At 41.4% G+C, this 225,765-nt stretch overlaps 1 protein-coding gene across 6 annotated transcripts; it reads right to left on the bottom strand.

Annotated features, from left to right (window-relative positions):
• Window positions 1-10,705: 10,705 nt before the first annotated feature.
• RASGRF2 (Ras protein specific guanine nucleotide releasing factor 2) lies at window positions 10,706-207,853 on the bottom strand. 6 transcript variants are annotated; one of them, XM_005288182.4, is made up of 28 exons: window positions 207,433-207,853; window positions 155,115-155,221; window positions 149,090-149,237; window positions 148,087-148,176; window positions 145,911-146,164; window positions 144,081-144,160; window positions 143,385-143,578; window positions 141,291-141,400; window positions 139,041-139,159; window positions 132,599-132,759; window positions 120,878-120,944; window positions 119,912-120,048; window positions 114,041-114,123; window positions 112,123-112,371; window positions 111,463-111,854; window positions 92,530-92,658; window positions 91,154-91,243; window positions 87,484-87,564; window positions 61,460-61,566; window positions 33,496-33,608; window positions 23,431-23,491; window positions 22,582-22,685; window positions 21,709-21,793; window positions 20,872-21,069; window positions 17,847-17,926; window positions 14,819-14,936; window positions 13,933-14,001; window positions 11,331-13,184 (listed from the first exon to the last, which is right to left on the bottom strand). In XM_005288182.4, exons 1-28 carry the CDS (start codon window positions 207,715-207,717, stop codon window positions 13,092-13,094), a joined length of 3,804 nt encoding a protein of 1,267 aa, XP_005288239.2. In that variant the 5' UTR covers window positions 207,718-207,853; the 3' UTR covers window positions 11,331-13,091. The 6 variants fall into 6 exon arrangements, with proteins under 6 accessions (XP_042711812.2, XP_005288240.2, XP_042711813.2 ...); XM_042855877.2 differs by having other exon boundaries at window positions 92,530-92,655; XM_042855878.2 differs by lacking the exon at window positions 87,484-87,564 and having other exon boundaries at window positions 10,706-13,184.
• Between the last annotated feature and the right edge of the window lie 17,912 nt (window positions 207,854-225,765).

Raw genomic sequence — 225,765 nt, 5'->3', positions numbered from 1 at the left:
CTCTTCTCTTAACTATGCATCCCAGGAACAGATTTATTTCTCCAATATTTGATATTTCTCAGGGGAGACTGTTTCCCTTGTAGAACAGAATCACAACGATAATGTGAGGCTCATTTAGAATTATAAACACTGCAAAAAAACAGCTCTTAGGCTGCAAACATGAGGGTATATGAAAAGGTAGTGGCCTACACAAGTGCAGGTGACAGACCCAAGGCCCAGATTCCGCAAGCTGATCCATGCAGGTGGAACTCTACACCCATGCTCTTTGCTGCAGTGAAAGGAGCGCTACAAAAACACTGAGAACCAGCTTGTATGATCAGGGTAGGCCTCTGAGGCAACAACAGAAGAGACCAAAGATCTTTCTCAGAAAGCTGCTCCCTTGGAAAATGGAATTATAATAAAATATAAAATAGTAAAAATATGCAGCTTATTTAAGAGAGGGAATGGAATAAGTAGTAGTAGTAGTATTGTGAGGCTTATGTGGGGTCTGGAATAGAAAAACAAACCAGTTTCCAGGCTATATAAATGAAGGAACTCCAAAGGAGAATAGCTCAAGGGATACAAGCCTCCATGAGCAAGCAGAGAAAATAGTTTGCTTCTGACTATATAGGCATTAGACCATGCTCATTGCCTTGGTGTCTGAGGCCCACATCCACAAAGGGACATAGTTGTTGCAACACTCCTAACTTTTAGGTGCCTAGGAAATCAGAGGCACAACACTGCAATCCAGAAAACTTGAGTTAGATGCCTAAGCTCATGATACAATGCATGGGGAGAGACAATGGATGATATAGGGGAGTGCCTTAAGCCCCTCCCCTCTAATGGAGAGGGACCTAACTTCAGGTTTCAGGGAGACACCTACCTCTGCTTAGCCATCCACAGCCAGGAACCCCTGTTCTGGAGTCAGGTGGCCATGTCATTTCTTGGGAGAATGAGTTAGGTGCCTGCCTCATTCCACACAAAACTGCTTGAGGAGGAGAAGGAAGAGGTGGTGCCAATGCTGCCATCACCCTGTCACGGGGAGCTCCACTCACCGCTTGTCTGGTGTCTCCTCCTGGTTACTCTGGGGATTAGCTCTCAAGGTCAACACCCCTTCTCATGGTTGCACGACATCACAATGTCTCTCTCTGGTCTGCAGCTCTTCTCTTACCCCAAGGACCACAATGTCCTCTTTGTGATTCAGCCTTCCAGCTAGGTCACTCAATGTTCCCCGTCTTTCAGGTACAGTTCTCCAAATTCTCTGTTGCTCCCCCAGTGACCCAGGCAGTCTTCCAATTCACTGCCCTGTGTCTGATCTCTGCCACGCTCTCGGTGGCTGGTAGGGGAACCCGAGCCTGCTCACTACTCAGGGTTCTAGTCCAGGGACCCTCCACCCAGCAGTTCTAGGCTTTCCTCTCCCAATCCTCACTGCTCCTTCCCTGTACTGCTTCCTACAAATCCTGGTTCCCCTCCTTGCTCTGGGTGAACCATCTCCAAACCCTCCTCCCATGGAGTGAGTGCAGCCTCCACATCCCTGCAACCTCCAAACACTCCTCCCTCTTCCTAGGGATTGACTGTCCTTTCCCAGTAGTTGCTGCCATATAGTGCCAGCTTCATGGCTTTACAGGCCCTGCCTGTTCCTGCACAGCTGAACCTTTTTGCAATCAATTCCCTGGCTCTTCCTCCAGCTGCAGCCTGTGGATAGGCCTACATGGCCACTTTAATCCCTTCTAGTCCTCTGTGGGCTGGACACCCCATCACACACCCACATGATAACTTTTAGCCTAGTTATTAGGGAATTCATCTGGGATATGGGAGATCCAGAGTCAATTACCCCCTCTGCCTGCAGAGAAAAGATTTGAACATATGTCTTCCCGACCTCTCAGGAAATTGCTGTAACCACAGAGTTATAAGATGTTCTGATGTGGGCCTCCCTCAATCTCCCCTGTTGAAGCTGTTCCATTTTGGATAGAGTCATTGGGCCTGAAGGAGAATGACACTGTAGCCTGGTGATTAGGGTTCCCAAATGGGTGGGCCAGGATCCAGTTCCCCTGCTCCAGTGACGCTTCAGTTATTGAACCAAATTGGAACAACTTTGGCAGTAGAGATTGAGGGAGCTATTCACATCAGACTGTCCCATAGCTCAGTGATTAGAACACTGTCCTGAGATGGGGGAGACTCCTGCTCAAATCCTTTCTCCCCATCAGGCAGAGGGGGAATTGAACCTGGGTCTCCCACAATGCAGGTGAGAACATTAACCACTGAATTAAAAATTATAAGGTGAGCCTCACACCTATTCCTCCAGCCAGATTTTGAATGGGCCCTGGGCTGGCTCAGAGATCCATATGTAGGTTAGGCAGATGAACATCTATCTTCCTCTAGTCTGTGGATTGCTCTGGGGCTTAGGCAGGACATGGGTGTCTGGACACCTAGAATAAAGCAGCAGAGTGTATACCCAGAAGCAGAAACTTAGGCACGAAGGGAACTTTGACTGCAAAAACTTAGGTGCCAAGTGAGTTTGGGTGCCTGCAGCTGAATTGGAGTTTTGCGTATCTCAGTGGAGTCTAAAAGTGGGACTTAGGCATCTAAATCTGGAGGCATAGACGTAGTTTGACTTCTATATTTGGGAGAGCAGCTCCAGTTAAGCCAATAGGGCTGCCCTCCCATGCCGCACCCCCAACGTCTGGGGGTTAGGTACCTAAGTACCTTTGTGGATCTGAACTTTAAGTGCCTGACTTAGAGAAAGCACACAAAATGAAGCCTCTTCCTCTGAGAACAGAAATTAAAAATGGCTTCTGCTGGCCCTCCTTGTGCACAGAGGGTAGACTCAGCCAGTCAGGGAGCCAGAATAATTACCATGTGACCATTCCCAGCTAGTCTAGTTCTACACTGGAAATCCTATGTACAACTCCCTGCCTTAGTATTCCCCCTCCACGATGCCCCCAGATATCCTGCTAGTGCCAAAAGTTTCAGGTACATCCTCTTAGGGTTGTACCCTGAGTTCTAACAAGGCTCATCATGTTTGCACAAGCACTTCAGACTCAAATAAAGACTGATTTCAACTACTTTTTTGTCTCAAGTTGAGTATTTCACACAGTTCATGTTAACTAAGTCTCTGCCTTCTCACAAAGTAGGATTGAAAATGTGGGCTGGCAGATATCTTAGAAGGATATTTCATGGTACTAGCAAGTCTATATAATTTTACAGTGCATTTAGTAGTCATTTTCTTGCAACGAAGTAAAATATATAAAATGATACCCCTCTTTGATAAATGTGTGTTAAATAAGTGATGGACACGTTAAACAAAGAGAGAGAGAGAGAGAGAAAGATACTTAAAACAATTCAGCTCCTCAGCAGTGGATTCAATTAATGGTTAAAAGGGGGAAAAAAGCTTGAAAATCAAATCATTTTTTAACACCCAAGTACTTTTAAACAAAACAATCTGGCACGTCTTTCAATTTTTTCCCTACACTGTAAAGATTTGACAAACATCAAGGCTTAGTTGCTTTCTCAACCGATTTTGGTTTTTATGTGACATTCTGGAAAGTGAGAAAGATTGTGGAAAATATTATTGCAAAGCACAACATATAATAGCTCCTGATTTTGAGGTGTGTCATTCATTTTAAGAGCCAAATTTACCTCCATCCCACACAGGTCTGACGTTCTCTCACTGTTTATTCTTAAAGCTATTTACCTCAGAGTTTTAAAAGAGTTGGAGGAGGAGCTCACTGGACCGTTAATGATGAATTTCAATAAGTCTTTGAACACTGGCAAAGTTACAGAAGCCTGGAAGAAAGCTAATGTCATGTCAATATTTTAAAATAGTAAATGGGATGACCTGGATAATTATAGGCCTTTCAGCCTGACATCAATTCTGGGCAAGATAATGGGTTGGGTGATATAGGACTTGATAAATAAAGATTTAAAGGAGGGTAATACAATTAATGACAATCAACATGAGTTTATGGAAAATAGATCCTGTCAAACTAACTAGATAGCTTTTTTTTAAATGATGAAAGTACAAGTTTGGTTGATAAAGGTAATAGGGTTGATGTAATAGACTTCTGTAAGTCATTTGACTTGATACTGCATGACATTTGGATTAAAAAAAACTAGAACAATGTAAGATTAATATGGCACACATTACATGGATTAAAAACTGGCTCACTGATAGGTTTCAAAATGTAACTGTAAGGAGATGTATTTCTAGTGGGGTCCTGCAAGAAGCGGTTCTTAGCTGTACACTATTTAACATTTTTACTAATGAGCTGCAAGAAAACATCAAATCACTGATAAAGTTTGTAGGTAACACAAAATGTAGGGTAGTGGTAAATAATGAAGAGGACAGGTGACTGATACAGTCTCAGCTGGAGCTCTTGGTAAGCTGGATGTGAGCAAATTAATAGGTGTTTTAATATGGCTAAATGTAAAAGTATAAATCTAAGAACAAAGACTATAGGCCATAGTTACAGGATGGAGGACTCTATTCTGGAAAGAAGAGACTCTAAAGAAGAATAAGGGATTGTGGTGGATAATCAACTGAACATGAGCTCCCAGGGCAGTGCTGTGGCCAAAAGTTGCCAGTGCGATCCTTGGATGCACAAACAGGGGAATCTTGAGTAGAAGTAAGTTATTTTATCTCTGTATTTGGCACAGGTGTGGCTGCTATTGGAGAACTGTGTAGAGTTTTGGTGCCCACAATTCAAGAAGGATGTTGATAAAGTGGAGAGGGTTCAAAGAAGAATGCTGAGAATGATTGAAGGATTAGAAAACATACCTTCTAATGATAGACTCGAGGAGCTCAATCTGTTTAGTATAACAAAGAGGTTAAGGACTGACTTGATTGCAGTTTTTAAGTACCTACATGGGGAACAAATATCTAGCAGAGAAAAATAACAACACGATCCAATGCCTGGAAGCTGAAGCTAGACAAATTCAGACTGGAAAAAAACTGGTATACATTTTTAACAGTGAGGATAATTAACCATGGGGACAATTTAGCAAGGATCATGGTGGCGTCTTCATCACTGACAATATTTCAGTCAAGATAGGATGTTTTTCTAAAAGATCTGCTCTAGGAATTATTTTGGGGAAATTCTATAGGACAGCGGTTCTTGAACTGTGGGTTGGGACCCCCTTTGAATGGGGTTGCCAGGGCTGGCTTAGACTTGCTGGGGCCCATGGCTGAGGCCCAAGCCCCACTGCCCAGGGCCGAAGCCAAAGCCCGAGAGCTTCAGTCCTGGGCGGCAGGGCTCAGGTAGCAGGGATTGAGCTTCAGCTTTGGCCGCCCTGCCCAGAGCAGTGGGACTCGGGCTTTGGCCACCCGGGGCAGTGGGGCTTGGGTGGGCTCAGGCTTCCGTCCTCCCGCCTGAGGTTGTGAAGTAATTTTTATTGTCAAAAGGGGGTCACGCTGCAATGAAGTTTGAGCACCGCTGCTATAGCATGTGTTGTACAGGAGGTCAAACCAGATAATCACATTGGTCCCTTCTGGATTCGGAATCTATCAATCTGTGAACACGCTGACTCTTCAAATGCAGATAGTAGAAACCTTTATAACCTGCTAAAGAAATTAATCTAATATAGTGAAGGGAGGCTGGATGGATTTGTGGTTAGCTCACATAACTGAGTCAGGAGCTTTGGGTTCAAATCCTGCTTCAGCCACTGATTTATTGTGTAGTCAAGTCACTTTTCTTCTCTGTGCCTCAGTTTTCCCATCTGTACTGAGATGATACAATACTTGCCAACCACCAGATCCTCACACAGCCAACAATGTGTAAAAAAATGTGACCCTACTAGCCATGACACTCACATCACAACTTCAGTGATGAGAGAGAATCCTGTTGAGGAGGACTCTACACTGTCTTTTGGAGATAATTCAAGAAAATCTATGGCACAAAATCCTCCTCAAAGACAGAGGATATCTAGACCTGGAGGAATAACGATGATGGTGTGGTCATGGAGCTATAATTTGTTATTAATTGTTAATTCTTAATAATGATTATACGGGAAAGGCAGCGCAGGGCTGAGGATTGTATATGTATTTTTCCTTTAAGTATTTAATACCAGGCTGGAGGAGGTTGGGAAGAGACCAGACAGAAGCCTCTCAGTGAAGGACTATGAGAGAGAGAGAGAGAGAGAGAGAGAGAGAGAGGTTTATAATACTATTTTCCTTACTTTTATAAAATTAATTGTTCAGTGGTAAAGAAGACTCTTTCTGTGACTCTTTACCATTGTCACAGGAGGCCACCAAACATCTTTGGAAGTAGTGTTTTACCTCTGCCTGTCTGGCTCTCCAAACAGGAAGAGGGGCATAGAGCGAGCAAGAGTGAAAGGCGCTGGCGAGCAGCCCCTCTCCTCAGCATGTTCCCCCTGTTAGCGGAAATGCTGCTTCAAGCAGCCTTAATGCCCTTCTGGGACTTCTATGCTCCATGACCAAGAGAAGCAGCAGTGAGCTGTAGGGGGCTTACAAGGCCACTACACTCTCCACTCTGCAAGGCTGAAAGTGACAGGGCAGAGTTTCGTGTGATGTATTTTTCCCCCTCCTGTTTTTTCTGCAGGAGTGGATCACTGGGACCTAGAAGTTCCTCATAACTTCCATCCAGTATGTTCAGAATTGGAACCATTTTACTCTCCTTTATGATATCAAGATTGCCAAACCCAAACATTCAAAAATCATAAGTGGGGAGCCAAAAAAATCATGAGATTGGAAAGAATAATGAATTTGGGGATTGTATTATTTGCTGTCTGGGTTTTGAGCCTTTATGGGTCATAGTTTCAAGTTTTCCTCGACCACTCTGAAGGCTAGAAACTTATTTTAAAAAACAAAACAAAATAAAGGAACAAACAGTGTCTTTGTTTAAATGTGTCGCTGTGAATGACATGTGAATTTCTTTAAACAGGATTAAAACAAGATTTTCATTCTTGTTTAAAGTATGGGCTTGAGGATAGTAATTATATGAGGATGTTATTAGGCTGAACTAATATCTCATGTTAATATGGTTTGCTTGGAAAAGGGAATCTTACCAGTTTTGTGATTGGTAACATGGAGAGGAGAAATTTTATTTTTGGTAACTTTGCACATTGGCATTAAGTTGTTTATGATGCACAAGGGGAAGGGTGTATTTTCACATTTGAAATTGTGCAGCTCAAACCTGTGAAACTTCTTCCAGGTAGAAAGAAGAATGACTTGAACAGTTAGTTCTATCTAATCCATGTCATCTCTCTTATCTAGGTATTTACATCAGCTGCTTCACCATGGTATCTTAGCTCCTCTAGTTATCTAGGAAACAGGCTCAATCCTCTGCACTGATTCCTGTCTAAATCAATTCTAACTCCAATGAAGTCAATACAAGTTTCAAAAGAGCATAAATGAGCAAAGGATGACATGCAATAAATCATACTACTTTCCAGCAATAAAAGTGGAAGGAACTTTGCCTGATTGTGCCCTGGATTTTTATGTCCTATCCCTACCTCCCCAGTGTTTGTAAATATGACGCCATAGCTGGAGGGGGGAAGTGAGTTATATTCCACTTTCCCACAATGTTGAGATAAAAATAAAACAGCAGCAAACAAGAATGTTTGGAATTCAGAAAAAGAAAATCTTTAATTTGCATATGTGCACAATGCCCTGCCTGATATGCCTTACTAACAATTCAAAGCAATAACTGGGTGTCAAAAGAGCAGTTACAGTACATGCAAAAACAGCTGGGTGTGCATTAACATGATGAGATAGATATTAATACATCTGTCAAATAAATACACGTATCTTTCACCTAAAGAACAAAACTTCAGACTATTGCAAAAGGAAAGGTCCAATGAAACAACCAAAAGTGAGCATGAAAACTGTAATACATGGGGACATGTGACCTTTTGGAGCCAAAAAACTGAAAGTGGCAAGTGGCTGATAGGCAGTAAGGGCTAAATCCTGAAGTTCTTACTTAAGAAAAACTCCTATTGAAGTCCATGAGATTTTTGACTGAATAAGGACTGCAGGCTTTGGGCCTTAGTTAATAGAAATGATGAATAGTAAGAAATGTCTTTACTAATCAATTTTAAACCATGTATTTACTTATCATGTAACTGAGGAGGATAAAAAGTGGAAACATTAAAGCTTCATTCAAATAAAAAAATTAAAAAAAAATTCAAATAAATATGATTATTTAGGAAAATCCGAGATCATGAATATCTACTGAAATCAAAACTGACACAATAAAAGTTAATAAATACTTTAAATAAACAATTCAGGAGTTTCATTTTAACCTATAAAATAACTATAGATTTTAAGGACTATAGAAATAAAAAGTAGAGGATAGGGGGTTGTTTTGTTTTTCAATAATGGTAACATTTTCATCCGTCCCAGGAGTATCAGTCATTACAAGCTTACACACTTAACGTGTTATTGGAATTGCTGAAGAAAAATGATATAATTAATATGCAATTTGACTGCAAATGAAACAGGTCTATTTACTTCTCCTTTGTGCTCAATCATGGGCTCCGTCACACTTACAGGCACTGGCCCGCATAGAGTGCACCAGGCCAGGGAGCGTTGAGGTAGAACTCCCCCAGACCTTACTGGGGAGTGTGCCCCTTCAGAGGGTGAATTATACCATTTCTTGTGTATCCAGCCAGCTCTGCCTCCTGCCCATCCCCTTTGGGGTATCTTGTATGCGGGGGATGATAGGAAGGAGCAGTCCATGCACCTGCAGGAGTGTAGGGGCTGTGATTGTATCCAACTATTGTACAGGGCAGGAGGGAAGGCTCTTGGACTCTCTCCTCCCCCTTGTGTACCCCTGGAGCAGGTGGGCATACTCTGGCCTAGTGCCAGATGAATGTATTTACACTATTTGGAGATTCCATAATATACCAATAACAAATATTTGGTATTTTACAGTTACTATTTATATCCCCGTTCCCAAAGAAATGTGTTACACGTCCATGGTCCATTTCATGTTGAAGCAGGGTACGATTTTTATGTTTGATTCACCAGAATAACTATGGGAGGTTGGGGGGCAAACTTTCCATAGTTGCAAAAGAGGGGCTAAACCTGTCCTCTGCACAGGTAGCACCACTGAAGTCAGGAGGACTATATGTGAATGAGGTGAGCAGGATTGATCCATGAGGCTTGCAAATACATACAGGAGCAAAGCATGTCCCCTACTTCTCCTCTGTGGTGCAAGGCCAAAACTGCAGACGAACCACCACTTCATTCAGCATGTGGGGTGAGGGCACAGAGAAACCACACAGGGGAACTCCACATTCCTTGTGCACTGTGGGACACTGAGGTGGGAAGATTCACAGAAAAGTTGGGTAAATTATGTAGATGCACTTGCCAAAACCCCCATTTAGGGAGCACATTGGAGGCTTCTGGCAATCACTATATTACAGAGACTACAGCAACAGTAGAGTGGCTCACAGCTGCTAGATGCATTTGGTTCATCTTATGGGAAAGATACCATCCCACAGCCCATGCAGGACCGCTGCATAAAACCCAGGTACTCGGGCACCTCTTTGTTTAGTCATCCCTGGTATTTTAAGAAATATATTCCATTAGCAATCCATCTAGATTTCATAGAATTGTAGGACTGAAACGGACCTCAAGAGGTCATCTAGTCCACTTCCCTGCACTCATGGCAGGACTGAGTATTATCTAGACCAGGGGTCTCAAACATGCGGCCTGCAGAGCTCTTCCCTGCGGCCCGCCAAGCTCCCTGCACCCCCCACCCCGAGTTATTTTATGTGGCAGCTAAGCTCCCTGCTCCCCAATGTTTGGGACTGGGTCGCTCCCTCGGCCCCACCTGCCACCCCCACGCGTCTCCCCCAAGTGCCCCCCCGGGCTCACTTGCTGCCCATTCACTGCCCCGGAGCCTGCAGCAGGGTCCTAGTGCCCCCCTCCACTATGGCCAGGGCAGGCTGCCCTTCCCCTGCCCTTCTGCCCTAGTCCTGAGCCTCTCCAATGTCCCAAACCCCTCATCCACAGCTCTCACCCCTGCAGATCAGGGGTGGAGTGGTGGTGGAGCCCAGTGCAGTGTGTGTGTGGGGGCTTTAACAGAAGTAAATCTAACTAAGTGCGTGTTTTGTCCTTTGAGTGAGGTGCATTACTGTTGGTGGCGCTTAGCACTTTCCAGGAGGGCGGGGGGAAGGAGCAGGGAGCTGCGCGCTCAGGGGAGGAAGTGGAGAAGAGACGGGGCAGGGGCGGGCCTCAGGGAAGGGGTGGAGTGGGGGTGGGGCCGGGGGCAGCAAGGGGGGGTGTCAGTGATGCAGCCCTTGGGCCAATGCACTAGTCCTCATGTGGCCCTTGTGGTCATTTGAGTTTGAGACCCCTGATCTAGACCATCCCTGAAAGGTGTTTGTCTAACCTGGTCTTAAAAATCTCCAATGATGGAGATTCCACAACCTCCCTAGGCAAGTTATTCCAGTGCTTTATATATGTCGGCATCATTTTCTGGTGGTGGGAAGACAGGACTAGGATCCAAGTACTTCAGAGATTCTAATCCCAGCTCTACTACTAACTGTGGACAAATCACTTTGGATCTGACGTTTCAGAGGTGCTGAGCGACCACACCACCTATTGATTTCCAGAGACGTTGTGGGTGCTCAGCATCCTTAACCACTGTATCTTAGTTTCTCCATCTGTAAAATGGGGAGACAACCACTTATCTCCTGTCCTCCAACTGGTTTTGTGAGGATTAATTAGTTGTTGAAAATTTTGAAACTGTAAAGTGCTATATATTGGTGGTATATAATTTATTACAATATTTGTAGCAACATAGCAACAAACTTAGTCTAGATGTACATAGTGTGTGTAAAAAAAAAGTGATAAAATTAGGATAATGAGGTGGACACCTAGAAGAACCCTTGCCTGCACCTGAAGAGCATGACTGATGAGAGATCCCCAGACCTACAAAGCAGCTATGGCAAAATGGTATACAGGAAGATGAAGTAGCAGCCAACAGGTGCCACAAAGGTCTGTTAGGACACTTACAGTTGTTTACATGTTTTGTGTGAATAGAGATAAAATAAAGGTCAGCTAGAGTCTTGCTTTTAAGACCAGTTTTACTGCTTCTATTTTCCACTGTGTGACCTTTAGGCGTTTTATGCAATTGACTTATGGCAATTCTTTTTGTATTATGAATACACAGAAAGCACATAGTAAGTTGGCTTTATGGTCCAAATAACCCATGCTTCTTATTTATCATGCATCAGGATACAATCAGCTTCTTATCAGTCACTACTGAAAAGAACAAGCAACTTTTTGAAAAAATAAAAAGCACCTATAATTAACACTTTCCATGTTCACTTTTACAGCATTCATTAATCAGAACTATTTAAAAATACTTCTGGAAGTTTCCCTGTTTCTTTTCTTTAATGAGGAATTTACCAGTATTTCTTTGATATTTACTCATGCAATTATTTACAAAGATGTCCTACTAAGGTACATTTATAAATGCTAGTGTTTACACTTAGAACAAATGGAATTTATTGTGAAGCTCTTGGCTGGGCTAATAATGTAATTAAAGTGCAAATAAAGACAAAAACCATAAGCCAGGCAGATCCATTTTCATTGTTAACATTCAGAAACTTCACAAGTGTGGTAAGAAATGTCAGATCAAATAGGCTCAGGTCACAATCTTTTTTAAACATCTATCTCCCTGAGAAGATTTATGGGAGGTAAACAAATGATATAGCCCTATTTCTTCAACTGGCTGATAATCACTGGAAAAGTAAGAACACTTCCCCGGACTAGTTATTCAACAGTGCTAATACCTGCATTTGGTTTTATGATATACTGTATAGCATGCATTTTGAGCTCATCTTCCATGCGGCTACAATAGGTCACTATCAGGAAACTGTATGAAGAACCATATATTTGCAGAAATGGATTCTACCCAGAATCACACAGTAGCATGGGTTTTAAAAACAGTTACAAATAGCATATTTTCTCTAGCAGACACTCATATGCAGATGCTAACTTCCCCAAATAAAATTATATTTCCTGTTTCCTGACAGTCAAACTTCACTGTAGAAAAAAGATTTTAGAATTGATCAGCTGAGCAAAAAAATAATGCTTTTTAAACAATTCATTTAAGGTAAAATAAAATAGTTAATCCTGCTCTCTTCATTGATGAGCATTATCCATTGCCAAACCAGGCAAGCATTCCTCCCCCAGTGTGTGCAGCAGGTGCTTTATAGTCACTGAACTGTCAGGGATGCTGTAGGTACAGACAATCAGAGTGCCTTTCTCAAGAGACGATGTGCTAAATGACCAAGTATCTCACTCATGATATGTTCATGAATCTGGGCCAACCAATTCCAAATATAGCTCCTAAACTCAGATATTCCAGCTGATGCTCCCATGGCCTGCAACTATTAACACAGTTCATTATTTTCCACATTGTAAAACTCCTCATGTATTGGTGAAAACAATATTTACAAAGTTAAGTTAGTTCATTTGTAGCATGTAAAACCTCCCACCTTAGAAAAGGCTGATAACATATTTTAAGACCTTAATATTCTATAAATGAAAACATCTAATTTATACCAAATACTTTGAACAGCATATGCTGTAGCTAAAGTTCTTAGATATTATCCTGCTATCACTGCAGGTTAGTAAATGACTCTTAAGCTCCTATTGTTTGCAATGAATACAGTATAATGAGAGTGGATTAATCCGATGAATGCCTCAATAGATACACATTTGATAAGCAACCTGTGCCAGATCAATGCCATCTGCATTTGTCCATTTCTCCTAATCTAACAGAATACTGTACCTACATTTAAATTTGTCCCCTTCTCTGCCCCATTAGGATGGCTGCAATGAGTAGCTATTCTCATGAAAGGCTTCTGTTTTCTATTAGATGCGTAGTCCTTTTGGCAAAACATTATCTTTGCAAAGTAACAATCATTTAACTCTCAAGTCTGAAGCATTTTGTCTTTCCCCTCCAGGAGCTGATTTTCCTTGTCTGAGAGGGAATTTCTGTGAGGCTCTGTCTCCCTTATTGGAAAAGAGAGTTTGCAATCTTCTCAATCTGTCCCCTTGTGGTCTGTAGGGCATGGCATGCATAATTGTGTTCATTACACTAAAACTCTGTCAACTCTGGGACGAAGCTCATTCTTCAGGCAGGGAGTCTGGGTTCAATCTTTAGGGATAACTCATACAGAGTATCCTCATCTATGATGAGGGTCTTGTCGAGTAAGTAATGAGTAACCTGCAATACAGAAAACAATTGCAACGTATAATTTTGAAACTGAACAGATGGTACATTTTTAATTGAAGTTCTCTATTCTCCCCTTCCCCATAACAGCCAGTTAGCAGCTTCAGTCCATTTCAGACAAATGTTGGAATCATCTCTCATGTTCTGTTTTCTTGGTGAAGTGGAGTAGTTAAATATATGTGGTACAAAGTATTCAAGCTGTTTAAAAAATACCTCTCTCTCAGTAAAGCGCAAATCCTCAGTCTAGTGTCCAACCCATGTAGCTGCTCTGGGAACTAGTGAAATGTGGGAATGAGGGGGAGGAATCTTCTCCTAAGACCACAGAGATCTATGCAGCAGCATCAGATGGTCAAGCTATACCCCATCACCTACTTTCTATGTGCTGGCATCCTCTGTGGAGCAGAGTCCATACTGCGCTGGGGTATGGAACTCAGTGCACATTAAATCCTGCCCCTCTGATACAGCAGAACTGCACTGACTCCTCTGCCAGGAGGAGCCACACTTGTTGCAGAGGTGGAGGCAAGATTTGCCTTCATGTGCAAAGTCTGAGAAGAGAATGTTACTTTATCAGCTTATCACAACCCAAAGTACCAGGACAAATTCCATTGTTTGCCTCCTGCTGTTACTGTATGGAAACAAAAGATATTACTGTTAGCTTTGGGCCCCGTCTGTGTATCTTTTTGTCGATAGCAGGAATAGCCTTCATCATAGTGCCCGTGATCAGCATCACACACTACTGTACCTTTTGTTGATGTTCTATACGATAGGAGGTCTGCTGGAACTGGCGTATCTCCCTGATAATATGAGATATCTATCAAAGGAATACATTTATATAAGAAAATGTTCTACTTATGGTCTGTGCTTTAACTTGAACATATTGGCTTCAGTGAACTATTCCAGGAAGGAATTTGTTCCAAAATGATGCAACTTATCCTGGGGGTAAGGGCTTTGTGCTTGTGGCTTGGGGGGGGGGGGGGGGGGGCTGGCTTTACCTTCCCAAATCAGCCATTTAGACTATTAAACTGTCTCAGTTGGATCACCTTGTCCCTTCTTTCTTTACCCTGATAGCCTCTCCCTTTTCCCCTCAGGTGACTTCTGCAATGTGCAGTCACAAACATGGCATTAAACTACAGTCAGCAGAGCAGCTGGTGTCAATATTTCTCCAAGGCTGCCCTCTAAGGAGCTCTGAATAACAACATAGTTTGGAAGGCAGAGAGAATCAACCTTTAAATGCTTTTTCACTTCCTTGGGGAGCAGGAGTCCTAAACACACTCTAAAAAAGACCCCTTCTAAGTGTTGCTGCCTGATGAATTATGGTACCAGGTTGGCTACATTTTATTAACCATTTATTAATCCCTACAAGCCTAGACCAGCTGCTTTTCTTCCTGTAATTTTCAGCTGACCAAACTGAAAGCTAAATTGCAATACTCCTTGGCTTGCCAGCAGGTGGTGAAAGAAGACCATCCCTGGATTCAAATGCAAAAGATTGCTTTCAAGCTTCTATTTTGTATTATGCAAATATATTGTGTAATCTTGCAATTTGAATTCAAAGAAGTCCTAAGTAAATCAATGTTAAACTTGTGCACTTAAAAACCTGTAGTGGAAACATGTAAGAAAATAAAAATTACCATTCTCATTTTGGAAAAATTGACAAGGCCTTCCTCAGTGAAGTTTGGTGTTCCTTCTTCAATAAATGCTAGATCTGTCAAGTACATTCCAAGATAGGGAACTGCAGGGGGATTACAACTGCAGGATGAGAAATTAACTATATTTTACTAGGATTTAATTTACAGACTGTTCTTTTTATACATTATACAAATGTCTAATTTTTTTTTATTACTTAAAATACTTTTACAAGTTGGGCCAAATTCACAGGTTAGTGTAAGTGGAGCAGATGCTCTGGCTTCACCTGAGTTGTACCCACATCTACCAGTAGGGTTACCATTCGTCCGGATTTACCCAGACATGTCCTCCTTTTTGTGCTAAAAATAGCGTCCGGGGGGAATTTGTAAAGCACTCACAATGTCCGGGATTTCCCCCTGGCAGAGCAGAGCGAGCGGCTGGGAGGGCTGCAGGGAAGTCCCGGGCTGGACTCAGGAGCAGCTGTAGAGGAGCCGGATCGCCCTGCATTCTGAGCCGGCAGCTCCCTTGCAGCCCAGTCCAGCAGCACTGTGCAGGGCCAGGGACCGGGTTTTGTTGTGCAGGGCCAGGGACCGGGTTTTGTTGTGCTGGGGAGCTCAGCCACGTGTCCGGCTCGGCTGCACAGAGCCCAACACTCTGTTCTGAGCAGCAGGGTAAGGAGGTCAGGGGGCAGGAAGGTTCTGGAGGTGGCAGTCAAGAAACGGGGGGGGGGGCTTTTTGGGGGGAGTGGAGAAAGTTTTGGGCAGTCAGGGTACAGGTAGGGGGTAGGGTCCTGGGGGGCAGTTGGGGGGGGTCTTAGGAGGGGGCAATTAGGGGACAAGGAACAGGGAGTCTTAGGTAGGGGGTGGGGTTCTGGAGGGCAGTTAGGAGCAGGGGTCCCAGGAGGGGGCAGTCAGGGGACAAGGAGCAGGGGGGGAGTGTTTGGGAGTTCTGGGGGGGGCTGTCAGGTGGCAGGGGTGGGGAGATGGATCGGAGCAGTCAGGGGACAGGGAGCAGAGGGGTTTAGATGGGTTGGGAGTTCTGGGGGGGGGGCTGTCAGGGGGTGGGGAGTGGTTGGATGGGGCGTGGGAGTCCCAGGGGTCTGTCTGGGGGTGGGGGTGTGGATAAGGGTTGGGGCAGTCAGGGGACAAGAGGCAGGGAGGCTTAGATAGGGAGTGGAGTCCTGGGGGGCAGTTAGGGGCAGGGGTCCCAGGAGGGGGCAGTCAGGGGACAAGGAACGGGGGGAGGGTTGGGAGTTCTGGGGGGGCGGGAAGTGGGAGGGGCAGGGGCGGGGCTAGGGCGGGGCTCCTCACGTCCTCTTTTTTTCTTGCTGAAATATGGTAACCCTATCTACCAGAGACAAGTTTGGCAGGTTGTGTCAAAAGCTAACTTTAAACTATGAGAGAAACAATGATGACATTTAGTAAAAGCCACAATGATAACACCATGCAGAAAGGGGGAAGGCATTGGAGTATGCTCTCAAACATGTTTCAATCCCAGCTGACAGAAAAATCTCAGAAATAAATCCAATGCACAGCTGAAAATACTTTGGGCATGTCTCCAAGGCTTCTCTAACTTTCTGAGGTACTGTAAGTATTTTACTATCAGCAATACATTGTGTATACTGTATAGCTCATGTTGAATAATATGTTAGGATCTTTACAACGCTGGTTTTGTAAACATTTAAGATGTTATGCAGTTGAAAACACTCAGATTTCCTAACTGGAAATTCTGCTAGGGAGTAGATGACTTGTTAAAATTTTCCACTCTGAGAGTGTGTGCTGCAGAGAGGACAATGCTGCTGGGCAACTTTCCTAGTTATGTTTTCACCTTAGTCCAACTTCCTGCTGACTTCAAGAGGACAAAGGTCATATTATATTCTGCATGGTTATAAAAGAAAAAATAATTACAAATAAAGTTATTAGCTAGATTAATTGAGAAGTGTATATGGGTCAGTTATCTAGATGTTATAAGTCAAAACAACTTTTTCTCTTTTAAAACAAATGTGTCTGATTCCCTGACAATAGTCTTCTGCAGGCCAAGCCTGGGAATTATACACTGAACCTTGTCTGTTTTTTTAACTATACACTATATAAACAGTAGTTTAATTCCTTAATGCTCTCTCAAGATGATTCAACACAGTTACTGTCAATCAGCCTGGGAGATCCCTTTTCCAGATACAGCTCTTGGAATGAGTTGTTGTTGTGTGTGCTCGTACTTGGAGATAACAAATATGGAATGAGAGCTCTTTGGAGCCAGTTATGTTGAACTTTGGGACTATTAATGTCAAATAGGCACTATCAGAACTGAACAAAATGTTTTTGATTAAAGAACCTTTATTTATACAGCTGGTCTTACACTTATTGAAAAAATTTATCAGTATAAGAAAAGCTCCCAACAGTGAAAGGTTTCAGAGTAGCAGCCGTGTTAGTCTGTATCCGCAAAAAGAAGAACAGGAGGACTTGTGGCACCTTAGAGACTAACAAATTTATTAGAGCATAAGCTTTCGTGGACTACAGCCCACTTCTTCGGATGCATATAGAATGGAACATATATTGAGGAGATATATATACACACATACAGAGAACATAAACAGGTGGGAGTTGTCTTGCTCTCTGTATGTGTGTATATATATCTCCTCAATATATGTTCCATTCTATATGCATCCGAATAAGTGGGCTGTAGTCCACGAAAGCTTATGCTCTAATAAATTTGTTAGTCTCTAAGGTGCCACAAGTCCTCCTGTTCTTCTTCTTCCCAACAGTGAGCATTTCTTACAAAATAGTAGTTTAATTTGCTCCGATAATTCCCCAGAGGTAACATATTACTCTATAAGAGGCACCGAATTACAGTATATTCAGCAAAACAGGTGTCCAAATAGAATAAAGCCAGCTTTATAGATGTTATTCAGTAAAAATATTGTCCAATCTAATTTTCATTATAAAAGCTAAACTCAAAGCCAACTCTTATCTTTAATAAGTGCTATTCAATATTCTTAACAAAATACTATTATATTGCTAATTTAAGAAAACATACTTTTTGAGTGTTTCTCTAAGGTTTTTAAATCTTCCCTCAGATGACACAGTCTTCTGAAGTTTGTCCATGAGAGCTTTTGTCTAGAAAAAGAACAAATTACAAGTGTCACCCTGTGTGAAAACTGACTTTGGTATTGGGGTAAAATTTTCAAAAGCACTTATGAAAATAGCACATCTGAAAACAGAACTTAAAAAATTAGAAGCCAACTCCCATTGACTTCAATAAATTTAGGCTCCTGAGTGACTAAATGGGAATTAGGGGGGGCTTGAAAATTTTACCCATAGTAGCTTGAGGAATGTACCACATGCTGGGCAAAAATCATTTGAGTAAGTTCAAAAAGAATAGGACCATGAAACTAATATTCAGCAATACAACCTCAGTTGCACTGCACAAGAGGATATTTGGGGCCCAACCCTATGAGATGCTGCATGTCCTTAACTTCTATTGAGCTCAGTGTGAATTGAGGATGTTCAGCGCCTCTCAGGAAGCACTCAGAACTATGAAGGACAAGCCAGTAGCTAGTATGTGGGTTAATAAGAAAGTTGAAGTCAGAAAAGAGGAAAAACAAGAATGAAGCACAACAAAGGAGCAAACTAAGTTTGGGACTACTCACAAGCTTAACGTTAAGCATGTGCATAAATCTTTGCAGAACTGGACTATAAAGTGATTAGTGATCACCAAATTATGCTTCCCAAAAAAGGTTGTTCTCCTGCATGAACGTGACATTCATACAATGTTCAGGTTGACAGCACTTCAGAGGTACAAGGGAATGTTTATTCATTTTTTAAAAATTAACACTAGAGTTTAAAAAAACCATGGAAACATTTTGTTAGTGTTAAGCTTTTATTAAAGTAGTGGGTTGGGTGGGTTTTTTGTTTGCTTTTTAAAGAAAAGAAGATGGTCCCACCAGGGGAATGGCCGAAATTAGGGCGACTAGTGGAAGCATATTCCCTAAACAGCCTCCAGTGTGCGGCTGCTCTAGGGGCCTTTGCAGAGATTAAAGCTGCCTTCCCTTGATGGTAAAACCTAGAAGAGGACATGCAGTTGTATATCCCTGCCCTCCCATAGCTGAATCAGACCAGATGGTACAGACAGGGACATTTTGCACTCTCTTGAGTTACCAGGAGTTAAGTTTGTCCCAGGAGTGTTGCTTTAACATGGTAAGGTTCCATATTTCTGACTTCAGTAGGTCAGCTGCTCTTGGGCACAAAAATTGTAACTAGTTTAAAAAAAGAAAAGAAGAAGAAGAAGAAGAAGAAGAAGACCACTACCCTAGAAGGTTTTATGCACATTGAGGACAGTTGAACTGGTTTCTTGCAGAGTATTTTAAAATGCAGAAATAATATTTTGCTGTAATAAAATAAAATAAAATGCTATTTTAGACTTCATTCAGTATAGAACATATAACATGGTCTATTCTGAAATTGTCTCTATTTGTCCAGGCCAGCTTCTTTCTTATGTCATTGGTTTTCTTGGGGTATGTCTACACTGCAATGTAAGCTCAGGGTTAGTAGAACTTGAGGTAGCAGACCCTGGGTTTGTTAACCTATCTACACTTATTTGTAATCACAGGTTAGGAACTGTTGAAGCCAAACATGGGACCTAGCAGCTACACTGCGTTTTGCAGATCCGAGTCCAACCACCTATATCCAAGACTTCCTAGTGCTCTCCCAAAATGTGGCTGCTGTAGCCCTTTGTTCATGGTGCATTGTGGGAAAACGTGACTGTCCAGAGGACAAAGAAAGTCGGTCATGGCATTGTGAGATACTTTTGGCAGAGTCCCAGAGCATGAGTCTAGTGGGCTGCTACTACAAGGCAAAGTAGTAAGACTTGAACACTGGATCTCAGCTTGATTGAGACTTGGACACTCCACCTCATGGCTCCTGGGACTCTGGGTCTGAGCCCTGGGTTAGCATAATTTGTGTGTAGATGCAAGGGGGTTTAGGCTTGAGCCTGAGTTCGAGCCTTGGGATTATACTGCAGTGTAGACATACCCTTGTTGGAAGTCTCAGCCAAGAGGCCAAAGGCTGAATGTGCAAAGAAGATATGTCTACACTGCAATAAAAGACCTGCGGCTGGCCTGGGTCAGCTGACTCAGGTTTGAAGGGCTCAAGCTAAGGGGCTATAAAATTGTAGTGAGGACATTTGGTCCTGGGCTCTCTGAGATGCCATGAGGCAGGGGCAGGAGAGGTGTCCCAGCGCCTGGACTCCAGCCCAAGCCAACATCTACACTGTAATTTTATATTCCTTCAGCCTGAGCCCCACAAACTTGAGTCAGCTGACACAGACCTGCTATGGCTGTGCCATGGATCTTTCATCACACGGTAGACATGACCACAGAGAGATTTATCCCCTCAATTTTGGTCTTCAGGAGCACCTTTCATTAATTCTTAAAGTATCTTCAAAATTAATTAGGCCTAGATCCTCAAAAAGGTATTTAGATGTCTAACTCTCAATTGGAGTTAGGCGCCTATATACCTGACAATCTGGGCCTTAAAATCATTAAAAAAAAATAAACCAAAGAAAACTATTTTCCAAGGACAACAGCACCTGAAATTGGGACTATATTTGAGAAGCTGAAAAGAAAAAAGAAAATCATTTTATGTTACTGGACAGCATTTTTTATCCCACCACAATGCTATTGAATCTTATTCAAAATTAATGTATAGCTAAATGTTCATATCTAAATGAAGCCAATCTAATAAATACAGCTTTTAGTTTTGTTAAATATTTCAATTCAATATTTTAGGGTCAAATTTTGCTTTCAGATATATGCACATGCAACTTCCAATGAAGTCAATTAGTGCTTAAGATATTTAATTAATGAGACAGAAATTGAAAATAAGTGAAATATACAAACGTTTGAAATGAAATAATAATATCCACTGAAACCCTTAATGATCAGATTATTCTTTAAGCTTAAATAAATCTGGTTAGAATGTAGTTATCTGGGCCTCTTTATTATCTAGGTAGTGCATCAACAAATGAAATGCTACAACCATATTTGTAGAAATGTCTTGCTCACCTGTTTAGAAACTTTAGCCCAGGTTTTCTTCAGTCTGTAGATTGCACTTCTGTTGAAGGCTGATGTAATTTCTAACACACCATTGTAGTTGTGCAAACATCGACAAATGTCCGCCACTGCTACCCACTTCTCAATTGAGTTAGCACGGGACCCGACATCAGCATAGTTCATAATTTGCGAGGCAACAAGGTTACTCATCTAACCAAATAAAAAGCCAAAAAATCTGAAAATATTTAAATATAAGCACTTGCAAACAACATTATTTAACAAATGGGGGAAAATTAAATGAGGTGGCAGGGATTGTAGCTCGTAAATAATAAGGCTGAGAAAAATGTATATTGAAACACTGCCAGAGGACAGGGAGAAGAACAGTAAACTAAGGGGAAGGTAACAAATGCATCAAAACAACCAGTGAATAATGTCTCAAAGCCAGCAGTAATGTTGCTACTGGTGATGGCTCTTAGCAACATGTAAAGAAAAAAAGTCAAGGGTAAGAGTATAGGTGGAGACTCAAGCAATAAACCAGAAGATGATAATTAACTGGTGTTTTTATAGTTTCATCCTCTAAAGAGAGAACTTAATTTCTTCTGGAAGCAGTAGGAGATTTCAGCAGAGTTCAAAAGGTTCTAATCCATTAAATTTCTATTGAACTGCTGACTAGCAATTCTTTACACGCTTTCTTGGTTTATAAGGTTAATCACAAAGAAGCTGTAACGTTTAGTCACTACTAGATCAGAAATTATATCACAATGTGGAGACAGACATTTATATTTCAGAGTTCATATACCATGTCAACAGCGTTCCTAAAAGGCATGCTCCATGTTTATGGTTACTTACATCATTAAAATGTTGGCTGGTTTTCATAATGTATGGAGTTCTTTCATTTTTATCCAATTTCATCCAGCCTTGCCCAAGAAATTCTCTGGAAATCAAGGTTTAAAAAAAAAAAAGAAGAAGAACAAAAATGAAAAAAGTCATCTATAAATGCACTACAAAACCCTGGTTAGCCCAAATGGATTTCAACTACACCTAGTTTTACTGGACACTTAATATAATTTTCCACTGTAATTGTAGCATTTCACTGTGCCATTACTAGAACGCTGTATGGCTGTAAACATTGTTAAGGACATTTAGTTTGCTTTCAGTTTTCTCTGTTCCATGTACTCTCAATTTTCAGCAGCATGACCCTATTTGAAACTATTACTTAAATACAGCACCAGGAGCTGACAAGATGAGATGGATGTATGGAGGGGGCTGAGTTGACATTCACTTCCCCAGAGATTGTGCACTTCCCCACTATGCTCAGCCCTCACTAGCCCAAAACCTGAGATTGTAGGTTTGTTCTTAATTTTCCAGGGGCTCTCAAATGCAGCAAACAGTGACATATTAATGTAAGATTAAAGGCTCAAAGAAAGACTGAGTAGGAATATGTAATTCTATAGGAAATGTAGTGCATGGTTCTCATACGGCACGCAAATCACAGTGACAGAGATGTTACTGTTCTTAGTGTTCTTGAACTCAGTCTTTCAGAACATAAATGGACTATCAGAGATCCTAAGCAACAACAAACAAGCCTAAGGATACTAATTAATTATATATGCAAACTTTTTTACAGGGATATCAATAGCATGAATCAGTAGAGTGCCTAAAACTACTAGTCAGAAAGACTCTTAGAATATTCACTTTGATCATCCCTGGGAGAACACTTACTCATAGGGTATGCTTCTGAACACTATGTGATCTAAGAGAGTTATTTGCTCTGCAAGCTCCATGGCTGACAAAGTTTCAAAGCACTCTGGTTTTGGACATTCTGACTGCAAAATAAAAAGTACAAGAATAGTCAATGATTTCTGTTTACAACCAATTTGTTTCCAAAACACAAGATATTAACTAGCTTTATATGCATTTTAAACCACAAATTACTACACAACTTCTAGGTTATCAAAGAAAAGGGATAGGGCAGAAAAAACACTAACAACATGAAGTCCAATCTATGGAGTCTTCACCTACTGCATTTCCTATGTGCCTCAGCTTTGCACCAGTGCACATACAGGGTAAATGAAAACATGCTGTGGACAGATAATGACTGTAGTTGAGGATGGGCCTCCTTACTGAAGTTTAGAAGTGGGTTCTGAGCAGCCATTTTATTGTGGAGAGACGATACAAACCTGAAGCAGATATCCTACTGATACGCATCTGACGCAGCCGGAGATGAGAAGGCATAAGGGCTGCCTCTTGCTCAGGTGTTTCATTGCCTCATATCAATGCATGTCTTCCCCATTTTGGGCCAGTACAGCATCTGACTCCATGAATGTTAGCAATCACCAATTCATAAGTAAGTCTAGATGCTCTGACAAGCTCTCCTTGGTTATGTGTTTTAAACACTTGTTTTCTCTTCAGTTTTAAACATTCAAAGTTATGTAGCAGATCTCAGATATAAAGAAACAGTAATTTGGTAGAAATATGGCAGTAAGGTTGCAGCTGAGTACATTTTAGTGATTTACACAGATTTCATAATCCTCTAAATTATCTGATGCATAAATCTTTGGATGAACTCACCATTTGAATTATATCCTCTATTTTTAAGTGGGTATCATCTTGATCATCCTGAGAAAGAGCCCTGAAAAATTAAATGGCAGAACATCCTATATAAAGAAAATTATCTATGGTTATGAGAATATTTTAGCACAGTTCATTGACTACATTAATCTAAAATAAATGCAAAAGCTGCAATTGAAAGCCCCATTTAAAAAAAATCCTGTACCTAACAGTTTTATCTTTGGTTGCAGAAAACAGCTGTGGAATAATGTACAGGCCAGCAGTGCATGTGAAAATGCTAAACTGCTATCCCTGGAGAATTTAATCCTATCCTCTTTCTCCCAAGACCAGTTACAACATGGATGGCAGCAACGCAATCACCACCACGTTGTCCCACTAATATGTCTAAACTCTTACTTGAGGGACCACCTGCAGCTGCAGTAGTGATAATGTTGTGCGGTTTCCACGTCCTTTTTGTCCCCGACTTCTGAGCTGAGGAATGCCAAAGAGGAGGCCAATTGCAAAAGCTCTTCACTGGGAACTGGACTAGGCTCACAAAACACCGACATGCCATTTTATGCAGAGGAAGATTAAGATTTATTGGGGCCCTGGGCACAAAGAAGTTCTGTGGGCACCTCACCATTGCCCCTGGACGCCATGGGCTCCCCATTCCCCATCACCTCTGGGCTCCCAGGGCTTACCCCCCCCCCACAGGGCCCATTGCCTCCCCATAGTCCTAATTTGTATTGAAAGAAGTGTCAGGGCTGAGTTTCAGCAACCCCTGACACAAATTAAACACTGGCTGGGTGATGGCTGCTGGCTGGGTGCTTAACTCTGAAGGCAGTGTCTCCACCAGCAGAAGTGGAGAGGTAAGGGTGGCATGGCATGTAGTGTATCGCCACCCTTACTTTGTGCTGCACTGTGCCCCCTGTGTCCCCTAACTCACTTTTTGCACCCACATGGGGAAACTGACCTGTACGCACAGAGTGGCTGGCACTGCTGCTTGCTCCCCCCGCAAAGGCTGTTCCTTAATGCCCCTGTAGGGGGGCAGCTCCTGATGCTTGCCTTACAGCACAGCCCAGGTGGGGAAGGTGACCTGGATGCATGGAGTGCTTGGTGTTGCTCCTCGCTCACCCACTCTCAGGAGGAACACTGTGGGGGAGCGAGCATTATCTGTGCATCACCACTTGCCCCATCCCCTGTTCCTCCACTGGGAAGAAGCAAGGAGAAATCTGAGTGCCCCACACACATGACCTCTGTGAGTTTGCAGTGCTCTCCTGCCAGCTGGTAGCACACACCTCTGCACTGCTGTACGGCGTTTCCCTGACCACGGCCCCCCGGGCGGTCGCCTGGGTGGCCCACCCCTAAGGCTAGCCCTGGAGCCACCCAGGGAGCTCAGGCTGCTGTGGGGAGCCCTGGACCCTCCAGCTGCCCTGGGTGGCATGCCCCAGGGGGTGGGGACATGGGCCGGGGGCTGATCTCGGGGCCCCCAGGCCTCTGCCCAAGGTAGGTGGGGGGGTCTGGGGCTTCTCACAGCAGCTCTTACCATGGCTCAGCTCCGACTTCTGGCCTGGGCAGGGCCAGAGGGGGAAAAAGGAGAAACAGCGGATGGAGCCACAGTTCTGGCACTAGTGACCCCTCACGTACACACTTCTATCCAGATTCTGGCACTCCTGCGGGGTGGGGGCCCCAAATTGGCTGGGGGCCCTGGGCATGGGCCCCATGGACCCGTGTGTTAATCTACCACTGATTTTATGGTAAAAACATTTGATCACTCTAACTCCATTAACTGAATTAGAATTGCACAAAGGTGAAAAACTACATCCCACTGCCAATAATCTGAGTCCCCCAGACCTTCTCTCCATTTTTATTATTACTGCTATTATTGAGAGTAAGGCTCCCATCACAGTAGTATATGGGTTCATAATTCTAATATACGATCTTCTCACGCTTTGTCATTTCTATTTTGATTGCTAGCTTTTTGAGCCAGAGCTCCCGCTTACTATGAACAGCATCTAGGTCAATGGGATCTTGATCTTGGTTGTGGGCTCTACATGTTACCGTAATACAAATAATTAATAATAATAACCCCTTCTCAATTTACAGTGCCAATGTAATGTGCCATTAAAATGTGAATAGCTTGGAATTTATCTGGTACTTAATGTAATAAATGTATCAGCATGTGGCCATAACAGCTTTTTCATTTACCAGATGGGGAAAGGGTTAAAAGAAAAGAAAAGAATGATAATGTTTGGAGATTTTAGATAGGATTGTAAGAGCTGGAATGTGTACTACGTGGGTGGGGAGGAAGTGTTAGTGCTAAGTACACTAGGTTCTTCTGTGGTAGGCTGTTTCCTTTTAGCTTGCCAAATTGGAGGTGGACTAGGCTAAAACTGAATGTGGATACATGAAGAAAATAAAACATGTTATACTACTCAAGAATGCTCCTTGCCTGAGTCATAACCTGCATTTTGGGCCCATCAAATCCTCACAAAATGCCCTCTTCTTCAGAGCAAGTGTAAACACTCCCATGTCTAATGGTTATGCCATCCAGAGTCTTAAAATCTTATTTTATCCTTCAGGAGAATTTTCAATACCTTCCTCAGAAAACACCAGTGTGAGTGTCTTGTAGATGGACAGGTCTGTTAATTGCTAAGCAGCTGACTTTGTGTGCTTGATCCTATATGGTGCTGAGTAGTGCTGACCATCCTTAACTCCCATCACTTCTCAGAAGGTGTTCACTAAGCTTGGAAGGATCAGGCCTTTATTTGCAGCACAGACCTGAACAAAATACTCAGCTTGTTGGTACAGAAGACCTGCATTTGATCACTTCCAAAGCTCTGCATTGCCTGAAATATTTTCTCTTCTGTGTGAGGGCTCTTCTTTGGAGGCACATGTGCACTATATGTCCAGGGCCGGCTCTAGGCACCAGCAAAACAAGCTGGTGCTTGGGGCGGCACATTTTTAGGGGCGGCATGGCCGGTGCCAGAATGTCGCCCCTAAAAATGTGCCCCGGCCACCCTAGCTCACCTCCGCTGCTGCTGCCATGGCATGCGAAACAGCTGATTCGCGCGCCGCTACTCGCCCTCCCTCCCAGGCTCTCAAACCTGGGAGGGGGGAGACTCTGAGTGGCCGCGGCGCGGCACCGCTTCTCCCCCTCCCTCCTAGGCTTGAGAGCCTGGGGGGAGGAGGCAGGGCTGGGGATTTGGGGAAGGGACGGAGTTGAGGCGGGGCCTGGGGTGGGGTAATTAAATAAGGGGGGACAGCCAAAATTGTTTTTGCTTTGGGCGGCAAAAATCCTAAAGCCGGCCCTGTATATGTCTATGGTTTATTGTTACCATTTTATTATCCAAGCAAGATTGGTTTGCTTAATGATTTAGAAGGGGGATTACTTCGGGTCTTGGATACAGAAAAGACCACTCAGAATTTGTTTGATCCAACAAAACATGCTCAGGGGAAATCATGCTGTTAAATGGCTCTAAATATTTGACCTTACACCACCACTTCCGCTCCTGATGTGCTCTCACATTGCAGAATTAGGATTTTGCACAAATATCCTCTAACCCCTCATTTTAAAGAGATTCTGGTGCATTTTCTCCAATCTTGTGTTCTTAGGAAAAAAAGACTCCATCTTTTATTAATTTGTGCTCCAGTCCTAGCTCTTAGGCAGTACAGTGCCCTTTCCTGTATTGGCTTGATTAAGACAACTTGTCCTGATGGCACAACAGTAGCTTCCATTACATTCACACCAGCATTTCCAACAAACCAGTCCTCGAATTAGTGCACGTTGAATAACGAGGTGGAATACTGCTAAAGGGCAGTGCCTTGCTTGTCACAGCAGAAGTCTTCTTCCACCTGAGATATTTAAATGGAAGACAAATTTTTGCCCTCAGATCCAGAGTCCACCTAAAAAGCTGAATGATGATGATGGGCCTGTTTCCTCTAGTTGGATGAAATACATTTCTGCACCCTGGATAGTTCCTAGCAGCTAAGGAGGAAGCCCAGATTCAGGTGAGCAGAGATATGAGAGACAGAGAGAGAAAGGTCCTGCATCCAAGATATGCCTGACAGACATCTTAACTCTCACTGAGCACTAAATTAAACCTAGATGGGGCATTTCTCTATAGGAAAGGAAGGTGTTGGACAAAAAAGAATGGGTTTTCGCCTTCCCAGATTCATCTAGTAAGTTTAGTAGCTCTCACATGTCTCTCACATTTAAACAATTCTTAACTTCTTGCCCCAACACTTCAAATACTGGTTATAGCCATCTGGAAGTAACTTTTTTTTAAAGCACGTGTTGTCACAAGTTGGCTAATTTTTCATTCTCTTAGCTGTAAATAAAATAAAAAAAACATAACTTAAAAAAGGGTAGGATTAGGTAGATGCCTTGAGATTTATTGTCTGATGAGATCACATGGTGAAAGAGCACTGTTTGTCCAGTCAAGGCTTTAACTCTCTGTATCCCTAGGTCTCAATACATTTTTGTTATTTGTGAGAGGAAGGAAATGGTTATTTTAAACCATGATTTTTTTTTCCAGATGGGGCTGTTTATCAGCTAATACTGTTCACTGCAGTACAGATCCAGCCCATAGTTTACAACTCCCTGGTTCAGTATCAGCAATCTGTTCATGCCTCAGTGTCAATGAAGTTCTGTCCAGATTCCAAGTTTACTAACTAAGGCAGATCAAACCTCAAGCCCTATTCCAGCAGAACATATTTCAGCAGGGCCTGTTTGGCTTTCAGGAATAATAGCTTTTTAAAAAAGCTTCTCTGCCCTGCAGAGATATCCTGTCAGTCTGCTCAACCAAGAATTCATCATGCAAAAAATACCAAACATTTTGCTTGATCACTTGAGTTTGCATGGAGCAGTTTAGAAGCGAGCATAAAGACCTTCTTTACCACCTAGTTTCTTTATTCTGTCTTTCCTGGCGGTGATCATAATATTTCTGGGTTTAACAATAAAATTTGCTTATGAAATACAAATTCCTCCTTAACCATTTACAAATTGGAGGAGTAAGAGGAACTGTTAGGGCCAGATTTCAAAGAGAGGCATACGTGTGCAAAAGGGTAAGCTGGCACACAGATGCATATACTAATACTGGCTCAATTTTCAGAAGAAATCATTCACTGTAACTGACATCCTTCAGGTAGATGGTCAGTACAGATCCACACTTCTGGGACATGCCTGTGCATAGGCTCAAAGTGGGTATAGGAAGGTGATGAACTGGACAATGACTGCAGGCCTGCTCTCCCAAACTGAGGCTAGGTCAAGAGAGTAATGCTACACCAAGGGATGGACTACCAGGTAGCAGCTCTACATATTTCTACAATGGAACAGGCCCTAGCAGCTGTTTTACACTTAGCTGATCATGTTCTGGCTCCTTTAGTACTCAGAGTATTTTTCTGTACAAGATTGAATCAATTTCAGAAAATATTGTCTCTCTCCTAATCCTGCCACTTTAAGTTATAAACAGTTCAGGGGACTAAAGGAATAGTTTTGTTTTATGACAGTAGTAGCTAAGTACCCTCTTAAGCATCCAAAATATGTAACCTAACCTCCTCTGGTAGTGAATGGTAGAAAACAGATAAATTAGTAGTCTGATTCAGATGAAAATCAGTGATCACTACAGCGATGAGTTTAGAATAAGGACACAATACCACCGTATCCTGATGCAACTAAGGAGGGTCAGCCATTAAAACCTGAAACTCATCAATTTTCTTGGTTACAAGAACCTTAACCTCAGTTGTCATTGCCACAAGAATTGTAGTGTTCAGAGACTGAGAACAGAAAGAACACTCCTTCAGGTTGGGGGGAGGAGTGCAAAGAATCTTCTCCTTGAACTGCTGCCAGAAGGAGGCATGGAATCAGGAATGGCACCAGTGCAGAACAGTGATTTCAAGGGAAGAGAAACCCTTACAAAGCACTAGTCCTTCCTTCACAGCACAAGCAATAATTTGTTAGCACAGGGAATACTTGAATCTATCTGTCAGCACTAAGACAATTTGAATTTTTCACTTTGGCACTAGAGAAGGTTGGTGCCTACTTGGCCCTTACCTCTGTATTTCTTAGGGGAAGAATGGGAATCCAGGGACTGATGGTGCCATCTCCTCTTTTTCCTCTGTTGGTTCTTGATCCCAATGAAAATTGTGGCAGTATTCAGTCAGAGGCCCTCTTCACTCTATCAGACCATCCAAACCCTCATGACATGACACTATTGATTTCTTGATTATTGATTTCCAGGCATCCCAAGGTCAAGCTTATGAAGAAAGGCCTGGAACCAGTTCCAACTCTGATTCAACCAACAAGATGACAAGTTGAAGGACCAGAGGGAGCTCCATCATGCTATTGCAGCAGCTGAAGGTGGGGACACAGCTCCGTAGATGACCTCACATAGAACATTCAATAGCTCAAAGAAAAGTCATTGCAACTCCCCCTGGTCAGAGCTTTTCAAAGGGTTCTGAGCTTTGGTTCATTGCACAGGTTATTTCTCAAGAGTTAGGTACTATACTGACAGTACTCAAACTCATGGGTTATTGCCAGTGCAGAATAGAAGTAGGGCAAAAAAAAGTGCATGCTCACAATCTTACTGTCAGGAGCAGAACACTTGAACTTTTGCACGTGTACACTTTAGGGCTGGAAACTGGAAACCTACAAATCTAGGCTTGTAGATAAGTGATAGAATGATCATCCTTGTTTCATTAGCAGATGACAACAGCCAGGCAAACATAAGTCTTCAGAAAAGGAAACATCTCCGATTAGTTAGTCAGCTTTTATTTTCTCTTCTCAGTTACCACATAGCATTTTAGAGAATGCTACTCTGGATGTAACTGCAGTACTTTTTTTTTAAGTCTTAGAAATGGCTCCTAAGAGCTAGAAACCCATTTTCTTCAGGTGAATTAGGAGTCAGACTTCATCTGTCTGAGTTAAGATGTATGATACATGTTTTATCCTGGCTGAATGATTTTTGAGCAAAATCAGGACTGCTCTAATACTCTGTTTCATGGGATTGCTGAGGCTATTCAGAAGTATAAAATCTTGAGGAATGACTTTCTCTTAACCGGTTGATTGTTACTAAAATCCACCATGTAAGTCTAGCAAATACACATCTCCTTTGTAGCTGCTTGTGCAATACAAGATCTTATGGGACTGCTACATTTTAGGTGCCAGCACCTTTTACTTGCATCCTGACATTCTACTGATTGTAATGGAACACCAATTTAAATTATGAACATGATAATCTTACATTTATGCAACAATTTTCATCCTGAAAGTTCCTAAAGTACTATGCATATATAATAAACATATATTTAGGCTCTAGACAGGAATAATTTCAGCCGCTGATGAAATAAAGTCACCTATAGAATGAACTGTTCAGCGACTATTCAACAACACAGAACAGCGACACTATACAACTGTTTTTTAGAGGAAACTAAGAACATCTTATTCTATTAAAACTATTGGAATAATGTAATTAGGCATATGTAAACACCAAGTGTAGAAATTGGCCAGGACAAGTAGAGTTAGTACCCCTACTATCCTTGTGAAAAGTAACACAGGATTTTTAATAACCACAATTACTCAGGATCTTGATTTCACACCTCATTTGAAAGAATGCACAGCACACAGTATCCTTTGATACCACACTGGGTCATTAGTACATTATTCTTCCAGAGGCAATAATGATATATACTGAACCATCAACACTACGTGAAACTCTTCCAACAAAGGTGTGACCCAGGCTGATTGTTTGAAAGATCTGATAGGACCAGGTAAAGGTGGACTACAGGTACAGAAAGGAGCAGGATGCTGGCTCTGCAGTTATGGTGGTGGACTGGGACTCAGGAAATCTGAATCTCTTCCTGGCTCTGTGACAGGCTCCCTATGTAAGTTACTTAATCTATGTTTTGGTTCCCCACTTGTAAAATGGGGGTGATAATACTCCCCTAGCTCAGGCGGCTGCTATGAGGATAAATTAATTAATAGAGATGTTCAATAAATGCTATGTATTTTCTACAAAAAAATGAAGAATTTTTGTTTTGTTCAAATTCTTTGTGGAATTTTTCAATAAAATGTTTATTCCACAAAATATTTTGGCTTTTGGTCCTGCTATTCCTTTCTCTCCTTTTTTTCTCTTTCCTGACCCCCTTTTTTCCTATTAAAAATGCCAAAAATATTTCAGTTTTTGAAAACTAAAATTTTTTGATTTTCATTTTTTGTTGTTGGAAAACTGGAACATGTTTACCAAAACAAAAAAACTTTTCATAAACATTTATTACGGACAAAAAAATCATTTTTCATAAAAAAATGTTTAATGAAGTTTTTTGACCAGCTCTATTAATTAATTGATGTGAGGTGCTCAGACAGAAACTGCATCAGTAAGCATCATAGAAAGGCATATAGACAGGTAAATAAATGCAATCTAAAGGAGCAATAGAACAGCGCTGGAAAGGGAGGAATTCGTTCACAAACAGTTTCAACATCGCCTTTGCTATTGTATTTTTTGGAAGGAACAACCAATATTTTATGTGTCAACTTGATAGATGTATATGTCTTCAATGTACAAGTTTATCCCATCTCTCTGTCAATAGCACTTCATTCTATTCTCCCTCAGGCCTATATTTGGCTGAGATCTTTAAGGATTTCAAAGTAACTTCAGATCTCTTTCCCAGCGTCTTGGTATCCTTTGTATTCTTTGCTCATAGATGCATTATTAAAACCTATTGTACCACAATCGGTTACATCCTTCTTGCTTAAGCTTCATCTAAGCAAGAATAATTAACACCTGTGCAATTCTTATTTTCAGTAATACTACATGTTACTTATACAATATATTATACTAGGGTTTATGTTTTTTTATTTATGTGAAAAAATGAAATGAGGCCTTACTAACATGCAGTAACAAATTCTCATCTTAAAAGGCCTATTTCTTAAGATACTATTTTTGCCCTTCAATCAGTTTTTATCCACCAAGTCAACTTCCCACTCATTTTCTGACTTGTTCCTTTTTCACATAAATATCTGATGTGGAAATGTGTCCTGTGTTCGCAGAGAATTCAGGCACATATTTATTGTACATCGATTGACTTTCTGGCAGTATATTTTCAAGAACTCTAAGAAGCTGCTGAGGCATGTCCTTGATTGTTCTGTTTTTCATATCTTCTTTCTCTGATTTTCTACTCTTAATTCTTCCTTACTGATTTAACAAAATGTACATAGATATAAGCTACTTTCTTATAAAATGTATATCATTCCCTCCACACTGATTGATTGAAATTACACACATTAATATATATGCAAAGCCAGTTGTCTTTCCTTTGACATTACAATACATTCTAGCTTTCTCTCAATTTTATCCCTAAATAGCTCTAGCTCTGCAGAAACTGTTATGCCTTTTATTTTATGGCAATTAGTTAACCAGGCATTTACTCCTATAATCCACCCAAGTAACTTTAGTCATGGCTATCAGCATACCATAAAGTATAAGTAATATCTCTTTTATTTAATCTTTCATATCACATTAGGCTGCCAGTTCTCACAAGCTAAGCAGGTTGAGCTGCTCATCATTTGGATGGAAGACCTCCAAGGAACATCTAGACACTTTAAGAAATGGTGTTGATTATTTACAGTAGGTAGCACCTTCCTCTCTAAATGAATACAGAACTGACACCCTGCATGGTGTTTGTTATGTGCTGCTGAAGGTGTGTTTCTGGATGAATTGTAAATATCATGTCCGGATTGCTTGTTGTCATTAACAAAAATCACACAATAGTTTTCACCAAATTGGATAATTACGTTATGCACACCTAAATTCTCCTCAATCTCCTTGCAGTTTCTATTTGTTAAAATATTCTTTGATTCCTGTGCAACGTTGCTATACACTGTTAAACAATTGCCACATTTTATCCCAGAGGTGGCTGCATTTCATTGGTAGATGTAAAGTTATCCCTGTATATGGTTTGTATTTCAATTGTTAAGCACTTTGTGATCTTTCAAAAATAAAGACACTGTGTTATAGCAAGCTACTGATTTCTTTGTTTTTCATAATATGGTTTACAATTACATTAAATTCATTTGAACATCTTTACCTCAGTATGTTTGCTGTGGCTTTTCTTTCTTGTGGTAGAAGGTCTGGATCTCTCAAAACTTCTTCCAGCAAATTTAGAACATTCATTTTCATCTCATTGTTTAGTTCAAAATCCTATGAAATAAAATGATTATATTCTCTTTGTTTTAAAGATTTAGAATGAATAATTCAAAATATAGTATCTGTTATTTTTGCGTTGTTTTGCTTTTTGCTTACATTTAAGAAAGTTTACAGAACAGAGTTATTGTAGTGGATAGGGCACAGGACTGGGGGACTGAATATCTATCATCTATCCCCTGCCATTTATTTGCTGTGTGACACTGGGCAAATCACTTAACATTTCTATTCCACAGTTTCCCCATCTGTAAAATGTGAATAAGAACATTTACCTTTGTGAAGTGCTTTGAGATCTTTAATGGTAAATGCTTGGTATTACTATTGTACTATTTACATCAGCCTAGGAACTGCCCCTTTATCTTCTGGGGCATAATTCTGTGAAAGCTCTGCGAGACAAGATTCATAGAGTCATAGATTCCAAGACCAGAAGGGACCACGGTGATAATCTTGTCTGACCTCCTATATAACACAGGCCATAGACCTTCCCCAAAATAATTCCTAGACGATATCTTTTAGTCAAAAATCCAATCTTGATTTAACAGTTGTCAGTGATGGAGAATCCACCAGGACCCTTGGTAAAATGTTCCAATGATTAATTACCCTCACCGTCAAAAATGTATGCCTTGTTTCCAGTCCACATTTGTCTACCTTCAGCTTGCAGTTATTGAATCAGGGGAGATAGCTCAGTGGTTTGAACATTGGCTTGTTAAACCTAGGGTTGTGAGTTCAATCCTTCAGGAGACCACTTAGGGATCTAGAGCAAAAATCTGTCTGGGGATTGGCCCTGCTTTGAGCAGGGGGTTGGAATGATCTCCTGAGGTCCCTTTCAACCCAGATATTCTATGAATATATACCTTTTTCTACTCAGGGCCAGCTCCAGGCACCAGCTAAAGAAGCAGGTGCTTGGGGCGGCCAATACCAAGGGGCGGCCCTTCGGCTGCTATTAGGGCAGCACATCTGGGCCTTCAGTGGCAATTCTGCAGCGGGTCCCTCAGTCCCTCTTGGAGCGAAGGACCTGCCACCGAATTGCCGCCAAAGAGTGGAGTGGTGTGATTGCGCTGCCGCGGCTTTTTTTTTTTTTTTGCCGCTTGGGGCGGCAGAATACCTGGAGCCGTCCCTGTTTCTACTAGACTGAAAAACCCATTCTTAAATATTTGTTCCCCATGTAGATACTTATAGACTCTAATAAAGTCACCCCTTAACCTTCTCTTTGTTAAGCTAAATAGATTGAGCTCTTTGAGTCCATCACTATAAAACATGTTTTCTAATTCTTTAATCATTCTTGTGGCTTTTCCCTGAATCCTCTCCAGTTTATCAACATCCTTCTTGAATTGTGGGCACCAGAACTGGGCAAGTATTGCAGCAGCAGTAGCACAAGTGCCAAATACAGAGGCAAAATAACCTCTCTGCTCCTACTCAAGATTCCCCTGTTTATGCACCCAAAGATTGCATAAGCTCTTCTGGCCACAGCATCACATTGGGACCCCGTGTTCAGCTGATTATCCACCATGACCCTCAAATTTTTTTCAGAGTAACTGCTTCCCAGGATAGAATCCCCCATCTTGTAACTATGGCCTACATTCTTCGTTCCTAGGTGTATACATTTACATTTAGCCATATTAAAACACATATTGTTTGCTTGGGCCCAGTTTACCAAGTAATCCAGATCAGTGACCTGTCCTCTTCATTATTTACCACTCCTCCAATTTTTGTGGCTTCTGCAAACCTTATCTGTGACAATTTTATATTTTCTTCCAGCTCATTAATAAAAATGTTTACTAGTGTAGGGCCAAAAACCAGTCCCTGTGGAACCCCACTAGAAACATACCCACTAGTGGATGATTCCCTGCTTACAATTACATTTTGAGACCAATCACTTACTCAGTTTTTAATCCATTTAATGTTTGCCATGTCAATTTTATATTATTCTAGTTTTTTAATCAAAATGTCGTGTTGTACCATTTCAAATGTCTTACAGAAGTCTATTACATCAGCCCTATTACCTTTACAACCAAATTTGTAATCTCATCAAAAAAGGTATCTATTCAGACAAGATCTATTTCACATAAACTCATGTTGATTTGCATTACCTCCTTTAATTTGTTATTAATCAAGTCCTGTAACAGCCACTCCATTATCTTGCCCAGGATCATTGTCAGTCTGACAGAACTTATAATCACCTGGGTCATTTCATGTACCTTTTTTTTAAAAATTGGCACACTATTGGTTTTCTTCCAGTCTTCTGGATCTTTCCCGGTGCTTCAAGGCTTATTGAAAATTAACATTAAGATCCTTAAAGCCAGCCATTTCTGTTCCCCTGAAACCTCTGGAGAGGAGAATCAAAATCCTCATATTTTAATATATACCTCATTCAGGAACTGTATTACATCTCAGTACCACTCTACTTGCTGGGCTTCCGATCCCTCCCACCCCTGCCTCCAACTAATCTGTGGAGAGACTGTGGCCTATTCTGCAATGGAATGTCTTTCCCTCCCCCATTTAAATAAAATTACTATAAGATTGTAGTACACCCTGAAAGTCTTTAGAAGATCACTAGTGGGTCATTGTAGAATAACATTTCATATGGATCTGACATTATACTGGAGACAAGTTTCTTTGTTAAACCAGTTAATCACTCGTGTTTGTGGCATGTGTGATTTATACTCAATTTCTGCATGTGTTGCCTCTGTCCCACACTGGCATGTTATTCTTCCTTTTTCCCCCTTTGTCTAAAAGTCAATAAAAGTACTAGGGTTTGAAAAAATCATCTCTCATTCACTATTGAAAGGTCAGCTCCCACCTTTGATCAACCCATGTCAGTGTCCATTGTCCTGCTGGTACCTTTTCAAACAGGCACCTTCATGCTTTCTCCCATGCTGTCCCCCTCACACTTGGGAGGAGTTCCCCATTAACATCCACAAAGCTACCTCTTTATCTTCCTTCACACCTCTCCTTAAAACTCTCCTTTACTGCGATACCTACAAAAAACTTGACAATGGTTAGGCTGCTGGTGAGCTGAGATCACAGCATATTATGCTGATCACGATTGTTTCCTTGTACCCTGTCTGTCTGTCTGTGTCCATTTGTTGTCTCAAGTATTATATTTAAATTGCAAGCTCTTTGGGGGCAGGGACTATCTTTTTGTTCTGTTTCTACAACCCCTAGCACAAGGGGTCCTGGTCCCTGATTAGAGCTACTAGGTGCAATAGTAATACAAATAATAAATAATAGAAAGGACTGGATCCCTGCCTGGATTGCTTACAGTCTAACTCGGGCAGGCATTTTACAATTTAAGCACAAGAATAAGTAGAAACACTCTCGGTGGATATTTAGTATTGGAAAGATTCATGAAATAAATGAATTTTAAAAGGGGATTTGGCCCATAGGAGGAAAGGAACTTTTCCAGACATTTGCATTTGAGCTAAATACAAACATTTGGAAGTGGGAACTAAACTCCAAAGCTTCATTTATATATATATAAAAATAAATGTAATATAAAAATACTGTATATTTATTATACAGTATTACTCGCAATCCTCTTATCATGTTTGTGGCAATTCACCACCTGTTTCCATGGGAACAGAAATAGAAGCACAGCCAACAGCAGCAAAGTTACTGAAACTCTTGTACATTTAATTTGATGCTGCTAGTTAAGAGGCATAGATGGCATTTTTTCAGAGAGCCCTTTTGCTCTTATGTTCACCTTCCTGTCACCCACCTGCACCACATCAGGCATCTCCCTTCTATGACAGTTGTCTCATATTTTTATTTTGCCCATAGTCAGCGCTAATTTGTAATGTTTATACCAACTAATGTTTCCAAGTGCTTTTTCTGCAGTATTTGCCCAGATAGTACGGATTACTAGAATGAATGAGGGATGCAGGATTGGGCCCTAAAAGAGCATATAGTCAAAACACAGATGATACACAGTGGAAGGACCACAAACTCCAGGTGGTGCATTTTGTTTGTTTTTTAAAGTACATTTTCTATTCTTGGTGGCTTGGTCTTCAGAAATGTCTTTTAAGAATGTTTTGAGTAGGGAGACAGAGGCAAATGGAGAGAATTTCATGTGCAAGGAGTGGCATGGAACAAGGTGCTAAGATGAAAGTATGTGGTATATAGCTATTAAATGTTGATATTTTTGTTCTAAAGGGCTCTGGTCTCCAAAGTGGGGTGTGTGCTCCGCAGGGGGTGCGCAAGAGGATCTTTGGGGGTGTGCGGCAGATGGAGTGTTTTTTTTCCTCTCTTCATCCAAGCAGAGAACTCCCCACAATAAGTTAAATGCTTTTTTGCTTTGGCAAAAATGGTAGAGCCGGTGCAGCAGGGGGTGAGTGCTCAAATTTTTTTTTACTGATAGGAGTGCACGATCAAAAAAGTTTGGAGACCACTGCTCTAAAGAACAACCTTGTGGGATTTACATTATTTTAAGACTATGGAAGATTAATCAAAGGAAGGGCCATAAAGGTTTTGCCAAGATTTAAACTTCCAGTAATAATTATTATTAACAACATATCAAGTTTGTTCTGTCTGTTCTGTATCTGATGATGGCTATTCTATGACAGAAGCTGGGAATGCGAAGCACTTTTGGTAGTCATCCACCTAAGGAATCAGCATTACACAGAAAGGATGACCAAGATCTGACAACCTTCCTTTAACATGCTGGGTGAAATTCTGACCTATGGAAATCAATGGGGGAGTTTTTCCATTTACTTTAATAAGGACAGGATTTTCACCTGCTATGTAATATCAACTAGACAGAGTTGGTCAAATATTTTCTGTCCAAAATATATATTTTTAAAATCACAATGAATCAATTAGCTTCATTGTAAAATAATTATTCCCACTGTCATGAAATTTGTTTTATTACATCTAGAAGCATTATCTTTTTTTAAAAAAAATACAGATTTAGTATTTTATTTTAATTTGTTAATCAGGATGGAAAATCATTGTGTGTGTATGTCAGGTGCAGTATGGAATAGGCATTACTGGTTTAACTATTGTTTAAATACCCAATTACAGTATAGGCTAAAAACAAACTACTCTTATATGGATCAATGGAAATTTCCACAAGATGGCACTCCTCAGATAGCTGGAAAAATCTATTTATGGTGAAGTACAGAATGAATGTACATGCTCTCAGGACTAGCTTTAACCCTGGATTCTGCTGGCTTCTGCAGGGACCTCAGCAGCGGCAAGTTCACCTGAAAGGGTTTTCTGGCTTTGCAAAGCAACTACAAATCCACGCCCCTTCATTAGGGTGGCCTTCAGCCAGCCAGCACAGCCTCTAAAGTGGGTGATACTGACTGGGGAGAAGCCAGGGTGGCCAGGAGATGACATTGTCATCCTTGGAGCAGAAACTGCTGGCAGAACTCCTGTGTCACAATTTAAAGTTGCCATCCCCAGCATAATGCCTAAAGGAAAGTGGCAGTGCAAATACTGCTTGCCTTACCAGAGATAATTGTCTAAGCCTATCTTTTAAACTGTAAACTCTTTGAACACTCTTTATAAGACCCATTGTAATCAATGGAAAGAGTTTCATTGAGTTCCATGGTCTCTGGATCAGGTCTGCAGCTGTATAACTGTTATAGCTCTGGACTCATGCTCTGTCCTAAAATACTAAATAAAAACAATTATATACCTGCTCTGTGATGTGCTGGCTCCCACCTTCCCCCTCTCTGGCTCAAGGATTTTATTTGCCTCTGCCTGCACCAACCAAGCTGAATCAAGCCATTTATGTAGGTGTCTCACATGCAGCTATCTAGTGTCTAATTAAGGAAATTGTTTAAATCTAAGAAGCAGGAAGATTGTTGTCATTCAGAAAAGAAGCATTTTTTGTACTACAGATATTTGATATAATTTATGTTCAGTAGTCTTCTTTTCCATATATATTGATTTCATGAGTGTTTACCTTTCCTCTTCCTCCTCCTTACATTTCCCCATGTTTCTGTTTTTCAGTATTTGTCCTGTGACTGCACACTGATCACACTTCATAATTTGGAAGCAGTAAAACAAAGGTAAAATTCAAAACAAAAACAGAGGGTTTGTCTATTTCTATTTTGCTAGTTTTGTGTTAACAACAACAACAACAACAAAAAGATCTAATTTAGGTACTCAGGTGCCATGGTGATGAGCACACTATAAGGTCTAGATAGATAATTTGATACATTTAAAATGTATTGAGAAGAGATGAATAGTAAAAGTGCCAATAATATTCAATGTGAAGACATTTATCACTAACTGCTAACTTTATAATTTTAGAAGGTTTTTCCCAACAAATCCTCTCAATTTTTACTTGCTGTATTACCTTTTAACAGAATGAATGTACACGTGGTATATCACAATATGGATTTTATCTAGTATTTTCTATTTTCTGTTGATAGGAGATTCATTTGCATTTGGATGATTTGCTGATATATGGACTTCACTTAAATGGCTGCACATGTCAGAAATCAGAATATATTGTCATACAAGACCAAATCAAGCTTTTCACTGCCACTTACTTTATTATCACAAAAGGAATTTATTTAATTAAAACTTACTTGCTCATTGAAGTTCTGAATTTTCCAAAGGAAAATTTAAAATTTTACAGCGATTTAATCTTTCATGACAGGGCACATAGCTCTAGTATATTCTGAAACTCAAACCTTTCCAAGGTATCTATCTTTGTGCTTTTAATACAAATTTTCATGTAGTGTAAGCACAGAAATTAAAGTCACTATAAAAATTTTAAAAAAAATTTCTTGTGATCCAAATTTGAGAGTTGTTATAGAAAAAAAAATCTCCTTATTTATTTATTTATATTGTAGTAGTACCAGGAAAGTTGGGGCCTCATTTTCTTGGACACTGTACAGACATACAGAGAATGTGAGTTCCTGTCCTGACAATCTAAAAGATATGCACCTGGATGAGACAATCAAATGGGAGAGATGTGGATAACAAATAACAGGATGTGTGCAATTCTTAGCCAATCATGAGCAGTGTTCACAGATCACCAATATTTCCAAATGTACTAGAGACAGACTAGGTATTTGCAGAGTGCAGTGAGGAGCATACCCATTTTGCTGTCACGTTACGTGCACAGGTTGCATTGGTAAAATGCTTACTGGAACGAGCACAGCAACAAAACAAGTATGATTTTTTTTAAAAAAGAGAGGCAGAGACAGCCTATTAGTGGTGCTTTGTCATATATGGAATCAGAGTTCAAAGTTCAACTCTAATTTTGTCCCTACACAAGTATGTAGGGACAAAATTAGAAAGGCACAAAACAAGATCAAACTAGCTAGGGACATAAAGAGTAACAAGAAAACATTCTACAAATACATTAGAAGCAAGAGGAAGACCAAGCCTGTTACTCAATGAGGGGGGAAAGACAATAACAGAAAATGTGGAAATGGCAGAGGTGCTTAATGACTTCTTTGTTTTGGTTTTCACCAAGAAGGTTGGTGGCGATTGGAAGTCTAACATAGTGAATGCCAGTGAAAATGAGGTAGGATCAGAGTCCAAAATAGGGAAATAAGTCAAAAATTACTTAGACAAGTTGGATGTCTTCAAATCACCAGGGCCTGATGAAATGCATCCTAGAATACTCAAGGAGCTGACTGAGGAGATATCTGAGCCATTTGCAATGATCTTTGAGAAGTCATGGAAGAAGGGAAACATTCCAGAAGACTGGAAAAGGGCAAATATAGTGCCCATCTATAAAAAGGGAATTACAGACCAGTCAGCTTAACTTCTGTACCTGGAAAGATAATGGAGCAAATAATTTAAGAAATCAATTTGCAAACACCTAGAAGATAATGAGGAGATAAGTAACAGTCAGCATGGATTTGTCAAGAAGAAATCATGTCAGACCAACCTGATAGCATTCTTTGACAGGGTAACAAGCCTTGTGCATGGGGGAAAAGTGGTAGATGTGGTATATCTTGACTTTAGTAAGGCTTTTGATACTGTCTCACATAACCTTCTCATAAACAAACTAGGGAAATACAACCTAGATGGAGCTACTATAAGGTGAGTGCATAACTGGTTGGAAAACCGTTCCCAGAGAGTAGTTATCAGTGGTTCACAGTCATGCTGGAAGGGCATAATGAGTGGGGTCCCGCAGGGATCGGTTCTGGGTCCAGTTCTGTTCAATATCTTCATCAATGATTTAGATAATGGCATAAAGTTATAAACTTTTAAAGTTTGCAGACGATACCAAGCTGGGAGGAGTTGCAAGTGCTTTGGAGGATAGGATTAAAATTCAAAATGATCTGGACAAACTGGAGAAATGGTCTGAAGTAAATAGGATGAATTTCAATAAGGATAAATGCAAAGTACTCAGAAATGACTGCCTAGAAAGGAGTACTGCAGAAAGGGATCTAGGGGTCATAGTGGATCACAAGCTAAATATGAGTCAACAGTGTAAAGCTGTTGCAAAAAAATCAAACATCATTCTGGGATGTATTAACAGGAGTATTGTAAGCAAGACACAAGAAGTAATTCTTCTGCTCTAATCCGCGCTGATTAGGCCTCAATTGGAGTATTGTGTCGAGTTCTGAGTGCCACATTTTGGAAAAGATGTGGTCAAATTGGAGAAAGTCCTGTGAAGAGCAACAAAAATGATTAAAGGTCTAGAAAACATGACTTATGAGGGAAGATTGAAAAAATTGGGTTTGTTTAGTCTGGAGAAGAGAAGACTGAGAGGGGACATGATAAGAGTTTTCAAGTACATAAAAGGTTGTTACAAGGAGAAGGAAGAAAAATTGTTGTTGTTAACCTCTGAGGATAGGACAAGAAGCAATGGCCTTAAATTGCGGCAAGGGAGGTTTTAGGTTGGACTTTAGGAAAAACCTCCTAACTGTCAGAGTGGTTAAACACTGGAATAAATTGCCTAGGGAGGTTGTGGAATCTCCATCATTGGGGATTTTTAAGAGCAGGTTGGACAAACACCTGTCAGGGATGGTCTAGATAATACGTAGTCCTGCCTTGAGTGCAGGGGACTGGACTAGATGACCTCTCAAGGTCCCTTCCAGTTCTATGATTCTTTGATTGCTACCCCTACCAGCAGGAGTTGGGAGCACCGTGTAGACAGTATGCTTAGTTTCGATAGGAGAGGAATGTCTCATGTCAATCAAGTAATCCATCTGTGATTAAGGAGCAGAGTAGTTGATGGGTTTATAACCATTGGCTAGAAGGATGGAGACTGAATGAGTAGGTGTGAAGCAAGGACAATACTGCTTAGATACTATGGTGATGTGTACATTAGAAATACATAGATCTGATCATATAGCAAAGATAAAGAAAATGATCTACACAATTCTGACAAGGATGTAGGAGGGCCCATAGAATAATTTCTCTTTTATGTAACCTCCACACACATGGAAATAGTTTTCTTTTAAATACCCCAAGGAGAGCATCCTATAAACAGGGAACAGAGAGGAGCAAACGACTCCACAAAATCCTCTAGTGACCTCAGCATAGAAATCTAATTGACCTGGGACGTATTTGGATACTACAGTGATGAGGAGGGTGGGCAGGAGGTAGGTAAGTACGTAGATACCATACATGGAGAACTCCTGAAGAATCTCTACAGGGAATCCATTTGCAAAGTCAGATTATCTGACTTCAGCATAACCCTAAATGCTTTATATACAAATAACCCTCACATCACTTTAGTGCTCATAAATGGAGCCAGCTTTCTAAAGAATTCTCAGGCAACTGGAAAGAAGCCAGTTGGTAGGTTGGCATCAGGGTCCTGTGATTGCCATGTGAAGAGGAGGAGGAGTGGTATGGGTTGTCAGGATAAATGTAACACAACTCCCCCATGACAGCCTTTACTGAATACATTTGAAATCATTTCATTAGACTCTTCTTTTATTCTAATTTTGTGTTACATAATATTATGCTTTGAAGAGGCAGAGGAATGGAAAGTATCTCCAGAAGGTTTTGGCAAACAAGGCTGGCCCCTAAGGATGTGCTACACATCAGAGATAGGGCCTGGTATTTTCGGGGGGGTCTATTCTCAGTTTACACCTAGGGGCAATTCTAGTCAACTGCCCTGAAGAGCCCTGCAGTTAGGATCCCATTTTTGAGTGAAGGAAGAAAGGAGGCCAACTGGTCTCCCTTTCACCTGTCTCCAAAGCAGTGTTGCCACATAACACCCCTGCACTGGTCCCACAGATTGTTCCTGATTCAGCCAATACCAACACTGGCTATAAGCATGAAGACACACTGTGTTAAATCTTGCATTTCACCTCATCTTGTGGGCAGATAAGAGGCTTTACAATGAGGATCCTATGTACAGAAACCACAGGAGAGGGGAACAGGACAGAAATCTGTGAGGGGGTGAAGGAGGAGGAGGAGAGAGAGAGTATGGAAAGAAAAAGTAGTGACAGATCTGAAAGCGGAGGGGGGGGGGAGGAGAGAGATGTTGGGTGGGAATAAAGGTGAGCAGTGGCAGATTTAGAGTTAGTGGGGCTCTGTGCTCTGCTTCATTTTTGCCCCCCCCCCCCAGGGAGAGCATTCTCTCTCTGCTTCCTCTCCCCTCCCCCCCCCCCCCCCGTTTTTCATTTTTTTTCTGCAGTCTCCTCCTGGGGCTCAGGGTTGGGGATGCAGTGCCTGGGAGAGCATTAGGGTGCAGGAATAGGCTGGGGATGGGGGTTTTGGGGGAGTTATGGTGTGGGAGGGGCTCAGGGTTGGGGTGTAGGGTCTTGGAGGGAATTAGGGTGTGGGAGCGGGGTGGGGGTGTAGGGTCTGGGTGGGGGTTATGGTGTGAGAGGGGGCTCAGGGTTGGGGTGCAGGGTCTTGGAGGGAGTTAGGGTGCAGGAACAGGCTGGGGATGGGGGGTCTGGACAGGAGTTAGGGTGCAGGAGGGGGCTCAGGGAACACAAGGGCTTTAGGGGCTGCTAAGTGGGCCCCGGATCCCTGGGCTGCAGCCCCTAAAGCCCAGCCCCTTTTCTGAATCCGGCCCTCTGAGCACGGGCTAGAGGACTCAGGAGGAGCAGGGGCAGCCATGCAGCCAGAGAGAAGCAGCGGTTTCCCTTTCAAAGCGCCGCTTCTCTCCGGCCGGCTGCGCAGCTGCCCTGTGCTCCTCCTGAGTCCTCTGGCCCGTGTTCGCAGTGCTCCCGCCACCCGCACCTCCTGCCTGCTCCCTGAGGCTGTGGGTGAGCCTCCCTCCCTGCTCTCTTGCTCCCTTACAGCTTCTACCCGTGCAGCCCTCCTCTCGTGGAGCAGCCCCCCCGCAGGGGGTGCGCCGGTGTGGAGCTGCCCGAGTGCCCAGCCCTGGGGCCCCCTGTTGTTGGGGGGCCCCGTGCTAGGGCACTGTGTGTTTCATGGTAAATCCGCCCCTGGAGGTGAGGGAAAGATCGATATAGTGGTGGATATGTTGAAATAATGGTGGAAAGAGGGGAGGGCTAGGGATTGATACACAGGCAGGGGTGAAAGTGAGCCGGCATGGGCCGGTACTCCGTACCGGTAAGAACCTGCACCGGCCCATACCCAGCCCACATTAAAGCACTACCGCAGCAGCGCTTTAATGTCCCTGCCCCTTTTGCCTCCCCTCTTGGGGGCCCTGCCGGTAAGGTCTGTACCGGCAGAGTCGCCGACAGAGGAGGCCAAAAGGGGCAGGGACATTAAAGCGCTGCTGTGGCAGCCCTTTAAGGATGGTCCTTTGCCACAGCAGCGCTTTAATGTTGCTGTGCCCTCCCCCCCCCCCCCCGGCAAAGGACCCTGCAGTGCTTTAACGTCCCTGCCGCTTTTGACCCCCCGGCCACTGACGGGGGGCAGAGGGAGGGCAAAGGGAGCAGCTGCCCTGGGGCCGGCGATTAAAAAGGGCCCAGGGCTCTGGATGCCGCTGCCGCTACTGCAGCAGCAGCGTCTGGACCTCTGGGCCCTTTAAATCAACACGGGAGACCCAGGTGGCGCAAGCCAAGGGCTGGCTGGGGGATTCTAACTCCCAGCCCCACCCCTTCTGCCTGAGGCCCCGCCCCTTCCAGGGGCCAGAGCCACCCCTCCTATACTGGTAAGTGTCCTCAGTTACTTTCACCCCGGTACACAGGAAGGTAAAAGGAAAGATACAATTTCAGAGAAATGGGGAGAGCATTTGGGATGGAGATGGAGAAGGAGTTTTAATGGAGTAGGGAGAAGAAAAGCAAAGTGAAGGATTAAAAATACCAGATTAGAACAGAGTGAGAGGAATTTGCAGGTAAAACTACAGTCAGTGTGTGGCTGGCTCTGTGTGGGTGCACACAGAGGAGTGGAGAGAGCACAAGGAGACTTCCCTCCCTCAGGCCCTGTGCAGGAGCCAGCTCAAAACAGCAGAATAGCACAGGCACTAGAAAGGCAAGTGCTACCAGGGTGAGGCTGAGGCCAGGGCTGGTCATGCTTGAGAGAAGTACAAATCAGAAAATCCTGGTCACAGTCATGAAATATCAAAGAGCAGAATCATGCAGTCTGCAGAGATCCACCCATATTTTCAAGTGAAGTAGGCAAATTTTCAAATGGACAGATTTGGCCCTGTGAGTTTATGAACATAGTTGGGCCAAATTCTGCTCTCATTAATACCAACATAAATCCAAAGTAATTTATATGAAATCAGTAGAGTTACTCTTAATCTACACCAGTGTCATAAAACAGAATTTGGCCCAATTAATTGATGGAATGGAACTGAGTGGAGGTGCACTTGTGATGTGGTATACTAAAATAAAATTTCATTTTCCAATGTAAAAGCAAATTTTGAAAATCATATTTTGATCATAATTCCTGTGATGGGACAAATCCTGATAAGTTAACTTGAACTGAAACAATTATGGATGGAGAAGGGAGAGGTAACAGAAATAATAATTAGCTAAAGAGGGAAATGTAGCTCTGACCTCTCCTAGACTTACTTCAAAAAAATCAAAGGAGGATCACTTTGCCTTTCCTCTAATTTCAAGTGCAAAGCAGGTACCATCTTTTGGGGAGAATGCCAGTCCTGCTTTTAGAACATCAGTTTTAGTCTGTCGTCCCTAATTGACTATCATTAATTTAAAAGTACAAGCTATGTTAATAAAATGACTAAATAATTCCAATGGCACATCATATAAACTTTTTAATTTCTAGGCATTCTATAGCCTCATAGTACTCTGAAACCTTGAAAGAAGAATCTAGCCACTAGGTATTGTCAGATTAAAGTTTTCGTAACTGATAAGAAATGTCACATTTCTGCCTCTAAGTTCTGTGAGTTAGAATGTTTAACTGAACCACAAAAAGAACTCACTGTAGAGGGACCTGTCAGACTTGAGCAGAAGTGAGTGAAGAATACCTCTAATCAGTTTGACTGACTGTATGCTTGGCTAGCATTCTGAGGGTAACTCACATTCCCTGAAGGGTCATGGAAGATCAAACCCTTACACTTCTGCAACCTTTTGCTTGAGTAAAACAACAATCAAGTACATTAATATTTTATACAAATACATATGCTATATACAGTATGTAATTATGCAAACACTTAGAATTCTCACACTTTGTGACCAATAATTCATTGGAATGTTTATTTATAAGAGAGGGAGAGAACCAGGCAACCCCACAAAGTTTCACATTGTTGTGGGCAAAAGGTCCTGAGGAAGAGCTCCAGGTAGCTCGAAAGCTTGTCTCTCTCACCAACAGAAGTTGGTCCAATAAAAGATATTACCTCACCCACCTTGTGTCTCTATGATTCTGTCAGACATACTATACTTTATGCCTTTAAACATTAACAGCAGGTTGAAGATACATATTCATATTATTATGTATTGTGCTGAAATAGAATTGTCTCAGAAAATCAAAGTGTAGGTATGCACTATAATTATTGATCCATAATTGTGACCATTTCCCCAGTTATTCAATTCCTTGTATTTTGATCACAAATGTCTGATTTTCATAATCATCACTAAGTGGTATCAATGACTATAGTATACAAATTCCTATTCTGAATACTCACTTGAGCTGAGCTAGCACAAAGGGGGAAGTAACTTGCACCAGGTAAAGTTCTGGAACAAGGGAGGAACCAGACACCAATTGAATTCCTGCTCAGCTGCCCAGGGCTTGTGGCAATTCCACAACTGAATGTGATTGGCAGACACCCATCTTCAGCAAATCAGAGGGCAGGGATTTGCAAAATCATTCTAGTTGTGATCCTCAAAGGAGGTTAAGGGTATAGGCACACAACTCCTAATGAAATTCAATATAAGGAGAGAACCAGGGCCGGCTCCAGGCACCAGCCCACCAAGCATGTGCTTGGGGCGGCGCCTGGAGGGGGGCGGCATGGTGGGGCGCTCCAGCCCGAGAGCAGGGCCGCGACTGGGCTCGCCGCCCTCCCCGCAGTGCTCCAGCCGCCGGGGAGAGCAGAGCCGCAGCGGGCTCGCCGCTCTCCCCCCGGCGCTCTGGCCGGTTGGGGGCTCTCTGCCCTGCTCCCGGCGCTCTGGCCGCCGGGGAGAGTGGAGAGCCCCGGCTGGGCTCGCCGCCCTCCTCCCGGCACTCTGGCCACCGGGGTTTCGCCACCCTCCCCCTGGCGCTCTGTCCACCGGGGAGAGCGGAGAGCCCCGGCCGGGGTCTCCGCCCTGCTCCCGGCACTCTGGCCACTGGGGAGAGCAGAGCCGCGGCGGGCTTGCCGCCCTCCTCCCGGCGCTCCGGCCAGTCGGGGATTGCGGGCCCGCGGCCTAGCTCGGCACTCTCCCCTGCCGCGCTGGGGGAGAGGGGGAAGGGGGTGGCTTTTTTGCCTAGGGCGGCAAAAAAGCCAGAGCCGGCCCTGGAGAGAACATAACTGTATTTGGCTCCTTTGGGAAGCTCAGCCTCCATGACTATTTCTCAATATAGGCAAATCTTGCGCTGATAGGCTAATACAATACTTCACTTATGACTGGCTCAGAGTTTCTCAAACATTGCCAGCAATAAGGACACTGTTTCAGCTTCTTTCACCCTTCAGCAGAGGCAGAAAAAAACTCCAATTTACAGCTTATAATGTTTAGATGAAAGAAGAAAATAGTACCATAAAGCAAAGAAAATGAGGCTGTGGAACTGTTTATTAGGGTATTAAAAACATCTATAGACGTCATCTGCTTTGCTTCATTTTCCCTCCCTCAGTGGGAGTTCTATTTTCACAAGCCCTCTCCTTTCCCCACAAGCCAGCAAGGCTCTTGAGTCTTGACCCCACAGTAACTGTCACAGTATTTGTGTTTTACTTGTTTACAATGGTAGACTCCTACACTGTTTCTCTCAGTTCCGTTTGGAAGCAAAGTGTAGACATAAACATTCTGCAGTTATTCTAGCAGAAGAGCTTTGTTCACTTACAGGAGGTGGTTCACGACAGATAGAAGAGAAAGAAGAAGGAAAATAAGGAGGAAGTTGTGGAGAGGGAATGAAAAGAAGGATACAATGCAATTTTTTTAAAAAGAGCTAAAAACCTAAATAATTTACCTTTCACCCAAAAATTAATGCCAGCATAGATTTGATTCTCTTGCTCAGTTTGTCAAAAATAAGATGTCACATTATTTGTTTGAATGTTTTTTCCAAACTTGTATCTACATCTTGTGATCAATAGGAGACAGTAATTAGCTTTCCCCTTCTAAAAAGGGCAGCAGTTATAGTGTTACCAATATACATTCACTGAGAATTAATGTGCAGTTCTGACGATGTATTACCAAAGTTTTTAAAAACAATGAAGAATTCTTTCCTAGTCATTATTTAATCCTTCAGTTTCAAAATAACAAAACTGCTTTATTAATTCACATTCTCACTGAACAACCCTAACTGCTTATTTTACAATGACTCTGCTTTCAGGAATTCTGCACACAAGATCACATTTTAGATTTAATGATATTGTCTGTGTTTAGATAACAGAGTTTTAAAAAAGCTTTTTTAAAAACACCCATGACATTAGTTTTGATACAGTTTAGTTGTTTACAAGGTATTTTATAAAGCTAACTCAGATCATAACCCAGCAGAGGAAAGATAATCCAATCCCCCTCCAGGAGCTGCAAGCGATGGCAGGGGAGGCCATGAGAGGGGCCCCAGCTACTGACACTCTCATTAACAGGGCCATCGTTTTTCTTCCCAGGCTCCTATGCTAACACTGAATCTATACTGTGCGGTGGAAGGTGGCCACAATGGGAACAAGCTCTTGGACAAAGGAGGACTTGGGCAAAGGAGAAGAGGGAGGGACGGGATGGTCAAGGCTAGGGAGAAAAAAGTTAACGACTCAGATGTGTATCTAACATCACCTCAGAAATTTTACATGTACATTTGTCGGTGGTTGTCTGTCTGTATTGTTTATTTAAATTATAAACACTTCTGGGAAGGAACTGCATACTCTTCTGTTTGTACAGCCCCTGATATATTTTGGGGATTACAGCATTAGAAATCATTATAATTATTATAATTTTAGGGAGCTGTTCATGTATAAAGAAGTAAGCACTTCACTGGCACCTCACTCACAGCACAGAGACAGAGCTATTGTTATGCACTCAGTTAGAACTATTTATACATTGCAACACTGAGCTCTCCTTCTGGAATAGTGTTCTTCCATCTACTCAAAAAAAGAAAATGCCTAATACAAGTATTTTCTTGTCTGTTCTTATTCATATGAAATAATATATTTTTCAGGTAAGTTAGGTTTAATTCAAAATGGGGCTCACAGACTTCTAGCAAAAGAGATTCATAAGAACATAAGAATGGCCATACTGGGTCAGACCAAAGGTCCATCCAGTCCAGTATCCTGTCTACTGACAGTGACCAATGCCAGGTGTCCCAGAGGGAGTGAACCTAACAGGTAATGATCAAGTGATCTCTCTCCTGCCATCCATCTCCATCCTCTCTGACAAACAGAGGTTAGGGACACCATTCCTTACCCATCCTGGCTAATAGCCATTAATGGACTTAACCTTCATGAATTTATCTAGTTCTCTTTTAAACCCTGTTATAGTCCTAGCCTTCACAACCTCCTCAGGGAAGGAGTTCCACAGGTTGACTGTGCACTGTGTGAAAAAGAACTTCCTTTTATTTGTTTTAAACCTACTGCCTATTAATTTCATTTGGTGGCCCCTAGTTCTTATATTATGGGAACTAGTAAATAACTTTTCCTTATTTACTTTCTCCACACTACTCTTGATTTTATATACCTCTATCATATCCCCCCTTAGTCTCCTCTTTTCCAAGCTGAAAAGTCCTAGCCTCTTTAATCTCTCCTCATATGGGATACATTCCAAACCCCTAATCATTTTAATTGCCTTTCTCTGAACCTTTTCTAATGCCAGTATATATCTTTTTTGAGACGAGGAGACCACACCTGTACACAATATTCGAGATGTGGGTGTACCATGGATTTATATAGGGCAATAAGATATTCTTTGACTTCCACTGCTCACTGTGTGGATGTCTTCAGAGAACTATCCACGATGACTCCAAGATCTCTTTCCTGATTAGTTGTAGCTAAATTAGCCCCCATCATATTGTATGTATAGTTGGGGTTATTTTTTCCAATGTGCATTACTTTACATTTATCCATATTAAATTTCATTTGCCATTTTGTTGTCCAATCACTTAGTTTTGTGAGAATGTTATGCGGGGGTGGGGATGGGCAAGTGTCTCCCCTGCAATGGCTGAAAGACAGAGGCCTTTAATATCTCTTTCTGGGGAGAATGATCAGGCTATATGGGGTGGTTCCCACCCAGCTGCTCTGATGACAGTGAAAATCATCTGTGAAAGACCACCCTTTTGCTGCTTGTATTTAGCAGGGGGAAGAGGGTAGGATTAGGTTAGTGAAGACTCACCCCAATTCCTTTCCTTTCTCCATGTGTGTGCGTGCGAGGTGGGGAGATAAATTCATACATGTGCACATAAATGCACATATCCATAACCTAAACAAGCTAGTTCTCCTACCGAGTGGGAAGGAGGCAAGAGGGGGAGAGAAACAGAGAACTTGTTGTTGTTATTTCTACCTTGAAGTGACACCACCCATCTCAACGGATGGGCCACTTGGGTGGCTGGTGATGACTGGGACAACCCCCATTGAACAGGGAATGAAAGCCTATGCTGCAGAGATACAGGAATGGCCATTTCCCTTCCAGAGTCTCTCATTGGTGGGGAGGAAACTGATTGGTCCCTTGCCCTCCTCTTGCATTGAATTAAACCCTACTCTGGGTTATGTGGAGACGCCTCTCATTCTGTTTCAGCAGTCCCACCCCCTACCCTGTATTGGTAGCTTCAGAGCTGTTTTGAGGCCAGGAAGGATTTTTTTTTTCTCATGGGGCCAAGTTGGCATAAGCCTGGGGAATTAATTGCCTCTCTCATGGCATCCTGGAGGCATAGGAATCAATTTAGTAAATTCGCTTCGCGACCTTTTGGCTAAGGTCATGTGTAGTACTGGATAAGGAGGATAGTTCATCACAACTTGTAGCTGGTTTTCAGTGCAGTTAAAAGGATAAAAAGATGAGCGATATGAAACCCCTCATTGGGGAGGGGGAGAAACAGGACTCAGATGCGTGAGCTAAGGCTTAGATAGTCTACTCTGAGTTATAGGTTATATGGTAGGAGTACTGGAACCATTTATAATGCCTGGTATGGATGACAGTGTGGGTAGTACCTCCACTGTGTTAAATTTATTAAGTTTCAGACTGCTGCTTAACCATTGCTGTGTTTGTCCTCATTTTTAAATTAAATTAATGGAGATATCCTATCTCCTAGAACTGGAAGGGATCTTGAAAGGTCATTGAGTTCATCCCCCTGCCTTCACTAGCAGAACCAAGTACTGATTTTGCCCCTGATCCCTAAGTGGCCCCCTCAAGGATTGAACTCACAACCCTGGGTTTAGCAGGCCAATGCTCAAACCACTGAGCTAACCCCCCTCATATTGTATGTATAGTTGGGTCCAGATCAATGGTGGGAGGCTCTCTCATTTGCCGTGGTGTCCAGATCAATACATGGGAGGCTCTCTCATTTTATCCTGGTGGGGGCTGGATAAGTATGTTAATTGATTAGATGAGCCACCTGAGGCCTTTTCTTTCTCTTTTTTTTGTTTCCTTTAGGAGAGGAGAATAATGTGATGGAAAAATTGGGCAAAGAGCCTCCCCCCCATTAGTGTCTCACAGGGGAGCAGCACTTATGGGAATGTTGGGTGTTGAGGGTGTCTCATGAAGGGCAGTATATATGGCAGTGGGTGTTTCAAGGGGCAACAATGGGAGGAGCATGCTCAGAGAGGAGCCTCTGTCAGGGGAGCTATTATGTATTTTGTGAGCAGTAGTAAGGCAAAGTCCAATCTACAGTTAGTCACCAAAACACACTAAATTATAATCTTTATATTGGGAAATGTCAGAATATTTTGTTTATGGCTCTCCTTTAAGAGAATAAAATCCATCCTTTACTACCAATGAAAATAACATTTCAGGCGTACTGTGTGGTCATAGTGTATGAGGTAAGCACCTTTAACGTTAGATTTAGTTGTTCTTGGAGGAGCTGTAGATTTGACAGTGTCTTAATGCTTAAGTGGTTTTGTCACTTTGGCAGTCTTATAAGCCTTTACTGAATCTATCTAAAGCAATGGTGCCCAAACAGTCTTTGGCTTATGGTCTGAGCAGTTATTACAAATTAAGGCTCTGAGCTATGGCTGTCCCAGTGCTGCGGAACATTTTTGCCAACATATAATGCTGCCTTAGCTAGACAATAACTCTTTGTTTGCCTTCCCATAGCAGTTCTTATTCCACATTCCGTTTTGGCACAAATCCATCAGTCATTTCTGCTTTGTCTGTATCTTTCCTCTGTCCCTAGTCACTTGTGGAAACAACACTCAAAGCTGAGTTGCTGCAGTGCGCAATACCCATCCTGGGCCAAAGACCTCACGCTTTAAAGAATCTACTGCATTGGAATACTGGATTAGAAGAGTTGGAGAATCAAACTTTACTCCTGAGAAAAAAGGCAATGAAGGACTAGGGACACCAAGCTATAGTTTTCACTTTGAAAATACACTGTACTGGGTTTGAAAATAATTTCCTCTCTCTCGTGACTCCCTCTCTTATCTCATTCCTCTCTTATTTTTAATATAGTATTTATTTGTGTTTTCAAAGGCATTTAGAGATACATAGGTACAGAGTAATGTATTTTTGCATAGATTTGATACAGTTTGAAATGCGTATTATAGCACAATATTGTTTTATCCATGCAAGAAAGCATATTTTTGATTAAACATTTATATGACAGTATTTTCATAAGTGTTTGTAGTAGCATTTTTATGTACGGGTAACCACACACTCAGATGTTGCAGAAATTATGCTTGGTGTAAGTAGGTAGATGGACAATTGGGATAGTCATTTTGTATGGATATCACTATGGATGAAAAGATCATATTATTTTCAGTGCAGTGCACTGTGATTTTAACACAGGCCATTGTTTGCCTCTACTTCTTATATGTTGGAAAGTAAATATAGTATCAGCTAATATACTTTTTTATATACAAATACAAGCAGCAAAAGGGTTTCTTTCATGCATCATAATATTGTGCTATATTTCTTTGACTGGTGTTAATATTCTGAACAAGAAAAATTCTTTGGTGTTCCAAAGGTTTGAGAGAATAACACTCAAAATATAACAGATTAAGATTTTTATCAATGTATATGGATTTTTTTTTCATTAAACTTAAATGTTTACATGACGAAAACATTTGGTTCTGTGGTCATTTGTCCATATCCTCTCTATTAGAGATTGGGGCTGTTTAAGTTAGTTTCATTGGTCATTACTAGAGTATAAAAGAAATGCATGATAACATTGTGGACAGAATTTCAATGGAAAGTAGCTGATGTGGACATTTTTAATCCTGTCTGCGTAGGTGCTATTCTCTATTATAGCTTTAAAAAGAGGGATGGTCTGGTGGTTAAAGTACTGCGCTGGAATTCAGAAGATCTGGATTCAATTCCTGGCTTTGTTACAGACTACCTGTGTGTCCCTGAGCAAGTCTATTAACATTTATTTCTACTGCAACAGAGCTCAAGGACTCAAACCAGGAACCTATTTTGCTAGGCACTGTGCAAACACTTAACCTCTCTGTGTCTCAATTCCCCATGTGTAAAACAAAGGTAATAATATTTCCTTTCAATCACACTTTTTCTGACTTGTCTACACTGTAAGCTCTTCAGTACTGAGACTCTTTCTTTCTATGTGTATGTACAGCACCTAGCACAATGGTGCTCTGATATTAGTGGCATGTCAATGCTGCCTCAATACAAATAATAACATCCATTTTAGTTTTAAATGTAATAACTTACCAATTTCAGCATCATTTATTGCTACATAAAATTACACAAGTCCTTTCTATCCATCTGTTTGCAGATTATTATTACATCCTCCAAGTTACATGTTGATTGCTATCAGTTTGACCGGATGTGTTGTAAATAGGGATAGTTATAAAAAAAAAGTTTTTGTATTTTCTTGAATGACTCCAAGTCTGGGATCTGAAAGAGTTGGTTTAAGTGTGTCAATATATTCTATTCCTATTTCTTTAAGATCACAGAGGCAAAATTTGGGATGTCAGAAATATTTAACAGGAGAGCAAGATTTTGAAGATTTTTTTTCTTAATTGTTTCCTTACAGTAAAGCTCTCAACTCACGTGTTATTCTGGGTTTGTTTGTAGAATGTATAAAGAGCACTGATCACAAGGAGTGGTACTTGTAGTGGTAAATGCCTAATAGCATTTAAAGCAGTGAGTTCTACTGGAATAAGCAAAGGACTGAGAGCCATTTTTTGGTCTAATTATGACTCTGCCACTAATTCTATGCATGACCTTGGGAAAGTCACTTAACCTTTGTGGCTTATTTTCTCCATCTATAAAATGGAAATAATAGTACTTACACATCAACTTTCATGGGGTGTTTTGAGGATTAAATATATTTTTCTCTTATGTGTTGAATCTGTATACTCATTAACTGTCATTTCTTTTTTTTCAGAGTAAAGTCAAAATGAAATACATTATAGATATTGATGTTTAGAATAATAAGCCATAACATTTCTCTTAGCACATAACCTCTTAATAATAAAAACGTAGGGCTGCCAAGTGATTAAAAAAACTAATCGTGATTAATCGCACTGTTAAACAATAATATAATACCATTTATTTAAATAGTTTTGAATATTTTCTACATTTTCAAATATATTGATTTCAATTACAACACAGAATACAAAGTGTACTCTTTATATTTATTTTTATCACAAATATTTGCATTGTAAAAAACAAAAGAAATGGTATTTTTCAATTCGTCTAATACAAGTACTGTAGTGCAATATCTTTATCATGAAAGTTAAACTTACAAGTGTAGAATTATGCACAAAAAATAACTGCATTCAAAAATAAAACAATGTTAATCTTTAGAGCCTATACATCCACTCAGTCCTACTTCTTGTTCAGCCAATCGCTCAGACAAACAAGTTTCTTTACATTTGCAGGAGATAATGCTCCCCGCTTCTTGTTTACAATGTCACCTGAAAGTGAGAACAGGCGTTTGCATGGCATTGTTGTAGCTGGCATTGCAAGATACTTATGTGCCAGATGCAGGAAAGATTCATCTGTCCCTTCATGCTTCAATCACCATTCCAGAGGACATGTGTCCATGCAGATGATTGGTTCTGCTCGATAACCACCCAAAGCAGTGTGGACCAACGCATGTTCATTTTCATCATCTGAGTCAGATGCCACCAACAGAAAGGTTGATTTTCTTTTGTGGTGGTTTGGGTTCTGTAGTTTCTGCATCTGAGTGTTGCTCATTTAAGACTTGTGAAGCCTTCTCTACACCTCATCCCCCTCAGATTTTGGAAGGCACTTCAGATTCTAAAACCTTGGGTTGAGTGAGATAGCTATCTTTAGCAATCTCACATTGGTACCTTCTTTGTGTTTTGTCAAATCTGCAGAGAAAGTGTTCTTAAAATGAACAACATGTGCTGGGTCATCATCGGAGACTGCTATAATGTGAACTAATGGCAGAATGCAGGTAAAACAGAATAGGAGACATACAATTCTCCCCCAAGGAGTTCAGTCACAAATGTAATTAATGCATTATTTTTTAATGAGCATCATCAGTATGTCCTCTAGAATGGTGGCCAAAGCATGAGGGGGCATATGAATGTTTAGCATATCTGGCACGTAAATACCTTGCAGTGCCAGCTACAAAAGTGCCATGTGAATGTCTGTTCTCACTTTCAGGTGACATAGTAAATAAGAAGTGAGCAGCATTATTGCCTGTAAATGTAAACAAACTTGTTTGTCTTAGCGATTGGCTGAACAAGAAGTAGGACTGAGTGGACTTGTAGGCTCTAAAGTTTTACATTTTTTTGTTATATAACTGCACGCAAAAACAAAACAAGCTACATTTGTAAGTTGCACTTACTTACACAATAAAAATATTCCACTACAGTACTTCTATGTGGTGAAGTGAAAAATACTATTTCTTTTGTTTGCCATTTTTAAAGTGCAAATATTTGTAATAAAAAGTAATAATATAAAGTGAGCACTGTACACTTTGTATACTGTATTTTAATTGAAATCAATATATTTAAAAATTTAGAAAAACATCAAAAAATATTTAATACATTTCAATTGGTATTCTATTGTTTAACAGTGTGATTAATTGTGATTGCTTTTTTTTTAGGGCTGTCTATTAATCACAGTTAACACGCCATTAACTCAAAAAATTAATCTCTTTGCTATTTTAATGAAGGGCAGAGATTTTGACCAATGTGCATGTGAGGTAAATAGCAGTCTCTTTTTAGCAATCCCTGATTATATATATTTTTGTTACGGAGCTGTTAAACAAAACAAGGCAAACCCTTATTACTAAGGGCTTATTACTAAGTTGATGAAGTTTGTGGTGTAATATTGGCTCAAGGCTGAAAGTCAGCCTAAACACTTACTTTAGAAGTTTGTTTTATTTTTAAAAAACAAATGTAGCTTAGGTCAAAGAGCAAAGAAAGTGTTCAGGGAGTTGACAGTCTTTGCTCATAGGGTATGTCTACACAGGGATAAAAGACCCATGGCATGGCCACAGCTGGCAAAGGTCAGCTGACTCGGACTCGCCGGGCTTGGGCTGCAAAGCTAAAAATTGAAGGATCCTAGAGCTCGGGCTCCATCCCGAGCCTGAACATCTACAGAGCAATTTTTCAGCCCTGGAGACTGAGCCCCATGAGCCCGGGTCCGCTGACCTGAACCAGCCCCGGGTTTTTTATCCCTGTGTAGACATAAGGCTGACTATGTGTAGTGGCTGCCTTAGTGGCTGTCTATGGTCTTCAATTGTAGGATAAAGATCTCACTGATGCAACCACTGATTCCATTACACTGATAGGAATGCTAGTGTAGGTTCTGACACCTTTCATCACTTTTACCACCATGCTTTTAATTAACATAATGGTGAGATTGCTGGACCCTTGTCTACAGTAGGGATCCCACTGGTGCTACTAGCTGAACAGCTAGTAGCACCAGTTTAAGGTTCTCTGGGGCATGGAAACTCTTTTTGTTATATTATTTTTCATTGCCTAACACAATGGGACTGGGGCCCTTCAGCACTACCATGATACACAGTAATAATAATAATAGACTTAAAATTCCCTACCGTCCCAGCTATTTAGACCTCAAATGGTCTATCAAGTAACCAATGAGAACTTGGTGCATCCACTAGCATGGCCAAACTGTCAAGTTTGTTTCCAGAAATTCTAACGGTCCGACCATAGTTGTGATACACAGAAAGATTTTATTTTATCTGCCCCCCCCCCCTTTTTTTTTAAGAGGGCTGGCCAGGGGAAGAATAAGGAGAAGGAGCTGTTGAAGGATTAGAATTTAAATATATTTACTTACAAATAAATTTTTAAAATGCCATAAAACATACATACAAATAAAAACACAAAGTGGTAGAGAATTATAGGTAGGGCTTATAGCACCGCCTATAAGTGCAGTTACCCAAAATTTTCCATTCTAAGATCGTTTACAGTTGCTTATCACTTTACCAAACTTTAACTGTTTGGGCTGAAATTTTCCATGCTGATATTTGACACATCTGTCATTAATTATTATCATTTATTTATATTATAGTAGCGCCCAATGGGGCACTGATCCTGCCTGAGGCCCTTTGTGCTAGGTGCTGTGCAAAAACATAGGCAGAGATGGACCCTGTCCCTGAAGAGTTTACAATCTAAAGACAAGATGTGAATGTAATAAGCAATAGGAGGCAATGGGGAAGGGAGGACGAAGGTAACAATAATAAATTAATGTTTACATAAACTAATAATGTGCACAACTTGATGGTTCTGAATCATTTTACCTTGTTTCAATCATTAAAAAATATCCCTATCAAACCACAACACTTGGTACACCCTTAACGTTTGTCCACGGCTCCTCCAGAAAAGTGTGTCTCTGGACTTTAAAAAAAAAAATCCTTATTTTGTTTGTTTGTTTTACCCCTTCTATTTAGGACTAGTTCTTTCTAAAACATCTAAAATACCCCCTCAACTCACTCAGACAACAAGCCCCCTTTTTCTACATAATCTCTCCCCCTCTTCTTGGAGTGCCCACTGTATCTGGTCAGGAGTGTTCTGGATGCTGTCCTGGTTCAGCGGTGGATCCTTGCTGGTGCAAGAGACCATGAAGTTCAGTGCTCAATTAGTATACAAAGTTCCCAGTTTTGATGACACTTTGGTGCATGGCTTGTCCATCACCTAATCTTCTGTTCAGTCACCATACTTTTCCACCCCTCTATCACCACCAACCTATCACCCAACCTTACCAAACAGCAACCTAGTCCCAACTTGGAATTCTGTACTCTCATGAGGTCCCTGAAGCTGTAAACGTGACACCCTGATGTTGCTGGGGGCATATGCAAGGAATGCACAGAAAACAGCTTGAATTGACTCAGCTCCATCCTTGGCACTGTTAGCAGTGGCGCTCTAACAAGTTAGGTATTTAGCTATTTTGAAAAACTTATTTTTTCTTTAAAACAGTTGAAATAAATATTTAGTTGAACAAATAAAAGCTGGTAGTGTGTATACAAAGCAGAATTTTAATAGGGAATGTTTAGAATTGTATTTACTCTCTTGGTCAGCAGCGGGGATTATAGAGTATTATTTTCAGGTATGCAAAATCCCATGTGAGGAACAACAGCCGATGATGCCAGTTATGTGTGAATTAAAAATTATGGAGACAGACATACGTGGGATTGCAACCAGTTATAAGCCTTCTTTTAACCCCCTCACTTCTCATATGTTCGTCAGGAAAAAGATTTTCATTTCAAATTGCTTGTGATTACTACAAAGGAGTTTCACAGTATGGGTTGTTCAGTTTAGTGAGGGGAGGAAGGATGGAGACTAGTAAGGACTATCAATAACGTGTATTTTGTTCAAAATCCCAACATTCTTCAGGGCAGTGAAAGAGAGGGCAGAGCAAAGATGACATGGGACTCTACTGAGCTTAGGGTGGCCTGTTTCCCTCTGCTCCCAGTGCCTTGCAGAATCTAGGAGCTCCACAGAGTCCCTAGCCTTCAAGGCTGCCTGAATCCTTCAATCGGCTCCCTTCTTTCTAACCCCAACCCCAACTTTTCCATCTATGCATTGTTTTTAAATTATATGTTCTCTATCAACCTTACACTTTCAGTTAACCTTTGGCCTGGGAAAAAAAGAAATGGTCTGTCACACACGAGACTGTTGCAGTAAGTTGTGCAATAAATAAACTGCAGATTAAGTGTTCTTAATCAATACAGACAAAATACTCCATAATAATCACTGGTTACCACTGGTTACTACTGTACCATTTATTTGGGGCTTTCAAAAATGCCTCATGCATTTCCATAGAGATCTCCCTCTCCCTCTTGTTTAACCATTTTTTAAAATTGAATGATGGCTGGAATTTTGCTGCATCTCTTGTAAAGCCCTCCGACATTTGTTTCGTGTGCCCACAGAATACATAAAGGGACAGTGCTATGTATGAAACTCTGTTAGTTAATCGGGTTGTTTTTTCATTCAGCACAGTTTGCATTGTGCAGGAATCTGTCTGTGCACATTGCAGGATTGGGGTCCACCTCTGCATCTATTCGATACACAAACACATGACTATGTTCATGGACAAATAATTTCAGGATTTTCAATAAGTGTATTTGAACCAAAACTGTTTACTATATGAGCACTGACTATCTAAAAGATAAAAAACAGCTTTGTTCATTATTAAGACATTGTCTGAAATAAATAAAACAGACAAGACACTTCAGGATGTAGGGGTCAGGAAACAATAAACAATACACACTTTATACAACATTGCATGACTGGATTAGAGTATTATGGGGATTTATCGGTCTTCCTCTGAAGCATCAGGTGTTGTAAAGCACTAGACACTGTCAGGCAAGATATCAGGCTAAATGGAACAATGGATATGGTAAGGCCTGCTTCTAAAATAATTGGTAGTTTTAATTATTATAGTAAAGATAGCTGTTATATAGATTTCTTCTAGTGCTTTTCCCTTGTCTATTTCAACAGGCTTTACTATAGTAAAGCAGCCTTGTAAAATTGTACAAGTCGAATAATTTTGTACCTGAACTGGTAAGTTGTCAGAACAGCTTTCCAAAATAGCACGAAGGATTCTTCATTTATGCAATAATTTATTTTAATACATTAAACTTCTATAGTATCTTGATGGCACTATCTTCTCATGCAGTTTGACTTCAATTTGACCACTGCTATATTATACAGCAGCACTGCTCAGGAACGTTTTATAGCTAGAGTTGAAGTGATAAGAATTCTATGACTGGGCTGAAGAAAAGATTGTGACCCTTTCCATTTGCAAATCACAGAAAGAGAGTACATGGTGAAATTCAGCTGTAAAAGTGGAACTGAAAAATACCTGAGAATGTTTGGAGACCCAGTGACGCAGGACATTCAGGACACGATTAGTGGCTGCTCTGCGTATTATGAACTCTTTGTCACACATTCGTTCAGAGTTGTTAAATCCTGTAGGAAAAAGTTATCATAATTACACCAAATGAACAAGTAGCTAAAACAAACCCTTAAAATACATTGTTAATAGTGCTGGTAAAATGAAACCACACCAGACATTTCTATGTAATGAAAGAAAAGGAACAGATGCAGAATACGTCAAATATCATTTGGGCTATAGAAACATTGCAGGATTCACATGAGCTAATTCCTCCCTAGTGTAGCTAAATAGATTCCTACTGTGCTTAGCTTTCAGTAATAAGCTGAGAGATGGTTGTCTGCCTTAATCACTTAAAAAGACAAGAAACGGGAGGGGGGGAGGAGAGGGGAGCGAGAGAGGCATGGGACAGAGAAAATCAGACAGGAAGATTGTGGAAGAATGATGAATATGGTTTAGAAAATGGAAGTTGAGGAACTAAATGACAAAAATGTAGAGGAGAAAAAAGTTTGCAGAAGAAATGTCCCTTCATAAAAACATGACAGTACTGTTCAGGCTATATAAGCCAATAAAGAAAGCCCTCCATGGCATTCTTTAAAAAATTGGTGTGATTGGAAAGTGGGAAGGGAAGTAAGAGGAGATATGTTTGCACATTAAGTTTGACTTCCTTGATTTCCAAGTTAGTCTGTCAACTGTATCATGTCCCGACAGCTTTTGTGAAGACATATTTGTTTCCTACTCTACTATATTTGTTTAAGAATATATATTTTTAGAAGCATAATAGAAAATGACATGCTAGATTTCCTCCACAATTTCTTTCTGCAGTTCTCTAGTAGCCCTGATTATAATATGCTATGTATGCTAATGAATATAACATTTTTATGTTTCAAGTACTTGAATTAGAAAGTATTCAATGATTTGAAGGTATATTTAGGAAGTTCCCATTATCCGTCCTAATTGTAACTGTAGATTGCTTGTTAGGTTCAGTCTTTGATTGTACTGCTTTTGATGTCCTTCACAACTGAGTCCTGGTGCTTGAAGCTTACTCCTGTATAACTAGCACTTTGAATAGATTTATTATTTTTTAAAAATAAAAACAGCCGCTAAAGCATCTTATGCTATTACAAATGAAATGACAGATTAAAACTTCTGCGTACTTTGTGAGAAGTACTGAATGTATGCTGGGAGAATGCTTCCAACTGTTTTGTTCTGCTTTTGTTTTCTTTTAAAAGCAAACCAAAGCCAATCTAAACTTCTGTTATACTTCTAGAAAGGTGCACTGAAAAAGACACAGAAATTCAACTAGGTCCTGTATTTTATACTAAAGATTAGACTTCAAACCCAAATTTGTCTTACTGGGGATATGCATTTCAGGGAGGGCCTTTGTACTTGGGCATATTATACTGTGGCTGACATTTAAGATGCAACCTCAAAAGAAATTTCATATTAAAACATTTTCAAGGGTTTAATTGCCCATAAACAGCACAGCAAACAAAATCTCAGTGGCTTTAGCCAATAAAGGGTAACCTAGGTAACATTTCTCTGCTAAATATCTATTCCTTTCACAGTTAACCTCTTGAAGAAGCAATTAGGCATATGTATTATAAATTGTTCAATTAGCCACTTGATTGCAGCACTGAAAGTCACAATGAAAATTATATATTAAACCTCTAGAGACTATTTCAAAAGTAATGCTAAGAGGAACAGTAATCCCATTTCAGGGGAGCTGGAAGGGAAAACAAGAGGAAACCTACAGAGATTACTTCCACTTTTCTGCAAAAGAATAGGGAAAAAACAGAAAGAAAAAAAGATAAAACCTTCAAAGATCTCTCCTCTTGTGCTAATTGCACTGCCCTCTCCTCCTTCACACCAATGTTTTCATCAAATTTTAAAGTGGTTAACTGGTCAGTTCATAACTCTGGTGTTCGTAACTCTGAGGTTCTACTGTACTTAGCTTTGATACTGTGGACCTACACATGAGGATCTCCCATTGATACCAAAGAAAGAATGGCTGAATTATGATATGCATGTCTAAGAGAAGAATTTTACCTCAGATCTGTTGTTTCATTGTATTGTCATGTAGTGTACTTTGGTGTGCCCTAAGTTAACAAAGAAAAAACTGAAACTCCATGTACTCAATTCTGCCTTTTGTGTTAAAAAGCAAATAAATGGAAAAGCCAGGTTTCTTTCTTTCTTTGAATATGTTCCATTTATACTTTACTGCTCTTCTTGCATTATCCACAGTCTTAAAATTTAATATGTAGATTGATCTCTAAAGTAATCTTGTTTGTCATTTTCTAGCTGACACACTAGTGACCTGATTTTCAGAAATGCTGAATATTCCACAGCTCCCTTCGAGTAACTGGGAGCTGTGAGATGATCAGCACCTTTGAAATCAGGCCATAAAGCCACAGACTAAAATCACAGCACAACTTAGATACAAAGTCTAAATCTGATGTATATAAGTCATGTGCAAAAATTTACCAACTGTCTTAGGGCAGGTCTTCACTATGGGGGGTGGGGTCGATTTAAGATACGCAAATTCAGCTACGCGAATAGCATAGCTGAATCCGACGTATCGGAGCCGACTTACCCCGCTGTGAGGACAGCAGCAAAATCGACCTGCGCGGCTCCCCGTCGACGGCGCTTACTCCCACCTCTGCTGGTGGAGTAAGAGCGTCAATTCGGGGATCAATTGTCGCGTCCCGACAAGACGCGATAATTCGATCCCCGAGAGATCTATTTCTACCCGCCGATTCAGGCGGGTAGTGTAGACCTAGCCTTAGATAACTAAGGGTATCTCTACACTGCAATTAAACATCTATGGCTGGCCTGTGCCAGCTGACTCGGCCTCGTGGGACTTTGGCTAAGGGACTCTTTAATTGCAGTGTAGATGTTCGGACTTGACTTGGAGCCTGGGCTCTAGGCAGGGGTGAAAGTAAGATAAATTAATTACCGGTACGGGGGCCCAGCCTTGAGCGGAAGGGGTGGGGCTGAAGGTCAGCCTTTCCATGCTGCCTGGCCTTTGCCACCCGAGGCTCCGGTGGTGATTTAAAGGGCCTGGGGCTCTGGACACTGCCACGGTAGCAGCAGCGGCGGCTGGGAGCCCCAGGCCCTTTTAAATGGCCAGGCCTCGGGGCAGCTGCCCCTTTTGTCCCCCCATCCCGTACCCGTTGGCGGCCCTGCCAGTAGGGTGCCTACCCGTCGGCAGCCCTGGGGAGTCTGTGGGGGCAAAAGGAGCAGCAACGTTAAAGCACTTTAATGTTGGCTGCGTACGGGCTGATACCAGTGGCTACTTCTTACCGGATGCCGTACCGGCCCACTTTCACCTCTGGCTCTAGGGCCCTGTGAGGTGTGAGGGTCCCAGAGCTTCAGCAGCCGCCTGAGCCAGAATGTCTACATTCTGCAATTCAACAGTCCCTTAGCCTGAGCCCAAGTCAGCTGCCAGGACCAGCTGCCAGTTTTTAACCTGAACCCTAAGTAACTTTACCTAAATATTTGCAGTACTCAAATTTGTGTAATTGATCCCTGTGGCAGACGGTGACCCTTTCTTTGGCCTGTAGGTCAGAATATCATTGTTTCTTCTCTCCAGTGATTTACTTTACCACCTCTGTAAGACCATTCACTTCATGATCACTCTCAGAACCCATGAATGCAGTGTAGATAAGAGACCCAAATGTGCAACTAAATATCCTAAAACAGTGATTTAAACCTGTGCTCTGCAGATCCCAAGGGGGCGGCAGACTATGTCTAAGGTTTCCAAGAGGATCCACAACTCCATTTGAAATTTTTTAGGGGTCCACAAATGAAAAAAGGTTAATTTTTTTTTAATGTAACCCTTCTGCCCATCTAAATTGGCAGCAACAAGGGCCGGGTTCTGTATCTAGGGGTTCCGTTTCAATAACGCAATGCAAAACCGGCTCGAGCCCCCACCCAGTGACCTGGGACAATTACATACCACCCCCTGGGCACCTCTAAGAGGCAATACTTCCCCTCTCGCAAGCACGGAGTCTGAGTGTAACAGAAAATGTTTAATAACATGAGGTAAACAACATCAGCATTAAATGGGAAAACACCACAACTAGAGTTTTTAGACCAAACCATGAGCGAAGACCCACCCCAGCAAATTGGGCCGTGTCCTCTCCCGTTGGTTCTTGAAACCAGCGACCCAAGAATCACCAAAGTCCCAAAAGTCCACCAATCCCAAAGTCTCTTGGGTCCAGCAACCCAAGAATCACAAAAGTCCCAAAAGTCCGACAACCCCCCAAAGTCTCTGTCCATGATCAGTGCAGCCCCAGAGTTCAAAGGGGGGGGGGGGTGAGCAGGGTGTTAAGGGGCACCTTACGTGATCCGAGGCCAACCGGCTGCTTCTCCGTGGGGTTCCACTGCAGCCTTCACCACGAACTGCTCCACTCCACCCGCAGTCCCACGAACTGCTCTGGCAGCTGCTCCGCTCTGCTGCAGGGCCGGTGAGCCGCTCCGCTCCGCTCACCGACCTGTGAGCTGCACCACTCCGCTCACCGACCTGTGAGCCGCTCCGCTCCGCTCCAGCCGTCCCTTGGGCCGCTCCCACAAGGCTCTGCTCTGCTAGCTGCTCCTCCAGCTGCTCCGCTCACCGACCTGTGAGCCGCTCTGCTCCGCTCACCCCCGCTAAGCTAAGTTAGCTTAGCAAGTTAGCTTCAGGCTCCCCCACTAGTTAACACAGCCTCAGTGATCTCAGCTCTTAAATAGCTTTAGCTCTTTTGTGATTTCAGCTCTTAGTGATTTCAGCTAGTAGTAGGGGAGCCCCAGTGCTGGTGCACTATTGGCCCAAAGTGAACTCAGCTCAGCAGTCTGTAACTAGACTCCTAAGGGAATCAAAGTTAGCTCTGACATTCAACAGTAGAGAGAGGAGGTAGTGCAATTGGTGTTTCAACCCCCCTCGGGGAGGGGCCACACCATCAGGTACAAATACCTGTCCCCATCCTCTCTCAATTCACTGGGTTTTGTAACCCATGCCCCTTGACAAGCAAATGCTACTTAGGTAATGGTGAATGACTCACTCAGTCCTTCTGTCATACAACAGTTCCACTGGCCTTGATTCACAGAATCAGGGTAACAAAACTTTATTCTTCCTGCCCCAATAACAGAGAAACTGGGGATCCCACACCAGCCAAAGTAACCACTTTGAGTTGCTGTGGTTTCATGCCAGGCAAGTGGGTGTGCCTATGCAAACAAGATCAGCCCCTGGAGTTCTTTTCCACCCTCGCCATAATTCACCACCAGATGTCAGGGTAGAGCTCATCCTGACTCTGCTTACATTAATAATGGAGATATCCTATCTCCTAGAACTGGAAGGGACCTTGAAAGGTCATTGAGTCCAGCTCCCTGCCTTCACTAGCAGGACCAAGTACTGATTTTGCCCCAGATTCCTAAGTGGCCCCCTCAAGGATTGAACTCACAATCCTGGGTTTAGCAGGCCAATGCTCAAATCACTGAGCATATCCCTCCCCCCCTAAAATGTAGTTCTAGACCAATATTTGATTGCTAAAGCCCAAAATCATTTTAATTCTATTGTTAACTTCTTTAAACAGCTGTTAAACCTACAGATATTGCCAGAAGTCGTGCAGCAGAATACCCTTATCTTTACCACAGCTCCCACATGTATCCACAGGAAGAGCTTTAATCTTAGGCAGTCTTTGTGGTGTCCAATACATTATTTTTGTTGAATTAAACATAAACCTATAGAAGCATATTTTGTATTGTGTAATAGTTTACCACTGTGGAGCCTTTAAAGGACTCCCTCTCTTTATCCCAGGTTTTAGTAATGTCTTCAAGACTCAGAGTCATTTTTTGTCAAAAAGGCATATATGGATGACATGTGTCTGGCGAGTTTGTGGAGCTTCTCTATTACACCACCTACTTCAAGGGAGTCAGGCAATCCCAGGGCATCTGAGCTAAAGTGATAGGTCAATAAATTATTCCGTTGTACATATTGCTGTGTCCCTGTGACCAGAAGTTAATACAGATGTTGTAGCACCTGGAATGGAACTATACCTCCATCACCAACCAAACATATAATATGCCTCTCTATCCATTCTCTCCAAGGGAAGCCAAACTGTAAATTAGAATTACCCCATGTAGAGGCTTTTGTATGGTGTCTGAGTTGAAAATGGAAACGATTAGCCAAAATCCCCTCCTGGTGACCACTACAGAGGATACTCTGTTTTTCTCTGTAGGGTAACATGAACATCTTAAGAACGCCAATAGGGTGATCAGTTTCATTCATTCTCTTCCAGTTCCCACCCATTGGGCTTGTTATTCTTATGTGCTGGAATCAGTGAGGGGCTTGGGATGTGAGCATGACAGAGGTAAAATAATAGTTCTAGGCCTGGGTTTCTGAAACCATCCCCATCAATGGGGAGATGAACATCCTTGATTATATGGGGCCCAGGTCAATGCCCCAAGATAAGGTTTTGACAATCTTAGTAAACCTTTTAAAATAACATGGTGAGATGGTGACAGGTATCCCACTCAAAATCTACAAAAATTTAGGTAAGTAATCTTAACTGTGTTAATTCCCTCCCTCCCCCAAGACTCAGAGAGACCACTTGCCACTGACTGGTGTCTTCTGCTAGGGGCAGGAGGGCAGGTTCTAAATTCATTTTTACAAGTTTCTCAAAATTCCTTGATAATTTGGGCCTGATAGCAACTGCAAGGAGCATTCAATAGCAGCCATTGCTGTTTGGAAGGAGGAGACTATAGCTTTAATTGGGAGAGTGTCTACGTCTATCTTTTCCTTCACTGGCAGACATCTTTCCTACGGGTGGGCAGGTCTCTCCTCTCCTGGATTTGCAGATCAGAGAGGTTCTTGCCCTTGCTGCTGAGCCCCCAGCTGGCATCAGCAGAGTTTAAGGTATGTGTTTTTTGGCTAGTAGACTGCACTAGAGTACTCAGGAGCTCACTCTCATTTTCCACAGTCCCCTGGTGACTGGCCAAGTAATGTGTGGAAGCAGAAAGTTATTCTCCGACAAATGTAATCTCATTTCCCCCAACTGTAAAACAAATGAACAATACTTACCTATCTCACAGGAATGTTTTGCTTACTTAGTGTTTTTGCATTTTGTAGATTGGCTACCATCCATATATATATCAAAACATTCTGATTATTATATACACTAAAATGCAGACTGAACATTACAAGGACATAGATGAATAGATTTGACTCAAAATCTGAACTCTCTTAACAATTGTTACTGCTCTCAATACACTGAATATCTTTTAAATATTTTTATATACACCATCTCACCTCTAAAAAAACAATAGCCATTATTTTCCTGAGATCCATCCATTTATTCATCAGCATTTTTAAAGCATCCATCACTGTATGATAGTATCTAGATACATACTACCTGGGCTATACAAAATTACTTTCTTCTTTCTGGTCACCTCATGTGTATTTATCTGTGGGAGGAAGTAATCTAGCCCATGGCTTTAGGCTACGGGCCCAAGTCAACCATGTATTGAACATCTCCTGTGGGTGTAGAAGGCTCTCAGTTCCCAATGGCTTCAGTGGGAGTTGCAGGTGTACAGTGCCTCACAAGAGGCACTCAGTACTCCACAGGGTCATATCCTGCACCATCACCAGTAGTAAACATAAGAACATAAGAATGGCCATACTGGGTCAGACCAAAGGTCCATCCAGCCCAGTATCCTGTCTGCCGACAGTGGCCAATGCCAGGTGCCCCAGAGGGAGTGAACCTAACGGGTAATGATCAAGTGATCTCTCTCCATCTCAACCCTCTGACAAACAGAGACTAGGAACACCATTCCTTACCTATCCTGACTAATAGCCATTAATGGACTTAACCTCCATGAATTTATCTAGTTCTCTTTTAAACCCTGTTATAGTCCTAGCCTTCACAACCTCATCAGGCAAGGAGGAGGTTACAAAACACCATGAAAAATTAGTTCCAATAAGCAAACTGGAGGCACTACTTTAAGAGAAAATAAACCTGTCAAATCTTCATCTGTAAGAATTACACGCTACTTATAAATGCTAAATATACAGACTTTGCTGCTTAATAGATGATTAATTAGTTTTTGGGTTGCTGCCATATTCAAAAATTTCTACAGCTGGTAAATGTGATAAAAGTAACAATGTGATATAATTTGCCAAACAACAGAGCGACAAATATAAAGATGTTTACAGGGGCAAAGTAACACAGAGATCTTTTAGCCGTTAGCACTTTATGTGTTAAATGAAACATATTTTAAAAACTTTAAGGGTGAAAAATGAAGCAGTCAAGATTCAGGAAATGCCAAAGTTGAAGTGGACTGTGAAACTTTGACTCTGCTCCCTTGTGTGCACACATTGTGATACAGCTTTTAATCACGTGAGCACATGCTTTTATTCCCACAAAGTGACTACTGTATTTACTCCATGTGCAGGCGCAGAGTCGAGGCTGTGGGCCTGTGCAGCAGAAAGTTTTCCAGAAGTAGGAAGTCAGAAGCATAGGTGTCCTTTAAGCCCTGCACCACCTGGGATTGGAGGCCTGGAGCTGGCTGGCACAGCACACATGATAAGCAGGTGCAAGGGGTGCAAATTGCCTCTCCCTTTCTGCTCTACACAAATGCCAGGGGAGGGGAATCAAGGTCTATGAGCTCCATCTACCAGATCGATTCTCCCTTTGCTTTGAGGGGCCCCGCAGAATCCATGGGTAACTACAGCCACTGCCTGATGGAACTCAGATAATCCACAGAGAGCACCTGCTTCTCTTCATAATTTCCTCCCCTGGCAGCCAACTGCTTCAGTAGTCATGTTTCCGTCAATTCTCCCACACTGTGACTTGGCCCTTCTGATGAAGTAAGAAGATTCAAAGCTGTCTTACACTGCTCTTGGCAGCATTAATTTCTGCAATATTTTCTGCTCTGATTTTCAAGGGGAACAGCCACTTCCTATCTCTGTTCCTCTGCAGCTGGACACACCACTTCCCATGGCGTTCCAGCCAGGTGAGGGCTATCCCCCACTTGGGGAAGTGGTGCGTAGGGTTACCATACGTCCGGTTTTTCCTGGACATGTCCAGCTTTTTGGTAATCAAACCCCCGTCCGGGGGGAATTGCCAAAAAGCCGAACATGTCCGGGAAAAATACCGGCCGGGCACTTCCTCTCCCGCAGCTGCTGTGCTCCTCCCCTGACTCTGCGGCTCTGTTTAAGAGCCGAGCTGCCCGAGTGCTACCGGCTTCGGGCAGCCCCCATGCCTCCGGACCCTGAGCCGCTAGCCGGGCACTTCCCCTCCCAGGCTCCGGGGGCGCAGGGTCCAGAGGCATGGGGCCTACCCAAAGCCGGTAGCGCTCGGGCAGCTCGGCGCTTACAGAGCCCAGCAGCCGCCGGAGCCCGGGAGGGGAAGTGCCCAGCTGGGGGCGCAGGGTCCAGAGGCATGGGGGCTGCCCAAAGCCCGAGCGCTACCGGCTTCACGGTTTGCCGGGCAGCCTCCAGACCCTGCGCCCCCGGCTGGGCGCTTCCCCTCCTGGGATCCAGCTGCGCTGGGGAAGTGCCGGCCGGGGGCGCTGGGTCTGGAGGCTGCCCGGTAAACCGTGAAGTCGGTAGCGCTCGGGCAGCCCTTTTCACGTGGCTGGGAGGGAGAAGGGGGAGTTAGGGCGGGGACTTTGGGGAAAGGGTGGGGAAGGGGCGGAGTTGGGGTGGGGGTGGGAAAGGGGCGGGGCCAGGGCCCATGGAGTGTCCTCTTTTTTTATTTTTTAAATATGGTAACCCTAGTAGAGCGTGGCGCATACAGCACAGCTTTCCCTCCTATTCTATTCATGATTTTCAACCATATTTGGTCCATGTTTCCATTCTTTTGCTGCCCTTCATGCCAAGCAAAATATTCCTCTACACTATCCACTTGTTTCCTTATCTAACCTTTTCCTGGTGCTCACACTGAACTCCCCCGATCCCCACTAAAACCAGGGTGCAATATCACCATACAACACCTTTCAGAGGAACTCCAGAAGTAGTATTGCTAACTATCAGTGCTCCTTGTATGCAGCTCTTCAGTGTGACTTACTTCTAAGGAACAATTTTTCCCAGTGTCTGTTGACATGAACATATACTGTTACTACAAATAAGGCCTCTTAATATAATGGTGACTGCTGCAGAAATCATATCACAACTTCTCAAATGCATTGATAACTTGCCAGTGAACACAAATATTGCCAGCTCCACTGCATTAATTCTTTCAATATGATTTAATCGCTGGGTATACTTTGGCCATGTACTTGCCTTCACGTTATATAACATAAAATCCAGTTTAACTTTCAGACAGTTTTCTTACATGCATTACAAGCAAAAAACACAGTTACTTACTGTAACTGTTGTTCTTTGAGATGTGATGCAGATGTGTATTCCATGTAGATGTGCATGCACCCACTGCACCATAGCCAGAGAACTTTGCCTAGCAGTACCCATAGGGGGGGCACTTGCATCTCATGGCCCTAGCCTCTCCCCAACCATATAAGGGTGGCATCGCCCCGGCACCAATCAGTTCCTTCACACCAAACATCAGAAGCAGAGACTCCAGTGCAGAGGGGACGAAGGGTTAGAAATACACATCTACATTACATCTCGAAGAACAACAGTTACAGTAAATAACCATGTTTTCTTCTTCTTCGAGTAGATGCAGCCATTTATTCCATACAGGTGACACACAAGCAGTACCCACAGGAGGTGGAGCTCAGAGTCTGTTTAAACAAGGACTGCAGGATTGCCTTCCCAAAGTCTGCATCTGAGTGGGATACAGTAGTAATGGTTTAGTGGTTTGTTAACATACGTTCAGAGGACCAAGTAGCAGGCTTGCAAATGTCCAAAATGGAAACATCACTTAGAAACACAATCCATATTGCCTGGGCTCTCGTAGAATGAACTTGTATCTGGGGGGGGGGGGAGGTGAGATATAATGAGCTACTTTGTATGCTGTCACAGTGCAGGAAGTCATCCACCTGGAGACCGTCTGGGAAAAAACGGCTTGACCTTTCATTCAGTCAGCATATGACACAAACAGATGAGGTGAAGAACAAAGGAATTTAGTCCTATCCATGTAGAAAGCTAGACATCGCCTGACATCCGACATGTGAAGATGATGCTCCTCTAGGGTTGAATGTAGTTTAAGAATAAACAGCGATAGATAAATGACTAAGTTCAAGTGAAACTGAGAAACCACTTTAGGCAAAAACTTAGGGTGCAGCCATAGAGTCACATTGTCTTTGGCAAACTGTGTGTAAGGAGGCTCTGCCATCAAGGCCTACAATCACATTCTTTCCTTGCAGATGTCATTGCTATCAGGAAGGCAGTTTTCTGACACAAAAGGAAGAAAGGGGAAGTTGCCAGAGGCTCGAACAGAGGCCCCCAAAGAGCCACTAGGACAAAGTTAAGGTCCTACAAAGGAATCAGTTCTTTTACTAGGAGTAGAGATGAGTGACTCCTTTCAAGACTCTTACTACCCTGGCATTCGAGAATACCGACTTCCCCTGGACGGGTCGATGAAACGCCAAAATTGCCACCCAGGTGCACTCTCAGTAAACATAGTGTAAGACCAGAACACTGAAGATGTAACAGTGCTCCAATATGTCCTGGAAACAAGCCAGCCTACGTTGAACTCCCCAGACCAATGACCATATCAAGAACCACTTCTACTTGGCCAAATAGGTTGCTCTGGTGGAGGGTTTCTTACTACCGAACAGAACTTGTCAGACTCACTCTAAACATCATTCCTCCTGTTCATCTAACTATACAGCATCCGCACTGTGAGATTACTGGATGCAAAACCTGACTATGATGCTGAGTCAGGAGTTCGAGATGAAGAGGAAGGGATATAGGAGATCAGATCGATAATGTGAGGAGGTCTGAGAACCAACACTGTCTCAGCCAAGCTGCGGCAATGAAAATGAGCTTGGCATGGTTCAATTTCAGCTTGAGAATGACCTGCAGGATGACTGGGATAGGAGGAAATGCATACAGAAATGCCAATTCCCCATTTATGTGGAAAGCATTGATCAGGGAGCCCGGACTGAGACACTCACAGGAGCAAAACAGATGACATTTCTTGTTGTTTCTAGTGGCTAATAAGTCGATCATTAGAATGCCCCAAAGTACAGAAATAGATTGCAGGACCTTGGGCTGCAGAGACCACTTGTGGTTCAGGGAGATCATTCTGCTGAGATGATCCACTATGAACGGCACAAAGCTCCAGGACATTGATATGCAGAAAAGCTTCCTGTTCTGACCAGAGGCCTTGAACTTTAAGCAACCCCAGGTGTGCTCCTCAATCCATTAAGGAGGCATTGGTAACCATAGTCCTGGTTGGTGGAGACCAAGCAAAGGGAACTTCCTGTCACACATTGTCCTGCACCGTACACCATTATAAGAAGTCCAGGATCGGTGGGGGAAGTCGGACCAGACTATCCAAAGGATGGCAATTTGGATGATAGATTGAGTCCAGCCACATCTGAAGAGGATGTATCTGTTGAGATGGCAGAGGTTGACAATAAGTGTCACCCCTCCCTGGCATTTTGGAACCAGAAAAAACTGGGTGGGAAGGAGGGATGGAGAGGAACTGTAAGGCATTACCCGATCTGACGGTGCTTAGGACCCAGCTGTCCATGGTAATCGAGTCCCAGACACTGTAAAAATGAGCCAGCCTATCCCAAACAGGAAGGGGATAGGGATGGAGAGGTCACCACTGGATCTCTGATCTGGACATAGAAGTCTAGTGCTGGCTAGATGACGAGGGAGGGTGGGCTGTCTGGCTGAACCTGGAGCCAGAGGATCTCTGCCTCTCAGATCTATGACCCTTTCTTGGGTAATCCCGCTGCCTCACAGGATGGGAGGACTGGCTGAATAAAGCACTGCAAGCAGTATTACCATTGCTGTTGTTGACCATTATAGTGGTGTCTCTGTAACACCAGACATAAACTCCCAAGAATACGAAGTGGCCTTGGAATCCTTAAATGAGTGCAGAGTCTGGTCAGTTTTGCCAATTATCGAAAAGTAGGTCCTCAATAGTCTACTGTACATTGGGTGCAATGCCAGAGTTCTGCAGCCATAAGGCCCTCCTCATGGTTACAGCGGAAGCCGTACTTCTGGCCGAGGCATCTGCTGCAGCAAAAGGCAGGGCTGCTGCAGCAAAGACTTCACAACCAAACAGCCTTCTGCAACAAATGTCTTGAAGTCCTTCCTGGAGACTTCTCGCAACTTGCTGGCAAACTTAGATATGGCCATCCAGTTAACAAAATCATACTTAGAGAGCAATGCCTGTTGGTTTGCTACGTACAGCTGCAGGGAAGAAAAGGTATAAATCTTCCTCTCCATCAAGTCCATCTTCTTGGACTTTTTGTCCTTAGGACTGGACTAATATCTTCCCTGCCATGCCCCGTCATTTGCCACAATGACCACAAAAGAGGCTGGGGTCAGGTAGGAATAGAAGCCCTCAAACTCCCACATGGATATGAAGTATTGCTTCTCCAAATGTTTCACCATGGGAGGCAATGAAGCCAGAGTACTCCAGCTCCAAGAGGGCCTCATTAGTTGGGAGAACTACTCTCCCTGGAGCAGATTCTTGGAGAATATTCAGCAGTTTATGTGTATTTTCCTGCAGGAATTCTGCCTGGATGTCCAAGGTAGCAGACATATGCCTCAAGGGATCCTGGTATGCCTTAAAGTCCTCAGGCATCCAGGGGAGGAGGAGCCTACCACAATAGAGTCACCTGGTGAGGACAAGGAGTTGGTTCGCTGTGCCAATGACGGATCCTGCTCCTGGATTACAGGATCCTTAAGAATAGATGTGATTGCTTAAAAGGAACAGTGTGATAACTTACAACCACAGGCAATAAGCTGGCCATAACCTTCAGAGAGAATGCAAAGCGATGTGACGGGCATTTTAAACATCTGGCTTGCTGCAGATATTGCAGTGTAAGGCAGGGAAATGTGCAGTCTTAAAACCTAGTTAGGAGGGAGTGAGATGTGGGTCTTCACCCGAGAGAGGTGACGGCTGGGAGCTGGCAGCCCAAAGTGGGTACCCGTTGTGGATCATGGAGGGGGAATACAGGTGCAGTTACCCTGAAACTGAGATAGTGGGCTCTACAATCTAGCAGACAAAGATATAATAAGGCCCAATGAAGCTAGACAAATTCAGACAGAAAATAAAGCATAAAATTTAACAGTGAAGGTAATTAACCATTGGAAAAAATTTACTTAGGGTCTTGGTGTGTGCTCCATCAGTGGCAATTTTTAAATCAAGACTAGATGTTTTTCTCAAAGATATGATCTAGTTCAAACAGGAATTATTTTGGAGAAAGTTCTATGGCCTGTTCTATGCATGAGGTCAGACTAAAGGATCACAGTTGTCCCTTCTGGCTTTGAAATCTGTGACTCTAGATAGAAGTTTTTACTTATATTCATCACTAAAAGTATAATTAAGAATAGTTTGCCTCAGCACACATTTAAAAGAACGTTTATTTGACAAGTTAAAGATTTACAGTTTTATCTGTTATATAATCTTACAGCAATAATTGGCCTTAGCACTTTTCCATAGGAGTCTGCTAGAGAGCAACCACTAATTGCTACTTGTAACAAATCTGAGTTGCTAAGAATTTCTCCTTCTCTTTCATTTCTTTGACTATAATATCAGGGTACTATAAACTGGCTGTCTGAAGTATTCCAGAGCTGGAAAAGAGAACTATTCATATTAGCTAAGAGAGAAAGAGAGTATAAAGATGAAGAACTTAATTTAAGGAACATGGACTACCGTGTCTAATCTATAATAGAATCATTCCTCTTCAGTAATTGTCAAATAAGTGTATTCTGGATCATAATTTGACGGTTCATTCAAGCTCTGTGAGGCTTGGAAGTAGGGATTATTAATTCTTAGCCCAGAGTTTAGGGCTACACCAGTTTAAGAATGAGACACATTTAAACCTCCATTACTCCAGCCTTTTTGTTTATATTTTTAGCACATAATTGCTGACAGGTTCAGCAATAGAGTTGTCCTGATGAATGGCTGTCAAAAAGCAGGAAAAATCAAGTCTTTCTGTCTTTTAATTTTACTATTATAGGTCCTCAGGATATGTGGAATCCTTTTGGTATGAGAACCATATTGTTGAAACTTTCATGTTTAACCTCTCGTGTCATAAATAATTTCAAGTACGCATTTGACTCTTTTGCCAAAAGCCTCCATGGCAAATAGAAACTACTAGCAAATCAAGTCAAGGGATTCACACAAACCAGCTGATGAACGGTAGTATTAATTCATATGTTGTCACTATAGCTCTATTTACTTTTTGCAAAATATTTCAAAATTATAAAGAAATGGACTTTAAATGACTATTCTGAAAAAACTCTTGTTTTAAATCTCTGTAGTTAGAAACTTACTCTGTAAGGAATATAATGCAAAGGCTAAGCAGTCTGGGTCATTTTGAAACCAATCTGGCTGTAAACTAAGAGCTAAAGCCACAAAGGAGGCTTAGGCATGCAACACCTAACTCCAGGGATGTAGCCTCCCAATTCAATGAGTGTATTTTAGTTAACTGCCAATGGAGGGGCAGCTGGGCCAAACCTGAGGAGGTGCTATGACCCCACGCTCCAGTTTGCAATGCCAGGAGTGGGGAGCCAGGCCCAGCCCCGTGGGACAAGAGTCGCTGCTGTGGAGTGACTTCTGTGGGCACAATTGAACCCATACAAAGCCGCCCCTTCCTAACACCTAGGCACTTTGCTGCCTACTGGAATTCACAGCCCTGAGTTAGGTACCCAGGCTCCCCATGCATTGTATGGTGAGAGTTTGGCACCCAATAAAGAGATTCACAGAAGCCAGTATGCTGAGCGGGGAGCCACTGAAGCTAGCTAGGAGTGAAATGCGAAAGAAAGGGGCAGGACCTAAGGCCCAGATCCACTAAGGAACTTGGCCACCTAACTCCTATTGATCATGACCTTAGGCATCTGACTGACAGGCTGGAGGGAGGGGCATATCTCCATTTGGGATTCTGTCCTGGTGTTGAGCATCTAAGCCAGATCAGCCCTTTCTCATGAAAAAACAGAGACTCCTATCCCGCTATAGCCAATAGCCCAGTGGTCAGAGCACTTCCATGTTCTAAAACCCCTGGTCTGCCTGTTTTGTAGCAGGGACTTGAAGACAGGTCACCCACATTGCAGGTGGGTTCCCTAACCACTGGCCTATAGGTTATTCTGTGCTAGGGCTCTCTCAATCTCTCCTGTTGAAGCTGTTCCACTTTGTATACATAAATATTTATTGGAGCAGGGATTTGAACTTTACCACTCCCACATCCCAGGCTACATCCAAGGTGAGTGCCAGAACTACCACTTTGCAGAGTCAATTTCCCACATTTCCTCCCCTCCCCCATGAATATTTAAGTATTTATGCAACGTGGAAGAGCTTCTACAGAAGAGATTGAAAGACACCCACCCCAGAATACCCAACAGACTGGTGGTCAGGGCACTCATATGGAAAACCCATGCACAAGTCCACTTCCAAGCCAGGCAGAGCAGGGATTTGAACACAGGTTTCCCACATGAGTACTCTACCCCTTGCCTATTAGGTGTCCTAGGACACATACACACCAGCCAGCCAGCCCGCCCCTGAAATGCCAAACCTGCTTGCCATGGCTGTCTTTTGTGACAGTTAAATATTCTCAGAGCACCTCTATTGGTTCAGGGCCCGCAGGGAGTGCCTATTTTGAGAATCCAACTGAAGCTTAGGCATAAATGATGGCTCTGAGCAGCTCATTCGTGCTGGGCACCATCAAGATTTAGGTGGCTTTGCACATGCCCACCATCAGAAACTTGGGCAATTATGGCCATTCAGATGCCTACAGAGTGAGGCAAAAGTTGAACAGGGCATGTCAGTGGCTCCTAGGGTGACCAGATCACCACACTAAAATATCGGGACACATTGGGGTACCATCAGCCCTGCCCACAGTCCATCCCCGCTCCAGCCCCACTCTGCCCCAGGTCCCGCCCCCACCCCACTCAGCCCCCCCCCCCATGCGCCCTTCCTCATCCCCTGGCCTGCCGCTGGCTTGCTGCGTCTCTCCTCAGTTCCCCACCCACCGCTTGCCTCCCTGCCCGCTTGCTCGCCCGCCCACCACTCATCTCTTAACCCCCCCACCCGCCACTCACCCCTACGGCGCCGACTTCCCGTCTGTCGGGTGCTCACCCACCCTCCGCTTCTTCCCACCCCTGCACTGCCCTCACCCCACCCTCATTCCATCTCCTTCCCCCAAGTCCCCACCCCTGCCCTGCCTCTTCTCTGCCTCCTCCCCTGAGCGTGCTGCGTACCCACTCCTCCCCCCTCCCTCCTGGAAAGTGCTAAGCGCCGCCAAACAGCTGTTAAATGGCGGGAAGCACTGGAGGGGGGGAGGAGCAGGGATACGGCATGATGGAGGGAGTGGGGGAAAAGGAGGCAAGAAGGGGGGAGCTTGGCTGCAATTTTTCCCCGTGGGTGCTCCAGCCCCGGAGCACCCACGGGGTCAGTGCCTCCCTCCCACTCACCTCCTCACCTGAATATCGGGACAAATGGCGTCCTCATCGTACATTGATCAGGACGCGGGACAAAGGGTTAAATATCGGGACAGTCCAATATAAGCCCTAATTGTAATATTTAACTATACTGAGAATTATGGTTATCCATGAAATTACTGGATTAAAACACAAGAGCCACCATTCTTGAAAAAATTACTTTAGGATCCAAAGTAACATTATAATACAGCAGGCCAGATTTGAAAATGTGGCCCTTAAAATCTTAAAAAGAGGGTTGTTACAACATGAGAGACAGAAATAGATTTTCTTTTCTATTTGAGACATATTTTTTATCATGAGGCATATATCACAGAAAGAACCGTGTACTGAGGAAATAGTGTATTGTTAAAAGTTACTAAACAATGTGAAAATATGCTAACAGCTGTAAACTGCTTCGGAAGCTTGTTCTTAAAAATATATAACACACCTCAGGGAGGAAGAAAACAATGAAGATACTAAAACTCATTTTTGTACTAAAGGTCAACAGTAATAGAAATTGTATTTTTATTTTTAACATATTGGTAATAAAATGTTGGTTCGGAGAAAGTAAATAATATTGCTCACTTCTTTAATATACATAGAGGAACACATAGCAGAATAAAAAATATCTGAGTTTTAATCTACAGCATGTACTGGGGCAAATTTATCACTGGTGTAAGCAGTTGGCAAAAACACTTAAGGCCAAATTTTCAAATGTGATTGCTTAAATAGCATACTAGTTGTTGGGTACATACACATTCACTTCAAAACCCAATAATGCGATACAATGTTTATATTTGTGTTTTTACATGTAATTATCTAGTTTCCAAGTTTGAATAGTTTGAATGATATTAAGGTGCAACCAACCACTTGTATTAAAAATGTGACCCAGGGCTTTCCTCCTCTCCCACCAATATCTAAACTGCTGCTAACATTTTAAGGACCTGATGGGAATTTCCTGGAATCTGCAGCTATTGGTGAAGAAAATATCTCCTCTCCGGTGGTAAAAGAATACTGAATCAGGAATTTATTCTATTATTCCTTTTTTCAATAAAGACTCAGGCTAAATTTTTCAAACCTGTTCTTAAGTTAGTTTCTTAAATCCATATATAGGCACTAAAATAAAAGTGTCCTGAATTTCAAAAGTGCTGAACACCTTGATTTTAGGTCCTGAAACTGTCCTAAAGATAAACGTATACTGACATAAGTCTTTTACAGGTCCAATAAATAGTAGGAAGGAATTTTTGTGCTATGTGGGGGGGGGGGGGAAGGATTCAGCAACGCTGGACATATTTGATTTAATTTGCTGAGAATTCCATGACCTTCAAATCTTTCACAAAGCTCTTCAATTTATTTCTTCACAAGACTGAAATTATCTGTAGTATTATGGAGATAAGTTTGGTTACTGAGAATACCCCCAGATCCATGCAAGACAGATTTGGCTTGAATTGTCTTAATTCAGACATCACATATTATTTTACTTCTTCATTCTTCAACTGTAACATAGGCTTTATTTTCTTACTATACAATCATTTGGTTTTGCTGATACAGACTAACATGGCTATCACTTTGAAACCTGACCCCTAATGTGTTGGGAAATTATTAGAGGATAAACTAAATTCTCTGTTCTTAAAGAGCCCTTCAACAAGTTCACATTTTTGAAAGATTTTTACTTCCAAATTTTTGAGGAAAATTATTTTCTCAGACCAGCAAAATGGACCTTGACTCAGATATACAGAACTGGAGCCTCTATCCCTGTATATGCAGAAGTCTCGTTGACATAAATTGATAATCTCTGTGTGTAGGGATTGTAGTATATCAGTCCGGAAAACCACTATATGTATCTAAGAACAGAATTTTCCTCTTACATTTTGTTTTAGATAAGAGAATAATAGGAAATAATTGGTGAATAAGCATAAAGACTGTTTAAATACAGGAAACATTAAAACAATCACATCTGTGATTATTACAGCATATCTTGTCTACATTTTATTTACTACAGCAACTATTTTAAATTATGTGTGAACTATGCTATGTGAATAATCACAAAGGTGATAACATGTCAAACAGTTGATACTTTCCTTGAATTTGTACTGCCAGCCAAATGTGTTTGCATATGCTCCTGTTAATTCTCTAAGTCCTTGGGGATCATCTAACATTTTTCTCCTGCTGATGTATCCCTGCATTTCAGTGAGTTTCCAGCTCCTCATTTTTAAACTAATCAGTTGTCATTGTCTAAGTTTTTACTATCAAATGCATGTTCCTAAGCATGCTGTTAAGCCACGCTGTCCTGTCATTCTTCGGCAATCTTACAGTATGATAAATGTTAACAGGTTCCTCCTAGGTGAATCTTCTTTTCTGTAACTATTTAAAATAAATGTTTAGTCAACTTAAATAAAGTACATCTGTCTACAAAACAAGAGGTAAGACAAATTCTGTGGGTACAGGTAGCTGAGAGGGACCAACTGGGAGGAAGCAAGAAAGCCCAATCTTTTCCCTTAGGGGAATGCACTTCCAACATTAGCTAAAGGAAGTATTTTGCCTAATTCTCCAGCATTTTTCGCTAACAATGGAGTAAAGATTAAAAAAGAAGGAGAGGATAATTACTGAGAGCCAAATGTATCATTTTCAGACCATCTGTGAGTGGATGGTTAGCTGTCAAGCAAAGTAAAGAAATTGGCTGGCTGCACATCAGTCAGCAAAATCTCTGTATATAAAAGTCCAGGTTTTAAATAGCTCTTATTATCAGCCCATAAAACAAGCAGCTCTATGGTAATATAAATAAACATGAATTATATAGGCAACATTTTATCTCAAATTGGAAACAGAAAAACCCTCTCTTCTCCCTGCCTCACAAAGCTCATCATGGCTCACCTCTGCATGAGCCAAGTGTGAGGAAACCACTGAAGAGACCCAGAAAGCACTCACCTTTTTCCTTATATATATATATATAGAGAGAGAGAGGTCATCTTCTGAGAGAAGCCAACTGCCTACATGAGGGCAGCAATTGCAACTTGCTAGGAACAGCAAGTGCTGTAAGCACAGGTGCCACTCGTGGAGATTATAGATCCTTCCATGCAATGCTCCTTTATGCTCCAAACTGCTTTCAGGCATATTTTCATCAGCTATAAAAGAGCTGGGCCCCTAATTTCTGAAACTGACTTTGACGTCTTGCATAATACCATAATGTTTTTGAGTTCAAACTAGGATTTATATGTAGTTGGGCTACTGGTATGACAGCAGCATGTGTTATTTGTTACAAAGATGAACTCCAATTTTCTCTTCCAATTATAATTATAATTTTTAATTCAAAGTTACTGCTTTACAATAGCTGCACAGGGAGGTTCATTTAACCATTCAGATATCTAGAATTGCTAAGCAACAGTTTTGTTAAATTCAAACAGCTCCTGATTCAGGAACAAAAAATAGAAACCTATTCAAATTCATCACACAGTAGGTGAATGTCAAGGGGAAAGGAATAATGTTCATGGATGCTGAATTAGAAGAGAGATTCAAACAAATTAATTTTTATCTCTATTTTCATTTCTCCCCTGATTTTCCAGTGAAATTATCTTTTGGCAAAAGACAATACATGCACATTTCCGGGGAAAAGAGATTGAGGGTGGGGGTGTTAAAATCCAGTGTATAATGGAAGGGAAGATTTAACATTAACCGTGGCATCACCAGGATTCTATAATATCATAAAACACACAGAATATGCACTGCAGTTGACTGGTCATTGCTATTAGAATCTTAACATTTGCATTCCCTGACTTTTTAAATTATAAATGTGCAACCCTCAATATCCCCATTCCACAAGCTCACCTGGCAGCAGAGCTAGGTGAATAATGTAACTGATCATTTGTCATATAATTTCTTTAACAAAAAGACAATGTTAGCTGTCAAATTATTCAATAAATATGTTTTACCCAGCTCCACTAGGTGTGCTTAACCACACCTGCTGAGTCTGCACAATTAAACTGGAAATCTCATGAAAACATGTTCCAGGAGATTACTAGCAGTCACATTGTTTGTTTCTGGCTAGGACCAGTAATAAAAAACAACAACAACAAAGAATACATAACACTTCTAAATATTTCAGAACCCCGAAAGGTATTTGGTCTGAGCTTGATTTTGAAATGGGTGAAGGCTCAGGGGAGGACAACAGTTCTTAATTGACTGAACAGGTTTGGCAATCCCTAGTTAGGAACTTACACAATGAACAAAATAAGGTTAAGGTTAAGACTGCCTTCCCACTCCTCACAAATGGTCTCCATGACACAGGGCTCAGTCATGACACTTAACTCATGAGTAGCAATCCAACTGGCTTCAATGAAAGTACTAGCATACATATAGGCAACACAGGATCTTTGTTTTTTATTTTTTTGAGGCCAGGACTTTAAAAAGATACAGGTTTCAAATGGGTCTTCTGCTAAGCAGAAAGGCCTATTAGAGTTCAGGAGAAGCAGTTTTTGAGTGCAAACTTACTGTCATCACTCTGACATAATGGCAACATTTATGTTTTTTTATCCAGCTTCAAAGACTAACTAGAAAAAGGCCACTATTTTCTGGTTTCAGTTTGGCTATGAATATTTTTACACAGTACTAGAAAAATAAAAACCCACTTGCTTATACAAACAAAGATTCTCTTTGTCTCTGTAGACAAGATTTTTATGTAAACATGGACATGATAAGAAACACTAATTTATTCATTATAACACTTCCATGTATCACGTAGGCATCTGCCCACTGTAGACCTTACAGAGCCCCAACCATATAGCATAATCATTTCCTCACAAGATTCAGAAGACTTTGCAAATCCTTTGCTGTCTCTTCTCTCATAATATAAAAGTAATGCCCACAATTTACACCAGCCAGTTTACTAACTGTCCCAATGACTGATGTGGGACCTGTATGTGATACAACATGATGACACAATGTCACACTGCCACTGTTGCACTTGGCAGCAGAGAGATGTTTTATTTCCTGAAACTTCCCCCAATGTCCCCTTCAGCCTCTAGGGAAATTGTACTTTGCATCCATCTACAGCAAATATAGTTGAAAAAAAAATAGTACCCTATTGGCCTGCAGTGAGGTATGCTCAGAATTTGTGAAATACTACAAGTGACCAAAGGAAACGTGGAATGTGATGCAATACAGGATCTACAACTGAGAAATCAATGCAGTCTATTGGAAAACATGCATCTTCATTAGTCTGTATGTACATCTCTAGATGTACTTGAATTTTAACAAGTTGAATGCAACTGGCAGCAATATATAAAGCTAAGGTGCCCCCTCTAGACACACTCATATATACACACATTACTCTGTTCAGAGGATCTATTTTGGACCATTTGGCACAAACTGTGTCACTCAATTGCTACAATTAGTGCTTGTGCCAGAACAAAAGAAAACAAAAATATTATCACATTAGGGAGATGGCTAATGGTTTCATTGATCATAAAATAATAATGCTAGTCACAACCTGAAAGGGGGTGAATAACACTCACCAAAACCTTATGTTAAATTTGATTATGCTAATTATAAACATTTAATTATATGGTCAGTCTTAATTAGTTTGTACTTGATTTACCTGAATGGAAAGACCTAAATGCTACCCAGTGGAATAATATGTAAATCTAACTGAAATTTAGACTAATAAAAGTTTGCCAACAACTGTAATGTGAATCAAGCATGACTAATTATAACAGCGGTGTCAAACACCCAGCTCAGAGGATGGATCTAACCCAACTGAAGTATTTACCTGTGAGAGATTTCATTTCTAAAGACATAAGCTTTCATTTAAAAAAAGTAAATGTCTAGGTTTTATTGCTGAAAAAAAGAAATGTTCCAAAAAGAGCTAAATGTGAACAAGCCAAAACTGATGTTAAGTTGTCTTGATGTGTTTCCAGACTTCCTGAAACAGGAGCTCTCAGAGATGTGAACCTCCCCAATTCATCTCAAAGGGACAGTGAATTTTAAGATTAATACTGACACTTTAAGAGCCAGATGTTCAAATAATGCCCAATGGTATGACAACATTATGCAATTACCATTATTATGTGTACAGTTTAGGAAATCGTATGTACAAATGACCAAATAAACAAAGGACAGAAACATAGATGGTCCTAAGTATCAGAGGGGTAGCCGTGTTAGTCTGAATCTGTAAAAAGCAACAGAGGGTCCTGTGGCACCTTTGAGACTAACAGAAGTATTGGGAGCATAAGCTTTCGTGGGTAAGAACCTCACTTCTTCAGATGCAAGTCTTATAGATGGTCCTAAAAGTGTCCAGTATTACATTTTGATCCCACTGAGTGATTCTGATATAAAAACAACTTACTAACTAAAAGTTTAGTTATTATACAAAGACACATACTCTGTTCTGTAAGGGCCATATTCTACCCTCATCCTTTGTTATCAGTGGGAAATTTGCTATGGATGGATGGTAGTATATGGCCCTAATTTTGTACACCAGGCCCAAAAGCCATAATTTAAAATGGAATTAGGCCCCTTCTACAAACTACATATGACTCCGCTGGACCATAAGATATAGAACATGTAGGCTCTGTTGGGTATGTTGATAACAATGAAAACTGGGCAGACACAGGTTTTCAGCAGCATTGTCTCAGAGGAGCCATGAGGTGGATCTTTCATTGTACATTCTGAAGTGTCATGTTCCATCTCAAAGGGAGTTGACTGCATTTAGCTCCTACCAGCCTCAGCTAGCTGATTAACAGAGTAGCTTTTGTATTTTCTCTGAAGAAAATTTTTCATACCTGCTAAAGATAATATGACTGCTTTTGCATTTAGTTCATGTAAGCAGCAGAAAAGTGGAGGAAGGCAGAGCACTCTGCAATGAAGAAGAGGTGAGCTGATGATCTTTCGTTTTGCAAAACCAAAACCAAGGGTAATTCAGATTCATATTGCATTTACCAAACCACAAATACTCATTGGTAAAAATAAAAGGTTCTGAGTTTTGCTTCCTTCTACAATATAGATTTGTAGGGAAGATTTTTCTAGAGACTTTTCTTAATACAGGTTATGACATACTTGTGACAGGATGTAAGAACAGACTCATGATTCTGTCCCAGAATTCGGTGTCTTTTTGGAAATATCTACTCTGCAAGTGAATGTGTGATTGTAGCACAGGTAGGATACCCATGCAACTTTAATCTAGCTAGCAAGGTAGTGTATATGTGGCGGAATGGACTTCAGTGTGGGCTAGCAACCAAAGTATATACCCAGAACCCTGGATGGCTTGTATTCTGGTTGGTAGCTCATGCTGTCAAGGCCCTCACAATAAGTCACCTTGTTCTTGTGAAATAATGGTATGTTTTCTACAGTAAATATCAGTACTAGAAGGAGCCTTGGAGCATTTAGCTTCTTGAAAATAATGGCCTATGTGACTTTGAAGAGGACTTTGAACAGGGAAAAATGAAGCGAACAAGGATATGAAGAAACTACATGTGAACCATTTTGGCTGAGATAAGCATATACATTCAGCTCACTTTACATTCAATTTATTTTAATTTATCCAAACTTCTTAAGGCTCAAAATCTCAAAACAATGTATTAGTATGATTTCTAGTCCCCCTAGTTTCCTTCCTCAAAATATTCCTAATATTTCTGTTGAAACCAGCTGAAACCAGGATATCTAGAAGAATGAAAAAATATAATGGGACAATGACAGGAAAATTTTGGCCTAAAATGTATGTTTTGTCAAAACAAGTTCTCTTAACACTTATGTTCAGTTGAAATGGTTTAAAGATAAAATACTCCACCATTAAGTTTAGTTGTTTTTCTCCGACATGTTGTTTAAAACAAATCCTTATCACAGCAGAGCAGAAGCCACTATGTTTGCCTAACTCGCATGAAGTGTATTTTTTTGTTCGCTATTTATAAAAACAATATTGCTTTATTTGGCTACATTTGTATCAACCAAATTAACATTATTAGAGATTTTAACTGTATTTTGAATATCTTCCAGTTTCCTATAGAGAACCTACATGCTTACTGCATCAAAAAGTATATTGTCCAACAGAGTGTACATTTTCTGCTAATACACACCCAAAGGTATCTTGCTTCTTTAAAAATCGTTGTGTGATATTCTTACTGTATCAAAGAAACATCTCAAGATCAATGTGCAATAGAGAGAAATAGGACACAAAATAAAAAGCTGAGAAAAAAAACAAACAATAACACTGAAAAAAAGACTTCAGAAATTGAAAAACAAGGAAAATTCAGAAATTCCAGTAACCCCAATACATATTAACACTGGGATAATAATACTTCCTACATACGAACACTACTACTTAGCATTTGTATAGTGCTTGCCTTCTCAGGGCACTGTATAGATGTTAACAAATTCATCATTGTAATCCTAAAAGAGTAAATACCTGTATTATTATTCTCATTTTACAGCTAGGGAAAGACAGAAAGGTGCAGTGACCTACCCATGGTGGCAGAGCCAGGACTAGAATTTAGGACCCTCTGACTCCCAACCATGTGCTCATTCCTCCAAACCACATTGCCTTCTAAAAATGAAAAAAGAGAAAGAAAGTAGAAAAAAAGGACTTATATGTCTATCACTGTTTACTTCCTTCCAGTCACCCAGCCTTGCAGTTTGGTGTCTTAGACCTGGTTACACTGGAAAATTAGGTTGGTTTAACTACATTGATCAGGGATATGAAAAATTCACACCCCTGAGCAGCGTTGTTAAGCCAACCTAAATCCCTGTATAGACAGCGCTTGGTCAAAGAAAGAATTCTTCCATCAGCCTAACTACTGCCTCTCGGGGAGGTGGATTACCTACGCCAAGAGGAGACACCCTCCTATTGGCATAGGAAATATCTACACTGAAGTGTTACAACAGTGCAGCAGAGCAGCACAGATGTGCCGCTGTAGCATTCTAAGTGTAGACAAGCCCTTATTCAATCTCCTCTCTACTTTTCACCCCGCATCCAGCCTGTTGATAATACCTACTTGTTCTTCCTCTGAAATATGTGCCAAATCCTCCGCTTCCTTTCACCCCACTTCCAAAACCTCTGTCAAGGCCCTTGTTATCTCTCATTTTGAATACTGCAATCTCTTCACTAGCATTCACAACTACAGTAACTCCTCACTTAACAACCCAGTTATATTCTTGAAAAATGCAACTTTAAGCGAGACGATGTTAAGTGAATCCAATTTCCCCATAAGAATGAATGTAAATGGGGGGAGGTTAGGTTCCAGGGAATTTTTTTTCGCCAGTGTGACGCTCTCTACCTCGGGGGAACACCCTACACCCTTTAATGTTTTCTCCTTGAGGAACTGCCAGCTCTCCTCAATTTCTTTTTCCCTTAGATTTTCTTCCCATCTAAAGGTTGAGTGTTTGACTTTGCAAACTTCATATTATTTTAATATATTTTTAAAATAATAAATTAACATTAATTTGGCAAGCGCTATGTGTGACACTCTGTAACCCAAAGCAACACCCTGGCACCTGCATATTAACCACTATCATATAATTGTGATATGTTTTGTACAAAGTATGCCTTGTGAGATATAATTTTAAAAGTCTTGATCTATTGAACATTAATATCCTGTTGAATTGTATGTGCTATCATTGTATGTGGAGTTATGAAGTTTTGCTATGTGTATGTTACTAAAATATGTTGTGAAGTTGGAAACACCCACAACTAGTCTTTCAGGTACAACAACGGGGCAGCCAGACACTGAAGATGGCCCATTACATGGAATACACACTCACAAGGACTACCCCAGGAACTGTATACAATGGAAACCTCTCAGAGACACATGTAGACAATGGAGACTGCTTGACTTAGGTCATAGCAAAAGATCTTTCCAGCAAGCTGGAGGAAACTATAAAGAAGGGGAAGTGACATCATCATTTGTCCTGACTCCCCTCACAACACAACACCTGGAAACATGTCTGGAGAACAATGACTTTGAATGAGGGAGGTGGTCCCAGGCCGGAAAGGAGAATCCCAGTTTGTGTATACCATCAGGGTGAGAGACTGCTTCATCCAAATCATGTCTAATTTATAGAACTGAGATTGCGATTTTACTTTTATTTCCTAGGTAACCAACTTTGATCTGTATACTTATTACTTATAGTCACTTAAAATCTATCTTTCTGTAGTTAATAAATCTGTTTTATATTTTACCTAAAACAGTGGGTTTAGCTTGAAGTGCAAGGGAAATTTACTCAGGAATGAGAGCTAGGGCATGTCCTCTCCACATTGAGGGACGGGTGGACTGGGTAATAAACTTAATCTGGTCAGGCTTCTGACCAGGGCAAGATGGTACAGCTCTGAGGTCCTAGCCTGGGGAACTGGCTGGAGCCTCTCTATTGTTGGTTCATAAATGGCTAGAAGAAGCATTCAGGTAACTCATCTGGTTGTGTCCCTGCCTGTGGATGGCTGTGTACGTGAAATACCTGGACGGGTTTGCAGCTTGTCACAGCATCACAGTGTGAGAGGGAGCCCAGGTTGGTGAGACAGAGGGCTCAGCGGTACCCCAGTTCCAGCAGTACCCCAGGGAACCCATCACACCATGCTATTGTGATTATTTAATTCCTGCCAGCATGTTTTTGCCAACAATCATACAAGTTACACATAAAGTTGACTCAGGGGTTTAAGCTTTGCTTTCAAAGTTTTCAAACTCTGGAAGTCTAATGTACTTGCTCACCTCGCGACAGAAACCTCCAATCTCCTGCTCTTTCCCTACAGATTCCCTGATTTACTCTTTTCTTGTCAGTTTTGCTGCATTACCTTTTCTTTAAAAAAGAAAACAACTGGTCCTCTTTTGGAACTGAAGTAAACACCACAAAATAGTATTTAATTAGCCTGACACACGCAAAGTATTTTCTTCTTTCCAATATACAGAGTCTGAATAATCTGAAATGCCCACATTTTATTGTATGCTTTTACATTTTACTTTCTTATGTTTTCTTTATGTGCTTTTATAATGCAGAGCCAAAACTAACAAATCTATATTTGTTTCAAATCAACTGGCTGTATTGGGAGCTTTAGCTATAATTGTTTTTAGTGTGATATGTTTGTATTTTGAGAACATTTTTTCTACATGTTGGGATTAATTTTTTTTAAAATATGTTCCTTTGACCAGCACAAATGTAGGAGCTGGTTCTGACAGGCAGAGAACTCTTGTATTTCCAAAGAACTTGCTGGTATCCAGCATCTGTCTCTGTCAGGCTCATAATGATCGTGAAACTGAATATAGACAGATTATGGTCTTCCAAAATCACAAAAGGAGATTACCTGGTGATAATGTAGAGTAGCCAATCAATGTTCATCACAGAAATTAATTTAGTGTGAAGTGTGTTCTGTCTTCAGTGTGTGAGGACTTTGAACAAATAACTCCGATCAAACAAACCATCACAACTTTACACATTAGTACCTGATCAAAAGCTTACTGCAATCGGTGGAAACAATGTCACTGATTTCAATGGGCTTTGTATTATTGCTTTTAAGCCCAGGATTTCAAAGTGGTTTACAAACAGTATATGTCACCACTCTGCAAAGGAAGCAGATATTACTTTACAGCTGGATAAACCACAAAACTTAGACAAACTCGCTCTTGGTTACACCAGCGTTTATCCAGAGTAACTGCATTGATTTCAGTGGATCAACTCTGGATTTATGCTAACATTATGAAGTGTAAAATTTAGTTCAGAGAAGTTAAGTGATATGCCCAAGGGCACAGAGTAAGACAACAGTGAATTTAGGAACAGAACCTAGGAGTCCCTGAATTTCAATATCTCATCTACTCATTAGACCAAAGAGTCTTTCTTGGGAAATCTACAGACCTACGTACAGTTAGTCAGTTAGTTAGACAAATAAATCCTACACACAGGGATGGAAAACTAGATCTGTTCCATCCACCTTCTTCAGTACTGTCAAGCGTATCTAGTATGTCCTGATCATCTATAGATCCCAATGGAATCTCCATTCAGAATGGAAGCCTGATTATTCCAGGGAATCAAATACCCAGGAGATTAAAGGAACAAACCAGTGACTATTTAAAACTGGGATGAACATGCTTGTAGGACAGCTTTACCTGTTGAGACCCATCTACATTTTTCTTGCACTAAATTGTTCTCACCTGGTGGACTCCCATGCCCTGCTGCAGCTGTAGCAATAGCAAATGCAGAAGCAGGAGAAACAGAACAGTGGCTGTTGTCAGCAGTCTGTACTGTAAGGAACAGACAAATAAAGGTCAACAACTTGTATTTGGTTTTAGCTTTTTTTAAAAAGTATATCAATGTTCATATTCTCCACTCCCCCAGCACACACGGTAAAGAGTGAATATACAATACTTTTTTTCATAAGCATGCCTACTTATGTACATATTTTATGTTCTCAATGAAAAGGGGCAAAATATTAAAAATATATTTGTCATTTGATTTTTATCACCAGATCACAATAATAAATAATACTGTTTAACAAAGTGTATGGTGGTGCCAATATGAAGAAAAAAGATTAACCAAACAAAAATGAAAGTTATGATACAACTGCTTAAAAATAATGGTGCCAAAGTAATAGAAGTATGGTTAATTTACTTCTCAATCACTTCATTTTCATTAGCCAGCCCAAGCAAAGTAAAAATTGATATTATTTTGAACAAGATTTAAGATTTCTCCCTGGTTGTTAACTAAAATTAGCAGAGCTTTGCAAAACTTACTGGTATCACTTTGCAAGAAGTTTTGTGAATATCTCCTCTGATTTCCATTCAAATGGTTTTGCTTTGCATTTCCAGAGTTTTCAAACCAAAAATTCTGACACATAACCATAAACCATGCCAATAAGTAAAGTTTGGTGTTGGCTTAAAATTAATATTTGTGGTATTTTCCCCCCCAAACAAAATAGTTTGCTTACAATCTAGATTTCAAGAAAGGGCAACATTCTAAATATTTATGGATACAGCAAGTAGTTCTGTTAGTAATTCGAAAGAGCCATGTGAGAGCTATTAGAAGATCCACCTCTTGCTTTTCCTCTTCAGTTGAATGATTTACTCAATACTGGAATGAATAATCTGATACCATCTGTAAATGTTCAGTGCCACACATGGAGGAACAGACACAGTCGTTTCCCATTAACAGTAATGGGAGTTGTGTATCTAATCATCACATATGGTACCCAAAATGTGCCCCCATAATAGCTCCTGCAAATCTGTTAAGATCTTGAGAATTCATATAAGAATAGGATTGAGTCAATATTATTCCTGAACTAAGGTACATCCTGTTCCAGATATTACAGATCATTTCAGCACTTCCTAACTCCCAGAATGCTTTTCATTCTCTTGTTATTAATATGCCAATTAACTAGAATACTGTTATTCACATTTTGCCTGCTTTTTTACATCTGAGAAATAAGCAGAGACACAAACTAACCACATTATTTAGAAAATAATCTTTGTAGGAGATTAAAAAGGAATTGGAAATACATAACTTGGTCTCCTTCCAAGGCAATGTTTCTTACCTCCTGGCTGACGGTAGCGGAGATGTCGTGGAGTTGAGGGGGATCGACATGGGGAAAGCTCAGGTGTCTCGACAGTCGAGGTGCTTTCAGGAATTGTCCTGTCCACTGACACAGATTCTAGAACTGCTGCTTTAAAACACCATGAATGTTAGTACAGAGGTCACTATGTTAGTACAGTGGTCACCATTATTTCCATAATTTACAGCCCATTAAATGTGTAAACATTATTTTCAAATATCAAGAGATCTAAACAACAGTGAAACAGCTTTAAGATCTGAAGCTATTTCCTTCTATTTTTCAATGAAAAAGGCTCTTTTTTAAGCACACAGTTTGTACATAAAGTAGCTCATTTCTGAGAGATGATTAGAATGTCTGGAAGAAGTTTATGAAAAGCGCAGAGAATAGCAAGGTTATAATGGATCAAACATATAAAGATATACCGTAATCCTAATAATATGCACGTAGAGCCTGATGCTTCCCTCTGTGAAGTCATACATTTTGTTTCAATGATGGTAGTAAGATCAGATCCATTATATAAAAAGTACATTATACCAATATTTACAATTTAAACCTATTTAAGCCCCATTTAACAAGTATGAAAGTTAAAATTTAGTCTCTTTTATATTTTGCTTTATAGTATTCCTTCTGTAAGCTGACAGTGCAACTTCTTTGAGAAGGCTCAGCAACAATATTCCTCTGGATAGAGGTAAAGGACTCGGAAAATACCAGGCAACTTCACAGGTACCAATGACATAACTGTAACAAAGCCTGTAAATAAAAACTTAATGAAAACCATCAAGTGCTAAAGTGTCATTTTTAAAAACAGCCCTGTCATGATTTTGCATGTCCTTAAGCAGACTATCCAGGGGAACATAAGCATGGTATGGATAGTTTAAATCATAGGATTCACATATCAAGTGTGAGAAAAATATCTTTAGTAAGTCATTATATATAAAATCACAAAACTGCCTACTAATACAAAACTGAACAGCACTGCAGAGCTCATTACTCCATTGAGTAAATTAATGTCCATAATGGTAAGCTGGCAGAATGATGTGTGCCCACACGAAAAATAAAAAATATCTACACAGCTACAAATAATGCTTCTCTATTGCATTCTACAACAGACTTGGGAAAACTGCTACTCTTACAACACAAACCCTGTACTATAAGTTTTAAAATGAAATTGTCTACACCAGTAGGCAGATATGCAGAAAAAGCGTTTGGACAGTGGAGAAAATTTCTCTTTAGATGATAAATGGACCATACCCAAGAAGAAATAAAAAACAGCATTGACTTGGAAATTGAATTTGTACAGCCAAATTGGATTCATATTAAGTCTGCTTTTTGGAATCTTAGCAGATGAGTAATGAATTGATCCTAGATAACTACTTATCACTTGTTAATGGTCTCTTTCTTATGCAGAAAACTTATGTTAAGGAAATAACAGGTTAGTACTTTGTATTCCTACCACTGCCACCACTCTAAGGCTGGGTATTTTTTATTCCCTTTCCTTACACTTTCCAGACCTCTGACAAAGGGTACGTCTATACTACAGGCTGGATCTACCAGTGCAAGTCCTTCAGTTTTCTGGCTCCCAAATCCATAGGTGTTGCAAGCACTGCAAAAATAGAAATTTAACAGATTTAAAAGTTTTATTAAAGCTAATGTTAAAAATATTATATAATACATAGGTTGAGAAAAGAGTGTCTGTACATCTGGGTATAGTGCTTGGATTATCCACAAATACAAAGTTTGTTTTTAAAGTCATAAGATACATATAGTGCATAATCAGCAATAACCCAAATTTAGGTGAATGAATTTAAGAATACAGTTTAGATATTTAGGTATATTGGATGCATTCGGGTACATTACTCATGAAAAAAGTTATACAGAGAGTTGGTGGCAGAAAGCAAAATATATCAATGAGTGAAGACTGTCCCTGAGTAATTGAGAATTTAGGATAGGTTGTCCATTTAGAGAAAAAAACAGTCCATCAGGAAAGTATCTGAGTTACTTCTCCAACTGCGCTTCTCATCAGCACTCCAGCTCATCCCTCCTGGTATTGCTGATGTCCGGTGATGTGTTCTATGTAGATGTCCCTCGTCCACCTGACAGAGTCTGACACCATGAGTTGCCACATCAGCCAAGTGTAGTGTTGACCGACTCTACATTTTCTCAGCGCTTGCTTGTTACTGGGTCCCATTCGCCCAGGGCTCCGACGATCAGCGCATGTGTTTGGACTTCGTAGCCCCTAGCTCTCAGGGTGTCGGCCAGAGGGGCGTATTTCTCCACCTTTCGAGATCGGGCGTCGTGGAAATCCGGGGTCCTGTTTTCGAAGTGCACTGTGACGTCCACCATGATGATCTTCTTCCGGTCCTCGTTGGTGGTGACGATGTCTGGTCGCAGTTGGCTGTCGGGGAAGGTGGCAAGATGAGGAAACTGAAGCTAAGTCTGCAGATACACTGCTGGGAACAAGAAGACTCCTGCAGGGCCCTGAGTCAGCAGGGGGAAAGTGCACAATGCAGAAGAAAGCTCTCCAGGCAGGGAGGCCTGGGAGTAGGGTGACCAGGCAGCAAGTGTGAAAAGTTGGGAGTGGGGGAGGGAGGGTAATAGGCGCCTATATAAGACAAAGCCCCAAATATCGGGACTGTCCCTATAAAATTGGGACATCTGGTCATCTTACATGGGAGAGACCCTGCACAGGAAGCAGGCAAGAGACTGACAGACAGACCCTCAAGAAGGAGGAGGATGTGCCCAGCTGAAACTGGGGTGAAAGCTGCATGAGTCTGTGTTTTGTTTTGAAATACTTTGTATTGGACTACTGGGAAAAAATGAACTAGGCTGGTGGCACCTGAGGCCTAAGTAAGTGGGATCCCTTCTGGGAATTGTTTGGAGTGCTTTGTGAATTGTGCGTTTTGGAAGGACACCTGAAGAGATAGGACAGCCTGACAAGCAGGATGCAGCACAGCAACGTCTGTCCATGAAGGGTGCTCAACAGGCAATCAGAGGCCACACTGCTACACTCTGCAACATCTCATTTTCTGGCATTATATAAGAATAACCCATACTTTACTATTTTAATGTGTAGTGTATAATAGGAATAATATATTATATCCATCTAGGACAGCAGCTATTTTGTGTATAGTTCATTCTACACTTTGTGCCAGATTCTACAATCCCAATGGGGCTATCCTGGTATAAGAGAGAAGAATTTGGTCAACTGTACATAATAAATACTATATTTATGTATTCTAAGAGTATGTTGTGATGATACAAATCTTCCACATTATGAAATGTATGTTAATGTCCAGCCTATAATGTACGTAAATAGAGCTCTATAAAGATTTCAGTTGAGAATTGAACAATGATGATCTAATATAATTCCTAACAATGATTTAGTAACAAAATATAATTAAAGAATGAGCTAAAACATTGGCTGACATACACTACTACACTGCTGAGGTGTGAAATTGGTATTAAGGGACTTAATTGTTTGAGGAGTTCTCTCTGATGTGAGATACAGGAAATGTATACACTAAACAATATATAAAATGGAATAGACTGCAACCATTCACCTTTAATATAGAACCCAGGCTACTCATATCAAGAACCTGCATTCTACATGGACAGAACCCACTGTAGAATTCCACAGAATGCTAATTAGCAACAAAGATTCCTAATCCTCTTCTGCTTCTGATGTCTGAGATTCTGTGGCTCATTTTGGCTGGGAATCATTCCAGAACCATTTTTATTTTGAAAGCTACAGAGTAGACCTTAAATCTAAGGCCTGGTCTACACTACAAACTTAGGTTGACATAAGCCACATTAAGTCGATCTAAAAATGTATGTGTCTACACTACTGAGTCCCTTCTGCCGACCTAAGTGGCCTGTAAAGTTGACTTCTGTACTCCGTGTCCGCAAGAGGCATAGCGCTTGATTTGACATCCACAGGTCGACATGGGAATAGTGTAGACACTGTGTTGTGTAATTTGAATGAATTGGCCTCCAGGAGGTGTCCCACAGTGCTCCACTGTGGCTGCTCTGGAGAGCACTTTGAACTCCACTGCATGTCAGCCAGGTACACAGGAATCAACCACTTTCCTGTTAAAGCCCCGGAAACTTTGGAATTTTGGAGAGCTTGCCAGCACAACTGCTCATGGAGACTCCAGGACGCAAATATGCTCCAGCATGGAGTACATAGGAGGTGATGGATCTTATTGTTGTGTGGGAAGAAGAGTCTGTGCAGGAAGAGCCCTGATCCAACAGAAGAAATGCTGACATCTATGCCAAGATCACGCGGGGCATGGGGGAGAAGGGCTATACCAGGAACATGCAGCAGTGCTGCATGAAAATAAAGGAGCTGTGTCAAGCGTACCAGAAGAAAAGGGAGGTGAAGAGTCATTCTGGTTCTGCCCCACAGACATGCCGCTTTTATGAGGAGCTGCATGCAATTCTCGGCAGCGATCACACCACTACTCCAAAATGCTCCATAGATACCTTCCAGAAGCCCCAGGCGACCTCAAGCAACGAGGAGGACATGGTTGATGAGGAAAAGAAGGAGGAGAATGGGAGGCAGGCAAACAGAGATCCATTTTCCACAACAGCCAACAACTATTTAAACCTGGAGCCCATCCCTTCACAGGACCAGTTGGCGGGGGAGCGTGATGTCAGGGAAGGCACCTCTGGTGAGTACACATTTCCAATCAGACTGGACATGCTATTATTTTTTATGTTTAATCTGAACAAAAAAGTAGGTGTAGTGGGTATCGGTGGCCACTCCAGCTACGCAGAGGTGCTCTCCAAAAAAGACTGTTTATGTGCATGGGGATGGCTTGGGAATCCTCCATGGAGATCTCTAGGAAGCTTTCATGGAGGTTTCTAGGATAGGCTGCCTTATTTCATCCACCACAGTGGGACAATTTCCCACACCACTCCAGTATTAACTCTGTCGGCATCATTGCAGTACACAGCATAAGGACCAGGTCTGTACCAGATGTTTGCAACATCTGCTCCTTTCCGCCTCTGTTACCCTCAGGAGAGTGATATCGCATAGAGTCACCTAGGGGAAACGGGAGCAGTTTTCAATGCTAGCCCTTAAACCGCAAACAATTCAACAAGTAATATGACCCGTTTGGTGAAATCTGGATCACACAACCAAGCTTTCCTAAACATGCCATGGTTGTGGTTGGAAGGGATCACCGTGAATTGCAAGCAACATTGATAAAAAAAGGGGGGGGGTGTGCCGCCATCCTCTTTGTCTCCCTTCCCCCTCCCCCAATCCGGTGTCGCTTTTGTAAAAAACAAACTATTCGGGGGGACTTTCCACTGGTGCCTGACTTCAAGCACCATCCAGGTTGCTAGGAGAAAGGGGGCTTTTCTCAAGTTCCAACCTTTGATCCCAAGGATGTCTTCACAAAAACAGGAGCACAAGACTTCTCGCCCATGCCTCATGGCCTTACTCACCATGGCTGGAGCAGCAAATCGACTCTTGCAATAGCCAGCAGTTGTGATTATGTTGTGGCTTGCAGTGAAGTGTATTGAGGGTTTTTTTTAATAAAAAAAATTAACCTTGCACCAGAAACAATGTATGCATTATTAATGTTACCCTTGTGCTTTGCATTCCTTGCAGCTGAAACCTTGTCCATTGGTGCATTCTCCACACCAGGACAGAGACTTTCCCAGACTAGAAGGCGGAAAAAGAAGATTCATGAGGACATGTTCAATGAGTTAATGCGCACCTCTGAGAGTGACAAGATGGAGCTCAGAACATGGAGGATTACACTGTCCGAGAACCTGGACATGGACAGGGAGGACAGGAGAGCATGCAGGGAACAAGAGCATGCCACGCAGGAAGAGATGCTCAGGATTATGAAGAAGCAATCAGACATGTTGAGGCGTCTGGTTGAGGTTCAAGAAAGGCAGCTGGATGCTAGAGTCTCTCTGCAGCCTATGCTGAACCTGCTGCCATCATTGCCCAGTTCTACATCCTCCTCCCCCAAACATCACATGAGGTGGGGGTGACAATGGCGGAATGTTCGGTATATCTTGCACTCAAACCAGGGGAGGGGTACAAGGACCAGAAGGCGCCCATTCCCACACCTTAATTGTTATTGCAGTGCATCTGTAAGCAAGCTTTCCTTGTTATCAGCCCTTTTGCCCCATGTTATCTTACTTTCCTCTGCTGTCTCTGTGTGTTTGTGTGCATAACAAAACTTAAAGGATTGAGGAGAAAAGGCTCTTTATTCATTCCACACACGGTGGTTGGTGGGGTGGAGTTTACAGGGGAGAAAATGCAATGGAGAGGACAGTTTGGTAAGGAACAACACAAATAAGACATTACTCTGGCTCATTGCTGAAACTGGTTTTCAAAGCCTCACAGAGACGCAGAACCCCTCAATGTGCTCTTCTTATTGCCCTGGTGTCTCGCTGCTCAAAACTGGCTACCAGGCAATCTGCCTCAACTCCCCACCCCGGCGGAAACTTTTCTCCATTTGTTTCACAGATATTATGGTGCACACAGCAGGCAGCAATAACATTATGGATATTGCTTTCACTGAGGTCTAACCTAGTAAGTAAACAGTGCCAGCAATCTTTTAAATGTCCAAAGGCACATTCCACCACCACATTCTGCACTTGCTCAGCCTATGGTTGAACCGGTTCTTACTGCTGTCCAGGCTGCCAGTGTACAGCTTCATGAGTCATGGGAGCAAGGGGTAGGCTGGGTCTCCCAGGATCACAATTGGCATTTCAAAATCACCAATGGTTATTTTACAGTCTGGAAGGAAAGTCCCTGCTTGCAACTTTCTGAACAGACCACAGTTCCTAAAGATGCATGCATCATGCACCTTTCCCGACCATCCCACGTTGATGTCAGTGAAATGGCTGGAACCCCATCACGGCAAAACCATCCACTATGTCCTGCATGTTGTCCAGAGTCACTACCCTTCTTAGCAGAAGTCTGTTAATGGCCCTGAAAACTTGGATCACAACAGATCCCACGGTAGATTTACCAACTCCAAATTGATGCGCCACTGACCGGTAACAGTCTGGTGTTGCAAGATTCCACAGCGCTATTGCCACTCACTTCTCCACTGTCAGAGCAGCTCTCATTTCAGTATTGCTGCATTTCAGAGCTGGGGAGAGCTCTTCACACAGTTCCTGGAAAGTGGCCTTACTCATTCGAAATTTCTGCAGCCATGCTCGTCATCCCATAGCTGCATAACAATGTGGTCCCACCAGTCAGTGCTTGTTTCCTGGGCCTGGAAACGGCGTTCAACCGTGTCAAGGTGATGCATGACTGTCACCAGCAACTGAGAATTGCTCCGCTCTATGTCTTCCAGCAGGGCTGCTTGCGTGGCATCACATTGTTCCACGCAGCAGCTCCTGTATTGGCTGTGTAAATACTGCAGGATAAGGTGTGAGGTGTTTGTAATACTCACAACAACAGTGTACAGCTGAGTGCTAAAAGGCGCAAAAAAGGCTTGGTTTGTTTGCCACTGATTTCAGGAAGGGAAGAAAGAAGGGAGGGAGGTAAGTGCAGCATGGGAGGCTAACGCTATGTTCCTATAACCACCCACGTTAACGTTTTGGTCCCATAAGGCACTGCAAGCCCAACCCAAAATTCTATTTGGCTACATGCTACATAGCTACCCACAGTGCAGTTCTCTGTGCGTCGATGCAAGCTCTGCTTGTGAGGATGCACTCCGCCAACACAATGAGTGTAGTGTGAACATGCAAGATTGACTTGCTTAAATTGGAGGCTCAATGGCGACTTACATAAAGTCGACATAACTTTGTAGTGTAGATATGGCCTAAACCTTGCTGTACTACATTACCTACCAACAACATTGATTGAGAGCTTATTGTTTATTAATAATTGCTTAATAACCTTCGCCAAAGTTGCTAACTTTGTCAGTTTAAAAGATTTCATGTTAAATAATAGTCTACTTTCTATAATGACAACTCCTTTGGTTAAAACTCCATTACATGCCTCACTAAGGTGTTTATTTCAGTGATCTGTTCAGCAGAGATCTATGCAGTCATAGTTTTGTTATTTTAGGTCTGGATAATATTTTTATTGCATCTTCTTTGATTTTGTCTGTTTCCTTTATTATATTGTTAGGAAACAACATAGGGCTACATTTTGCCTTGAATTATAACATCTGCAAGGAAAGTGTAGACAATGGAGACCCAAGGGCTGTCAGTCAGGGCAGAATTTGGTCTATGCTGCATTCTTTTAAGAAAGTTGTGAAACAAAATTATATTACTGTATTATTACGTCTAATATTTAGTCCATCAAAAATTTCAGAAAAGAAATAATTCATTTTGGCCCCAATTCAGGAAAGAACTTAAGCATGTGCTTAAGCATTTTTTCTGAAAAGGAATGTTTTCTTAAATCAGGGACTATATGTATAATTCCCCAATTACTGGGGTATCAAGACACCAATACTGAATTTATATAAAATAGGGTAACTGAATTATTTGGTTCAATTAGTAGTTAAATCTATTTGGGGGGAAAAAGGTTATTTACCAGTACAGTATCTATTGTTCTTCAAGACATGTTGTGCACATATACATTCCACTGCAGGCCTGGGCGTCAGGTGAACCATGTGCTCGGGGAGGCTAGCCCTTGGCCCAGCCTGCCCCTTCTGCCCAGGGCCCTGTCCCTCCTGTCCCCTTCCCCTGCCAGAGCCCATCCTGCTCAGTCCCGAGCCGCTAGAGTGCCTCCAGCCCCGGAGTGCCAGGTGGCAACTCCCCTCCCCTGCAGCCCCGGAGTGCCAGGCGGGCAGCGGGCCCCCCCCCAACCCCAGCCCTGGAGATCTTGACTGCAGGCGGGCCCCCACTAGCCCAAGCCCGGGCCCTGGCCAAGGGGGAAGAGTCACAGCAGAGCTGTCACCGGTTGTCCTTTAATCCTTTCAGTGAGGCTACAAAAAGTCTGGGAGATGATCTGAACTACTTTGTGCAGTCCAGTTAAAAGGACAGAGCCTTCCACACATCCAAAGTACGAAACACCTCTTCAGCTTTGCTAGAATGAGGTTTAAGAAAAAAAACATCGGAACATGAATGGTCTTGATTCAAAGGTGGAATGCAGATACAACTTTAGGCATGAACTTAGGGTGTGGGCAAATGGAGCCCTTGTCTTTGTAAAATATCATGAAAAGTGGGTCAGCTGCGAGACCCTCTTCATACAAGTAACTGCTGCCAAAAATGCTGTTTTCATCAATATCAATGATAAGGAAGTTGTTGCTAAAAGTTCAGAGGGGGAAACCCATTAAAAAGAGGACACTATAGTCAAATCCCATGAAAGCACTGGATCAGACAATGGAGAGTACATGTGGATGAGTCCCATTAAAAATCTAGATACAAAGGATGCGAAAAGACAGAAAAAACATCTGGTGGTGGATATATCACAGAGATGGAGGCTAAATGGACCCCCACAGAACTGCTGGAGAGATCAGATAATTTCAAATGCAGCAGGTAATCTAATTTCTGCACCATTTGATGACAACTGATAAGATTCAGCCTAGACTGAGAACTTCTCCATTGTGCTACATAAGTGGCTCTGGTGTCCTTTCTGCTGCTCACCAAAATAGCCTGGATATCTTGGAAGCAAAGTTTTTCCTCACTGCTCAACCAGAGATCATCCACGCCATGAGGTGAAGTGATTGTAGGTTTGGGTTCAGTAAGTCACCTCAATCACAGGTACAGTTATGGAAGGTTGAACTGAGTCAATGCCTTGGCCAGGCTAGCATTATGAGGATGAAGATTGCCTTGACTCTTTTTAGCTTCCTGATCACCCTCAGATTTAGAGGGATGGCAAGAAATGCATTCAGCAGAAGACTTGACCAGGGAAAAAGGAAAGCATCTGACAAAAGACAAGGGCTGCTATCTGCTCTGCAGCACAATTTCCTGCATTTATTGTTCAGTTAGTTGCAAAAATATCTATTACTAAATAATCCCACTGATGAAAGATCTGGTACAGATTGTCCTTGTTTATTGGCCACTCATGATGGTCTACAAAGTTTCTGTTGAGTGAATCTGCAATAGCATTCCTCCCCGGGGAAGGTGAAATGCCTTTATCAAGACATTGTTCTTTATGAAGACGTTCCACAGGTGCATCATTTCTTGGAATAACTGATTCGATCTTACACCCCCTTGTTCAGATAAAACAAAGTGGTAGTGTTGTTGGTGAGTACTTGAACCTGGTTGTTGATGTTGATAATGAACATCTCACATGCTCGCCGAATCGACTGAAGCTCCAATATATTTATGTGAAACGAAACCTCCTAATGTTTACAAAGTGCCGGAGCCTGAAGTTGACCCAGATGGGGCCCCCAACCATTAGTGGATATTTCTGTTTCCAGCACCCATAGTTGGTTCTGATGGCAGAAAGGGAACACCCTTTGCTGAATTTTTGAGGGTCCAACCACCAACTCAGAGACTGAAGCACTTGTGCAGGTATGCAAATCAGCATGTCCAGAGAGTGCCTGTTTGGATGATATATTGTGTCAAGCCAGGCCTGAAGACATCTGAGATGAAGTCTGGCATGTCGTATCACATATGTACACTAGGCCATGTGTACTAACAGCTGAAGACACAAGCACTGTTGTCCTTGTCTCCTGGGTTGGATTGGAGACTTTCAGACAGATAGATTATGGATTGGAATCTGTCCATCAGAAAATAAGCAATAGCGGTCATAGAGTCTAGATCCATCCCCTGAAATCTATTCTTTGTGTTCTTTGGGTTGTCTACATTCAATTTTAGACTGAGATGAGAAAAGAGATGTCTGATAATCATGATGCTGTTCTGGATGTGGCACCTTGATCTTCCCTGAAGTAGTCAATTGTCCAAGTAGGGAAACAAATGGTGCAGATGAGCTGCTACCACTGCCATATGCTTGGTGTACAATCCTGGGGCAGAAAATAGGCCAAAGAGCAGTACCGTGTACCATGAATTGAAGATGGTTTCTGTGACCAGGATGTATTGCCACATGAAAATAAGCATCCTACAGATTGAGGGCAGCATACCAACCTCTCATCTCCAGGGAAGGAATAATAGAAGCAAGGATAACCATCCTGAACTTGATATTCTTAAATCCAGAATGGGTTGAAGACTACCTTTTGGGAGATTGAGAAGAAGCGGGAATAGAAGACTTTCGCTCTTTTTCTGTTGCTCCCAAGACTAAAAGAGACCATACTTCATGCATTATCACAGCCTTTTGAGATGGGTCTTAAAAGGGATGGGAAAGATAGATTGGGGAAGTGGAGGACACCCAGCTATAGATTGTAGGGTGCCCAGCTTCACAGCATAGAGCACCCAGATGTCTTAAGTAATTTCTGTCCATGCACTCAAAAAAAAAGATAAGGGGTTTCCAAACTGGGGGGAGGGGCATAGGTGCTGACTCCATGGGTGCTCTGGGGCTGGAGCACCCACGGGGAAAAAATGGTGGGCACTGAGCACCCACCAGCAGCCCCCCATCAGCTCCCCTCCACTCCTGAAGCACCTCTCACCCACTGAAGGGCCCCACAGATCAGTGCCTCCACCTCTCTCCCAATGGCTCCCATCCACCAGTCAGCTGTTTCGTGGCATTCAGAAGGCTCTGGGGGGCAGGGGAGGAGCGAGGATGTAGAGCACTCAGGGGAGGGAGCAGAACTGTGCAGGAAGAGGTGGGGCAGGGGTGGGGCCTTGGGGAAAGGGGTGGAGTGGGGGCAGGGCTTGGGGCAGAGTCAGGGGTCGAGCACCCTCCGGCACTTTGGAAAGTCGGCGCCTGTGGGAGAGGTGTCTAAAAACTGGAGATGAGATATGGTAAGTATGCTGTCCTCGATTAACTGCTTTGAAGACAAAGCCTGGTGAGAAGGACCTGCTGTAGACAATGCTGATAGGCAATGCCTAGGAGGCTTACATCTCCATCTAGAGACTTCCTGAAGTCTCGGCTGATACAGTAATAAGGTTTGTGGTTTGAACTGTTTCTTCTTTGAAGAGTCACGTGAGACTCTTTTAATGTGTGCATGGGGTCATCAGTCTTTTGAGAAATAGCTTAGTGCTATTTCAAGCAGCAGGTCTTCTATTGTATTTTGGAGCTTTCTTGGGATGCAACCAAGAAGAGTGTCTCATCGAGATGTCTGTTGCCACTGAACATGAAGCTATGTTGGACATGCCAATAGCCGACCCGGATGGATGTCCAGGCAGTGAGGTGTCCTGTGGAAACTATGGCCAAGAACCATTCTTTATATTCTTCAGGCAACTTGTTTGCAAATTTTGAAATTGCTGACCAATTAATAAAAGTATAATTTGACACTGCATGATAAGGCTCACAGTGGTATAGGCATTTCTCTTGTATAATTCCATCTCTTAAACTCATTATCCTTCAGGGTAGCCTTTGGGTGCAACTACTTCAATTATTCATTTTCTACCACCACTACTGAGAATCTGGGTCAGGGAGTGTGAAGAAATAATCATATTCTGGTTGGGGAACATAATATCATCTACCCACATGTTTGGCAGTGGGTACAACAGAAGCCGATGTCTGCCAAAGGGTCTTACCAGGTTCTAGCAAGCTTCATTAATGAGAAGGACAACCCTTCCTGGGGCTGAAGTCTGCAGGATATCTAATAGATTGTCTGGATTGTCTTGCACAAATTCCTCCTGCAAAGAAGTAGCCATTCCCCTCATGCGTCTTCAAAGACCTTAAAGTCTTCAGGGGGAGGTGATGTTGACTCACAAGTGATGGTCTCCTCCAGAGAAGAGGAAGGAATATAGGGCGGGGGATACCTAGGGTTTCTCTCTTGCTTCCACCTGCTCTGTGGGCTTCAATATGGAGGGACATTGTGGTTCTAAAGGAGGATCTTCTCTAGTAGCCACAGGAACTGGAGAAGGAAACTTCCTTCTGGACTGTGTAGCTGACAGAGATCCAGAGGGCCTTGGCCACAGTCGGTAGCCAGGATACTGGGCTGGATGAACCTTTGGTCTGACTCAGTATGGCCATTCTTATGTTCTTAAAATAGCCAATGGGGGTAGTCCAATTTTTGTACTGCCCATGGTGGTGAGCACCACAGCAGGGTATTTTTATGAGAAAACTGGTCTTGCTTTGTAGTTTGAGTATCCCTAGAGTGTGATCTATACAGAGATCTGAAAGCGCTTGGAGGAGATATAGGAGATATAGGTGCTCAGAGTCTGCAGAAAAGGATATATAACTTTCCTCAATGAAGGCGGGATAAGTTCCTATGAGTATTGGTGGTGGTCTCAGCACTGGTAATAAATGTCATTGCCCCAAAGATATCAACATCAATGAAGTATCTGACAGTGACAGTGGAAATAGATGAGACAGGTAGAATGCTAAAGGATGAGTTGATGTTGACAGTGCTGGCGGAACTGATGCAGGCTACACTGAAGATGCAGGATGAACTGATGGTCCCTGGTGGTAAACAATATTGGTGGTACCCACATAGTTCAGGCAACTCTGATTGGAGTTGGATGATGTAGCAAAGGTGACTCCAGCAGAGGGAGACACAACAAAGCTTTTGTCATGAGAAACACCTGCAGCATCGATGGCACAGAGTGGAGGTGAGTGCACAGTTGCTAAAACGGTTCCGGGGTTGAAGATCTCACCAATAAAGATGAAAGCACCAAAGTCAAGAGTCTCGGTGAGTGTTGGTGCTTACAACCAGACCTTGACTCAGCACTAGGATATTTTTAGTGCCTTTTTGTGGGATGAATAGTGAGACTTCAATGGTCTATCAGTCTCATATGATTTTGAGCACTTCAAGAAGACCATAGAAAAGGAAGAGAATGACATCTCTCACCTGAATCTAGCTTTGGAGCCTGGGAAGCTGGATGGGCACTGCTCATGGAGAACTCTCCTTTCTCTCATGGTTAGGTTCAGACTCTGAACAAGGATACATTGCCTGTTTGAGAAGATGAGCTTTAAGAAAGAAATTCCTCTTTCTTTGTCCTCATCAGAAATGAGGTATAGATAGGACATCTGTCCTTCACATGTCCCTCACCTAAGCAAATTAGGTAACTTTTGTGCCTGTCACTGACAGAGAAAACAACCCTACACCTGGTACACTGTTTAAATTCTGGGGATTTCTGAATGACAAAAATTCTGCCTGTTCCTAGAGAAGGGCAACAAAGGTGTGACAAGATTATGATGATCAACAGATGGCTCAGGCAGTAGTGCTATAAGGAGGGCTTTGGGATGTATGGCCACTGGGAAGCATTCATGGACAGAGGACTATTCTCTCAGGATGGACTTCACCTGAGTAGGGAGGGAAATAGACTTCTGGGTTGGAGGCTGGAACAACTGATTAAGAGAGCTTTAAACTAGGAATTTGGGGGAGATGGTTGGGAGATGTCCAGGTAATCTCCACGCTGGATTTTAACATTGAGAGGGAAGAAAACAAAGTAAGAAAGGATACAGCTGTGGGCATGAGAATGGACATAAGGAGGAAGGGTAGTGTAGATACCAGTCTAATAGGTGATACTGGCGGTAGAATGTCTGTGCCTAATCGGGTAAAGAATGTGAGAGAAGCCAAAGAGCAAAAATTAAGATGTTTGTACACTAATGCAAGGAGCCTAGGTAACAAAATGGAGGAACTAGAGCTATTGATGTAGGAAGTGAAACCAGATATTATAGGGATAACAGAAACATGGTGGAATAGTAGTCATGACTGGAGTACAGGCATTGAAGAGTATGTGCTGTTTAGGAAAAACAGAAATAAAGGCAAAGGTGGTGGAGTAGCATTGTATATCAATGATGAGGTAGACTATAAAGAAATAAGAAGTGATGGAATGGATAAGAGTCTGTCTGGGCAAAAATCACATTGGGGAAGAAAGCTACTAGAGCCACCCCTGGGATAGTGCTTGGGGTGTGCTATAGGCCACCGGGATCTGATTTGGATATGGATAGAGACCTCTTTAATGTTTTTAATGAAGTAAATACTAATGGGAATTGTGTGATCATGGGAGACTTCAACTTCCCAGATATAGACTGGAGGACAAGTGCTAGTAATAATAATAGGGCTCAGATTTTCCTGGGTGAGATAGCTGATGGATTCCTTCACCAAGTAGTTGCTGAACCAACAAGAGGGGATGCCATTTTAGATTTGGTTTTGGTGAGTAGTGATGACCTCATAAAAGAAATGGTTGTAGGGGACAACCTTGTTTCGAGCGATCATGAGCTAATTCAGTTCAAACTAAATGGAAGGATAAACAAAAATAGATCTGTGACTAGGATTTTTTATTTCAAAAGTGCTAACTTTAAAAAATTAAGGAAATTAGTTAGGGAAGTGGATTGAAGAACTTGTGGATTTAAAGGCAGAGGAGGCCTGGATTTACTTAAAATCAAAGTTGCAGAAACTATCAGAAGCCTGCATCCCAAGAAAGGGGAAAAAACTCATAGGCAGGAGTTTTAGACCAAGCTGGATGAGCAAGCATCTCAGAGAGGTGATTAAGAAAAAGCAGAAAGCCTACAAGGAGTGGAAGATGGGAGGGATTAGCAAGGAAAGCTACCTTATTGAGGTCAGAACATGTAGGGATAACGTGAGAAAGGCCAAAAGCCATGTAGAGTTGGATCTTGCAAAGGGAATTAAAACCAATAGTAAAAGGTTCTATAACCATATAAATAAGAAGAAAACAAAGAAAGACGAAGTGGGACCGCTAAACACTGAGGATGGAGTGGAGGTTAAGGATAATTTAGGCATGGCCCAGTGTCTAAACAAATACTTTGCCTCAGTCTTTAATGAGGCTAATGAGGAGCTTAGGGATAATGGCAGGATGACAAATGGGAATGCGAATATAGAGGTAGATATTACCACATCAGAGGTAGAAGCCAAACTCAAACAGCTTATTGGGAGTAAATCAAGAGGCCCAGATAATCTTCGTCCAAGAATATTAAAGGAACTGGCACATGAAATTACAAGGCCATTAGCAAGAATTTTTAATGAACCTGTAAATTCAGGGGTTGTACCGTATGACTGGAGAATTGCTAACGTAGCTCCTATTTTTAAGAAAGGAAAAAAGGGTAATTCGTGTAATAACAGGCCTGTTAGTTTGACATCTGTAGTATGCAAGGTCTTGGGAAAAAATTTGAAGGAGAAAGTAGTTAAGGGCATTGAGGTCAATGGTAATTAGGACAAAATACAACATGGTTTTACAAAAGGTAGATTGTGCCAAACCAACCTGATCTTCTTTGAGAAGGTAACTGATTTTTTAGACAAAGGAAACGCAGTGGATCTAATTTACCTCGATTTCAGTAAAGCATTTGATACGGTTCCACATGGGGAATTATTAGCTAAATTGGAAAAGATGGGGCTCAATATGAAAATTGAAAGGTGGATAAGGAACTGGTTTTTTTGTTTGTTTGTTTGTTTGTTTGTTTGTTTGTTTGTTTGTTTTTTTAAAGGGGCGACTACAACGGGTCATACTGAAAGGTGAACAGTCATGCTGGAAGGAGGTTACTAGTGGAGTTCCTCAGGGATTGGTTTTGGGACCAATCTTATTTAATCTTTTTATTACTGACCTTGGCACAAAAAGTGGGAATGTGCTAATAAAGTTTGCAGAGGACATGAAGCTGGGAGGTATTCCCAATAGAGAGAGGGACTGGGATATCCGACAGGAAGATCTGGATGACCTTGTAAACTGGACTAATAGTAATAGGATGAAATGTAATAGTGAAAAGTGCAAGGTCATGCATTTAGGGATTAATAACAAGATTTTTTGTTATAAACTGGGGATGCATCACTTGGAAGTAACAGAGGAGGAGAAGGACCTCAGAGTATTGGTTGATCACAGGATGACTATGAGCCACCAATGTGATATGGCCGTGAAAAAAGCTAATGCGGTCTTGGGATGCATCAGGCGAGGTATTTCCAGTAGAGTTAATTACCATTATACAAGGCACTGGTGAGACCTCATCTGGAATATTGTGTGCAGTTCTGGTCTCCCAGGTTTAAGAAGGATGAATTCAAACTGAAACAGGTACAGAGAAGGGCTACTAGGATGATCCGAGGAATGGAAAACCTGTCTTATGAAAGGAGACTCAAAGAGCTTGGCTTGTTCGGCCTAACCAAAAGAAGGCTGAGGGGAGATATGATTGCTCTCTATAAATATATCAGAGGGATAAATACCAGGGAGGGAGAGGAATTATTTAAGCTCAGTACCAATGTGGACACAAGAACAAATAGATATAAACTGGCCATCAGGAAGTTTAGACTTGAAATTAGATGAAGGTTTCTAACCATCAGAGGAGTGAAGTTCTGGAATAGCCTTTCAAGGGGAGCAGTGGAGGCAAAAGACATATCTGGCTTCAAGACTAAACTTGATAAATTTATGGAGGGGATGGTATGATAGCATAATTTTTGGCAATTAATTGATCTTTAACTATTAGCGGTAAATATGCCCAATGGCTTGTGATGGGACACTAGATAGGGTGGGATCTGAGTTACTACAGAGAATTCTTTCTTGGGTGTCTGGCTGGTGAGTCTTGTCCACATGCTCAGGGTTTAGCTGATTGCCATATTTGGGGTCGGGAAGGAATTTTCCTCCAGGGCAGATTGGCAGAGGCACTGGGGGGTTTTCGCCTTCCTCTTCAGCGTGGGGCATGGGTCACTTGCTGGAGGATTCTCTGCACCGTGAAGTCTCTAAACCACAAGTTGAGGACTTCAATAGCTCAAACATAGGTCAGGGGGTTGTTACAGGAGTGGGTGGGTGAGATTCTGTGGCCTGCGTTGTGCAGGAGGTCAGACTAGAAGATCATAATGGTCCCTTCAGACCTTAAAGTCTATGAGTCTATAAGGGGTAACACTGGTTTCATGGCTCATTACAACCATCTGTAACATACACCTGCCTGCTAATCTTTAATGGCCTACTTCAAACCACTTCTGCATAACAATCAAACTCGTATTGCCCACTCCATCTCAAGTGATCTCCTACAATATGTGTTACCCCTTATCCTTAATTATCTGTCACAACTTGTACTCAGATCAGACTCTCTGATTTCTTTTGCCAGACTTGAAGAACTGTATAGATCGAAAGCTTGTCTCTTCCTCTAACAGAAGTTGGTCCAATAAAGAGTATCACCTTACCTATCTCGTCTCTCTTAAACTATACTAGAACTAACATTAAGTCAACTATAACTATATACAATAAGAGAAACTCTTTCTTAAAGCTGGCTAACAGAAGCTCAAGACCTATGCAAAGCTTCAACTCCTGCCACAGGCAATAAGAAGAAACTGAGAAGGCGGCAGTGGCTATGCCCCTTTTTATGCCCTTGGTTCTGCATATGAGGCCAGCACGTGCACCGCCTAGTGGTAATTCTGGCAAAAGTCTCTGACTTGAGTGTACTAGGTGCCATATACCTGCAGTGGAAAATATATGTGCACAAACACTCAAAGCAGAGCTAACCTTATCATGCAGACTTGTCAAAGCAGATGAGTTCTTTACATTGTTCAGAACCCTTCTTTTTTAAGTGAATACTTTACAAGTCGTATCACAAAGGGAGCATATCTTACAACATTTACTTCAAGAAGGTACAAGGGAAGGTTCCATTAAGTAATTTCTGTTCCCTCTGGCACACAGGATAGTTGAAGTCTTTCCCCTCAATCCCATTTACTCTTCTCCCTGTTCTTTGAAGGGCCATTGTTGGTATGTTCCATTCTGCCATATTGCTATTCCTATGGGTGACACCAGATGCAAAAACAATGGAGCATTGGGAATTTGAACAAAATATCTACTATAACAAAAATAAGGATATGAGCTTTTGATTACTGAAAAATGTTTTCAAGGGTCAAAAAGGTACTGCTTTACTAAGCAGTGGGAAACATATACTGTAGCCCAGATACTGGGTTGCAGTCATCTGCTAAGTGTTCAGTTTATATTGGTGACTACTATATTTGCCAATATAATACTCAATATACTGCAGTTATATAATACCTCTTCTAATGCTTCTTCTTAGCTTGTTACACAGATCAATGCGAGGATTCTCTAAATTCTCTTCTATGGATCCAGGACTTTGCTCGGGGGAGGAGGGGCCCTTGCTGAGGTCCAGTGGTACTTTGCTAGCAGTGGGTGGTGGGGATGTGGCTGGGCTGTAAGTTGAGGTAGGACTGCTGGCAACAGAGGAAGTAGAGAGATCTAAAGCCCCTATTCTTGAGTTCAGTGGTGAATTAGTCAATGAGAGTTTTCTGGTTTTGACAGGTGAGGAAGTTCTAGAGAGTGACAGTGGAGGAGGAGATGAGAATTTGCGACAAAGATGTGGTGACTTCCCATCAGCCAGGTGTTCTCCTCTGTTGTTTTGACTGGTAGCAAAAAACAATTCCAAAGACCTATGAGTCAGACACAAAAAAAGCAAAACTAATATTAGTGAGTACAAACAGATTTAATGAAAAACATTCACAAATGCACTCTGTGTGAACCACATATTTATATTATTTGCTCCTAAAGGCCAGGGCATAAAACTAAAATATATTTATACATCATGTATTGTAAAAAAAAGTTCCATTCCCCCAAACCACCCCTACCTCTGATTATTTACATGGTGGGAAAGGACCATTCTAACAATAATCTCATGACAGAAGAAGAAACAGAGTTTACCTGACTGGAATGGAGGTGAAAGGCCTTTTGTATATATCTGAGAGTTTCTCCAGTACAACGGTTGCAGTAGTAAATATGCGGTAAGTATGCAGGAAAGTATTAAGAAAATCAATACTAAGAAAGCGCAAGTCTGTTAATCTCTCCAAGAGGCGTTCCACACTTGCATAACGAATTTGGGGCACTTTGCAGGAATTTAATGTTTTGCTGAAGCAGATATCAATGTCATCTCTATGAAGACGAGCATCAGATCTACATAATAGATTATCAGAACAAGTTTCAAAAAAGTAGATTCTTTACTGTCCTGTAAATATATAATTTCTAATGCACCCATCACCATAGATTCAATTCAGCTATACTGTATTTTCTGGGTTTCTAACATTACAGGAAAATATGTAAGCTAAAAAATGCTTTCATTAAATTTCATTTTACATCATGAAACCTTTTTGTCACATTCAATTTTGCAAAATTGTATTTTGTTCAGTTTTTACAAAAAAATAAATTTGCAGGAGAGAAGAGTAGACTAAGCTGAGTGTTCCTTTAAAAACATTGGCTGATCTTTTCTGCAGCACTTTTGGTTCTCTTAGGACCCACAGTCAAGATATTCCACCTAACTTCCTCCCTGCATTAAGTGGAAAACACAATTTTTCTTTGTTAGGCTCTTACTGAAGTGGCAGAGAAATTGTTTGATTCATCAAGTGCAGACATCTGAAACAATAACACACTTTAAAAATCAGTACACTTGCAAAGTCAAATAGAGAGGAGACAAAATCTCTGAAACATGATATTGACCTCGGGTATGTTGGTATTATCCTATCAGCTTGTTCAGAATGTGAGTTCTTTGGGATGGGGACTACGTCTTTCTTTATTTTTCATAAAGTGCTGAGCACACTGTCAACACTAAATAGGTAATAGTAATGTTTGTATTGCAGAATCATTAAAAAAATCAAAATAAGAAAAAAGTCCATTATTTCTAGACAGTAAAGAAAAAGTATCAAACCTAATATTGATCCTCCTGATATGTACCAAAGAGAGAGACCCACATGCTCTCCTTTGCATACATCAAGGTGCAGAAAGGGAGAGCACCATTGATATAAGGTGCTGCCGAGAGACCTGTTGGTACAATGTAGGCCCAGAAGGAGAAATGACCCAGTGGCAGTAGTCACAAAGGACTACTGACATTCTGTTCTATTTCTTAACATTTATAGTGGATAGAGATAAATAATGTACATGTGAAAGAGTAAGGGAACTCAGAGATACTCCTATATTGTGATTTTGAAATCAAGTACTGAAAATTGCTACCTACAAATAAAAGTGACATTTCTAGGAAAAATAAATGATTAAAAGAGAGCGCTGGGGGAGGAGGGACAAGGGGGAAGTGTATTTCTAATTAATGATGTTACCTTGATGCGATCTGTTAAATTTATGGCATCTCAAAGATGGGCACAGCAAGGAAAAGAAAAATTTTAGCTGCTATAATGAAGTACATTGACAAACTGTACCTGTTTGTACTTGCCTAAATTTTGCATACATTTTAAAATGTAATTAATAAAATCATGAGCAGTATCACAGAGAATAAATATTCCCGGTATGATAATGCTTCAAAGCTAATCATTTTACATTTATTCATCTGAAGGAACAAGAATGCACACAACTACAGAAATACTTGAAAGTTAGAGCTTTTCTGAATACTAGTCTGTACTGTCAATCCAAAGTCTGAAAAAATCATGAGTCAGGTCCCCCGCAAAATCATGAGCTTTTAAAATGGTATATATTTTGGGATGTAGGATTAATCCCATTCAACAAAACTGTACAAAATGGTTACATTTCAAAGTTTTAATCTGTCCATCATGTTAAGCTTTCAATAATAATAATAATAAAACCCTACATTATTCCCCTGTAAAAAATTTGTTGCACTTACTTGATCATATGTGGCACAGTGACTTTAGAGTTTTCTTCAAACACTATGGTCATTAAACCATTGCATCTTATATTGTCAACACACTGTGAAAATGAAAGTCAAGAATCACTGAAATGAAAACAATGTAAAAAGAATATAGTTTCACATTTTCCTTCATCGCTGTAATCCTAAAACATTGTGCTCAGAGGGTGTGAACAGATAGCTAAAATAGATTTTTTTTAAATAAATAAAGCTAACAACAATGAAGAAGAAACTACAATGGATGGGATTCTCCAGTCTGCCCTGACAAGTTCACTTTGCACCACTGATGCATTAAAGTCAATGGATCTACGCCATTGTACACAAACTGATGAACTGGTCTACACAGTTTGATAAGCTAAAACTGTTTTTAAACTGTAAATGAAGTATGCTTTGATTCAACAAGATTAAAACACCTCCAACGTACCCTGTGGTATTTTTAAGATCAATAAACCTAGGTGTATTGCAAGGAAATTAGAAAGATTTATAGACATGCTTGGCAAGATCCTCAGCCCTGCTCTGATCCCTTTATGCTCAGTAAGAGGGCCAGAAAGATGTAAATAGGCTCTATGAGCCCTAGATCCAGCTACGGGCAAATTTCCTCAGTGCAGGCACCACGAAAGAGGCTGTTATGGCTGTCTTCTAAAGACTCCCTTGCAAGTCCTAGCACAAAGGGTGTGCTGGGATTGGGGCTGGGGGCAGGAAGGGTATGACTGGGGTGGAGCTGCAGCACATGGCACTGCAGAAGTTCTGGGCACTGCTGCAACCCAAAGAGTAGTCCAGAGAGGCTGCTGTAATTTAGACCCCAGGGCTGTCTAAATTATGCAGCTGAGGATCAGGAGGACACAAAGGTGGCTTAAAGCCAGCAAATCCCATTTCCCTCTGGGCTTCCTCTCTAAGAGGTGCAGTGCAGAATCTCATCCACAGAGTATAATTTCTGAGGTGCCCTTAAACCAAAGATAAATGACAAACTTTGTAGAGATTTCTTAAAGAAATCTTAAGGTCTGCAGCTAGTGCCTGTCCCTTATAAGATCTGCAAGTCTATCCATCACCACAGACTTTAAAAGGTTTGGGCATAGAAATTACAGGGCTGATGAAATGTCCATGGAGGTCAATGGAGACATTCCCACTGGATTAGGCTTGCAATGCCTACTAACTGTAAGCTCCACATAGACCTCCTGTTTTTATGATGCTTTCTAATTTTATTCATCTAGTGCCATAAGTATATATATATTACTCCTTCATGGTAATATATATTGAACTGAATGGAAGCACAATGAATATAAGTACTGGCTTTGAAACATTTCATAACAAATGGCCTGTGTTATGCAGGAGATCAGACTAGATGATAATAATGGCCTTGTCTGGCCTTAAAATCTATTAATACCAAATCCACATATGTATAAAGTGCATTATTTGTATACTAGTTTTTTGTTGTGATTTGAAAAGTTCATCTACAGAGTATAATCCAGTCAATGTTTTGGTACTGGTTTTATCAAATGGGTTATTAAAAATACAAAAATATAATATATTTAATGGAAATAACCATTTTTTCCCTGTCCAGATTAGCATGAGTTGGGAGTGTTGCAGCAGCCACCTTTTTAGCTCCTGGGGTAAAAGTGCCTCATGCAATTCACCCATGACCCCTCTAGCCAATTAAGGAGTGGTATTGACAGTCTCCACAGATAGACAGACGTCCAGTCCTTAGCTGAAAAGATGACAGCTGTGAAGTAGGCAGTGCCGGCTTTACAAGTGGGCAACGTGGGTGACCGCCCAGGGTGCCATGGTTAAGAGGCAAGGAGCAGGGCAGGCTTGGGGTGCAAGGTCACAGAAGGGAGTTTGGGGCAATGGTGGGGGGAGATGCAGTGGGGGCCGGGGGCAATGAGGGGAAGCCTGGGGAGGCAGCGGGGGGGGGGGGGGGGGCAGGAACAATTAGGGGAGCCCAGGAAGGCAGTAGGTGCCAGGGGCACAAAAACATAAATTTGCCCAGGGCACCATTTTTCCTAAGGCTGGTCTTGGATATATGGCCATAAGGCAAGAGGTTCAGTAGGTTAAAACAAGGAAAAGGGCAGTATTCCTCAGCACTAACAAAGATGCAGGCGGAATTAGCACATTTTAACATGGCATATTTTTCACGAGAAGAATTTGTTTCATAAAACATTGCACAAAATTAATTGATCTGTGATTACTATACTACCTATGATCACTGGGAACCAGGTAAGGAAAAAACACAAACAGAACTTGAATAACAAACTGAAACAAATAATCTTATGCCATTTGCATGTCAAAAATATACAGTAAATTGATATGCTACTAACTTGAAGGGTAAAATCCTGGAGCATTGAAGTCATTGGGAGTCTTTCCATTGACTTTAATGGGATCAAGATTTCATGCTAAGTATTTTACCAAAATCCTGAACAAATCACTAGCCTCCAATTCTTATTTTACATTCACAGATTTCATAATTGTATTCTTGTAATGGCTCTAAAGTCAAAAGTCAATGATGACACTGTCAGACTAAGATGAATATGTATAAATTCAGAAGAGATGTTTTTTCCCATTACAGTAATAAAACTCAGAACAAATTTGGGACATAATTCTGTCCTAGTTTCACCAGTCAGTGCAGTTAATTCAAATTTATCCTGGGGTAATAGCTGAATTCATCCCTTTATGTCAAATTCTGCTAGCTTTACTCACTTGATTCCCTTCAATGGGACTACTCATATAAGCAAGGCAAGCATGATTGGGCCTTTCATTTCAGAGAGCTGCAGGTTCTGTGCTGTGATACATAAAGTAATAAAAACTGATAATAAGGTAGCTCAGTATAGTATTAAAGCACACTGTCAACCTTTTTATAAATTGCCATTTCCACATTGTTGCAACAGGTGCTTGGCTTTCTGCAAGTTCTAGTATCACCAGCAAATTTTCATCAAATCCCAAGTCCAATAAGAACTAGAACTTTCTACGTTTTTCTACTCCTAGAATTGGGAACCTCCATTTCATTTCACCCCTTATCTGTGATGGACTTGCCATATCCTACTATTAATTTATTATTGTTATTATTATAAATTATTATTTAGGAAGGACATTTGTTATATAAAGCTTGGCAGTGATGGTTATGTATAGTTACAGTTGTCATATTCTTTGACTTTGCCCTTCTAGCAACAATTTGCAAGATGTCTTTGGGCATTCTCTTGAGATACATAAAAATGTAGGGAAAAGTCTCTGAATGTTTACTTCAGCACAAAAGCAAAGCAGGGAAGAATAAGCTATAGTCAAACTTTTTCTCTTCCCGAGGATACAGAAGTTGGGAAAGAGCCATCAGTTAAATAAGCTCTTTAACGCCACAAAAAGACAATCTGAAAACAAATTAATGGATCTCACTACTTCCACATAGGCACAAACTTGGTACAACAAGATTTTAAATATTACAGTTGTCACTCTTTCAGAGTCTTGGTAGCCTGGGTTCACGGCCCAGACTGTCAAAACAGGACAGGAGAGGTCAATGCTATAAATAAAAAAAACAAGCCTTAAAATACACTGTTGAGAAAAAACATAAAGACACCAATGCTTCAGATCAGTGCTGGCTGAGGTAAAAGGTGAAAGTATATGGCTAACAGTTCTCACCACAAACACTGTATGTGAAAGTTATTTAATGATGCAAAGAATTAGGAACGGTTGTTGATGTGGAAGGACTGAATTTTTCTTCCTGATTCTGTGATTCCTAAGACATATTATTGCTATTTTTTTACTCAGTAACTTGTCCGTGGCAACAGTAGAGTGGATAACTATATAACAATCATAGCACTGGCATTTGCCAACAACTCATTTCCTCATACTTGCTCTTCTTTCTCAATACATTTTGATTTTCTTTATTTGTTCACTAAGTGAAAAGTAAAATTCAGGGTCTAAATTTAAAGTTGTGTGTGTGTGTGCATTTGCACACCTTATTTATAAGTGCAAAGTTGTGTGTGTGCATTTGCACACCTTATTTATAAGTGCAATACCCATGATTATGCACACAACTAGACTAATCATGTGCACTAAGGGCAACTCAGTATAAAATTGCTCATTTGAGTGCCAAGCTCCGCACATTTTTGCACACCTAATTAATTGAACACATCTGAAATAATAAGATAAGATTCTTATTGTTTGCCCTTTCCATTAGTATGGCCCCATGCCCTCCTTCAGAGTAGTAGTAGTGGGTTAAGAGGAAAAATCACTTATGGGCAGTTTAGTCAATAATTGTCTACTACAGGGTTTCTATGCAGCTGGTCCTGAGCCCTGTCATGGACAAGAAACTGGGCAAGAAGCCCTACTAGTCTGATCCAATTTGGCAATTCTTATTCAATTTTCATCCTAACACTTGTAACTTAGTGGGAGTTCCGTGGCATTCTCCCTGGGCTCCTTTATTTATTATCTCTTTCACTACACCAAACCAATAAAACAAATATGAATGTAAGGTCCTGAGACTGCATTGCTGCTTTAAAGCAATTATACCAATCCCTACAATGCATGTGATTTTTCACACGAGGTCTTTTTGCTGCTACATGAAACTGCCATTGAAAGGATCTTTGAATTTATAGCTTTAAACATTTGGCTCTTGAAACTGAAAAAAAATAGGTTGATATTATAGCTATATATTTTTACTTTATTGTTATTCATCCAGTGTAAGAACTCTGGATAAAATTTTCAAAAGCATGTAAGTGACTTAGAAATTTGGAAGTTTAAATGCCACTTGACTTTCAATGAGACCTAGGCTCCTAAGTCACGTAGGTCTTTTCAAAATTTTATTTATCATCTTATTTATTTTATTCCAAAACTTTTATCCAGACCAAAACAATTCAGAAGGTTTCTTTTTTTTAAAAGCAATTTCAAACATATTAAGCAGATTCACTTACCAGAAATGTTATTATAGGAGAACATCAAATTTCAAACTGAAACTTGCCTTTACGGTGATCACTAATCAATTATTCCTTGTGATTAACAGAGGGCTGAAAGAGCTCTAAGTCAGGACGATGGCACTAGTTCAAATTACCATCTCATATTTTTATATGCAATCATCAAAGGTAATTCCTATGGCTACGTTCAGATATGGTATAAGCAAGTGCAAACTCTTTTGCTGTGTATTCAACCTCTGCCCCTAAAAGGTTTCTAGCAATTCTTTAACAGGTTTCCTAGATGTAAAAATATAATGCTCTTTTTAAATGATGTCCACATCATTAAAATATATTAATGCTTTTTCATTTTCACTCATTCACAACAAAGTGAATCACCTGCAAGCTATCATATTTCTTACTTGTGTATTATATCTATTCATCTAATTTTCTTATCAATGTGGAGGGAAAAACAAGTTAATCTTATTCTCTTACTCTTTGGAATATGACACATATACATAGCATGAGATGGAAATGGAATGGAGACATTTTCCTCCTGATTCAAGAGTCACAAATAAATGATTTTTCATTTAGATTGCAGATAGCAGTACCTCAAATTAACAGATCTGACTCTTCCTTTTAAATCAAGAGAGAAGTCCACTCTATTACTTATTAACAGCTGGTAAAAATGAATGCCAGTTATGTTACATGGGTTATTCATCTGCCTACTCCACATTCCTAACCACATCTCTTGCAAAACACCTTTCTGCCTTACACTAATGAATCCTTACAAAGCAAAGGGTAAAATCTCTGTAAAAATAGGCAAAGACTTGTTTTCTTATGTATTCATCCTAACAAGTAAACCCTGGAAAAAAGCAAAAGCTCCTTGAGATTAGTTTGAAACACACAGCAACTGATATTACGGGTAAGAAAGAAACAAAAAAAATAAAATAAAATAAGGAAAAACGTAAGTTACCTGACTTATATCACTTGTCCACGCAGCTTTTTCCTGTCGTGAAGGAGCTAACAGTACCACAGTATAAGGAGGAGCATCAGTAGGTTCAACCACAATCTTGAAATCAAGGTGACCAAACACTTGCCCAGAACCTTTTGCTTCACAATCCGGGGGAAAAAACAAGCAGTTGTGATTTAAAAGCTATATGTCAAAGAAAGTACTGTTTACATTGACACTAAAAAGTATTTTAAACCTCCCTCTGCCAAACAACAACCACTACCCTCCAAAGCAGTGACCACATTTTCACGTACATCAAGTACAAGCAAAGTTTGGGAAACATGAATACACGAGTACTAATGAATGGGTGTTGCTGTGAATTACTACACTTTCCAAATGACTAAATAAGGCCCTAATCCTACAAATATTTCTCCATGTTTTTTATACTTTCAGCACATGAGAAGTATCATTGAACTTAATGGAACTATTCTTACACTCAAAGTTCACCCTGTTCCTAAATCTGTGGGATTGGAACCAAAATGAATAGTCAATTTAAAAAAGCAAGGTAATATACTTTGTTACTTAATTTGAACAACATGGCAGTTACAATTTACAGGGTCCAGAACAAAATTTTCCACAAGCTCAGCCAACTCTTTCACCTCCCCCTGATCTCTGATAAACCTAATTATCCCTGTCTTCTTTCAAGCCAGGATTTTGTTCAGTTAAGCTCCTCAAGTGTGAAATTCCACACAAAAATCAGAAAAGAATTTGTTACACTGGTTCAGCTATTTACTTGAAATTTTATCATCAGCAAGAACAAAACACACATTTTTAACAAGAGTTTTTACATGCAGTTTTAACACTACTTCTCAGACTTAACAAAAAGGTAAAACATATCATTTGCTGTGCTGACAAATAAACAAAGGGTAACACTTTTTTTATAAAACTGCTTTGGAGCTATAATTATATAAACAGTTTAAAGCAACTTACAATCATCATCACTCACATCTGGCTCCTCAATCAGCGTGCACTCTGTTAAAGAGAGAACACCCCCTGTCTATAGAAACAAAGACAATTTTTCAGTAATCTGGGGGAGGAGTTACCCTTCTCATTAAAGTTATTTTTAAGATTCCTTAGAATTTAATTTTAGAAAGACCCTTTAATTTGAGAGTTTAGGATGCACAATTTTTTCGAGAAAAGAGACCATTATCAGAAACAGGAGGGGAAAAGAAAATATAATGTATAGTGGGATTTTCCACATTAAAATAAATCAATAAAATATTCACTTGTACAGAAATGTCTGTTGCCTTTCCCTCTCTCTAATTTATCCCAGCACAGTTAGATCAATTGGATGATATAACCAAAACACCTTAACCTTCACCCAAAAGTCTGAATCAGGACCTTTTATGAGGTTCCACTAAGTTTAGTTTACATTCTACAGTACTGTACTGTTCGTGTGACTCCTCCCTTAGTGGTTTCTGCTGTGATGGAAAGTGAAAGTACCTACAGAAGAGATGGATTTCATTTTTTCTGACCCATCTGAAACCATAAAATACTAGAAATCTGAGAAATCTTATTCTTGCAACATTTCTAACCAATGTCTTTCTGATTAGTTTGAATAAACATTCAGAGCTAAAGTTTGCTCCAGTTTATGCCCCATAGTACCCCACCAAAAGGATTCCCCACTGTGTGTAAATCAGTGCAAACTGTCCCCCCCAATTTGAACATACTGTACTTATTTAAGTATGATGCTTTGCCTCTGACTAAACCCAACCTACTCCATAAAAGCTTGATTGTGTCCCATGCAATTTAATTATAGATTTCTTAAGAAGTTCAATACAGTAGAGTATGCTGCTGCAGGAAAGCAGAATTGATTTTTCTTTAAATTAGTTTTAATCCAGTTCTGTAAATTACTCCTTGGGAATTCTACTGAAGTGGATTGGTTGACACCTCTACTAAACAAAGGAGAGGAAAGTTCAGTACCAGTTTACATAAGTATTTGACACTGTCTCTAACCCCAACAAATTCAAACTAGAGAGTTCCATTTAGGAACTTGTGTTCACTGAGAGTTTTGGCTGAAAAAGGACTTCAGAATTCAGCCCCTAAGATTCAAATATGTAAACAGTTTATAAGAATACCAAACACACACTGAACATTATACAGACCGCAGCAGTTCTATTATACCTACCAGAAGGAAATGAGAATCCCTGTCTGCAATGATACTCTGCATGCTGTGACCAGGGGAATGATGCCATGAAGTTAGCTGGGGCTTCTTGGTATCTGACCTTTCATCCTCCTATATCCCTCCTTTGTTTCTCTGTTAGGGGCTAAGGGGTTTGACATCTCGGCCAATTAGTTGGCTTTCTGGTGACCGCAAGAGGGTGGCAACAAGCCCACAAACATGTGGATTTAAATAAAAACACTTGTTTCATAACTGTTGTTCTTCGAGATATGTTGCTAATGTCCATTCCATTCTAGGTGTGTGCGCACCCATGTACACAGTTGTCGGAGACTTTTGCCTTAGCAGTATTCGTAGGGCCGGCTGTGGCGCCCCCTTGAGTGCCGCGCTCTTGCGTCGGTATAACAGGCACCACCGGCCCACTCAGTTCCTTCTTGCCAGCAACTCCAACAGAGGGGTACGAGGGCAGGTAATGGAATGAGCATGAGCAACACATCTCAAAGAACAACAGTTACAAAAGGTAGGTAACCGTTTTTTCTTCTTCGAGTGCTTGCTCTTGTCGATTCCATTCTAGGTGACTCACAAACAGCATCCCTGAAGGCGGGCTCAGAATTCACAGACATGCAGCTTGTAACACCACTCTACTGAAGCCAATGTCATCTCGGGATTGCTGGGTAATGAGACGTGAACATATGTACAGATGACCAGGTGGGGGCCCTGCAAATATCAGAAATTGGCTCATGAGCCAGGAAGGCTGCCAACGAGGCTTGTGCTCTAGTTGAATGGGCAGTTACAATCACCGGTGGAGGCACCTTTGCCTGATCATAACAGAACTGGATGCAGACTACGATCCAAGAAGAAAATCTCTAGGTGGACACTGGATGACCTTTCATCCTATCAAGTGCCAGACTTGAGGATAGAGCCGCTCCAAACCTTTTAAGAACTGGACCGTCATGCTATGAGCAAAGATCAATCTGCCCTGGAACAGAGGGTGAAAGGCTGATATAGCGGCCAAATGGACCTTAATTGATGAAAGGGACAAACCTTGGAGCTTGAGATGCATCAGAGCCCCCAACCAAGAAAGCAGAAAGGCATCCAACAGGGAGCCCCTATCGACCCCCCGAAATGAGCAGAACCGTTGGCACTTCCTGTTCTGGCGAGTCACGAACAAGTCCACCTGGGGAGACCCTCACTTTCAGAAGATCTGGTCGACCACATTGGGGTGGAGAGACAACTCGTGGCAAGACGAGAAGGTTCTGCTGCGGTGATTTGTGAATACGTTCCTAGTTCTGGGGAGGTGTGCTTCCATGAGATGAATGCCATGCTGCACACAAAAGTCCCATAGTCTGAGGGCTTCCTGGCAGAGGGCTGATGACCTGGCTCCACCCTGCTTGTTAATATAAAAAATCGTGGTGGTGGTGTCCATCAGGACTTGAACCACTTTGGCTTGTAACTGGGACCAAAAAGCTCTCTGACATTTATGTGGAGGAAGCAGTCAACCCCCAACCAGCAGCACTGTGTACTGAGTTCACCCAGGTGGGCTCCCCAGATAGGGTCCGAGGCATCGGACACCAGAATCAGCGATGGGAACAGGGCCATGAAGGGGACTCCCTGCAATACTGATGTAGGGTTCAGCCACCATGCCAGTGACACCCGGATGTGGTCCGGCACCTTGACTACCTGGTCCAGGCCATGCCTGTTGGGGATGTAGATCGACACCAACCAGCAGCCAGAGGTGGAGCCAAGCATGAAGGACCATGTAAGTACAAGCAGCCATGTGGCCTAGCAGCCTTAGCAAGTGTGGGCGGTGGTGAGCAGGTGGCCCCTCACATAGGAGATTATGTCCAACATGGCTCAGAAATGGGTCTCCAGAAGGAATGCCTTGGCCTGCATGGATCATGAACCACCCCAATAAACTCTATCCGTTGCATTGGTACGAGGGGCAATTTCTTTTAGTTCACTAACAGGCCCAGGTCGCAGCATGTGGCCCACACTAGATTGAGGCTGCTCTGTATCTGATCCTGCAATCTGCCCTTGATGAGCTAATCATCGAGATAAGGATTGACCTGAATCCCCCGACGCCTCAGATAAGCTGCTGCTGGAGCCATGCACTTTGTAAAGACCTGAAAGGCCGAGGAGAGGCCAAAAGGGAGCGCCATGAACTGGAAATGGCACTGGCCCACCATAAAATGGAGGAACTATCTGTGTCCTTGGAAGATACAGATATAGAAATAAGCATCTTTCAAGTCGAGAACAGCATACAAGTCTCCCAGATCCAGGGAGGGAATGATGGAGGCCAGGGATACCATGCAAAACTTCAAATTCTTGAGGTACTTTTTGAGTCGTTTCAGGTCCAGAATGGGACGTAGGCCCCCTTTTACCTTCAGGATCAGGAAATAGTGGGAATAGAAACCTTTTCCCCTCATTTCCTGAGGGACCTCCTCCACCACCCTCAGTTGTAGGAGGTTGTTTACCTTCTGAATGAGGAGTTACTCGTGAGAAGGGTCCCTGAAGAGGGACGGGGTAGAGAGGGAATAGGCAAAAACTGAAGGGTGTAGCCCAGCGACACAATTTCTAGCACGCAAAGGTCTGAGGTGACTCTTGACCAGGCCGAATGGTAGGGATGGAGACAGTTGAGGGAAAGATAGGGCAGATCCAGGGAGGTGACTGGGGCATCGCTCTCAGGCACACCTCAAAACTCCCACTTCTGGCCCCTATGGTGTTTTGCCAAACCAGGTTGCGCAGGTGAGCAGGAGGAGGAAGGGCAGTGGCGACTGAACACAGTGTCCCTTCTCCTCAGAGATCCCTGCCGAGGCTGCCCAGGCCTTGGCGGTGGGGGCGGCCTGAATGGCTTCCTCACAGACTGAAGCATATACATCCCCAGGGAACGGAGGGTGGCCCGAATGTCCTTCAGACCATGCAGCCTCATGTCCATCTGATCAGAGAACAGCCCGATCATCATCCCCTGCAGTGTGGGCACCTTTCCATCCACCACAGCGCCCACCTGCACTTTCTGCACCAAGCCCAGTGCCACCGGTGCCAATTGGGGTTTGTCGGACATGGCAACCAAGGACTGGAGAGACAGGGGCATCGGCATTACCAACATGCCCCAGGCATTCCAGTACGGCCATTGCGTTGGCCACTGGCCCTGCTACCAGGTCAGCATCGCTGCGGCGGATGCACCCTCCAGAGCCCAGTTGTGACAGTGCTGTCTCGGTGAGGGGCGGAACTCCCTCTCCGTGTTGGAGAAATCCTCCTTCAGTGATCAGGGCAGGGCCATCGACCCCTGGGTCTGGCAGCTAACCATTGCCGTGGTTGACCAGTGCCTCGAATGGTCAAACTGGTGCCAGGAGTACGGGGAGGGGTGCCGTGTTAGGGAGTGTCCCGTGGTGTTGGGGACGGTGACTGTCAGCACAAACACAACTGGTGCCAACCGGCACCTCCCCCTGGGTGAGACCTGGCGTGAAGAGTGAGGCCCGGTGCAAAGGCAGAGACAAGGAGCGTGGTGCCGGCAACCTGTAGCGGTGACCTAGTGACCTGGGGTGATGCAGAGACCAAGAACATGGAGACAAAGGGTTCTGCCTTGACTGCGGAGACCGGCGGCACTCACTCACCTTCTGGGAGGCCTTCACGGCTGGCTTGCCCTTGTAGGGACACTTCACCGGGTCCATCGCCGCATGCAGTACCGGCTGGCAGGAGAGTATGTTGCTCTCTGGGCGCTGGGAGCTGAGAGGACGTTGACTGCGCCATCAGCTTTGGTCCCCTACCGCTCCCCGGAGTCAGTGGCAGATCCCTTAGGGGGATAGATAGTAGGTCCCCTCAGGTTTGTTCCCCCTTGTGGCTCTGGCATGGGCAGGCGGCCAAGTACATTCCATTGCCCAATGCCCTTGATCTGACTTGCTTGATGCTGGGTCCCTCTTCTTAGTCTTCATCTTGGGCACCGGCAAAGGGGACCAGTGCCGGGAAGAGCCAGATGCCGGGGGTGTGCTAGGCACCAAGGCCAAAGTGCTGGGTGTTGCGTCCAGCCGGGCCGGCTCCCAGGCTGGGCGAAGAGCGGCCTCCATAAGAAGGGCCCTTAAGTGAATGTCGCATTCTTTCTGTGTGCTGGGATGAAAGTTCTTACAGATGTGACACTTCTCTTTAACTGGGTTTCCCCCAAGCACTTCAGCTACCATGTGGGTCATTAACAGGCATAGGCCTGTTGCAGTCAGAGAAGGGCTGAAAACCCAGAGACCGGGGCATGCCCCACCTGGGGCAAAGTCCCTGCCAGGACCCTAACTGACTAACTACAGTACTTAACAGCTACTTACTAACTAATCTACTATAAACAAACTATTTACAGCTGGAACGCAAGGTTCAAGGAGTAGGCGGGTGGGAGGGGGGGAAGAAATACTGACCACTTGCGAAGCAAGGGAAAGAGGCGCTGCAATCTACCACCACAGACAGTAAGAAGGAACTGAGAGGGCATAGGGCCGGCGGCCCCTGATATACCAATGCATGAACGCGGCACTCAAGGGGGCGCCACAGCCGGCCCTACGGATACTGCCAAGGCAAAAGTCTCCGACAACTGCACACACACCTAGAATGGAATCGACATGAGCAAGCACCCGAAGAAGAAATTCCTCTTATTTTGCCAATAAAGGTTTAAGAGTCTGCTAGAAAAAGCAGAGCCCATTCTTGCTCCCTCTCTAGGGACTGGATGAAGAATGATCTTTTCACCCTGTTTAAAAGAGACACTGTTGATTTGGAAAATCACCTTTCCATCTGAAATTTTTGTACCTGCTGCTGCAGGTAGCTCTAAATTGACAGTAACTGAAAAAGATTAGAGGAAAAATATTTCTCTGTTTTCCATTTGCTTATACTCTGCATCAGACCAAGATTTGTTCCAGTGTTGGGTTTTTTTTTGATGGTCCCTTTCACGCACTGATCTGGGGTGGGGGGAAACCACATACACACTCTTCCCCAGGCTCTGTCACTGTTCATCAGGAACAGCCACAGCAAAGCTGAAGCATATAGAAACAAGAGGAATGTATATACCATAGTGGGAGAGGAGGGTGCAGAGTCAGTAAGTTTGGTGTTACTGCTCTTGGGCCTGCATAAAAGACCCTTATTGAAACATAACAGGGGACTAGGAAAACATCTACACTTTTTTTGAAGGGCAGAAAATGGATTTTTTAAAATCAAGTTAAAAAAAATCAAATTCACAGTGACCCCTTAAAAAAGGGACAGGTGCTATTTATTTACAGGCTCTTGAGACTAGAGTGGCTTAACTGGAGGAGCTAAGGGAGACAAAGAAGAGCATAGATGGGACTTCCGGACACAACCCAGGGTTGTAAATTCAACCCTTGAGGAGGCCACTTAGGGATCTGGGGCAAAATCAGTACTTGGTCCTGCTAGTGAAGGCAGGGAGCTGGACTCGATGACCTTTCAAGGTCCCTTCCAGTTCTAGGAGATAGGATATCTCCATTAATTTAATTTTTTTAAAATTTAATTTAATAGAGCTATCTGGCAGCCTCTGTGGTGTTAAAGAGGATGAAAGTCTTGGGGAAGGAGAACATCAGACTGGACTGGGGGGAAACAACCCATAGTTGGGACTTTCCTTCCAGATGATGTCATGGTATCCTCTCACTCTGAGTATACCTCTCCAGGGAAGGGAATCTCAGTTATTAGGAAGAGACAGGTAATAGTAATGGGGGATTCAGTTATTAGAAATATAGATAGCTGGGTTTGTGATGACTGGGAAAACCGCATGGTAAATTGCCTGCCAGGTGCAAAGGTTGCGGATCTCTTAAGAGATTTAGACAGACTTATGTACAGTGCTGGGGGGAGCCAGTGGTTGTGGTACATGTAGGTACCATTGACATAGGTAAAGGTAGGAGAGGGAAGTCCTGGAGCCAAAATTTAGGCTGCTAAGTAAGAGATTAAAGTCCAGGACCTCCATGGTAGCATTCTCTGAAATGCTTCCAGTTCCATGTGCAAGGCCAGTTAGACAGGCAGAACTGCAGGATCTCCATGCATGGCTGCACAGGCACCAACTTTCCTTGGCGCCAGTGGGTGCCCGGCCCCGCCCCAGCCCCGCCGTGACTCCGCCCCTCCCTGCCCCTATTGGACACCTCCCCAAATCCCGGCCCCGCCTCTTCTCCGAGCGCGCCGCATTCCTCCTCCTCTCCCTCCCTCCCAGCGCTTGCCGCGCGAAACAGCTATTTCGCGGCGCAAGCGCTGGGAGGGAGGGGGGAGAAGCAGGATGCAGTGGCGCGCTCAGGGGAGGAGGCGGAGCGGAGCGGAGGCGGAGGTGAGCTGGGGTGGGGAGCTGCTGGTGGGTGCAGAGCACCCACCAATTTTTCCCCGTGGGTGCTCCAGCCTCGGAGCACCCACAGAGTCGGCGCCTATGCATGGCTGAGATGGTGGTGTTCAGAGAGGGATTATTAGGAAGTGGAGAATGTTTTGGGAAAGGAAGATCCTATGCAGGAAGGATAGGTTCCACCTAAACCAAAATGGAACTAAGTTGCTGGCATGTAAACTAGGTCATACAGGAGTTTTTTAAAAAAGGGCTGGGGGAAACAGACAGGTGCGGAGGAGCAGATGGTTTGGACAGAGACATCACCAGGGGAGGATTTATTAAAGGGGATATTCTAGAGCCTAGTAAAGAGGACAGGATAGAAGTTGAAAAAGTACAGGTAGGAACTGAAGAAAACAGTCAACAAAAAAGAGTCCCATTCTATTACATCACATGAAGGCAGACAACTAAATATTGACAAATTTTGTAAGTACTTCTATACAAATGCTAGAAGTCTAATTACTAAGATGGGTGCACTTGAGTGCCTGGTATTAAATAAGGATGTTGATATAATAGGCATCCTAGAAATTTGGTGGAATTATGATAATCAAAGGAACACAGTAATATCAGAGTGCAAAATATATAGGAATAACAGAGTAGGTCATGCCCATGGGGGAATGGCGTATGTGTGAAAGAAAGCATAGCGTCAAATATAGTAAAAATCTTAAATGAATCAAACTGTACCATAGAATCTCTGAATAGAAATTCCATGCTTGAAAAATCAGAGTACAGCAATAAGATACTACCAACCACCTAACCAGGATGTTAATGGTGATTGTGGAATGCTCAGAGAGATTAGAGAGGCTACAAAAACAGAAAACCCAATAATAATGGGGGATTTCAGCTATCCTCATATTGACTGGGTATATGTCACCTCAGGACAGGATGCAGCGATAAAATTTTAGACAGCATTAATGACTGCTACTTGGAGCAGTTAGTTCTGGAACCCACAAGGAGAGAGGCAATTCTTGATTTAGTCCTAAGTGGTGCAGAGGATGTGGTCCAAGAGGTGAATATAACTGAACCACTCCATAATAGTGACCATAATACAATTAAATTTAACATTCTTGTAGGGGAGAATACCAAAGAAATCCACCACAGCAACATTTAATTTCCAAAAGGGGAACTACTCAAAAATGAGGAAGCTAGTTAAACAGAAATTAAAAGCATCAGTCACAAGAGTGAAATGGCTGGAAGTAGCATGGAAACTTTTTAAAAACACCATAATATAGGCTCAAAATAAATGTATGCCCCAAATTAAAAAAATAAAAAACAGTAAGAGGACCAAAACAAATTGCCACCATGGCTAAACAACTGAATGAAAGAGGCTGTTAGAGACAAAAAGACATCCGTTAAAAATTGGAAGTCAAATCCTAGTGAGGAAAATAAAAAGGAGCATAAACTCTGGCAAGTCAAATGTAGAATTATAATTAGGCAGGCCAAAAGAGAATTTGAAGAGCAATCTAGCAATAGACAGAAAAAGTAACTGCAAAAATTTTTTGCATACACCAAAAACAGGGAAGTTGCCAAACTATCAGTGGGGCCACTGGATGATCAAGGTGCTAAAGGAGCACTCAAGAAAGACAAGGCTTTTGCAAAGAAACTAAATGAATTCTTTGCACCAGTCTTCATTGCGGAGGAGGAGGAGGAGATTCCTACACCTGAGCCATTCTTTTAGGTTACAAATCTGAGGAACTGTCCCAAACTAAGGTGTCAGTAGGGGAGGTTTTGGAACAAACTGATAAATTAAACAGTAATAGGTCACCAGTACCAGATGGTATACACGTAAGGGTTTTGTAGGAACTCAAATATAACATTGCAGAACCACTAACTGTGGTTATGTATGGTATGTAACCTATCACTTAAATCAGCTTCTGTACCAGATGACTGGCAGATAGCTAATGTGATGCCAATTTTTTTACAAAGGTTCCAGAGGTAATCCTGGCAATTACAGGCCAGTAAGCTTAAGTACAGTACCAGGCAGACTGGTTGAAACTATGGTAAATAAGAGATAAGTTGGGGATGAGTCAACATGGCTTTCTTAAAGGAAATCATGCCTCACTAATCTATTAGAATTCTTTGAGGGGGTCAACAAACATGTGGACAAGGGTGATCCAGTGGATATGGTATACTTTCGGAAAACCTTTGACAAGGTCCCACACCAAAGGCTCTTAAGCAAACTAATAGTCATGTGATAAGACGGTAGGTCCTCTCATGGATCAGTAACTGGTTAAAAGATAGGAAACAAAGGGTAAGAATAAGTGGTCAGTTTTCACAATGGAGAGAAGTAAATAGCAGTGTTCCCCAGGGATCTGTACTGGGACCAGTACTGTTCAACATATTCATAAATGATCTGGAAAAAGGGGTGTACAGTGAAGTTGCAAAGTTTGCAGATGATATTAAATAAATCAGATAGTTAAGTCCAAAGCAGACTGCGAAGAGTTACAAAGGGATCTCGCAAAACTGGGTGACTGGGCAACAAAATGGCAGATGCAATTCAATGTTGATAAATGCAAAGTAATGCATATTGGAAAACATAATCCTAACTATACATACAAAATGATGAGGTCTCAGTTAGCTGTTACAACTCAAGAAAGTCAAACTGAAATCATTGTGGATAGTTCTCATGTGCAATGGCAGTCAAAAAAGGAAACAGAATGTTAGAAACCACTAGGCAAGGGATAGATAAGAAGACAGAAAATATCATAATACCACTATATAAAGTTACAAAGAAGGGCAACAAAAATTATGAAGGGTATCAAACAGCTTCCAGATGAGGAGAGATTAAAAAGACAAACTGTTCAGCAAGGAAAAGAGACGACTAAGCAAGGAGATAATAGAGAGATATAAAATCATGAATGGGGTGGAGTAAGTGAATAAGGACTATTCTTTACATAACTCAAGAGCCAAGGGTCACCCAATGAAATTAATAGGCAGCAGGTTTAAAACAAAAGGAAGTATTTCTTCACATAACGCAGTCAACCCCACAGTTGCGAGGGGATGTTGTGAAGGCCAAAAGTTATAACTGGTTCAAAAAAGAATTAGATAAGTTCATGAAGGATAGGTCCATCAGTGGCTATTAGCCAAGATGGTCAGGTATGCAACCCCGTGATCTGAGTGTCCCTAACCCTCAGACTGCCAGATGCAGGGACTGGACAATAGGAGTTGGATTACTTGATGATTGCCCTGTTCTGTTCAATCAACTTGAAACCTCTGGTATTGGCCACTGTCAGAAAACAGAACGCTGGGTAGAAGGCGCATTGGTCTGCCCCAGTATGGCCATTCTTTATGTTTTTATTTATTAATTTTTAATGTTTCAGGCCCCAGGAAGTCAGTGACCCTCACTCACACATGCAGGGTGAATCTCATGACCTGATTTTATTTGGGATGGAATGAAATTTTCCTCCCATGTCACACTAGCCTACCTGAAAAGAATACCAGTGTGTGGGAGGAGGAGGTCTACATTTCCCTGGGAAGCATTCTGCAGGGATCAGTTGGTGGAAAGTTTAGGTATGTGCCTGGAAACCTGAGGTGCACCAGACTATTAGCAGCTTTAGCACACTTTCATGATGCACCTGAGCTACAATGCCTGGAATGCTTGTTTTCAGTGCCACAGTTTCAGATAGGAGAGTTTCTTGAGCTGGAAGCTAATAATCATGGCCTCTGTTCTCAAAAGTTTTGCACAGGTGAGGCTAAGGGCAGGGAACATATACATTTATATTCCTATATTTTATATACACCCTTACGCATACTGTGCTGTGTAACATGAATACAGTGGCAAAGAGGACATGCAGATAATTAGCATCTTTTCATTCTAGGGTGAAGAGGATTGAGTTTATTAATATTCTATGCATATGCAATTGTCTAAACCTTTCCTGCAATAAATGTCACCTTGCTATATTTCACTGGGCAGTTCATAATTTTAATTGAATATCTTTTAGAGAGACTAACATATACTTCAAACTGAATCACTATTATTTTCTACCTATATAACAATGAGAGAGTATTTTAGTCAATTACTGTGCATTATCTCAGTTTTGTTTACTGTAGCATATGAAAATCCTCACATTAAAACCATAATACCATGAGATACTGAAATTTCACAGACAGTGCTAAGTTAAAATATTTATTGCCCTCAATTTTCTATATTTTAACCATCTGGCTTGTAAATGAGGTAGTTATGTAAATTCTGTACCTTCAGCAGATGCAGTTTTCCTCCTGAACTTCTTGTACAAATTAAAAAGTGTTTTGTAAATAAGAAGCATTGTCTTTCTCCTTCTTTTTTCAAAGACAATGATCCCAGGCGAACTTTACTAAGTTTCCCCCTCTCAACTGAAGGGACTTGAATAAGAGAACCTGGTGATTACAAAAGTGAAGAATATGCTGTAATTATAAAACTATTTAATAAGTGATGTGCCCAGTGTTAATGTAACAGGCAGTCTATTCTATACTATATATAAAAAGCATTCATGCAACTCATTAACTCCCATGGGAGTGCAGAGATACCTTGCTCTTAGAACAGAGACTAGTAATTCATTTATTTTTTACCCTCTAGATTGGGTTTCACTCTCTAGATCAAATTCAGGAGAAAGTTGTACCTCTTTATACCAACAATAATTGCAAACCTATTTCTTTACTCACATTAGGGCCATATTCAGCCAAATCCAACCTGCAATAATGCTTGTGCTCCTGCCAGGGAGATTTCTTGGAAAAATTCATGGGTACTTTAAGTTACATATCATGTGTCTCTTGGTCAGATAATGGAGATTAGGTGGCAATGTAGAACAATTTGCACTAATTTGGTATTTAGTATCTTTGCAAAATGAGTAATTTAAACATCAAGGAGATGGAAGAGGGTAGGGATAGGGTACAGTTGAAAAAAGCAACTGACAGAGGAGTTTAAATAAGATGGGCTTCTTTTCCTTTAGTTTACTTTGCAAAATTCTCAGCCCTCCTGGGCCAAACTGAAGCCTACTGTCTGCAGACACAACTCCCATTGAATTCAATAGAGACTGTATCCTGTTACGCCAGTGTCTGAATCAGATCACCACAACATTTCACATTGGTAAAAGTTACATTACTATGCCACTTGCACCATCTTTAACCTGTTTTCTGACCAACTTTCACAGGACACCCAACTTACACCACCATGTGTGTCACCCATTTGTGACCTTTGTGGAGTCAATTTTTTTCTTATGGATCAAATATACAACTCCTTATGTGTATCTGAGAGCAGTATCTGACTCAAAAGTTTATCCACTTAGTTAATAAATATTAGCTTAAAATTCATTACATTACATTGGAAGGAAAATCATCTTGTTCACTCTTCATATATAAAGTGTTAAGTTAATAACATATATATAAATGGAAAACAAATGTCTTACTGAGAAAGCAATGTTTAGTTTACATAAAATTTAGCTGAATACTTACCTTCCCCAAATACACGTTTTAAATTAATTTTAGACATAACAATATATATAAAGCTTCTATAAACAGGCATAGTCAAATACACACTGGTAAAAGACAGTTAGAACTGTATTCACTAATGCCTATTTAGAGGGGTATGACAAAATTCTCACCATTGCAATAAAAAACTGGAATAAAGTTCAACTTTCTGAAGTTTTGCAGAGGCATGGAACATTTTTTAGTTTCATGAAACATTTTGCAGATTCATCTAGAATTCTGAGCAAAAAAATTATGTGTGGGTTTTTTTGTTGTTGTTGTTGTTTTTGCCAAACAAAACTGCCTATCTGTCCAGCTGAAAAGCTAGAAGACCAGCTTTGTGTGTTGAATTGTGACATTCACTCCCTGACACCTCCCACCATCACCTTCCAAAACACTATGCAAGGCTTGGCTTGAAATTAAAAAATTCTGAAGGAACTTTCCATTCCAGAGCTTATAACATGTTCTTCTTAGCTCCTAAAATTCAAGATAGGATTTAATAGTAGTTATCCATCTTATCCGTATTCTGCCTGGAGCAGAAGCAACTACATTAGAGTTAATACTTTTTGTGTTATCACTTTGCTTAAAGAAGTATTCATATTCACAAAGTGGTTTAGAAATACTCATTTTTTGCTGATGATATGGTACAATACTTTGAATAGTACAGTATTTAATAATGCCACTAATGGGCTGAAGATAGAGTATTTGTTAATGCCAAGTTGTGTTCCTGTAGAAATATGAAATGTTATTGTTTAAGAAACCAACATCATGAGCTGGTAGTATATCACATGAAATAAAGTACTGCGTGAACTCATTTTGCTGGATTAAATAAACAATTTAATATGAATCATATATTGAGTCAGTTCCCCAGCAAATACTCTATGGTTCTCATCTAGCAAAGAGGCCAATTTCTGTTGGGGTTTTCTGTTTGGTGAATTCCTATTAACAATAGGAACTGAGCATCTGTTTGCCATACATTCCCACTACAGATTTCCTCTTAAGGGGAAAAAAAACCCACATATTGGGACAGCTCCCTATTGTAATAAGTGATGCTAATTTTGGAACACTCATTAACCCAAATTAATTCAGTGACATGCTTCAGTAGAATTTTCAGATCAATCTTGGGTATTTTAACCAGAAATACTTGAACTAAGTGGTTTGGTATTGCCAAAATATTATTGTAACAACATACAGTATCTGCAATTTGGGACAGACTAAGTGTCATATTTTTCTTTTTAAAATGAGGCTTTAAGTCTGCATGCTGTTGCCTGATTTACAAATGCAATTCTGCTTTCTCCTGCTCTGGAGTGTTATAAATTGCCACAGTATTGCCAAGAGAGGAAGTTGGGCGGTTGGGAGGAGTGGATCTCAAGCAAGGAATCTGGGGGCCCTGGAAAGAGCATGGCACTTAATGGGCATTGGAGCAGTCTGTAGGCAGAAGTCACTAACAGAATGCATATTGGGACCCACTAGGTGCTAGAGTCTATAGCAAGTTACAGTTACAATAGCAAGGAAGTGGCAGAGGGAAACACAGGAACAGGAACCAGTTCTCCTGACTCCCATACCTATAGGGTTACCATATTTTAATTTTTAAAAAGGAGGACACTCCATGGGGGCCTGGCCCCACCCCAACTCCGCCCCTTCCCCACCCCCAGCCCTGCCCCAACTCTGCCCCCTCCCTGAACGCTCCGCCCCCTGCTCCTCCCCCTCCCCTGCTTCCCGCGAATCAAATGTTCGCGGGAAGCCTGAAACAGGCAGGCAGCAGGTAAGCTGGGGCTGGGGCGGGGTGTGGCGCGGCCCAGTCCGGCCCCCCTGGACGAGCGGCTCCCTTTGGCGGCCGGCCGACCCAGGCCAAGAGGCTCTGGCCCCAGCGTCTCCCACCCGGCTCGGCTCGGGCCCTGGGGCGCCGGCCCCCGGCCAAGTGTCCGCACCCCCGGCCGAGCACCGCACCGGCCCCCGGCCAAGTGCCCACGCCCCCGGCCCTGACCGAGCACTGCCCCGGCCCCTGGCCGAGCACCGCGCCCCCGGCCGAGTGCCCGCGCTCCCGGCCCCCGGCCCAGCACCCCGGCTGAGCACCGCGCCAGCCCCCAGCCCCACACCCCCGGCCCAGCCCCCGGCCAAGCACCGCGCCGCCCCCAGCCCCGCACTCCCAGCCCCAGCCCCTGCTGAGCACCGCTGGCCCCGGCCCGGCCCCGCACCGCCGGCCCCAGCCCCAGCGGCCCCAGCCGAGCACCACCAGGCCCTCCCTCCCTATTTTCCCGGACATGTCCGGCTTTTGGGGATTTCCCCCCGGATGGGGATTTGAGGCCCAAAAAGCCGGACATGTCCGGGAAAATCCGGACGTATGGTAACCCTACATACCTATCCACAAGGCCAATCTGAATGTCCTTAAATGCCTTTTAGTAAACTAAATTGTGTATTATATTCTACAAAGGTAACATTCACCCTGGGACGAAGGACTTGAACAAAGGTTTCTCCAACACTTATGTCTCTTGGTGGTTCTGTGTATGGAAGCCACAGAATGGGGTCTCATGTAGGCCCACATTGACCAAAGCAGAGGGCAACAATGGGAGACAGAGACAACAATGGTGAGATAGACTGCAGAGAAAGGTGCCAGACTGGAAGCAGTGGAGAACAGCCAGAGAACATGTACAGTCTTGTGCCAGCAGAATCAATACAAGTTTCCCTCTTGCTTCTCTGCCAATGTATTCAGCACTGATTTGGAGGAAACACTTCTACGGGTTGAGAAGCTAGCTCATTCTCCAGACCCTTGGTCTGTCTGCCGAGACTGCCAACAAAGACCCAATTAGCGTCAACTGTTACAGGCTATTTTTGTGACATGGACAGCAGGAAACCAAATGATACAGAGAAACGAGGAGATTTTTTTGTTTTTGTTTCCACAGTCCATTTCTGATCTCTGCTATCATACAATATCATGCACAGTCGATGATTTTACAAGATACACGACAATGTAAGTTTTCGGATCAGAGATCGGAACCTAGTCTTTGGTGAGATAATTTTCTTGCATCATGCACAGTTTTCAAAATAACTATTCTTCTCCAGAAATATTCATGGGTTTCATTGGCTTACTTAAAAAAAAAAAAGATGGGTTATATTCAATTCTTATTAAAAACACCATTGAGTAAATATACTAAGACTTCTTCTCATGGTAGGTTTATTATATTTACTTTTTATTGACAAATTTCTAGGCATACAAACAAAACAAGATGAGCAATTACTAATAAAACAAATGACATAATTCAGATATATACACCAAAATATTGTAAGTACACTAAAGAATAACATGGTTTATACAGTATAATTAATTCACACAATACTTAGACTAGTGTCAGTCGAGGAAGTTCATGTCTCGCAACTTTTTTGGCACTAGATACAATGAAAGATACAACTTCTTGTCCAATATATTTTGTTTAATATTTTTCTTGCAGACACTTCCCTACATTTACATACACAGCATCTTAGAGAGGCAGGCTGGGTGAGGCAATATCTTTTATTGAACCAGCTTCTATTGGTAAGAGAGACAAGCTCTCGAGCTTATACAGAGCTCTTCTTCTGCCAGACCTGAAGCTTGTCTTTCTCATCAACAGAAGTTGGTACAATAAAAGATATTCCCTCACCCACCTTGTCTCTAATATCCTGGGACCAACAGCATTGAATTATGCCAAACATCCATATTTAATTATGAAAAATCCTTCCAAAACCTTCACAGATTTCAGAGTGACTGCTGTAATAAGAATCTTTATGTTATTATCCCTATTTCCTTGGTAAGGCCATATATTATAAAGACACTATACATTAGATTTCCAGAATTTTATTAAACACACACACATACACAGAGAGAGAGAGAGAGAGAGAGCAATATTCAAAGGGCTTATGTGCTTTTCACAGCTGTCAAATTTAGTTCTAAACCATCTAATGTGAGTTCACACCTCAGGCCACCGGTCTTAATTTTAAAGGATGCACCTAAATTGCATTCTCAGGTTTCCCTGAATATCATCCTTTTTGGACTACAAAGAAGCTTATGCATATGAAAAGCCAAAAATCCTGCACTACAGATCTCTAGGTCAGCATAAAGATCTGCTTGCTTGGTGCTAATGATTCAGAGATAATCACTTACAAATATTTAGTTGTTTAACAAAAAATAAGTTTCATTTATCAATTTTTTCTTGAGTTTCTTTTAATATCATTGGCTTATCATTAATATAAGATCCACTATGCTGATAATTCCAACCTGATGCCAACATTTTCCATAAAATATGCCATATTAAAGATTTATTTTCATCAAGATTATGTGGAATTTTAGGTCCATCATTACTATATATGAACCTCAAAGGAAACTCTTTCCAAAAATAATAATACAAAGGATGCAGTGTCTCTCTCTCATGATGCAAATTGCTATGTACAAGTGAATCTGCACTCTTATGCAGTATGCTGATTCTTCACAGTTTCTTTTTGCAGAAACATTTCTGCCATGTACACTGAGCTTTTACTGTAGCCCAAAATGGTATTCTGTGAAACAAAATGCTTGTCCTCACAAACTCAAATACATATATAATGCTGTTATGCTCTAATATCTGTTCTTGGCCATTTGTCAATGAATTATCCATCTAGCAGCAAAGGTTATAAAGAAATTAAATTATAGCATTTTGAGCTGTTCCCGAAGCACAAATGAAAAATGGGAACAGTAGACAGCTGTTTTCATTCCTCACAATCTCTCCACCATTTGACAAAGCTTCAAGTACTTCTAGCTTCTCTTGTGTTTTTGTCTGAATGTTGGCATCATCTGAGATTGCAACATCAATTGGCCAGACAGACCTGTTCTCCGTGGAGCTGTAGATAATTTCTGGTCCATTGAAGATGATAGTCCAGTCTGTATGTACGCTACTTTCCCATGGGTGCTTTACTATTATTGTGTTGCTGTTTTTCATGGCCCCTGAAAAAAACAGCACAGAAGTGGGGCTCAACTGTAGCCCAAAACTATTTGTCATGGGGCAACCTGTCACTTATTGTATGTGGACAACATCAGCCTTGTGATGTTGGGCACCAGCAGTGTCATCTTCCCAATGATGCCAACATTACATTAATTCTGCTGTTCTAATATACATTTTTCATTATTATATATATTATTATATATATATATACACACACACACATATATTAAGAAAAAGCCTTACCTTGACGTATAAAAGTTTGGCTGGTATCTAGTAATATATCACAACCTTCTACTATCATTCTTTCTATGGCTAAATTTTTCCGGATATTTTCTGTGTCACTCACTTCATCATGCATCACCCTGTCAGGCACAGTACAAAGAGGATTTTTAATTCCCTGAAATCTATTTTGCAATATTAATATATATTGCTATCAAAGTAAATGTAAAAATAGCTAGCTTCCCCAAAAATTCACCTCAAGAACTGTCACACTTTGGTATTTGACCAAGCTGCTGGTCAACATAAAGTAGTAATAAAAGTAGCTGCTAACAAGAAAAATAAGTTTTACAACCCTTGCTCCAACCTCTTCTCTTCATTCATAGATTCATTTCAGTCCAGGTACTCTACTTTCAACACTTCTGAAACTGCTCTCGCCAAAGTCTTGAATGACCGCATCTTGGCCAAATCTCATTAATGCTACCTACTTGAGCTTTCTGCAGCTGCTAAGACCATCTTTCTTGCCCATCAGATCAGGCCACCCTCCTACTGTAGGCACTCCATTGGCCTTCTCTACCTATTCAATTTAGGTCACCTTGTCCGTGACTTCAAGGTCTTCCACAACTCCGCTCCAATTTGTATCTCGGATCTTCTCTCGTGGACCATTTTGCACCCTTTATTTACTTCAACGATGCCAGACGCAATGCCTTATTTGTTTTCTTCTCCCACCCTGCTCCCTATACCTTTTCCCTATGCATAGAGGCTCCAATTCAGGATTGCACTTCAGCACATGCTTAAGTGCTGTGCTGAACAGTGATGCTTTCCTGAATCAGAGCCAGAATGCCCTCCCTACTCCAGTCTGGCAAATCACCACCCTCTGAGCATCCAAACCTTTTGTAAACACATCCAAACACTTCTAAACCTCTGCAAAGCTCACAAACACCAATCCGCATAAAATGTCCTCCCCATTGGAGCTTTTACTAATCTAGAAGATGGAAGCACTAAGGACAATAGGGTTGGTAGACAGCTGCTTGGGAGTTCTTCTATTATATTCTATATAGGTTCTTATACCATTCTCATCACTGTTGTATCTGAGAACCTTCCAGCAGTGTATTAAGTGATGTGACTAAATCTGTCTCAAGTGTTTTGTTCTTGTGATAGTCACTGCCTGCCCTGATAGTAGAGGAGGAGCAACAGCCTGAGCTCCTAATGTTGGCTGTCTAGTGAGTAGCTGGTGGGAGTGAACTCTTCACCTGAGGCATGGGATGAAGCAGAGTCTGCTGCTGCCACCACAGACCTAGCCATAAGAGATTCTTCTGCCTACCCTGAAATGTGAGGGGAACTCTGCTTCTGTTCAAATGGCCTTAAGACAGGGCTATTTGAGTGCTCCATGAGGAGCCGAAGGCATATGCCTGAGTCTGAGGCAGAATATAAGTTGAAGAAAACTCAGGAGCCAGGCTGTAGATGGAGTTCAACTGGGTAGAGAGAAAAAAATCATGGAAGCCAGTGGGGTGGTCTCTCTACCTAGTAAATGGGAACAGCAAAAGAAAACCCATTGGCCCACACTGATGTCCAGTGAATAGGAGCTGACAGTTTCCACATGTGAAACAAACTCTTCTTACAGCTAAAAAACTGCTTTGACTGGAAAATAGTGGCATTGTCACATGGGGAAATTCAGGAAAATTCATAATTTAGACTTTGTGCACTTTAGCCATGTATATAGCAGAAAGCTGTGTTCCCTAGAGAAAATGGCAAAATGTACCCCCAGATTTATGCAGAGAGGCAGTTATGAAAGTCTTAGGCTGCAGTGGAAGAGATTCACTTTGCAAAGATCTCAAGGGAGCAGTAATTCTGAAAATATATACAAGCAGTGTATCTAAAATATTTGGGATACATGGACCCTTTTAGCTGCCATCACATCACAGCACATGGCAAAATTGATATTTTCATTAATATTTATAAAAATTACTCAAATTTAGAACGGAGAAATTTGCAAGACCCTGATCACTTCTGTTATTGTTAATTATGAAATTGTTATTTTTATTAAATATGGAAAAAACATACTTTTTTTTTTGTAGTTAAAGACAAATGCCTCACTCATACCTAAGGCTGGGCAACTGTCATGGGAAAAAAATGCAGCAAAAATCTTAGCTTTGCCTTGGCAAAAAAAAGCCAAATTTTTAATTTAAAAAAATTAAGAAGAAGAAAATAATTATTTGTTTCTTTATTTCAGAGCTTTCCTTTCAAGCTTAGTATATATATGGAACAAAATCTTACCTTGAAAGTTCTTCTAGTTTAGATTTAGCAAATTCAAGGCTCTTTCTTTCCACATGTTCATGGGGTGTGTGAGCCAGAAGTTCATGAAGAGTTATAATATATCTAGGAATCTTAAACAAATTAAATATAGTATCAGCATTTTTTACGATAAACAATAATGCCAATTGATCTCTGAAATTCTACCAGATTAGTCAACCCACTGACAATATCCATGTCCCTGCTCAGTTAGCATCTTAAAGTTCTCTACCAATTCAAGATGGAATGCTGAGTGTAGGAAAAATCCTCAAAAAAAAAATCACGAATTGGTCAGTCTATTTTTTTTATTAATTTCCAATAATACAAGTGCCTTTATATATATTCTAGTATAGATTTCTTATGTTGGGTATGATTTTTTCAGTTTGAACAAATTAAGGTTTCTGAGGTCACCAGTTTCTATTTATCATGTTTAGGACCCTACCAAATTCATGGCCATGAAAAACGCATCACAGATTGTGAAATCTGGTCTCCCCTGGGAAATTCGGCTATTGTGGGGGGTGTGTGTGTCACAGTATTGCCACCCTTACTTCTGTGCTGCCTTGAGCTGGGCAGCCGGAGAGCAGTGGCTGCTGGCCAGGCACCCAGCACTGAAGGCCGCATCACCACCAGCACCAGCACAGAAGTGACGATGGCATGGTATGGGGGAGTTGTCACTTCTGTGGGGGGGGGACAGGGCCAGCCTTACATGTAAGCAACCACCTAAGATGCCGGGATTGGTTGGGGGGGAGGGGAAGGACGGACGACCTGTGGTCATCCCCTCCACACACACACACAGCCATCCCAAAGCCCCTTTAGCCCCCGAGCACTGGGGAGGAACGGGGCTGGGGGTGCCCTGGCTGGGGGCTCCTATTGTGTGATGGGCTCCAGCTGCTAGTCCCAACCAGGCTGTGGAGGGATTGGACTTCCTTTTCCCCAGCACGGACCGCTCCTGGGGCTAGGTTAGACCCACTGCCACTGGCAGAAGGGAGAGTGGCAATACCATGCCACCCTCACTTCTGCACTGCTGCTGGCGGCAGCGCTGCCTTCAGAGATGGGTGGCTGGAGAGCAGTAGCTGAAAATCAGACTAATTTAAAGTGTTTCAGAAACTGGGGTTCCCAAAATCCCTAGTCACTTTTGGAAATTTAGGCCTTAGGCAATGGGGCATGCCTTCCTTTCACATTTCATACATCTAAAATTCATAAGCAAAGAGGTTGCAAATCTGCATATTATATACAAATAAAGCAATCAATAATTAAAATAACATCCCCTTTATGGATCACCAGCTGTTTTAGTCAATTCAACAGAATAAATTTACAACATTTAAAAACAAGAGCTCACCAAAGGCAAATGAGAATGCTACAGGTGCTAACAGAAGTAAATCCTTTGGGCAGATGTGGCTATTAACTAGCATGATTACACAAATGTCAGTATTTTTATATCAGCAACACTTTCTTTTGAAAAACTATATAAACTATGTCAAATGTAATTGCTGTAAAACAGCCAGACTGGTGGTTTATAGAACCTTGCAGACAGATGAAAATAATTCATCCAGTCAGATCAAGACATGTTAGCAGAAGTACAATACACTTTTTAAAGTCGTTTGGGATAGATTCTTCACCACACTTAGCAGAAGTTGATCACTGAAGAGCAGGTGTTCCTGTCAGGGAGTTAATAACTGCTCCTCCTTGATTATCTGCCTGGTCCCAGCAGTAGCTCGAATTACAGCAGCCTTGGGGCTGCTCTAACTTGCACCAGCTGGTGTGTGGCTCCCTACTGACCTCTTCATGCTGTTGGGGCAGATCACGGTAGAGGATCTGCTTCTCCATTTTTATTTATTTTATTTTGGCACAATTCCTCCTCCCACATTCCTCTTTCCAAGTGCAAGATCCTGAATGTAATGGAACCAGTGTAGTTTTGAAACTATCACTCCACATGCAAACAATATCAGAATAATAATGTGATAAACAAATGACTAAATTAATTTTCATTCAAGTATTTTCAACAGATCTTAATTTTTGCAACAATAAATGATGCAAATGAATTTTACAAATGAACAATCGCAAAAATGTAGAGACTACCTGAAACATAGGGTAAGTAAGGAATGTTTCCAGCATTCGCCCCTCACATGCTGGGTTGGCTTCATATTGCTTCAAGAGTTTGTCAAAATCTCTGTTTTGCTTACAGTTTGCCAGTACTTGTAGACTGTACTGGTGATTCCGAACAAATTCTTGATAAATGTTCAGCATGGGCAGCAAAATATCAAATAAGTCAGCTAGAAAAAAAAAATCAAGACAACTCTTTTTTCTGGTTATCCATCTCTTACACAAAAAATTCTGTCAGCTCTACAGAAGCAGCATTACTATGATTAGCTCTATTTCCATTATATTCATAAAGTCATACAAACTTTGGTCCCCTCTCCTGACAAAGCATCACCATTTTAACCATATAGTAGCCACCGAATGATAATGGAAAGTTCAGGGACTATGCCGAGACTAATCTTTGGGCAGAGGCTGACCCAAGAGAGTCCTCCCAAAGGCTGACCTCAAAAGGAGCCCTCATACCTCTGAAGGGCCCTGCTATTCCTCACAAAAAATACTAACAAATTGACACCCACAATTTTCCTCAATCCATAATAATCATATACAATTATATGTGTAGAGTTAGCTCTGTAAATGTATAGTATACAAAAGGGACAGTTAATTTTTTTAAAAGTGAAAACTGGTGAAAAGTGCCATGAAAATCTCATTGTCTGAATACAAGTAATAGTAACTTACCTAAAATTAAAGTAGGCCAATTAGCTATTCTTGCTTTTAATCCTTGATGAAATATTTCATGAAGAAACATTATAGTTTCACTGAAAAAGAAGTATTGAAAGAATAAAAAATTCAAACCTTATTTTCTAACTAATAGTTCACTAAAAAAAAAATCCTTTCCGATTAGTACTTTTGCACTAGGTGCCATAACAATATTATGGAAATCAACATTTCTATATCAATATATTGCATCTATTTTTAGTATCTAATAACTAAACATTCAACTTTTTTTAGGTACAGTTCTACATCATTATAAAAACACCTATAGCAGATTACAGAGATATGTATTCCAAATGTTTAGCTATTTTATTAAAATTGTTTATTAAATAACAAATTCCACATACTTTATTGAGCAGGTGTACCAACTGAAGGAATATTTTAGACAATGCATTATGCTAACTTAAACACAGCAGTAAGACATAGAAAGCCATATGGAGCTTTATTGTAGTTTTTCAACTCTACATGGTGCCAGCATACTGTATTGCTTTTTTCTTCAGTGTGAGCTTTAAAACTGTCCATTTTATGAGGTCAATGACAATATAACTCACTAGAGCTATTTATGTGATAATGCATTTTGGTCTTGAAAGGAAACCTTATAGGGCACATTAAAAAAACTGCTCATAATTAAGACTTCCTCCTCTGAATTTAGCAGTTTGACTTGCAGAGATTAGGGAGGAAACATTCAGAACAAGGAAATCAGCATGAAAGATCAAGTAGTATGGCCTATGCATGTTTCAAAGGTCCCAGAACAGCACTTGGTTCTCAGAATTAACAAAGTCAGAAAGCTGGGTTACTAACTAACCAATAGTTGGAGTACTATGCAGTACTGCCTGAACTGTTTCAAACTTGGAGTTGCTCACTGATCATAGCCATTCTCATGCACTCTAATAAATGCCTTACAAGACACCAAGATTGCATCTATAATGAGAGGCATACACCCAACCCCACTCCTCATTCATTTTGACTATCTGCCCATTTTTCATGCACTTGTTTGTCACCATAGTATCTAGGTGCTATTGTATCAAGCTGCCTGGTGCAACGAATCATTCTTCCTTGTAGGGAAAGCTGATCTGGAGAGACAGGCAAGTGAGAAAGAAGGTCTTTAGGCAGGAGAAAAGAAAATAAGAACTAAATTCAGCATGCCCATCCCTAGGATCTACCAGGACCACGTGAATGCACTAAGCTTTGTCTTGCTTTCTTGAGAAAAAGAAGGAAAGGAGAGAGAAGTTTCTTCCCCAGTGCATTGTGAAGAGACAGTTATACTTTCCTCCTCCAGCAGAGGAAAAAGTAGAATGCATGGCTGCAAAGAGGTCAAAAGGTATCATTTAAAACAGGGGGAGAGATCATGCTCTGACTTACACCCAGGATTGGCTCTATGGTTATTGCCACCCCAAGCACGGCAGTCAGGCGGCTTTCAGCGGCACATCTGCGGACAGTCCGCTGGCCACGCGGATTCGGTGGCATGCCTGCGGGAGGTCCGCCGGTGCCACGCCTTCAGCGTCCCCGCCGCTGAATTACCACCAAAGCCACGGGACCGGCGGACCTCCCACAGGCATGCCGCTGAAGGCAGCCTGATGGCCACCCTCACAGCAACCGGCTGGCCGCCCCCCATGGCTTGCCGCCCCAGGCACATACTTGCTGCGCTGGTGCCTGGAGCCGCCCCTGCTTACACCCCAGGAAACATTATTTACTTCAGTGAGGTTGAATAAAAGTCAGGACAAAATGTTATCCACCAGCTTTACTACTGTAAAATTGAAGCACAATGGGATGAAGTAGACAAAAATCAAATACCTGTTGAGGAAAATGCTACTAACATCATCGTGACTAATAGGTGGTTTCTTTGAACTTGCAGCCATTCTTAAGGGCCTGAGAAAACAGTTTACAAGAACGTAAAGATGGTGCACATATTCAGATTCAGCCTCGACCATGTTAAAAACTATCTGGTTTCTCTTTCTCATGCTTTCTGCATGTGGAGAACAAATATAATCTTGGACAATTGTCTTCCATTTTCTTCTGCACAGCCAGCCTCGCATAAAGCTCTGAACCTAAAATTGATCAAATACAGAAGAACAAGGAGAGTAATGAGAAGCACTTTCAAAAAGTTAACAACAAACAAAGAAATTAAGCCAGTTTTCCATCATGGCAAGAGCTGTTTGTATCACATATATCTTCATTTCAAAATATATGAACATGCTGTGCAGACTCCCTTGTTAATTGCCAAGACCTCGCATTCTCTAATGATTTACTGCTCAACAATTGCCATGCGTGTACATTTTAAAGATATCCATTTATTAGAGCAAATAGTATAGTTGTTCAGTAAAATTTGCTATTAGAAATTAGATTGGAATAGTATCACAGATATATACTGGTACCTTTTAACAAAAGCTCAGGTGCCATATCCTTGTATATGTTATTCCTATCAATGCATTTTTCTCTTTCCCCTGGTTTTATGTTGTTTCAGTATCTCTTTGGTCAGTTCTCATCTTGTTATTTGCCTAACTTTGCACTGTAAACTTCTCATGGAAGGGAACCTGGGGCAGTTTTTGATCTTGGTGACACTGAAGTAATGCCAATAAAGTTGCCTTGTTTTCTTATTTGTATGTATAGCACATACACATCTATATGGAGCTATATAAATAACTATTGCCTACTACCACAGACCAACCCTGACTACACTACTACCAGAGAAAAAGGCAGGCTTTTGTCACTCTTAAAAAGCATCTCTAAGATGTGAAAATCTCCACTGAAGGTAGCAGAAAGCCAAGATAAAAGTGGATTTGATTTAGTGAGAGAAGATCTAATTCTGGCCATCTTAAAGGACATATTTAGACTTTAGAGTCTGTTCCTGTCCTGACCCCAATATGCAGTTACACTTTCTTCCAAGGGAAATCTAAAACCTCATATGGGAACATGTTACTTTCAAGAAATGAGTTTAAAAATAAACCCAATTTAATACAACTATCAAGATGTGTATTTACTGAGCAACTGTATGACCTTACTGTAGAAAAGCAGTAGTCTCTCTGTACTTAAGGTTGTGGCTAGTTTTCATTATAAAGGCCCGTTCATGTAGCAAGGGAAACCCAGACACAGTGGCACCAACTCACAGTCAGTCCCGAATGACTCCTGGACCACCACATCCAGAAAGGCTGAGTGAAAACCCAAGAACATGGTCATAACACAAAGGATGTATCATTAATGGGTATGGTAAGTACATGAGTCAAAATTTCAAACTATAATTTACATTTGTGTGTGTGTCTGTAAAATTTTGCATATGCAACCCCCAAAGGCACATTTCCAGAGCACAGTTACCTGCATGCATAGGAAATGATACTAAAAACTCCTCAGGCACTTGTTGCATATGCTAAGTTTACAAGGTCCAAATAAAGACTGGATTGAGGCCCTTTTGAATGTTGGTCTACAGCATCCTGAAGATATTACAATCAAAAAGATCAAGCTGAAAACTAATATCAAACTGTTTTCTGAATTTCCAAAAGTGGTGTATTATTTGCAGTAATGAGATATAAGCTGAAGTGTATTTTTGCTACCAAACGACCCTCTTCAAAATCATGTTCTGTAAGAACTGCACAAATAGTGGATAAAGTAGTCACATATTTCTTCACCAACAAGGAAATAGCCTATTGCTTGAGTCCAAATGTTCCTAACCACTCTAAAGTCATGACAATATTAGATCTATGTAACTAGTTTGTGACAAAAATGATCATGTACAAACAAAGATTACCCTATTAAGTAATATGTAACTAAATATTCTGCTTTCATACAACGGAAATGTTAAAAGCTGCTGTAACTTAACTGGTTTAGATACAGACAGGATGAAATGAACAGCTTTACACTTGAGTATAGCAAACTAGGAAACAATCAATGAAAGCAAAACTAATTGTTTAGTAAAACACATACAGGTGCATTTATCTCCATTTTCTCCCTCCAAGCAGGGTACATGACAGTTTACCTTTTTAATTTTTTTAATATCTGGATCCTCATCTTCCTGGTTGCCTTGATAAGGTCGCATTCGTTCCTTAGTTTTATTGAGAGCTACAATCTGACAAAATAACAATACCATTAATGTTTTTCTTCAAGATTTTAGAAATGTTCAGTTACAGTATTTATTATGTAGCACTTCATTCTCTTTGAAGGATCTTCTGGGGGCTTCTTACGCCTGTACAACATTACAAACACCCTTCTGGGTGAGGAGGCCTGGATACAGCTCTCTCTGGAAACAAACAGTGATGCTCCTGCTCCAGCCAGAGGAAACATAAATAGCATGAGGAGGTGTTTCCTCCTCCAGAGACTCAGTGCTTCTTCCAGACTCTACAACCTCAGGAGATAAGGTATACATTTTTAATGGTGAGAGTAATTAACCATTGGCCACAATGGATTCTCCATCGCTAACAATTTTTTAATGAAGATGGAATGTTTTTCTAAAAGATATGCACTAGGAATTATTTTTGGGAAATTCTCTGACCTGTGTTATACAAGAGGTTAAACTAGATGATCACAGTGGTCTCTTCTGACCTTAGAATCTATGAAAATCCCTTATCCAATCAAGCATTATTTTATATGAACAGACTACACTGGTATAGATTACAACACTGAATCACAAAAAAATTAAGCCAGAGAAAAATGTGTTGAGGACCAAACAAATGCTTTTCAACTGCATTCTGTTAAGACACAGTAAATAATATGAATAGCAGAATCCAAATTACAAAGTGATGGGTCTTTTAAAATACTCTGCCAATAAGGTAACTGAATAAGCTAAATAATCACTAAGTAATTAACTTTAAAAGGAAAGTTCTGACCTAGTGTTTTTAACGGGACTATTGAGTATTTTCTTTACTGACCTATTATAGGTCCACAAAGATTGCAAGAATGGGGACATTATGCAATAGAGATAACAAAGTAATTAAAATATACTAAATCATTGACACTTTAGTAATGTGATTGCATGCAAATACCTCAGATTTTAGTCTTTCAATTTCCGTATCTTGATCTTCAAGTTGATGTCGAAGCTGATTGGCTGCAATCTTTTCTGTCTCTACAATTTGAACTAGATGAATGTACTTCTGCATTAAGACCTCTCTCTCAATCAGAATGTCTGAGTAACTAGGGAGAAAAATATTAATTAGTAAATAAGCCAAATGCTGACTTCCATATCTTCTTACATAATATGAGTAAAAGAACCTTACAATATTGTGTTTCTTTTGCTTAATATATAATTCATAGTTTAATCATAAAGCAGCCAAATCGCTAATGTGTAATTATATTTTAACATTCTGTATTTTTACACAAGGTGTACGTATCATCATTACTGCAGGTTTCTGTTAGCCCCATCAGAGAGGGAGGTAATCTCAGAGTCATTTATCTGAGCTCCTTATATTCAGGACAAGCCCAGGAACTTTATTAATTTTTTTTCATTAAATTCTTTGTTTTTATCTTCTGCTTATCAGTATTTGGCATTAATTCCAGGACTATTTTTATCCATCTGTACCTATCACTCTGGTAACATGCCCTTAATCATGAAAGAGTTTGTTTTTTTCCATATTTATTGTAGTTATCAAATAATTTGGTTTTGGTTTTTAATATTTTGTTCTTAAACAAGTTTGAGATATCAATAGAATCTTTTAAAAAACGAATCCAGAAATTATGCCATGATTGTTTTTTCTTAACTCCTTTGTTAGTAGTTTATTCCTGCTCCATATTATTTTCTGTCAAGGGACTGTATCTCTAAGCCAGACCTGGTCATGACCAGAACAGTTACTGGCAGTACCATACTCGTCTTCTGGGTAAAAAGAATATGAATTTTCATGGTGTCATGTTTTCAAATCAGTCTTCCTACACAAGCTCTTCACGTGACTGTTTTTTTTTCATGTGATTCAACCTCACTTAAATAGGTACTAGAGATGTGCAGAAAGCTTGATTCTGCAAGATGCTGTGCACTCTGGCCTTGATCCAGCAAAGTACTTAGGTTTGGTCTACACTTAAGAATTAAATCAGCATAGCTACATCAGTCAGAGTGTGGAAAAAAACAAACCTCTGACCAACATAGCTATGCTTACAAAAACCCCAGTGTAGATATAGCTATGCCAATGGAAGAGTGCTTCCCTTGATGTAGCTAACTTCATCCAGGGACATGGTATTCCTGCACCGACAGAAACCTCCTTCTCTTGGTGTAGGATGTCTCTACATGGCTATGCCAACATAGGTTCCATATTGTAGAAACAATCCCTACATATGTGCTTGGCTTTCAATATGTGAATAGTCCCACTGAAGTCAATGAGAGCATTGGTGCTTAAAGTAAAGCACTTGCTTAAATATTTTGCCGACTCATAGCCAGACTGCACAAAATCTTGAACAAGTGAGCACTAAATCTTTAGTATGTGTTGTTCTACTTGATTGTGATTTATTTCTGTCTATAAACTCTCACTCAAAATGCTAAGCACTGAATTCCTTCCACTCTTTTGTCTGCAAAGGGCGTGAGATAGAACGGGCAGTACCAAGTTATTTTGACTAAATGTCTTCTAATGTTTAAACTTCTTTTATTTTGCAACAATCATTTAATAATGAATACTTTTTCTTAGTTTATTTTGGGACTTGATATAAAAAGAAAAATTTTAAATATGCATATTCTTTGACTTTGCTCTTTTTTATATATTTATTAATTGTCAATTCAATAAAAATTAATGGAGTCATGTACTGGAGGGTGCCAACACTGAATATGGCTATTAAATTAAATTGCTGACCTGGAAAAAAGCTAACATTTAAATTAATTGGAGGGCGTTCCCAAAGCCATCATAAAATAAGATTTTTTTCTCTTAATGGATTATGAAAAGGATTTAAAATGTTGAAACTACCCTTTACAGTGTTTATTTTTATCATTTAATTATTGTAATCATCATCATCATAATAGTATAACAATAACCACCCATCCAAACAGCTCTGGGCTTCTTTCAATAATTAATATCACAATATATGGATCATCATATTGTATTCCTGGGGAAATCAATCAGGAAACATCCTATATATTATTAGTGGAATGAACAATAGTTGAAATGAGATACAGCCATTAAAAATAATCTGTATTAGTGCACCTATTTTTCAGTTTTCAAGAATTTATTTTGCAGACTCTAGAGTAGTCAGTCTTCTTCTTAAGTGAACAGTGGAAAGAATAGCTTTAGGGCACTCAAACATATAGGGGGATAAGTAAAAAGCCCCTATTTTCTATTTTTTCCCTTTCATAAAGTTTTACTGTTGAATTTGTTCAATTAAGAATTAAAAAAAAATAAGTTTCTCATCAGCTCAAAGTTATGTTAAATGGCAGAGCAAAGCAACACTGTTTGCAGCTGCTATGGTCACAATCCATATAAATTATAGAGTTGGATTATAAAATGTGATTTTTTTAATTTTGTTTATCTGCTAACTCTCCCTCATTTAGAAGAATGCCTAGAAAAACTTTATCTTGCATGAATAATTATGTACATCCCACAGTGAGCTATATGTCAGTTTAGACTTCCACTACCCTCCTGTAAGGCATGCTCCATTAAGGAACAAGGACTTCGCTATATAGCCTGTGAAAAAAGGACTGAAAATTGTTTGCTCCTTTGAAGTGTACTTATGATGCTTCTCCTATTTACTGGCTAGGGTTGTAAGAAATGATGGCACCAATTCCCAAACCAGGCAACATTTCCTTCACCATCAAAATTAAAGATATGGGGACTCGCCATCTGGTTTCTCCTAAAACATACTCACAGTGGAGTAATAACAGGCTTCCAAGAAGGCCTTCTAAATTAAAGCTGAGTCCTAGGTTCTGTTAAGAGAGGGAGAAACTAAAAATGAGTGGAGTGGGGGAGGTTCATTATTTATTTTGAACTTCCATGTGCAAACATGAAACTCCAAGTAAATCTAATATATCTGAATCCCTAGCAAAAAGAACCTGCTGGGTTTGGTTCCAAACTGCTGTGGTATTGCCCACCCCAAAAGGCACCCTCCAAAAATCATAAGGATTTTTTTAGATGATCTCACATTTGATTTGTCTTTTGATATTTCTATCTGTTTCCTTCCCATCCCCAATGTGTAATAAAGTTGCTAGCTCTTCAAAGTGATTTCCACAGCTATGCTGGCTGGTTACTAAGCACTACGTTACTCCCAGCCAACAGATTGCTCCATAATACTTCCAGCACAGGGAAGAGAAGTAAAATCAGAGGTCAGAGAAGACCTGGCTCAGGAGGGAGCTGGAGGCAAGCAGGAACAGGAGGCTGAAGGGAGCAAGTTATCGGATACTTACACTGTGCTGATGTGCCATTAATTATCAACCTATATATCCAAAAATCCTCATTAAAAATAAAGTGATGTCAACATGTTGAAGCAGGAGCAGGAGGCCAGGCAGTTTAGGAGCTGGGACTGAAGGGTTGAGAACTGGATTGGGAAGCAACTAGTAGTTGGCAAAGGGGCCAGTGGTAGCTGCCTCTAGTGGACATTCAAGAGTGGCCTGCAAACTGTGGGGCAATGGGCCTGAATGAGACTACAGGTGCCACATAAAAGGACAGGACTGTGGCCAAGGGATTTGCAGGCCAGTGCGTGATTGTCTCTGGAAAGGGGTGGCCTCAAGCGAGTATCCCTGCACTAAACTAGAGGAGCCCCACCTTCATGCTCTGGGACTGAACAATCCTTGGGGCTGAACTGGGACTTGTGTTTATCAACTTTTTATGTGACTTGGAGCCATCATACCTAGGAAAAGTGTAATGTTTATTCCAGGCAACCGTAGTAATGGATCTTTTGTTACTCATCATATTCAGTGTTATGGGGAACCCACCAAGGTCTAGAGTTTGAGAGGCCTAAAGTTTGGAGCACCTACAGGGCTTGCCTCTGAGAGTATGGTATACCCAGCACACTACCAGGCACTTAGGACTGGTGTACCAAAGGGCTCACAGTGACACCCTGGGGGTGGAGGGCGGGAGTCAGTTACAATTCTGTGCTTGTGTGTCATTAATTAACAACTCATATATCAAAAAAATCCTCATTAAAAAGAAGCTGATATCAAAGTATTGAACTGTGAAGTTACAGGGAGGCAAAGAATTTATACAACAAGCTGCACCCATCTCACTTAGTTTTACTCTTCTGGCTTGGAAACCTATACAAGAAAAGTGAATGTGTAACTTTCCTGGAAAAAGAACAGGAGTACTTGTGGCACCTTAGAGACTAACAAATTTATTAGAGCATAAGCTTTCGTGGACTACAGCCCACTTCTTCGGATGCATATAGAATGGAACATATATTGAGGAGATATATATACACACATACAGAGAGCATGAACAGGTGGGAGTTGTCTTACCAACTCTGAGAGAAAAGCAGCTTTACATTTTAAGAGCAGCAATTTTATACTTTTATAATATGATATAGAATGACAGAACTGAATAAAATTACTGAATCCCTGAAAAGTTCTCCAGCAAATAAAGAGATTTGATAAGACACCTGATAAATGTGATTTAGATGGAAGGACAGGCTAGATCAAGATAGGGATGGGGGCAACATTGTCTTTATGGGGTCCATGTAAAACCTATTGATAGTGAAAACCTGTGTTTTAGGCCACAATTGGAGGCCAAAGTTCAAATCCTGATTTAAAAAACAAGAGAAAATGAGTTTGGCGGTCTCAGCCTAATCCCTACCCAATATATTGGTTTTTTGACCCTTCTATTGTAGACCAGTGGGGGAAACCTGCCTTTTTTAACCCCACGCAGGCCTAGATTGTCTGTTCCCTCTCATGTGTAGGAGTTCCCTCATTTCTACCCAGATCAGCTCCCCTGACTCAGAGCACTGTGCTGAGTTGCTACAGAACAAGCACCACTTCTAAGAACAACTCTCCCTTTTCTCTTTGGTGCTACCCTACATAGTGTGCAGTGGCTCTGGTGCACCATCTCCTTCCCTGCAAGAATGGTTCCTCTTGCAATCTTTGGGTTCCTGCTTCTCAGGCCCTGATTCAATTTCTTTAGGTTACTCCTCAGGGTTCAAGAGGACCCCTGAACCACATACCCTCCACAAGTGGGAGGTAAGGGAAAAGAGGGGCTGGGATCATAACCCCTCTTACCCATATCACACATCAAAAAGCCTGGCTCGAGTGGAGCCAGGACCCTCTACATCATCATCAAATAATTGTAAATTAAAACTGCTCATTTTTTAGTGCAAGAGCAAAACCATTTCCATTTATGTATTTACATGGTTTGGATCCTGAGCAACTCAGAGACTGCTGCCCTCTCGGTGCATTACCATAGCTGTTCAGATTAACTGTGATTGCTGAAATGAGGGACGGACCTGGAGGAAAGGCATTTCAGCAAAGGGCCTTCATTTCTACAGCTCAATTCCCAAAACCTGAGTTGTCTGACTTTCACATTATGCTGTAATCTCACCTTCCTCACCCAGGCCCTTTCTGAGGAAAGGGGTACTGGATGGTAGAAAGTCATAATGCAGTCAAGTGACGGTCTACAAGCCTTTCATTTTTTTCATGCTGGAAAGTGTTTTGGATTTAAATTTTGTGACTGGCATTTTATTTATTGAAATGTATTTATTAAATAAATATACTTTAGTCTCCTCATTTTTGTACCCTCGTATCTGAAGGCATTTTGTGAGTCACTCACTATCTCATTTTTATGGCTACAGAACACTTATTTCTGATTTGCAAGTAACTGACCAAGCAGCTCTTACATTTAAAATGAATTAATGCCTAAGTATTTTGCCCTAAGAAAACATGTTCTTTGAAACTAATTTTGTCTAGAGCACTGACTGTTTGTGATGCAAAACACATGTGCCTTTAACAATTTTTATCTGTAACACTCTATCCAGTGAAACTCACCTGGGGAATGCAAGTATACATTTGCCTAAAATAAATTACTTTCTTTTTAGAGAGAGTGTATTTAGATTAAAAAACTCTACCATCTTCTTAAGAATAAAAAGTGGAGTTTAGAATAAATTAAGAGGCCGGTTTCATACCTAGCTTGGTGGATAGCTTCTACCCATTCATCTCCATCACTTTCTTCCTCACAACGGAGCTCCAGTGGCTTCTGCCCTTCATGGCCAAAGACAACAGTAAAGAAGTACTGCGAATTTTAAGGGGCAAAAACGTTGTATTTAAAATGCTGCTAAGTAAAACACAGGCATAACATACAATAAAATATTATGAATTCTGATAAGACCCAAAACATTACACACTGCTAAGGATTCAGTTTCAACTGATGAAAGCCATAAAATGCAAAGCTGAAATTTAACCTATATTCTTAATTTTCTCCATTGTATATTGGTATAGCAGCTTTCATGATACTTATGAACTAACTCATTGTTCTAAAGCTTCCAAATAGAATATATCACAGAATAATTCTTTTAGCAGCTGGAATACTTGGGTACAATAGGGTGACTTAAGGATGGCGTCTTTGTAGTTCATTCTTTGCATTTTTTTTTTACCTTAGGTCAATTTCTTTTATTTTTCTCAAATGCTACTTTAGAAAAGACCTCTCCTGTGGGTATGAGTGACAGTTGAAAACAATTTTCAGACCAAGTACTATCAAACAAACCTTCAAACCTCCTCTACATGTATAATACACAAGGAGCAGAAAGTCTAGTTTATTGCTTCACTATTCTTACTATTCTTTGCTGTCTCTGTGTGTTTGTGTGCATAATAAAATTTCATGGATTGAGGAGAAAAGGATCTTTATTCATTCCATACACGATACTTGGTGGGGTGGAGTTTACAGGGGAGAAAATGAAACAGAGGGACAGTTTGGTAAGGAACAACACAGATAAGTGTCATATTACTCTGGCTCATTGCTGAAACTGGTTTTCAAAGCCTCATGGAAACGCAGAGCCCCTCGATGTGCTCTTCTTATTGCCCTAGTGACTGGCTGCTCAAAATTAGCTACCAGGCAATCTGCCTCAACCCCCCACCCCAGCGGAAACTTTTCTCCCTTTGTTTCACAGGTATTATGGTGCACACAGCAGGCAGCAATAACAATGGGGATAATGCTTTCACTGAGGTCTAATCTAGTAAGCAAACAGTGCCAGCAACCTTTTAAACATCTAAAGGCACATTCCACCACCATTCTGCACTTGCTCAGTCAATGGTTGAACCGGTTCTTACTGCTGTCCAGGCTGCCGATGTACAGCTTCATGAACCATGGGAGCAAGGGGTAGGCTGGGTCTCCCAGGATCACGACTGGTATTTCAACATCACCAATGGTTATTTTGCAGTCTGGAAAGACAGTTCCTGCTTGCAGATTTCTGAACAGATCTGTGTTCCTAAAGATGCGTGCATCATGCACCTTTCCCAACCATCCCACGTTGATGTCAGTGAAACGGCCCCTGTGATCCGCTAGCGCTTGCAACACCATTGAGATGTATCCCTTTTGGTTTATGTACTCTTTGGTAAAGTGGTCTGTTGCCAAGATAGGGATATACATTCCATTTATCACCCCACCACAGTTAGAGAACCCCATCACAGCAAAACATCCACAATGTCCTGCACGTTTCCCAAAGTCACTATCCTTCTTAGCAGAAGTCTGTTAATTGCCCTGAAAACTTGGATCACAACAGATTCCATGGTAGATTTACCCACTCCAAATTGATGCCCCACTGACCGGTAGCAGTCTGGCATTGCAAGATTCCACAGCGCTATTGCCACTCACTTCTCCACTGTCAGAGCAGCTCTCATTTCAGTATTGCTGCATTTCAGAGCTGGGGAAAGCTCTTCACACAGTTCCTGGAAAGTGGCCTTACTCATTCGAAAGTTCTGCAGCCAGGCTTGTCATCCCATAGCTGCATAACAATGCAGTCCCACCAATCAGTGCTTGTTTCCTGGGCCCAGAAACAGCGCTCAACCATGTCAAGGTAATATGTGACTGTTGTCAGCAACTGTGAATTGCTCCACTCTATGTTTTCCAGCAGGGCTGCGTGCATGGCATCACATTGTTCCGCACGGCGGCTCCTGTATCGGCTGTGTAAATATTGCAAGATAAGGGGCGAGCTGTTTGTAATGCTCACAACAGCGTACAGCTGAGCGGGGCCCAGGCTTATCGTGCTATGGGGTCCACACAGGTAACCCAGGCTTATGAAAAAAGGCATGAAAAAGGCTTGGTTTGTTTGCCGTTGGTTTCAGGGAGGGAGGTAAGTGCATCATGGGAGGCTAATGCCATATTCCCATAACCACCCACACCAATGTTTTGGTCCCATAAGGCACTGCAAGCCCAACCCAAAATTCTATTTGGCTACATGCACTGTGGAATAGCTACCCACAGTGCAGTTCTCCGTGCGTCGATGCAAGCCCTGCTAGTGAGGATGCACTCTGATGACACAATTAGCGTAGTGTGGACACACAAGATCGACTTGTTTAAATTGGAGGCTCAATGGTGACTTACATAAAGTCAACTTAACTTTGTAGTGTAGACATGGCCTTAGTGAAGTTGATGGGAGTTGTGAGTGAAGGACTTCAGGATAGGGCACTGAGCAGTCAGATGGTATAAAATGATTCTTCTCGGGTAGGTGCAAAGTATGAGGAGAGAAAATGCTCTCCCCACTAAACGAAACTACATCTGTATCTGGAGTCTAAGAGTAAACTCCAAGGTCATTCTAATCAGCAGTGAGACATCTAACTCAGCTTCCTGTGGGTCCACCAGCCATTATTACAAATAGTAACCCTGCAGTGATGTTAACACACATTTTACTTTGTGTCAAGTTCATAACTCAGCTGCAGTGATAATACAAGAAATCCTCTGAGGAAAGTGCAATTTCTAAAATCATCAAGAAAATATAAAGTACATCTTCAGAGTTAATGGTTGTTTTAAAACAGAAAGATCAAGGAATGTATCAAGAAGAAGAGAAGATCAGAAATACATACACAAACAATATCTACAATCATGTGTAGAAAGACTTTCTCAAGTCAATATTTAAATCTAATTTCTAATTGCAAATGGGAGGGAAAGATTGTCCATGAGACAGTTTCCCTGTTAAAATGATTCATTTTATGAAAAATATTGACAATCATCAAAATTAGATGTACTACTATATAACTATTATGAGTCAGTAGGTGCTGCTTCTTTAGTAATGAGTAAACTACAAAGTAGACCCTATGAATTAGAATATATATATACACACTACATCCAACTGCCTTTATGCTAGTGCATATACTGGGATATTTGATTTCATTTTAATTAACATCAGGTAGACTACATACCATCTGACCACGGAAAGGTATAAGTAAAAAGGAAGTTATTTCTTTAGGAATTAGATTATTAGTTGAACTTTAAGTTCCTAAATCCTATATAAACGATGTTTCATATAAAAACAACAAGGAGTCTGGTGGCACCTTAAAGACTAACAGATTTATTTGGGCATAAGCTTTCGTGGGTAAAAACTTCTCCCACGAAAGCTTATGCCCAAATAAATCTGTTAGTCTTTAAGGTGCCACCAGACTCCTTGTTGTTTTTGTAGATACAGACTAACACGGCTACCCCCTGATACTTAATGTTTCATATAGAAGACTTTGGACACATAAATTAGCAACAGATAAGTAAAAATCATAGGAACAGGCTAAAGTAGAAAGATTCACATTTAATAGAGTTCACAATGAAAGTCAAGGCTCATAGTTATTGAATTTTCAGAGATAAACCACTCCAAGCTCTGAAAAGGGTCAATACCTCATTTAAAGGAGAATCCTATAAAACCATGGTCTTTCAACAATGCTTACAACTTAAATGTGAGTACCACGTACGGTAAGAAACATTTAATGAGTTGTGGAAGGACCCACTTAAAAGAGCATTAGATAAGATCCTTTTTATGACACAATGCAGTTAAAATAATCTTTAAAAGGTAGAAAACAATTGCACTAACAACACAGAGATTTAACTATTTATTTCATATTTTGTACAGAATTACTAGGCTACGTGATGTGTATGTATTTTTAAATCAATCTGACCTATGTGTCTTTATGAGTTCTTGGTTTCTACCATGTTTCATAAAGATGGAAAATCAAATATAAAATGAGAATAAATATATAGATCTGTACAAGTATTAATTTACTTTCTAGGTATAATTGAAGTAGGAGGGAGAGAGGAGAGTTGATTTCACAGCCCTCGCTATATTTTCTTGTAAGGTCAGATAACCCAGCCCCCACTCAAACAAAACTTGTAGTGATTTCAATGGAAATTTTGTCTTGGGATTTGGATGAGATAGATTTTAGAAGTATTAAGTTACTATGGTGATGAGCATGATATAAATGCCTTGGTAGACTAAGAAAATGACAGACTAGAAGTTTGATTCAGTTCCTATTGAAGTCGACGTTAAATTCCCATTGACTTCAACTGGAGCAGGACTGAGCTCTTGGTGGGTATGGCTGGCACAGAAAACTGAAGATTTTAGGAAGTTATTAAAGATTCACTTGCTTTTTTAAAAAGTTGTGAGCATATTTATTGCTCTGCAACACCATTGGCAAGTCATATATCTTACCATTAAGTGGATACTTCACACACAAACTAATATTTAAAAATAGGGTTCACCTCTCAACACATATATGCAAAAGCACCATAATATATTTTTAAAAAGAATCCTGAAGTAATCCTTGGACTTCAAACATTTTGATAAATGTTACTTATTTATCAAAGGCATTTGTTACAAACAAGCTAGAAAAGAAGATAGCTGTGACACATTCCTGGATTTTCAACATCATGGTATGTGTGTGATTGCTCATATATAAATAATAGTAGTACTATTGCTGAAGTCTTCTAAGTAGCAGTTCAATTTCCACATCATTTTGATTTAGACAGTAGTAATAAAAAAACCCCACATTTCAGTAAACATGCCGTTTGTGACTGAGAGTAAATATTTATGACCTTGTGAACAGATTTATATCAGCTACCATCATTTTTATCTGTTAGTCTAACAGCCAGGCATTTATATTTTTAGGATTAGGCATCTGGGTCAGTTAGATTATTTTTATTATTGTTTCTACTGAAAGTATGTAATGAAGACTTGTAGAAGGCTAAAGATTAAATAAAAATTCTGTACTTTATACATATATCAAAAGATTCAGTCATTCCTTTTTAAGCTGTTCTTTCAGTATTCAAATGGATGGATTTACAAAGATGATAAGCATTGATTTTAACATATACAACTCTTGTAGAAAAGTTGTTTTTAAGTGTATCTGTAAAGAGAGGGAAAAAATAGAACTCATCTTATTAGCAGCGCACTATTAAAAAAATAAGTCAATAGAAAGAACAGTGTGATCAAGTTGGAGAAAGATCATCATCCGCTATTTCAGAAAGTGTTAAATAAAACTATTATATTATCTCTTCCACTGGTGCCTAACTCCAACTAGTCTCAATTTCTTTTTAAACTGGAAAGGAAGCTGTGCTTAACTGTGGGGTGTGGAGAACATCTGCTGGGCCTGCCTGGTTAGAAATTACTGGAACAGGATTAGGAAGATGATTAAAAATGACTCTGCATGAACAATCAGTTGTCACTGATGAATCTAGGATTCTGCTGGGCTTCCTGTAAAAGCAGTTTACACCATAAGATTACATTAATTTTGTCTTTTTAAGAACTGCTAGGCTAGTAGTTACCACTCACTGGAAGAAGAACACATCAAAATTTGCAATAATTGTTTGAAAAAATAAGGGTTATGTTAGACTGGAAGTTTATGTATGCTGTATGACAAAAACTAGACAACTGTAATATACTGAGGTATGGCTCCCCATCATACAAACTCCCTGTCACAGCATGGCTGGCCTCTTTCAGAGGGAGTGGGGTCCAATGCATCTGGGGGCCCAATAATCTGCTGCCCAACTGGGCATAAAGGCACCTGCACTTTATAAACAGGGAGACAGCTGCTGGTGATTGCTGCAGACACTGCAAGGAATAAGAAGGCTCCTGAAGGACTCTGACTCAGCAGCAAGGAAAGCCTGTGGAGAAGCCTGGGCAAAAAGTGCTGGGAAAGCAGGAAGACAGACCCTCATGGAGGAGGGGCTGTACCCAGCTTGGGAATGGAGCCAGAAGAAGTGAATTTTAAAGACAGGACAGACCTGCAGGTAGGAGGAGTTGAGCCCAGTGAAACTGGAATGAAGATTATGTAAGTCTGAGTTCTATTTTAAAAGATGTTGTGCAGGACTTAATAAATTTGACCCAAGAAGGGCAATTTTTTAAAAACATCTGGACTATGTAGTTTCTTAAAAGGCCCTGACTTAAGGGGAAACTGAGGCAGGCTTCAGCAGAGCCACATGTGGCCAAAAGGAGGTGCTGCAGGGGCGGTACAACTGTTGATGCTCTCTTTTTATTAATTATTACTATTTGTATTACTGTAGTGCCTAGGAGACTGGTCCATGGACCAGGACCCCATTGTGCTAGGTGCTGTTCAAAACACAGAACAAAAAGGTGATCCCTACCCCACATATTTTCTTATCTAAGTATAAGACAAGATACATTAAATGTCTACAGACAGATAGGGGAGTGCAAGGAAACAGAGACAATATTGGTCAGTATCCTAGAGAGTGATCTCTCTACACCAGCAGCCTAACTGTTGAGTGTTTTATAGGCATAACAGCAAAGAGGAGATTTGAGAAGCGATTTGAAGGAGGATAATGAGACAGCTTCACAGATGTTTACAGGAAGCATCCCCCAAGAGAGAGGTAGCATAGGAAAAAGCACAAATGTGCTTGTTTGAAAATTTAACAAGTGAACAATGAAGGCCGGAATCATGGGCTGATCAGAGATGAGCATCAACAGTTTAATAACAATGACAGATGATAGGTAGGGTGGGGATTGGCCACAAAGGGCTTTGAAAGTGACTATAAGCAGATTATGGTTGATGCAATAGAAAAGGAGGAGTGCCAATGATGAGGCTGAAAGAGAGGAGTGACATGCTCAAAATCATGGGCTATGGAAATGATTTTTGTAGAAGCTTTCTGAATGGATACGAATAGGGCAAGATTGCATTGTCAAGGCCAGAGAAAAGATGTTGGGGGTAACCAGACTCAAGATAATGAGAGTGTGGACAAGAGTTTTAGCTGCATGTGTGGATAAGAGAGGCTGTATCTTAGAGATTTTTATGCAAAAAGAATCAGCAAGATTTAGACATAGCCTGGACATGAGGACCTAGAGAACGCCTGAGTTGATGAAGCCCAGGTAACAGGTCTGAGTGACTGGAAGGATGGTGGTATGGGTGGCAGGTGAACCCCCACTTTGGGGAGGCTAGCCCACTGGCCTTGCCCCTTTGGCCTGAGGCCCCGCCCCCATGCCCCTCCTCCATCCTGCAGCTGGAATCCCAAGCCCGTGGATAGCAACTTTGTATCCGTGCAGGGCTCTGATGGTAAGAGCTGGGCAGGCAGCTGTGAGGAACCACAGCAAGGATCCCCCACCGGCCCTGGGTAGGGACCTTGGGGGGCAGGAACACTGGATGTGGGGCTGCTTGGGAAGAAGTGGAGGGCAGAGGGTGGAGAGATGGGGGGCTGCTTAGGGAAGTGGACGATCTGCCGCAGCTCCCCACAGCTGCCAGTGCGGCTCTCCCTGACCCAGGCAAGGACATAGCTTTTACCGAACAGGGAACATCCCTCCAGTTGCTATTCTAGATCTCCCTTCCCCTAAGCCTTCTACCTCTCAGCTCCCATGCTCCTTAGGAAGGAAATGCTCCCTACTCCTGTTATTTATCATTCTATTTATTATAAAATTTGTTCTTCCTCCATTTGTTACTTCCATATTGGGAGATGGACCGAGCAACTGAACTGATCTTTTTCATTTGTAAGTTTTAGGTACCCCTCCCAAAAAAGAGTAATAAAAATGCTGGACAGAAGGCATGAACACCAGAGCTCCCCACATCAGCGCTGCTGTTATAGGCAGAGCTCCTAGTGCCACTTATGGGTAAGTTTTGTCTGACACTTGCCATTATAAGACATTGTTTTCAGCTGCTTATAACTTTGCCACACTTTAACTTTGGGCTGAAATTTTGATGTCAGGTGTTTGAGTCTGAATTTGTTAGGAAAGCTTCAGCTAACACAGCTCAGGCATTTCTGAGAATGAGACTAGGGAAATATAAATTGTTTCCCCATGGTAAAAAGAAAATTCTTAAAGCTGTTCAAACGAGAAATTCTAATGCCTCCATGCTTTGGATCAGGGACTTGAAATTTGGCTGGGGAATCACCTTGCAGTCAGGAATATGCTTTTTGAAAATTCACCCAAATTTTGCCAGCCTATGAGTCTCTGTCAAATCTCATTTTGCATATATTCAGTGGGGACTTCTTAACATTTTGCTGCTAAATTCTCCAAAGATTCTATCTGCACTGATCATGGTCCATTCCGCCCATAGCTCCTAAGTGCCAACCAGACTATATATGCACTATCTCCACACAGCAATTGAGCATACTTCATCTTAGGACTACTGAAGCTGAACAGGACTTTCCCTGTAATTGCTCCTCCCAGCTGCACTGGGCTGGGGTGGGGCTAAGTATTGGAACTGGGAGCAGGGAGACTGTCTCTCCTGTGCCCTCAAGCCTAGGCAGTGGAGGAGGAGGAGGAGAAGGAATAGCCTCACTAGAATGCACAGAGAAGAGCTTGTCTCTCTCTCTCTCCAACAAAAGTTGGCCCAATAAAAGATGTTACCTCACCCACCTTATCTCTCTAATATCCTGGGACCAACACAGCTACAACACTTATTTTAATGTAGGGGTTTTGTTTTTTAATTTCATATAAAATTTTGCCTTAAACGCAAATAATCTAAGTCAGAAGAATTCATTTTGAGTGACATATTGGGATGTTAACGTTTCTACAAAAATTATGTGCTGAAAGAAAAATTTAAAATACACCATAATTTAGTCAAGCACAGCACAAAATTCAACCAGAATAGATGTTGAAAGGGCCTCAATCTGGTCACCAGATTTTCACACACAACTTTGCACCTGCAAATAATTAGACTCAAAATGACAGTACTGAGATAGCTATTTGATTACACCCATACAAAAAAGGAGAATGTAAGATGGTTTTTCATGATCTTATTTTACTGGATATTGTACAGAGTTATTTGTCTTCTTTCTCTATTGTAATTTAGTGTTTAGAATTTATGCCTGGGCTCCCAGGTCAGGGACAATGGGGCTTTACTGGGGGGCCAGTGAAGGTGGTTCAGTCGCAGAGAGGGGTCTGGGTGTGGGGGGAGATGGGGCTCAGTGGGGATTGTCTGAGTGGGAGTGCTTGGCAGGGGGATCAGCAGGGTGGGGATCTAGATGCAGGGGAATGGGACTCAGTGGTGGGGGAGCTGGATGCAGGGAGACTCCAGATACAGGGGATAAGGTTTGGCAGGGTGAGGGTTCGGATGTGGGGAGGCTCAGAGGGGGGGTTTTGAGTGCAAGGGGTGAGGCTCAGTGGGGGAGTTTGGGTATGAGGGTGTCCAGATGCATGGGGGTTGGGTGGATGGGGGTGCAGGAAGCAGGGGGTATGGAGTTTCCTGCAGCTAGGGTAGGTTATTGGGTGTGGGTCTGACCCAGCCACAGCTACTCCTTGCAGGGGAAGGTGAAGTCCCTTCTTCAACCGCCTGCAGCCCAGCCGGGACTAGCAGATGAACCCAGCACAGGGTAGGAACCACCAGCCAGGGCATCCCTAGCCTGTAGTGATTTATCTCTCCAGTGGCAGTTCCAGGTGCTTGAAACAACGTGCCCATGCTGCTGGGTAGGGGTGCATGACTACTCTTGCAGCTTCCCTTTGCTTCCCCACCAGAAAGTCTTTTTTTTTCTGCAGGGACTCAAAGAAATCTGTGGGGGACATGAATTCTGCACACATGCATTGGCACAGAATTCCCCCAGGATTAAAAAGGTAAATTCAACATATTATCATGCCTCACTTTTTTATCTGTGTTAATGTTTTAACACTTCAGAACACTAGGAACCCATGTTGAACATCCAGCAGCAGTAAACTAATGTGCAAGAGAAGGGTTGACCTGATTATCACTTTTGCTCAGGGCCATGACTTTGTGTGGAATCTCATTGTGTGGAATCCCAAGATTGTTTAGTAGGACTTGAAAAATGTGCACCTAGTGATATTAATGAAAGATATATTGAACTGGGAATTTTTGGCAATATTTTATGAGCTACCTGTGTGCCTCAGTTTGCCCTGCTTTCATGTACTGCTGTATACCGACGGTATGTCTACACTTTGAGCTGGAGGTGCTATTCCCAGCTCGAGGAGACATACCCATGCTAGCTCTGACTGATCTAACATGCTAAAAATACAGAGTAGCCATGGCAGTGTGAGTAGCAGAAGGGATTAGTCACCCAAAGTACAAGTCTGTGGTATTTGAGGCAGCTAGACCCTCCTGCCACTCTCACTGCCACAGCTATATTCTTTTTAGTGCACTAAGTGTTAGGAGTTGAGACCTAGGCAGTCAGGCCTAGTAGTCAGGTCTAGTGGGTGGAGCAGGCATCCAGGTTGGGGAATGACTCTGGTTCTGACTTTTGGCTTCAACTGCCAGGTACCAGAGCCGGGTTCAAGCCACAGTTAGAACCTGTAATCGAAACTGAGGGTCAGAGCCAAGGTCAAATGCATTCCAGTTGACTAATAAATACTACCTTTTTTTGAAAAGGGATCCTTGCTGCAAATACTTTATCTTATTAGGGAGCAATGCAAAAAGGAGAGTGTCTCAGGAGTTTGATTTCAGTTGGACTCACTGAAGAGAGTCACAGTGAGAAACAGGGATGCTGGAGCGTGAAGGCTAAGTCTCAGAGTCATCAAAGCAATGTGACCTGCCCTGGTGGGGTGGGGGGGGACTTTGGGACAGGCACACTAAAGACATTACTCACAGGAGACTGTTTAAAAGCTGGAGTATAACACAGACCCTGTAAATCCATGACAAAAGGGAATCCTACTATTCAAAACAATGATGTATTGTGAGATATCCAACTGCTAACTCTGTTGCCAATATTTTGCCTCATTTCTCAAATAAAGTGCATACAGTTACATATATTCTACACTCCAGCAATGCCTACCCTATGCAGAGACCCTTGGTCAGACCACAAGGAGACTGCACTGTCCCTGGAAGGGAAGTGGAGTGGGGAGAGCATCTGCCCTCCCCTCCACCCCCCCAAAAAAACTCCCCCTCACATTCATGAGTATGGAGATGGGGGTGGGAGGTTGCTGGTTAGCTCTAAAAAAGAGGATGTGCTGCTCCCAGGAGGATGAGGGAGTAGACCATAAATGAAAGCTGAGCCTCTCCCACTCCTCAGGTTCACTGCATCCCACTGGCCAGGGGGTAGGACAGGGAGTGGTAGATGATTGTTGGGGGGTGGGGATGAGAGCTAATTTAAACTCTTGCTGCTTCAGCTGTTCCACCTTCCCTCCCTAAAGTGTAGATAGTGAGTGTTGCTTCCAGGATGCCGAGGGTCTGCCCTGTTTTCCAGGATCAAGAAAGAATTTTTCCCATTGGGTCAAATTAGCAGAAGTAGAGTGGGGGGGAGGGTTTTTTGTTTTGTTTTGCCTTACTTGCAGCATTGTGGAGGCACAGTTTGGATCGTGAAGACTAGCATTTAGAAGTCTAATAAAGAGAGATTATAGGATTGTTTAGTTGGTTGCAACTTGTGGCTAGTGTCCAGTGCAACTAAAGGCTATAAAGCCCATCTGCCAGAGGTAAATGACACCTGGGATTTTAACTAGTGGACCATGTCCCTGTAAGGAGGTTTGTAGGTCTAAAGTCTTTACACACTGAGGTCCCCTTTGGTACTCTCTATCCCCCATGTATGGGGGAGGGTTAGAGGATTCAGAAATGAGCTGATGCTAGGAGCACTAGAACAGGAGGGATTAGGGGGACATGGCCCTCCCACTTTTTACCGGCCATAAGGATGAGTGACTGGGTGAGGGAGTGGAAAGAAGAGAACAGGGGCAGGGTCTTGGTGGGGGAAAGAGGCAGTGTGAGGATGGGGCCTCAGAGAAGGGGTGGTGTGGGAGAAAGGGGCCACAGTTTGGGTGCCAGTGGCCTCCCCCATTTTTTAGGGAGGTTCCATCACTCCTGGCTGATGCCTAGGAGTTGGCCAAGGGGTCTACCCCAGGTTGTTGGTTACATGGTAGTATTGTGTCCTAACTGATTAGAAGCTTCTGGAATGTATCACACAGATGCAGTATATAGATTTAAAGTAAGATTCCGCAAACCCCTAGTTTAATCCTGCAGCTCACATAAAACAGCATGCAGCTTCCCTGTTTGCAGATAACTGCCCTCTCTAGTCAAAACCAAAATCTGGAATTAATTTAATATAATTCCATATATCTCATGTGGAATACACAATTCACGTGTAAAACAAACCCTGGAAAAGTATAATGAAGTCACTGGAAGCTCTGATTCTCTTCCCCTCTTATTGACTAATACAAAAAACACCATATTATATATAGTTATAATAGTAATGTTGTTGAGGGGTATGCTATCTATTTAATTTCCAATTATTTTGCATGGCAAAGAATGTTAACAGTAGTTTATTAGGAGGGGAAAAAACTACTGCAACAGAGAAAAATCTCATCATGTTAAGGAATAAGGAAACTAAGACAAAATACAAAAAAGACAACCCCAAATCAAGCCCACCAGATACAGCTACATGATGATTTGCTATTAATAATTATCACTTGTGTACGGGTCCTCCAAAAGTGCACTTGTTGCTGTCAAATAGGAATTTTGTGTTGGCAAATGCAACCTAGGAGGCACACTTCTTCCATTCCTCTGATGCTGTTGTCCCCAGTATCTTGTACTGAAGAGGAAGGATGGATGCTGGTAAAAGCACTGGGCTGGGATTTAGAATATCTGTGGTCTGCCACAGAGTCTTGACCTTGGCCAAGTTACTCAGTGTCTCTATGCCCCTGAAAAATGATGGGGATAACAATCCTGTGTGCCTTGTCGGTTTAACCTGTTAGGCTTTCAGGGCAGGTTCTGTCTCTTACTGTTTGTATGTACAGGGCTTAGCACAAATCCGCGCTTAATCTCTGTTGGAGTCACTAGGCATTACTGCAATATAAACAACACTGTAAGAAGAGCATTGACACGGAGCTATTTTTGATGATGCCCTACTCTGATACTTGCTTGGGTGGGTGGAGCGAGCACTTTTCCAGAACTGCAGCATCTGCCTTCACTTTCTCTGCATATGATCTGGCTCCCACCTTCCATGGGACCACAGAGAGGGGAATGAAGATTCCTATGCCTACTGTTGATCCTGGTGGTGCCCTCTCCATGTGTGAAAATGAAAGAACCGAGTGAAGGGTAAACAGTGGGACAAAGAATCACAATGAAGGGTGGATGAAGGTGATCAAGAAAAGGGCAGATTGGGAAATGAATAGATGGAGGAGAATGAAGGAAACAGTGGGGTGCAGGGCAGATAAATTTGTAAGATCAGCATTTTTCGAGAAAGAGCCAGGATCCCTTAGGAATGAACCAGCTGCTTGAATCTCCTTACTAAGAAGTCTTCCCTTTCCCTGAATTTTGTATTTAGTTCTCACTGAGGCAAGGATCATGATCATTCCCCATCATGCATTTAACCATTAATAGGAATGCTGCCTTTAGGTGCTGCTTTGTTTTTGTTTTGTTTTTTCTGTCTTAAATTTGATAAAGTAGTGGCTACTTAGCCTCAATTTATTTTGATTTCTGCCCTCTGAGGCACCTGTCTCTTTGCAAGGAGAAATTAATGTATTTCATAGACCTATATGATCATCTAGTCTGACGACTTGCACAACAGAGGCCATAGAATTACATCATGCCATTCCTGCATCAAGCTCATAACTTCTGGTTGAATTAGAGCAGGGGTAGGCAACCTATGGCACGCGTGCCGAAGGCAGCACACAAGCTGATTTTTCAGTGGCACTCACACTGCCCGGGTCCTGGCCACCGGTCCAGGGGTCTCTGCATTTTAATTTATTTTTAAATGAAGTTTCTTAAACATTTAAAAAACCTTATTTACTTTACAAACAACAATAGCTCAGTTATATATTATAGACTTCTAGAAAGATCTTCTAAAAACGTTAAAATGTATTACTGGCACGCGAAACCTTAATTTAAAGTGAATAAATGAAGACTCGGCACACCACTTCTGAAAGGTTGCCAACCCCTGAATTAGAGTATACCTTGTCAAAGGACATCTTGTCTTGATATAAAGATTTCAAGCAATGAAGAATCCACCACATTTTTTGGTAAGTTGTTCCAATGGTTAATTACCCTCAATGTTAAAAATATATGCCTTATTTATAGTCTAAATTGATTTGAGTGGGGAAGCAACCTAATAGGGTTACTCACTAGGACCCATTCCCACATCTGATGGATGCAGAGATACACCCATACACAGTCAATGGCAGGATTGGGAACTCGGTTCCTGTAACTGAACCTCCTAGGGGTTAGGACATGTAATATCAATTTATAAAAAGAATCCAGTCAGAGCTCTGGGCATTGTACAATCATTAGAAAACATATAATTCTAAAGTATTAAGATTAGTCTTCTGGCTATCTAGCATCTAATAGTTTAAAGACCTGCATACTCAGCACTTGTCATTTATAAAGCATTTTACAAGCAATAACTAGTCTTGAAACAGTTCTACAGGGTAAGGATTATGATGCCCATTTTACCCAAAAGGATATGGGCACAGATCTAAATTTAGAACTGGTGCAAGGAGGTGCAACTCAGATTACTCTAGCAGAATGGTTCCTGGGATAAGGTGACACAAAGTCAGTACCAGAGCCAAGAATTAGAACTCAATGGCTCCTGGCTTCCAGATCCATGTTCAAGCCACACTTCTGTATATTCTTTTCTATTTATAAAAAAATATTAAGACAATAAACGTACCACATTTCAACTGACTACTATTTGTCAGGGGATACAAGACTGACATATCACTTACACTTCTGGACTGGAGGTCATCATGGCTTTAAAAGAGGAAAGATAAGGATCATTTAAACAACTGCATATAATATTTCCAAGAAGAGACATACAATCCCCTATGGGGGCAGAGTTTAGCTGGATTCAAAGAAAGATTGGACATTATAACAAGAACATCCAAATTATAATAGGAAAGGTGGTTGGTTTTGAGTTGTTTTATTTTATTTTATTTTTTAAGAAAAGAAGTGCTTTTGAAGGAATCTAAACCCACATGTTTCAGGGCATAAACTAACTTCTAATGGTGGTTAGACAGAAAATTTCCCTTGCACAAGTTATCACATTCGTGAGTACTGCAGGGTTTCTTCCTCTGAAGCAGCTGGACTTTGCAAGACTCAAAGAGGGACTGGATAACTGTATAGATAACAAGACTAGCCAGAGCTATAGCAATTAATGGAAGGGATATAAAACCTCACACTTCAGGTCTTAAGCCAGTTTCTAACTGTTAGTGGTTGGGATTATCCCAACGCTGCCTACTATGGAGTTTATTACACCTTCCTCTGAAGCATCTGGTGGTGGCCACTGACAAAGACAGGATACTGAACTACATGGACCTTGGGTCTGATCCGATCTGGTAAAGCAACTCCTGTGTTCCTATGTATATAATATTGCCAAGATGAAACATACAGTAAAGTAGCCACTCCTATCTTTACATTATAATATTCTTGTTCTGAACATTTACATTATAAAATCCTAGATGGAGCTTAATTAGGTACACACAAAAACCAGAGGACCTTCTTATATATTTAAGTGACTACAAAACAACATTCCTTCCACAATTTTTCATAATTAATTAAAAAATACTAGACCCACTATGTATGACAGAACTGCCTTCAGTTATATCAAGAGTGAATTCCTGCCCCCATCTCAGTTGACTTGGGTTTTGCCATTCATTTCAGTTGGGTCAGGATTTCCCCCTAAGACTTTACATATCCTCCTGTGTAATGGGTGGTTTATAGCTGCACCACCCCAGGAACAGCCCAGAGAAGGAATTATAGAATCACAGAACTGTAGAACTAGAAAGGACCTCAATAGGTCATCTAGTCCAGTCCCCTGCACTCAAGGCAGGACTAAGTGATAACTAGACCATTCCTGACAGGTGTCTGTCTAACCTTTTCTTAAAAAGCTCCAATGACGGTAGGGTGACCAGATGTCCCGATTTTATAGGGACAGTCCTGATTTTTGGGTCTTTTTCTTATATAGGCTCCCATTACCCCCACCCTCACCCCCTGTCCCGATTTTTGCTGTCTGGTCACCCTGAATGACGGCAATTCTACAACATCCCTACGCAATTTATTCCAGTCCTTAATTACTCTGACTGGTAGGAAATTTTTCCTAATGTCCAACATATACCTCCCTTGCTGCAATTTAAGCCCATTGCTTCTTGTCTTATCTTCAGAGGTTAATGAGAGCAATTTTTCACCCTCCTCCTTGTAACAACCTTTTATGTACTTAAACTGTTACTTCCCCCTCGGTCTTCTCTTCTCCAGACTAAACAAACCCAATTGTTTCAATCTTTCCTTCTAGGTCATGTTTTCTAGACTTTTAATCATTTTTGTTGTTCTCCTCTGGACTTTTGCCAATTTGTCCACATCTTTCCTGAAATACAATTCCCAGAACTGGACACAATATTCCAGCACAAAGAAGAGTGGAAGAATTACTTTTCAGTCATAGTTCCTTCCCTGGTTCCCCCTCTTGCATCTATGAAGATGAGGGAAAGAAGAAATATACAAACATCCCCTACTAGTAGCAGAATACTTCCTCCTTCCATGCCAGCTCGGCTATGGTGGATGGCAGAGAGTTGTGGAGCCAAGACTTCACCCAGTCTCAGTTCCTCTCTGCCCACCAGGGCAAGTAAGTGGGAAGTGATGGAAGCTGCCTACATAGCCTGCTTTTCGTCCACTGCATAGAGCAGAGATGTGGCAAGTGATGAAGGGGCTTAATTTGCCCCCTTATTTCCCTGTGTACTGTCATAAAAATAAATCACAATCTTGCTCCAAGTGATATCTAGAATATTTAACAACTATACTGAGACCTTAAGATGGGAAACTGCAACCAGCAAGGGAGCTTTGGCTTTGCACACATGCACAGAGATAACTGCACACAAATGAGGATTTGCATGTGCAATTACTGTGTGCACCTACATTTTTCAGGTGCAACTTAAGTGCCTATTTTTTTTTTAAATGTCACCTTGAATTTCAATTGCCAATACATAAAAATTTTAAAAAACCAATGCATTTAAATATAGGTCTGCAGTAATTCACAGGTCTGATGTCCTTGAGGAGATTTAACAGCATATCATCTCTGTGAAATGCTATTGTCCACTGACAATGATAGCTGTGTTGTATAACCTTTTTTCATTAGCTGGCACTGGGATTTTGTTTTGGTCATTGAGCCAAATTGATATACCTGTCCAGTTTTTAAACTCCATTCTTACTTGGCTAAAGCCCTTATGAATTTCACTGGGTTTTGTTCCTCAGTTCCTAAGGACATCAAGAGCTGGCTTTTTGTTATACATATAGTAGAAAAGAAATTGCATAAATAGTTCATTACGGGTGTGTGTATGTACATTTATTTATACACGCACTCACACCTTTGTCACAGACTGGGGGATATGTCTGTGTCAATGTATGAATTCCATTTTGGTTTTGTGATTGCTATGTACATTTCAACTTCCATTTTTAATGTAACCTTGAACATGGTTTTGAGCATTCATTTTGTAATAGGAACTTGACTCCTAGTGGAGAGACTATGTCTGGAAAGCTGTGAGAGAGCAATCAAGGGGCATCAGTATTGAATGACACTCTCCTAATGAAACAATGGGTGTGCAGGACCATTTACTTTGAAAGACTCTCTACCCAGAATAGGGTTGCCAACTTTCGAATCACACAAAACCGAACACCCCTGCCCTGCTTCCTGCCCCCCCATGCCCTACCCCTTCTCCAAGCCCCCCCAACTCACTCCATCCCCCCTCCCTCTGTCACTCACTGTCCCCACCCTCACTCACTCGCTCACTTTCACTGGGCCGGCTCAGGGGGCTGGGGTGTAGGAGCGGGTGAGGGCTCTGTCTCAGGGTGGGGCCAGGGATGAGGGGTTTGGGGTGCAGGAGGGGGGCTCTGGGCTGATGGGTGGAGCTGCAGGGTTTGGAGGCTCCAGGCTGAGGCAGGGGGTTGGGGTGTGGGAGGGGGTGAGGGCTCTGTCTCAGGGTGGGGCCAGGGATGAGGGGTTTGGGGTGCAGGAGGGGGGCTCTGGGCTGATGGGTAGAGCTGCAGGGTTTGGAGGCTCCAGGCTGAGGTAGGGGGTTGGGGTGTGGGAGGAGGTATGGGCTCTGGGCTGGGGGGCTGGGTTCTGGGGTGGGGCCAGAAATGAGGGGTTCAGGGTGCAGGAGGGGGCTCCAGGCTGGAGCAGGGGGTTAGGGTGTCTGTGGGGGTGAGGGCTCTGATGTGGGGCCAGGGATTTGGGGTGGAGGGGGCTCTGGGTTGAGGGGTTTGGAGTGCAGGAGGGGGCTCTAGGCTGGGGCAGAGGGTTGGGGTGCAGGGGAGGGGGGAGGGCTATGGCTGGTGATGCAGTCTCTGGGGTGGGGATGAGGGATTTGGGGTGCAGGAGGGTGCTCTGGGCTGGGATCGAGGGGTTCAAAGGGTGGGAGGAGAATCAGGGCTGGGGCAGGGAGTTGGGGCGGAGGGGAGGGGGGGCAGGCTGCAGGGGCAGCTCCTGGAAGCACTCCGGCTCCTACGCAGAGATGAGGCCAGGCGACTCTGCACGCTGCCCCATCCACAGGCAACACGTCCACAGCTCCCATTGGCTGTGGTTCCTGGCCAATGGGAGCTGCGGGGGCAGCGCTTGGGTTGGGGTCAGCATGCTGAGCCCCCTGGCTGCCCCTATGTGTAAGAGCCAGAGAGGGGACATGCCGCTGCTTCCGGGAGCCACGTGGCATGGAGGCTAGCAGGGAGCCTGCCAGCCCCGCTGCGCAGCGCCACCAGCCAGACTGTCAACAGCCCAGTCAGCGGTGCTGACCAGAGCTACCAGGATCCCTTTTTGACCAGGTGTTCCAGTCAAAAAACGGACACCTGGTTACCCTACCCCAGAAGCCAACAGAGGGTTGGAGCCTGGAAATTCTCCAGCAGAAGTTCATGGGCAGAAAGGTGAAAGATGCTGTTTTAAAAAAGGAATGTTCTCTCAGCAAGGGAAGCCATTGCACCGCCAGAAGCAACACAATCAAACCAAGAATGCTGGAAGGGCTGCTTGGGCTAAGGATTGAGACCAAACCCAAGACTCACAGGGGTACTGAGGTCAGACTGAGACTGACTGTTTTACGAGTCTTTTTGTTTTCCATAGATCTGTAATTCTTGTGTTTCTTTAAGAGTAATGTGTGTGGAAAGAAATTCCTTTGCTAAGCCTGTGTTCTTAGCTTTATTGGCATGTTATTCCCAAAGGCTTTAACTAGAAAACCAGAGCTCCCACAGTCAGGTGGACGTTGGGAGAAAGGTGTCTAAGCAAGTGGGGATTGGGAGGGCTGAGGCAGGGGTGGCGGAAGCTTCCTAACAGTGGAGGACCACTGGCGCCCGAACCGTCCCCTCTTGTCCCCCACCGCCTCTCCCCGCGAGGCCCTGCTCCTGCACCACCTCTCCCCCCCCCAAAACTCTGCCCCTTGACCCCATCTCTTGCCCTTACAGCCAGTAAAAAGGGGGGGATGGCCCCCCTGTTCTAGTGCCCCTGGGCTGAGGCACTGGTTCCCAGGTCTAGGTGGCCAGACTATGGGGTCCCACTGCCCAAGAAGGGTGTCAGACATGGGGGCCTGCACCTGGGAGTATGCCTGAGAGACCTATAGCTACCCAGGCCCAGGGGACTTATAGGCACATTGGATTCAGAAGTTGGATCTAATCACAACAGACTGGTGACCATCCAGAGAGGAAGACTGGGCCAGGTTGTGACAATACATATGCATATACACAACACACTTTTATATGCATATAAAATACATATATGTACACCTCTACCCCAATATAACATGACCCGCTATAACACGAATTTGGATATAACGCAGTAAAGCAGTGCTCCGGGGGGCTGCGCACTCCAGTGGATCAAAGCAAGTTCAATATAACACAGTTTCACGTATAACGCGGTAAGATTTTTTGGCTTCCGAGGAGAGTGTTATATCGGGGGAGAGGTGTATATATAATAAATATATTATGTGGTGCATCCTGCACTTTATCAATATTTGTATTATAAGTTGCACAAAAAACAAAAGAAGGGATTTAGAAGGATTTGTATTTTTTGTGAAGTCTTTGCAGATTGTTTTACCTCACTGTTTTATAGCTGTTACCTATAAATGCCCCAATTTGTTTATGACTGACAAAAAATAATAATCAAAACTCTTCATCTTTGATGAGCAACAGCTAAGATGTATGAATCCACAAGGCAAAGCTTTCATTGAACCCATCATTTCCCCTAAAAGTATAATTCCAGCTGCAGAACATTCACTGCCACCATCTGGTTTGGTACAAAGATTCACTGCAGCTTTCCTGTATTAAAATTTATGAAGTCAATCTCTATACATATTGTAACAGAAAAAATTTGCATTCAGAAACAGGGATTCACACTGGGAAACATGCCACATCCTGTAATACTTTATATCAGGTAGGAGAATTGAAAACTGAGAAACATTAAAAAACTGGTAAGCTCACAATTACTTTAAAAAATTGACAAGAAACTGCCCAGTTTTTGAGCAAATGGAATTATTTTCAGACTATAAAAACACCAGAATAAGTATTTTATACTGTCAAACTTCTGAAGTTATTGCAGTGTGATTATCCAAGCTACTACTAAATACTAACATTAGTAAAAGACTAGCTGACATCAAGTTTTCAACATTTTACCAGACTGCAGTAAATTTAACTGTAGTAGGTGTCTTCCTTTCTGCCATTTATTAAGATCGTTCAGATCATGTCAGCTGTCATACATTCAATACTGAAAGACTTCAGAATTATGCACTGTAGAGTACTTCAAATAATCTTGTAAATTAGATATAATTTCTCACCATCATGAGAATCATGCATATACTAAAGGACATGATGAAATTTCATTTTAAATGACTCAACAACTACTGATATATCCTCTGATAACAGGATAGAAACTTCTTACAAATTTTACAAAAAGCATAGACTCTTGTCCTCCTAAAAATAGGTTTTAAAGGTTCTATTTCTAATGTATTTGTCATTCTGCCACTGCTAATCAAATCTAACAATTTTTATAATGAGAGCAATCAGAAACGAATAGTCAATACCCATAATCTATCTCGTAATTAGTTAAACTGTATTGTGAATAAGCTTTTCAATTCAGAGATCTCTATAATATGAAGAGTATTAATAAAGAATTTATAAAAATTATTTATTCCTTGTCCAAAAACTTTGGTAACGTAGAATTGTGGTTCAATGTCTTGTATCCTTCCAAAATGTTGAACACTTATATTTAAACTGCTGAGAATGGGGAAATATGGAGATAAGCCATACACCAGCTCCACCCTGCAACCTTAATTCTGCCCCCTGGAGCTGGCAAGACCAACTGGGGGATATACTATAAGTATATTTCAGTCAGGGCTGCCCTATAATAAGCAGACATGAGGAATGACTAAATAAATGTGCTATTTTATGTGGTGTATTGTCTCTCACAGAATTGGGAGTCATGGGGAGAGGCACAAAGAGGCTTCCTGGGGACTATTCATTGCCAGTCAGCTACCACCTCTTCCCTGCTCTCGGCTCCTCCATGCCTCCACTAGGGCTAAAGGAGTTATGGGGAAGAAGAAAAGTAGTAACTGATAGACTGTTGTAAGGAGCACATCTACCAACTGGAGACAGCCAGGGGGCATGGAGAGTGTCTCATCTCTCTCACAGGTGCTCCCCAGTCATATCCATGTCACTATCACCACTTTGTAAAAAAGGGACAAGGGAAATTTGCTGTCCCAAAACTTATTAACGCAAAGTTCACACTCCATACTCCACACTCCATACTCCACTTTGGGGGCTACAGTAATAAGCACAGGGTTCTCCACAACCCTTTGAAGCTTAGAAGAATGTTAGAGGTATCCAATTAAGAACTTAAGAATGGCCATACAGGGTCAGACCAATGGGCCATCTAGCCTAATATCCTGTCTATGGACAGCAGTAAGTGCCAGATGCTTCAAAGGGAATGAACTGGACAATTATTGAATGATTCATCCCCTGCTGTCCAGTCCCATCTTCCGGCAGTCAGAGGCTTAGGAACACCCAGAGCATAGGGGTGCATCCCTGACCATGCTGGCTAATAGCCATTGATGTAACTATCCTCCATAAACTTATCTAACTTTATTTTTCATCCAGTTATACTTTTGGACTTCACAACATTCCCTGGCACCAAGATCCCAAGGTTGACTGTGCGTTGTGTGAAGAAGTACTTCCTTATGTTTGTTTTAAACCTGCCGCCTGTTAATTTCATTGAATGACCCCTTGTTCTTGTGTTATGCGAAGGGATAAACAATACTTCCTTATTCACTTTCTCCACATCTTTTATGATTTTATAGACCTCTATCATGTTCCCCATTGGTCGTCTCTTTTCTAAGATGAACAGTCCCAATCTTTTTCATCTCTTTTCTCCTGGAAGTTGTTCCATACCCTCTTCCCCCTCCCCCCACCCTTTATCTGTACTTTTTCCAATTCTAATATATCTTCTTTGAGATAGGGTGAGCAGAACTGCATGCAGTATTCGAGATGTGGGTGTACCATTGTTTTATATAGTGGCATTCTGATATTTTCTGTCTTATAATCTATCCCTTTTCTAATGGTTCCTAACATTCTGTTTGCTTTTTCAACTGCTGCTGCACATTGAATGGATGTTTTCAGAGAACTATCCACAACGACTCCAAGATCTTTCTGGAAGAGTAACAACTAGCTTAGACCCCATCATTTTGTATGTATAATTGGGATTATTTTTTCCGAAGTGCATTACTTTTGCATTTATCAACGTTGAATTTCATCTGCCATTTTGTTGCTCAATCCCCCAGTTTTGTGAGATCCCTTTGTAACTCTTCGCAGTCTGCTTAGGACTTAGCTATCTTGAGTAATTTGGTATCATTTGCGAACTTTGACACCTCACTGTACACCCCTTTTTCTAGATCATTTATAAATATGTTGCACAGCACTGGTCCCAGTACAGGTCCCTAGGGGGACACCATTATTTACCTCTCTCCATTCTGAGAACTGACCATTTATTCCTACCCTTTGTTTCCTGTCTTTTAACAAGTTATTGATTTGTAATCCGTGACTGCTTATTTTGCATAAGAGCCTTTGGTGAGGGACCTTGTCAAAGGCTTTCTGAAAGTTCAAGTACTCTATATCCACTGGATCCCCCTTGCCCACATATTTGTTGACCTTCTCAAAGAATTCTAAGAGATTGGTGAGGTATGATTTCCCTTTGCCTCCAGAGCCTGTCTCCTACTTTCCCTATGTCATTGGTACATACATGTACCACGACCATCGGCTCCTCTGCAGCACTGCACCTATGTCTATCTAGATGTCTTGAGAGATCCACAACCTTTGCACTTGGCAGGCAATTCACCATCCAGTTTTCCAAGTCATCACAAGCCCAACTATCTATAATTAAAATAACTGAATCTCCCATTCATCTCAATGGGATGTTCTCAGGTTAATCACAACACACCAAGCAGAAGAATACGTCCCGACACAATAACTCTAAGAAGTGTTAACTGACCCACTCATCCCCAATGGATGTTCTCTTTCCCCCTCTCCCAAGGCATACTGCAGCTCCTGTTGTGGGAACACGAGTTTTCAAACCAATCTCATGGTCTTTAGGACAATTTTAATATTAAAATCAGCACCCTGAGGGTCTATCTCTGAGAAACCTCTTGACCAAATGATTCAAAATTTGCACCAAAATGTATACCCCGTCCCTGTTGAGGCATATTAATATTGAAGACGATCTTACTATCAGATGAATTTTAGAGTATTTTGAAACCACTGAAGGTTACACCAGGATTTCCATTTTCTCAAGGGTGGAAAAGGTCTACAAAAATTCTGTCTGTTGGATTACTGTATAATTTTTTTAAGTTTCTGCCAGATTTTTCCATAGCAGTTTGTAGGGGGGAAATATAATTTGAAGTTTTCTGTAATCATTTTTAAAAGGGCTATATGAATAAAATTTTTCTACTATTGAACATTTCTTCAAATTCCTTTTTCACAGTAACTATGGTACTTTGAGCCATGAAATCAATATGTGTGATCCTTTGGTTTGTGCTGATTGAGTGAATTATCGTAGAAAGTCGAAACTTTTTCATCTGTCCTGAGAAACGTTACTGTTTTAACTGACAACAGTATCCTGGTGGCACATTAGTCAATGTAGACTTTACGCAAGTCCTTACAATAGGTCTCTTTGTTACAGGTATATTTCCTGATGCTCAGCAACCACATTCATCATCATTATATCGATAAGAATGGCAACTACTTGCTTTTCTTTGATCAAGCACAGTCCATTTGTTCAGGAAATGATTAAGGAGCATGCAGCATGATTACATTACCCTAATACTGCTGCATACTACAATCTGACATTGTCTTTCTATTTAATTAATGCTATTTTCTTTGTCAATGTTTCTCAAGTAAAATCTGAGTATGCATGAGTATTTGAGGACACTTTGAAATATTGGCTCTTAAATCAGAAGCTTTGCTTTCAGTGAAAAACTTCCAGAAGGAGCACCTGCAGAATGCAAGAAGGTAACTAATGTGCACAGCAGATATTCTCAGAAAGTTGCCAAGAGCAGGACTTCCAAGCCTGGTCTACACTACAAAGTTTTACTAGTAAAACTTGCTTTATTGTGACAACCCTTGTGTGTATCCACACTCAATTTTGCATCACATCAGTAAAATCCTGACTGTTTCAGTCAAGTTAAGCCATCTCCCTGAAAGACACCCATAAAAAGAGGCCTCCGGCAACAGTCCCACAAAGGGGCAGTTCTATGTATTTTGCTGCCCCAAGCACGGCAGTCAGGCGGCTTTCAACGGCATGCCTGCGGGAGGTCCGCTGGTCCTGCGGCTTCGGCGTACCCACCCCTGAAGGCTCCCTGACTGCCACCCCCACAGCGACCGGCAGGCCACCCCCCGCAGCTTGCCGCCCCAGGCATGTGCTTGGTGCGCTGGTGCCTGGAGCCGCCCCTGGTCCAACAGTGCCCCTGTTCCCGTAACAAAGACCGCTCTGGTCACAGTTTTGCATTCACCTAACCAGGGGTCACAGTGACCAGAAACACAATCCCTCCATTCCCCCCACAGCATGTTTTGGGAATGCTTCTTTTCCTGCTAGTCCACCTTTGCAAGCATACTCCTGTGGCTCTGAAAAGCTACAGCAAAACCTCATACTGCTGTCTAGTCCAGGAAAGAAGCCCTGCATTTTCTCAGCCTTCTATCTTCCTTTTATTTAATTAGTGCTATTTTCTTTGTCAATCTTGTTTTGGGGGGAGAGCAATGCAAGCAGTGCAGAATTCCCACATGAATAAAGATGTTTATTTGGGCATGCAGAAGCTGGGGTGCAACAGGGACAAGCAGCAGTGTCAGGCAAATAGGAAGGAATTGTGGCAGTCCTACCAAAAGGCAAAAGAAACTAACTGAAAATCAGGGGCTGTCCCCCACATGTGCCACTACTATGTGGAGCTGGCTGCCACACTTGGCAGGGACCCCACCACCACCCAGTTAGTGACAATGGGGACTTTGCAAGACTTGGAGTAAGGAATTCCAGCAGTTCACAGTAACGAAGAGCTCATTGAGGAGGAGGATGCAGCACACACAGACAGCCAGAAGTTCTTTGAGACCAGTCAAACCCTGACCCAGACAAGCCCAAGGACAAAAACCACTGAAGAAGGGGGTTCTTTTTACTCTGTTCATGGGTCCTGAAACCATTCCCGTCCTACACTTCTCCTTTCCCCTTTCAATGTGACAGCTGAACCTGCACGGGCAGAGAACAAAGGAATTGCTTTTTGAGGTAGTCAGTTTATTAAAAAAAACATGTTGACAGCAAAATAAGAGAATACTATAAGTTTTTAAAACATGTAAGCATAAAAATATTTCTAGAGGCATGCTTTTAGCAGGACAGCCAGATAGAATTTCTACCGCCATAAATCACTGCATTGCAAACTTTAAGGAAAATATACTGAAACCAGGCCTCTGGTCCTCTGTCACCCTCAGGAGCAGGGCTGGCTCTAGGATTTTTGCCGCCCAAAGCAAAAACAATTTTGGCCGGTGAGCTAGGGCGGCCAGGGCACATTTTTAGGGGCGGCATTCTGGCGCCGGCCATGCTGCCCCTTAAAATGTGCCTCCCCAAGCACCAGCTTGTTTTGCTGGTGCCTAGAGCCGGCTCTGCTCAGGAGTGATACATCATCCACAATCACCACTGCCTATGATAAGTTCAGCAATATTTATTGCACTACCCCAAAAAATTTTTCATGGAACACCCAACTTTCAACCCCCTATGGCTACAAGCTTTGAACAGTACCCCCTACTCCAGTGGTCACCAACCCATCGATTGCAATCAACTGGTCGATCCTGGGGACTCTCCCAGTTGATTGGGATTTCCGGCCACGGTGGCACAGCGGGGCTGCCTGCCACTAAGGCAGGCTCTCTACCTTCTGTGGCCCCATGCCGTTCTCAGAAGCAGCCAGCATGCCCGCGCGGCCTGGGGGGGGGGGAGGAAGTCGTCTCCACATGCTGCTCCTGCCTGCAAGTACCGCCCCTGCAGCTCCTCTTGGCCAGGAACGGGGAACTGTGGCCAATGGGAGCTTTGGGGACGGTGCCTGCAGAGAGGGGCAGTACGCAGAGCCACGTGCCCCCACTTCCGCCAGGGACCATAGGGATGTGTTGGCCCCTTCTGGAAGCAGCGGGGGGCTGCGGCAGGCAGGGAGCCTGCCTTAGCCTCACTGCACCGCCAACCGAGGAAAGTGCCGCCTGGTTGGAGGCCGCACCCCAACCCGCAGCCCCCATCCTGGAGCCAGCACCCCATGCCCCCTCCTGCACCCCAAACCCCCTCCTGCACCTCAACCCCCTGCCCCAGCCCTGCCCCCCCTCCAAGAGCCAGCACCCCACACTCCCTCCTGCATCCCAACACTCTGCCCCAGCCTGGAGCCCCCTCCTGCACCCAAACACCCTCCCAGAGCATGCACCCCTCACCCCCTCCTGCACCCCAGCCCCTGCCCAAGCCCTGACCCCCTGCTCCATCCCTGTCCCCACACCCCCTCCCGAACCCCAACCCCCTGCCCAAGCCCAGTGAAAATGAGTGAGGGTGGGGGAGAGCAAGCAATGGAGAGAGGGAGGATGGAGTGAGTAGGGCAAGGCTTTGGGGAAGGGGCGGGGCCTCAGGGAAGAGGCGGGATAGATCCTGGGTTGCCCTTAAATTCAAAAAGTGATCTTGGGCATGAAAAGGTTGGCGACCACTGCCCTATACTCACCATGCTGGGAGATACTAAGCAGTCCTGAGCAAGCAGCCTTGAAGCAAACCTATTCATATTTTTATGAAGAGTTTTATGGGGAATTTTTTAGAATTTTGACATTTATCTTTTCCTTTCAGATAACCCTTTAAATCTAACAATGTTTGTCTGTCTTGTTATTTATCAGTGGCCTTTGGTGGGGTAACTTGGATAGGTGCCCCCCGACACCAGATGAAAGACTGACCTTGATCAATAGAAAAATGAAACTGACAAAGGAGGGCATGCTTTCTGATCTTCTCAAGAGCTCTGAGGCTGATGCATGAGGAACTAGAGATTGGAGGGAATGCACGCTGGAGGAAAGGCCAAATGAGTGAGACGTGAATAGGGAAGTATAGAGAGATGTTTATGAAAGATTGTGATTTGGAGACATTCCCTTATAAGGGAGTGGGGAATTTGGAGGTGTGCCCTGGAGGCAGTGGGAGAGCGGGAGGGGGGTTGGAACAATGCCAGGAGACTGTGTGCAGCAGCAGCTCACTACAGAAGTTCTCCAGTTTGTTTATTAAAGCTTTATTTCTTTCTCATTCACTGGTTTGTTATTTAATGAATCCCAACATGGTTACAAGAAGTACACCAAGATATCATGCAGCTTCACAGAGAGACATGTTACAATTGCTCCAAACTTCAGCAGCTGTTGCACTGCAAGGTCAGTTCTCTGTTCTTGGCCATACATATACTCAGTGTCAAGGTGCCAGCATAGTCTGCTACAGAATCCCTTTCACTGGATCCCCATGAAAAACAGCAAGAACTGCTGTGAGTGTATGTGATGTTATATGATTAAAACATGACCAGGTAGATTATTGTTACTACCACTGCTATATAATTGCAACAAATCTTGTATAAAGTGTGTCAAGTAAGGTGTCAATAGAAAAGTTATGGTTTTCTGAATGTGATCATCCTATTTGTATGCATGTATCGTTTTGGTATCTGAAGTTATGAATATTAACTATGTACCTGTATTTCAAACGTGTTTGTTCACGTGGTAACACCCACAAGGTATGTAGCCTGCGCAAGTTGAATGGCCCATCACAGAATGTTCTAACTTGGGTAATGGCCTCTGCTATAACTAAGCGAAGCAGGCATGGATATGTGACTTGCCCACGTGACTCCAAAATCCATCTTGTTGCCTGTATTTTTCCACAAGCTGTGCAGAGGGTGTTTTTTGAAACAATGGGTTTCCCTCCATGTGGGAGAAGCTATAAAAGGCCCTGGAAGCATCTTCCATTTTGCCTCTTTCCTGCTCTGATCTCTGGACTATCGATTTATACCAATGGGTAGGGTTGCCAACTTTCTACTTGCACAAAACCAAACACCCTTGCCCCGCCCCCTTCCCCGCTCCTCCTCCAAGGCCCTGCCCATTCTCTGAGGCCACGCCCCCCTCACTTCATCCCCTCTCTCTGTTGCTTGTTCTCCCCACCCTCACTCACTCATTTTCACCAGGTTGGCTCAGGAGGTTGGGATGTGGGAGGGGGTGTGGGCTCTGGGGTGGAGCTGAGGATGAGGGGTTTGGGGTGTAGGAGGAGGATCCAGGCTGGGGCCAAGGGGTTTGGAGTGCAGGAAGGAGCTCGGGGCTGGGGCAAGGGGTTGAGGCACGGGAAGGTGAGGTCTCCGGCTGGGGGGTGCGGGCTCTGGGGTGGGGCTGGGGATGAGGGGTTTGGGATGAAGGAGGGTGCTTTGGGCTGGGAGGGGGGATCGGGGCTGGGGAAGGGGTTTAGGGCATGGGGGAGTGAGGGCTCCGGCTGGAGGTACAGACTCTGGGATGCAGCTGGGAATGAGGGGTTTGGGGTTTAGGAGGGTGCTCCGGGCTGGGAGCGAAGGGTTCGGAGGGTCGGAAAGGAATCAGGGTTGGGCCATGAGAGGGAGTCAGGGGTGCAGGCTCTGGGTGGTGCTTACCTCAAGCGGCTCCTGGAAGCAGCAGCATGTCTCCCTTCCGGCTCCTACGCAGAGGCACGGCCAGGCGGCTCTGTGCACCACCCTATCCGCAGCTCCCATTGGCCGTGGCTCCTGGCCAATGGGAGCTGCAGAACTGGCGCTTGGGGTGGGGACAGTGCATGGAGGCCCCTGACTGCCCCTACACCTAGGAGGGGGGACATGCCACTGCTTCTGGGAGTCACAAGGAACCCGCCTTAGCCCTGCTGTCCCGCTGACCAGACTTTTAATAGCCCGGTTGGCGGTCCTGACCGGAGCTGCCGGGGTCCCTTTTCAACCAGGCGTTCTGGTTGAAAACCGGACACCTGGCCACCCTACCAATGGGATCATTCTAACCAAGGGACTGAGGACCTTCCAATGATTTAGGAGCAACCAGAGACTTAACAAGCCAGCAGTTTATTCCATCACTGCTACAAGTCTGATCCAAGAACCTTGCAATTATTGTATGTATTTAATTCCTTTAACCAATTTTAACTCTCACCTTTTTCTTTCTTTCTTTTATAAATAAACCTTTAGATACTAAAGGATTGGCAACAGCATGATTACTGGGTAAGATCTGAGTTATATATTGACCTGGGTATGTGGCTGGTCCTTCGGGAACCCTTTATTTGATTAAATTGGTTTTAAATAACCACTCATCATTAAGTCTAGTGTCTGGGTAACAAATCCAGGACTGGAATACCTAAGGATGCTACATTTTTGATTTCTGATTAACCAGTTAATGAGACAGAAGTTTACTTTTGTATGCTAGTTCGGGTATATCTGATGGAAGAATAACCACCAGTTTTAGGGTGTGTCTGCCCTATTTCTCAGCAGCTTGTCCTGAATTTGTTATTCTCAGTTGTGACAGTGACAGTGTACATACACTAATTCATGCAGGAGCAATCAGCACTTTTTACTTTGTTTTTAAGTTATTTAAAATGGTTTTTAAGAAATTCTTTCATTGTTAATTACTGCTCAAACTTATGTTTTGTGAAAATCAAGATTTATTGTATCTTACAAAACAGGCATGTGACCATCCAAATCAGTGCCCCTTCAAGAGTCATAAAAGGTGTTAACAAATCATTTACAATTCATATACAAGCCGAGTACAGTTTATTCACAAAGTGACACAAAATAACACAAAGAATTTGCAAAACTATGAAAAAGTATCCTTTCTGTTTATGTACTCGGAAGCGGGAAGGTGGAGCAAAATCGGCATTCGTGTCCCATCTATCGCCCCAGCACAATGTGGGAAGCACATTGAATTGACTCCCTCTGTTGCTTCCTGCCCAGAGTCACAATCCTGTGCATTAGGGCATGCTTAATGGCCTTGCACACCTGGGATAATGACAGCCCCACCACAGATTTTCCAATATCAAATCAACTGCCCACTGATCAAATATCAATCCTAACCCAAACTCCCACAATTCCCTGAGAGAAGTGCTGGTATCCCGCAATGCACTGCAAAAATATCCCACAAGTCAGTACATTGTAGAGTGGCTTGGGGGACACCGGGATGCCTACTCACAAGGCAGCACGCCTTTTTGCCCATACAATCTCTTGCAGTGATGACGCGCAGCACCAACAAAGGTATTCAATGTGCGCATGCTCTAATGACATTGCAGTGTTAGCAGATGCATGCTGGGAAAAATGCTACTGTAAATCTTTATCGTGTAGACATGGATGAATTCACAATATATAGTTGCTGCTTAGGTTCAACGGTCACAGCAAGTCACACTGAGCCAACAAGTTATTCTGATGTCAGGCTATCTGAAAACACTCTGGCTTGCAAGAGAGCCCAAGTCCTGCTGCTCATGCACAAATCACTTTCTCTGGCTGTCAACTTATCTTGAGCTACAACATGAATTCAAATTTTACTCTGAATCGGTTTTTAAATTTTGTTTCACTAAAGGGGTGGTGAGTTACAGACACTAGCATAGCTCAATCCTGGGTGGGTGATATCCATAAGAGGAGGATCAGAGCCAAAGGTTGAGCTCTAAGTGTGGTTTTATAAGAACTGCAAGATGTTTATGTCTCTATTTTTTTTAAATAAAGGGAGCTGTATCCTGGAAACCCCTTGCTCACATGACCACACGTTTTGACCTCTAACGCTACCAAGATCACCGTGAGGCACAGCAATTTTCAAGACAACCCAAATCAGCATGTGAATTTTAGAGCACATAAAAAAAATCAGCAGTTAAACAGTATGCTAGTCTCAACTTTAGCTGTAGTGGTGCTATCATGCCCTTATAATTGCTTTGACAGCATTGATCCATGAGGGACAAGACAGCATCCAAACCTTTTCTTTGCATGCAGGCAAATCACCAAGTTTTAATCAACTTCATGCCAGTCTGACAGAAATATGAACACTCCCAGGTACCTTGCTAACCGTTTGTTGGGTCTTGAACTTGCCATACAAGGACAGCAGATTTTCTTGAAATAGTATAACTGTATTCACTTATTGCAATGTTTTGCCAATCCATGTATATTGAAACAGTTGAAAATTGCAAGTTTCAAGAGAAAGGAAACAAATTCATAAATTCCATTTAAGTTTCAACTATATTATGCTGCTGGTGTTACAGACTTACAATATTGCAAATACAAAATCTAGAAATTATAATACAAACAGGCTAAACCCTGGGTGCTTAAAGCCATATTAGTCAGTGCCACCATGGTCAGGCAGGAATTAGCAATGAACCCTATTAGACTGGGCAGCAACTAGACTAAGCAGTTTTTCTCACCCCACTGGATGTTGCAGTCCTTAATATACAGGTTTGTTCCTTAAACTTGGGCCAATCTCCTGTGTTGGAGTCTTTTCTTCTCAGTGCAGGGGTCAGCAACCTTTCAGAAGCGGTGTGCCGAGTCTTCATTTATTCATTAATTTAAGGTTTCGCGTGCCAGTAATACATTTTAATGTTTTTAGAAGGTCTCTTTCTATAAGTCTACAATATATAACTAAACTATTGTTGTATGTAAAGTAAATAAGGTTTTCTAAATGTTTAAGAAGCTTCATTTAAAATTAAATTAAAATGTAGAGCCCCCCAGACCAGTGGCCAGGACCCGGGCAGTGTGAGTGCCACTGAAAATCGGCACGCATGCTATAGGTTGCCTACCCCGTCTCAGTTGCTTGTAGCATAGGTGGGAGCAGGAGAAGGGCACAATATGTGCCCACTCTGTTTTATACCCTCAGTACATGTGCTTGGGGAGCACAAGTCCAGGCATTTCTGGGGGGCATTACTGAGTCTCTCCAAGCAAGGTTGAGCAATTCCCCTGGTGTGGCCTCATGCAGGTGAATCATTGCATTGTAGCTCCCTTGCTGGACAATGGTTGTTGATGGGTTGTTTGACACCCCGCCCGGGCGTTGGTTACTTTCTTTGCTGTGGCCTCTGGGGAGCCAATATCTGGCTGATTCCTCAACTTACAGCATGTTTTAGTGCCCACCATACAACACAATTCTCATAACTTCATATGCATTAATGATACACATATATGGATACAGAGATGACTTTCAGCAGATCATAACCTTTCCCCTGATCCCTTACAAGGCATGCTTTATATGTAAGATCACAATTATATGAAAATGAGGAATATGAGGGTTACAGTATGCTCCCCCAGTGTACAGAATGTCACAATACCCTTTAACAAACAAGTGATATCACTGTCAAGTATTGAATTCAGCAAAAACCCAATTTGAGACAGTTGACCTTTATTTCCAGTTGTATTCCAGATAAAATGTACAACCTCCTTTCTTTCCAAGGTCTTTCCTCCCCACCTTCTTGCTGACCAACAGGTTTTCCCTTGCACCTAGTTTCAAGGGCCATTTTGGTTCTTTTTAAGACAGATTCTCCTTCTCTCTTTAAAACCATCTGCAGTCACCCCTATTGATCAGAGGCCTTCTTTTTAGAAACATCCCCTTATCTCATTAATTGTTCTTTGAATCAGACATCCTCCCTACTTCATTCCTTCTGGCCTTGTAACTCATTATTTTCAAGGCCTTCCTTCTATTTGCTAGTCAGGGGCTCTATTTACAACATATATATATTTCCTTAACCAAACTTAAGCTAACTTTAATTCTTTAATTTCATATTTATCTTACAGCAGGTGACTTCCTTATTAGTACAAAAAACGTCATTGTTATTGCACTGAAAACCAGAAGGACATAATGAGGGTTTATTATTTATTGTAAAGTGTTCCTCATCTAAGAGTATCTTAATTGTCAATTGTATAATGTATCACAACTGTCAGAGTGTCATCTCAGGCAAAGCGCGAGACATTAATTTCCAGATCTGAGTGTAGGTGTGTGACTAGAACACCAATTTTCAAAGCAATTTTGGTTATTTTTTTTACAATACTTTGGATATTATAATCTTAAAATAATTGCTTAATTCGCTGTTATTTGCACCTTTTGACTTCAGGTTCAGTAGCAAAACAGAGACTTTGGCAGCTGAATGGCTTTTCTAGAAGTACTCCTACTAAAATGCTATTAAACTAACTAACTATACATTTAAAAGACTTGTACCTGTTAGGGACATGAAAATTACACTTAAAAAAAAAAATCATTGGACACCAAATAGTGGCTCCCTGGGATAGCGGCAGCGGCTGGGAGCCCCGGGGCTCTGGCGGCAATTTAAAAAGTCCAGGGCTCCTGGCAGCGGCCAGAGCCCCGGGGTAGCAGTGGCGATTTAAAGGACCCAGGGATCTAAAGGCCCCGCCCCTTCCGGTTGAGCCTCCCTCCACCCCGCCCCTTGCTCAGGACCCTGACCCTGCCGGTAAGTCCCTTAAGTTATTGGACCAACTTCTGTTGCTGAGAGAGACAAGCTTTTGAGCCTACACAGGTGACCTGAAGAAGAGCTCTATATACACTCAGAAGCTTGTCTCTCTCACCAACAGAAGTTAGTCCAATAAAGATATTACCTTACTCAACTTGTGACTTTGGAACCCAAGACCCTGTCCCATTAGATAAAGTTTTTATTAAGCTTAAACTGATGCAAACAGATATGCCCGTCCATGGTGACAAAATGGTTTTTCAGTGTGTCTAAATTAAAGAGTTTCCCTCTAAATTCCACCTTTATTAAAAAAACTGAAGCATTTTGACTGTTTCAAGAAATCATGATATTCATTTAAAGTACTCCACAGTGTGAGATTTTGTGACACCAAAGACAGGAATTGGAAAGGATGCTGACAATTTTTATATAGTTTTAAACTTAATTTGCTATTTTCCATATTATTAGCTTGGTATTGTTATGCTGCTTCCTATCAATTCTGCTTTTTTCTTATTTCCCCAGGTAATAAACATTATTTTCTGTGTTTTTAATAGAGCTGAAGTAATCAAATGCCTGTTTTTTCCCAAAATATTAACTAGAAAACTAAAACAGACTTAAACATTTTTAAAACCATGAGTACCACGTGATAAATGCTTTAGACTGTATGCAGGATTTGAACTTTAGGGGCCAGTAAAGTCACTCGTAGTTGTTGCTGAATAATGAGTGCAGGATTTTGCCCTGGGTGCATTTAGTTAACACATCCATTTTTTTTTAAGATATAGTGAAAACTCAGAAAAAATTATTTAACAACATGTGTTAATTACCTTTGTTTGCACTTCATTGAGACTGCTTTGGAAGCTCCCACACTCACTCAAATATTTCTTTCATCAACTGGCAAAATTTCCCATAGCACTCCACCCTATCCATATCCTTCCTGTTCTGGGTCACTTAAAAATAGCGTTGAACTGATTAAAAAAAATAAAAAAACTCGCAGAAACTTAAATGGAAATTGCTAGCTGACCATCCCGTAGTGTAAAGCATATAGATAGAAAAGCAGGTCAGTTCTCTGGTCCCATTCCAAATATTAAATATTAAAAAAACATATGTGTAAGCCAACTGATTCAGAATACATTCTTCCTAAGAAATCTAGCGAAATTACAGTATGTATTGTGGAAGATTGCCATTTATTTCCATTACTTTTCACAGAACTTTCCATTTTTAATATTAATCAGTGTACTGTCATAAAGCAATGTAATAGTGGAATTTTGAAATTCTTGGCTTTGGCTGTCTATGCTTTGGTTTTGCATCCTGTACAGCTACACCACTTGCTGAACATTGGTGATTGTACCAATGTCAAATCTCCAATATAAATAAGGCCTAAAGACTAAAAGAATGGATGAAACTCAAGGAATAAAACCAGTGGGACACCACTCTAGGATTTTAAAAGAAATAAACTGAATAGGTTAAAGTGGAATATTCATGCTTTTGCCCACCCTCTCTATATATAACATATGCAACCAGAATTAGATTCAATGTTTACTTTACACTCCTTCCTCTACAAAGAACTGGATCTCATGATTTAACAGACCTCTGGTTTTCTACCTACATCATTATATAATATAAATATATGGAGCTATACCCAGGGCCGGTGCTACCATTTAGGCCAACTAGGCGGTTGCCTAGGGCGCCAAGATTTGGGGGGGCGGGGCGCCAAAAAGTGGCGCCCCCAATTCTTTTTACATCGTTCCAGCGGCCGCTGCACTGGGAGGGAGAGGGAGTCTGAGCCGCCGGCAGGCAGCCCAGGGGTTCCTCTGTGTCTGCGCACCGCCAACAGCCCAGGGGGGGCATGGAGAAGAAAAGAGCCTCAGGCAGTGGTCTGGTGGAGCAGAGGAAGAAAGAGGACCCCAAAGCCCATGCCTTGGGCAAGGTAAGCGCTTCCCCACAGCTCGGCCTCAGACGCCTGTGCTCCTACCCCCTTGGTCCTTGGCTGGTCCCTGCTCCTGCTCCCCTTGTGCATGGTCGGCTGGAGAGGACGGCAGCCTGCAGAGCTGAGCTGCCCCAGTGCCCTCCTCCAGCCTCTGTCATCCCCGGTATCTGAGTTCAGGGCCGCCCAGAGTGGGGGGCAAGTGGAGCAATTTGCCCCAGGCCCCGGGCCCCGCAGGGGCCCCCACGAGTATGTCGGAGGCTCCTAGGAGAGGGGATAAGCAGCATGGTAAGGGGCCGGGGCTGGTCACCCCCCGACCCCATCCCCCACAGCCCTGACCCCCAGCTCCAAGCCCAGCCCCTCTGAGCCAGGCATCCCCAAACCCAGAGCCCAGCTCCCCACCCAGCCCTGGGCAACAGTAGCACCACCCCCAGGCAGTGACAGCCCATTGGTACCAACCATCACCATCACCCAGCAACAGCCCATTATGTAATTGCAAATGTATACATACCATTACAGCTTTTAATGTTTTTAAATAACGTATTTAGTGTATTTTCAAATGATTACAAATTAATTTTTGAATGTATTTCACTAGTTATTTTTTACATTTCCAAATACATCTTACTATAGTATTGCAACTTTTTTTTATGGAAGGGGCCCCCGAAATTGCTTTGCCCCAGGCCCCCTGAATCCTCTGGGTGGCCCTGGAACATGACATTGCTCACAGCATTGACTTGAAGGAACTTGTTTCTGAATTTGCTAAACTTAAAGCGCAGAAACATAAATTCTAAATTATAACATGTTACTCTGTGACCATGTATTGTGTATAATGTATGTGATTTATTTGGGGGAGAGGGGGGCGCAAGGTGGAAGTTTCACCTAGGGCGCAAAATATCCTTGTACCGGCCCTGGCTATACCTATCTCATAGAACTGGAAGGGATCCTGAAAGGTCATTGAGTCCAGACCCCTGCCTTCACTAGCAGGACCAAATACTGATTTTGCCCCAGATCCCTAAGTGGCCCCCTCAAGGATTGAACTCACAACCCTGGGTTTAGCAGACCAATGCTCAAACCACTGAGCTATCCCTCCCCCTCCTACTGCTCAGCACTAGGCAAAAGTGAAGTTGCTGAATTATGGCTGCATGCTAAGGAGAAGAAATGCTGCAGAAATAAGCTTTAGTCTATTATAGTTGCATGACATAGCTCACTAGTATAAAATATATACTATACATTAACTGTGCACATTAATTTTCATTGTCTAAGCAGTTCTCTTCAGCAGTCTTCTTGTTATACATTATATTCACCAAGTCAACAACAGCTTTAACTCATCTACTTCAAATTCAAATCACATTGGCAACTGCTTTTAAAAATAAATAAATAAATAAAACACACATACACAAAGTAGAAATCATTTCCAAGCTACCCAACAATGCACATCACACAAATCTTAACTGCTATGGGAAAAGATAGCATTTCATAAAGAACACTAGAAATCTCTGAAAGGAGAGTTTTCCTCTTCCTCTTACTATCATAAAATTCTTAATTATTTTTAATTTGAATTTTATTTAGGTTCTCTGTACTCTACTAGTGAAATATACACTATAGCCAATGCTGTGAGCCAATGGCAAATTTCTTTCGGGGGCGGGGGGGAAGCAGCAGAAATCAGCCAGGTAAGGCTACTTAAAATAACATTTTTTATTCATCCTAAATTTGCCTCAAGGCAAAATAGTTAAATAAACTTCCTAATCACCCTGCAGTTTTTTCAGCCAAGTAATGCTATCATTTTGACCAAAGGCTCTCTCTCAAAATTATACCTTCTGGGTGAAATCTGAGTTTTGCCATTGACTTTAATGGGGCCACGATTTCACACTCTTTATCTAAATTCTTAAACCAAGCTCATTGCTGTGGAATCTGAGTGCACTTCCACTAATCCCCTTCAATCTCCCATTGCAATTCTCCAGTGAGAATTTTCTTCAGATTAAAAACATGAATTTCATAGAGCAAGTTCCAAAAGATGCATGATATATCACAAAGGTATGGAATATAAAAGGTATGGAATATAAAAGGATATCAGAAGAAATTTATAAGAGATTGGGTATTTACGGTATCAGCAATTCTACTTTTTGTTTTTGAGACAGTTTCCTATTCTAAACATCATACATATAAGTAAAAAGGTGAAATTCTCTTTGTTACACAGAAGTCAGTGGGGGTGCAGATCTGACCCTAAATAAAGAACCAATGTACACAGCAGTTCCCAGGACACTATATGTGAGTATAAATCCACAACAAAAGTCTATCAGTTATTGCTTACATTAGAACATTATTAAAATTCAGTTATTTTTAAAAGGTTACGGATGGGTTCAAAATCGAATGGGACTTATAATCCTCCTTTCCAAAATCCCAGCCTATACAACTAGAAAGTTCCAGAGGATAACGTAGATGCTAGAACTGCCAAATTTATCTGACACATCAGTTAACTTTCTGACCAAATGAAGGGGTTGCAACAAAATACAAAAATGCAGAGGTCTGAAGGGATTGGCTGACGTAGGACATCAAGATGTCAAAGAAATTCAGACCATGATGCTCTGGTTGTTTTTGATATGCTTGCTTAATAAAGACCTCACATGTCACTGAAGACAATGGAAAAAATGTTCCATTAAGAACAATAATCAAAACTGTTTTGGAAATTGGTGGGAACCTGTCTGACCTTTGTTAAGTAAGTTATCATTCAATTTAGACATTTTGCTTCATCTGCAATCATCCTAGAAGTAAAATAATTGATTCAGCACCTGAGTATTATTATTGTAATTAATCTGTCAAGCAGCAGATTCACAGTGTCTCTGTTCAAGTTCTTACATGGCGCTATCACCGTAGTATCAGAGTACCTACTTTCTTCCTCTCCCCCAGGAGTAAACTGGAACATCAAAGAGCTTCTGCAGGAGAACTCACAAGCAAGCAACAGCACCAGGGAACCAAGGCACAGGACCAAGAGTCTGTGTAAGAAGCAGGGAGATGAGCCAAGAAGCAGGTTGTGGGTGGGAGGTTGCCAGCGGTAGAATGCAGGGGAAGAAGCCTGCAAACAAGAGGTGTGTGAGGAAACTGCTAGGGGTGAGAAACTGGAGGACAACAGAGGTTTGTCCTCCCCAGGAGACCATAAACAATATAACCGAACTCTGGGCAGTGGGACCTACACAACAGTACTTAATTCATTTTCAGTAATGACTGAGAAGCCACCAGGTACTACAGATTATTGGGCCAAGTGGCTGGTATACTTAGTGTACTTGCACTCAAGGTTATTGCTGCAGTATCAGTGTATAAAGTATCTAAAGCATTTTAATGTACTGCTAGGCTTACACCAACCTCATCAAGTGGGGTCAATTAACTATACTTTAGCTCTCACTACGCAATAGACTTTTCACAGAGAAGAAATTCCCTGATTTCAAAAAAGTGTACAATCCAAACGATGGATTTGACAGACAAGCAGGATATGATGTATAACAGAATGGGGAAGGGGTGAGGAAGGACACAAGTGATTCAAATGTGTTTACACAATAACTCATTTTGGGCATGCATGTCTTTATGTGGTTCAAACACAATGAAGATATGTCATTTGTTTTAACATTTCTTGTAGGCAATGCCATAGAATTGTGTTTTCAGGAGCAATTTGAATGAGGTGAGGGTGAAGATTTAACAAGCTGATTGTTACAAGACGTTTCTAACATAGAGGCAGCATGAAAGAAGATGCTGAGGCACCATAGAATTATTAGTTGATATGAGTATCAAGGTTGGGGCCACTGGTGGACGTGGGCTGAGGAGACACCTGAAATGAGGTCAGACATGTAGGAGGAAGGACAAGAATTTGAACTTAGAGCATACGGCAAAGAAGATCCAGTGAAGTGACTGAAAAGGTGTGGGTGTAACAAAGATGAAGCAACAGACAGAAAGATTATTTTGGCATCAGTTTTTGGACAGATTGAAGGAAGGCAAGGTTAATATCAAAAAGGCCTGAGAAGAGAAAGAGAGTACAGCAGTCAAGGCTGGAGACCACAAGAGTTTGGAATGATGATACAACAATCAGGACAGAGAAGGAGGATCAAATTTTAGACAACCCGTAAATGAAGAAATGACAGGAGTTGGCCACAGTGGGGATGTGGAAACGTGGGGTGAGGGGCAGAGTTAACAAAACTTACTCTTGATGACAACTCAATTGCCATATTAATTATTATTTGAACTGCAGAAGCGCCTAAGGCCCCAGCCATGAATAAGAGCCCCATTGTGCTAGTCACTGTACAATATACATAACAAAAAGTTTATACAGTGTATATTGAGCCAATATGTTGGGAAATATAACTCAAATGACATAGCAACATAAAAATCTATAGTAAATCTATAAAATAAATTATATAATATATCATTTATAAAAATCTATAGTAAGTCTATAAAATAAATTACATAAACAATGTAATATAACCTGTAATAAAACCAAAATCAAAAACTGGTAGATTTCAGGGATTATAAAATATTGTTCAGAAAAGAGGAGAAACATCAGTTAGCATAGGCAGCAGTAAGATGACTTGTTGGTATAACTGCAAAGAGGTAGGGTCCCTGGGATGAATGATGTAAAGTAATTCTCCAAAAATACAGGGAAGAAATAGCAGCAAGAGCTCGAAACACATTAGGACATTAAATCTAATTTAACCATCCAGTGTCTCTCTTTTGAGAAGGAATACAACATCTCTCTCTCTGGTGCCCAATGTGTCATACTGCATTTCTTGTTCTCTGTCAAGAAAATCAGAGTTCTTCACTGGAAGTCACCACTACTCCTGTAACATAATCTCTCATAATATTCGCAACCAGCTCCACTTGCCTTCATGTATGTGTCCCTTGTATCTTTCTCCCACTAATATCTCGAAGAACCACCTTCTATGTCCTGGGATGACCTCCCTGGATCTATGTGATGTGAAGAAACCTCCCTCTCTCCTTTCAAATCCCTCTTTAAAACCCTGTTGGGGGGAGAACTGACACGCTGTATGCATCACAACTCTCAGAATTTTGTGTATAAATCTCATCTTTTTCTTGCCTTGCCTGCCCCGACCAATATTCTCTCTTCCTTTGCCATGTATAATTTAAGGCCCAATTCCACAGATGCTTAGTACCAGGCATACTGCTTGCAACCCGAGTAGTCCCACTGAAGACAATGGAACTATTCTGAGTAGTGAGTAGACCCAGTAGTAAGAATTTGCATGATAAGCCCCAAAGCCCACTGAAGTCATTAACTTCAACAGAGTATTTCATTGTGTTTGGATCAGGCCCTTCTTAGGGTAGGGATGTGTCCTGTGCTAGTTTAGGGTTGCCAACCCTCCAGGATTTGCCTGGAGTCTCCAGGAATTAAAGATCAACCTGTAATTAAAGGTTTTGTCACGTGATGAAATCTCCAGGAATACATCCAACCAAAATTGGCAACACTATGCTAGTTATGTATACAACACCACACATATTAATCACCACACTATTAATCACCACTCTGTATTAATCTAACTAATTTAGGTACTTATATGGCTCCCCTATCACCATAGTATCTGAGTACATCATAAGCTTTAATGTATTTATCCTCACAACAATGCTTCTGAGGTTAGAGAGTGATATTATCCCTGTTTTACAGCTGAGGAACTGAAGCACAGAGAGGCGAAGGAACTTGCCCGAAGTTCCACAGGAAGTTTATTGTGCAGCAGGGAACTGAACCCAGGTCTCCCCAATGCAAGCTAGGATCTTAACCAATTGTCCACCCTTCCTCCAATGATGATGCATGGCCCATGCTGTTAATACACTGAGAGTTACACAAGCACACAAATATGAAAGTAAAGCCCTTCAGACTACACAAAAATAATAATCTATAGCGATATTTGCTAAAGATTTTTTTTTAAAGTTGAATCTGACAGCATCCCTTTAATAAGACAAATAGTGAGACATTAATAAACTATTTAAAATTCTTTTCACTATATGAAAACTATATTTTCTATTTATTTCACTTAAAATCCTTTAAATTATCAACAAAACATTCTTTCGAACACATGCCTTTACTATATTCAGCTTCCTGGTACACAGCCAAGGTATCTGCCACTAAGCTGCAGAGTACCGCACAGCATTAGGAAAAGAACATTTCTTTTTAAAGCACTTTAATATTAGTAAATGTTATGCATCCATATTTTCATAGATCGGTAGCAATTCTGAGATTGCTCTATCAGAGAGCTTTTTCAGCTCGCTTCACATTCTGGAACCATAATACTGGACACCAGCTTGCTAGTTCTTCCCTCAGGCCACCAAATAATGCTCTTATGAAACTTCCATCTGCAGCAGGCAGCACAAATATAAAAACAATTAGACCTAGGAGCTGTAAGCTCACACCAGTTACAATAAGGAATAGGCATCAAAATGAATTGCATCTATAGTCCTATAGCACATGTAACCTGTGGTACCTAAGGGCTTCATTTTTACCAACATTTGTTGTAAAGCTGATGTTTCTTTCCTTTTTATATTCAAGAGTTTTCTACTTTGAATTGTAAACAAAAAGATTTAAACTGTATTGTACTATAATACCATACTATATTACATCATAATATAAACTTTAATTACATACAAAACATTATATTAAAAGAATGTTAAAGTTGCATAGTCAAGAACTCAGAAGTTAGATGTATAAAGACGTTATCTTGTATATAGACTATAAACTTAATTCAGCTCCTTTATTCATATGCATTATATTAATCTTTATACTCTTTTTCCATAGGACTCCTGTCACATACAGTGCACTGGGCATGAATCAGGGCCGTGTAGTAAATACGGCTGTTGTTTGTAGGACTTCTGCCTAATTTTTTTTGGTAGAATTTGGAAGATGGGTAGTGAATGAGGTCTCAGTTAAAGCAGTTGAACACTAACGTAGAGAACAGGATTCTATCCCTGCCTCTGCTGCAGAGTCCCTGTGTAATAGTAGGCAAGCTAAGCTAGCCTCTTACACTTTTCACATGGGGCAACTAATTGTGTGTTTCTCATTTTCTGGGTATCCAATTTGACATACTGATTTGCTGAACGCTCATGACTGTAACTGAACTGTGATATGAACAAATAAAATGCTACAAATAAATAAATAAATACTTAACTCTCATATAGCACTTTTTCACTAGTAGATCTCAAATCACAATCTTTAATGTACTCATCCTCACAACACCCTGTGAGGTAGGGAAGTACTACTATGCTCATTTTACAGATGGGGAACTGAGCCACAGAGAGGCTGAGTTGGGAAGTCTATAATGGAGCAGGGAACTGAAATCCAGTCTCCAAAGTCCAAGGCTAGTGCCTTAACCTATAGAATGCTAAGTTCTCTAAAGAATCAGGCCCTATGCTTCTCAAATTGGGCACTCAAAATTAGTTGACACTTCTGAATTTATTGTCTCTATACCTCAGGCCACATCTGTAAAATGGGAATAAAAATACCACTCACTGGAGTGTTGTGAAAATAATTAATATTTGTAAATCACTCATACTACAGTGATGAGCACCACAATAAAAACCACCAAGGAAATTAAATAATTCTATATTCAGAGGATGGTTTGAATCATGTGCACTAAATAAGACCTGAGACCACATATTGAACAATGAGGATAAAACAAAAATTTGAATATCTGCTCATTCAATGAGCACAGTCCATTGTGTGCAGAGTAAGGTAGGGTTCTGTAAAAAAAAACAGTACATGATCATGTAAATAAAGACTTTATCATAATGTATATGCATAAAGTGGCCGAACTAATGTTGCACAGGCAATCTTAATTCTGGCATTTCCTAATTTCTGAGTGCTTGACTTTGCAAACTTAATAATGTTCCTTTAGTGTACTTCTTTGTATGCAATTTCCTAGGTTTTGTAACAAAGCAAACTGAAAAAAAACCCAGAAATTTATCACATGGAACCATATTGACACCGATATGCGTCATCAGCTAAGTTCCTCTAAGCTGCGTGGCTGTGCAGCAGGCTATCAAGGACCATGCAAGGCACGCAGCGGGGAGAGGCACCACCTCCTGTGCAGACCAGGCTGGAGCGTGTTTGGGACGTGTTGTCTCCATGATCAGCTGTGCTCAGGCTGGCATGCTCCCAATGCTGATCAAACAGGAAATGGGATATCAAAAATTCCCAGGGCTTTAGAAGGGGAAGGGTTGTTTCCTGTGTACTTGGCTGCAGTGCAGCAGAGTTGAGAATGATCTAGACTGTTCTCAGTGGTACCAGATGACAGAACAAGGAGCAATGGTCTCAAGTTGCAGTGCTGGGGGGGGGGGGTTAGGTTGGATATTAGGAAAAACTTTTTCACTAGGAGGGCAGTGAAGCACTGGAATAGGTTACCTAGGGAGGTGATGGAATCTCCTTCCTTATAAGTTTTTAAGGTCAGGCTTGACGAAGCCCTAGCTGGGATGATTTAGTTGGGGATTGGTCCTGCTCTGAGCAGGGGGTTGGACTAGATGACCTCCTGAGGTCCCTTCCATCCCTGATATTCTATGATTGTATGATCTCCAGAGTCTCACAGATGAGCATTGTGGGACACCACCTGGAGGCCAATTAAGTCAAATTACACAACGCTGCATCTGCACTACCTCGCAGTTGACCATGAAAATCAAATTAAGTGCTGCGCCTCTCACAGAGGTGGATTACAGAAGTCGACATTAGAGGCGACTTAGGTCGGCATAAAGAACCTTGTAGTGTAGACACATACATTAACGGGTCGACTTAAGGCAGCTTCCTTTGACCTAACTGTCGTGTAGACCAGGCCTTAGACAAAAGCTAAATTGGGTCGGTCACAGTCCACGTTCCATCTTGCTGCCATGGGCAGTAACAGGGAATTAGAGGGGGACCATAGCTGTTCCAACCTTTACGCCCTTGCATAGGAGCACAAGGAGACACAGGGTGCATGCATGGCCCTGACAAGCACAGCTATTAAAAGATTCCAAGCTCATGCACAGGAGGTGCATGTGCATCTACAGTGGGATCCACACTAACATATTCTCAAAGAACTCTTGAATTCAGAATTGTCAGTTTTAAAAAGATTTGCACACTGTTCAGAAAGTTCCAAATCAATCAATAGTGATTTTAGCACATGTGGACTGATTTGGTCCAAGTTTTATATTTGGCTAGCTGCTGAAAAGGCAAAGAAATTGGTTAAAGTTCATCAGTATTTAAGGGCTGATAAAAAAAATGGTATGGTCTAACTAGTCAGTAGACTAGGAACTTGTTTATTGTGTTCTTGTGTTTTACTAAGAGAATTGTAAGCTTTTTGTTTTGAACACCTGTACCTTATGTTTGAGGAATAGATGTAATCAGGGAGTGAAATCTCATAATATGTGTTTTGTGTTCATTTTAAAAAACCTTTGTGGGGTTTTTAAGCTCAAGGACACTGTCACAACTACCACTTTGTGTGGTAAATATCTTTGTGTTGTGTTGTTACTGCCTCTACATTTATTGCAAACAATCTGATCTCTGCCATTTCTTGACACCTGTAGTTTATCCTTATGCCTTGGTTTGCAGTTTTAATTTGATGCATTTTCATTCTTTCACTGACTGGTATTTCTCATTTTTGTTTGAGAAGTAGTTTTCACTAGCTCTGCAAATACGAATTTGCCAATTGACATTCTTGTGTGGGATCAAAGTATTTTTGAATAATATTGTCCAGTCATTTGCTTTCCTCTTCATGTTCCAATCAGACATATTGTAAATATCCAAAAGCCCTGGGTCTACCATATGCAGCAGCGTGGAAAATTTCACCCTCTCTGATTTTACTGAAACACCACTTGCCTCAAGGAAAACATGGAAGTGGTACAGGCATCTCCTCCAGTACTCTGCTATGTTCTTTTCCAGACTGAGGCATTGAGGTGGTGTCATTTGCTCCACTTTAGTTTTCCTCTGAGTGTGACATGATCAGGGTTGCTACTAACAGATGTGATCGTGCATTCCCGGCCCTAGTCACTTCACATGGATTAGAGTTACAATAGGTTAATTTCACCGTCACATGACATGGGTCAGTATCCTCTGATTCCCCACTTATTACTGTTACACCTATGAATTCTATTAATTTTGAAAAGGGAAACAATTTAGAAATTAATGAGTTCTACTAATTAATGTATTTAGACTCATTTCTGGGACACTGAGCTCCTCTAGTGGTGTATATTATCAGGTAGCCTGATTTGTAATGATATAAAGCAGATGCACTGGTTTTAAAGTGTGAAAAATGAGCATTTAAAGATAAAATTTAACATTTCTGTTATATTAAACACCTGTGGATATAGCTGTGGCTTTTCCTAGTCATTCTCCCATCATATAAAAATATTCAAAATTCTAAACAAACAGATATATTCTCAGTTAAAAATAAATGAAGAGTCTGCACTTTTCTGCTTGGTTCAATCAATAGTGAGATCACATGGGTTACATTTTTCTATTTTTATACTGCCTGTTGCCTGAAGGCCAGGTGGCATATTATAAGTTCACTTTTCAATTCTATATGAAGAGCCACAGGCAATCTCTTGTAATGTAACTTGCATTAAAAGGACAGCAGTGTCAGCAACTAATTTTTAGACTGCTACTTGCAATATATATATATATATATATATATATATATATTGATGTATTTTGTGAACTAATGCCCACAGTCTAGACTGTTATATGACACTCACTGCCATGACATCTGGGGATACATCAAGGACCTCAGCCTGCAACCCTTACTCATGTAAGAATCCCTACTTACTCAAAGAGTCCCAGGGGGCCCTTAATGCTTGTGAGGAACATCAGTCGCCACAATAGAACTAATGTAAGTGAGAGATTTTTGGGTTTTTTTTTTTTTAAATAAGAGCTCCTCCTTTGGCAAAGCCAACACATTAAAAGAAAAAATAAATTGTAAATTTCATTTTCCATCCCAAGAATATTTTCATTCCAGTAACATCACCACTAACTCTCTACATTTGTTGGTACAAATGAATCACTGTCATTTTAATAGACAATTGACATTGAGAGGCAAAATTAACTTACTCTTTTTAAATAAAGCAGGACATTTCTAGTATGTGGGCAACATCACCTGGACTATGCTTTGGACCATCCCAGGAAACTATCTTGGCAAAAAGACTTAAGAATCATGGACAATATTATACCTGAAAAGGCAATTGATTATGATGGTCTCTTCAGAATACAGAATGACTGAATTATGGGTATTGTTATGAATTTATATTGTATTACTTAAAAAAATTAAATGGGCATGGTAAAGTATGGGCTGATGGCATGTGTCTTTTTCATTATTTCAAGAACTGTATTTAAAATAAAGAGGTTTCACACATTATATAATTTCTCTGCCCTTTGTAAATAGAAGCACGGCAAAACTAAATCAATATAGAGCTACAGGCAACAGTAAAAATTCTAATAATTGGATTTTCTTAATCTGTGGGGACACAGACTTAGTCCTGCATTTAATTTTGTTAAGTGGGAAAAATATTATTTCAGACAAGGTACAAGAAAAGAGTCATCCCACTTTTCTTAAATCATATAGAAAAGCTAACAGCTTAAAATATTCTAAGATTCTATTTTTTTCAATGATATAAAACTACATTTTAAATGTTGAGCTTAATCCATATACAGTTATGAAACAAACTGTAATTATATAGGTATTGGCCCAATATAGACTATTTAGAATAACTTGTATTCAATATCCATACTTCCATAAAGCCCTTTTTCTCTAAATTGAATGAGTTTACTGGACCACAAGTTCTATTCTCTAGTGAGGCATTGAAGAATAGTTGTGTTTCATTTTAATTGTAAAGAGATTAATCACTCACAGATATAAAGTAATTTTTCTTTAATGACACTCTGAAACATAAATAGATATTTTCTCTCAAAACCGCCTCATAGTGAAGTATTGGCACGCCAGGAGCTGCACCTGTTTCTGGTTTATGGCTTGTCGTTCTATTAGGGGTGGGAAAGAAATATTTTAACTTAAATCAGACTTTAAACTTTTCAATGTGTAATATTTTTACATTCAGATTGGTGGCTTACAAACTAAGCTATTTCTATATTATCATGTTTTAAATAAAACTGTTTTAAAATTAATTTTAAATAGGATTTAATAGATGGAGATGACTTTCATGTGCAGAAGTTATTTATCAAAAAGCTCTTCTAAAATTCAAAGTTTTGAGCTCAAAATATATTGTGGAAAGTTAAAAGCTCCATAAAAGGTCATTATAAACACAACTGAATGTTCATTTATTCATGGATTAGATAGTTTCTTTAATATTGAATCAGGAACTACACTTTTAAAATAATTTGTATTGAAACAGGAGGAAAAATATTTTTTAAAAGTCCTCCCACTGCTATCACTAGGCAAGAGCCATAAAAATTGCATACACAATATAAGAATTATTAGAACAATGCCACAAGTCTCTAATACATTATAATAAAAAGTGGAGCATTAAACTGAAGGCATTCAGTATACTCTAGAAATTGTACAGTAGTTACTGTCCTTGTGTAATAATCCTCTGTGACAGATTGGTGGAAGAGCCTAACAGCACTAGTATTGGTTAAAATGTGGAATCTTTAAGCTGCTTGTGTTTGATGGGGGTCAGGAAGTGTGTGTTTACACATCTGCACATAAACATATTTGCTTGCTGAAATTCACCAACACTGATATTTTCCCTGCTGAAAACTTAACTCCAAAGATCTTATCTGATACATGACATTACAAGCAAAACTATCAATTCAATTTCTAAATCAAAAGGATATGCAAAATAACTAAAAGAAAAATGAAACAGATGTTTCTTCTTTTGCATGCATCTTCTATAATCCACAGTAGTAGAACTGATAGAAAACAAATTCCTTTGACAAATGTACATTGCAACTTCATCTGTCATTGACTGAATGATAAATGTATTAATCAGCAAGTTGTTGCAAACCACATGAGGTGCTGCATGCACCGCAAATGCATATTTCCCATGCTATTGAACATACTTTCTACTATTTCAATGCAATATCCAGTGAAATAACTTAAATAGAAATATTTTCCTCAGCAGCAAAATAGTTAATCTTTAAAAAGGCTTCCATTTATATACTGTACTACAACCTCCTTGAAACGATCCAGAATTTTTACTCATTTTGATGCATCTCACTATTTTTGTCATGACATCCCATACTCCAACTTCTCTTTTTCATGGTCTACTGCAATTACCCACCTGCTTTAACCCTAAATCACCTAGTAAGATAAAATCTAAATAGACAAACCAAAGCATAAGTGCAAGATGTCATAAATGAATTAGGGATTAAAAAACTGTCCCCACACCTCACACTAATTTAGGATACTGTATAACACCTATCATTGTAGTATCTAAGCTTCCCGGGTAAACTAAGTGTGTAAGATAAGCTACCTTTTCTTGAAGGAGGTGATGTTTTTTTTAAATCTTCTCTTCTCCCCCTTCTGGAGAACAAGGCTCTGCCAGGGAAATAATTCTTTTTAAATCACCAAACAACATTTTATCTGCTCATGGAATCAACAAATACTTCTGGTGAAGCTGGCCTTGCACAGGTGGAAGTGAAAGTTTAAATGCTGAACCTTCGTTATCATCTGTTTCAAATAACTTTATATTCGTATTTTATGAAAACAGAGGGCTCAGATTTTTCAGTTGTATTATTTTTTTCCCTCTAATAGGATGGGTGCATCAAGGTAGGTGCCTCGAGAAAGAAAAAGAAAACAGAAGCATTGTACCAGTTTAATGTGTTTTCAAATACTTTTTTGTTTTGTTTCAAACTGAAAAATATAACTGTAATTCTTAGAAAACACACTAGGGTTGCCAACCCTCCAGGATTGGCCTGGAGTCTCCCAGAATTGGCATCGATCTCCAGGTGACTATTGAAAGCAATGCATAAGATTTTAATAGGATATTTTAAGAAAATGACATTACGTCATGTTAGGGGAAAAAATCTCCAGGAATAGCTTAAATCAAAGTTGGCAACCCTAAAACACACACATGTGTGTCTGTATGGATACTTACCACATTTGGAAGAGAGTTTAAATGATTTTAAGGAGGTACTGAGAATAAAGTGATATTATAGGGCTCCATATTTATTACTTTCAATAACTCCATATCAGGTTTGTTCATTTTACAGGCTAAAGAAGAATTTTTCTAACTGCCAGTCTTGCAAACTCAAACCAGGATCTGAAAACTCTATCTGTATTCTTTCTCCCTCTCAAATCTTCAATAAGCATTTTTGCTGACACAACTTAGCAATTTAGTTGATGTTTAAAGCAGGATAGAATCCAGCTTGCTCTCCTATAATTTTGTAGTGCTAAATGCATTTTAAAAAAAACACTTTGTTTCTGTCAGTAAAATAAGCATGACTTAAAGATACCCAAAGAGGAGATACATAAACGGTGCTGTTTTCACATAGTTTTCTATGCACTTTAAAAACACTAGTTATAGAAACATAAGACAGTAAACCCATGAAAAGATTGGGGTGGAGAGTCCTAGAAGACTAACATTAAGGAATAAATGTTTATTTTAACCAGGGATTCCCATACACTTCAATTACCCACCCTGACAAGATTATACATCAAAGAAGCAAGCAAAAGAGTTCTATTAGTCATCCCAATGTGCATATGTTAATTTGCATAACTAGGTATATTTTTACCTACAGATGTTGGGTGAGTTAGATAAGCATGAAAATATCAATGCCAAAAGGACTATAAATAAATGGAAAGTTAAGACAAGGCAGCAAAAGAGGAGATGCTTTCTGAATTTAGCTCTCCTAACACATATATCAGTCTAAACATAGTAAATGGACTAGAAGATTTTCATAAGCTGAGAAAGATTTATTCCTCTCTCATAACAAATGCCTGAGTTCACCTGGCACCTTCCTTTTTGGAAGTAACCAAACTTCTCCAAACCAGTTTGACACCTGTTGATATCTTCCGTCAAGCACAGATGAATCAGCACATGCCACATGCAAGTTTAATGTATGTCAGCAAAGAAGTGAATAAAAGGACAGCAGAGTTTCACATCAGGTGCATTATCCTAAAATAGAGGAGACCTTGACTAGAACATCTGATTCATTACTATATAGCGTAAGTGCAGTGTCCTCTTATTCATTGTTTTGAAAGATGTATGTGATATTCAACAACACGCCAAAAACAAACAAAAACCCAATACCCCATAGCTTAAGAAGTGTCCACTTTAGGGACCAGATCCTGCAACTCTTACCATACAGGAGCTGTCCTTCACTCCCATGAGTAATCCCACTGAAGTCTCTGGTTTTGTTGAATAAGTAAGGAAATGCAGGACTGGACTATAAAGTTTCATGATTTAGTTTCCATTACAGTTTTGTTCAGCCTTAAAAACATTTCACAAATATTGGTCTGATTTATTCCCCATTACAACCCCCTTCCACTGGGGATTGCATGGTGCGTACATCATAGTATAAATTGACTATGTCTACTTTTTCTTGGTCCTTCCAGTAGCTTCTTAGAATAGGTTTCATTATATGACTAGCAGGGTTTGCCATTGCCCAAAAATGGAATCTGATTAGTTTTAAGGCTCATACACATTGTTGCGACACATTTATCCTGGAATTCTTTATCTGTTTAGGTTGGCTCTCTTGGGGTGCCCGGGCTGTAATTGCTCAATAGTGGAATATCATTAGTTCATGACATTTTAATACTCAGGCACCTCGTATAAAGCATGTAAGTGCAACTACTGGGAAGATGTGCCAGCTAAAAGACCGGGGACATGACTCTGCCCTAGTTTATATGCACAATGAGGACATCCAGAGTTATCTTAGGGTCATTAAAAAAAAGAGTTTGGAAGAGATAAACGCCCATGCTTCAGGGCACAAGGCAAGATCTCTTGAAACAGCCACTGTCAGAGGAAGGATACTGGAATGGGTGGACCCACGGGTTGGATCTGGGGTGGCAGTTCCTATGCTCCTAGGTTTCTACTGCCGTGCGCAGCCCCTCTGAGGCTAGTTACAAGGCATACGCGTTTTCACTCTGAGTTGCACCGCTACTTTAGATTAGTCTAGTGACCCCCTCCACCCACCTAGGAGAGCTGAATAACGGCAGCGGGTGTTCCCGGTCCATGTTGAAACCCGAAGGAAATAGCTCGGGGAGCGCCGCTGGATGCGGGAGGCTCGGTTGGGGGGAATGAGCCTATGGTGAGGGCGGGGGCAGACCGCACCAGAGAGAAGCCCCGTGCATATGGGATGAGTGGGGAAGGGAGCTGGCGGTACCTGCTTGTCTAGCGCGGTGTCCTTGGCGCTGCCGGCGGAGGCGCCCTTGGGGGCCGGCGCCCGCTCGCAGTTGCAGCCCTCCAGCATGTACATGCCGGCGGGCCGGGCGCTCTGCTCGCTCTCGAAGTAGAAGAGCACGTTCTGGTAGAGCGCGAACCACTTCTCGTGCCAGCGGCTGGTCTCCGTCGTCTTCTTGCTCAGGTAGCCGCGCTTGGTGCCCTCCTTGCGGGCCAGCAGGGCCAGGTACAGGGCGTGCCCCTCGTTGTAGCGCACGCTCTTCTGCATGGTGCCTGGGCAGCGGGCTGGCCTCCGCCGCCTCCTCACTGCCCGCCCGCCCTACCCCGCATAAGGCAACTGCCGCCGGGCGCTCACAGCCCCGCCGAGCCGCGACGGTGCCTCATGGGCTGTGCCCGCACCGACGGCCAGCTGCTGGCCGTGGCGCTCCGCCCGCCCGGCTGGGGGCTGCTCTCGGAGGAGGCGGGACCAGCGCTGGGCCCCTCCGGCCGGGACGCGCTGGCGGGGTCCCGCGGCTGCTCTCCCGCCTGCGGGATGCGGCTCAGCGCCGCGGCTGCTCCCGCCTGGCCTGCGGGTGGGAAAGTCGGGGCTGGTGCTGTCCTCGCGGGCTTGGTGCTGCTGCTTCCCTCTGGGGGGCTCCTCCAGGGCTGCTGCTCTGCCTCTCCGAGGGGCTCCCGGCGCCACCGCCCCGCGCTAACCCTCAGGCACCGGGCGAAGCATCCCGAGCGGCCAGTCAGACTCGCGGTCTCTCCTCTCCCTTCCTACCCCCGGCCAAAAAAGTTGCGCGCGGAGCCCGAGCTACCCCCGCTGCGGGGAGAGACGCGCCGAGCCCGCGAGGATCCCCCAACAAACTCCGCCGGGAGCCAGAAAGGGAAACGTCACGTGGGAGATCAGCTGTAATCGGCTTTGAGCCCAATTTAAAGAGCAAAGTCGCCGCCGCAGCGTCCTATCCCTCCCTCTGTGTGCGAGGATCTGCCTCCTCCCTGTCTGCCTCCCCTGAGGGTTTATCTCCATCCAGCCGATCTGGCTGAGGGGGAGAATTATAGGAAAGCCAGGGAGAGAGGGAGAGAAAGAAACAGATTTCCGGAGGGGGGGGGGGGGGAGGGAGTAGCAATACTAGGCAGATTGCTGCAGTGTGTCATTTCCCTCCCCTACCTGTATTTGTATCTAAACTCCATCAAGCAAACTGCCTCATACTTAGTGGTGGTCGCATTTGCTCACAGATTTTCTCTCATTTCCTTTGCATGGGATTAAAAGGGGCGTATCAGCAACATGAGAGAATGAAATGCCTCAGCACATCCACGGAAAATCCTCAGCCCCTTGGCTATGGTTTTTGTTTTTTGTTTTTTAAAACACTACAATTCCTTTTGAAGGGATTTTTCGCCATAGCATACTACTTATGCCTTTAATAAGGATGTACAGAAGCTGCTGTAATTTTTCAAATTATGTTAGCATTTTTAAAAGAAATCTTTAATAGCACAAGATACAGAAGAGCAAATCATTATTAAAAAGTGAACATTACACACATGTAAACTAAGTAGGGTTTAAAAAAACATCAATGACAAATTCAAAAACCACTATTACCAGAAATTAGTTTAAAACATTACAAACATCTTTATTGCAAGCAAAAATGTGATTTTTTTAAAATGTGGCTTCTAGAAATTACAGATGTACTCTTTTCCAGATATCCCCGTTTTAAACAAATATAAAGGACTCAATGTATAGCATGCTTTATATCAGAATCCAGTCTACTATACAAATGAACCACTTAAAAGCTTTAGTTCAAATTACCATGGTTTAGTTTTAAGAATATTTTCAATGAGCATATTTGCAGTGTCATATATAAATGCAAACCTAGGCCCCTACATACCCAAGGGGCCAACCACATGGAGGCAGTTGCAGGAATGAGATGCTAGGTCCCAATCCCGCAAAAAGCACAATTTATTTTACATTTAGCTCAATAGGTCTAACTACTTGCATAGGTTTTAAGAGATCAGGACAAGTGGATGCATGTAACTATTAAAAAATAAGCATACATAAAGGAACCAGTTTTTCCTGACATATATCATTATTACATAATACCTAACAACAATTTAAACTGTATTAATATGACTACTTCCACCAACTAAAAGACTTCAGTGTTCACCAAATGCTTTAAACATTCCCATTTATTGCACCTGAATCTGTATTCCTTATACAATCAAACCTGACTTTAGAGGAAGTTTTGGGGTGTGCTAGAACTGTGAGATTGGAATCCTTATCTTATGTATCTGCCACAATTTTAAGGGATACTGTTGACTTCAATCTTTCCAGTTTTTTAAAAAAGGAATTTAAAGTAGTTTCATATACTACACTTACCTGATCCCTCCTGCCAATTTTTGTGGTTTTATAGCCACATTTCAATTTTTTAAAATGTTTTTCTCTCCATTTCTTTTGACTGAAAGACTCATCACACAGACAAAAAGGGGAAACTGACTCTCTCATTGACTGTGTGGGTGAAGTAATGAAAATGAGAATATACAATGTGCTGTCCAATGGACAAAAACCAGAAAACATTTTTCTCTAATCTTTTCAATTATAAGTAATCTTAGGTGTTACCTATAAAAACAGTTGGTGAAACCTCTTCACACAGAAATGTAATTTTTAAGGCCTTGATCCTGCAAATACTAATGCAAGTAATTTACATGTGCGAGTAATCCCACTGAAGTCAACAGTGTCCCTTTAAACTGTGGCATTGTAGATATATAATAAGGGTTTCAAATTCTGCATTTCTAGCATCTCCCAAAACTTCCACTGAAATCAGGTATGGTTGTGCAAGGACCATAGGTCAATGGGACTATGCCTATGCATGAAATAACTCACATGCATTTGTCTGCAGGATTGAGGATTTAGTTGGTAGTGTCCCTTTAATTTAGGACCACCATTTCAGATCTTGGTTATCCAGCACTGTATTCAACTACTGCATGAAAACTGATAGAATATCATTTTTCTAGGTGTAAATAATAGCCAAAACAGTAAAATTTCGGGTTTAATAGATGCTATCATGTAAGGTGAGTATGTAGGTTGTAAGGTGATATCATTTTCAAATATCTGATTATGGCTAGTGCTTTCCAAAACAAATGCAGTTCATTATCACATTTCATGACCAAATGTTACAATTACACCCCATCATTCCTAACATAAGGTATAATATTTAGGCCCAGTTCATGCATTTTATACAGTAATAAACCCCTTTGCATGAGTGTGAACTTCATAACAGTTTCTCAGATCAAGAGACTGTAGGTATATAGTGCCAAAATTATACCCATTCAGCAGTTATTTTAACTAGCAAATTTAGAGACTAGTTGACAGTTTGAATTACTACATGATTGTGATATAGGAACACATACATTTTCCTAAACTAGAAAAGTTGGACACTTTATTGTCCATAGAGCAATCAATGGGAGTTGCAATAAGGAATGTCTGATGCTGTTCATCAAACTGACAGTGTATAACAATAAGTGATGGTTATACTGTTCCAAAGTTCTATTTTATTATATGAATAATCTATTAAATATGAATAACTCCTCTGAATAATTCCACTTTGTTTATTTCTGTGGTATCAGCATTCTTATAAAAGAACACCCAAGTTTTTATCTTTTTTGTATCTAATCAATTTTTTTTAAAACTTCTCTTTTACCAATTATAAATAAGTGGTTCTTTGCCGACAAACCATGGGCCACATTCAGAAGTGTGTAAGAGTATGTTACAGATCCAAAAGAAGACGTAAATGAGTTTAAAGGTGGTCGGTCAGTGTAGCTTACATGCTGAAGAGCCAGAATAAAGTGCACATTAAATTAGGTAATAGTGGCTCTACTTTAACTTTCATTAGCTTTTCATGCTACACTGCTCTTTGCTGGCCTCTCAGGGAATAAATTCCACCAATTTATACTTTTGGACTCACTGACAATCTACATCACTTTACACATCATCTCTAGTTTAGTCCCCTATATTTCCTAAATGTGGTGTCAGAAAGTTTTCCAATTAAGTGAACATATGACTGGCTGAACATTCTCTGATTCTTTTAAAATTTGATTATGAATAGTCATGTTATAGTGACGCCTAGAAGCCCCAACTGAGATCATGGCCCCATTGCACTAAGCACTGCACAAATAGTAAAAGACAGTCCCAGTCCCAAAGAGCTTTGTACAAAATTTATCATAGACTTGTAAATAGAGTGAACATAAGAGCACAGACTGTCACACCATTTAAGTAGACAAGACAGACAGAGGGTGAGAAGGGGGAAACAGAGGTGAAGTGACTTCTGGTAAAACACACTTTGACCAGAAGTACCTTCATCTTTCATCTTTTAAAGACAGCGTCAGATATCGTGCGTCCTCCTGCCTCTTTTGCTCTCTCTTTATGTATAGTTCTGAAATGCTAACCTGGAACAAGAACAGTTCTTATTGGACACAAAATAAATCAGCCAGTAATAAATCTCACCTGCACCAGCTCTTACATTACTGAACAAATGAGTCAATTTTGAGTAGATTGAATTGAACCCTGGCAATTTAACTTTTTTTTTTTTTTAAAGGAGAGACAGAGAGAGGGGAGGGGCAAGTGTAATACCACTGAAGAGACCAGCTTTATAAATGACAGAACTGGCAATAGAGCAGCTGAATATTTTGGACCCTAATATGTGTCTGATGGAGTGTTGTTTAGCCTGTAGAGTTATGTGGTTCTTGTTTCTGGGTGTTTCTATTCCTATTTGGATCCTTCAAGTTGTTTACAGACTTTTCAGTCTGCTTGCTCAGGTTTAAGGATGACGCTGCCAATAACTTTTCATTCCAGAGGATAGATCAGTAGTGTGTTCTTGTGATTAGCCACAAAGCCATTATGCTGACAGGGTCCCTGACCCTTGTGGTCATTAAAAGACCCATGGCACTTTTTGCAACACCCAGAGTTATTAGCCTTGGTGTCCTGGTCAAATTCCAATTAGGATAATTACACTCCATCTGCCTAAATTCACATTGTAATTTCAACGGTGTAAATAAATTTCTTCATTTTCTGTCTTAAAATGTTGTAATAGTGTAAATGGCACTGCAAAAGAGCTGCTGCATTCCAAACCAGAAGTAGCTGCATTCCAGCAATTAGGAAAATGATACACATATATAGCATATAACATGCTTTATGATTCTTCTGGATGAAAGACAATAAAAAAAAAATGAAGTATACCTTCTTATTGTGAGTTTCTTTCTGAGGGAGCACAGGATTTTGGTCTCAGGTTATTGATAGGCTGCAATGGAAGAGGAGAAAGTTGTGATTAATGAAATGTCATCAAATCATTGATTATTAAAATGACAGAAGAAAGTGGGACATGCTGTCATTTTTATGCATGGTTTTATATAGTTATTGTCACATCAAGTTGAACATTTGGAGTGGTTTCTGTTAATTTCTCATATTGTATGGCTGCAGAAAATCATTCTTCACCTCTGAAAGTCAAATTAATATATATAGTACAAATGATCTTAAACTGCTGGTTAACAGATGCAATTCTTTATTTGGTAAAAATTAAATGTCTATTATAAAAACATTCTTAATATCTGTCTCAAAAGTAGAATATTCGTCCAAAGCCTGCTGATTTTACTTACGTGAGTCATTCCACTGACATTAGTGGGCCTACTCAGGTGAGCAAGGAGAGCAGGTTTTGGCCCATGTGTAATGGATTCATAACATTCAGCTAATATTTTGTGGTACCTTATAATGAGGATGGATTTGGAACCATGCAATATTATGTACTACTTGTATTATACGCTGCATCCCCTTAAAAATAACCTGATAAACTCAAATGTTCAGACACCTTGTTCTATAATTTCCCCTTTGTATATATAAACAGATTTTTTGCTTGACTGTACCTGGCTACTAATATCAATTGAGGAGATCCACCCTTCTTTTGCACTAGTTATTTAATTTACATTTTTGTGACTGCCTAAGAATTCATGGATAAACTGCTTTAAGGCGCTGTGTAAAACATGCTGTGTTAATTCATGTTCCATTGTTCATGATATTGCTGCCCCTTTGCCAACTGGAAGCAGATGTCCAGAGCCTTGTAGTTCAGCTTCCCAGTGGAGACAAATCAGTGATGCAGAGTCTGGGTATATCTTAAGTGTAAATACTACACACACACACACTATATATATATATATATATATACACACATACACACACACACACACACACCAGTACTGGAACAGAAATGGCCAAACAGCATGCGGATAATCCTATCGTTCAGCAATTTCAGTTCAACACCAATGGCCAGTTCCCATGAAGCAACTCTGTCTCAAGAATTGACTCTAATTCGAGACTAAAGGCAGAGACCAAATTCTCCTGCTGGTCACACAACTCACTCTGCACAGAAACTTGCATAACAAAACTAACACTGCCACCCAGCATGTCTTCCAAAGAGTGAATATTTGCTGTCACCCTAGAAAAAGGAACATGAAGACTATGTATAACAGCAACAACTGGTGGCACCTGCCATAACAGCAAGTACCACATTTATCTCCATTATTATTAGTGATAAACCCAGGTAAAAGATCCAGCAACAAATGACCGTAAATATGAGAGAGACAGGGTGGGTGAGTTAATGTCTTTTATTGGACCAACTTCTATTGATGAAAAAGACAAGTTTCTGAGCTCCACAGAGGAGAACCTCTAAAGCTTGTCTAACCAACAGAAGATGGTCCACTAAAATATATTACCTCATTCACCTTGTCTCTCTCATATCCTGGGACCAACATGACTACACCAACCCTGCAAACAACCTTAGATGTTATCATGCTGTTTCTGCAGATCATGCACTGTGATTTAGGATATTTGAAAGCCCTATCAGTAGGCTTTCTACAGCACCATAGAAGTGCATATGTGCTTTACAGACAAAAAGACAGGTCCCTTGCTCTAGGAGGTTACAATATAACAACCTGAACCTGCAAGGCCCTTAACTTTAACCCAGAGTGCATAGTCCCGTGCATCTTCCCAATGAAGTCAATAGGACTGTTAAACTGCTATGGCAGCTTTTTACCACTCAATTATTCTACCATATTTTTATTAATGATTAGAAAGTCAGAGGGTCAGGCTAAAGTTAGTACTGAAAGGGAAACTAGCATTTGTAGTATGGAGGTGTTTGTACCTCCAACCCATTTTAAGTTCAGCACTAAGCTCCAAATGGGGGGAGTGAGAAGGAGACAGTTTTTCAGGTCTGATTTCAGTGTGTTCCTGTGGCAATGCCAAAGACAGCAGAGATTCACTAGCTGAGTTTAAAATTGAAGTACCAGTGTTCAGCGTGTCTGCTGAAGGCTTAAGTATCCGCAGTCATCTAGGTCTTTGGAATGTTTGCTAACATTACATAAAAAGCCACACAAACATTTTATATAAATATAATATAGATAAAGTTCAGTTCATAGCCATATCTACTCTACATTTGTTATGCAAACACTGTACAAATAATATATTTCTAAATTTTCTTCATGATCTGCATGTTATTTTAATTTGTATAGTGAGGTACTGCTCAGAGATAGACCCTATGTCTGAAGTCAATGAGAATTTTTCCCTATGTCATGGTTTTCTACGCATTAGATTTCACAGATCACTTTGAAGAATTCAATACCCTTTCTAATAAGGAAAATAACTCATTCCTACAGTTTACAACTAACCAAAGAGTGAAATTTTATGTACCCCAAAACATTGCTGGAAGGGAGCTTCAATTGATTCTTTAATTACTGAAAAGACTTCAGCACATCATAATACAAATTTCATAACCTTTAAATACCGAAGTAGTTCTCCAATGTGAGTCAATAGAGACTGAACTCTAAAGTGTACAGCACAGTGTAGGCTTTATCAGAAGGAACTTGGTAACTAGGGCAACAAATTTAGAATGAAAACAACATATTGTATCAGGATAAAATTTCACTACTAGTAGTTTTTGTTCAATCTGAGCCAAGCCAAATTGCAAATTATTTTTGTCTGTTCTAACAAGATCTGTTCTACTAAGTAATAACAAAATACATAAATTAGAAATATTCCCTATAGCTGAAAGATTTTCAAGGCAAATCTGAAAATTACCCGCTCCTCCCAGATCTGAAGAAAGGTTTAGGCAGCACAGTGGGTACCCTGTGGAATAAGAAGAAACACTGGGAAGAATTACTGATATTTACATGCTTTAATACTGGTACAAGGAACCTACAGATATTCTTCTAAAGGGTTACACAATTCAAAGGAAACAAGTTTGATAAATTAAGTAACAGTCCCTTGGTCACCTTGAAAGACACATTTAATATATTATGTAACTGAATAGTTTTCAGAAGTAAAGCAGCAGACTTTTCAACATTAGCTTTATAGCTAGATAAAGCTATGTACTGAAAAAAATCCATGTGATGGAAAATGGAATCCACTGGATTTCTCGTTACAAAAATCAAAGATTGCAGAGTACATTCATATAATCAAGGTCATTTGGAGTTTCTGACTTCTTGTTTTTTTTATGCCCATACTGTATTCATATTTTATACAGATGCCGTACACTGAAATTCATTTTGTGAGTGTATTCAGATGCAGCTGGGGCTTCAGGGTATAGTAAAGAATGCCCAAGAACAAAATGTATAACTACAAAAAATGTCTTAGAAAGCCTGTAGGACAGGCAATAAAGAAGTGAGCACAATATTATTATCACTCCATACATGGCAGTCTGGGCTAAAAAGATAGCACAGATTAATAGAGGTAAATGTTTTGTTTGAACGTTTAGTTTGATTTTTTGCAGAGTGGAAGAGGATACAGAGGTTAGTATTCCTATTGCTCACTTCCCTCCTCACACATCCTACATGCTCCATATTTATGTTGATCTGATGCTCAATTGACACCATTTTGCAAATGGCTGGAGGCCACTGATAGAAACAAGACAGAACTTCAGTGGACGGATAGATGAAGGGTAAAGGAGACAAAATAGTTCAGAGACCCTTAAACAAAAGAGAACAAAATAGAGAAAGGTAACAAACAAATATATTCAAAATAGTAGCAAAGAGATACTTATAATCTCTTCTCTGCTGTGTGTGTTAGTTTTCATACATTGCAAAACTGTTTAATTTCTTGTAAAAATGAAACATAAAATTACTTATTGATATTCTACTTGTAATAAACCACATCATGGTGTGCCTTAGTAAGCTATTGATGCACTTCTGGGTAATTGAAAGAATCCACCCTAAAAACTGCCCTGGTATTTTGCTAATGTAGACGATATGGCTTATTGTTTAAATAAGTTCCTTCTGAATCTATAATAGGAAAGTCAATGGCAAAATAACTTGCCCCATTATGTTTGTTAAAAGAAAACGTTTAGTATTTCTGAACTGGATTATTTAATATTTGACTGGCTGGTGCTTCCAAATTCACAGGAGGAGGCAAAACAGAAGATCATTATTTTATTTTATTTTATTTTATTTTCATTATTGTTTTCATTTATTACAACAGTTATGAGGAAGGTGGAATCATTATTTGACATATATGACATGATAATTTTGACATATTTTATATACTAGATAGACAAAAACACTATTAAACTACAGAAAATGCTGTGAGAACACGACACAAAAAGCATCCAAGTTGGACTGAAGATGAACTGTTCTAAAATGATATTTATGTGGTCTGATGCCTTGCCAAAAGCCCAAATAATAGTCAAGGGAGAACAAATAGAAGAGGGAGGGATAGCTCAGTGGTTTCAGCATTGGCCTGATAAACCCAGGGTTGTAAATTCAATCCTTGAGGGGGCCACTTAGGGATCTGGGGCAAAATCAGTACTTGGTCCTGCTAGTGAAGGCAGGGGGCTGGACTCGATGACCTTTCAAGGTCCCTTCCAGTTCTAAGAGATAGGATATCTCTATTTAAAAAAAAAATATTGAACAATACATCTATTTAGGCCAAGAAATTAACATGCACCACGATCAGGAAGGTGAAATCTCACGAAGAAAGAAAGCTGGTTGGTGCACATTCAGTTCTATCAAGGATGTCCTCCAAGGAAAAATCAACAAGGCAACATGTGCCAACCTCTTCAACTCAACAGTACTGCCAACAAAGTTGTATAGCAGCAAAACATGGGTGCTGACAAAGATAGAGGAGCAACAACTGTCTGTCACGGAGAGGGCGATAGAAAGAAGAATTTCAATCCGCGACCGAGTCCCCAATGAAGTGATCAGACAGCAGAGTGGAGTGCAGGACATCGTTGTTGAAAGCAGGTACAGTAAAATATGATGTGCCGGGCTTATAGCTAGGCTCACTGATAATCGATGGATTACAGCTGTCACTGAATGGTACCCATGGGAACTGAAATGACCACTTGGCTGACCTCCAAAGAGATGGGAAAATTTTATTGCAGAAAGGCATGGCCGCACATGGAGAAGGAAGGCCAGGATAAGAGAAGAATGGAAGACGTGTTGTGATCGGAGCAATCTATATGACGGCTGAAGGACCAATCGATCAAGGTGATCAAGATAGATAGATAATAGATATAGATATGATATAGTGATACGTTCATATACCTGGGAAGGACAATCAGATGATGCCCTAGGCTTTACTTTGCTAAGAGAATCATTGTTTTGGAATTGATACACAATACATTTAAGATAGTTTTATGGGGTTCAAGAACCTTATTTTAACCAAATTACTCTCTAGTTCTCTTATAGCATTGAAATGTTTGAAACTGAGTTGTTTGAATTACATATTGCTTCATTCTGCTATACTGAAAGTTGACTGTGGAGGCCAGACATATGTCTTATCTTCATCCCTGGATCCTATGCTGTTTAGGAAGTAGGCAGGCTGTATCCAAAAGGTAAAAGAAATAGCTTCAAAGGATTCTGACACCCAATAACATAATATACATACTTTGCCTTTCTTAACATGAATTATAATTTTTTTAATTTCATAATTTTTTCCTCAGAGTTCATATTTTTTCTTTTTAAAAGTTACTATGAGTTTAATGAAGATTATAAATGTTATAGTCATTACCACTTCTTATTGTGATTATTATGTATGATTAAGCTTGCTCATCCTGTAAAGCTGAGCAAGTTTTCTTCCAGAGGGCATGTCTTTATGTCTCTGTGTTATTCATCTGTAATGCAAGTTGACAAGAACTATAATTGAGAGAAAGGAAAATGAGTGGTCTGGATGATAGGTTGCTGATGGCAGACAGAGGATTTACTGGAAATGTTTTGATAGGGGAGTTAACTGTCAGAGTTCCCCTGGTCAGGGCTGAGGAGGGAGAAAAAAAATAAACATCTGGGCTGTTTCAAATTGGGGATCTATATAGAGTGGGAGCATAACTTCAATTTATTATTTTTGTCACTCTTCGTATGCCAATAGTTTGCTTATGTCTTTTCAGAAAAACTTTTTAAAATGTTTATACTGAAGGGGACGGACTGGCTCATGGAATTAGTAATGGGATATAGAGCTTTCCTCCCCCAGGTCACTGGTTCAAGATCAGCAAAAGAAAAAAAAAAAGAGTAATTGGGCCAAATTCTGCTCTAAGTCACAGAATTGACACTAGAGTAAATGAGAGCAGATTTTCAGTGCATTACTATCGGATGTCTGTTCAGTGGCCTATGTAATCTGAGTTGGTAATCTCAATCCAGTTCCTAGTAATCACAAATCCACTAGCACATTTTTTATTCTTGTTAGAAGCTTAAGAAGAGAAGACAAGGACTGAATGGGCCAGAGGGATTCAGTGTATCTACTGAGCTGCATCTCCTCTAACTTACAGCTGTTTTCCTCTGGTGGAAACCCTAAACAAAGACAGGTCACCTCCTCTTTCCTGTGAGGAATGCACCTGCAGTGAATTGATTTAGGCTGTGCATGGAGATGTATTTCACGTCACTGATCCTACACAAGCGACTCTCACCCTGTCTCTCTAAACTTATATATCAAATTACACTGGTCTACAATTTTTGAGAAGTCGTCTGCTTCAGAGATAAAATGTGCTATTTATTATGTATTTTGATGTGCTGAATTCAAATATAACAATTAAAACAACTGATTGGCTACTGTTTCTAAGATATTTAAGTTTTTACATTTTATGTGTCTATGTATATTGTGTAGATAGTAGAGTTTTAATCATAAATTGTAAACCTAGGTCTTTTCATGTGTTTATGGTTGCTTTACATGATAATATTTCACCTGTCCAGTTTATATAACACTTTAAAAATCAGCAAAAGGGTTATCTAAATAAAATTGATTATGAAACAAAAGGCAAAAAACTATTATGTACATAGTTTAGTCCTATTCAGTGTCTACTCGGCGCTTCTTGGCTTGTCTCTTGTATTCATTAAATGGAGCATCTCTTGTCACTGTCCAGCAATAGTCTGCAACCATTGATGGGCTCCATTTGCCCTGATAGCATTTCTCCATTGTTGCAACGTCCTGGTGAAATCGCTCGCCGTGCTCGTCGCTCACTGCTCCGCAGTTCGGTGGAAAAAAATCTAGATGAGAGTGCAAAAAATGTATCTTTAGTGACATGTTGCAACCAAGGCTTTTGTATGCCTTGAGGAGGCTTTCCACCAACAACCTGTAGTTCTCTGCCTTGTTGTTTCTGAGAAAATTTATTGCCACTAACTGGAAGGCTTTCCATGCCGTCTTTTCCTTGCCACGCAGTACATGGTCAAATGCATCATCTCGAAGAAGTTCACGAATCTGAGGACCAACAAAGACACCTTCCTTTATCTTAGCTTCACTTAACCTTGGAAATTTTCCATGGAGGTACTTGAAAGCTGCTTGTGTTTTGTCAATAGCCTTGACAAAGTTCTTCATCAGACCCAGCTTGATGTGTAAGGGTGGTAACAAAATCTTCCTTGATTCAACAAGTGGTGGATGCTGAACACTTTTCCTCCCAGACTCCAATGACTGTTGGAGTGGCCAATCTTTCTTGATGTAGTGGGAATCTCTTGCATGACTATCCCATTCGCAGAGAAAACAGCAGTACTTTGTGTATCCAGTCTGCAGACCAAGCAAGAGAGCAACAACCTTCAAATTGCCACAAAGCTGCCACTGATGTTGGTCATAGTTTATGCACCTCAAAAGTTGTTTCATGTTGTCATAGGTTTCCTTCATATGGACTGCATGACCAACTGGAATTGATGGCAAAACATTGCCATTATGCAGTAAAACAGCTTTAAGACTCATCTTGGATGAATCAATGAACAGTCTCCACTCATCTGGATCGTGAACGATGTTGAGAGCAGCCATCACACCATCGATGTTGTTGCAGGCTACAAGATCACCTTCCATGAAGAAGAATGGGACAAGATCCTTTTGACGGTCATGGAACATGGAAACCCTAACATCACCTGCCAGGAGATTCCACTGCTGTAGTCTGGAGCCCAACAGCTCTGCCTTAACTCTTGGGTAGTTCCAAATCCCTGACAAGGTCATTCAGTTCACCTTGTGTTATGAGGTGTGGTTCAGAGGAGGAGGATGGGAGAAAATGTGGGTCCTGTGACATTGATGGTTCAGGACCAGAAGTTTCATCCTCTTCCTCTTTCTCGTCTGACTCAAGTGAGAATGATTCTGGTGCATCAGGAACCGGCAGTCCTTCTCCGTGGGGTACTGGGCGTATAGCTGATGGAATGTTTGGATAATGCACAGTCCACTTTTTCTTCTTTGACATACCTTTCCCAACTGGAGGCACCATGCAGAAGTAACAATTGCTGGTATGATCTGTTGGCTCTCTCCAAATCATTGGCACTGCAAAAGGCATAGATTTCCTTTTCCTGTTCAGCCACTGGTGAAGATTTGTTGCACAAGTGTTGCAGCATAGCAGAAGTTATCTGCACTGTTCACACAAGTACGAGGCACCTCTGCTCACTCTGGCTAAACAGAAATGCGTCCCTTTGCAAAATCAAACACTGACAAATAAGAGAGCACAACACTGTATGATTTCTAGAGGTGATATAGGGCAATTTGTTCAGCAGAGTGATGTAAGCTTCATTATGATTGCATCATCCATGACTTCTAGGAATAACATGATGCAATTCATATCATGTATGATTCAGATTGCATCATTCATTGTTTTGCCTAAAAAGCAAGTACTGTCCAAACCCAGTCATAGATTTATTCATAGATCCAGTCAAAGATGTATTTTAGCCATTTCTGGTTTAAATTGAGATCCCTTCCCTTTATAACTCTCTTATCCTCCGCCATTCCCAAGTCAAGGGTCGTATATACTGACCCAATAGCATCTTGAAAACTAGAACCAATCAACAATTTTAAGCATCATTTTCGTTCTCAGTGACCCAGAATTTGTAAAGTTTGACTACATTTATTTCAGAAGCATTTTGGCTGTAGAGCAGTATTATTGATGAAGCAATACTTAAAAAGGCAGGAGGCTGGAGCTTCTTATAAACAAATATATGCTAAGAATATGCTTATTGATTTTCCTATTCCATTTCCTCTAGTTGCAGGAATTAGTCCTAAGTGGCATGCATCCAAGTAGCCTGTGATTTTATACCCTACCTACAGTTGCATATATTTTCTCATGTGCATCGTACATCTTGCTCTCTATTGAGCGGGTAGGTTTTATTATCATGATAAAAGCTTCACCACATTTGAAGTGCCATTTATACATTTGTTAATATTCATCATTCCATATATTAATAATATCTAAAAGAGACTGTTTTCATAATCCTAAACCCATTATTGTTGCCCTCTTTCAAATCCCAAATCCAGATCTAGCTCTTCAGAAACACCTACAAGAAAGCAGCCATCTCATCTGGATAATCTGAGGAGCAGATTATTAAATAAAATATATATATATGACACAGAAGAAGTGTATCACTCTCCTCACTCTCAATTGCTTGACTTGTGTCACAGCGGTCTCTGTGGATAGACTGAGTCCAGCGCCCTTCGACTGGAGCAGGTGAGCCCAATCTAGCTAATTACAGAGGGCTAGGCCTATTAAGGGGTACTAATAGGCAGCACTAGGAGGAAGGACTGAGACAGGCTAAGCCCTGGGCAGCACAGGCCACGCTGGAGTGATGCTAACTCCTCTGCTGAGTCCCTGGAGCAAGGGGTGCCATGGGCTCAGGAAAGCAAGCCTATGGCTGCTGCTCCAAGGAGTAAACAGAGCTGGCTGACCCTAGGAAGCTGCCAGGAGCTGGAGTGCCAGAGACCCCTGGGAGGGGTGGCCCTGAAACCTGGGGTCAGGTATTAACTTGAGACTGTTCTGTTTGTTTAACCCTTGTTATAAAAGAATACACCTACTTGACTGGGAATGGGCGTGGCAGGGCACGCTTGGATGCGGGGTGCAGCAATGGCCACCCGGTCACACCTTCTTCGATTGTAAACTGTGAGACAGTGACTACTACATTGTAGGCCCTACTGGAATTCAGCTTATAAATAATAATATTCATATATTTATTCATTGCTGAGTATCAAAATCGCTATTAAAACAAGTAGCACAAAGGTATTTTAAAAAAGATCAAGAAGGAAAGCATGAAGGTGGGTAGGAGAGGAAGAAACAAAACCATAACAAAGTGCCAGCACATTAGTCTAATTGACTTTTTGTATTCTTTGTTGTAGTCATGGCAGCCATTCTAATTTTCCTGCAAGACATGTTAATACAAACCTGCAACAAAACACTTCCTAGGGGAAATATTTAGGAAATATCAAGAATCCTCTAAATGCCCTGTTTATTCTTCCTCATCTAAAACACCCTGTAATCTGTCTCATTAATCAGTGCAAACAAAAAGAAATCTACGCACAGATTTCCGGCTGTGCTCACTGTTGTTCTTCCTGACAAGAGTGAATAGGAAAATTAATGTTAAAAAATGTCAGTTTATTCCATGACATAAATTTTGTTATAATCAATTATGTTGCAAGTTTATGCTGAAAAGCGGAGTTTGTGTAAAAGGCAGTTATTTCCTACAAATAAAACTACTTCAAAGGGGGAAACTGAAGTTAATAGAGATACATCAGGAGTGAATTTAAGTTTAAACTGTGAAAATAAGGTATCTGCAAATCTGGGTCAGTTAGTTACAGCTATGCGCACCAAGTGTTTGGGGTCTGCTGTTTGAGGACTTGCAGTTTTGGGTAAGTCAGCAACTCACAAACGGTGTTAACTTCTCCCTTGGTCTCATGGGGCCAGAGAGGGAGGAAACTCACCACCCACTTCTCAGTGGAAATGAAGGGGAAGGTATTTCACAGCTTGTTCATTCCCTTGGGACTCCACAAATAGTAAGACTGGCCCTGCTGAAAATATTGTAGAAAACAATGCAGTTTGTTAAGAGCAAGTGCACAGTATGACAGTGATAAGCAAACTACCCAGGAGACCACAAGAAAAACTGAAGGAATAGTTTGGCATGAACTAAAATTCTTAGCCTGGCTATCTCAAGGCTTCTGTCAATTGATGAAAGTAGAAAATGTACCAGGAAAAAAAGAGATAATTCAACATGAGAGTTGAAAGGCTCACAAAACTCCATAAGAGCTTTTCTACATCAGTGCAGTCAGAGGAAACTTAATGGGGATATAAAATATATTCACCTTGAGTGATAGTTTCTAGAGAAGAGATCTAACAAAGCAACAAATACCAAGGACTTGCAGGTGAAATAGTGCTGCATCTACTAATTCACTAACACCTACTCACAAAACAGAATAAACAGGTGGTGAAGTCTGAAGAAAGCAAATTCATCAGAGCAACTGCATGTTTAACGTGAATGAACTTTTGCCCCAAAATAATAATAATCTATCTGAGGAGGATCCGCCCCCTTCCTTTGAGAGGTATAGTAACTGCTGCCAAAGGGGATGGGAGAGGGGCAACATACTCTTCTCACCCCTGAAGCACAGTGGAGCAGAGTGTGTCAGGGATGTGGAAAAAATGTGGGTTTGGGGGTATTGTCATCTGGTTGGAGGGGTTATATAGTTTTACTGTTTTGTTTTTCATATTTTGAACATTTATGGCACTCTGAAGTACTCACCTAAATATATTGGAAAGTTTTTTTGAAACTACCCATAGCCTATCATTTCAATCTATGAACGAGCATTTTAAGAGGTACACAAAGTTAAAAGGGAACTCATGAAACAGCAAGCATCCTATTTGTGTAGCAGGTACATTAACTTTAACTAGTTACTTAACATTAACTAATGAATCTGGTTATGCATCGCTGGTTATGCCGTTTGCTTTGCTTTGCTTTCTATTCTTACTGCATTGAGAAAAGAGTCTTCTATGTAGCTGTGTGATGGGAATGGAAATGTTAATGATCAGAACAATGTTTATGTTACAGAATTAAAAACATTTGCATCAACATATTATTTAATATACCTTTACTGACAAATCAAAAAAGGATAGAGTCCAATTTAAAGTTAGTGAGGAACAGATCACCCCACTCACACAAGAAACTCAAAGGAGAGGGAAAACAGGCAACAAACCCTATACAGTGCCCCCCATTTACTCTCCTGGGCAGCACACCTCAAAGGGAAAGTGATTTGGGGCTGGGGGGAGGACTGTGAAGTTAGCAGACACAAGGCCTCACAACCTTTTAGCTTCTAGGGGAGCAAGCAAAAGAGATCCTTAAAGCCACAGATACAGGAGCCATCCTCATGGCTCTGCACTGCTTCGCTGGGTGCCCCTATCAATCCCTTTGTCGGCATAGTCTCTGAAGAAACCCTGCTGCTATTGGATGGGTCCCTCCTGCAGCTGAGTGGTAGCTTCTGTAGAAGGGACCCGAAGGGATTTAGTATAACTCCAAGCTATATTAACTCCAGACAAGATTTCTGCATGGAAATATGGAGGAGATGCAGTGGATAGCATCACTGAGAGAAGCTACTACTTAGCAGCTGGGCCCCAGTTGCACAAAGTTTCAGCAGAGGAATTTCCATGGGATCCCCAGGAGTAGGGGCTGGTGCAGTGGAGGGCAGAATCACCCCCTTCTAAAAACCAAGGAGAGATTATCCAGAACAGAGTTCCCCTTTGCTTGTGTAAGAAGATGGGACAACCTGTCCCCATACAACACTCTGGAGTTTTCATTTGGTTAAATGTAAGGGAGGAAGTGGTGTGTTGTCTTGTTTTTGCCTAGAACTTGGAAGAAGCATCTGAACTCAGTTCCTGAGACTAAGTACTGTACACTATATAACAACGTGACAAATTTTAACTGATTTTGTTAAAATAAATTTGATCTGTAGCCCATAATTACAGTGAAATCTACTTGATAGAACTTGTTCTTTGCTCTTTGAAGAAATCAATATGAGTCTATTTGTGGAAGCATTAAAAGCTGTTCTTGACAATGTTTCTAAATTGAGATTCTTTTGTATAGTCCA

The sequence above is a fragment of the Chrysemys picta genome, chromosome 6 (genome assembly GCF_011386835.1).
Source record: "Chrysemys picta bellii isolate R12L10 chromosome 6, ASM1138683v2, whole genome shotgun sequence".
Classification (NCBI taxonomy): Eukaryota; Metazoa; Chordata; order Testudines; family Emydidae; genus Chrysemys; species Chrysemys picta.
This window is presented reverse-complemented; position numbering and strand designations above follow the sequence as displayed.

Coding starts and splice junctions, on each gene's coding strand:
- RASGRF2 (XM_005288182.4), bottom strand. CDS start 207,717: ATGCAGAAGAGCGTGCGCTACAACGAGGGGCACGCCCTGTACCTGGCC. Junction 21,794..22,581: donor TTCAGAAGCATACCCTATGA/GTAAGTGTTCTC, acceptor CTTGATTTCCAG/AGAATTTCTTGGGCAAGGCT. Junction 17,927..20,871: donor GGGCTAAAGTTTCTAAACAG/GTGAGCAAGACA, acceptor TTCTTTTTCTAG/ACAAAAGCTCTCATGGACAA.